The 243,793-nt window shown below is 47.1% G+C and overlaps 9 protein-coding genes and 2 long non-coding RNA genes across 32 annotated transcripts; 5 read left to right on the forward strand and 6 right to left on the reverse strand.

The window, feature by feature from the left end:
- Nucleotides 1-20,733: 20,733 nt before the first annotated feature.
- AMIGO1 (adhesion molecule with Ig like domain 1) lies at nt 20,734-26,302 on the forward strand. Of its 2 annotated transcripts, none has more exons than XM_033434681.2 (2): nt 20,734-21,029; nt 21,510-26,302. In XM_033434681.2, exon 2 carries the CDS (start codon nt 21,575-21,577, stop codon nt 23,054-23,056), a length of 1,482 nt encoding a protein of 493 aa, XP_033290572.1. In that variant the 5' UTR covers nt 20,734-21,029; nt 21,510-21,574; the 3' UTR covers nt 23,057-26,302. The 2 variants fall into 2 exon arrangements, with proteins under 2 accessions (XP_033290572.1, XP_033290574.1); XM_033434683.2 differs by having other exon boundaries at nt 20,740-21,029; nt 21,475-26,302.
- A 2,644-nt stretch (nt 26,303-28,946) lies between these two features.
- Nucleotides 28,947-38,037, reverse strand: LOC101276384 (probable transmembrane reductase CYB561D1). Of its 3 annotated transcripts, none has more exons than XM_004263138.4 (3): nt 35,451-38,037; nt 34,880-34,917; nt 28,947-34,309 (listed from the first exon to the last, which is right to left on the reverse strand). In XM_004263138.4, the coding sequence occupies exons 1-3, from the start codon at nt 35,596-35,598 to the stop codon at nt 33,806-33,808; spliced, it is 690 nt and encodes a 229-aa protein (XP_004263186.1). In that variant the 5' UTR covers nt 35,599-38,037; the 3' UTR covers nt 28,947-33,805. The 3 variants fall into 3 exon arrangements, with proteins under 3 accessions (XP_004263186.1, XP_033290580.1, XP_033290588.1); XM_033434689.2 differs by having other exon boundaries at nt 34,856-34,917; nt 35,451-36,812; XM_033434697.2 differs by lacking the exon at nt 34,880-34,917 and having other exon boundaries at nt 35,451-35,590.
- Nucleotides 36,959-45,840, reverse strand: ATXN7L2 (ataxin 7 like 2). Of its 4 annotated transcripts, none has more exons than XR_007477193.1 (11): nt 45,664-45,827; nt 43,697-43,762; nt 43,208-43,312; nt 42,582-42,792; nt 41,997-42,283; nt 41,292-41,374; nt 40,701-40,954; nt 39,696-39,891; nt 39,434-39,555; nt 37,780-38,952; nt 36,959-37,162 (listed from the first exon to the last, which is right to left on the reverse strand). XR_007477193.1 is itself a non-coding variant. In XM_033434675.2 (11 exons), the coding sequence occupies exons 1-11, from the start codon at nt 45,788-45,790 to the stop codon at nt 37,148-37,150; spliced, it is 2,262 nt and encodes a 753-aa protein (XP_033290566.2). In that variant the 5' UTR covers nt 45,791-45,840; the 3' UTR covers nt 36,959-37,147. The 4 variants fall into 4 exon arrangements, 3 of the variants coding, with proteins under 3 accessions (XP_033290566.2, XP_033290562.2, XP_033290568.2); XM_033434675.2 differs by having other exon boundaries at nt 38,157-38,952; nt 45,664-45,840; XM_033434671.2 differs by having other exon boundaries at nt 36,959-38,952.
- A 1,744-nt stretch (nt 45,841-47,584) lies between these two features.
- On the reverse strand, nt 47,585-62,293 carry SYPL2 (synaptophysin like 2). The gene is made up of 6 exons (XM_049709447.1): nt 61,658-62,293; nt 61,423-61,497; nt 54,141-54,265; nt 52,878-53,079; nt 51,747-51,938; nt 47,585-50,375 (listed from the first exon to the last, which is right to left on the reverse strand). Exons 1-6 carry the CDS (start codon nt 61,709-61,711, stop codon nt 50,229-50,231), a joined length of 795 nt encoding a protein of 264 aa, XP_049565404.1. The 5' UTR covers nt 61,712-62,293; the 3' UTR covers nt 47,585-50,228.
- A 9,811-nt stretch (nt 62,294-72,104) lies between these two features.
- On the reverse strand, nt 72,105-90,064 carry LOC117202628 (uncharacterized). Of its 3 annotated transcripts, none has more exons than XR_007473310.1 (3): nt 89,519-90,064; nt 83,402-83,588; nt 72,105-82,155 (listed from the first exon to the last, which is right to left on the reverse strand). It is a non-coding gene; the product is annotated as an uncharacterized LOC117202628 (long non-coding RNA). The 3 variants fall into 3 exon arrangements; XR_007473311.1 differs by having other exon boundaries at nt 72,105-80,899; nt 89,519-90,063; XR_004485112.2 differs by having other exon boundaries at nt 72,105-72,650; nt 89,519-90,060.
- A 38-nt stretch (nt 90,065-90,102) lies between these two features.
- On the forward strand, nt 90,103-113,399 carry PSMA5 (proteasome 20S subunit alpha 5). 2 transcript variants are annotated; one of them, XM_049701587.1, is made up of 9 exons: nt 90,103-90,154; nt 94,276-94,342; nt 100,897-101,023; nt 103,245-103,312; nt 104,251-104,358; nt 104,500-104,558; nt 105,149-105,251; nt 106,461-106,547; nt 113,157-113,399. In XM_049701587.1, the coding sequence occupies exons 3-9, from the start codon at nt 100,975-100,977 to the stop codon at nt 113,232-113,234; spliced, it is 552 nt and encodes a 183-aa protein (XP_049557544.1). In that variant the 5' UTR covers nt 90,103-90,154; nt 94,276-94,342; nt 100,897-100,974; the 3' UTR covers nt 113,235-113,399. The 2 variants fall into 2 exon arrangements, with proteins under 2 accessions (XP_049557544.1, XP_004263180.1); XM_004263132.3 differs by having other exon boundaries at nt 90,120-90,260.
- Nucleotides 113,400-117,395: 3,996 nt separating this feature from the next.
- Nucleotides 117,396-191,616, forward strand: SORT1 (sortilin 1). Of its 4 annotated transcripts, none has more exons than XM_033434571.2 (21): nt 117,396-118,149; nt 146,674-146,733; nt 148,147-148,220; nt 158,415-158,517; nt 159,050-159,214; nt 162,343-162,416; nt 165,307-165,356; nt 166,247-166,374; nt 169,947-170,091; nt 170,958-171,113; nt 172,728-172,834; nt 175,492-175,594; nt 175,930-176,098; nt 176,905-177,095; nt 180,203-180,392; nt 183,788-183,904; nt 184,520-184,628; nt 185,456-185,554; nt 186,103-186,209; nt 186,475-186,598; nt 187,043-191,616. In XM_033434571.2, exons 1-21 carry the CDS (start codon nt 117,709-117,711, stop codon nt 187,055-187,057), a joined length of 2,727 nt encoding a protein of 908 aa, XP_033290462.2. In that variant the 5' UTR covers nt 117,396-117,708; the 3' UTR covers nt 187,058-191,616. The 4 variants fall into 4 exon arrangements, with proteins under 4 accessions (XP_033290462.2, XP_033290455.2, XP_033290477.2 ...); XM_033434564.2 differs by having other exon boundaries at nt 117,397-118,149; nt 166,244-166,374; XM_033434586.2 differs by lacking the exon at nt 185,456-185,554 and having other exon boundaries at nt 117,402-118,149.
- Nucleotides 191,617-191,759: 143 nt separating this feature from the next.
- On the forward strand, nt 191,760-207,216 carry MYBPHL (myosin binding protein H like). The gene is given in 10 exon segments (XM_033434641.2): nt 191,760-194,307; nt 194,310-194,423; nt 202,552-202,640; nt 203,194-203,394; nt 203,602-203,686; nt 203,689-203,735; nt 203,874-204,033; nt 204,111-204,271; nt 204,608-205,722; nt 206,984-207,216. Coding segments are annotated over 9 exon segments (1,155 nt in total). The 5' UTR covers nt 191,760-194,279; the 3' UTR covers nt 204,878-205,722; nt 206,984-207,216.
- A 1,184-nt stretch (nt 207,217-208,400) lies between these two features.
- On the reverse strand, nt 208,401-210,128 carry LOC125962020 (uncharacterized). The gene is made up of 3 exons (XR_007473312.1): nt 210,021-210,128; nt 209,201-209,238; nt 208,401-209,062 (listed from the first exon to the last, which is right to left on the reverse strand). It is a non-coding gene; the product is annotated as an uncharacterized LOC125962020 (long non-coding RNA).
- A 117-nt stretch (nt 210,129-210,245) lies between these two features.
- On the forward strand, nt 210,246-214,159 carry PSRC1 (proline and serine rich coiled-coil 1). Of its 5 annotated transcripts, none has more exons than XM_012534179.3 (8): nt 210,246-210,675; nt 211,059-211,118; nt 211,210-211,267; nt 211,707-212,148; nt 212,508-212,622; nt 212,713-212,961; nt 213,285-213,378; nt 213,543-214,159. In XM_012534179.3, the coding sequence occupies exons 1-8, from the start codon at nt 210,450-210,452 to the stop codon at nt 213,544-213,546; spliced, it is 1,248 nt and encodes a 415-aa protein (XP_012389633.3). In that variant the 5' UTR covers nt 210,246-210,449; the 3' UTR covers nt 213,547-214,159. The 5 variants fall into 5 exon arrangements, with proteins under 5 accessions (XP_012389633.3, XP_033290513.2, XP_033290500.2 ...); XM_033434622.2 differs by having other exon boundaries at nt 213,884-214,159; XM_033434609.2 differs by lacking the exon at nt 212,508-212,622.
- A 2,375-nt stretch (nt 214,160-216,534) lies between these two features.
- On the reverse strand, nt 216,535-241,593 carry CELSR2 (cadherin EGF LAG seven-pass G-type receptor 2). Of its 6 annotated transcripts, none has more exons than XM_033434544.2 (34): nt 237,783-241,587; nt 232,742-233,389; nt 230,582-230,804; nt 230,058-230,173; nt 229,794-229,882; nt 229,257-229,414; nt 228,705-228,868; nt 228,417-228,542; nt 227,888-228,054; nt 227,335-227,622; nt 227,071-227,245; nt 226,691-226,832; nt 226,398-226,518; nt 225,788-225,971; nt 225,508-225,609; nt 224,645-224,739; nt 224,199-224,408; nt 223,537-223,720; nt 223,300-223,428; nt 223,034-223,214; nt 222,715-222,882; nt 222,489-222,615; nt 222,174-222,374; nt 221,687-221,861; nt 221,253-221,365; nt 221,030-221,109; nt 220,815-220,941; nt 220,581-220,703; nt 219,860-219,987; nt 219,541-219,629; nt 219,234-219,428; nt 218,925-219,095; nt 218,551-218,785; nt 216,535-218,109 (listed from the first exon to the last, which is right to left on the reverse strand). In XM_033434544.2, the coding sequence occupies exons 1-34, from the start codon at nt 241,075-241,077 to the stop codon at nt 218,088-218,090; spliced, it is 8,751 nt and encodes a 2,916-aa protein (XP_033290435.1). In that variant the 5' UTR covers nt 241,078-241,587; the 3' UTR covers nt 216,535-218,087. The 6 variants fall into 6 exon arrangements, 5 of the variants coding, with proteins under 5 accessions (XP_033290435.1, XP_004263175.1, XP_049557505.1 ...); XM_004263127.4 differs by having other exon boundaries at nt 216,535-218,255; XM_049701548.1 differs by lacking the exon at nt 220,581-220,703 and having other exon boundaries at nt 216,535-218,255.
- Nucleotides 241,594-243,793: the final 2,200 nt, after the last annotated feature.

Raw genomic sequence — 243,793 nt, forward strand, 5'->3', positions numbered from 1 at the left:
AGTGCATGTGCAGGCCAGGCCTGCTATGAGACGGGGGAGTCTTCCCCATGCTGCCCACACACCCCCATCCATCAGCTGGGGCTCAATGCTGGATCCCCAAAGAAAAATTCCCAGAGAGCTGCTGGGCCTTTGATAATTGCACAATAAATAGGTCTCCAGGGAGAGTGGCCCTTCCTCACTAGCATCAGGGGCTGCTTGGGCAATAGCCCTCTGCCTGTTCTTACCATCCAACCTCCTCAGCATCAGCCTGCTCCTCCACATGCCCCACCCCACCCCCGGTGTACCTAAAAAGCGCCATTAACGGTTTGCCCTGTGGCTTGAGGGCCGATCTGTACCAGTTGCCCTTTTCCAGACTTGGGGAGGGAGGGAGATCTAGCAGTAGCCCTAGAACAAGGCACTTTCACAGGAGAAATTTCACAACAATTTTCTGAGTTAGTTTTAATAACTCCACTTATACACGTGGAAACTGAGGCTCAGAGAGGTTAAGTGACTTTCTCAGAGCCACACAGCTGGGCAGCTGGGATTTAAATCCCAGATCTCTATTTACTGAGTCTGGGGTTAGGAAAAGGAAGAGGACAGGGAAGCACAGCAAAGGAAAGTGAGGGTCCCTGAAAACCCTTCCCTGGAGGCTGATAACCGGACACTTTACTTACCCTGAGTCGGGAGTGTTTTCTCTCCCTGCTGCCCTCCTCCACATCCTCTGAGTCAGGCCACAGCTGACTCAGCCCACATGCCTCCTTCTTCATGGCTTTGCACTCTGTCACCTTCTCTGGTCCAGGACCTAGATGGTGCTTAGGCCTGAGGGGGGTCATGTACAAATTCCCACTAATCATTACCCCTCTACTTCAGAACCCCCAGCTGGAGTCAGAAGAGCAGAGTTGCAAGGGTCATAGGAGGTCAGGTAACTATTTTACAGATGATTAGACCCAGAGACAGGAAGTAAGTTGCCCAAGGCTACACAGCTAGAGGGTAAAGGAGAAATGACCAGAATCTAAGCCTCCAGATTTCTATCCCCCCTTTTTTTTGCTTGTCACTCAGGATAGCTGGGGGTCTGTCATACCTGGCGCTGGGGCAAACCTGAACTTTCCCCAATACCAGGCTCCCTTCCTCAACCTACCACATCTCCAAGGCCCTCCCACCTGCCTGTTCTCTTCACTAAAGTGTTCCTCCTCCCCAGGCAAGGGTCCAAGGAGGCCCAGACACCCCACTCACCTCCCTGTACAGTCCTTGCCTCCCTGTCCTGAGCACACTCCCGTCATCGCCTGAAGCCTCAGAGCATCCCATTCCCACCTCCTGCAGCTCCCAGCAGCCCAAACTGCAGGCTTCATGTCACTCGATTCAAGAATGTTTACTGAGCACTTTCTATATGCAAAGCTCTGTTTAGGGGGTAAGAGAAATGGTACGAAGGTGAAACAAATATAAACATTGCCCTCTTGGTGCTTACAATCTAGAATGGAGATGAAGCAGGTTATAACCTTCAAAGGAGAGTCAAAGTGCCATGGAGATTCAAAGAAAAAAGTGAACCGACTCCCTCAGGAAATATGGGAAGGCTTCCTGAAGGAAGTGGCATGGGTCTTAAAGGAGGGGTAGGATTTAAACTGTGAGTAGTTGAAAGAGGAGAGGAGGAGAGCAGTTCAGGTGGAAGGAGCAGGTCTAGCAAAAACGTGGAGACAGGCAGGTTTATGGAGACAGGGCACGATAAGTTGTCCAGTTTGACTGAAAAATAATCAGGAAAACATAGGGCCACAGATGTGCCCATCTCTGGTCTTTTAGTGAGTCAGTTGACAAGTATTTACTGAATCCACAAGTTCCAGAGTGAGGGGATGAACTCAAGGCTGGGAATTTTCCTTATCATTCAGGCCTAGAGAAAGGAGAAAAAACACATAGGTCATCAAGGAGATAGTGCCTGTGACCATATGACAGAGTGAACTCAGGGCCGTCAGAGATGAAGTGATGTAGAGACCAAATGATACCGATGAGTCACAGGTGGGGCTCTCCCTCGTGACCTGCATGTCCATTCTGTGGGGGAGGTGAAGGATGGAGCGGTAACTTGAGTGCCTGGAAATTCTCCCTTCTAGATTCATGATGTCATAAGAAGCTGCCCAGCCTGATCTGCAGGGACAGGGCACCCTGGACCACCCAGCTGCTCATTCTGAAGCGGGCTGCCCAGCTGCCCAGCTCATTGTCAGGTCCTGGGCTCTGACCTAAGACCAAAGAGTTGAGCTGGGTTTCCCAACCTGGGGTCCACAAAGCACTCCCAGCAGTGCCTGGTCTCTGACTCTAGGGGGCGCCCCTGCTCTACATCTCTGGGACAGTCCCCCTAAGCAACGTGTACTCAGCCCCGCCCGCCCAACTGAGCCCTAGGGTAACCTGACCCTTCCTTCTCCAGGCTGGGCACAGCTGAGCACAGGGATACGGGCCCTATGGCCTCTTTGCCAGACAGTGTTCTTTCCTCCAAAGTCCTCTCCCTGCATTCGTGACCCACAGGACCCCCCCGCCACCCCATCCAACTCTCATGCCCCCACGGCCAAGGAAGGTCCAGACTCCTAGACCCAGTGCTCCTTAAGGATGGAGAGATGGACTGTGAGTGGCCCCTTGGGGTGGGGGTGGGGCCGATGGTCAGCCCTCGATCACCTACCTGAGGACTCTGTTGCAGAATGGTGTGTGAAAGCTTAGTCTTTCAGATGCCCTAGCCTGGAAGGGTAGGCCTGGAGGGTCAAAATCAGCCCTGGGGGCGGGGGACCCTGGGCTGGAGAGAAGACACCAACTGCTACATTTCAGGGCCTCTAGGCCACCCTGACAGTCAGAAACCACAAGAGGGCAGTGTTGGCCACAGAGCTGCAAACAGTTGATTGCGGTTTCCAGGTAGAGGCTTCTCACCTCCAAACCTCACCGGCTTTATCCCTCCTGGGGCACTTGCTGTCCTGTGGGCCCCGAATTTTCACCTTTCTGACCTCCCACAATCTTGGCTTGGAGGACCAGGCAAGAGGGCCAAGGCTCCCAAGAGAAAATCCCTCCTACTCCTAGGAGTTGGGTAGGAAGAGATGAGCAGGCTGGCATCCTGGAAGGAGCACTGAACTCAGAGTCCAGAGGTTGCACCTGCATAAGTGAGCAGTGCACTTGGGGCTACTCTCCTCGCTTCTCTGAGCCCAAGCTCCAAATGAGGATTGGACTAGACGTGTATATGCTCTCTAAGGTCCTTTGCAGCTCTCGATTTTGAGTCTGAGTCACAGCTGCTGTCCTCAAGTGGCTTCTCTCTCCAGGGCCCTGGCAGCTTGAGAGATTCAGGCCCTGGGGGTAAGGGGCTGGGTGCAGGAAATAGCAGTGGGCACATCTGCTCTCCACAAACCAGGTCATTCCTATGGGAATTACAGTCAGAAAGAGATTCAGTCCTAGGACTGGGAAGGGACCCAAGAAGGGATAACCAGCATCAGCTGGGCCCCAGAAAGACCCCTCTAAAGGGCTCCATCTGAATGGTTTGTGTGTGACTGTGTGAATGGTAGGAGGGCTGGAGGCTGGCTGAACAGTGTCCCCTCCCAGACCCAGGCTACCCAAAAACCACGGGGCCAGATTGGACAGCCCCAAAGTGGAGGCTGCAGAAAGCCTAGACCCCTAACCTTGGCCTTTTCACTTCAAACCCCCCAACAGTCACCTTCTGCCCTTCTCCCCACATTGCTCTGACTCCTGCTTCCAGCCCATACCCTCATCCCCAAAAGCAGAGCTCAAGGTTTGAATCTAGGAGAGGGTCCCTGCCTGACCTTCCCGTCTCTGGACTCCCGGCCCACCCCCTATCCCTCCAGACCAGCTCTGTTCCCTGTGCCTCTTTGTCCCCAGGCAGTGTCTCCTGACTCCTGTCATTTCACACCAGGCCCCTGGACACACTCTCCCCAAGCACCTCAGCTTCCTGATGGGGCATCTGATCGGGCACCTGGGGCCTGACCCCACTCAGCACAGGGTGTGTCCTGCTACTTGTATCCCAGCTTCTCTTTCTTCCCTGATGGCCCCATTTCTACCTTTTCTGTCTCTTATTTGGCTTCCCTTGTTTTATCTCTCTCATCTGCTCTCCCTAGCCTGTTCTCAGAACTCTCCAAGTCTCAGAGCCTCTTTGCCCTGGGCCTCTGCTCCCCCGCCTCTCTGTTTCTTTGCCTCAGTGTACACCTTCCTTTCCCATCTCTCACTCCACCCTCACTTCCTCCTCTGCAGTGAGTACATTGAGAATCTGATCCATCCCTCTCTGGACTGAGGGTATAAATAGCAGAGGGAGGCTGGGCTGGGAGCCAAACTTGCTACCAGCCTCTTCCTTGCAGCCACAGGCTTAGGCAACCAGGACCAGTAGTGGGGAGGGTCCTGGGCAGGGTCTCCGGGGCAGGGAGTTAGAGAGTTGGGATTGAAGGCCACTGTACAGAGCGGCAGACCCAGACAGAGAGGATGTGACAGGAAGCTGGGGGTCTGGAGCCTCACGTGTAGGTCAGGTCCTCCCCACCAGCCTATCCACCCCTACTGGTTATGGAGTCCCTACTTCTGCTGCTAGAGAAGGAGCTCTGGGTCAGAAGCCTCCCCAGGGCCACTCGATGGCCCTGCCCCCTCCTCCAGGGCACAGATGCGTGGGCACAGGTGGCTGCCAGCAGACAGCAGCTGGGGACTGGAGTGGAAGTGGTACCCTCAGGAAACAGGCCACACTCTCACCCCAGCCAGCTCCCTGGCCTAATTAGAGACTGGAACGGGCATTGATCGGCCCTGAGCTCATTATGTCACAGCTGGGGAACAGCTGGCCAGTTTTTTCCAGGCCATTAGCTGCACCATGAAGTGGAGACAGGGAGGGGGCATGCCAGCAGGATCAATACCCCGTCTGTCTGTGGGGGGAAGCGCCTAGTGGCTGCCTCCTTCCGTGCTCCAGTCTGTGCTTCTCTCCGGGGCTGCCTGCCTGTGAGCCGAGCTCCTTGGAATTCATACACAAAGCTCAGCTCCTTCCAGCCTGGAGGCTGGAGAGACAGACTCTGACCTGACCCTGATCTGGCCTGCGGGGACCCTCTGAGTCTTCTCTCTCAGGGGATTAGAAGGACAAGAAAGAGGTTCAGGTTACCCACGCTGGTCTCCGAGGAGACCTTAAAAGTCCAGCTCCTCCCACCCCCGCAGCAAGTTGACACCTAAAGCAGCTGTTTCTGCTGGCCTGGGGCCCACCTGTCTGTGCCCCTGGGCTTAGCCGGGTTCGGTTTCCTGCGGGGTGGGGAGATGGGAGGGGATGCTCCAAAACTTGGGGAACGGCATGTGGTAAAAGGAGGGAGGGAAGCAGGTCAGCTGGGCGGGACCTAAGACAGGAGGAAAAGTGCCCACAGGGCCTGACCCCAGGAGGCCCACTGTCAGAGGGGAGTTCAGCTTTATTTAATGACCTGGCTTTTTACTTGTGGAGTTAGGAAGTGTCAAGACCCCCAGAATATCCCAAGCCACACTTCTCAGTTTACAGAAATGAAAGCAAACTCTAACCTGCCTTAAGCTCCCTCTGCCTGGCCGACTACTATCAGGGCTTCACTTTGGTTCTCTCTGTTCCTTTCCTGTTTGTTCCATATGAGTTCTAATGCAGCCCCGGGGACTCTCAGTCATACGTCCTCAGGCCACCAGTAGAGTTGTGGGAACCGCCAGGCTCCCCTCCATCCTGCCTCTACGCCACTCCACCCCCAGCACCACCATGGGTCCAGCTGCTGGTTTCCTGGGCAGTTCCCCTACCCTGCTGAACAGAGGCCAGGATGTGCCGTGCCCTCTGCTCCCCAAACATCCTGCCCTAGCCTCTGTTTCCAGAATCAGCAGTGAACTGAGCCTGGGAGTCAGAGGCCTGAACTCCAGACTTGAGTTCCTGCTAGGCTTGAAGAGGCCGGCAGACTGGTTTAACTAGAAGGGCACAAAGGACAGAGGGCCCCTAAAATGTACTCCTCGCGTCATGGATGAGGAAACTGTGTCTCAATGAGCAGAAGCGATTTGCTCAAGGACGCCCAGCTGGTGAGAGCAGATCTGAGACTGGGTTTGCCAACTCCCAGGTGATCAGTGTTGGTTCTACTCCACCACGGGCCCTTGGCTGTAAGTTCCAAAAGCCACTGATCAGTGTCTAGTGGATCACCCTTGACCCATCCAGCACATCCCAACAAATCCATCCCTAGCAAACCCAGAGTGCACCCTGTTTCTCAGGCCTCTCAGAACCAATCAGAATGCAGGTTGGTCACCACTGCTGCCAGAAGCAGCCCCTTCTCCCGTGAGCCTCCAACAGGTCGGGAGCAACTGCTACCAAGGGATCTGATCAAGCGCAGACCGGCTGGGCTCTGCTGTGTCTGATGTTGATCCATCTGTCTGTCTGGGTCCAAGAGGTGCTGAGGGCAGAGCGCGTCTGGTGATAACCTGGCCTTGCTGAACTTCCTCCAGCCTGACTCACAGGGATAGAGCGAACTGGAAGAAATTAAGTATTCTCCTTCTGCTGGCACTGTGAGGAAAGAAATGTCTACATGGACTTGAAGATGACACAGCACCTGGCCCCAGAATCGAAAGGGCACACAAATGAGCTCCTGGGGCCAGCTTCCCCGGGGCCATTGTCAGGATGGCCTCATGCTCCTTGTCTCCTCCTTTGACTCCAGAACAGGGAGTGACAGCCTTAAGCAGCAGGGGCTAAGATGCTGAACCCCTGTGGTTCTAGCCAGAATGTGGTGGCAAGACAGCCTGGAGAGAGAACCCTAGCGTAGGGTGCTTCAGGTGGGGATCTTGTGGCAGAAGAGCTCTGAGAAGCCAAGGGCACAGGAATCAGCCCCTCGAGGCTGGAAAGGGAGCTAGAGAGGCACCAACGCTGAACCATCTCCTGTCAGAGTGTCCATGATGAGGAGAGTCCTGGCTGGGTGTCACGTGGGTGCCATTTACTAGCCTTGTAGACTGGGGCAAGGCCTGGTCTCTCTGATCATTACACTTTCCTGATCTGTGACAAGATGCAGAGAGCCATATTTGCTTCACAGGTTGCTGCAGCTTTAAGGCTCACAGGGGAAACGTCTGTGAGAGGCTTCAGAAAATGTACAAAACAGGAATGATGATTTTCATTACCCCGCACCGCTGTCTGTCGGCACCTCTACAGTGGGTGGCATTAGGACCCTGATTCCTAAGTTGCCAGAGGGTGGATTGTATCACAGCGTTGTGTACACAAGTTTTGTGGGGAATGACAGAAGCAAAGGGCGTTGCCTTCTAGAAGGGATTACCCAGGCCCCACCAGCAGATGTTTATGAATCTATAACAGCATCCATTAGTCCCCACAGGGTCCCTCTGCTCACAGAGAAGGCGCCTAACATCGAAGCATCCAGGATACGAGTGCACGCACAAGCGTGAGCGCACAAGGACCCAGGCAGACGCACCATGGCAATCCATGGATTCGCCATCAACTGTCCCCCTTCCCAGGTGCTGGGCCTCCTCAGTTCTCAGTCCATTAAGGGAGGAATCTCTCTGAGGATAACAACGTTGCGATGGTAACTGGTTGAAGAACTAAGAGAAATGTCTGGACTTAAGGGACAATTTTGCATTCATTAGTTGTAGTTTTCTGGGAGAAAGATACTACTAATGATTTATATTTGGTATCATATTTTATAACTTACAAAAGACTGTCACATTCATTACTATTTAAGCCACATGGCACTCTTAGGAAACACATACTATTTATTATCTGAGGCTCAGAGAGGTGAAGGGCCTTTCCTTGTCTTCATATTTCGTGATCTTGATATTTTTGAAGAATATAGTCCAGTTGTTTCGTAGAATGTCCCTCAATTTGGGTTTGGCTGATGGTGCCTTATGAGTGGATTCAGGTTATGCATTTTTGTCAGGAATGCTACAGAAATGATGCTGTGTTCTCGGTTCATCTCCAAAGAGACAAAAAATGTTGATTCATCCTGTTTCAAGGATGCTAACTTTTAGCAGTTGGTTAGGATCACGTCAGCCAAGTTTCTCCACTGTAAATTCAATTATAAGTATTGTGTACTTATCAGTTAATAAGCATTTGTGGGGAGATACATTGAAACCATGTAAACACTGGGTTCCTCATCAAATTTTCACCCACAGGATTTAGCACTCATTGATGATTCTTGCCTAAATCATTTATTACTATGATGGTTGCCAAATGGTAATTTTCTAATTTTATTTCTTTTCTGTATTTATCAATTGGCATTCTAATATAAGGGAGTGCCTTCCCTTCTCACCACGTATTTATTCATATCTGTATTAACTCAACCATTCCTATTTTATGCAATGGGTTACTATACTGAATACTAATGCTAAAATTATTTACTTTGATGCCTAAATTGTTCCAGACTTGGCCTGTGGGTATCCCTTCCATCCGGATTATGTATCCTTTTTTTTTTTTTTTTGCGGTACGCAGGCCTCTCACCGCTTCGGCCTCTTCCGCCACGGAGCACAGGCTCCGGAAGCGCAGGCCCAGCGGCCATGGCTCAAGGGCCCAGCTGCTCCGCGGCACGTGGGATCCTCCCGGACCGGGGCACGAACCCGCGCTCCCCGCATCGGCAGGCGGACTCTCCACCACTGCGCCACCAGGGAAGCCCTGGATTATGTATCCTTTTGTTCCCATCATTCTTTGAGCAATTCCTTACTTTCTAGCACAACAAGATGCTCTAGGTTCATCTAGTAATTTTTAGGCTGGTCAGTCCTGGTTCTTTTTAGTGGAAAATTTAGAAACAAAGATCAGAGTGATTGGTGTGTTCACTGCTATTCAGGTATCATTGCTTATAGGACCTTTAAATAGACGGAACTAGAAATATATATGTACACACACACCACACACACACACACACACACACACACACACCCTTACATCTATTTATCTATGTTTAAAACATGGGTTCAAACTAATTACCCTAATTCTGATGGTTTATTTCCTTTCCATAAATGTAACTCCTTTCACTAACCGTGAGAAATATAGCTCCCATTATCCTCAATATATTACCTATTTTCTCAAGTCCTCTACTTGCAGTCAATCTCCTAATCATATGAGATATCTCCTCTGCCCCAGGCTCACCAAACACACTGGTTGCACTGGCCAAATTTTGACCCCAGTCTCACTGACCACACTAGCTATGCTGACTGAATCCTCCATCTATATCAAAGGGAAAGAGGAGAGGAAGGGCACATTCTATAATTTTTTGAAGGATTGCATTTATTTAAGTGTCTTCATCACATATTGAAATCAATTACACAGTCATTCAGACACATCCTATAACCTAAAGATATCTGTTCCAATAACAGAGCATCTTTAATGTTTCTAATAGAGTAATATAGCCAGTATTTATGAAGTTATTTCTAGATTAATCTGAAAAACAGATTATAACATGTGTGTTCTTCATTCTGCATTTTTTAAAAAGTTACTTTCTATTTACTTACTTACTTATTGGCTGCATTGGGTCTTCGTTGCTGCGTGCAGGCTTTCTCTAGTTGCAGTGAGCAGGAACTGCTCTTCGTTGTGGTGCACGGGCTTCTTTTGTTGTGGAGCACGGGCTCTAGGTGCACGGGCTCAGTAGTTATGGCTCGCGGGCTCTAGAGCGCAGGCTCAGTAGTTGTGGCGCACGGGTTTAGTTGCTCCACAGCATGTGGGATCTTCCCAGACCAGGGATCAAACCTGTGTCCCCTGCATTGGCAGGCGGATTCTTAACCACTGAGCCACCAGGGAAGTCCTCATTCTGCATTTTTAAAGCTCTCTCATAATCTGTTTTCTTATTTTATATTCATTCTAACTTTGTAAAGATGACAAAGTAGAGATCCTTTGCCCTACTGATAAATTCAGGAAAAAAATTTCAAAGAAGGTATGTCAGACTAGTTGTTTACCAAACCATTTGTTTTTACCTCCTGGGTGCAAGCTTGACTACATTTCCCAGCCTCCCCTGCAATCAGGTGTGGTCATATGACTGAGTTCTGGCCAGTGGAATGTGGGCAGAAGTGATGAATGCCACTTCTAGACCCATAACACCTTCCACACAATTCTGCAGGCTCCAAGTCTCTTCCCCATCTGCTGACTGAATACAGAGGATCCATTAGAGGATTCCAAAGCCTGTAGCAGTTGGCTGAGCCACAGATGGACAGTTCTAGGTCCCTGTATCACCCTGTGCAAGGCCATCAGCTGAACATCTGCATTAAACTCTTATGTGAATGTGATGTTGACTTGTATTGTGATAAGAAACTGAGACTTGGAGGTTATTAGTCACATCAGTTAGCTCACTCTAACTAATACAGAAAGTAAATTAATTGCCAAAGTTTACCCTTTAGAAGTGATGAAGCATCATGTTGAATATGACCTTCTGATCCCTACCTGAGGGTTCTTCCCATCAGATCAGACCAAGTTAAATAACATTTTCCTCTTTAGCACAAGCATGACACTAGACCAACATTTTATCCCTTCCCCTTTCCCAAGGGGACTGTGGCCCACATTTGCTGTTTCATGGATGCATCTTCATCAGATGAAAACACCTGGTTTGCCTAACACCTGGCCTCTGGCAGGAGACTTGCCCACCCTGTAGAGGTGAGTCTCCCCAGTGAAAGGGGACAGCCCTTCAATTTCCCACAAGTGGACTCTGGTTGGTGTGGCAGTGGTGACAAGGCCCGAAGTCTGGGGATGGTCCGAAAGGCTTGGGGACAAGTTGATTTCTTCCCCTGACACAGGAGGCCAGCAGCAGTTCCTGGTCACCTCTACATCCTGGCTATTCATAGGCTGACAGCTATGAATAGCTGTTCAGCATGTCAGCGCAGTCCAGGCTTTTAGAAACTTACATCTTCCTGAAGAGGACATTCCTCACCTTCCTCCCTCCAGGGAAGACAATTTTTCAAGACCAAGAGAGTTAGAGAAATCAGATCAAGAAGGTGGGGAAAGTGGGGAACAATGCAATAATATGGGGGAAAGGAAACCTCAGGCTGGAGATGTGGACATGAGAAGCCTTGGGAGCTTTCTCAATATCTCGGTCTAAATTTCCGAGTAAAGTCACAGTCATATTTCTAGAGTTGGGCAAAGCCCCAAGGTTTGCCTAGGCTTCATTTCATAGAGAAATGCCTGACTGTCATTTCATAGAGAGGAAATTGAGGACCTGAGCATATCCAAGGTCACAGAGGTAGTCAGGGCTAGGACTAGACCCCAGAACAGTGCTCTTAGCACTTTTCTACTATGTTTGCAGGTCTGATGGGAACCACTCAGTTCAAGCAGTTGGAGAAGCAGATGTAATTAGGATACTAAGTGCTCGAGAGTGTGGTCTCTGAGGACACATCTCTCCATGACCTTGGCCAACCCCCAAGCCTCCCTGAAAGCCTTTCCCTGCTTCTATGAGATGCCAGCTCCCATCACCCACCAGGGTCTGTCACAATCTGTCTGGGGTGAGTCGCTCAATTGCAAGGTGAAGCAGGAGTGGGAACATCTCCACTTAGAACTCCAGAGCGCCTGGGAAGGGAAAGTGTCTCCAGACTGGAAAGGCATGGAAATTTCCCTGAACCCAGAAGCATGCTTGGAATAGTATCAACCTCTGCATCACCACTCCAGCCTGGCCTTGTTAGTGAGGCAAACTGCAATCAGGAGATAATTAGCTTGCTGTTATTTATTCCCTGCGTTAATCAGCAGCCCACTGCTTGCACAGTGGAGAGGGCTCCCGCCCCCAGAGCGGTGCGGCGGGGGGGAGGGGTCCTCAGGGACCTTTAGTTACCAGCCAGGAAACAAGTAGCAGAAGACAAAGGACTGTGGAGATGAAAAGAGGGAGGAAGAGCCCCGACTACAGGACTCAGGCGCTGCTGGGTGCACAGTGCACCGATCCCTGGGGAGAGGCGGCTCAGGATTACCAGGAGCCCCGGCAGCACTGCGCTCCGCTTCGTTTTGTTCTTGGGGTTGGGCTCTGGTCAATAAAGGGCGGCTGGCGTTCACATCCCTGTTCTGCCTCACTGCAGTCAAATTGCCTTTTTCCAAGGCGACTTTCAAAAAAAGATGACATTTATCAAAGCCTGCTGAGTGGTGACCTTGGTGGGAGGGAGAGAGGGCGGGTGTACTGTCTATGGAAGCAGGCGAAGAAAATGAGGAAAACCTTGGAGGGAAGGAAATGCTTTCAAACCTCAAAGTTGTTGGAAATGCTTTTAAGCCATGGGGAGATGGCTCTGGGTTTGAGGCCATGCTCAACTGCACTCCCTCTTGGCCCCTTCCTCTTCCTCACCAGCCCATTCTCACTGGCAATCCCTGCATTTCCAGATGCTCTATCCAAATAACAACCTCTGGTAAGGGCTCAGACCTATGACTTGATAACTCTGCAAAATATAGAACCTTAGAATCAGTAACAGTTTCAGAATTTCTGTATAGAGCAGGCTAAGAGGTTGCTATTTGGTTGGAAGGCAGGGAGTGAGGGAGCTGGAAGATTTGTACTAAAGCTGTATTTGCATACCAAGTATGTTGGGGTTTTTTTTTTACAGATATCATACATCTGTACAGAGGGCATGGATAAAGCTCTCCCAAGCCTCTTCTTGGATCCACCACTGCATAGGATCCCAGAGTTGGAAGAGAACTTAGGGATCATCTGGTCAACCTTCGGTCCTACACAGGACTCCTCCACAAGTTTGCTCCCTTCTCTTCTCTGGCCCTTTACACACAGGCTCTTATAGCACCTGTCACCATGCATTGTGACCATCTATGTCTCAGTTTCCTTCACCAAACAATGACACTTAAGAACAGACACAGCTTCTTATGTGTCCACCTTTGTATTTCACTTTTCTACCCCTAAACACTCACAGGAGTTCTTGCTGTATGTGACTGGGGTATGTGATAGAATGAATGAACAAACAAATGAAGGGACATCTGAGCAAGACAGTCATCCAGCGCCTGCTTGAATGCTTCCCGTGATGAGGTGTTCATTACCTCAAGATGGAAAAGATCCATTACTGGACAGTTGAAATGTCAGAAGATGTTTCTGGTCATGGAATGGAAATCTGCTTTTCTGACCCTTCTACCTGGTAGAACAGCTCTTCCCTTTAGAGGCCCAGAAGAGTCTTCAATCTAGGATTCCATGGATAAGCCTTATGAGATCCCTGCCCCCAAGAAATATGTACTTAGGGGCAGGGAATCCACTGTTTCACAAAGGAGTCTGTATTACCAAATTTTAGAGCCATACTTCATTTGTTTACTCCCTCTTCCTCATGAAATATATACTAGACAAATAAAAAGTCCTCAAAAATGCTTACTTTTTTAGATTTTTCCCTCCTTGCTTTTCCAAAGAAAGCAGATTCCCAAGTTGTTATGTATCTTGAGCAAAACTAGCCCTGCTACTTTAACCACAGATGATTGGATGGGGATAAATTCACATACTGAAGTTAACCATGTATGGGTTGGGCACACAGGAGGCTAAAGGAAAGAGCTTGATAGGAATTCTTATCACAAGGGTGTTCCATGTTGGATGGTAGCAATTTGACTCATTCAAAGACTCTTCCTGGGGAAATAAACATCCTGCTGGTACCCACAGAAGGTGGGTAACTTCTGGGTTGCAAGCCTCTTTCTGCCATTTCAAACCACTTTTTCAGTTCTCCTAGCCTTGAAGGCACTGGGCTTATAGTGACTACAGCTAAGAACGCAACTCCCTAGTTACAATACACTTCTGCAGGGTCCTGCAATAACCTTCTCTCCCTGAAACCTATTGGGTAGGACTCTTCTTTGCAGTTCCAAAGAGTCTGACTAATACACAACGCTTCAACTTTCAGAAGTGGTTATTATGGCTTCCTCCCAAAGTAGAAGGTCCTCATTGCTAAGTTATCCCTCATATATGACTACCAAAGTAAGTATTCACATACATTCTCATTAAATCCTCACAAAAATCCTAGAATAGTGGTTCTCAAATTTGGGGGTGGGATACAAAGAATCACCTAGCTTCACCCTAAATACAGATTCCCAAACCCCCATCTCTAGAGGTTCTGAGCAAGTCTGGGTTGGGCCTTGAAATCCATTTTTAAAACAAGTTCCTTGGAGATTCTGATGTAGGTAGTCTGAAGTGCACACAAAGAAAACATTGCCCTACAGGGTAGTGTTTCCCAACTGCCTTGATGATCAAAATGCTTCTCAGACTCCTCCCGTAAAAATTCTGATTCAGTGGATCAGGGGCTCTGGAATTTGTACTTTAAATAGGGCAGTTATCATAACGTCCATTTTATCTGTGATAAAACTGAGACCCAGGGCTTCCCTGGTGGCGCAGTGGTTGAGAGTCCGCCTGCCGATGCAGGGGACACGGGTTCGTGCCCCGGTCCGGGAAGATCCCACATGCTGTGGAGCGGCTGGGCCCGTGAGCCATGGCCGCTGAGCCTGCGCGTCTGGAGCCTGTGCTCCGCAACGGGAGAGGCCACAGCAGTGAGAGGCCCGCGTACCGCAAAAAAAAAAAGAAAAAAAAATAAAACAAAAAAAACTGAGACCCAGAATAACTTATCCACAGTCATACAGATAATTGATGTCAGGGGTGAGACTAGAATCCAGCTCTCTCAACACTCAGTCCAATGCTCTTTCTGCTGGGTCACAAAGGCCACACCAGTACATAGAGGCCTGAACATAATACAATTGGTAGAGATTCGTTAAATGGAATCCACACAGGTTCTAGAGGGAAGAAACTATTTCGATAAAGCATGTTTGCATCTCACTCCACCCAGCCTTACCCCAAGGCGTAAAACACAGTGGTCAGCCCTAGGGGCTCAACAGATATTTGTGAGAGAATGCATTATTGTATGATTACTGGACTGTTACCACTCCATCAACTACCTCTGGCTGTGCTCCTGACTGTAAATGAGCTGCCCAGAAATGAACTTGATACACCAGTTATCGTCTGACCCAAACTGAGTACAGCAGGAGCTCCTTTGCCCATGTTTCTACAGGAACTGCTGCCTGGTCTGGGGAGCCAGACCTTGCCCTTCCTGCTGGTCTGGGGTGTACCCTCATGAAACTCATATAAGCTGACTGATCTACTACTGGCCGCCTCACTCCTTCAGCCTCTACTGTGGCTTCCTAATCCTAGCCTCCCATTCATCAACACTTAGAACTCTGCTATGCCCATAACCTCAGCAGCTTTCCCCCAGTTCTGTATGCTTTGCACTACTCCTGGAAAAGAACTCCTGGAAAATAACCCTGCATTGAAAAGAACCCTAAACAAGGATGAAGGGCACAGCCCACTCCTACCTCCCCACATTTACAGAGTGCCTACCACATGCTAGAGACTCTGTACATGAACTTATTAAATACTTACAACAATTCCATTAGGTAGATATTTTATGCCCATTTTACAGTTTAAGTAATTAATTGGCTCGGGTCACCTGGTGAGTGGCAGAGCCAGGATTTGATCCCAAGGAGCCTGGCTCCAGAGACTATGGTCTTAACCACAAAGTTACACTCCTTCTCCAGGCTGACTCAGTTCTGCCATGACCCAGCTTGTGAACTTGACTGCTAAGGTATCTTCCAACACTAGTAGTCTAAAGTTCTCTCATCATAGGTAAGGTCCAGACCAGCTGACATTATGATTAGCCTGAGAATAGGCTAAGAACTGTATAAGTGGTCAAAGAGTAGAAACTTCAAACAGAAATGAATAGGGACTTCCCTGGCAGTCCAATGGTTAAGACTCTGCGCTTCCACTGCAGGGGGCAGGGGTTCTATCCCTGGTCAGGGAACTAAGATCCGGCATGCTGCGCAGTCAAAAAAAGAAACATAAATGAATAGGTAAGGACTCAAAAAGTATGATTCGAGGGAAAAGATCTGTTAATTCAAAGAGTTAGTCATGTTAGTCAAATGGCCTTAGATAAGTGAGAAAAATCCTTAACTACAAGTTTAACCTTTAGTTTAACTATAATCCTTTACAAAATCATAAAAGTGCTGAATCCCTATACTGGAATATTAACTCTCCAAATACGATACAAACTAGTCAAGGATTCATACGATATGAACTAGCTTAGAAGTCTCACGTTAGCTAAATTTTAATTTTAGATATAAAGTCTTTCAAAATCAAAAGAGAGGGTTGCGTGTACAGGAAAAGAAAATATCAAAACTTTGACAAAACTTCTTAATGAAAAAACACCAAACTCATTTTGGAGGACCTCCTGGTTATTCAGACTCACAGGCAGGAGCTCCAGGGTAGTCTTATTCGTCAAATGCTTTGGAACAAAAGTCTTCCATCTCTGGATGTCCAGCCAGCTGCAGGCTGACTGAGGTGGGGGAACCCCACTGCTAAAGGCTAAAATAACATTTTGAGCCATGAATTTATTTGTCAGCAATATTTCAAAGCCACATCTATCTGATGACTCAGTACAGGACTATTTTGAGATGTCCATATGTGGGTGTCAAAAGCCAAGAAAAAGTGTTCATGATTGAGCCATCAGGAATGATCACCTCTAAGGAAGCAGAATAACCCTGACCAAGAGCATGCGCTGCAGATTGAACAAGACACTGAAGGGTGTCAATGGCACCCCTCCACCCACAGCAGTGATTCCTCTTCTGCCCCTGGTTAGTATCCACATGCTTGTGGTTCCTGCAGGTCAAGTGGAGCTTCCAGAAAGTGTGCAGGGTTGAAGTGGAAAAGAGCAAGGAGTAGCAAAGAGGGAGTTGGATGTCAGTTGTCCAAAAAAGAGGACATATTGGTCTCCTGGACAGTAAATAATGGGTGAGCATACTAATAGGCAAGTTAAAAGGTTAAAAGGATCAGTGAAATGAGTGATGGTTTATGGAGTGGAGGTGGAGGATGGCAACAGGAATCCTCCAGATTGAGCACCTTCAGGAACAAACTAAAAATGGAAACATAGGTGAACTGCTAGGTATAGAAACAGCTCAACCCAATGGTAAGGGCTTCAATTTCAACCCTTTAAGCAATACTTAACAAAGCTGTCATCTTTATTGCTACCCCTCCCAGAAATAGCTTCATTTTGGAGCCCGTTCTTTTGGAGATACTCTAAGAACTACAAAGACTGTGCTGATAGTAGTAATACCACTGAAGTTCTCCATAAAATGCAGAATATTTTTAAAATTAAAATTTTTTAATTTAAATTTTTATTTTAAATTTGTAAATATTTTTAAATTATAAAAGATAGCACAGAGAGTGAGAGCTTGAAAACATGAGTGAATGTTCTAAACAGGCAATACCCTAGAATGTGGGAACAAGGCAGACAGTTGTGCAAGGTGATCTGTACATATGTCGACATCAAGATCAGGGGATCAGGGCTTCCCTGGTGGCACAGTGGTTAAGAATCTACCTGCCAATGCAGGGGACACGGGTTCAAGCCCTGGTCCGAGAAGATCCCACATGCTGCAGAGCAACTAAGTCCGTGCACCACAACTACTGAGCCCGCGTGCCACAACTACTGAAACCCTCGCGCCGCAACGAAAAGTGGCCCCTGCCCTCCGCAACTAGAGAAGCCCGCGCACAGCAACAAAGTCCCAACGCAGCCAAAAAAAAAAAAAATCAGGGGATCTCCTAACTCTCATGGAGAAAACCAGGTTTTTAAAAAGATAATACTTATAAATAATAAAGTACTTTCACACCTGTTACCTCATTTGATCCCCAAAATGTGTGCCTAGAGCCCGTGTGCCTAGAGCCCGTGCTCCACAACAAGAGAAGCCACTGCAATGAGAAGCCTGAGCGCCGCAACGAAGAGTAGCCCCCATTCGCTGCAACTAGAGAAAGCCCACGCGCAGCAACGAAGATCCAACGCAACCAAAAATAAATAAATTAATTTTTTTTTTAAAAAAAGGTAGCTTCCTAACAGGGTGCTTTCCTCCAGCTCTGACTGAAGTGATGAGTACTAGTTATTGAAAAAGAAAAAAAAAAGTACTTCTAGTATGGAGAAAAGCAATTTATCCCGTCTCATAATCTGATGTACATATCCAGCCTTTTTTGCTCAGATGCTGAGCTGACCAAACAATCTTTCAAATTGTATTTAGGAACACTGGGTTGATCCATTGCAGCAAGAGGAAATAAACACCCACTATAAATAACCTGTTGCTATTTATCCTGCCAAGGTCCTCTTTTTGTTGTAAATTAATAGATGGTTGTTCTGGTCTAGAAAGCATCTACAGGAGAATTATCATGGGTCAATTCTTTATACCAGGGCCATCCAGTGGAACCTTCCATGGTTATGTTCAAAAGGGTAGCTGGCCAAATATGGCTACTGAGCACTGGAAACGTGGCTAGGGCAACTAAGGAAGTGATTTATAATGCTATTTAATTGTTTTTAACTTCTTTATTGGAGTATAATTGCTTTACAATGGAATGCTATTTAATTTTAATTAAGTTAAATAGCCACGTGTAGCTAGTGGCTACTGACTTGGACAGCACAGCTCTAGACCCTTGGTACTCAAAGTGTGGCCTGTGGATCAGCAGTGTCTGCATCACTTTATTAGCTTGTTAGAAACGCAGAATTTCAGGCCCCACCCTAGATCTACGGATTCAGAATCTGCATGTTAACAATATCCCCAGGTGATCTGTATGCACATTAAAATCTGAAAATGGCAAGGTTATTTCTGAATGACCTGAAAATTAAAAAAAAAAAAAAAAAGGATTGACTTAGAACCATATCTGTGGTGACCTCTTCAATTGCAGATACCCGCATCTGAGACCGGTGTCCAGCATAAGGGGGCTTCTTTCTTTGTATCTGTCTCTTATCCATCCCTTAAGCATAGCAGAAAGGGGAAAGTGAGAGAAGGGAGAGAACCTGGAACACCGAGTCTAAGGAAAGTCAGTACAGGATATGCGGATGGGAGTGCGGTGGGAAGAGCGTGAGTTTCTCAGGGATACCTGTACAAAAAAAAATGATGGAATTCCCTTGATAATTATTGACTATGCATAATGGGTATATGGGCATTCATAGTATTATTTTCTCTTGTGTTTGTATGACATTTTTTAAAATTGAAAAATAGATGTGATTTCAGAGATGATGTGTGTGATAGCCAGCCTCCAAAGTGGTCCCCAAAGATCATCTCCTCCTGGTATTCATAACTTTGTGTAGTTTCCTCCCATACTGAATCAGGGCTGGTCCATGTGACCAAAGTGGAGGTGACAGGTGTGACCTCATAAAGCTAGGTCAGGGTGACCTCTGCCTTGCTGTGTCTTGAATCTCTTGCTCTGAGGGAAGTCAACTACCGTGCTGTGAGGACACTCAGTCTTGTGGAGAGGCCTCTACAGCGAGGAGCCAGGCTCTCCGGCCAACAACCGGCCGGTCATGAGTGAGCCATGTAACTGAGCCTCTGTGGAAGTTGATTCTCCAGCCCCAATCAAGCCTTCCATTGACTGTAGCTCCATTTGTTTGCAACTGCCAAGCCAGAACTGCCTTTCAAGCTGCTCCTGACTCTCTGACCAACAGAAACTGTGAAAGACAATAAATGTATATTCTTGTATTAAACCACTGAATTTGCGGCAATTTGTTATACCGCAATAAAGAACTGATGCAATGTGATTTCAGAATTTCCCACACCCTGAATACCCTCCCTACATTATCACTGATGCCTGAAATAAACAGGAAAGGAAAGACCTTTTCACACTGTGCATAGGGTTAACATGCTAATACCCCTTGAAGAGATAATACATTCCCTTAAATCCATGGTAAAACATGTGACATATAAATTCTTTCTTTTGAAAACTCTTAGCAGGCTAATATATTGAGACATTAATTTCAGTCTTGTTCTTGCTGTTGTAAGAAACTAGAAAAAATAAAAAGGTAATTTCTCCCTCAGGGTCTACCATCTCAAGAACAGCTAGTCTTGAATTATAAGGTCTAGGCTCTTCTCACATCCCCTTATTCCCATGCCCAACCCCCCAAACACACACTGGTTAACAGCTTCTTGGTGTTTCAGGGACCACCCTAAGGAAGACACGCCCCCGCCCCCTTCATTTTGAGGAATAGGTAGCAGAGAAACTATGCTGGAATTGCTCCATAAGGGGAGGGGAAAGAGCTGATACTGGTTTAGGAAGAGGGCAAGTGCCAGACTTAAGGGATGAATGATTTCCCCCAGGCTGGGAAGGATTTTGGAGTTTCCAGGAATGGAAACTTGTCCCTGGCTTGTATGCAGTCGGGGTGTGTGTGTGTGTGAGAAAGAGAGCGAGAGAGAGTTGCCTCACAGGGTGTCTGTGCTTGCACCAAAGATCCTCCCTTACCCCTACTCCTGCCCATCCAGCTTGTAGGCTGTGGAGCTGTACCCTTCCAGTGGTACCCCCAAGAGTCATGGAACAGTAGCATCAAGACTGAAAAATAAAGACCCTTCTCCAAATCTTTCCCCCAAATGTTGGAACTTCACAGACCTAGAGAGAGGGGAGGGAGGAACCTCAGAACGTGACTAATGAATTTCCCGCCAACATTAAGAGCCGGGAGCTGAACCAGATTTCTCTAATTTGTAAAATTAGAAGACATGTGACGCATCTTGGCCCAGAGCCAGTTGCAGCGAATTCACTTCAGTTAGACCTTCTTTTCCTGAGAGAGGTTTTGGTAGGTAGAAGGATGGGGTGGTGAAGGGGCTGGAAGAAGGTGGAAGAAGTAATTGGGGAACTAAGGGGCCAGAGCCCTCCTCCCGACAGTTTTCCTCGCCAGGTCCCAACACTTTCTGAGAAGGAATGAGCGGCGCGCGACCGCCGGTCCGCCAGTCGGGCTCCGACACAAACACACGCACGTGCGCCCCGCCCCCGCCGCGCGCACGCGCCCCCAGGCTCGGCGGCGGTGACGGGCGCGCGCGCGGTGTTCGCTGCCCCCACGCCGCTCCCAGCGCTCGGATCGCGGCGCCTCCCGCTCCCAGCACCGCTGCACGCCGGCCCAGCGGACCCGGAGACGGTGGCCGTGGTCTGGGGGCTCCGACGGCGCAGCGGTCGAGGCTGCGGCGCGGGGGGAGCGGAGCGGAGCCCGGCAAGTCCCCGGGAGGCGATGTTGCCGGGCGCGGGCCCCCGCGAAAGGCGGGCGCCGCGGCAGGCCGGCCGGTGAGGCGCCGCCAGGGGAGGCCGCGACGGAGCTCCCGGACCCGCCATGGGCTGAGACACGTCCTCGCCGAGCAGGTGCAGTGAGCAGAGGTCCCGCGGGGGGAGCCCGCCCCGACAGGCCCCGGGGCCCCTCAGCCCGGTTAGGGCTCGCCCTACCCAGCCTGTTCCCCGTCGACCTTCCTTCAGCTCCTCCCCAAAGGCCCTACTGACCCTGCCTCCAGACCCGGGCCCTGCAATCCCTGTAACCCCAACAGTCCCTGACGCCCCGGCGATCCCCATCCTCCGCTCCTGTGACCCTAGCGCAGCAGGCCCTTGTGCCCACCTCCTCCTCGGTCCCAGTATTTTGAGCTCACCGCCTGCACAGTGCTTGGGAACTACCCAGCATCTCTTCCTTTCTCTTCTAGCCCAACGGGGATGGGGCCGCGGGGTGGGGGGGTGGGGGAGAAGAGGGGAAGGCAGGAGAGTCGGTCCTTCCTGCCAGAGGCCCCAGTGACCACAAACCCATCCTCTTTCTCTTAAGCCTATGGTGAAAGTGACCCTTCCTTACCCCACCAGAACATGCCCGGGTGACTTCCTCCCAGATCTTCTTTGTGGCCTTCCTCGCCCTCCCCAGTGACACTATGCAACCCCAGTGTGACCTGCGAGGCCTCTGGCTCCTGCTGCTGTCCTTGTTCCTGCTCCTCTTTGAGGAGGCCAGAGCTGGCCGTCCCTTGGTTAGCTGTCCAGCCGCCTGCCTGTGTGCCAGCAACATCCTCAGCTGCTCCAAGCAGCAGCTGCCCAACGTGCCCCACTCCTTGCCCAGCTACACGGCGCTCCTGGACCTCAGCCACAACAACCTGAGCCGCCTGCGGGCCGAGTGGACCCCCACGCGCCTGACCCACCTGCACTCCCTGCTGCTGAGCCACAACCAGCTGAACTTCATCTCCTCTGAGGCCTTTTCCCCAGTACCCAACCTGCGCTACCTGGACCTCTCCTCCAACCAGCTGCGTACCCTGGACGAGTTCCTGTTCAGTGAACTGCAGGCGCTGGAGGTGCTGCTGCTCTACAATAACCACATTATGGCAGTTGACCGCTGCGCCTTCGACGACGTGGTCCAGCTGCAGAAACTCTACTTGAGCCAGAACCAGATCTCCCGCTTCCCTCTGGAACTGGTCAAGGAAGGAGCCAAGCTACCCAAACTAACGCTCCTGGACCTCTCCTCCAACAAGCTAAAGAACTTACCATTGCCCGACCTGCAGAAGCTGCCCGCCTGGATCAAGAATGGGCTGTACCTGCACAACAACCCGCTACACTGCGACTGTGAGCTCTACCAGCTCTTTTCCCACTGGCAGTACCGGCAGCTGAGCTCCGTGATGGACTTTCAGGAGGACCTGTACTGCATGAGCTCCAAGAAGCTGCACAATGTCTTCAGTCTGAGTTTCCTCAATTGCAGCGAGTACAAGGAACGTGCCTGGGAGGCCCACCTGGGTGACACCTTGACCATCAAGTGTGACACCAAGCAGCAGGGGATGACCAAGGTGTGGGTGACACCAAGCAATGAACGGGTGCTAGATGAGGTGGCCAACAGCACAGTGACGGTGTCCAAGGATGGCAGTCTTCATTTCCGGCGGGTGCAGGTCGAGGATGGGGGCGTGTATACCTGCTATGCCGTGGGGGAGGCTTTCAATGAGACACTGTCTGTGGAGTTGAAAGTATACAATTTCACCTTGCACGGACACCATGACACCCTCAACACAGCCTATACCACCCTCGTGGGCTGTATCCTCAGTGTGGTCCTGGTCCTCATATACCTGTACCTCACCCCTTGCCGCTGCTGGTGCCGGGGTGTCGAGAAGCCTTCCAGCCATCAAGGAGACAGCCTCAGCTCTTCCATGCTTAGTACCACACCCAACCACGATCCTATGGCTGGTGGGGACAAGGATGATGGTTTTGACCAGCGGGTGGCCTTCCTGGAACCTGCTGGACCCGGGCAGGGTCAGAACGGCAAGCTCAAGCCAGGCAACACCCTGCCGGTGCCTGAGGCGACAGGCAAGGGCCAGCGGAGGATGTCAGATCCAGAATCAGTCAGCTCGGTCTTCTCTGATACGCCCATTGTGGTGTGAGCAGGATGGGTTGGTGGGGAGATTCTGCCCCAGGAGAGGTAATGCACCCCTGAAGGATATGAGGGGATGGAAGAGAGGGCTAGCTGCCCAAGGGAGTGGGCTCCCCCCGAACTCAAGGGAATTGGTCACGGTTACAGCAACAGGCAAGACCCCAAGCAGGGTGTGGCTGCCATGATTTTCAAATATGGATATGCTAATTCTCAGGCAAATGCTACACCCCTATCCAGAGCCCTGACAGTTCTCAATGTGGTGGAAGAAGAGGAGTGTATCTGAGCTGGTGGGAATGAGGAAGGGGTGAGAGGAAGAGCGGATTCCTTAAACTTTTTTGAGGTCATCCATAGCTCCTTAAGAGAAAATTATTTGGAAAAAAAAAATCATTTTTTCCTATCTCTGCCCACCCACACCTGCGATGTTGTGTGTGCTGGCGGGAGCTTCCACAGCAGCCATGTTGGGGGAAAGCTATGTTATCTTTGACCAGGAAGTCACACTTCACAGCTGGGGAAATTGGAAACCTTTGGAAAAATGAGTCAGGAAAAGGCTGAGACCTTAATCAGTAACACTCCCCAAAGCCGTTGTAAGACTTCCCACTAATGCCTTCCTCTTTCTGGATGAGCCCTGGGTGGATGGTTCTTTGCAGGAGCCTGGCCTGTTGCCTGTCAGATACGGCAACAATGTGAGATGTGGTATCTGTGCCTTGTCCTGGGACCAGTGGTACAGAGGGGTACAGCATGAACCGAGGGGTCCCTGTCACAGCATAGGTGCCAGCACAGAACTTGGAGATGGGGGATAAACTCTAGACTGCCTAATTCCCTGGTTGGTGAAACCCTTGGTTAGCGTTTGATTCCCAGCACCTGTGTGTAGCACCAGGGTGGAGGGTGCTGAAAGCAGAGCTTCTATGGATGCCTGCCACAGACGTGGGATGGGGGCCTCTTTGCACTAGGAGGAGGAGGGTAAATCAGCCTCTAGTATGTAGCATCCAGCTGGACCTACCTGATTTTTTTGTGTATGCCATCTCTTCATTCAGTCTCCTGGTCAAGTTCAGGTGGGATTCTGAGTGTTCCCTAATATGCTGCTCTGCAAAGGAAGGAGTCCGGGAAAGTCTGGCCCCAGCTGGGTTAGATTGGGCTCGGGGATGGAGGGGGCCGGGTATGTATCTCTTCTGTGTTGACAAAGCCGCTTTGCTCCTCTCAGAGATCTCAGCCCTGCTGCAAGGCCAAAGCATGGGATCTCATCATCCGAGGAGATGGAATTGAGTGGTCTCTGCCACAGAAGAATGGCAATTTGGAGTGTGGCTAAGTCTTGCCCTCTCCACGAGGTTCCAGGCAGTCTTGTAACAGACAGTCAGTGGCACTAAACTTTGAAAAGGAGACCCTGTCAGCCAGAGGTCTGTGCAGTTGTGGTTGTCAGGCCCAAGGAACTTAAGAACAGGCCCAACGTTCCATTCCAACCCAGTTGCAGGATACTTTGGGTATAGAGACGACAACTCCCTTTGACTCTACTGCAGGCCCTGGGAGTTGGTTGCTCTGAGCTTTGGCAAGGGGACGAGCAGGGCCAAGGTGAAAACGTTCTCTGACGTTGGTCTTTTCAGTCTCTCCCCTCTCTCCCACCAAGTCTCCTTCCATCGGAAGTTCTCCAGATCTTCTAGTTTTCTGATCTCTCTTTAGGTTCCAAGAAGTGTCATTTACCTGCGGGTGACAGCTGCTTGCTAGGAGGGCCTAACTCCCACTGCCTATTAAGATTCGGGGAGGGGACTGGAACTCAACGTCTGCTTCTTGTCTGTTCCCGGGATGTCAAGACTGCTGTCCATCCTTTATTAGTAACCTAGTTTTGTCAAGAGAGGTGCAGCATTTCCCTCAAGTACTTGCATGCTCATAGGGATGCATGCTTATAGGTCTGCATGCACCCCAGCACCTTGACTTCCATCAAGACAGTGAGTCTTCAGTCCCCACTAACGTCCACTTCCAGAGTGGTTTCCACCCATGTGCACAACTTCATGCACACAATTTTCTTGCCCTGTAGGAGAGAGAGTGACCATGCCAGGCTCCACAAATACAAACTTTTGTACTTTAGATTTCTGAACGGCCTGAAGCTTCACCCACATCTCCACGACACTGAATAACTTCTCAGCAAAGGCTGGAGTTAGGAGAACTACAGGTTGAAGATCTTGAGAGGAGGGGTGATGAGGAGCTAGCTGGCTCTTCAGACCCCTCAGAAACCTTCCTTGGATTAAAGATGATATATGTGAGAAATAAATGTAGAACTAGGTCATTGACAGACCCAGAACACTGGCAGGGGACCAGGGAGCTGTAAGTTGCTCTTCCTGTGTTAACTGCCCTGGTAAGACAGGGGCAGGAGGAAAAAGTTGTCTGGTTATATTTCAGAGACTTCTGAAGATTCTGATACTGAAGCTATAGGAACCAGGACTCCCTCCTCAGACTTACCAGGGAATCGGGGAAAAATCTCACCTCCATACTGCTGCTTCCCCTCTAGGCACCATCTGGGGCTCTGAAAATCTTTAAAGTGAATGTCAAATGAAGTGGGTCTTCTGGGGCCTTCTAGCTGAGTTCCTGAGGACTAGGAGGGCCATTTGCTTCATAAATCGTACCCAGTTTAGGGCATAATATCAATAAAAGGCCCTGAGGATCTAAGTCTCCCCACTGTATCCACTAGGTTGGCCAGTACCTACCGGTTTGAGAGACTGGTAGACGTGCATGGCTGCCCCACCAAGAGACTGAAGTGATGAGCCTCCTCCCGTGGTTTCAGTCGATAGAACCCAAAGGTAGCTTTCTACCTGGGGGATCGGGTACTCAGCGTATGTAAGCTCAGTAGAACCCCGTGTAGGAAACTGCTAACTCTGGTTATAAAGGTCGAGCCATCACCCCAACTCCCATAAACCAGACGTGTCTCCCAGGAAGCAGGTGTCCCTGGAGACAGTACGACAGGGCTGTACAATCTGTCTGTGTGATTATTTGTGATGTTTTTCCTTTGCCTGTATTTATGAGGCTCCTAGGAAGGAGCCAGGAGCAGGTATACCCCAGCTGGGGAGAGTAAAGCCAACTGATTCCAGTTTTCCATGTGTCCTTACCTTTGTACTTCCTTGTAGCCCTGCTGGCGGAGCAAGCAGGCCTCCCCATGTCCAGGATCCTAGTCTTCCCACTTATGTACTCTCAGGCTGGCAAACCTTGGAGCCTCTGGGCTCTGAAAACTAGACAATGATCATTAAACCTGGCTTGAGTCTCTGTTCTGGCATAGTCTGTGACTGGTTTATTTATCTTTTCAGCCTGTGGCTGGGGTTCACTGGACCTCAGAAGGGTGTGGCCTGTCTAGGGGGAGAAGAGTTAAATGCTGTTATAAGGGCATGGGTTAAATCCACATCTAGGCATTAAGATGGACCAGGGGTCAGCCAACCTTTTCTGTAAACAGCCAGACAGGAAACGTGTTCAGCTTCGCAGCCCATATAGTCTCTGTTACAACTACTCAGCTGTACCGTTGTGGCAGGAAGGCAGCCACAGACAGCACACAAATGAATGACTGTGGCTCTGTTCCAGTAAAACTTTATTTATGGACATTAAAATGCGATTGCCATATCATTGTAACATGTATTTGAGGTTTTTTTTTTTTTTTTTTATTTGAGGTTTTTTAACCATTTAAAAATGCACAAACTCTTACTAGCTCACAGACCATACAAAACCAGGCAGCAGGTTGGTTTTGGCCAGCAGACCATAGTTTGCCAACCTGGCAGATATTCTCAAAAGAAATGTCACTGACGCTTTAGCAAGAGAGAGTTTAGAAATTCCATGACTTGGGGCTAGAGCCTGTAAATAAAGAAGGCTTTCTGGATCCCTGGGGAGGAGGGTTGTCTCCCTGAAGAGTTCTCTTAAAAGTCTGGATCAAGCCTGCAAACTGTACCATGGAAAAATGCTTGGACTGGGTTAAAAGAAATGATGGGAGAGCAGCTCGGTTTCACAGTATTTTGATTATTACCAGTATATGTTCATGTCGTGAATGGTAACCATCTTAGTTTGGCTTAAAGTATATTAATTTAATAGGAAGGTTATTATTCATTGACAGTGTAATATGTCCTAGGCATTGCACAGAACACAGAAACGTGGTCCCCACTTTCTTGGTACAGAAGACAGCTTACCAGAAATTGGACTGGATTCTACTAAACTCTGAACATGCAGTTTCTTTGGCTACTCTCTTGGTAGGGGATTGTCATGGTAGATTCCACAAGGGAAGAGGAAATGGTATAAGGAAAAGAGAAACTAAAAGAATCAGAATTTGGGGAATTCCCTGGCGGTCCAGTGGTTAGGACTCCACACTTCCGCTACAGGGGGGCACGGGTTCAATCCCTGCTTGAGGAACTAAGATCCCGCAAGTCATGCAGTGCAGTCAAAAAATAAAATAAGAATCAGAATTTGAATAATTACCTAATTTCTTACATGGATAAAATCTTGACCAAAGGACAGTCCTCCTCTGTCTGGAAAGCTGTCTTTTTCTCTTCATGAGGAACAAGTAAAGTGGTGAGGGATGGAGACACCTCACAGCCAGCCACATCAGACCAGTCAACCTTGGCAGTCAATGCAATGACAGATGTTGATGCCAGAGCACCCCTAGAGTCTACAATTATATAGTATTTTTTATATTTCCAAAGCAGTTTTTGCTATGGCTGAGTTTAGCCAAGAGGGTGAGCTGATAAAGAGAACAGATCTGGGGAAGACTACTGAGAGTTCTCCCCTGTATTTTGGCCTGTGGCAAGCCCTGTCTCTGTGCCTGAAACGTTTTGATACTCCTTTCTCCATCATCCCAAGGAATCCGTGGCTGCATCTCTTCAACCCTCCCCTTCTCCCCCCTTCCCCAACCCCCCAGCGAGCTCCATAGGTCCTGGCCAAGATGTGCAGTTTTGTCTGCCATGTTTTGCAGCTCTTCCCCAGCTCCTCTTAGGTGGCACTGCAGGAGAATGGATGAGGTTAGTAGGATGGTTACCTTTTAGAACAGAAAATGGGAGTTCAGTGGATTGCCCAGCCTAGTCTCTCTTCCATCTGATCTCTCAAACTCCTTCCCTTTCTGCAGATGTAGCTCTTGTACCCCTTATCTTGTCTCCCGGGCAACCGCTGGGGAAGCTTCACTTTTCCCACCCACACTGCAGAAAAGTCTCAGGCCCATGCAGTAGTATGGTTAGCTCTTCTGGTCTGGCTACAGTGAGCCTATGCTGGATGCTTCCTCTCCCCGGGCTTCAGAGAGGAGAGCTAAAGCAGCTGCCACGTCAAGCCCTTTCATCAGGCTTATATACTGTTGTGTGGAAAACATGAAGTGTTTTCCTGCCCTGAGGCCTTCCAGTCAGACATAGGCTTTGTTACCGTCCCACAATCACAGAGGGCATGGAGAGAACCAACCTTTAGGACATGAGGCCCTGCAGGAACTTCTAGGTGCCCTACAGCACTGACACACATAAGGTGAGAGTCACTGACCCCAAAGTCGGGGGGGGGGGGTGTATGCATGTGCACGCCCATACAAACATGCACACAGGTTGGGGAGCACTGTAGCTGGATAGAACTCTGTGCTGCTTTTCCTGCACCTCCCACTGCTCCTTCACTTGGCCGTAGTTTGCTTTAGGCGTGGACCTAAGCAGAAAGGCCGAGCCCAGTCTTGGGCATCCTTAGAAAGCACTGTGAGATAAGTGGGAATCTGCTTTAAAGAGAGGGGTGCTGGGGGCCTCTCATGTATACTCAATGAGACAAAGTTGAATCCTCTGGTACCAGAGACTAGCCTGAAGTAGCTGCTTAATCTGCTTTTAACAGAGGTTCAAAAAATCTGGGAAATTCTAATAGCAGGTAGATTAAAAACTGGAACTTATTCCCTGCACATCGGTAACTTAGTCAAGCCTTCTGGGTGGGTGGGTGGGTAGGGAGAAGGCGGTCTTACTGGAGGGAATGGAGGAAATCTGTCTGCTTTAAGCTTAGCCCAGTGCTGGAGACTGTCTACATCAAACCACCATCCAGGGCAGTTCTGGGCCACTATCCTCCTGCCTTTCAGCTGTGTCTTCTCTGTGCCTATGCTTTGCTGAGGCCATGACTGCAACGCCTGACTAGTGTTTCATTCCTGGATCCCAGGACAGAGAAAAATAAAATAAAACCCACCAAGATTAAAAAACAAATACTGAAGCCTCTGCGCTCCTGGGGTGCCTGCCTCTCTGTGTCCACTCCAGGCAGACTGCTGGCTGTTCTCAGACCAATGGAATGGAAAGTATCCTTCTTCTAATTTAAACATAACTGCTTTCATGGCGTGTGTATGTGTGTGTGCATGTGCATGTGTGTTTTAATTCCAATAAAGTCCTTTGAGGAGGAAGGGGCTGTGATCCTACTCCAAGAGCCTGAAACAAGGAAGGAGAAACAAACCCGTGAACAAGCCAGGGGTTGTGTCTCACAGCTCCCCACCTCCACGCTGTGCCTGGGTGAGGGCCTGAGGCAGCCTGTGGCTATGGGGGAAACCAGAGGGTTGGTGTGGCAGTGTTGTATCCATTGCTGTTGCTCCTCCCTTCCTGGATTGTCTGCTCTGCCTTTCCCTCAGAAGAGCAGAATTAGGTAGGAGAAATTTAGATAGACTTGTGACCAGGAGCTCCAGACTAAGACCAGCTCCAGGAACTTCAGGCTGGACCTGGGGGATAACTGACTCCCAGATTTGCAATCAGCCCTGTGACTTGAAAGCACTAGCTGGCAGCACTCAGGGCAAGCTTCACTAGAGTCATAGCCTTGGTGGCATTCCTGACCTTGCATCTAGGAGGAAATGTCTGTGTTCTCCAGTGATGACCAGCAACACAACCTCTCAGAGACTTGGGTCCTCTAAGCATCATTATCCATAACTGTTTATTGCCTCCCTAAAAGAAGCATAAAACCCAGAGCCAGGTTGAGTGAAAGAGAGATAAGGACAAGCACGTAATACCACCTGTTTACATCTGTTTAATGCTTTGAACTTCCCAATGCCTGTTAACATAGCATTCTGTCATCTAGCGCTCACAACATCCCTGTGAGATAGGTCAAGCAGTAAGTGATTTGCCTGTGGCCACACCAGTGTTAGGAGCTGGGTAAACCCAGACTGCAGGTTTCCTAGCTCCCAGGTCGATTCACTTTTCACTTCATGATATGTAGGCTCTTTATGCCAACCAGACGCAGGGGCAGCGGGAGCACTGAACCAGACGCCTCCCTGCTCCCTAAGCCTGCAGAGGGCCACCAGAAATGCTGAGGGAGTCAGGGGTGTCCCCTGGAGGCCAAGACAGGTCAACAGAAGGAAGGGCAGGAGTACTAGAGGTTCAAGGTCAACAGCCACCACTACCAGTGTCAGTGGAGCATGTACTACGTTCCCTACATCTTGACCTTTGTCAGGTGAAAAGGCCTTATTAGTTTACTCAGAGGATGCTCAGGGCCCGCTCCCAGAGGAAGGATGAGGCTTGGCTGGGAGGTGAGACTCCTGACCCCTCCTCCCTCTTCAGCCCAAGAAGAGGGGGAAGGTGAGGGCTGGCTGACTCAGCCTGCAAGTGCTTAGAGATCTGGAGCTGAAAAGCCCCAGCACTGTTCAGCTAATGATTGTTGTTAACTCCGAACGGGCCTTGGCATAGCAGCCAGCTGGCTCAGGAAGAATGCCTGGCTCTCCCACGGTGAGGTTTTAAAAACAAGACCCACGGCAGCCATGCCCAGGGGTGGAAGGGTGGGGACGATGAGAAGGAAGGGACAGGCCAGTGTTGGAGTGGGGAGAGGTAGTCTGCGCTGTGAGAGGGTGCGGACAGAGGAGGCACAGGCTGGCAAGAGATAGCAGCCTACCTTCGATGCAGCTGAAAAGCCAAGAAGGTGAGGCTGGGAGACTTCCCCAGACAGAGCTCCTGCCATTCAACACCACCCCCCAGCCAGGGGCAGGGCGGGGGGAAGTGTTGGGGTGGGAAAGCGGTGGCTATGGGAAAGATGGGGGCTTTGGGGTGGTATGTGAACCCAGAATGGTGATCCTATTACCATTTGGATTTAGATACAAAAAGCATCTATATTTCTAATGTCCTCAAGGCTGAGTTTGAATGTAATCATATTCGGAATCAGGACTTAGTGAGCTTGATATGCAAATTTGTGCAAATGACACAGAATTTAAAAAAACTTGAACACCCTGGCTTTTTTTTTTAAAAGGCAAAACAGGCTGGCTACTAGCAGCTTTCCCTAGTTAAGGGACAAGGGCAAAAGGGCAGCCATTTGCTTCTCCCACAAGGCCTCTGCCTCACTCCTGAGGAGCCCAGATAACACCCCAGATGGGGAGATACAGGGAGGTGGGGGGATAGAGGGTGTAGGGAGGAGGAAACACACAAGCAAGAGGCATATGCAGCCGTCAGCCTCCGAGATCCCAGCTGGAGGAAGAGTGCTCTGGCACTGAGGTCTAATGGTTGCCCAGCTGCTGCCCCAGGATGTGAGGGCAGGTGGTGATGGAAGGAGAAAGGAGGGGAGCGGAGGGAAGTCCCCCTACAATCTGGCCAGCTAGGAAGAAGGGCTCCTCCTGGCGACCTCCTCCCTATACTGCAATCAGACTGGCTAAGCAGGAGACCACCTGTGCCCCCCTCTCTGCCCTGTGCCTCTGCCCCCCCACCCCCGAGGCCTACCGGTCAGAGAAGTGACAGCTGGGACCCCTTCCTCCTGCGGAATATAAATGACTTCCCCCTTCCTCCCAGGGCTGGGAATAGACATCAGCTGGCACTGCCCACGCAAACTGCCGGCTGTCAGCCAGCCTGCCCGCTCACCAGCCCCCGCACCACCTGGGAGGAGGCAACACCTCAGGCAGGCTCGGGCTTTATGGTGTTGCCTGCTTGGCTCCCAGAGCAAGCTGGTGAACCCCCCCCAGCCTTCCTACCCTGCTATAGACAGAGTAAGACTCCCAGCACTGACTGTGGTGGGCAAGGGGTGATGGGCTCCCTGATCAAAGCGACCCTCAGTGAGAATCTCCTCCATGCAGCCCCAGCAACCATCTCTCCCAAGTTCAGAACACACTGAGGAGTTGGAGAGGGGAGAGAGGGCAATGAAAAAGACAGCAACAATCACCCTCTGCATAGCAGGGGTCCCCCTTGAGATGCTCAGGGTCTGGAGAGCTCCTAGGAGATGACACCTGACCCGGGAGGATCCTAGCGAGGTCCGCTCAGAGAACCCTCTGCCCCTGCAGTTCTCACTCCTGTACTGTTGAATCATACCAACCTCCCTGCTTCTGAGCCACCCAGAAAGGAGGTCTTGAATCTTCTAAAGACCTGAGATATCCAAAATATTGCTATCTAGGAACATCTACCCCTGCTCCTGGGACCTAGAGCTCCAGGCCCTACACCCCAGGCCTCCCAGAGTTCCCACTGAGCTCTCTCTACCAGCCTTAACACCAATTTCCTGGCTCAGCCGTTTTCAGTATTTGCCATGGTCTACGGAGGTCCCAGCTCCCCGACTGAGCCAGACGACAGTCAACCAATCTAGCAGCCAGCCCTTATCACCGAGGGCAGTCTGGGGAACTACTGATACTTTCAGTTTGGAACAAGGAGGGGTCTCTGCAGGGAAGAGAGCCCAGCCCTCATTTGCCAGCTGGCACCAAATTCAGCCCCGTCCTGGGCCAAAGAGCTGGCAAGAGATGACACTTGAGGAAAGCTTAGCTGACAAGGGGAGAAGGGGAACCAGAGACACTTTGTTTTCTCTTAGATCAGAAGAGCCCTGCCCCATTTCCTTGACTCTTATTTTGTTCTAACAGCTTCGGAAGAGCTCCACGAAGCTATGTGCTAAGGCAAGGACCTGAGCCCTAAGAAGGACAAAACATGAGATGTTCAGGACTACTTTGCCACTGAGAATGGATGTCTCGCAGCCCTCAAGCCCAGATCCTGAAGTGAGCTGAAGGAAGTTCTTAGCTGGGCTAAGAAGCCCAGCCGAGGCTTAGTTAAGCCAATGCCCTTTTGCTCCTCCAAAAGTTTTAAAGTGACTTTAGTGCCTTTACTGTCTTGATGTTCTGGAGACCCTCACCTGGGCCCCTTCTCTCCACAGTGCCTGACCCCTTGTCCCCTGGTGCAGGGGCCAAATCGGCACAGATTCCTGAAAGGCCACGAGAGCAGACCTGTCCCTCCAGAGGGGTAAGGAGACAATGAATGTAAGAATTACACTCTGAGTCTGCTGAGTGGGCCAACCCACGGTTCAGACCTGGGAGGGTGTTCTGTGACATCAACTTGACAGACACTGAATGTTAAGAGAAATTGTTTAGAAACAATCACTCATTACACAGATGAGGAAACTGAGGTCCTGAGACATGTGACTCGCATAAGGTCCCACAATAGCGTGTACAAGGACCACACCCCATAAACAAGACCCATTGGCTCTCTCCACTACACTGCTTTCTCAAAGTGACCCAAAGAGCCATAGCTGTCATTCATAAGTTACAGGAATCCAACTTTTCACCAAGCATGCAAGCAAGAAATGACTGCCAGTACCATCACCACCACCACCCGACACTTCTGTCTCCCATCAAGAGTGGAGGCTTCAGGATCAAGCTCCCCATCACCTTTCACTTGCACCCCGTACATTTCCCCATTTGGGCCCACTGAGTCATCTGTCAGCAACAGCAGTTTGGGTTTCTGCAGCCCCTAGCCCAGCTAAGAAATACAAAAACCCTACCACTTCTGAAGTAGATCCCTGAAGGTCACCAAAGGAACCACTGAAGTCCAAGTCAAGTGTCCCATCTTGATTCACAGTTTGGAGGAATTCACATTTCCATTTTCTTCCTTGGCAAGTAGAAGCTGGAGATCTGGTGCATGATTACCAGGGCTGGATAGAGGGGCAGCGCCAGACACAGGTACCAGGCTGCACCTTTGATCTGGGCCTGGAACCACACAGAGTGCATACCCAGGAGCACTGTTACCGTAGCCATTAGGTAGATCACCAGTCCACATGTCAGATGGTAGAGCTTGAGGCGAGCCACCCTTGAGACCCTGGCTGCCCGGGGACAGAGGAGGCAGAGCCCACACAGTGCCTGGACGCTAGTGGCCAGCAATGTCAGAGCCCCTACCCAGCTGTGCCAGGACACCAGGTGGGGCAGCTCACTGCGGGTCCTGCTGGAGATGATAAAGCCCAGGCCCAGGGCTGCGCAGAGGATGGCTAGGGTCTGCCCCGCCCAATGGAGTCGGATCCGGGCCTTTCGGGAGCAGAAGAAGAACAGGGAGTGCTCAGACGAGAAGAGTAGGATGGCCTCAGCCATGCAGAGGCAGAACTGTGAACACAGGAGAGGGCCAGTGAGCCTCAGACTCAGCTTGGAGGCCTAAGAAAAAAGAGGTGCCCTCCTACATCCAAACAAGGAGGACAGAGGGTGGGGGCTAAAGAACTCCCACCAGGACCGCCTGCCACACAGGTCCGCATTTGTGGGCAGAACTGGGAATCCATGCTAGAGCGGAAGTCTCATCATTCAGGCTGACATCATGCCCCCACCTCCACCACAGACAATGACCCTCATTTCTTGAACAATGGGAACAGCAAATGTTAAACTTCCTCCTGAACTTTGGGAGTGGGGAGCAACTGGATTGCACCCCTTTCACTTCCTCCTTTCAGGCCCTAATGGAGAAAAAAATGGTATCTTCCATGTCCTCCCACCCCCTTAAACCACCTGACTACCTACAGCCCAGCCCTCCATGTTTCCTGATCTCACAGGTAGCAGGGAAAGATGGGGCCCTGGGCATTTCCCCCCACCTCTCTGAGCCTCAGAAAGGCTAAGCCTTCTGAAGGCTGGATGCTTCCTTAGGGGCATATCCAAACCAATCACCTGCAGAAAGAAGCCCAAACTCACCGCCAAGGCCATGAATACAGGGTGCCAGGAGAAAAGACCTAAGAATCAAAGAGAACAGACTGACGACTGGGCACCGTTGTTTCTACCCCTGTGGCTGGCTGGAGCCCAAAGAGTCTGGCTGGAGGGGAAAGGTCAGAGGAGTGTCTCCAACCCTAATGGGTAATCAGGAACTCCGGGCAAAGTGGAGCAGCCAAAGGGCCTTAGGGTGAGTAACCAAGAGGGCAAACATACCACTTTGGCCTGCGTTCCCCATTCAGCACCTCGCAGCTACCAGCCCAGTCCTAGAACAGACCTTGGCAGCCCTCCTTTACTTGTATCATCCACGAGGGCCTTTGCTTATGATGAACTAGTGAGTTCCATTCACTTCAGTCGCCTCCTCTCCTCCCATCACCCAAAGCCCCACCCTTCCAGGCCCCACCCCCAAGGCCACGCCCCACCGCGCCCTTACTACCCCTCCCTAGTCCGCCCATCCACAGCTAGGGTCCCCACTCCACGCCTCTTAGCGCTCCCAAGCGCTGCCCCTCCAGCATCTCGGCTCCGCCCCCTTCCCCGCCCCGCCTTGCACACTTACTCGTTCCTGGCCGGGACAGCACTGTCAGAAAGATGGCGAAGCCCAAAGCGACCAGGTGCGCCAAGATCCCACTGCCTCTCCGCAGCCACCGGGTCAGTCTCGGCTCCCTCTGTGGAGCGGGAACCAGACCTACCTCCAGGGACTGCATGGCGGTGCCCAGCCGCCCCACACTTCCAGCTGCCAGGGCACGTCTTCCGGGTTTGCGATCGCGGAGGCGGCCTCAGCTGCGGGAGAGGCTCCTCCCCGGGACGCCGCCGGCAATGCGGCGGTTCGTCCACAGCGCCCTCTGGGGGCTGGGGGAAAGCGCATCCGTCCTGGAGAGCCCCGAGGGCAGAAGGCGACTGGACAGCTCCGGGCCCACCGTGTGTCTTCTGCCCAACTCATGTGTATCTTTATGTCTACCCGGGCTGACGGGGCTTATGTCTCAAATAGCCTGTGGAAACTACATTTACGACAACTTATTTCACCCGAATCACAGATTTGGTATACTGAACCAAGAGTGTGAAACCAGTGTTTTGAACAGTTTTCCAGAAATACTGGATTTCCCTGGTTGCCCACTCTCTCCTGCCACCTCTTCTTCTGTCTTGTTAAGGGAATAAGATCCCTCCCTGCCTAAAAGCAAGGAGACGGAAAGGACAGGAGAAGGCTAAAAACTAGTGCCCTGTGCCTGGTGAATTCAGGTTTGAGGACCAAAGGAAGGACGTGCAACAGTCGTATCCCCTGTCTGCACAGTAGCTGTTGTCCCCAGTGAGACAAATGGAAAAACTAGGGCACTCCCAGCCCTTGCCGCCTCCACACCATCTGCTCAGCCCTGGGGAGCCAGGCGAACCTGAGGGGCTAGGGCCTCCCACACAGCTGCTGCCTCCCACACTAAGGGAAGTTCTGTAAGTGAGGATACCTTTTCCCTTCCTGCCTCCAAAAAAGGGTGTGGTTCAGCTTAAGGAGGCCTACCTGGGAGAGGCCGTACCCCTTCCTGAAGGGTAAACCCACAGGCCATGGAGAAAGACCAAAACCAGGCTGTCCCACAGAAATCAGGGACATCCTGAGTGCAATTACCAACTCAAGCTCCAGTGGTTGAGAAAATAAGGCTACTAGTAAGAGACAGAAAGGGCTGAAGAAACTGAGGCAGAAATTCAGAGACCGGACGGAGGAGCAGGATTGCTGGAAGACCAGAAAAGGACCACAGGCGGACATCCACAGACTTTCAAGGCCAAGATCCAAGAGTAGAGCCAGAGGTGTGGCTCCCCTCCCCCATCAAGTTTCCTTTCCCAGTGGGACTGTAGTCCCCTTGCTCGCTCCGAGCCACATGCCTCCTCATCCTAAGACTCCCCCAGTGATACAACCCTCAGCCATTTCCACAGACTAAAAGGACAAAAATATACGAGTGTAAGAGATTTTTTTTTGCAGGCAAGTGACGGGAGCTGGAGTCTGACTGCCTATCATCTCAGCCTCCTGGGGAGCAGCTGGGGACAGTAAGGACACTCATTTTGTTACATTTCTTTCCTTCCTTTTCTACGTTTCTGTTTTTATATTTTCTTAGCAGCAACAGAACAGGGAGACAGTCTTGAGGTATTTTAAAGAGTTTTTTTTCTTAAAAAAAATAATATAAAGTTATAAAAAGCGGCAGCAGCCTGGGGCCCGGATCTGGAGGGGAGGAGGTGCTGGCAGCTCCATCGCAGTGGGCAGGCACTTTCTTGTTAATGGGCTTTTGACTGTAGGAAGACAAGAGGCAAGAGACAGGGTCGGGCTGGGGGTCTAACTGTCCTCCTATCCAGCAAACTACGTGGGCCAGAAAAGCTAAGGCTTGATTTCCTCCTGCTGGTCTTGTGAGTAAAGCTGGGCAAGAGGGAGGATGAATGCCAGCCCAGCAGAGGCAGCCTGGAGATCACCCATGCACACGTGTGACAAAAACACACTCAGGCCCCATGCAGCTGTCAAACTTACTACTCTCGTATGGGCACCAAAGGTGTTGGTATGCATCTGGCCAGTGCCTAAACCAGGAGGGCATCTCCCCTTCCCACCTCCAATGGCTAAGGTCATATGGATAGCTCATAGCATGCTACTCCAGGGCTCCCATCAGAAGAGGCAAATAAACCTGGCTGCTGGCTTTACCAGAAACCCTGGAGAGCTTGCCTGCCACCTCAAAACCTGGCAATGGGTATATGTATAAGATGGGCAGACATGCATACGGGGACCTTGGGTTATGTCCCTGCCCTTTCATGCCCTGATGCCCAGAGGCAAAACCAAGGAACAAGACCAGCCCACCCAGCCTGTGCGCAGCGTGTTAGGCCACAGCTCAGGGACCCAAGCTCAACCCCACTGCCCAAACCTTTCTTATCAGAGCTCATGGAGTCCAGCTTTCTCTCCTTCAGGGAACAGAGGTAGCTCCAAGTCCTGGAGTGAGGGCCACAGCCAATTCAGAAAGTGGCCCTTTGATTAAAGCAAGCAGGGGAAGGGGGAGAGGCAGAGGCAACATCTCCTTAGCCCAAAGGAGAGGGCTGGGGATAGGGGAAGGCCCACCAAGCAAAAGCCGGGGTCACCTCTCCCTAGAGCAGATGGCCCAGGAACGCTCTCTCAACTTCCCCAGTCTTCCCTTCCCTGCAAGACGTTTACTTAAGCACCTCTTTTTGTCAGGTGCCTGTGCACTCCAACCTCATCCATCCTGACCCTTCCCTGCCCCTGCTCTTCAGGGAGCTGGGCTGGTACCTTCAGTGTAGAACACTTCTCCTCAAAGGCCAGGGCTGGACCCGGCTTCTTGCGGCGCACAGAGCAGGCCGCGTCGGCAGGGGCACCAGCCTGGCAGTGCTTGGCCTTCACTGGCCGGCAGTAAGTGGCCAGGTTTTTCCGCTTCTTGGCTACCTCCTCCTCAGAGAGGCAGTTGGTCGGCAGGGCCTTGGCCGGGTGTCCAGCCGCTCCCTGGCTGTCCAGCTGAGAAGCCTTGACTGGCGTGGGGGGCTGATGAGGGGAACCCCGACAGTCCAGGGGCCCTGCCCGCTTCACTCTTGGCTCCACCGTCCCATTAAGCCCCATGCCCAGGCCTGTTTTAGTCTTGGCCGAGAGGCCCCGGCAGCCAGAGGGTTTGCCTTTTCCAGTGGGCTCCAGGACGCAGGTCCGTTTGAAAGTGGTGGGCCCAGGGGATAACTTTCGCTTTCGAGAAGGAGCCTCCACCTCGAGCCCGTCCTTGCCTTTGGATGACTTGCTGGCCTTGGAAGGTGGGAGCTTGCTGAAGGACGGGGAAGGTGTGTTGGCAGGCAGTGGTGAGGTGATAGCCTGGCTCCCACCCATGCACTCCGCCTGGCTGCAGGCGGCTGCCACGTTGGGGGAGCCTGCAGGGTAGCCAGGGCCAAGGCTGTCCTTGGTGGGGGGCGTGGAGGCTGGGCAGGCAGGTCTGGGGGGTGGGCCTGGAAGGCGGGGGCAGCTGCCCGTAGAGGATGGGCTCAGGGGAGCAGATGGCGGGGAGCTGACAAGGTGGGATGGAGGCTCAGCCGCCGGGGGGATCTTCCTGCAGCAAGAAGAGAGCCCCACTGTGATGCCAAGCAAGCAAGAGGGCCTCCCCACCAACATACAAGTCTTTCCACCCACGTAGAAATGGCCCACAGAGCCCTGGCAGTGCCGCCCTCTGCTGGGAAACGCTGGAACTCAGGGATAGGAAGAAGGCACAGGGAAAGGCAGGAATGAACTAATATACAGACCCTTTAAAAACCTCACTTTAAATCTCAGGCTGGACATCCCCTATCCCTACTTACCCAAAAGGTACTGGGAGTGATTGGTGAGAGTTAAGATTCACTCCCAGGCGACCCATTCAGGCCTTGCCTTAGCCCAGCTCCAGGCTGCCAAGTTTCCCCACCTCCTGTTCACCCTACCTGGGGTCTTCCTGGCAAACAGCCAAGCCACATCTACAGGTATGTGTGACGAATTAGGGGTTCTGAAGCCCGGGTATGCCTGGGGCCTGGGAAGGGAGGTTCTGGGGCCGAGAGACTCACTTCCACATGTGTGAGCTGAGGTGCCGTTCCAGCATAGAGCTCAGTGCCGAGCAGAACCGGTCCAGCCGGCGGCTAAACACGTAGCATCCTGGACTCACCAGCCGGCTCCCAAAGGTGCAGAACTGGAGGCAGAAGGAAGGCACATGGTTAAAGGGGCCTGAAATACAGGGAGGGCACCTTCACGTAGGATCTGACCTCCTCCCCACATTGTGGGCCAGGAGGACTGGCTCCCCACCCCCAGGTCCCTGCCCCAGGTCCTTACCGCCTGCGGCCGAGGGGGCCGGGTTGCATAATGGCAGTCAGTGGGGAGGTGGAGGTCATCAGATGTCCCCTCCTCCTCACTCTCCTCGCTGGAGGCCTGGGCACCACCCCGGGGCAGGGGGAAGGGGAACAGGCCTGGGTCCCCATCACCACAAGGGCCTTCATCATCCAACTCACTCTCAGAGGAGGCCCGGGACCTGGAAGGGCCAAAGGGGATGTGAGGGTGATGTGATGAGAGTGGGTCACGGGGGGTGTGTCCCTGAACCTGCCAAGCTCAAAAAGTCAGGGCAGACACCCTGCTGGGCGATCAGACAAAGAGGAAGGAGGACAGGAAGGGAGGGAACAACAGAGCTCACAGAGTAAGAGCCAGAAAGATCAGGGGCCACAGCTCCCAAGGGGTTTTCTCCCCAGCCCCTTCGCTTCCCTGGCCCTGCCTCCTCAGGGGGAAAATCTGCTTCACATTCGCCTCCTCCAGAAAATCTGAGTATAACCGCACCCAGCTCTGGTCAGCCCAGTCAATTTTCTCAACCCCCTTCTTGCATCACATATTCCTGTGAGCCTATCTGTGAGCTGAGCCTATGTTTCGTGTCTGCCCCCATGTTACAGGCAGAGATGCGTGTGTGTCTCCTTCTGCAAGGCAGGCTCTCCCCAGGTTCCAGCGCAGCCTCTGCACACGAAGGGGCCAGTGAATTAATACACAGTAGGACTGCCTCACCCAGGACCCTGACCCTTTCGGCTCCCCAATTACCACTTTTGGCCTGTTGGAAGCAGCTGGGAAAATGGTTTTTCCTCGGTGTTGGAACACTACAGAGAGCCTGGGGTACTGCGGTATGCCGGGTTAGGAACAGGGTGTCACCCACCTCCACACCACCACCAGGGGCCCCTCCCCACACACTCAGGGTGGAGTGAGCAGCATCTTCCAGGGCACTCCCTGGGCCTGCAGGGGTTCCTGATGGCCTGGGGCCAAGTGTCCCCAGGTAAGATGGGCGCTGGATCCTGGACGTACCTGGGCAGTGCACAGTATGGGTAGGTCTGCTTGGCACGAGCAGAGAAGGTGCTGCTGGGAGCAGCCACTGCTGCCACAACCTGGACTGAGGAGGGGGGCTCCTGGGAGGGGCGCTCAAGAGCTGCCTCCTTGCGCCCTGGGCTCTTCTCCTTGGGAGACTCCCCTTTGCGGGAGTTGGCCTTCAGCTCTGCCACCAGCACGTCAAAGTCCTTGGCTCGGCCCTGGACTTCCCTGCGCTGGTGCACGGAGTGGATCTAGAACACAGCAGGGGGGAGGGTGGGGAGGAGCTGAGCAGAGGTAAGGGGCAGCGGTGTGCTCTGGCCTGGGCAAGTGACGAGACTGGGCGTGTGAGTGTGGGTGTGTCTGTGTGTCCTTGTTTCACTTCCTGACAGGGCCAGAACCCTCCTCTGGAGAGGGGGATCGGGAAGCCACCCCCTGCCCGCTGTCCCCACCTTGGGCCCAGTATGGAGAGCCTCCCCTCCCCTTGCCTGGTCTGGGCTTAACCCCCATCCCTTCAGCTGGATCTTGGATGAGATCTCACTTGCTCTCCCTGCCCAGGGCCCGTGTCTGTGCAGAGGGACTGGGGATTACCTTGCAGGTCAGCAGGCGGGTACAGATCTTTTTGGTCTCTGGATTTATTACCCCACACTGCCTGTTGAGGTCGCACTCCTTCCCTGTGGGGAAAGCGGTTCCCATGAACCCCAAGGCCATTTCTGGGAGGGTCTGGCGTCTTCAGGCCAAAGGCCTGGGAAGAGCTGGGCCTAAGGCTGGAGAGCCTCTGGGCCTCAAGTCTGGGGCTGCAGCCTTCCAGAGATACTCCTCTGGGCAACAGCAGCTCTCTGCTGGGTGTAAGAACCATCCCGTCCCCATGCCAGCCCCGGCACTCCTTTGGGGGTCCCCAAGTCTCAAACAGGGCAACATGTACCAGGAAACAAAAGCAGCTACAGGCATCTGGGATGCCAGGGAAACCAGCTATGGGAGGCTTCTGGTGCCCTGGATCTAGACGAGAAAAGAGATGAAGTTCAACAGCCCAAGGTGAGGAAAAATACCTTCACCTTCTTGGGCACAGGCTCCCATGGCCTTAATCAGGAGACCTGGGCTGAAGAGACTCTTCCAAGAGAGCAAGCAGGTCAAGTGAGTGTCCACGTCAAGGGATGACCAGGGGCTCCTGTACCCTGGCACGCTGTGATGGCCAAGCCCACCCTTTCCTGACCCCCTCTCCATCAGGCCCAAGGACAAAGCAGTCCAAAGGAGTCCCCACTCTACCTTCCTGACCCTAAGACCACGACTACTCACGAGCCATCTTCCGGTGGGTTTTAGGGGGCAGCCTGGCCCCACCAGGCTCCTTTTCAGACGGGCTGCCTTCAGCCCGGTGACTGGAGCCCTCGCTGGGGGTTATCTCGATGCTCCCTCTGCCAGGAAGTTCTTTAGAAGGGGATGCCATGGGGTTTTTTCCAGGGGAGTCCTTGGTGAGGCCAGCCGGCTGGCTGAGGAAAGCAGAGGGCGGAGCCACCCTGATTCCGTGTCCATCAGGCTTCGGGACACTGGACATCTTTTCCAGATTCACCACAGGCACGAAAAGGCTATACATGGAGAGAGGGTGCAGGCTGGGAGGTAGGGAGGCTGGGCCTGGGCCCCAGACTCTAGCCCAGAGCCATCTCCTTTCCCAGCCCTGGAACTTGGGTGAGCTCCTGCAGGGGTGCAGAACATGGGAAAAGGGGACCCCATATTCCCTGGAGCGAGTTGAAGGGAGCTGCAGAGAGAGATGGCCGCCTCCCGCAGTGAGCAGTGCCCATCGCCCCACAGCTGCCTCCATGTGTGCCAACCCCTCCCTGGGCTAGGGTCAGGGCTTGTCTCAGGGAGCCTCCAGCCTTTCCTTACCAGAGGTTGTCCTTCTGGGTCTTCTCTGGAGGCTGGTGGCCACGGCTCCGGGACCCCTGGCCCTTCTCCCTGGAGGAGGTTTTGGTGGAACCTGGGGCCCTACAAGCTGGGCCCTGACCGTTCACTACATGGCATTTCTGAGAGCTGGCAGGGGCTGGAGGTGGGGGTGGGGCCCGGGCGTAAAGCTTGCTGAGCGGCCCATGTCTTCTTTCTGTCACCAGGAGGTGGAGAAAGCAATCGAGGTGAGTGGCATCAACTGTCTCCTTCCCCAACCTCCTAACCCTGCTCACAGACTCATGATAGAGAACCTGGGGTTTCCAAAGCTTAGATTTTAAATTTGCCTCCTTCCCATTTGAATTTGAGCCTTCAAGACTCAAAATTCTAGAAATCAGCTTCCTGAACATCTTAGCTCTTCCCAGACGCTAGAACTTTACTCCACCAGATGCTAAAAGGTTGCTTAAACAATAACCCCAACCAACCACAATCTGTGAAGCTCCCCGCCTCCACCTTCTTATTCCCAAAGCCTCCCTCCATTACTCACATGACCTCCCAATTGGCCCTGTCCTCAGAGTTCCATGTTCCACCTTCCCCTGTCCCCTCTATCTCCTCCCGAGGGCTCCCCTCACCGCAGTGCTTCTGGAAAGCTTGAGGCTTCACCACTTGGCTGCAATGGTTACATACAACCAAATAGAAGTCGTCATGGGCAGGGCAGTGCCCGAAGATGGACATGTCTGCAATGACAGAAGCCCTTATCACTGGAGCTGAGGACACCAGATTTTCCCTGTAAGATCAGAGAACACTCCCACCCACCACTCAGATGACACTTCCCCTCCCAGCTGATATGACAAGCTTTATATTGGATGCTTCCAGCTTCCAGAGTTCAATCTAACCAGTCCCTAAGAATGTGGGCTTTCAGGTGAGTGGGCACCAAACACCAATGATTAGGATCTCCCTCAATAAGTCACAGGAGCCAGGGGAATAGGCTGACTCAGACCTATCAAAGTGAGAATCCCCAGACCTGCTGCTTCAGGCAGCCACCTCCTGGGTTGTGGTGGAGGAAGGGAAGGTGGTCCTGTCTGCCCTGGGCCCCAGCCCCAGCATGTGTCAACTCGCACCTTCTTTAATGAGGGTCATGGCATCCAACTTCTTCAGGTTTTTGTTACTCTCCTCCAACTCAGCCCCTGGAGGAGAAACACAGCTCAGAAGGACCACCCCCATCCCAGGAGCCCCATCTCCCATCCGACCAGGTCCTGGGGCCAAGCAGGAGGAAGCTCTCACTACTTGACAAGCACCTGGTGCTCAGGACCACTTGGAGAACCTTTCAGTGGATCTTTCTCAAGTGCCCATTCTTCCTTCACCTGCTACCTCTGGAATGAGCTGGCCCCATGAGGAGGGATACAGCCACCTTTCTTATGGATCCTTCATTCCAAGGTACAGTTCAGGATTCCACTGCTGACTAGTTGGGTGACTATGGGTAATTATCTCTTTTCTGGGCCTGCTTCCCCATTTAAACGGGAAACAGTCCTTAACATATTTTACTACAGATCCCTGAGTCCCTTCTTGAGATTTCTCAGACAGGTCCTTTCTGCTTTTCTGTGGCATCCCAAACAGATAATCTCCTAGGTCCCCATCCCCAATTTTGTTCCACCTGTGTTGCCATGGCATTGTCAAAGTTACACCTAGCTTCTCAGGTCCTGCACTGATAGGATGGCCACAGAGGAGAGAAACTGCTGTCTTAGGGCCCTTCAGCATCTTCAAAGTCCCCTTGATCAGCTATGCAAGCCTTTTTCCTCTTAAGAGGGGGTTTGGGCAAGGGTTGCCCTTGTACCTCAGTTTCTGGGTTGATGACAAAAACGTTTTAGCTGTGCAAAGTAGCTCTTTCCCCATCCCCCTATCTTACTCCTCTCCCCTCCCTCCTCTACGCCCCCTCCCTGTCCCTTGGAAAAAAAAATCAATTCTGAGTCACCAAACCCGTCTGATTCCATTTCCGGTTCTCAATGCACCCAGACCCTGACAATGGCCCCATCCTTGCCCACCCAGCATGGGGCAGTTCTGGGGTGGCCTGAGGCTCCCACTTAGGTCTGCTTCTGACACCTACTAACAGACGTGCACCTTTCTAGAATGAGAAGAATACTGACAGTCTTATATAATCTCCAGATATGAGGGGTGGTGGGTTAGGCATGCAAGAAACAAGGGGCAGCTCCCACTCTTAAGTCCATTAAAATGCAGTGATGGACAGAACTGAGCTGGGAGTTGGACGTCTCAGAGGAGAACAAGTGTCATCAGAGACCGCTCCATGTGGTCTCCTCCTCCACCTCTTCTCACTTGCAAACTTCTTCAGGGGTGTGATGCCTGCTGTCACCCCAAAGGCCACGAGGCCAGATGCCCCCTGGGGCCCAGGAGACAAAGATCAGGAGAAGGGGCTGTCAGCCCGCTCACCAAAAGCACTCAGGGGCCTAGAGAAGGTGGGGTCAGGGGAGAGAGCCCGGGAGGCAGGGCAAGAGGCCCGGGAAAGGACGGAGGGTTGGAGGCATGTATGGATGGACGGAGGAGGAAGGAAGGGAGGATGGATGGATGGATGGACCGACGAACTAATGCGGAGGAGGCGGGGGTCTAGTGGCACTGCAGCCGACAGGCAAACGCCGAAAAGGAGCAAAAGGTGTAGGGCAGAAGGCGAAGGAACAAGGGGGGTTGGGAGGGGGGCACAGAAGTGGGGTGCGTGGGAAACACGTGGAGAGGACTGTTGCGGATGGGGAAAGCTTGAGGCAGGTGCAGAAGGGGCGGAAGCTGGAGGACAGCAGGCGAGAAGAAACATAAAAGCAAGCAGATGTGGGGGCAGGTACTGGGCAACGGCAGAGGCAGAGGTGGGCAGGGTGGGCTGCTGGAGAAGAGCCGGCGCTAGGACCCGGAGGCGCGAAGGTGGAGGAGCGGGCGGGCACTAGGACCCGGCGGGTCCTTTGTTTGGGGGGCCGGGGAGCCGGACGGCGGCTCCCGTCGGCAGCTCCCCTCTGTTGGCGGGGGCCCGGAGGGGGGGAGGGGAGACAGTGATGGGGTCTTCAGACTCTAGGGGTGCTTCACTCACCGTCGGCCGCGGGCAGCTCGGCCCGCTCCACCCACGAGCTCCAGCTCTGTCCCGCGAAGTCATCGAGACTCGGCACCCGCCGCTCCAGAGCGGCCATTGCTGCCGCCGCGCGTTCACGCACCGCCATCACCGCCGCGGACGCGCGCCCGCCCCGGCGCCGCCGCTGCGCGGCCCCCTCCCCCCATCCCTGCCGCGGGCACGCCTCCCCTCTCCCTCCCACCTTTCCAGCTCACTCTTTGCGCAAGCGCAGCACTGGTTGCCTTCCCCTCACTCTCCCTGCCGCATAGCCTTCTGGGAAACGTAGGCTTAGAGGTGGTGAGGTTGCCTACTGAGCTTGACGAGAGAGCCCCTCCAAAATGCACAATTGCGGGGGAAAAAGAGACCAAAGCCCCAGGACCTCTGCTCCTAACCGTTGTGAACCCATTCTTTGTGCTACCAGCCCACTCTCTTAAGTTCGCTGCACACAAACCCCAGTCCCAAACCTCTCTCTGCCCAAGATGCCCCTTTAAACCGTGCCTCCGCCAGCTGGCTGGCGCCCATTCCCGGGCTGGCGGCCACGAAGCGACTTCGCTTCCCCGTAGATCGAATGCGGTAGGTGCAGGGAGGTGGGCGCTGTGAATCAGAAGGGCAAAGGGAGGGGGTCTGTAGGATGTGCTGAAGGACACAGGGGTTGGAGTGGGGGGAGGGTCCTCAACTCTCGGGTTGTGCCTCCTGTGTGGCAAACCCACGCTGCCCTGACGCAGAGCAGAGGGTTGAAGTGGCGTTGTCTGGGTTTGGGAGGACCTAGCTGAGCTGACCGGGATCACCTGTCAGGATGACAGAAGGCTATCTCCGAGCCAGAGCCAGCCCCGGAACTGGGGTGGCCCCGAGGCTGCTGGTGTTTGCAGCATCTCTGCTGATTCGTCTCTCTTCTCATGAGCACTGCGATCGATACCCTGTACCGCCTCTTCCCAAACCCTGGCTGGACCCTGACTCCATCCATCCCTTTGGCTTCTTTTTCTAACGAATATTTTCTCTGCTGGCAGGGCTGCTACCAGAGCCTGGGCACAAGGAGATTTCTCATCAGATCTGTCATTTTCCTTGCTAAGGCCTGGAAAATACCTTAATCATCCACCTCTTTCTCTTTTCTCAGCTGATAACATTCCTTCCCACCCTCACATAATCAAGAGACAAAAGCCTGCCCCCCACCCCATCACATCAGAAAAGAGATACTAATTCTCTTTTCCCTCCTCAACCCCTTACACCTCACCACATATATTCATTCTTTCATCTAAGGGGAAACCAAACTGGAGGCAAATAAGTCAAGGTCTGTGACTTCAAGACCTCAGACTGTCTCATTTTCACCCAGGGAAGGTTTAAGTACTTCAAGGATAATCTCTGAGGGTAGAGATTCTTAACCTGAGAACCATGGATGATTCCTAGGGGGAGTGGGAAACTGGTGACATTGAACGTAATATTGTGCCCAAGTGTATTTTTCTAGGGAATGTAAATGTAGCCTGGGACTGTTTGTCAGAAGGGGCATAGAGGTGCAAGTCTGTTCAGCAAGAACCTTTATAGTTAAAAGGGCAAAGCACGTGGCCCTCAACTCCTGACAGGAAGCCTGTCTAGGTCACAGATGGTAGGAGAGTAAGTGGAAACAGCATTGTGGAAGCCAATATCTCTCGCCTTCTGAGTTTGCTCTAAATTTACTAATGAGTCTCAGTTACTTTGGACTAATTGGTGCCACCAGAAGAGGAGATGTTGCCAGACTGGGGTCCGCCAGGAACAGCTCCTCAGCCTGCAGACTCTAATCGCTGGGAGTGCAGAGTGGAGAGGAGCGGAATGATGTTTTGGCGGAAGTGCTGATATTTGTCCAAGAACTTAAAGCAAGGGGAGGAGGAGGAAAAAGGTCCCCAGAAGGGCTACGTTCTTGGCTCCTTCATGGCAAATGCTTGAAGCACTGTTTATTCAAATGTATAATAACAAGCACCAGAAAACAACATGCAACATTCTCCCCCCACCACTGATCTTCAATCCCAGAAGAAGGATACCTATGACCATGATAGTGGAGGGAACTCATGTTCAGGAAAGGTCCTAGGTGGGCACCCTGGCAGGGTCAGAGTTTACTAGGGCAAAGGGCAAGTGCCCTGCCTGTTGGCCTCCTGTGGCAACTGGAGAAACCAGCACCTTCTACCTCAGGACCCACTAGGCAAAGTGGCGATGCCAGCCCTAGTTGGAGGGGACATGAGTCCTATGAGGACAGCCGCGCACTCAGCATTTGACCCAGCCCAGCCCTCTGAAGGTAATGAGGTGAAGTAGCCTTTCCTCTTAGGGTGGCTATGGAGAGAGAGGCCATAGCCTAAATCAAGGCTCTTCAGGCTGAGAACAAGCCAGCCTCTTGAAGAGGAGAAAGAGCCTTCTCTGCTCTAGGGAGAGTTCTGGGCTAGGAGTCCTTGGCAGGAGTGCATACCCACCCACCCCCTTTCCCTAGCTGAAGGGCCAATTAGTAACTTAGGCCCCCAAATGAGAACACTTTATCCATCACATTTCAGATAAATTACAAATACGTACACAGAATCCAAACAGAGTTCCAGTAGAAGCTGCTCACAGACCCTCACAGGGGCCAGCTTGAAGAAAACTGAAGGTCATCCCTTTGTTCTCTGTGTCTCTAGAGCTGTAGGCAAAACTGTCTCCCCTTGTCCTTGAGTAATCATGGGGACAGCTCAGGACAGAGAGGTTCAGACTTAGAAACACCCTTATCCCCATCTTCTACCTTCCCTCCTCAAATGCCTTCCCCCAAATCTAAAAAACAAAACAAAACACCTAATTTTTCACTGAAGGACTCTGGAGCATTTGAAGATGTAAACCTCACACTCCCCTGTCAAGTGGGGAAACGGACCCAAAGAAGAAATGATTGGCCCGAAGTCAAAGGTCCTGCCGCCTAGGTACCCCAGTAATGCACACATTACAATGGAGGGTGCTGAGGAAGGTGAGGAGGTTGGAGGGGTTGACTCAGTCCTGAGGAGAGACTGGCACGGGGCACATTTACCTTTGGGATGACATCTGGGCTAATTGGCACTGGATTGGAAAATGGCTGGATTCTGCCTTCTTCCTTCTTCCCTGGGCAGCCCTATGGCCAGGGCAGACTGAAATGTTTTGAGCTGGATGGGAGACAGATGGCCCTTATCCAGTCAGCACTGACTCTTGGGCCCTGGGGTCCGCAGAGGGACTGAGGAGGTGTCAGGAAGGGGAGACACACCAAAGACAAATATGGAACTGGGTCCCGAAGTGAAGAAGCACCAAGAGCATCAGCCTGCCCTGGACTGGGGTGGGTGTGTAGGGGGGACAGAGCTTGGAACAGATGCGGAAGCAGGGGAGGAATGGCGGGCAAAGGGAGAGGGCATGTTCTTTCGTAAAGGTGAGAAGGGGAAGTATGAAACGGGCCAGAGAAGGAGCAGGGCGGGAAAAAAACGAGCAGAGAGTGAGGAAGAAATGGGCCCATCCATCCATGTCCTGGGGCTCTGGGGCAACTTAGACTCATGATGGTCCTTTATTACCCTTTCAGAGCCCCTATCTGGCCCTACAGGAATGAAAGGAAGGCCTGGACAGACTTTGAAAAGGATCTTGAATGCCTCAGACCCAAGAGGCTGGGGAAGGGAGAGGAACAGAGAGGTGGGAGGCGGGGAGGGCTGAAATGGAGATGCTCCTAGACCCCTCATCTTGTGTCCCAAGTGTGAGACCAAGCCCAAGTAGGAGGACAGGGAGGAAGGTAAGGAGTTTCTAGGGCAAGTATGAGTTTAGAGTGTTGGTGGAAGTGCCCCAGCCTGGAGGGGTGGAAGGACTAAGGGAATTAAAAAAAAAACTGATTCCCCAGCAAGTTTTCTGGCTTCTGTTTCTTTAAGTTGCAACTCAGTTGCAATTTTTCTGCTCCCCACCAAGTCTCAGCCTACTTGGGACCCTCTGAAAGGCTGTTTTCTAGGCTAGTCCGCCTCCTGGGTTCCCACGTGATGGGCTCTGTGGGCAAACAGAGGCCAGAGGAGAGGGTGGGGAGCATACTGAGCTCAGGCGGATTGGAGGTCAGCGCAGACACGGGGCCTTGGTGACAGCCATTGAAGAGGGGTCACTAAACCACTGGTGGGCCCTCCATGCAAGGGGGCAGGGAGAAGGCTGCCAGCCAATTTTCCCTCCCCCCACTTTTATTGACGCTGGACAGACTGATAGAAGTGGCAGCTAGGAACCAGTCTCAGGTCTCCTGACCCCAACCTTTGCCTGTAGCAGAGGCTGGTTCTCAAAGGCTGTGAGGGTACACGTAAGACCCCAAGTAAGATGCCTGGGTCCAGGCAGTAGATAAGAAGCACTGAGCTCCTGCCATCTGGGGCTCCAGCAAGAGGAGGGATAGGAAGCCACTGGGAGGGCTGCCCAGGTTTCCGACAGCTGATGCCTGCCCATCCAGTGAAGACGTCTCAAAGTTCAGAGCCCAGAATAATGGGGGAGGGGAGTTGGGGGAGGAAGAGGAGGGAGGTCCTGGAAGCCAGAGGCGGTTGAAGAGGCGCTGTCCTGTTCGGGAGTAGCCGGGTGGGGGCCGCTTACTGCTTCTCCACCGCTCCCTGCTCAGCTGCGCTCTCCTGGCCGGCGCCCTGGCCCTGGTCCTGGCCCTGCCCGTGCCACGGGGTCTCCTTGAACACAAACCAACAGTTCCCGGCCCACAGGAAGAAGCTGATAAAGCCAAAGAGCTGCAAAGACATCAGGGGGAGGGTGGCTTATGAGAATAGGAGGGCATCCTGGGAACAGGGAGGGGGAGTACCTGTGTGTTGGGGGGAGGGGGAGGTGCAGAGGGCTAGAAAGACTAAAAGAGAACTGGATGTAGAGTCAGGGTTTAAGGCCACCACCCACTAAGGGATTCTCTGGTGAAAGTGTCTAACTCTGTCCACAGCATGCACCCAAGTTGTGGCTTGGTCGCTAGGAGAACCTGGCTCCTGGAGTGGAGCACCGTGCAAAGCACAGCAAGGAGCAAGGGCTCTAGTGGCACTTCCCACAGCGTCCGCAGGCCGTTTTCCGAAGGCCTTGTCAGGGTGGGTGGGGCCAGAGCTGTCCAAGGTGCTCCTTCCCTAGGGTAGCGACCCAGCCAGCTCTATCCAAATATTTATTCAAAATATTTAAAAACCTATCAGCAGGGAGTATTTAGGGGGAAGTGTAGTGATGTCTGCAATAAACTTTGAAATGCATTAAAAATAAGATGGACCGATAGATGAAGAGAGGCAGATAGATACAGGACAAAGCAAGTCTAGTAAAATGTTAATGGTACAGTCTAGCTGATGAGTGCGTGGCTGTTCATTGTAAAAGTCTTTCAACTTCGCTGAATGTGTGAACATTTTTACAGTAAAAGGCTGTGGGGCTAACACCTATCAGCAGGGTTCCAGCAAGGTCTAGAAGGCTCCCTGGTGTGCCAGCCATTAAACCTTTCAGTTGCTGGGTCCGGGGAAGGTTCAGGCCATTTTCAGGGCAGGGCTGAGGCGGCTGGGCTGACAGGAGGGCATTTGCAAAGCTCAGCTACTTACCAACTAATATGGAGATGTTTCAATGTTCTAACAGCTGGGGTGGCCAAATACATGCATACCAGCTAGACCCACCACTGCCCAAAGACCTTTTCCAGCCTGGAGGCCTGAGTGACAATAAGCCCCTTCTCACCCACTCTGGGTCTGCCCCCCCTCCCCCGCTTTGAGCCCCGTCACAGCCCTAGGCTCCCCCTCCACCTGCTCATGTGTGTACATTCACACAGACTGTAAAGAGGCAGGAGGAGGGAGAGGCAGTCACAAAGAGCACGCCTGGAGGTGGGGAGAAGAGAGGGAAATGGGAGGCAGAGGGCGGAAGGAGGAAGGCACAGGAGGCTGAGTGGCTCTTGGGTTCCCCCTGCCCAAATGTCCCTCAGGGTCAGCCAGGGGCCAGCAGCCAGCATTAGGTGCAGCGGAAGCACTGGCTGCCAGTGCCGGGGAGGGCAGCTGTGAAGACACCCTCTCTGTCCCTCTCAGACCCTGCTGTGACAGGCCTGGGCAGCTGGGAGTGTGCTGCCTTCCCCAGACCCCTTCAGTGGCCACAGGTCTCACCACGGAGATGTTGGCCAGTCCCATGGAGGGCGTGGCCCCGGCACTGCACACCGCCTCCTCTCCATGGCACACAGACATGGCTGCTGTCAGGCTGGATGGTCGTGTGGCCCCCTTGACGTCAGTCAGGCCCTTGCCCCAGGCAGCTGCAGCTACCAGCCAGAAAAAGGTGAAGGAGACAGTCACACAGAAGTCCTGGGAGGAGCAGAGGGACAGGAAATACAATCAGAAAGGCCCCCATGATTCTGTACTTCTTTTCGTCTTGCCATAAGGCACTGGGATATTAGGGTCCCAGGACAGCTGCCTCTTCCTATCCTACCCAACACCTAGAGTTTCAGGGAACTCAGATCATCCTAGGGAATCTGCCACCAAGAGAATCCCGCCAGCCAGGGCTACCCCTGCCCATGCCCTCAGAACTGAGGTCAGGTAACAATGTGCCCAGGCATCTGTTGGTCAGTGTCATCCCTAAACCCACGTGGCCTAAACTTGACACTCTCCCCACGCCCAGCCTTTCCTTTGATCACCACTGCTCAGTTACAAGTGGTGGCAGAGTGAGGGCAGACTGCAGGAGATAAAAGGGGTCCCCTAAGGCACCCTTTCCACCTTGCATGCCTGGGATAGGGAGAAAGTAAAGGGGAAATAATATTGATAATAGCTAGCACTTATGGAGGCTAACTATACACCAGGTATTTTACATGCACGTTCACTTTATCTTTCCAAAACACTATTAGATAGTTATTATTTTATTCCCATTTTATAGTTGAGGAAACTGAGAGTTAGAGAGGTTAAGGAAATTGTCAAGAGCACACAGCTAGTAAGGGACAGTGCTGGGATTTGAACCCAAGCAATCAGACTTCAGCGCCTGCTTCTTGAAGCTATTGTGCCTACTTTGAGTAGAGCAAGCGATGGGAGGCTGGTAGACGCAGAGTCCTGGGACATGGGCCTTCCACTGGCCCGAGGACCTGTGGCAGCCCCAGCACCCGAAGGGACCAGCAGCAAAGAGCTGGCAGGGAAATTGAGGAGGTTCACATCCGAGTGTCAGGGACCCAGGAAAGCCACCATGTTTGTCCTCAGCCCGGAAACGTATGTCTCCTCAGTGCCTCCACCCCATCCCTCCTGGCTGTGCCCACTCACCACCAGGGGGAAGCGCCTGTTCTCCGTGTAGATGTTGTGGAAACGCAGGTAGAGGACGAGTGCAGCTATGGTGTAGAAGAAGGAAAAGATGCCCAGGGTCACGAAGAACTCGGCGGGGGCAGAGAAGTCCCCCATGAGATGCATGGTCTTGGAGGTGGATTCATCGTCGCAGAGGGGCATCTCATACTGGACCCGGTTCAACCTGCAGGTGGCACGGAGCCCACCCTGAGCTCAGGGCGATCCTCTCCCTGTGGAGGCAGTGGGCTTCCCCTGCCCCAGGAGCAGTCCTGCACTAGTTCTCACCCAAGGACTCTTACAGAACCAAGAAAGGGGCAGATAGGGAGGAAAGTTTCTGGAGGGAACCTTGCAGTCAGAACAGGAATTTTCCTGGAATTCTGGTCAAACTCTACCTCCCTCTCAGCCACCACCCCACACTCATCCACCCTGCCCAGATACGGTGACCCTGTATTTCCAAGTATCTCCACGACCCTTTAGATTGTAACCACAGTATATATAGTTCATCTATTTCTGGTAGCCAAACCACCAGGGAAATCAGCTTCATTCTGTCCCTGGGAAAGCACAGGTCCACAGTGGCCAAGTTAAGATTGGAATCACCCATTCTCAGGCTTTATTTAGGTCCCCCAATGAGACCACACTGGACAAAATCAAGAGAGAAAAACAAATACCCTATTATGAACAAGAGACAGCTAATCTAACTTGGCTGCTGCTACTAGAAATTTCTGAAAAGCTGAGCGCTGTCCCCATTCCCCTCTGAACACTTGGGCTCTCCCTTCTCTAAGCTCCCAAACACTCAGGAAAGAGTATTGTCTTCTACCTCCCGGCCAAGGTATACCCCCTCGTATTCTGGTGGTACTGGTGAGCATCCCCCATCAGCTCTTCAGGATCTGAGTATTGACAAGCTTCCTTACCTTCAAGGCAGGGAGGAGGCTGCTGAGGGTCGAGAAGCCTCCACCCCACACTGCATAGGTTCTTTCTGTAAGAGCTGTTGTTACCTGCTATTGGTTATCCATGGACTGCAACATTATTATAACAGGGATCTATTTGAGTTTCCCTTATATTTTTCTCTGGCCAGTGTGTCTGAAATTCCTAAAGGGCAGGAAGGACCTGAGCCTTGTAATTCTATCTGAAACTGGAGTGGCACCCAACAAAAGGTCTTTAGGTTTCTGGAGGAGAAAGAGACCAAGCAGGTCCTGCCAATCCAATGAGAGAGGCTATGCGGGGTCAGAATCAACTCCTGCTCACCTGAAGGGATAGCCGAACGAAACAAGGATGGTGCTCACGTCCTTGGCTTCGTTGTTGCAGTGAACCGTTGCTCCTGTTTCCCCACTGTAGGAGCCGCAGGACCCGAAGGCGAAAATAGCAAAGAGCTGAGGGAGAGTGAAGCCCCTCTGAGAGTCAGAAGGTCTCAGCTGGCCAAGGTCTATCACTTCAGAACCACCCTCTGACTCTCAGCCGGTGCAGATATGGGGGCGGGGGGAGGGCCAGGAGTCCCTTTAATCAAGTCCCTCCGGGCCAGGGACCCATGGCTTCCTTTGGTCTCCCAGCCTCAGGGTGCTGTGTTCACTGCACAGCGTGCTGGACCAAATAGCCAAATGAATAAGGTTGACTTTGACTGGTACCTGGGAGGGAGATGAAGAGGGAGAAATGGGCAGTTTCCAGGTCTCCCCATCGGATGTGACACTGGAGACCACAGGTAGCCTCCTTAAGATGATGACTAACACAAAGCAATTTAGGCTTTGGAAACTTCTATCTCAAAGTTGGACCTGAATTTCCTCCGCAAGGGAGAGGCACCCTAGAAATAGATTTCCCTGCACCAATCTAGATCAGGAGTGCATGGAATTCTTTCCATTTCTCCTTTGAAGCCATCAATGAATCTTGCCATTACCTTCTTGCTAACTTCCAATGGCTTCCTGCCTCAGTGGAGGTATAGCTAGAGGGGACAACCTCCGCCAAGCCTTCCGAGGGGCCAAGGGGGCAGGGGCCCGGCTGCTGTGTACTGCCAGCTAACTCCTCTCCCCCAAAGGCACCTTTCCTTTGGCAACTGTGCTGGCTGGGTTGATGATGGCAGTCCTGGCTCAAGCCCAGAGAAAAGTATCCTCAACTTGCCTTATCAGCCTCTGCTTTTTCCCCAGTGGTGTTTCCCTTTATAATCCGTTGCTGCTGCCATTTCTCAGTGTTAAGAACCAGAGGCGTTTCAGATCACATGAATTGTTTTCCTCTTCACCTTTCATCACATTTTACTAAACCTCCTGCCTTGAATGACATGAAATTCCCTCATCCTATGATTTTCTAATTTCTTTCTGAGGATACACACTTTGGTTAGAAGGAGGTGAGAAATTGGAGTCTCTGATCGTCCCACATTATCTGTTCAGGGCTCATTTCCTGTGCACTTACCATTGGCTTGTGCACAATATAATCATTTGTATTAAGCAGTGAGCTTATTCTGTTAATTTTTCACTTTTTGTACGTTTCTTTGCGATTTGGTATCTTGGATATTAAGCACCTAGAAGACAGCTAATTCACATCCCAGTCCTGCATCCAGTGTTTATAGAATAGAGTTGTGTTCACATTATTTTGCTAATGCTTGATAGTATTGTGGAGTGAAGAGCCCTGGATCAGGAGTCTGGAAATCCAGGTCCTGGTCCTGGCCCTGTCACTAACTGGCAGGGTGACCTCTAATAAGTCATTCTGCTCTCTGAGTCTCAGTTTCCTCCTCTGTAAAATGAGGAGTTTGGAGCAGGTAATCCAAAGGCCTTTTCCAACTCTATGATTCTCTCACTCTCCGAGGGTAACGCTATCAGTGTGCCCTTGGCTGGGCTTGCCAGCAGCTGCGCTCTGTCCCTGGGTGGTGTCCGGTGCCATTGCCCCACCTTGCATCGCCTGACCTGGCAGATCTTCTTCATGCTGGAGCCACTGACCCCTCTCTAAAGGTCATAATGGGTACCTCTCTGTTTCTAGGAGGTTTAGTTCAAACAAATGACAATTGTCTCCATCTTAAAAATCGTCCAGGAAAGGAGACAGTATAACCTCTCTCCAATGCCTGCTTAACCTCCTGATCTGACTTACATTACAGAGGCTGCAATAGAGCCCTGTTTGCTCATCTTCTTGACAGGCCTGGAGAGAAGTTACTCAAAGCCTCTGCATCATTATCCTTTACATACTCCAATTTGCCTCCCTGGCATAACAGTGGAACTTCTCTAGCTCGTCCTCGTAAGAATTCTCCAATCTTGTCAGCTCTGTTTCTTGTCAGTTCTCTGATTCCTCTTGGAAGTTTCTTTGTTCCTCTTAGCTTCTGGTGCCCAGAACTGGACACAATTAAGGCGTTACATTCTGGGAAGGGCAGACAGTTGGATATATGTTTACTGTTGGCAGTTAGCCAGTGAATGACTCTGTAATAGGTTCCCCCCAAAAGTAGGTACTCCTAACTTGGGGCAATGAACAGTTAGTTATGGAGCCTGCTTTTTACTAGCACTCTCTTGACTGGCACTCCTGACCATTTACAGAAAGATGTCATTTACTGAGCATCTACTATGTACCAGGCATTGTTCTAGGCGATATGATTTATTAGTGAACAAAAGAGAAAAAAACCCTCTGTCTTCATGGAGCGCCTACTATAGAGCTGCACTATCCACAATGGTAGCCACTAGCCAAGTGTGGCTATTTACATTTAAATTCATTAAAATTAAATAACACTTAAAATTCAGTTGCTCAGACACACTGGCCACATTTCAAGTGCTCCCTAGGCACATGTGACTAGCAGGTTCCATACTGGACAACACAGATTATAGAGCTTTTCCATCATTGCGGGAAGTTCTGCTATGGCCAGATGACAACCTTGAGGTTCTGAAAATCCTGAACCCTCCTTTACGATTCCTCTCTGGGCAAAATATACCCATAGTAACTTTAGTATTAACTGTATTCTCTTCTATTCTGATTCTTTGAAAGTCAGGAGCCTCTAAACACCTTATATAACTTTATTAACCAGAATATATGATTAAATTTGAACATAACACAGTCAGATGGTGTCAGATAACAGATGACAGTTGGCTATGCAAGTGAACGGATGGAGGAATCTCAGCAAAATCTCACAGGTTCACAGAGCAAAAAGGATCTCAGAGATTATCAAGCACAATAGTCTCATTTCATAGAGGTGGAAACTGAAGTCCCAAAAGATTAAGTGACTTCCCCAAAGTCACATTTAGCCAATGTGAGAGCCAGGCTTAGAATTCACAACTCCTGATTCCCGGTTCTGTGCTCTTTCTACATCACCCATTCATTAATCAACAAAGAGTTATCGAGCATCTACTTTGTGCCAGGTGCTGCAGAATCTAAGTTGAATAAGACCTGGTGCCTGCTCTCAAGAGTTTGCATCCAGAAAGGAGAGAGTCATGCTCAAATAAAAACCAAAACAGAACCCTGCATCACAGAGTTATAAAGGCTGAAAAAGATCTCTACCGTGTGCAGGGAGGATTGCAAAGAGAGAGGAAGTAGCTCTGCACCTGGGATGCAGGAGCAGAGAAAGACACGCTTTCCCAGCCTCCTCTACCTTTCTGTATCAGATATGCTTTCTTCCTTAACTGTGCCAGGTGACTGAGCCACAGGGAAGAGTGGGGAAGAACAGAAACCACCCCTGTCACCAAGCACAAGGCTCTGAGCCAAACAAGCTGGTCATAAAGAACAGGAGCCACAAAGACATGGAGACCCTAAGACAAGGGGCAACTCCAGAGCTCTGGTACCAACCAGCCTTCCTCCTCATGGACCTGCATTGCTGGGAACAGCAGTGGTCATACACTGCCACCCTCCTACCCCTCTTCCTCCTCCTCCTCTTCCTCTTCCCCCTTCCCCTCCTCCCTCTGCATCTCTCTCTTTTTTTTAAATAAATTTATTTATTTTATTTTTGGCTGCATTGGGTCTTTGTTGCTGTGCCCGGGCTTTCTCTAGTTGCAGGACTACTCTTTGTTGCGGTGCACGGGCTTCTCATTGTAGTGGCTTCTCTTGTTGTGGAGCACAGGCTCTAGGCACGCGGGCTTCAGCAGTTGTGGTACATGGGCTCTAGAGAGAAGGCTCAGTAGTTGTGGCGCACGGGCTTAGTTGCTCCACGGCATGTGGGATCTTCCTGGACCAGGGCTCGAACCCGTGTCCCCTGCATTGGCAGGCGGATTCTTAACCACTGCGCCACCAGGGAAGCCCTCTGCATCTCTTTTGGAAAGATGTCAGAATAACCTTGCTACTTTAAGGATGAGGCTCCACTTTGGTGCTGACTTGCTTTTTGGTGATAATCCTTTGTCAGTCCTGAGAACACTAACATTTCCACTTAGTGCAGGGCACAAGAAAGACAAGTTCTCCCCCAAATCCTATTCCCACAATCATCTCACTGGTTTTTATGGACTCTGATGGTGTACTTTCGAACTCCCCACATTTACAGAAATACCTTATTTTCATTACAGAGACCCCAGGGCCAAATAAGTGACCTTGGCACCTCAAAGGTGAACTACTGATCAAGGGCACAAGTTAAAGGTAACGTGACATTATCGATACAGTAACTGAGTAATCCAGGAGATTCGTACCTTACCCTCAAAGTGAGGATTTGGCAGTGACATCTGAATAATCTCACCAAAGGACAAGTCTAGCTGACAGTCTGCATAAGGGGGAAAGTTAGGGAGAAGGAGAGGTTTGGGAACAAACACTTGCTGAATACCTCCTGGACTGCCAGGCTCACCATGGTCTTCCTGAATGCTCCAATGCTTTACAGATATTAGCTCCTGTAATCCTCCCAGTGAGCTCATGAGATAGATCTTACCCTCATCTACAGATAAGAAACTGAGACCCATGAAGATTTCATCACTTACCCTAGGTTCCATAGCTAGAAAGCAGAGAAAAACTAGTTCTCCAATAATTGGTATATGCCTATGTTATTTTCCTAGCTTAGTGTAGACTTAGTGAGACCCCAGAACTGCAATTGAGGTGAGATTAGTTAATCTTTAAATTTTAAGGAGATACCCCAAGCTAAGCTCCTCACTAATAAAAGAATAACATTACTTTTATCTCACCAGGATTCCAGTAAAACCTTTGCTTTTTGTAATAGCGACAACAAAGTTTTCAATTATCATTACAATAACTTCAGGTTCGTCTGTGGTTTTTCCCCCCTTTTCCAGACCGGAGTATTTGATCCCTCCGAGCAGGAAATATGCAAAAAGTCCCAGACGACATTTTCACTGTCATTTTGGTGCTGGTTCCTGGTGCTGGTTCCTGTGTTCACCTGCAGAGACTCAGAGCAAGTGACACTCACTCTGAATTCAGGCTACTAGGATGGCAGTAAAAGCAAATCATGTCTCTTTATGATGCTACCCTTCGAATGAAGGCTGAGTGCAGAGCCTAGCCCTGGACTCTTGGATTGAGTATTACGAGAGAAAGGCATAACTTCCTCTCTAAGAAGCTGAGGATCTTAACAAGTCAAACAGGGGGCTTCCCTGGTGGCGCAGTGGTTGAGAGTCCGCCTGCCGATGCAGGAGACACGGGTTCGTGCCCCGGTCCGGGAAGATCCCACGTGCCGCAGAGCGGCTGGGCCTGTGAGCCATGGCCGCTGAGCCTGCGCGTCCAGAGCCTGTGCTCCGCAACGGGAGAGGTCATAACAGTGAGAGGCCCGCGTACGGCAAAAAAAAAAAAAAAAAAAAAAAGTCAAACAGGTCTTAATTCTTAGGGATCAGAACTGACTGTGGGAGGAGACTAGGCATTGCTTTGTGCAGCCTTATAGAAATGTTGTGGGTATTGGTTGGGGGAGGGTTGGGAAAAGGGTAGAAAGGTTAAAGAAGGAAGCTTTTCAGAATCCCTCCCATGGAGGATGATTCCATGGTCTAACAACCTCATTGTTTCCCTCATCCCTTGACAGCCTTTCTCAAATTTCCCTTAGATCCATTTGTCTAGTTTAATGATAAAATTGTACCTTACATTTCTGGTTCTGCTCCTCTGGACCACTCATAATGGATCCCTAGTTCTGGATGGTAGACACACAGAGTCTTAATATCATTCTTCTACGGCCCCCTCAAGTACTCAAGTGGTGGCTCATGGCACGGAAGTGGGGGGGAGGTGAAAGAGCTCAGTCAGCAGTAGTTCCAACCGCTCTTGAGGCAGTAGAGAGAGTGGAAAGTCCCCAACAGGTCCCAGAGTTTGTACTTGGGAGCTCCGCATGCTGGCCTGTAGCCCCAGTCAGGGTCTCAGATATCCAGAGGTAACCCCAAATGCACTATTGCCCCCGAATTCCAGATCTGATGATTCTCGTCCAAAGGATGATTTAAGAATCAGCGACACAGTGCTAACTCCTGTCTCCAATGAGTTAAAAGCCCCTTAGAACTCAATCCTGCTCAGTATTAATGGTAACTTATTCCCTAGCTGAATTCTGTGCTGAAAGCACATTAATTAAGTTTTTCACACACCATTTGGTGTGTGGATTGTCTAACTTAAATCTCTTCTGTGACAGTGCAATAACTGCTCTCGAAAAGTCTTTATGATTTGAAAGAGCGACTGCACCTGTCCACATTCCTAATTTATACCCAGGAGGCCTTGGGCACCACGAAGGACAGAGAACATGCTAATGTCTCAAAGTACCAGTGAGGCAGGAGAAGATGGTATTTCCCCTATACCACTGCAGGGGAAACTGAGACCCTGGGCAAATGATTTCTTCAAGGTCACAGGATAAGTCTAACCCAAGGGCAATGTTCTAGCATGCCAACCCATTTAGAGCAGAAAGGGACCCTAGGGATGGTCTGAACATTTGATTAATATGGAAACTGAAGTCCAAAGAAGAGAATTGTCCAGGGTCAAGTAAGTAGAAAAGGCAGGTCCAGGTCTAGAACCCAGGGCCCCAGCCTTCTAGCTCAATATTCTATCTTATTCTACAAGCCACATTTTGGCTGATTTTTATTCTGTCTTACTATTTTTTCTTTTATGTAATCCTAGAGCCATGAACTCCATTCATTCATTCATCCACTCCCTCACGCAGTTACAGGAACACAGATTACTCTAGTGACCTCAACAGAACAGCTGCCAGCCAGGACCCTGTCCCATGAATCCACCTCCAGGATCAGTCAGGTCCTGGTGGGTTTGGAGACAGGATGGTTTCCATCGCCTGCCTCCTTCCGTCCTCTGCCCTCTTCAGCTTTCCTCATTCCCACTTGTCCTCTTCGCCCCTCCCGCCACCGAGGAGTGGTATGTGCAGGATCAGAGTTCTGGAAAGGTTACACCCGGGTCCTCTCGCCTGGGTGAAATGTGAGCGCCCTGGGCAAAGACTCCTTGCACATAGAAGGACCGAATCCGGGACTCCGCGTGCTTCGTTCCTCACCCTCCTGCCACCAAGTGCTGGAGAAGCAGCCCCAACCCGCCCCTCCCCCGCCCACCTGTCACCGCCCCCCACCCTTCCTTCGGGACCGGCCTCAGCACCTCCCCGCCCCCCACTTCGGCCACATTGCTCGGGTCAGCGTCACAGCCCAGGCTCCCGAAATAGCCCTCGTCTAGGGCAGCGACTCACCCACTGGAGAACTTTGATGAAGCCCAGCGGCTCCTCCAGCCGCCTCCAGCGCAGCCCCACGAGCAGGCGGTCCACCTGCGGAGACAGGGCTCGGGGTCAGGGCGGTGGGGGACCCAGGAAAGCGCTGGCCCTCTTCCTCCCACTCACACCCGAGAGAGAGGGCAGAATAAGGGTCGGCCCGACACCCAGGTGGAGAAGGGGCGGCGAGAGAGCCCCAGGGGCGTGCAGGGAGTACCTGCTGGCGCGGCGACTTGTCCGCCGTGCGACTGGAGCTCTCCGTCGAGGACATGCTGGCGCGGCGGGGCTGGGGCGCGCGCGCGGTCCGCGGGGACCGCGGTGGGGCTCGGGGCTGCTGACCCGCGGCGGGGGAAGCGAGCTGTACCGAAGCGCGAGCGGCCGTCGGCGGCCCGGGATCCAGTCTGGCTGGGTGGGTCGCGGGGGCGCTGCTGCTCACGCTCGCCGAGGCCGCGGCCGCCGCTCTACCCCGCCGGCTGCAGAAAACCCCCGAGTCCAATTCAAACTTCTGTCAAACTCGCGAACGAACTTGGCAATAGAGTCACGTGGCGTGCGCTTGAGAACCCTCCTCCCGCCCCCTTAGCTCCCGGGTCCCTGCCCGCAGGATGCCTTAAAGGGACCTGTGGCCTCTGCGGGCAGTTCGGCCGCGAGGGGGCTCAGGTTCCTTGCCAGGAGCCTCCAGGGCCAGTCCCAAGCGAGACATCACAGCTGCCCCGACCCGTAGCCAAAGTCGGGAACCAGCCTGGAGCGCTGGCAATCATCGGCTCCTAGTTTATGTTTACCAATTTTCCTGGATTTGGAGCTGCTCTGTGCCGTTTTTTCTTCTTTCACACCATAATACTCAGAACCTAAAGGATTTTCATAAAGGCATTATCAGGGCTGAAATAAAGTTCTAAAACTTACGGTTAACAAACTGCTTGCTTCCAAAATCTTCAAGAGCCAGTACAGACGAAATGGGCAATAGAATGTAACTGACTTATTGTTCTGTCTAGTTAGGCGTTGCTTTAATTTGTTAACACCAAAAGCATTCTTACGTTAGTGATTTAAAAGTTATGGATCATTTAAAAGTATAAACTCAATCTCCTTTAAAATAGCCCTCGCCATTTAAATGAGAGTGAAAATATTCTTTGAGGAATGGCGGGGGCGGGGGGTTGGCTTAGAAGATGTACTTTGTGTTGAAAAGTTGACGTTGTTGCATATGATCCACCGTAAATCGGTCCCTAATTTTCAAGATGTGTTCCGCAGGAGCCTGAATGAGTAATGAGGAATATTACACATTCGGTTTACCGGAGTGTAAATATAAGTAGTGAAAGGTTAAGTGATTTGCCCAAGGTCACTGAGTGAACCAGTGGGAGGTAGCCAAAGAACCTGCCTTCACCTCCTAAGAATTGACTTGTAAATGTGTATCCATCGCCTGGGAATCATTCCTGGAGGCCCCTTCTGGTACTTCAGGATGACTGGTTTTTGAACATTTAGCTATTATTAATACAATTCGTTCCCCCACTAAATAAGTGCCTTCCAAGGTTGGGGTGGGGGGAGTGACTGGGGTCAAGTCACCTGGGCTTGAAGGGAACTTCTCCAGTGGACTTCCATGCAAATCTAGGCTAAACAAGGAACTACTGAGTCCCCAATCCACTTCAGATTCCTTTTCTATGGAATAGGGATAATAATTTCTGTCCTTATTTCATAAAGTGATCATGAGGCTTAAGTGGTGTGAGGTATGTAAATGCCCACACTACACAAATATGAAATAATCTACTCATTACCGATGTCGACAACCATATGCATATAGAATACAACACAAGCAGAAAAGAATCAGAATAACACAGCAAAATCCACACACCCACCAACCAGCCTTGTTAAATTTTAACACTCTTCCTCATTTGTCTCAAATCTATTCCTTAAAAACAAAATTAAAATGGCATATAAAATTGAACCCCTGTGTGTGTAGTATTCCATCCTATTACAAAATATGATCCATCACTGTTTATTCACCTGTCAAAATACATTTGGGTTATTTCCATTTTATTTTTTTACTATTATGAGTAGAGCTGTTAAAAAAAAACATTTTTTGTACAGGTTTTTGAGTGAAGTAAGTCTTTATTTCTAGGATAAATACCAAGAAGTAGGATTTCTAGATTATATGTCTAACTTTATATGAAACTACCAAACTGTTTTCCAGAGTGGGCTTATCGTTTTGCTTTCTCACCAACAATGTATTCCAGGTGCTTTGCATCTTCTCCAGACCTTGGTACTGTCAGAATTTTTTTAGCCATTCTAAAAGGTAAGTGGTGGTACCTTATTGCCATTTTAATTTGCATCACCAATAGCTAACGATGTTGAACGTTGTGTATGTGCTTATTTGCCATCTGTGTATGTTCTTTGGTGAAGTGTCTGTTCAAGTCCTTTGCCCATTTTTTAGTTGGGTTGTTTCTTACAATTGAGTTCTGAGAATTCTTTATATACTCTGAATGCAAGTCCTTTGTTGGATATGTGATTTGCTAATATTTTCTCCAGTCTATAGTTTGTCTTTTCGTTCTTTTAAGTGTCTTTTGCAGAGCAAAATTTTACACTTTTGTGAAGTCTAATTCATCTTTTTTTAAAAATGAATCATGATTTTGGCATCATGTCTGAGAACTCTTTGCCTAACCCTAGGTCACATGTATTTTCTCCTATGTTCTATCCTAAATGTTTATAGTTTATGCTTTCCATTTAGATATTTTTGAGTTAATTTTGTATAAGGTATGAAATTTAGGTCAAGGTTCCTTATTTCTTCCTTCCTTCCTTCCTCCCTCCTTCTCCTCTCTCTCTTTCTTGGCATGTAGACGTCCAAATGTTCTAACAACATTTTTTGAAAAGACTATTCATTCTCCATTTAATTGCTTTTGCACTTTTGTAAAAAAATCAGTTGGCCATATTTGTGTGAGTCTATTTCTGGACTGTCTGTCTAATCTATGTATCTATGCCTTTGCCAGTACCACACTGTGTTGGAAACTGTAGCTTTAAAGTAAATCTTAAAATAGGGTGATATAATTCCTCCAACTTTAGTCATCTTCTTCAAAATTGTTTTAGCTATTCTAGCTCCTTTGCCTTTCAAAATAAATTTTAAAATCAGGTTGTCCATATCTTCAAAAAATTCTGCTGGGATTTTGATTAGAATTGCATTAAATCTACAGATCAATTTAGGCAAAACTGACATCATTTCCCTGTTGCATTTTCCAATCCATAAACATGGCATGCCCCTCCATTAATTTAGGTCTTTGATTTCTTTCATCAGCATTTGAAGTTTTAAGCATACAGATCATGTACATGTTTTGGTAGATTTATTCCCGAGAATTTAATTGGGGGGGAGCCATTATAAATTATATAATTTAAAATTTAAGTTTCCTTTTGACAATTGTTAGTATGTAGAAATACGATTTTTTTCTGTTGACCTTGTATCCTGTAACCTTTCTAAACTCACATTTTAGTTCCATGAGTTTTTTGTAGGTTCCTTAGGATTTTCTATGTAGACAATTACATTGTCTGCAAATAGGGAACGTTTTACTTCTACCTTTATAACCTGTATGCCTTTTATTTATTTTCCTTGCCTTATTGCACTGGCTAGGACTTTCAGTATGATGTTGAATAGAAGTGGTGACAGTGGACATCATTGCATTGTTCCTGATCTTAGGGGAAAGTATTCAGCTTTTCACCATTTCATATGATATCAGCTCTAGGTTTTTTTATAGATGCCCTTTATCAGCCTGTGGAAGTTCCTTTCTTTTTTTCTTTTTTAAAATTAATTAATTTATTCATTTATTTTTGGCTGCGTTGGGTCTTCGTTGCTGCACGCGGGCTTTCTCTAGTTGCAGTGAGCGGGGGCTACTCTTCGTTGCGGTGTGCGAGCTTCTCATTGCGGTTGCTTCTCTTGTGGAGCACGGGGTCTAGGCACACAGGATTCAGTAGTTGTGGCACATGGGCTCAGTAGTTGTGGCTTGTGGGCTCTAGAGCGCAGGCTCAGTAGTTGTGGCGCACGGGCTTAGTTGCTCCATAGCATGTGGGATCTTCCTGGACCAGGGATTGAACCCATGTCCCCTGCATTGGCAGGCGGATTCTTAACCACTGTGCCACCAGGGAAGTCCGAAGTTCCTTTCTATTTCTAGTTTGCTGAGAGTTTTTAATCATGGATGGATGTTGAATTTTGTCAAATGCTTTTTCTGCATCAATTGATAATGATAATGTATTTTTTCTTCTTTGGACAATTATGACAAGTATGGTAGATTACACTGATATATTTTTTAGAATATTAAAAGGATACATAAATACATATATAAAATATATATAATTTTAAAATAAAGTGTATGCATACACACATACGTACATATATATATATATACACACATATATACACACATACATACATACACTTTATTTTTAGAGCAGTTTTAGGTTCACAGTAAAATTGAGCAGAAACTGCAGAGAATTCCCGCCTCCCTATCCCCTTCCTGCATGCAGCCTCTCCCATCATCAACATCCCGAATCAGTATGGTACATTTATTTGTAACAATCAATAAGTCAACACTGACATCATTATCAACCAAAGTCCATAGTTTACATTAGGGTTTACTCTTTGTATTATATAGTCTATGGATTTTGACAAATGTATAATGACATGTATTCACTCTTATAGTATCATGCAGAATAATTTCACTACCCTAAAGATATCCTGTGTTTTATGTTTATCCCTCCCTCCACCCCACCCTGCAACCAACCACTGATCTTCCTGCCTCCCTATTTTTGCTTTATCCAGAATATCATACAGTTGGAATCATTCATTATGTAGCCTTTTGAGATTGGCTTCTCTCACTTAGTAATATAAGTGAAATATATATAATAATACATAAGTTTCCTCTATGTCTTTTCATGACTTGATAGCTCATTTCTTTTTAGCGCTGAATAATAGTAGTCCATTGTCACAGTTTGTGTATCCATTCACCTACTGAAGAATATCTTGATTGCTCCCAAGTTTTGGAAGCTATGAATCAAGTTACGATAAATGTCCACGTGCAGGTTTTTGTGTGGATGTAAATTTTCAACTCCTCTGGGCAAATACAGTTCAATTGCCATATTGTATGTTTGGTTTTATAAGAAACTGCCAAACTATCTTCCAAAGTGGTTGTACCATTTTGCAGCCCCATCAACAATGAATGAGAGCTCCTGTTGCTCCACATCGTTGTCAGCATTTGGTGTTGTCAGTGTTTTGGATTTTAGCCATTTTAATAGGTGTATAGTGGTATCCCATTGTTGTTTTAATTTGCAATTTCCTAATGACATGTTATGTTGAGCCTCTATTCATATGCTTACTTGCCATCTGTATATCTTCTTTGGTGAAGTGTCTATTCAGATCTTTTCCCCATTTTTAAATCAGGTTGTTCATTTTCTTATTGTTGACTTTTAAGTGTTTCTTGTATATTTTGGATAACAATACTTTATCAGATATGTCTTTTGCAAATTTTTTCTCCCAGTGTTAGGTTTGTCTTCTCATTCTCTTGACAGTGTTTTTTGCATAGCTTTTTAAAAAAGTTTTAAACTTTTTTAAAAGTTTTAAATTTTAATGAAGTCTGCATCAATTTTTCCTTTCATGAGTCATGCCTTTGGTGTTGTATCTAAAATGACCTCACTAAACCCAAAGTCATCTAGGTTTTCTCCTATGTTATCTTCTGAGTCTCATAGTTTTGCATTTTACATTTAGGTCTATAATCTCGAGTTAATTTTTGTGCAGAGTATAAAGTCTGTGTCTAGATTCATTTTTTTTGCACATGGATGTCCAGTTTTTCCAGCACCATTTGTTGAACAGCATATTTTTTCTCCACTGAATTGCCTTTGCTTCTTTGTCAAAGATCAAATGACTATATTTTTGTGGGTCTATTGACTGATTTTTGAATACTGAATCAGTCAGCTTTGAATTTTTGGTCATGATGTGTTATTCTTTACGTATATATATTCTATAATATATATGTGTATATTATATATTGTTGAATTCAATTTTTAAATTCTGTTGAGAATTTTTTTTTTTTTTTTTTTTTGGCCATGCCAGTGCACGGCATGCAAGATCTTAGTTCCCTGACTAGGGATCGAACCTGGCTCCATGCAGCGGAAGCACCGAGTCCTAACCACTGGACCGCCAGGGAATTCCCCTGTTGAGGATTTTTTTCATCTATGTTCATGAGGGCTATTTGTTTGTAGTTTTCTTTTTTGGACTCTCTTTGGTTTTGTTATCAAGGTAATGGTAGCCTCCTAAAATAAGTTGGAAAAATCTTCCCTTCTCTTTCTGTTTTCTGGAGAGCTACTGCTTTTTAAAAAGCTGAAGCTGTATCGTGGCCAAATCGACTGTACATTCAAGGTAACGTCACTCAGCATTTTTTTTAATCCATGAAATTTATTCCACAGCAGGTTTTTTTTTTCGAAAATTATGCCTGTTAGGAGTAGAGGCACCCTACAAAAGGAGACTGACCACTTGCCAAATTTCTGTCCTGAATAGTTTTTTGTTTCTGTGTTTATTTTAGATAATCTTGGGAGACCCTGAAGACTTTTTGGACTTCTGGTAAAATGATTTCTACTATTTGGAATCCTAATTCTGTTGGATTTGGATTTATAAACAATTTGTAAAGGCCTAATACATTTCCAAACCACTTAATCTTTGTACATACTTCAGAAGAAAATAGTTTATTTTAAGGGAAGAAATATATATATGTGTGTGTATATATGTATATATGTAAAAATCAATGGCTGTTATTGTAATGGAAAATAAAAACTATGACAATTATTGTGTGAAACAGTGATTTAAATATTTCTATTTTTTTCTGGAACCAGTGACACAGAGAAAACATTCCTCCATAAACAAAGACATGGAAGTGTGTATTGCTGAGGCATATTGGTGATCAACAAATACTTCCATTTGCCCTGAAAATCAGATGTATGAAGGGCCATAGTAGAAAATAAAATTGGAATGGCAGTTGGGGGTAAGGGCCTTAAGTGATAAGCCCTTAGACTTTATTGACTACTCACTCAGATTTTGAGCAGAAGAGGTGATAAAGAATAGAGGTTAAGGGCTTCCCTGGTGGCACAGTGGTTGAGAGTCTGCCTGCCGATGCGGGGGACGTAGGTTCGTGCCCCGGTCTGGGAGGATAGAACATGCTGCGGAGCGGCTGGGCCCATGGGCCATGACCGCTGGGCCTACGCATCCGGAGCCTGTGCTCCGCAATGGGAGGGGCCACAGCAGTGAGAGGCCCGCATACCGCAAAAAAAAAAAAAAAAAAAAAAGAATAGAGGTTAAGGACCCAAGTGGAGTGAGACAGATTAGTTCCAAACCTAGTTCTGCCACTTAGGAGCTATGTTTCCTTTTCAAGAGACTTAATTTTCCTAAGCTTCTATTTTCTTATCTACAGAATGGGGTTAATGACAGTATCTACTACGAAGGGCTGTTATGAAGGTTAAATAAGGTAATATAAAGAGAGCCTGGTGCCTGCCACATACCAAATATTCAATAAATATTCGTTGCTCTGTGGTAGAACTGTGATTCAGAACTATTAATCTGGCAGCAGTGTGTATAAGTGATGTAAGTACATGGCTTTCCTTCTTAAAACAGAACCAGAGCCTTTCAAGGTTTGTGCCAAGAATACTTCAGGAAGTTGAATCTCCAGGTGGAGTGGCATGTGTCTGAAATTGAATTAACAAGATTTAGAGGCACTCTGACTGAAGGTCAGGGAAGAGGGAATCATGACTGCATTACTGTTTTCTATATTCCAGTGTACCCGTATACTGTGCTATTTTTAAGCACTGAAATTAAGGTATTTTTACTGGTGTAATACCATTATTTTAGACCTCAGTCAGCAGCTTTATTTACTCTTCTTAGGTCCTCTTCAAACCCTCCTTCCTCCTCCTGCTCTAACCTCCTCCTCATCACTAACCATAAACCAATACCATTTATCACCATAAACCCTCCCATCCCCTCCTTACCACCCTGTTCCAGTAACTCCCTACCTCTTCCAAACTTCATCTCTTACAAACTTCATCCTCCACTACGCTCTCTCAGCAAAAATGCTGAGCGAGGACTAAAAAGGAGGAGTCTTTGAAGTAGGAAATCTCCCCATAGGGGATGGAGAAGAGTCAGACCCAGCTAGGGCCATCTCTTTTGGGCTCACAGGAGAGAAATCATTTTCAATCAGAAGAAGTAGTCCTGAAAACCCTATGGGTTGCTAAACTGGGCAGGAAAGTCTAGAAGCTCTTCCTAACCAGCTACATCATAGATGATGTGTATGGATATGTGTGGGGTAGAAGTGAAGTTGCAGAAAGCAGCAGAGCCAGTAGTGGCCAGAAGGATATTTTGTAATTTGTTTACAATTTTTGTTTTTAAATGTGTTAAATAATATTTAGTTACATTAATATTTTTAAAACTTTATAAATTCTAAACATGTAAAAAAATCCAGTATTTTGGCTTTGCAGGAAATTAAAGCAGAAAGTTTAAAAATATAATTTTGCTCTAGTATTGTAACTACTCACTAAGAGAGGAATCAAAGATGGTTTTAAGTGTGAAAGACCATGGATGACAGGTATAAAAATAGGGAATGTCACATCAGGACTATCAAACATTGTCCTGTACTGTAAGATATGATGTCATGATCTGGATCCCAAACTGCTTTCTTTCTTTTTCTTTCTTTCTTTTTTTTTTTTAAATTAGAGAGAGAGATTTTGTAGTTTTCCTTTGCTTTCCTTTGGTGTCAGCACCAAGTACCAAAATATTGGATTTTATTTCATTAAGTGTGCAGAATTCATAACATTTTTTAAAAATTAGTGAAACTGCTGCTAATTCATATGCCTCCAAGCAAAAACCCTCCTCTGTTGTTGCTTCCAATTTGCTTGTTGCAGAAAACCAGATGAATTAGTTTAAACTACCTTAGTGCAGACACCTGACTCAAACAGGCTTAAGCAGAAAAGGAAATTTGTTGCCTCCTGTAACTGAAACATCCAAGAGTTTTAGTCATGACTCGTTCCAGGGGCCCAAATAACATCAGAAGTGGATTCCTTCTCTGCCTCTGTCTCTGTCTATCTCTCCTCTGCTTTTCTCTCTATGTCGGTTTCATTTTCCAGCTGGATTCTCCCCCTTGATAGCCCAACAACATGTCTGGTCTTAACATCGTAACAACCTAGCAACCCCATAAGAGTTGCAGGCGAAGTTCTGGGTAGGGCTCTCAATAGCCCAGGTTGGGCCACATTCCCATTTCAGAATCAGTCACGGTGTGGCCAAGGGACTGGCCAGATCCTTGTACTCATTCTTCGACCTTGTGGGTAGTATCAGTCCTATCAAAACCACAAAACTGAAAGTTAGAGAGAACTAGTTTCCCCAACGGAAAATCAGATAACAAACCTGTTAGAACTGCACCTAGAATCATAGCAAATTGACTCTAAGAGAGGATCGAAGAATGTTGCCCATAAATAAAGTCCATGAACTCTGGTATGTAAACTTTGTGACATCTCTTTCAGTAGTTTCAAGTGATTTTTCAGAACTGAGGGCATGGAGATGTTCTTCTGCAGAATCATCTTCTGTCAGCTCTTTAAGTGTGGGCACCTCTTAGGGTTTTATTCTCTGAATAATTAAGTTGTCACATAAATGATCTCTGGAGAAGATGAATTGTACCATAATCTGACAAGCTGTATTTCTCTCATTTGGGATTGTACCAGCAAATAATTAGGTTGTAAAGAGAACCTCACAGGGTATCTAAGCCACCTGGAGTACAGACAGAACAACCCTTAAGTGTAGAATTTAAGAACTAAAGGAATCTGGGATTGTTTTCCAGAATGCAGCTAATTTTCAAAATGAGATGTCAATTAAATAAATATCAACTGAACACGGTTCCATTACTGATTGCTTCCATAGTATTTATTTCCCCATTTTTCCAACAGTAGTACCCAGATTTTGTATAAGGCAAGCCATTTATGGCCAAATGGTTTAAGTAAGATAAATCCCACCTCTGGTTTTAGAAGTAGGTTCTGATTGACTTATGGCACTATTTCTGGTCATAATAATTCATTCAAGGATGGGAATATGACCCAATTTTGGCCAGTTATACTCAATTCTTGAACATCTATTTGAATGAATAAAAATCTCTCTCTTAATTGGATGTAAATCCACATGCACATAGCTTCAGGAACTATTGGCAGCCATCCTGCACCAGGAAGGGAGAGTTTGCTGAGGATGACGCCAGTCTCAGGAAAAACTAGGAGAGAAAAACTAGGTCCTGGTCACATTATTTGAGTTGCTGGGTCAAGCCATGCTTGAAGCCATGTTACTTGTGGATGTTTTTGGTAATGTGCACCAATAAATTCCCTTCACTTTTTAAAGTCAGTTTGAGTAGAATTCTCTGTTTGTTACCTGTTACTCTAACACAAACCCCAACTGAATACAATTCTGATGCTAACCACCTGGAGGTAGTGTAAGACTACGCAGGTTTAAGGGCACGGTCCTCAGCAAGACTGCCCTTACTTCAGATGCCATCCACACTTTGAGAGTCCCCAGGTCACCCACACTTCTGACCAACTGGCAGAAATTCAAGGGTTCCCATTATCCCATCAGGTTCAATAATTCACAAGAATAAATCACAGAACTAAATGACTCAGAAAAGCACTGCACTTAACAATTACAGTTTTATTTAAAGGATACAACCAGGGCCAGCCAAATGAAGGGACACATAGGGTGAGGTCTGGGAGGGTCTTCAACATGGAGCTCCCATATCTTCTCCCTGGGGAGCCAGGACATGTCACCTTCCCAGCACACCCGTGTTCACCAACCAGGGACTCCTCTGAACCTCAGCATCAAGATATTTTATTGGGATTTCACTGGGAAGGCATGACTGATTGGATCATTGGTCACATGATTGAACTCAGTCTCCAGCTATGTTAGAGATGTTTCCTCAAGCTCTCTCTCCCTGCTGTCCCCTCTGCCTCTGCATTCATTCAATCTCTCACCTGCTCTCACCTGAACTCTTAGTACAGCTTCTTAGTTGCCATTCTTATTCCATGCCACCTTCCCACAGGTTTGGCCTCCTCGCTCTGGCAGCTTCTCTGCCTTGATTAAGCCCCAGGGGATGGGCTTAGTCTGGAACAATAGGGGTGGGATTTCTTTGAGCCTATTTAACCTGCAGTTCGAAGACATTCTTGAAGATCCTCATTATCTGAAACAGAGAATACAATTAAGGGGAAATTTAGGTTGTTTCTCCTCACTATTCCCTCTCCCTCTTGCAAAATGTGCCTTTTTCAGGTTCATGTCATCTAACCATTCATCTTTTCTCCCTTCTGAATGCAATGATCTTCCAAACTCTTGGCCACTTTTCTCATTCTCTGAAGATCTGCAAGCACCTGGCTCATGGCCTTCCTGTCCCCTCAACTTCTGCCACTCCCCTGGGCAATTATAAAGTCCATGTGGCCTCTTAGCTTCCTGTTCTCATTATCTCCAATCCAATGAATTTCTTCTCAACTCTGCATCATCCATAATCCTCTTCTGTTTTCATGCTACCATGTCTCCTTGGCTCTCGTATCAACTCTTATGGCTTTAGACACAGTCTGTGTGCTCATGACTCCTAGCTATTCTTCCAGCTCAGACCTCTCTTCTGAAATTCATACCTCCATATTCAGCCGCCTTTTCAGCATATCCCTTTATATGTCTCATACTCGGGCATCTCAAACTCAACTTCTCAAAACTTAGCTATTGCTCCTTTGAACTTCCTAGGACAAATCTGCATTTCAGCAAATGATACCATCAGCCATTCAGTTGTGCCATCTATCTTCCTCACCCCCTTTTGTCCTATCAAGTCCTGTTCATTTTACCTCCAAGATATATCTTGAATCTGTTTACTTTTCACTATCCCCACTGCTGCCAACCCAGGCCAATGCATCATCCCTTTTCACCTGGATGACTGCACTAGTGTCCAACAGGTCTCTCTCTATTTGTTCTTGTACTCATTCAATCCATTCTTTACATAGCAAGCTTCATGAGGGTTTTTTTTTTAAGTGCAAATTTTACCTTTATTCTCCTTAAAATCTTTTAGAGGCTTCATAGGATGATGTTCAAGATCTTTTGCATGTTCGACAAGGGCCTTGCGTGATCTGGTTCCCACAGTCTTTCTAGCTTGCCTCCTGCCGCTCTCCCCTTTATTCACTGGGTCAGTCACACAGCCCTTCTCTCTTTTCTGAAGATGCCAAGCCCCCTCATGCCTCAGAGTATTTACACACACAGTCCCTTCTACTGTGAACGTTCTCCATGCCCTACTCCAATCTTCATCTACCCCTTATTGTGTGACAGAAGCTGTGGCCTGAATAAAACACAACTCTCTTCCCTTAAGAGCTCATAGATTAATAAGAGACCTACATGTAAGCAAAAAAAGAAAAAAATTCCACCACAGTATAATAAATGCAATAGAAGTATGGCCAAAGGAAGAAATATTTATCTATCTCTGAGAGTCAGGAAAGGACATTTAAGTAGAAGAACCAGTATGTCCCAAGGACACAGGCAAGGACATGAGGAGATATAAGCAGTTTGGTGCTGCTGGTAAAGGTGAGGAGGTTGCAGGAGGTGACTTGGATGCTGTGTTGAGGGGCTTGAATTTTATCCAGTAGGCAAAGAGGGTGTCCCCTACAAAGGATTCTACGTAGGAGAGACATGAATACATATCAACTACAGTGCTATCAAACTGGTAAGTAATGGGAGAGAAAGACATCAAAAGAAGGTGAAGGCAGAAAGTCAAGTAGGAGAATACTATAATAGTCCTAGCAAGTGGTGATGGCAACTGAATTAAGGCGAAGGTAGTGATAATGGAGAAGAAGATGGAATGAAGATATTTCTAAGGGGTAGAATTGATAGGACTTGGTGACTGAACAAAACATGAATCCTTGCCCTTATAGAGCTTGCATTCTAGTGTGGAAGGCAGATAATATATCCAATAAACAAATGCAAAGCAACTGACAAAGGATTAATGTCCAAAATTTACAAGCAGCTCATGCAGCTCAATATCAAAAAACCAAACAACCCAATCCAAAAATGGGCAGAAGACCTAAATAGACATTTCTCCAAAGAAGGAATACAGATTGCCAACAAACACATGAAAGAATGCTCAACATCATTAATCATTAGAGAAATGCAAATCAAAACTACAATAAGATATCATCTCACACCAGTTAGAATGGCCATCATCAAGAAATCTACAAACAATAAATGCTGGAGAGGGTGAGGAGAAAAGGGAACCCTCTTGCACTGCTGGTGGGAATGTGAATTGGTACAGCCACTATGGAGAACAGTATGGATGTTCCTTAAAAAACTACAAATAGAACTACCATATGACCCAGCAATCCCACTACTGGGCATATACCCTGAGAAAACCATAATTCAAAAAGAGTCATGTACCAAAATGTTCATTAGCTCTATTTACAATAGCCAGGACATGGAAGCAACCTAACTATCCATCGACAGATGAATGGATAAAGAAGATGTGGCACATATATACAATGGAATATTACTCAGCCATAAAAAGAAACAAAATTGAGTTATTTGTAGTGAGGTGGATGGACTTAGAATCTGTCATACAGAGTGAAGTAAGTCAGAAAGAGAAAAACAAATACCGTATTTTAACACATATATATGGAATCTAAAAAAAAAAGGTCATGAAGAACCTAGGGGCAGGGTGGGAATAAAGACACAGACCTACTAGAGAATGGACTTGAGGACACGGGGAGGGGGAAGGGTAAGCTGGGACAAAGTGAGAGAGCGGCATGGACATATATACACTACCAAACATAAAATAGATAGCTAGTGGGAAGCAGCCACATAGCACAGGGAGACCAGCCTGGTGCTTTGTGATCACCTAGAGGGGTGGGATAGGGTGGGTGGGAGGGAGACATAAGAGGGAGGGGATATGGGGATATATGTATATGTATAGCTGATTCACTTTGTTACAAAGCAGAAACTAACACACCATTGTAAAGCAATTATGCTTCAGTAAAGATGTTAAAAAATAAAAAAAAATAATTAAAAAAACCCAAATGCATACATGATATAATCCCTTTAATGTTACAAGCTATGAAAGAAAATAGAGCAGAGTAAAATCCCAGCAAATGAAGGAGTTATTTTAGATGAAGTAGTCCCTGTGAGGGGGTGACATTTGAACAGAGAAATGAGCCATGTGAATATCTGGAGAAAGAGTATTTTAGGCAGAGTGAACAGCAAGTGCAAATGTCCAGAGATGGGAATGTGCTTGTCATATATTTGAGGAATAACAATGAGACTAGTGTGACTGAAGCACAAAAAAAAGGAAGGGGAGAATGGGAGAAGATAATGTCAGAATATAGCAAAAGACCTCGTAGATCATGGAAAAAACCTTGGGTTTTATTTTAAGTGTGATGTGAATCGTTGGAGGATTTTTGAATAGGGGAGTACCATATCCTAACTTATACTGTAAAAGGATCACTCCCAAAAGACTATCATGGGGGAAGTGTGGAAGCTGGGTAGCCAGTTACAAGGAAGGGATCTATGTAAGAGATGATGGCGGTTTGGACTAGAGTAGTAGTGATCAAGTTAGTGAGAACTGATCAGACTTGGGATATATATATATATTTTTATAAATGTATTTATTTATTTATGGCTGTGTTGGGTCTTCATTGCTGCATGTGGGCTTTCTCTAGTTGTGGTGAGCAGGCGCTACTCTTCGTTGAGGTGCACAGGCTCCTCATTGCAGTGGCTTCTCTTGTTGTGGAGCATGGCCTCTAGGCATGATGGCTTCAGGAGTTGTGGCACACGGGCTCAGTAGTTGTGGCTCACGGGCTCTAGAGCGCAGGCTCCGTAGTTGTGGCACTCGGACTTAGTTCCTCCACAGCATGTGGGATCTTCCCGGACTAGGGTTTGAACCCACGTCCCCTGAATTGGCAGGCAGATTCTTAACCATTGCGCCACCAGGGAAGCCCTGGGATATATTTTGAAGGCAGAGCTGATGCAATGTGATGATGGATTGAATGAGGGTAGTAGAAAAAGAGAGCAGTCAACAATGACCCCAATATTTCTGGCCTGAGCAACAGGCTGAATCACAGAGCCAGTTACTGAGATGGAGAAGACTGAAGGGAATTAGGTTTGATAAACAGGGACTCAAGAGTTTGATTTTAGACATGTTTAGTTTGGAATACTGTTAGACTTCCAAGTAGAATAGTTATTGGAGATATGAGTCTGGAGTTCAGGGGAGAGGTTAAATCTATAGATATACATTTTTGGATTTATTGGCTTATAGGTGACATTTAAGATGATGGAATTGGTTAAGATTTTCTAAGATGAGTGTAAGCTAAAACTGAGTAGAAGTCCAAGGATGGAACACTAGAATACTCTAATACTTAAGGGTTGAGAAGAGAAAGAAGATCCAACAAAGAGACTGAGAAGTGTCCAGTGAAGTGAGAAGAAAATCAGTAGAGGGTAGAAGCCAGGTAAAGATAGTCTTTCAAGAAAGAGGAAATGATCAACTGCTTAAATGCTGCTGTTAGGTCAAGTAAGTTGAGAATTGGATTTGGCAACACGAAGGTTATTGGTGACCTTGATAAGTCTAGGTGAGAGATGATGGTGGTTTGGACTACAGTAGTAGTGATCAAGAGGGTAGAAGCCAGGTAAAGGTAGTCTTAGAAGAGTAGCAGGGATAAAAGACTCATAAAAGTTTTTAAGTATCAGGCTTCCCTGGTGGTGCAGTGGTTGAGAGTCCACCTGCCAATGCAGCGGACAAGGATTCAATCCCTGGTCTGGGAGGATCCCACATGCTGCGGAGCGGCTAAGCCCGTGCATCACAACTGCTGAGCCTGTGCTCTGGAGACCGTGAGCCACAACTACTGAGCCCACGTGCTGCAACTACTGAAGCCCACATGCCTGGAGCCTGTGCTCTGCAGCGAGAGAAGCCACTGCAGTGAGAGGCCTGCGCACTGCAACGAGGAGTGGCCCCTGCTCGCTGCAACTAGAGAAAGCCCACGCGCAGCAACGAATACCTAACACAGCCAATAAGAAATAAATTTATAAAAAAAAGTTTTTAAGTATCATAAAAGGTTAAGATGCAGTAGAAAGAAAGTGAGAAGATTCTCTATATAAAGGGGAGCAGAAAAGTAGTGTAGTAGCCGAAGAGACATATGCCATCAAGGGAGGGTTTCTTCAAGAAGGGAGGGAGGACTGGTGATGCAGGAGAGAGAGGAGAATAAGTGTGGAAGCAAAGTCCTTGAGTAGGTGAGTTGTCTGGATATTTGAATATTTAGGCCTGGAGCTCAAGAGAGGGTAGAGGCTAGAGATACAAATTTTGTAATGATTAAATTATATATGAAAGGGACAAATATGAGAGTGGATGAAATTAGGAAGAATGAAAAGCAGAAGCCAAGGAATAATCCTGAGGTATCAATTTTTTTTGACAACAGCACATGGCATATTGTTTCACTTCTCATGCCTGTTAAAGCCTTTCCTTCCCTAGATTCACACCCATCTCTCATAGTACTTTACAAAAATCTTCATTAGCACTTATTTCATTGCATTTACGTTATATATCTGCTTCTTCCACCAACCTGAAGGCTCCCTCTGCCAAAAGCTTTATCCATCTTCGTTTCTACAACTCTTAACATAATGCATAGTAGGTGCTAAATGAATGAGACATGGAGCAGGGGGAAGTTAATCCACAAATAGACTGTGTGATATATAAGCATCAGGAAGTGTGAATATGCCTTTTATGCCTTTCTGAAAGAAATATACATGTTGGAAGGAATTCATCAGTGATGCTATCTGGAGTTTTCTTTGTAGAGAGGTTTTTAATGATTAGTTCAATTCCTTTAAAATACAAAATATAGAATTTCCTGTTGGTTATTGTTTCAGTGTTGATAAGCTTTATTTTTCAATAAAATTTTCCACTTCATCTGAATTGCCAAATTTATTGGTATAAAGTTGTATCCTCTTATATTTTTAATAGCTATAGGACTTGTGGTGATGCCCCTATTTTATTGCTGATATTAGTAATGTGTTCTCTTAAACTTTTCCTTGATTAGCCTTGCTAGGAGGTGATTAATTTTTTGTCTTTTTGGAGATTAATAAGTTTTGCTCTTGTTGATTTTCTCATTTTTTTGCTTTCTATTTTTATCAATTTCTGATTTTATATTTATTTTCTTTTTTAAAAATTAATTTATTCATTTATTTTTGGCTGTGTTGGGTCTTCGCTGCTACATGCAGGCTTTCTCTAGTTGTGGTGAGCAGGGGCTACTCTTCGTTGCAGTGCATGGGCTTCTCATTGCAGTGGCTTCTCTTGTTGTGGAGCACGGGCTCTAGGCGCACGGGCTTCAGTAGTTGTGGCTCATGGGCTCAGTAGTTGTGGCTCGCGGGCTCAGTAGTTGTGGCTCACGGGCTCTACAGCGCAGGCTCAGCAGTTGTGGCACACAGGCTTAGCTGCTCTGCATTATGTGGGATCTTCCCGGGCCAGGGCTCGAACCCGTGTCCCCTGCATTGGCAGGCAGATTTTTAACCGCTGCACCACCGGGGAAGTCCCTTTATTTTCTTTTTAAACTGTCTTTGCAAAAATTTCCTTTCTCTCAATTTCCCTCTGAGCTCTGAATCCCAACAGTAGTTCTCAAGCCAAAGTGTCCCATTAGAGGAGTCCCAAGTCTGGAAGGAATGAACCTGCATTATTACTCTACCATGCTCAGTAGTTAGGTAGGAGTAGGTTGTGGGAAATGTGGCCTCAGATGTGAACACACTGGTGGATCCAGATCAGTATCTGGGTTCATCAGTTAACTATGCTACGCACAGCAGGAAATCCAGTGGCACATTTTCAGAAACACCACAGTCCACTCCTTTGACCCACTGATCTATACACTTCTTCTTGTTGGTTTGGGGAGAAGCTCTTCCATGGTTTCCATGGGCCTCTCTTCCTGATGAGAAACTTGAAAGAGGAAGGTTAGTGGAATGAACTATAGAAATTGGTCTGGAGGCCACAGTTGATACTCATTCTCTCCCTTTTCCACTATCCACTCTAAATTCCCCTCACCCTCAGTTTTCATCTTAGCAGGTCTTGGTGGCTTATGTGGTGGTATAATCCAAACCCTTATTCTTGAGGGGACTGAGCTCCTAGTAACCACACCCTTCTTAGTCCAGAGTTGCTGCATGTGTTCACAGTTACAGTGGGGCAAGGGAGTATCAGGAGATGCCCAAGTGGATCACATGGATTCTGTAAAAAGCCGTGATACCTTCTCCTACTGATCAGGGTCAGTTATCCTTGTCATGATGGTGACTTCTCTTTTCACCTACTGGTCCCTGGAATAATGAGTCCAAAGTGCCCCAGCAGCAGTCATAGCTTACAGTTCAATGGGACCTTTGCTGTGTCCCTTAACAGGAGTGCAATCCCGTTGGGGACCAGTACCTCCAGCCCTATATATCCCAGGTTTGTGGGTACAGGAAGCACAAAATCCTCTAGTGGGTCATTGGTAGTAAAGGTAAATGGAGCTATTCCTGCATCCACTCCTTGGTTAGTGGACCTATGTACTTTTCCTATTGGGTTCATAAAGGCCTGGGATTTAATGTGTATAACATATCCTGAATGATAGCATCTTGTTTTTTCAGAGTTGCCTCTGCAGCATGTGGGAGGCTGGAATAATGAATAAGTGAAATGAATGGCATTTCACTTGAGACTTTAGAAAGCCATTCCAGCTCTTTATCAGGTCAGCTTTTTCTGGCTGGTGCGGTACTAGGTCATGGGTCCACTCTCGCACTTCTTTTACCATGAAGCAGTTGCCCTGGTTGGATGCTATGTTATGCAGGATTCTGTGCCTGTGGATCAGACACTCCACAAATCCCAATTCAGTAATGTTGGCTGAGGATCTGTTGGTGGAAAGGAAAACCCATATCCAGAATAGCTATCTATCACTGTGAGAATGAAGCACTGGCCCCCGCAGAATGGAAGGGACTCAAAGTAGTCAACTTGTCACCAAGTAGCCAACTGTCTCCATGAGTAATAGCTCCATTTTGGGGGCTCAGCATTGGTCTCTATTGCTGACATGTTGGACATTTAGGCATTAGTAGCTAGATCAGCCTTAAAAAGTTGGAGTCCATACTTTCTGGGCCCATATATAGCTTCTATCTCTACCACTGAGGCCACACCATTTATGTGTCTGTATTAGTTTCTTAGGGCTGCGTTAACAAAGTACCACAAATTTGGTGATTTAAACAACAGAAATTTATTGTCTCACAATTCTGGAAGCTAGAAGTCTGAGACCAAGGTGTCAGTAGGCTTGGTTCCTTCTGAGGGCTGTGAGGGAAAATCTGTTCCATGCTTCTCCCCTAGCTTCTTTGGTGTTCCTTGGCTTCTCCTGCATCACCCTAATCTCTGTTTTTATCTTCACATGGCATTCCCTCTGCATATTTCTGTCTTCATATGGCCTTCTGTTTATAAGGATACCAGTCACATTGAATTAGGGGCCCATCCTACTCCAGTATGATGTCATTTTAACTAACTACAACAGCAAGAACCCTATTTCCAAATGTCACATTTTGAGGTATTGGGGATTAGAACTTTAACGTATGAATTTGGGGGGGATACAATATAACCCACAACAGTGCCCATCAGGCTGGTTCCAAGGTAGCCAATGATTAAGGCTGGTAATGACAACTGCATGAGTTATTTTCTCTACTTAATTGTTTAGTACCTCTTCCCTAGTGGGTGCAAAATATGATACAAAAATCTTCACACTTCATGCCCACTCATGTATATTCACCCACAAGACTCTACCCTAGACCTTCTTGTCTTTGGTCTTCCAGTCTTTTTTCTTCCCGGCCCCTTACCAGCGGGCCAGGCCATTGACACATGCCCAAGAATCTATATATATTCTTACTTCAGTCTGTTTCTCCTTATACACAAACCAGATGACCAGGGACAATGTTTCTAACTCTACCCATTAGGAAGATTTTTCCTCTCCACTATTTTTCAAAGCTTCTCAAGTATGTGACTATAATGCGGCCACTATCTAACTTTGGCTTACATCCACATCTTAAGCTGACTCACCCATAAACCAAACTCAGGCTTTACCCCTCCTTCAGCTGGTCACGGTATTGGTGCAGTTGTGGTGGGTGACATGGGGGTCTGGACTACCTGGTCATGCAGCTTACAAGTACCTCAGTTGTGCTTGAGCTCCATCTCAGATGCACCATTTCCATCTTACAATAAATGCTGCTGGGTCCATCTGAACACCAAAAGAACCAAGGCCGTAACAGGCAGTTTTGGACACATGACTACTTGGAGTCCCACGGTTAAGTGTTCGGTTTCTTCCAAGGCCTAGTATCACATTAGTAGCTGTTTCTTAAAACGTATATAATTCTCTGCTGCAGATGGCATGGCCTTGCTCAAGTTCCAGTGACTGCATTGTGATTTTTCCACTGAGGCTTACCATAAGTTCTGTCTTAAGTCAGTTTGGGCTGTTATAACGAAATACCATAGACTTGGTGGCTTAAACAACAGACACTCATTTTTTCACAGTTCTAGAGGCTGGAAGTCTGAGATCAGGGTGCCAGCATGTTCAGGCTCTGGCAATCCCTTTTCCTGATTTGGAGACAGCCACCTTCTCATTCTCACTCTGTCCTCACGGGGTGGGCGGAAAGTGCTCTCTGGTATCTCTTCTTCACCATCACATTGGGGGTTAGGGCTTCAACATAAGAATTGGGCAGGGGGACAAATTCAGTCCATAACATTCCACCCCTGGCCCCTAAAATTCATGTCATTCTTAAATGCAAAACACATTTATTCCATCCCAATAGCCTCCAAAGTCTTAACTCACTCCAGTATCAACTCTAAAGTCTCATCTAAATATCATCTAAATCAGATATAGTGAGACTCAAGGTATGATTCATCCTGAGGCAAAATTCCTCTCCAGCTGTGAATCTGTAAAATCAGACAAGTTATGTGCTTCCAAAATACAGTGGTGGGAGAGGCACAGGATAGACATTCCCATTCTAAAAGGGAGAAACAGGAAAGAAGGAAGGGGGGATGCGTCCTAAGCAAGTTCAAAATTTAGCAAGAAAATTCCATTAGATCTTTAAGGTTTGAGAATAATCCTCTGGCTCAGTGCTCAGCCATCCAGGTCCAGTGGGGTGGCAGCATCACCCCCAAGGCTTTGCTGGGTAGTCCCACTCCCAAGGCTTCAGGCAGAAGCCGCCTGCCTGTCAAAACTGAGGCAGTGGCCCTGGTGATCATCTATCACTCTGTCCTGTCCAATTCAATAAATCTAAGAGCCGTCCTTCATTTTTCCCCATCTCTGTCCCCTTCAGTTCAAACTGGCAGTGCTTCTGCTCATGTAATCCTGTAAACTCCTTATCAAGTGATAATCTCATCACACCATTGGTATTTGAACATGCTTTCTCATTTTTTGCAATATGGATAGGCTGAGAATCTTCCAAATCATCAAGTTCTGGTTCCTCTTTGCTTAACAATTCTTTCTTTAATTCATCTCTCTCCTTTCACATTTTACTGCTAGCAATCAGGTGAAACCAAGCCCCTCCTTCAATACTTTGCTTAGAAATCTCCTCAGCTAAACATCCAATTTTATCACTCAAATTCTACCTTCCACAAAACACTAGGACACGGTTCAGCCAAGTTCTTTACCATTTTATAACAGGGATCGCCTTTCCTCCAGTTTCCAATAACATATTCCTCATTTCCGTTTGAGATTTCACTAGATTTGCCCATAATGTCCATATTTCTAGCATGTAACTTAAAATTATTCCAGCCTCTACCCATTACCCGGTTCCAAAGCTGCTTCCATATTTTTAGTTATTTTTTACAGCTGCACTCCACTGATAGTATCTCTATTAGTCAGGGTTCTCCAGAGAAACAGAACCAATAGGAGTTAGATATAGATATAGATGTAGATTTATTATAAGGAATTGGCTCACATGATTAGAGAGGCTGAGAAGTCCCAAGATCTGCAGTCCGCAAGCTGATGACTTAGGAGAACCAATGTTTAGTTCCAGTCTGAGTTCAAAAGCCTGAGAACCAGGACACCGATGGTATAAGTTCCAGTCTGAAAGTTGGCAGGCTCAAGATCCAAGAAGAGCTGATGTTTTGGTCCAAGTCTGAAGGCTAGAAAAGACCAACATCCTAGCTATGCAGTCAGGCAGGAGGAATTCCCTTTTACTCAGCTTTTTTGTTCTATTCAGGTCTTCAATTGATTGAATGAGGCCCACCCACATTAGGGAGGGCAATCTGCTTTACTCATTCTACCAGTCCAACGTTAATCTCATCCAGAAACACCCCCCACCCCAACACACCCAGAAAATGTTTGACCATATTATTTGGGTACTCCATGTCCCAGTCAAGTTGACATAAAATTAACTATCACAAGCTCCAAAATGCATCTTTTCCCATTCTTGACACCTCTAATACAAAAGAGTCTACTGGAATATATGGCCAAGTGGCAGAGATGCTTGTACAGGAGCCTGGACCTTCTGAAGAGCCCTTCTCCTGTTCTGGGCCACAAAGCTGGAAATCTTCAATACTACCTGGTATATGGGCTGGAGCAGTATTCCCAGGTATGGAATGTATTGCTCCAGAACATAGAGAACTACCAAGCCCTGTGAATTCTCCTTTGTGGTAGGGGATGCAAGATGCAACAATTTGTTTTTTACTTGGAAGGATATACTACTAGCACACCTCTAACCAGTGGACCCTTAAAAATTCACCAAAGTGGCAAGTCCTTGAATCTTTGTAGCATTTTTCTACTCTCTGGAGCACTGGTCTTACCAATACCTCCAGCATACTAGCCACCTCTTTCTTGTGCTTGTCTGACAAGCATAATATTATTTATGTAATGGGTCAACTACTGAAGCCTGCAGTAGTCTACAGTCATTCTCCAGGATCCATCTGCAAGGGCCAGACTGGCTAATTAAGTGGAGACATGATAGGGACCATCCTCCCTCCACCCACATTCTTTAGGTCTTTAATGGTGGCACTAATTTCCATTATGCCCCTGGTATGTGATATTTGTTTTTTTAATTCACTATGTTGGCCAGGGGTGAGTGTTTCCACTTGGCCTTCCCCACTATGATAGCTCTTACTTCACACAGGTCAAGGATTTAATGTAGGTAGGTATCACTCCAACCGCCAAATATATCAATTCCAATTATACACACAGGAACCGGAGAAATCACCATCGGGTGGGTGCATAGACACAATGGACCCACTGTAAGCTGGACTTTAGCCAGGACCCCATTTACTACAAGGCCCCCATAAGCCCCCACTCTAACAGGGGCCACGACAATGCTTTGGGTCTCAGGGTCCTGATGTCAACTCAGACTCTGAGTAAATTTTCTGGTTATTCCTCTTCCCCAGTGTGTACAGTCACCAAAGTAAATGGCCACAGGTCTCTTTGGGGAAGGACTGAGGAATCATTACATGTATACTTGCTGCAGTGCTGCAGGATCTGCCACCTCTTAAGTCAATGGGTTTCAGATCTGAAGAGTGGCTCAAATCCAGACACTGAACAAGGGATAATGACTTTTGGTGCAGTGGGGGGGAACCATACTCAGGCTCTTGCTTCTCCATTTTGGCCTTTTTTTGGTTGTAGATGTTAACTTTGCCCCTAGAGATGCCAAGTTCTATATCCATCTCCACAGTTCGCTGTGGGTCAGGCCCCCTTGGTTGCCACTCTTGTCAGATGTTGTTGGTCTTTGTCATAATTGTAGCCTCCTGGCTTCTGGTGACTAAGTGCCACCATCTGGTCTCTCTTACCTGGGGGAAGGGGAATATCATTCCCATAGTTATTAATGAGCCCCAGCTCTGTGACTGTTTCTACTGTCAGCCCAGGCAGCAGAGAACTTCTTGGTGATGCTCTTGCCCCTCACCAGATTTCTGATGGCCTCAGTGAATGGTGTGTTTTCTGGGCCTTCCTGTTGAACATAATCTTCTGATGGGTCTTCTGGCTTCACAAACCTATTCCTGCATGCCCACTTTCCTGTCTTTTTTTTCATTATTGTATCATATGCCAGGGCAACTGGGGCATTTCTACTTTACTCAGCATTGGCCGTCACTTTCTCTAGGTTTCTAAAAGCCTCCCGGCAGTGAGTTTTTTTCATCCCCAAGAGTTCTTGCCAGGGTGTTAAATCCTGTGCCTCAAGAAAGTGCTCCCAATTCAATGAATTCCTGATTGTCTAGTCTTATATTCCAGCCACTTTGATCAAGCAACCTCAAATTTCAATTGCAGGGTACTCCCCTGGCTTCTGTCTATATATGCGAGCTAATTCTTACAGCTCTTTGTATTTAATCTCTTTCCTCCGTTATCAGGCCCAGTATGTTCTCAGCTGGGTTTTTTTTTTTAATATAAATTTATTTATTTATTTTTGGCTACGTTGGGTCTTTGCTGCTGCGTACAGGCTTTCTCTAGTTGTGGCGAGCAGGGGCTACTCTTCCTTGCAGTGCACAGGTTTCTTATTGCGGTGGCTTCTCTTGTTGTGGAGCATGGGCTCTAGGCGCACTGGCCTCAGTAGTTGTGGCACATAGGCTCAGTAGTTGTGGTGCACGGGCTTAGTTGCTCCGCGGCATGTGGGATCTTCCCGGACGAAGGCTCAAACCCACGTCCCCTGCATTGGCAGGCGGGTTCTTTTTTTTTTTTTTTTTTTGTGGTACGCAGGCCTCTCACTGTTGTAGCCTCTCCTGCTGCAGAGCACAGGATCCAGACATGCAGGCTCAGCGGCCACGGCTCACAGGCCTAGCCACTCCACAGCATGTGGGATCTTCCTGGACCGGGGCATGAACCCATGGCCCCTGCATCAGCAGGCGGACTCTCAACCACTGTGCCACCAGGGAAGTCCCTCAGCTGGGTTTTGTTAGGATTTAACTCTAGTTACTGGCCTGGCAGCCAGGACAGGAAGTAGGGGCAACTTCAATGTTGCCTCATGGGGCAGTGGCTCTGCAGTGTCTTTCAGCATGCAGAGAATAATACGAAGAGGTGAACCACCTCTGCAAACTTTGTAAGTTCATGTGGGTTTGCAGAACTAACATCCTTACAGATGTCCATCCAGAAGTCCTATCCCTTGTTTCAGGGTTTCAGGTTTTTGCAACCAGGGCCCTGACCTGCTTTGGTTGCACATTTAAATGTCTCTGGAACTCTGTTGCCTCTATCACGACCTGAGTCTGTGGCTTAACTGTGTCAGCTCTTCCACTATAGGACATAAAAGCCTCTTTGTAAGCTACTAAAGAGGTTTTCTGTCTCTCACACTTAGGCATTAACCCAGGGAGAACCCTTGCTTTCTCCTTATTCCTTTTCAGAGTGTCAATACAACTTAGCAGTAACCAGCCAACTCCACTGTCCTTGTAGGCATGTTCCCACTCATATATTTCACATGCCTGAAATTCTATCTGCAAGGGCTTTCTCCTCCACTGGGATGTTTTCCCAGGTCACTACTGATTAAATCTTTAGCAACTGGGTCACCACCTTGTGCTAGGAGCTACCCATGCCCCTAAACTGCTCAGGATAGCATCGTCTTTGCTTATGAGGTAATGAGTGTGCCAGTCCTGAAACTTCAACTTATTATGTTTTCTTGGACCTCTCCTAGTACCACTTGTGCTAGTTAGGGCCCTCTGAGAGGCAGTTGCCAAGGTGGGATTTGACATGTGTATTAGCCAGGGCTGCCATAACAAAATACCACAGACTGGGTGGCTTAAACAATAGAAATTTATTTCTCCTTTATTTCTGGAGGCTAGAGGTCCAAGATCAAGGTGTCAACAGGTTTGGTTTCTTCTGAGGCCTCTGTCCTTGGCTTGCAGATGGCCACCTTCTCACAGTGTCCTCACATGGCCCTTCCTCTGCAAACATGCCCCTGGTGTCTCCTTACGTGTCCAAATTTCCTCTTCTTATAAGCAATCAGCCAAACTGGATTAGGGTTCACCCTACCTAACACCTTCATTTTAACTTAATCACATCTTTAAAGGACTCATCTCCAAATGCACTCACATTCTGCAGTATTGTGGGTTTAGGGATTCAACATATGGATTTTGGGAAGGACACAATTCATAACAACATGCAAGATATTTTTAGGGGAACTATCTGTGAAAGATAAAAGGGAAGGGAGCAAGGGAAGGTGGGAGAGTCTGCAAACTGTGACTCAGGCCTGACACCTATGAAGGAGAGGGAAAAGAAAGGATTGAGAGTAGGCAGGGTCTCAGACCACAGCACAATTTGAAGAAAGTTCAAGCTAGGATGATGGGTTCTCCAGCCAAAACTGCCCATCAGAGACCCAAACATTACAGCAATGAAGCACATTAGCCATGTTCAGTCATTTATAAGTTAGACAGTTACAGGAACATAAAGAATTCAGTTTGGGGATCAGTTCTTACTGGTTTCTCCAGTAGTGTCTCCAGTCCACCCTGACCATTCTGCCACACTTTATTTTGCTCCAGGAGCCATGTGCCTAACTCTCCGAGATGTTTATACACCTTTCTCAGTTTCTGAATCTAGCTCATTCTCTCATGCTTTACTCCATTCCTTTCCTTTCTGTCTTCTGTGGCTCATTTTTTCAGAGGGACAGCTGGTTCAACTTTTAATGAAGCATTTATTGAATGGAATTGATTATAGGCAAGAAACTATACTAGGTGCTGGATTTTTTTTTTAATTTATATTTTTTCTGCATTGGGTCTTTTTTGCTGCACGCAGGCTTTCTCTACTTGTGGCAAGCGGGGGCTACTCTTCGTTGCAGTTCATGGGCTTCTCATTGCGGTGGCTTCTCTTGTTGTGGAGCACAGGCTCCAGGCGTGCAGCCTTCAGTAGTTGCAGCACATGGACTCAGTAGTTGCGGTGCAAGGGCTCAAAGGCATGCGGGCTTCAGTAGTTGTGGTGTGCAGGCTCACTAGTTATGGCTTGTGGGCTCTAGAGCTCAGGCTCAGTAGTTGTGGCGCACGGGTTTAGTTGCTCTGCGGCATCTTCTGGGATCTTCCCGGACCAGGGATCAAACCTGCGTCCCCTGCGTTGGCAGGCGGATTCTTAACCACTGCGCCACCGGGGAAGTCCGTAGGTGCTGGATTTTTATTCCATAATGGTCCACTTTCTTGGGAGAAACCAAGATTTCCCTTCTTATCCACAATGAGAGCTACCTGTGGCTCCCTTTCACTTATGATATATAAGGCACAAACACATTTACCCAGAGGAGTCTACATTCAAATAATTTTGTGAGACATTCACCACCACATCTGATATGAGTAAGGGCTGCAGAGCACCTTGCATCCCTGGGTGTTCAGGAAATACTATTATGCTCAAGTACCTATATAGGTACATAGGTAATATTTATGTAGGTATATAGGTAGTTACTATATATTAATTTCAAGAGAACTTCAAAAGAGAGGGCATACTGAAATTAACTAAAATTTTTTAATAGAAAGGGCACATTAAGCTGACCAGAAACTAAAGGATACCATTCCTTTCTCAGAAATCTAAAAGGTCCCTGAGGATTGCCACTTGGAATTTCTCCTCAGTTTTACTGGTGCCAAACTTCTTATTGGCTAGGGACCACAAAACGAAATTCCTGTCGAATTTACGAGGGAAAGAAATAAATGTTGGGCAAAACAGATGTCAATACCCAAAAGGCTTATTTCTACATTTCCCCTACCACTGAATTGCCTTGGTCATTTACAAACCTAATCTAAGGCTAAGTTATGAACTTAACTTGAGAGAGACAGGCCTGGAGAGGTTAAGGCCTTGACCAGTGGTATATCTTTAACCAGAATCGGAACCCTTGCGTTTCCCTTTCAGTCATACACTGCCCACTAAATGACTCCCTAACTGGTTATCTTTCTTGAACACATAATTCATTTACAGTCTTTCTATGAAGCTGTGAAGTTGCTCTCCTATGCTTAGGGAATGGAAACATGAAGCACAAAAAAGACGGCACCTTCAGCTAATTCATGAATAACAGAAAAACAGTGAACAATTTGAATCCCACATCCAGAGCTCTGGGTCACCAGGTCGAAAGCCTGTACTGGGGGCAGCGGGGAGAAATGGAAGGAAATGCTAGTAAAATTACCTTGACCGTGCGGAAACTTGAAGACTTTCCTACCGACTAGAACTCACCAACTTTTCTCAACAAACGAGCCATGAGAGGGGAGTGCTGAAGCGACTGGACTCGCCCCCGGCGCCCGCTCAGACGCACCGGAGCGCACCTCATCACCTCCCAGGTCGAGTCCTGGAAGCCGTCACACAGCACCTGGAGGAAGTCCGCGCCGGAGCCGGAAAAGCGAGGAGTCCCGCCAAAGGCCGGGCAGGTGAAGAGCGAAGAGAGACTGGGACCAACGTGCTCTGGCGGGGATTGCGGGAGTCGGCGAGGGACCTATCAAACCAGGGTTCAGACAGACCGACTCTCCATACAAGTTCCCCAGTTGCCAATCTTGGGATGGCTTCACAACGTCTCTAAAACGTGAACTCTCACCACACACCTACCGTTCCGAGCGCCCCTAGCAACCACAAGCAATTAAAAGCGGAAGAACGACCTTTGTCCCGCCCTCTCTGGAACTACCGAGGCCGGGCGGGGGAAGCGCGTTGGCCCAGTCACCTCGGCGGGAACTCCGACCAACCAATAGAAGGCAGGTACAGGAGGGCGGGCTGAAGGGGTTGCGAGCGCACGCGCAGTTGGTAACGGAGACTTGGCTGTGTGGCGGTGTGGGTGAGTTGGGTGCAGGTGGACTCGTCTTGGCCCTCAGAATCCCCGAGTGGCCGCTGCCGCTTTCTCCTGCCCTTACCATGTTTCTCACCCGGTCTGAGTACGACAGGTCTGTGTGGTTGGGGGAAATGGGGTGGAAGTTACGGGTCGGCGGGCCCGGGGCCCGGTCTGGGCCTGGGTTCTGCCGTGTCATGGGGGCGCCCCAGGATCCCGAGTCTGGCCCGGCCCGGGGATCTCTCGCCTTCCCCAGCCGCCCGCTGTGATTCCCCAGGCTAGAGTTGCGCCTGTCGGCCGCACTTGTCCTACCGCTGAGTCACTGCTGGGTCCGAAGTCGGTGCGGAAGCGTGAAGCTCCGCTTTGTGCTTGGGGAAAGGCGGCTGGCGCGCCGCGACTCCGACCTTTAACCTGGAAAGGCCAGGAGTCACCCCTTCTCCCCTTCATCTTTTTGTGCTGAGTGTGACTGCCTTTTAAAAAATGTAAACGTGTGCCTGGAAGAAAAAGCAATTAGAGATCACTTAATGGGTTTGATCATTTCAGCTCCCTTTTCCTTCTAGGAGCACAACCTCGTTTTCCGTTTCTTAGCTGTGGGAACAGAGCAGCCATTCCTTAGATTGAGGTGTAATGGGGCGTGATGTGATGTATAGTTTCTGCAGAAGCGCGAAGGAAGTCTCAGCTTCGCCCAGATATAGTGTATGGTGTCTGATTTTATGGGAACTGGAGTTTAGAGTGTTCTCAAGAGTTTTGTCATCATGCTGATTCAACTAGACCCAAGCTTTTCTGACTTTTTAAACAGTTTAAAGCAAGTTACTTTAAATGTGTGTTGCAGCCAGATCTGTTTTTGAAATCAAAGCTGTGAGGTTGTTGTATTTGTATAAAACAAAAAATCTTTCAGAGCTTGGAAATGTTAAGTAATATTAAATTGTACATACTTATGCTGTAGACATTTTTACTTTCAGTTTCTGTTTTGATCAGTTACGTTTCACATAGCTATTGTTTTTTTTAAATTTTAAAGCCAGGAAAGGCAGATGTTTTCTTTGTACTAGATGGCTTGAGAAGCTGCATTTCTTGTCAAGTATATGTTGAACCTGTCAAAAGTTTTATCAGTTAGAACTACCACTTTAAGAAAAAAATCCTTTTACTGACTCATAGAAGATGTATGTGAGGTTTTAAAACTGACTCCTTAAGAAAAAACAAAAAAAAAAACCGGACTCCTTTTCCTACTGTCCTATAAAATAACTTTGTTAGTCAGTATTTAGCTTCCAGAGCATTGAAAAGAATCATCTTTAGGTGATATAATTTTGAGTAAGGGGTGTGTATGATGGAAATTGTTATTCTTATCAGAAAACCTTTATTAAGGTTTTTGTGATCATTTACTTAACATCTTTATTAACTGCTTTGTGTTACTCATTTTTGTATCTTCCTAAAGAATGCCTAAAACAGTCCTTTTTTATTCACTTAGCTAAGGTACTTGAATGCTTGTCATATGGCAGTGAACAATATCATGTTCCTTTTTCTCGTATGGGAGACTGTCCTTTAAAGAACTATTTACAAAAGTAACTATAGTATAATTCAGAAATGTGTTCATGTCATTAGAGAAGCTCAAATCAACACTATGGGAGTTTGACGAGAGAGATTTTTGCATTCAATATTAGGGTATTATGGAAAACTTCAAAAGGAGCTGATATTTAAACTGAGCCTTAGGAACTTCCCTGGTGGTTCAGTGGCTAAGACTCCGCGCTTCCAATGCAGGGGGCCCGGGTTCGATCCCTGGTCAGGGAACTAGATCCCACATGCATGCCGCAACTAACAGCCCACATTCGGCAATGAAGATCCCACTTGCTGCAAATAAGACCAAGCACAGCCTAAATAAATAAATAAATTTTAAAAAACATAAATAAACTGAGTCTTAGATGTAAGGTTTTAATAAATATGGAGAGTGAGAGTGAATAGTTTTGAGGCAGAGAATATAGGATGAACAAAGGAGGGGCAGTGGGAAAGCATACATAGTGTTTGTGAAAATTCTAGTCTGCTGGCACATATGATACACATATGGGAATGGGGGGAGATCTGGGAAAACACTATGGTGCTAGATACTGGATGGTTTTTAATATGAGGTTGAGAAGTTTGGGTCTTATTTTGTAGGCATCTGTGTGGCATAAATTATAATTTTAAGAAGTTACATAATCATAATTGCGTTGTATAGAGATTAATTGACTGGATTAGAGGAAAGAGAATCAGTACCAGTTAGAAGGCTATTAAAATAGTTGAAAGGTAATGAGGGCATTGAGAATGGAAGGGAGTGTAGAGTTACTGTGTGGGGGGCGTGGGGGGAACTGATTTGAATTGATATGACTTGGCATATTGTTAATTATGGGAAAAAGGGAGGAGTGAGTCAGATCGTTCAGAACTTTATAGTTTGGGGAACTGGGAGATGCGAGGTGTTTTAAAGTAAAAATGAAGTAGGAATGGCAGGAGATGTAGCTGATTTTGCAAGGGTGACTGTATATTTCAGACTGGAAAATGTCAAGTGTTTGGCACTAATGGGATATCCAAATGGAAATGCTCAGGAGGCTTTCAGATTAATCAGGAAAGAGGTCAAACTGGTAATAGAGATTTGGAAGTAGTTAGTGCTTGACATGAATGAAATAACCCAGAGAAAGTTTGAAAACAGGGCCAAGAGCAGAGCCCACATTAGGAAAGACTTAGTAATACCTCAACAGGATAAAGTTCCTGAATTAGGGTGAAAATACTGTATTCGTATTCACACAGTACTTTACACTTTACAAAGTGCTTTCATAATCTGTGCAATTCAATACCAATTGTATTATGACAGAGGCAGGATAGATTTTTTTTTTTTTTCATTTGAGCAAATTAAAGTTAGTAAGTGGCAGAATTAGAATTTAATCCCAGGTCTTCTGCCCTCGGACTTTCCTCTCAGTGATTTTTAAAAGCTGTTTCTTAGAGTCCTAAATTTCCTTTTAAATGACATTAGGGATAGTACCTCTGGGGAAAATGGGAGGCTGGAATGGTGAGATTCTCTTTTGACTCCTGATAGTTGAAAGCTTGGTCTTAGATTGCCTAAATTCTCATTCCAGTTCTGCCTCCTATATGCTGAGTGACTGGGCAAATTAGTCAACCTCTTTGTGTCTCAACTTCCTCATCTCTAAAGTAGTATCGCTTTAGAATACTATTTCATGGGATTGTTTTGAGAATTAAGTGTGTTGTCATTTAAAGGTTTGCAACAGTGCCAGGCATATAGTACATATTCAGTAAATGTCAACTTGTATTATTATCTGTTTTATATTTGGGATATATATATATATATATAAAAAATATTTATTTTTTTAAAAAAAGAGGTTTTGATAAAACAAATTTGAAAACACTGCTCTATATCATCTTACACGTTATAAACTCCAGACTCCATAAACCAAGGAGCACAACTATTTTCATTCATTTGTTCAAATATTCTTAAAGTGTCCATTGTGTGCGGAAAGCTTTTATAGCTAACACCATGATGCTTCTTCTCCAAAGGGATTTCTAACAGATGAGCAAGGAAAGGTTGGGAATTGTTTAAGGGAGAAGAGCAGTCTGGCATGTATAATGTATTGAGTGAATTAACTAGGTTAGGCTTTAGGAACTGCAACAGATCTCAGTCTGTTTTTCAGATAACAATACTAATTCATACAAATAAATAGAGAAATGTCCCTGTGGCTGACTTTTACTAAAAAGTAAGATATTAACATCAAATTCACGTAATGGGAAGAGGATAAGGATAAATGCACATTTTCTTAGGAATTGCCTGATAGTTTGGGGGCATGAATTTACCAGAGGGATTCCAAATTGATTCAAGATAGAGGCAGAAAGTCACCTGCTTTCATTTGATCAGTTTGAAGATACTTTGGGAGTGGGGCAGAGGTGTTCTATGTATAGGTTCCATTCTCTTGAAAAACTGTTAATGTACCAAAAAACAGCTACAGATTGTTGTGGGTAAAGGAGCATAAAGACAGTGTGCACATCTTGTAGCCATCTGAGCTAGATGTCAAGGAACTTGACATTAGTGTCTCTATGCTTATTTTTTCTGACAATTTTAATACCTTTTTCTTTTTTCTTTTTTTTAATTATAGGGGTGTGAATACTTTTTCTCCTGAAGGAAGATTATTTCAAGTGGAATATGCCATTGAGGCTATCAAGGTATAGTATCAAGTGGGGTCGTTTTTGAAATTTCATGGCAACTTAGTACTTTGCTGGCAGAACATTTGGAGTAAATGTGTTTTAGCTATTCCTTTAGAAAATGTTCTTTATCTCCCTTTAATCAACCACAGTTAACCTTCTTTTTAATTTTATTTTTTTATTGAAGTATGGTTGATTTACAGTGTTGGGCACAATTAACCATTGTATAACAATTTCAATCCCATTCCTAACAACTACTTTGGAACTTTTTAAACAAATAACTGCTTCATAGTTATGTAAGTAGCTTTTTCTTAGTGGGGTTGGAAGGACATGTTTGTGTTTATAATCTTCTTGGCTATAAAGAAAGGGGTCTAGAATTCCTGAGTTAGCACCTGGGAGATATTTTATAATCTTGAACAAATCATTTAACTGATCACCTGTATTCTTGTTGGTAAATTTGTCAATTTGTACTAGACATTTTTGGGTCTGAATAAGAGATGTGTCCTGTAATCTAACAACAAAATCGAATAGTTCAAACCAGTATTCAAAAAATTAGTTAGAAAGTAAGCTATTTATACTAAAGTTACTTATGTGGGATCTTCTATTTGTTGGATTATGGATAATCTAAATTCTGCTTTAGATCTAAATTAGGTCGTTTAGGATAAGGTCCAGGCATCAGTATTTTTAAGGACTACCTCAGTGATTCTTAGTGTCTAGCAACGGTTGAGAATCACTGATCTAGTCCAACTCTTCACTCTGTTTCAATCACCTCTGCATCCCCAAACAGCTTCTGTTTTTATAGATCTAGTGACAGAATATTTTCTCACTAGATAGCTCATTCTGTTTGGAAATCGTTCATAATGGTTTAGAAATTTATCCTTATATTGAATTGAAAGTCTAGCTTCCTGAAGTTTCCTTCAGTTGGCCCTAGTTTTGCCCTTGAACCATACAGGATGTTTAAACCTCTTCCATAAGGCAATTCCTCACATATTTGAAGAGAACTATTGTGTTTCCCTCTAAGTTACCTCTTCTAGAAAGAGTGTATTGGGGAAAATAGTTGTATGAGAATCTGGAAAGGGCAAAGAAGATTCTTAGTTGAAGACATAGAAGTGAAGGTGGAAGCATTGTAGTAGATAGTGGGCAGAAAACGATGGGCCAGCTACAAAAAGTGCCTGTTTTCTATTTCTAATCATGTGTGCCCTATATTTAAACCATATGTTACTATGAAGTCTGAGATTATCACAATTCCAAGCTGTAGCATTTATTTTGAGCCTCAGCTAAGGTAATAGTTCTATCCAGATGTGCAAGCGAAGAGTAATTCTCAGTTTTTTTGGTTCTCCTTAAGCCCGTTAGTGCTAGTAATTTCCACGTTGCTTAGAGATAACGAGATAGTATCTGATCTCTGTAGCCCTAGTTTGAGCTAGGATGGAGTAGTGCCATTAATGTATGCTGCTTAACCTGTGTAAAAATTCATACTCCTAGGTGTTGAAACAACCTTGTTGTTGTCTTGGCAACTTAGCCAATGTGAAAGCAATTTGATAACTATAAGGATTTAGTAGTATGAAAGGAGCTGGAGAAATGACTGAAAATGGCTGACAAATAGAAATTATCACGTAGAGGTGCTGTATGGATGGCATGGGTGAGATATAGCCAGCAGAGGTGGGAGCAGAGTGCCTTTTAGAGTTAGGTTTGGGGGAAGAAATGGAAATCTGTGACAGTGTCAAAATTATTGTATTATTCTGAGCATCTGGACATTGGTTACTATGCTAGTGAATTATATTAAATAAATAATACATAGTCAGTTCAAGTGTTCCCTTTCTTCCCTCCTCCATCTCCCCAGTCCCAACCCAGGGTGGGGGTGGAGTTTAGTCAGAATCGTAATATTGAAATGTCTGGGTATAAATATAATGTACAAGAGAAAATTATCTTGATATATTTTGTAAAATAGCCTGTCTCAAAATATTGACCCTTTTTTGGAGTAGAAGCATAGAAATTATATTTTTTAATTAATTGATTGGTTGATTTTTGACTGCATTGGGTCTTTGTTGCTGCGTGCGGGCTTTCTCTAGTTGCGGCGAGTGGGGGCTACTCTTCATTGTGGTGCTCAGTCTCTAGGTGCACGGGTTTCAGTAGTTGTGGCACGTGGGCTCAGTAGTTGTGGCTCGCGGACTCTAGAGCGCAGGCTCAGTAGTTGTGGTGCACGGGCTTAGTTGCTCCGCGGCATGTGGGATCTTCCCGGACCAGGGCTCAAACCCGTGTCCCCTGCACTGACAGGCGGATTCTTAACTACTGCGCCTCCAGGGAAGTCCTAGAAGGCTATTTAAGTTGGAGGCCAAATTGAACAAGTTGAAAATTTTTTCTTGTGCTATGAGAACTTCCTCCACAAAATAATTACAGGGACTATTGACATTTTAGAACGGATAATTCTTTGTTGTGGGGGACAGACCTGTGCATTGTAGGCTGTTTAGCAACATCCCTGGCCTCTACCCGTTAGATGCCAGTAGCACTCACTCCTCCAGTTGTGACAACCAGAAATGTCTCCAGACTTTGTCAGTTGTCCCCTAGGGGGTAAAATGGCTCCCGGTTGAGAATAACTCTGCTAGATAAAATTTTAAGGTAGGCATGGGGACTTCCCTGGTGGCGCAGTGGTTAAGAATCCGCCTGCCAATGCAGGGGACACGGGTTCGAGCCCTGGTCCGGGAAGATCCCACATGCCGCAGAGCAACTAAGCCTGTGAGCCACAACTACTGAGCCTGCACTCTAGAGCCTGCGAGTCACAAGTACTGAAGCCCACATGCCACAACTACTGAAGCCCATGCACCTAGACCCATGATCCATAGCAAGAGAAGCCACCACAATGAGAAGCCCACGCACTGCAATGAAGAATAGCCTCCGTTCGCCGCAACTAGAGAAAGCCTGTGCGCAGCAATGAAGACCCAATGCAGCAGTAAATAAATAAATAAATAAAAATTTACAAAGTAGGTATGAATTCTGTTCTGCTCTGTTCAGTTGGAGATTCAAGATCAATACACTATACACAAAACAATTAGAGGACAACTAAGTGCCAAATTAAATTCTCTGACAATGGTTTCTGACTTTTTTATTTTACAGTTGACCCTTGAACAAGGCAAGGGTTAAGGACACCGACCCTCCAAGCAGTCTAAAATTGCCCTATAATCTATTGATATAGTTGGCCCTCCATATCTGTGGTTCCTCATTCACCCATTCAACCAACCACAGATCAGTACTGTTGTATTACCATTGAAAAAAAAAATCCACATGTAAGTGGACCTGCACAGTTCAAACTTGTATTGTTCAAGGGTCAACTGTATTTTTAAGGCATACGTGCATGTAGTTTTAGTCAGAAGGTAAAATAGTTTTATAAACCTTGTAACAAAAGCAGAAATCCCTGAGCCTGCCCCTCTTTATCTTCAGCTTCTCAGATGCAACATTTTAAAGTCTTTTAGCTAATTTTCTTGGCATTTACTTCCATATCTCTAAGATAGGAACACAGACTTACATTTTTTTCACCTAGGTATTATCCACAGACTTTTCATTATGAAGGATGACGACTTCTGCCCCCAGTGACACACAGATATACAGTTTCCTACTGGGGTAGAGATAGGGCAACCCTCTCAATGTGTGTCATATCTATCATAATTTTGTTAGATCATTAGTCAACATTTCTATTGGTAAGACTACGTAAATGCTTTTCATACCTGAGCTGTTTTTCTGTTTCTGCACAATAGTGTTTTCCTGGGAGTTTGTAATTCTCTTTAAAAATTTTGCCTAATTTAGTATGTAAATATCAATAATTCATCCCCAAGGTCTCTCCAAGTTATGTATATCCTCTCAAAACACTCAGGCACATTAAGTATCCTGTGAAAGATTCTTAAAGAAATCTTTGAGCCTTTGACCAGCTCTAATCTGGACTGGTTCTCTGGGCCTGCTGCACAGCTGTATACTTAGGCTCTTCTATCATCATCATCCTAGGAACTCTCTTTAACTCCCTCTTGCGTTAGATCGCAAGTCATTTTCTTTTTTGATGTATTCCTTCAATTTGGTAGAACCCATTCTCCAATGATTTCATAAGAAAGTATTTTCAATTTCCAAGCTTTTTTGCTTTTTTTCCTTTTTCTTATTAGTGTCCTGTTCTTGTTTTATGGATGAAAATACCTTTTTCAAGGACTAAAAAAAATTTTTTTCTTTAGATTTCTTTTTCCCCTTGAACAAGCTAGATTCTTTAGAGATATATATTTTTAAACTGCAGATCTTGACCTATTAGTGGGCACTGAATCAATTTAGTAGGTCATGGGAGCATTTCTTTTTGACGTAGACTGGAGCAGTAGATCTCAGAATGCCTTGCTCATAGTATTGGTGAGTGTTTTCTTTTCTGCATGAAACTTTGTTTCTATTATATTTATTTCTTTGTACCTGTTTGTGTATTTTGGTCATGATATAAAGTATATTTCTTAATGTAGATTTGGGTCAGAAAATTTGAAAACTACTGCTCTAGAGAAAACTGCCTCTTCTCATTTCATGCCTTGAAGGTGTTTCTGCCTGCTCACTTCTGAGAGCTGAGCAGGGAAAGAAGGCTGGGGTTCTTAACATTAAACTTGTCAATTTTTACTTAATTCCCGTTTTCCTGTAGTACTCTGCCTTCGATGGTGGCATCCCCCAATCTAGAGACCCTCTGTTGTACTCTCTCCAGAGTCTTCTACAGGAGTGGGAGTGGGGGCCATCATCTAGCTTTACAACGTAGGGTAAGAGATCTGGAAATCTGTCTCTTAAGCAAACGTTGAACTAATTTTATAATTTTTAGCTGTTCTGTTTCTATTTCCAGAGGTCCTTGTTGCCACCATTCCCTTTTTGGGGGGTCCTATGATAGAAATCAGGTTGTTTCTTGACTTTCTTTACTACTGGCTTAGGATTTGGATTTCTCAGGTTTGCTAAGTAAGTAATCACTAACCCATCTTCTTGCTTTAAAATTTTGTGTCTGTGTCTTTGTCCACTCTTTGTCCTAGTGGATTTATCCAGTCCCCGCTTAAGCCTTTTAATCTCCTGTTCTAAGGCTTGGAGAAGGAGTAGAGCTAATGTATGTATTCAGTCTACACCTTTACTTAGAAGTAAGAGCACTCATTTTTTACATAAAATTCTTTGACATTTTATCTCCTGTAGTTATGCATGTACCATTAAGAAAATATACAGTGAAAAGCAGGTCTATATATTTAATAACACTTCTAAATAAAGTCAAAACTTTACACATTTGAAAAATAATACATATATGTAAGAGACATGATCATTCAGTCTGCATGCGTTTTAAGCATGTTATGCACAATGATTTATGAAATTCTTTGGAATACTTTGCAATAACAGACTCCAGGAATCTGATGCTCACACTGATAGTCATTGCTTTGTAGAACTAAGTAAATATAGTGATTTACTGTAAGTAAATATAGTGATTATTTAGAGGAGAGAGCACGCATAGTTATGGAAGCCTTTATGAATGATGGGTAGAATTTGGATAGGCAAAGGGAGGAGCGTATTCCAGGTGGGACAGCATGGGCAGAACAAGGGTAGCGGATAATATAGCATGAGAAAATGGATTTGGCTATACCTGAGGGATTTTGCTGGAGAATGATAAATAATAAAGTTGGAAGAGTAAAGTAGGATTAGGTTTTGAGGACTCTGGAAGCTTTACTTGGATTTTATGTTACAGGCAGTATAGAGAGATATTAATTCTTTAGAGAAGGAGAAGTATAATGAAAATAGTATTTTATTGTTATCAGTCAGGCCATAATATGAAAGATACATTGGGAGAGAGAGATTAAAGATAGACTAAGGAGGCTATTGAAGTAATCTTGGCATATAAAAAAATAGCTAACATTTGTTGCTCATTTATTACGTACAAGTTACCATTTTAAGCATTTTATGTATGTGTGTTTACCCCTCTTGATGTGTAGGTATTGTTGTTATTATCCCCCTTTTGTAGATAAGGAAACTGAGACAAAGAGGGGTGGGTGACTAGGATGGTGACATGGAGATGGAGAGATGAAATCAAGCTATATTGTAGACTGCTAGTGACCTTGAAAGATATTTTTATGTTGTTGGTGTTTCTTTATCTTTTCTTTTTTCTTTCTTTGTTTTTTTTTTTTAAGTAAATGACTTTTCTGGAGTCACATAGATTTGAGGGATATCACCTTTTCGGATAGATCAAGGTAGCAGAGGTAAAAAGATACCAAGTCCAGAAAAAACATTAGAGTTGTATTACTTCTTGCCCTCTATGTTTAGAACTTTAGAATCTGCCCCTCTCCAAAAAACTGGCATTAGAGTTGATCATTTTCCGGACATTTTCAAGACCTTGAACTTCCCCTTTAGAAGCACAAAATTCTGTAAATCAGTGCTCTTGCCATTGACAGGAATAGTAAATTATTAGGGTGCTCCTTATTTTCTCTGTGTATTAGATATGGCTGATTGAAGCTTCTATCATGTGAAGATATACAGAGAGATTCCTGGTGAGTATGTGAGATTGTTCTTTGACTTCTATATGATAACCATAACCTGTTTCTCTTTAGCTTGGTTCTACAGCCATTGGGATCCAGACATCAGAGGGTGTGTGCCTAGCTGTGGAGAAGAGAATTACCTCTCCACTCATGGAGCCCAGCAGCATTGAGAAAATTGTAGAGATTGATGCTCACATAGGTAAGGAGTAGGAGAAGGCTGTTCTGTAGGATCTTGCCTGGGTTAATCAGTCTTCTTTGATGTTTCAAGGGAGGTTCATTAGGTGAGCATCTTATCCCTTGTTAGTTATCATTTTCCAGGTAGTAGGCCATTGTGCATAATATAGGTAGTAGGAAGCAGTTATAGGATTCACCTACTCCCAGACGTTCCTTTCTCCCTCAGATTTATACTTGGCAAATGTGATGGTTATTGAAATATGTGAAGGTTGAATCATAGGCCAGCTCCCTATGGTGGCTGGGTCCTCATCGATGCATAACATTAGGAGGCTACCTGGAGCAGAGGATTGTGTGGGAAGGTAGGGGTGTCCACTAAGCAAAGAGAAATTCTTAAAGATCTTCAGAGTGACCAAGGTGCAGAGAGTATAAGGATGATAGACTTTGACCCAGATCGGTACTCTTCCTCTGTTTTCAGATTTATCATTTCAGTCTATCTCCCCTCACCTTCCCTTCCTCTCTTTTTTGGGTCCCTGTTAAATTCCCCTGCCGTGGCTTCTGGCATCATTGTAGCATGATGAGTAGTTCTACTTATTTATAGCATGGCATTTTAGTTGACTGCCCACATTTACTTAACCTATCTAGTCATCTAATTACTGAAACATTGGTAAAATAATTAATTGCTTGAGGGCGTCAGAATCAAATGCCATAGTGACTCAGGGAGCTTGACATTATCTCTTTCATAGATACAGAAACTGAGATTTAGTCTTTTAAGATTAGAACATTTTATCTACTTTCTCTGAAGCCATCTACCTTTTGGAGGTAGGTCAGTGTCACTTCATTCAACAAATTGAGAACCTATTATGTGCCAGACTTTGTGCTAGACACCAGGGGCACACAAAGGAATGAGACATAGTCCCCGTGTGTTCCAGGAGCATACAGTTTAATTAGATATGTAAATAAGTCAATGCAATTAAGTGAAGTAGGTATTAAGAAAGGCTGTAGTATATGCTTAGTAGGGGTACAATGGAGGAAACAATTAGTTTTCCCTGGGGCCAGTGGTAGTGAGGTTTTCAGAAAAGGATTCCATAAAGGTGATGCTTGAGCTGAACTGAATTCTAAAAGATAAGGAAGTGTTTACCAAGTGAATAAGTGTCTGGGTGTAGCAGAGGAGAGCTTTCTGGTCGGAGGGAATAGAAGAGCAAAGCTGTGGTGGTGTAAAATATAAAATACCCTGGCACACGCAGTTTGGCATGACTGGCAGGTGGAATGTGGCAAGAAATGAGTCTGGGATCAAACAGTGGAAGTCCTTTTTACCACACTAAAGAGCTTGAACTTGATCCTTTTGCATTGCCAAGGTTTTGAGCACTGAGGAAATATGATCAGATTAGGATTTGAGAAAGACCATTCTGATAGTAGTGTTGAAGGTACAGTGAAGGGGGCTGAGACTGGAGGCAGGGAGACCAGGTCAGAAATTTTTTTAATAGTCCAAATAAAGAGATAATGAAGGATTAACCAAGGTGGTGGCCAGAAGACGGAGAGGTAAGGACTAATGCCAGACAGGCTAATCAGACAGCAATTGATAGAATTTGGGATTCAGTTGGTTGTGAGGGCCAGGGAAAAAGATGGAGCCTAGAAGGGAAATGAGTTGAGTCTGTGGTATATCCAAGTAGATATATTAAGGCTTTATAGGTCTGAAATGTGGGAGTGAGACCCAGGCTGGAAATTTAGATTTGAGTCATGACGTGTAACGTCACAGCCATAATCTTGGCATCTTGGGCCATCTCTCATATAACTAGTTTGTGTTTGGTCAGAAAGTGAAAAGACTTCATTTTCTTCTAGGGTCTTCCATTGTAGCTCATAGTGAGATAGTTATTTTTTTTCCCTTGTTTCTCCTGTTGGACTGTTAGTGCTTGCTTAGTTTGAAAGTGCATCACGGGCTACCAAAGAGTGCTGAAGGAATGCTTGAGGATGTAACGTGTGGAAATTCATGTTTGAGTAGCTGCTCTTCTCTGTCTCCTACCTTAATAGCTAGACTTCTGTTTCATTATGAATGGTTTTTATTTGTTAGTGATATAATTATACTTGTGTTCAGTGTAGATAATTTCCCATCTAATCTCTTAGGTATATTGCTATGGGATTGCTGAATGGCTGCCATGGTTTCACTCCAGAATTTCAGTATTTCCTGAGTGGATGAAAGAGTTCTACAAGGATTTGGCTATCGGGTCACTGTTGCTTTTACATTGCAGGTTGTGCCATGAGTGGGCTAATTGCTGATGCTAAGACTTTAATTGATAAAGCCAGAGTGGAGACACAGGTAAAATTAGCATCATCTCTCCTTTTTACCATGATGCTTGTGTTCCTTGTTTAGTGATGATATAACTGCCTGGGCTGTACTGCAGGTATCTGTGTTAATATCAGATGTAGCTCTTGGGAGTGATTTTGGGTAGAATCCCTAGTTACAACTTTCTGAGGCTTGGAGTCTAGCCATCCAACCATTGCAGCTTTGAGGAAGCCCTGGTAAATAGTGCTGACAGTCTCTTGCTTCTTTTTGACTTGCCTTATATAAAGCAAGCATTGCACTGTATTCTGTTCCCTAACTGACTTTCTGTGGGAGCACCATAGCAAGAGGTAGAAATAGCTAAAGGAATTCTCACCCCAACTGCCTTTGCAGCTAGGCTTGCAAATGACAGCTCTCCTGTAGTGAGTAATGATATGTACCAGGTGATAAATGCTGGTTAGGAATACTGATTTTTTTTTTTTTTTAACTGAGCTCCTGCTGCCTACAGAGTAGTAGACTGGTAAGAAAAAAATATCTGATTGGTAAAAAATTTTTTTTGTGCTTATTTGCAGGTTTGCTGTCAGTACTTATGTAAGAATAAGTCATTTAATTTAAACTCCAACAGAATGCTAAGATAGGGCCTTTGAGGGAAAGCGGCACTCAGCTATTAGCCTTCACTTTGTGAAAAGACTAGATTTGGTGCTCTGAAGGGTTAACTCTGTTTTTCAAGGGAGCAGTCCTCTCCCTTGAAAAGTCGTCATTGCTTAGAGTCCTTTTGATATAACTTTATTTCCAGAGCTATTTCTCTTCCTCTCATGCAGTCCCGAGCATTTGAGTTTAATGTTAAGGAAAACACACCAGAGCTTGAGCATTCAGTTTTTAACCACAGTTCAAAGGGATGTGTGTGGTGAGATGGTGGGCTACTTTTAATGCCATTCTTACGAAAGGTAGACCATGCTTTGCTCTTCTTTTAGAACCACTGGTTCACCTACAATGAGACCATGACAGTGGAGAGTGTGACTCAGGCTGTGTCAAATCTGGCTCTACAGTTTGGAGAAGAAGATGCAGATCCAGGTGCCATGGTGAGTTTGACGCTTGTGCGAAGCTTTCTTGCTGTCCTGTGGAACTGATGACATTTGTCCTCGGAACATGTCTTTCCTGTCTCTTCTCGCCCCCCTACTTCATAGCTATTTATCTTAATACCTCCTGCTTTTTGGTTTTAGTCTCGTCCCTTTGGAGTAGCACTGTTATTTGGAGGAGTTGATGAAAAAGGACCCCAGCTGTAAGTACCATTTGGCCATTTTTTTCCTGCTTCCTTTTTGGGAGAATTATTTTCATTTGGGATGGGACTGGTTGTTTAAATCAAGTGAGAAGATTATTGTAGAGTTGTAAAAATGAAGGGCTTCTAATTCTATAAAGTTCATTGATTCTGTGCTGCTTACACAAAAACAAATTTGGGGATTTTATGAAGAACTCCTCTACTGGAATCAGTGCTATTTCTGGAAAGAAATTAGAAGTAACTTTGTTGCTGTAGTCAAAATGTGTTTGAGCCTTGCTTTGGAATATTGATTTGATCCCTGTCCTCAAATAGTATTTAGATAGGCATACATAAGTATCATATTTATATATACTCTCTATATAAAGTATTCTTATACATACTTCTCTTCTAAATCCCTGAGGAAATTATTATTAGTTTTCTTAAACACTTTTTAAAAGATCTGGTTTCTCCAGCCATAGAACATCTTTTGGATTTGTGCCTCGGTATTTCCTGGCTGCAGGGCCAAGCATTTATATTTTTTAGTGAGACGTTTGTTACATAAAATGCCACCGTTCTTAAGCATTTTAATCCTCTTCTTTTTGGTGGTTTTGCAGGTTTCATATGGACCCATCTGGAACCTTTGTACAGTGTGATGCTCGAGCGATTGGCTCTGCCTCAGAGGGTGCCCAGAGCTCCTTGCAAGAAGTTTACCACAAGGTAATTAAGCATTCTCACGACTTCTATTATCTTTTTTTTAAATCATGGTATAATTTACATAAAATAAAATGCACAGACCTAAGAGTTCAGTTCTATGAGTTTTGACAATTGTAACCAGCACTTAAAACAAAATATAGGGACTTCCCTGGTGGTCCAGCGGTTAAGACTCCACGGTCCCAATGTAGGGGGCCCCGGTTCGAGCTGTGGTCAGGGAACTAGATCCCACAGGCCGCAGCTAAAAGATACCGCATGCCACAACTAAGACCCGGCACGGCCAAATAAATAAATAAATAATTTAAAATAGATACATATATATATAGCACACTTCCATCACCCTGCCCCAGAATGCTTGCCTCCTCTCCAGTCAGTCTCTTCCCCCGTTTCAGGCACATTTACCGTTGTAGATTAGTTTTGTCTGGTCTTTCTATGAATAGAATCATACAGTTTGTATTTTCATGTCTGCCTTTTTTTGTTCAACGTACTGTTTTTGAGATACGTTCGTATTTTTGCACATTTCAGTAGTTTCTTTTTATTGATGAGTGGTATGCCATGGTATAGATATACCACAGTTTGTTTATCCTTTATCTTCACAGCTTTACTTAGCAGTTTATATTTCCTAGTCTGGCTCTCCAAGCAAGTGGGCATTTGGTACTTTTTATCTTTGTGGGATGGGAAGCCTTGGTTTGGGGTAACTCATTGTAGTGGCTGAAGGCTGCCCTACTTGTCATTCAGGTGGTTCATACAGGGATGCCTGCTTAAATCAACTTCTAGTATTGCTTTTACGTGTGCAGGAAATTAGATACAAAATGGGGTAAGCAAAGAGCAGATTTTCTAAACCATTGGGCTACCTTCTAGATCATTTGGGAATTATTATTCACAGGATATCATCAATATTATCTTGCTTCTAAATCAAAAGACAATAACTAGAGAAGTCTAACTTTCCCCTTCTTCAAAGATCACTTAACATATTAAAGTTGGTAACTTTGTTCTGGTTCAAAATAAGACTTTTTTTTCTCTGAATAAAGGTACTCTACTTATTTACCATTTACCTGAATTCTGGAGATACTTGTAATGCACTGTACTTATTGAGATGTTTGATTTATTAATATTTGCTAAATCATTTCTTCAGGGAGATATAGGGGAAATCTTTGAAGGAAGGAGGGATTATGTACAATTAATGGCTACTCTTCTTGCCCTCTTTGTTTCAAGTCTATGACACTGAAAGAAGCCATCAAATCTTCACTCATAATCCTCAAACAAGTAATGGAGGAGAAGCTGAATGCAACTAACATAGAGGTATTTTTCTGTTTTATTCAGATATCATAGCTCTCATTGCTGAAGATCAAGATAGTAACATTTTTGTATGCTCAGTTCTCAAGAAGTTATTATCCTGTGAATAAGCAACTTTAGTAACGTGGTATGGCAGAAGCCAGAATTTGGTGAGTTAAAGAATAAAAGGGAGTGATGAAGTGGACAAAACAAGAATATGCTGCCTTCTCAAGAAGTAATTAATGTCAGCAGCAGGCAGCATTAAAGAAAAGGATTTTTGTCTTTTTAAGGATGGGGAAAGACTTGAAAATACTTTTATAGTCTGAGAAGCAAGTAGTGGATAGAAAAATGTTAAAAGAATTAAGGGCTTCCCTGGTGACGCAGTGGTTGAGAGTCCGCCTGCCGATGCAGGGGACACGGGTTCGTGCCCTGGTCCAGGAGGATCCCATGTGCTGCGGAGCGGCTGGGCCCGTGAGCCATGGCTGCTGGGCCTGCGCGTCCGGAGCCTGTGCTCTGCGACAGGAGAGGCCACAGCAGTGAGAGGCCCGCGTACCACCAAAAAAAAAAAAGAATTAAAAGTGGAAGTTAGATAGTGATGGAAAAGTTCTAGAAGAGAGAAGGCATGGTACAAATGAAGGAGTTGGTTTTGAAAAATAGAATTGATTCAGCATTATATTGAATACCCATTACATGCCAGGTACTATGTAGATGCCAGGGATACAGACACAGAAAATCCAGTTCCCATTAAGTAGTATAGAGGACATACAGATAATAACAGCTTGGGTTGATACTTCTGTAATAGCAATATGAATGGATTGACACAGGAACATATAACTTATACTGGGGCGTTAGGAAAGCTTACTGGAAGAGGTGAAGTTAGGAGAAGGGAAGAGAATGGTATTCCAGGAAGAGGGAACAGGACATGTAAAATAACGTTGTGCGTAAAAGGGGACTCTGAGGGATTTATCTGAATGCTGGAGTGTGAGATGTATGTGAGATAGGGAGATGAGACTGGAGAGACGTGGACCAGATTCTGAATGCCCTTATTTAGGATCCTAAGAGTAGACAGCAGGATGGGAGGTAATGATGAGTAAAGTTAAGGCAGGCTTGGAGGTGAACTGGGAGAGAGGTATTATATTTCCCTGGTGATTGTTAGATCATCTGCTGAAGGTGGGTGAATGCAACAGTGAAATTAAAAGGAATGGAAAATATTTGGAAACGTCATTATGGATAGGGAAAAGGGAAGACAGGGATGAGTAAAAGGATTGCTGGGTCACATTAAAATACGCTAGCTGAGGCTGAAATCACAAAACAAGTTGTTGTAAAAAGTCAGGATAGTGGTTACCCTTGGAGGCATGGTATGTATGTATATTATATTTTAATTAAATTTTTAGGGCTTCTCTGGTGGCGCAGTGGTTGGGAGTCCGCCTGCCGATGCAGGGGACACGGGTTCGTGCCCCAGTCTGGGAAGATCCCACATGCCGCGAAGCGGCTGGGCCCATGAGCCGTGGCCGCTAGGCCTGCACATCCGGAGCCTGTGCTCCGCAAAGGGAGAGGCCACAGCAGTGAGAGACCTGCGTACCGCAGGAAGGAAAAAAAAAAAAAAAATTTTAAAGGCCAACTGAAGCTGGAATCACAAATCAGTAATTAAACCAATCAGCACTTACCAGGATACTTTTCAGCTATACTCAGCATAGATTGAGAAAATGTATATTTAGATAAATCTCTGGCAAAGGATTGACTGGTTATGGGCAGAAGAATGGAGAGAGTACTGGAGAGTATTGTTTGTCAATCTGTCACCAATAGAGCCCGGTTCCTTAGGCTGCAGTGAAAGGGGCAAAATTGGGCACCAGAACAAGGGGCTGGCCTAATGGTGGGAAGGTCTGAGAAGAGTTGGAGAGAGGTTGGGGCTGCGGGAGGGGTGTTTGGCTTGCTTCTTCAGCAGGCATGGGGAGAGGGGGTTATGGAATGGAAATGGAAAACTTACTTCATAAATAGTTGTTTTTTCACCTTCTCAGCAAAGATTTGAAAATGTTTCCCCTTCGTGCCAGTCTCTGAGATGATGAGGCGCAAAATATGCAACGATAGCCCATATTGACCCTTAGGAGGGATTTTGTCAGTTCCTTTTGTGCTTTGTTTTCTGTGGTACTGAATGAGATAGGGTCTTGGCATTTCCACTAAGACTATCTCCTTGCTACCTCAGAGTAATTCACATGTGGCTCTTTTGATCTCACAGTGAAGGTTCTAAGCCCTGCTTGGTTCAACTAAAACTTCAAAGATATTTTTTAGCTCATTCAGTTTCAGTGCAACTACAGTGTTGCTTTGAAGAGAGCATCAGGTGTGTGTCCCATCCACGCTCTATCATTAATCCCTGACTAGAGTTTTCTTCCCTTTAACACAGGGGCATTTCCACTTTTCCAAGCTCTAACTCATGGTTTCCAAACCTGGCTGTCCATCAGTCTTTGGCTGTCCATCAAAAATCTCTATTTTTGAAATCTCCTTGGGTGACTCTGATGCTCAGCCTAAGAAGGTCAGGCATTTGGGAGCCACTGCTCTAGAGCCCACCCTCCTCTATCTCTTTGAGGTCCCTGCTCCTCCAGTTGTCCCTTGCGTCACCAGCCTCTCCTCAACAGCCACTTCCCCTCAAAAAGGGAAAATTTCCAAGTTGCATCTTTAGAGAAACAAAAAAACAAAACCCACCTTTGTCAACCCCTCTCTCTACCTAGTATCCTTTTTTAAAAGATCAACTTCATTGAGGCATAATGTACATACTGTAGTGTGTGCCTGTTTTAAGTTTACAGTTCAGTGAATTTTGACAAAGGTATAACCCTTGTATCCGCAACCACAAAATACAGAACGTTTCTGTTATCCCCAAAAGTTCCCTCATGCCCCTTTTTAGTCACTTCCTTCCCACTGATCTGCTTTTTGTCACTATAGATTTGTTTTGCATGTTCTAGAATTTCTTATAAATGGATCTTACAGTGTGTATTCTTTTTGTGTCTCACTTCTTTCACTTAATAATTTTGAAATTCAGGAGTTTGTTACATTTTATTGCTATTCCATTCATCATATCTTTTAACCTTTAATTGCTAGATGATGAATCTGTATTCATTGTCTTCACTGCCTCACGCTCATTTATTTCTCAATCACTGCCTTGGTTTCTGTTATTATTTCCCTGAGACTGCCCCTTGCTAACATAACTCCTCTTTATCAGATTTCATGGTCATTTTTAAGACTTCTTATATGACCTTTTCTGAAGCAGACACCTCAAATTTTTGACAGTTGTAAAACTAAACTCATCATTTTTCCTGAAAACCATTTCCTCTTCCCTTATTTCTAATTCTGGTTGATGACACCTTCAGTGAACCTGTCATTCACAGCAGAAACCTGGAAGACTCTGACCTCCCTTTGCCTTCACCGATTTGTTTCTTTGCCTCCTTAAATAACTCTCATATCAGTGCCTCTTCTTCATGCCTATTCCTAGGGCCTTCTCTTGTTCAGGCCCTCATTTTTCTCCTGCCTTGTATGTTTTGAGATTTCCTAGCTAGTCTTCCTGCCTCTAGCCTTACCCTCCTCATTTTCATTCCATTTCCCCTGCCATTGTGCTACTGAAGTGGATTTTCTAAATTGCATATCTAATCTCAATTGTCCTCCACTTGTAAAAAGTCTTTTCTGACTCTTAACTGTCTGCAAGATAAATTCCAAACTTCTTTTCATGTCATAGTAATTCACTACTTCTTAAGGCATATGTTTAACCTGTTAGGTACCTTGCTAATTTTACATGCAATTATCTTTTAATCCTCACAATAGCCTTATGAGATAGGTATTCCTACTTCCATTTTACAGAGGAGGAAACTGAGGCTTTGAGAAGGCAAGACCTTGCCCAAAGTAACAGTATTGGTAAATGGTGGGGTCACGGTTTGAAACCAGGTCTGATTTGGGGTCCTGTCCTTTTTTTTTTTTTGCGGTACGCAGGCCTCTCACTGTTGTGGCCTCTCCCATTGTGGAGCATAGGCTCCGGGCGCGCAGGCTCAGCGGCCATGGCTCACGGGTCTAGCTGCTCCGTAGCATGTGGGATCTTCCCGGACCGGGGCACGAACCTGTGTCCCCTGCATCGGCAGGCGGACTCTCAACCACTGCACTACCAGGGAAGCCCGGTCCTGTACTTTTTAACACTTTAATACACTATCTCTGTATGAGCTCTGAACTCCTGCTACCTCTCCATTTCATCTCATCACGTATGCAACTTCTGCTCTAGTCATTTGGAATTACTTTCAGTTTTGCAAATGCATCATCTTGTTTCGTGCATTTATGCATTTGCATATTCAGTCTGCCCTCTGCTCCTTGACTGCCCCATTCTTGTAGTGCTTTAAGATACAACTCAAAGATTGCTTCTCCTTGAAGCCTTCCTGGACTCCCCCTAGATTACTCCTTTGTGCCTTTATGTATGCTTGGCTCTGTTGTAACACTTACCTGACTTTAAAAGCATTTGGTGTCTAGAGCTCTTAGTAAATAAGACAGACTTTCTTCATGTTTGGATCTCTAGTGCCTTGTACAACTGTAACTAGTACACAGGTGCTTAGCAATTAATTATTGATCAAATCAATAAAACAAAATATCTGTTTTACCTGCCTCACAGAGGTTTTTTGAAAGTAAAGTGAGGATTTCCCTGGTGGCGCAGTGGTTAAGAATCCTCCTGCCAATGCAGGGGACACAGGTTAGATCCCTGGTCCAGGAAGATCCTGCATGCCACGGAGCAACTAAGCCCGTGCGCCCCAACTACTGGGCCTGTGCTCTAGAGCCCGCAAGCCACAACTACTGATCCTGAGTGCCACAACTACTGAAGCCCACGCGCCTAGAGCCTGTGCTCCGCAGCAAGAGAAGCCACCGCAATGAGAAAGAAGCCCGTGCACTGCCATGAAGAGTAGTCCCCGCTCACCGCAACTAGAGAAAGCCCGCGTGCAGCAAGGAAGACCCAACACAGCCAAAAATAATAATAAATAAATAAATAAATGTATTTTTAAAAAAAGAAAGTAAAATGAGATAAATAGAAAAGTAGCTTTCATATAGATTATGTAAGTAAATGGCAAGGGGTTATTTTTACTCATCTAGTGATGGGTACCTTCCTGAAGGCAGTATTTGGTTTAAGTCCTATTAGTATTGATTTGCAGCCTGGTTCTATAGGACTGTTCTAATTCAGAGTTGCCCAGTTTCTGGTTTTTAGCCCCTGTAATGGTTTGGGAGGACTAGCCTGTGAGCCATGGGTGACTTGACAATAAACTCTATAGGCTCTCACTCTTCTCTGGTTTATTGACTTTGTATCTCTCTGTCCTCATGTCCTTAAGAAAAGCATTTATATATTTTAATTTCCTTGGAATAGAACTCATGGTCTATATGGACATCACTAAATTATTTAACATACATTTTACAAATATGTTTGGGACTCTTCTGATATTTCGTGTAATTGGATAGATCTTTTAGGAGAATCTAGTGGAGACTGCAGGCTTTGAGAGAACATTTTTTTTAGTCTGTCCCCAGACCAGATCTTCAGGTGTTTTAAGATGTGCAGTAGTAGTCTTCTTCTAAATTTTACCTGTAGTTGAGGCAGAGAATAATAAACATTATGTAACTGAGCTGTGCTAATTTTGGCAGTTTTCAAATTATACTAAATATCAATAGTGAATGTTACTCAAAAAATGCCCTATTATGTTTAATTTTAAAGTTAAAAAGTAATATAAGGAAATGACATTTCAAACAAACACAAAAGCTAAAGGGAAAAGTGAAGTGGCACCTATTCCTCAGTATTACCCTAAAACATGGGACTATGTTGTCAGCAGAGATGATGGAAGACCTGGTGGTTTGGTTAAATTTGAAACTAACCATCTTCTGACCCTAGTCTTTTATTGCTTAAATACATTATAATCTGGACTGCTGGTTATTACTAATATCTTTAGTGGTAACTGATTTCCTATGGTCAGTGTTAATGAGATCTTTTCATCACCAGTCCTTTTAAAAAAACAAAACAAATGTTTTTCTTGTTAAGTTACCATATGGGCAGTTTTAGAGAAAACAATACCCACCAATAATAGTTAATTATGTGGTGCTTATTACAATGTTCTAGACACTGTTCTAAGCACTTTACATGGATTGACACATTTAATCCTCACAACTACCCTATGAGTTAGGTGCTTTTATCCCCATTTTACTGATGGAAATTGAGGCACAGAGTGGGCAAGTATACCAAGGTCACATACACAAGTTCAACTTGCAAGTGTGTGAATATGCTTTTAATATATTTCTAAAGGAATCTTTAACAGAAAAAACTACTGACACCAATTTGCTGCTGCTTTTGTGATCCTTGTTGAAGTAACCTCAAGAAGTGACAGTGATGCCAGGCATTTGGTTAACTATTATGTGGTGGGTTAACCTCAAAATAGAAAATTTGGTCAAGAAGATTTTTATTTTGGAGTCAGACAGCTATTTTAGGAACTGCTGCTGGAAAGGATATCCCTGGGACAGCAGATCCCTTAGTTCCTAATGAACAGCTGTGTCACCAACAACTTCTCCTGACCGTGCTGCGGCTATAAGCAGGGTGATCGAGCCGAGCTTATTAAGCCTTCTCTGTTTTCTTTCCAGCTAGCCACAGTGCAGCCTGGCCAGAATTTCCACATGTTCACAAAGGAAGAACTTGAAGAGGTTATCAAGGACATTTAAGGAAGCGTGATCCTCAGAATTTCTTGGGGACAGTTTCAGTTCTCCTAGTTGCCCTTAACTTTTATTTCCAGCTCCAATTCCTTGGAAAATCTCCAGTGTATGTGCATTTTTTTATGATGTCTGTACATAAAGGCAGTTCTGAAATAAAGAAAAATTTTGAATATTTGTTAATAGACTATTCTCTTCTAAAGCAGTCTTGTGTATAAAATACTTGTGTTGTGGGCAGAAAGGATAGTGGTATTAACATCCCTATCCTATCAGTATCCTAAAATTGTTTTAGTGGCTCTGTACAACAGAATCAACTATATTATGAATTCCTTGGTTTTGACAGATGAACTCCCAGCTAGTCCAACTCCTCCTCATGTGTTATAGGTACTAATACCACTTTAAACTTCAGTTCTGTAGTTCTTCTTGAGTAAATAATTTTTTGCTGCTTTCCTTATATGAAGGAGATGCTACTAATTGACCATCAAAAGAACATGTTTTGAGGCCCTCCCCAAAACTGATGGTTTGGAATAAGCCAGCTACAATGTTGTACTATTTCTTGTGCCTTAAGAGACAATTTGGAATGAGATTTTCTTTTTTTTATGAAGTCAAGGACTATAAAAGCATCAAATTCATGATCTTGGCCTCACTGGCAATCAATTACAAATCAGTAAGAGAGAACTGGGTAATTCAGAAGTAGTTTACATTAGACTTTGGAATATACTATGAACTTCCCCCGTTAGAGCTGCCAGCATATGACTGGTTGAGATGATTTAAAGAATCAATCTATTGGAGCCTCAAAAATGGCCATATGGACCCAGCAATCCCACTACTGGGCATATACCCTGAGAAAACCATAATTCAGAAAGAGACATGTACCACAATATTCATTGCAGCACTATTTACAATAGCCAGGACACAGAACCAACCTAAATGTCCATCAACAGATGAATGGATAAAGAAGATGTGGCACATATACACAATGGAATATTACTCAGCCATAAAAAGAAACGAAATTGAGTTATTTGTAGTGAGGTGGATGGACTTAGAGTCTGTCATACAGAGTGAAGTAAGTCAGAAAGAGAAAAACAAATACTGTATGCTAACGCATATATATGGAATCTAAAAAAAATGGTACTGATGAACCTAGTTGCAGGGCAGGAGTAAAGAGGTAGGCATAGAGAATGGACTTGATGACCTGGGGTGGGATGGCGAAGCTGGGACAAAGTGAGAGTAGCATCGATATATATACACTACCGAATGTAAAATAGTTGGCTGGTGGGAAGCAGCAGCATAGCACAGCACAGATCAGCTCAGTGCTTTGTGATGACCTAGAGGGGTGGGGTAGGGAGGGTGGGAGGGCGGCTCAAGAGGGAGGGGATGTGGGGACGTGTATGCATATGGCTGATTTGTTGTGCAACAGCAACTAACAGTATTGTGAAGCAATTATACTCCAATAAATATCTATTAAAAGGAATGGCCACATGAAGTAGATATTGTTACTTATACTTAACAGATGAAGAATGTAAGGCTGTGTGACCATGGACTCAGAAAATTAAGCTGTTGAGACTTGAACTCAGGTTTTAAATCATCAACTCTTGGTACAATGCCAGGCATGAGAAGCCTAGATACCTACTGAGTAATAGGGAAATCTCATTGAGATTTGAAATGTACTATCCACAACATGGCTAATCCACGTGTGAATAATGCAGAATTGATTGTGTATTGTCTTCATTAACATTTGTAGGAAGTTGTACTCTATGATTTCAAATTCTGATGATTTGAATAGGCTGAATTCATATTAAATTTATACCAAATTTCCAGCAAAAAACGTGCTTATATACATTTGGAAACTGCAATGATGGGAAACATTTGGGAAAACAGAATTTTGCTCTAGACACACACACATAAGGTAGGGAACTAAAGTTATATTGTCGCCAATGTTCTTGAGACTGTCCTAGTGATTTTAACCCTGTTATTAAATATAACGTGATCATCAGATTAGTTTCCCTCGTGTTCACCTCTTATCAAATCCTAATAGAAAATGCCATTGAAAAATCCTATCTCAACTAATATTTGTTCAGATTTAACAAATTTGAGTACCTATGTGCTATATGCCAAGTAATGTATTAGGCATTGGGGATAGAGCTGTGGTCTAGGTATGGTCTGTGCTCCCATGAAGCTTCTAGTGGGGAGAACTAGGCAATAAATACCCCATTTAACTCAATGTAGATTAATGCAGAAATGGACTAAACATGCTGCTTTAGGGCAAGGTGAAGTTGTGTCTCTGAATCATGTGTATTATGTAGGGAAAAAACATATACCAAGGAATAAAGTAGCTCTTAGCTTCAGCTTACACTGTACTGGTGAAACAAAAAATTTCATACCTTCTATAATTCCAATTACAGAATTCTTGAAAGAGATGGACTTTTGTTTTCTGTAGAGTTTTAAATTTTCCTACGAAGTTTCTTTTTGTGTCCATTTAAATAGAATCAGAAATAATCTTATTAGCAAAAGCAATGGTTTTGTGAAACGTAACTGCTTTCAATTCATCTTTCTGCCACAGAATTTATCTTGGAGAAATGTATGGTTTTTAGTAATAAGATAAATTTACATATTTTAGTTCTGCAAGTAAGGTAATATCTTAGGTGTGGTATTTCACAAAGGGTATCTGACTGCAACTTTTGTATTTCGTGCCAGTGTCATTGACAAAAGCGAAATACTAAAATAATTCATTCACTCAAACATTTTCTCAGTTCCATATGCAAGGTACCATGTCCCCAGAAGCTGATACAGTTTGAAGAAGGAAACATATTCTGTAGACATACAATAATAACTAAAAGCAATATATTAAAAAATGAAGGTACAGGTAATTCCAACAATTTGAGTTTAAAAGTGTATTTAGTAATTTCTCCAGGAGATGGCACTGTTGAGTTGGCTTTTTTCTTTTCGGACAGTAAGACAATAGACCATTCATCTTTGTGTCACCCAAACAAAGAAATATTCCTGTATAGACCCTTTTCTCTCCCCGGCTAATCACATGCTACTGGAACTGACTGTCTTGTGATCTACTCCACAGTTGGCACAGATTAAAAAATAATCTCTTACAAAAATTATCTGACACATTGTAGTTAATGGAAAGGAACAAATTGTTCACCAGTTTTCATGGAGCTTTATGTCGTCAGTTCAGTAGCTGAGAACTTGGAATACTATTTTAGTGATTTTACCATCCTGCTCAGATGCCATTCAAAAATATTTTTCACTTGTCATGTCTTACTATGGTTGTTCTGGCAAAATGTAAATTTGTAAATTTTCGTTTGCAAATTAATGTGACTAGAGGATTTTAATGTAAACCTTGGGTTCAGTGCACTGCACCATTTATTTTCCTCTACAATAAATATATTCTCATTCGGGTTTACCTGCAGTTAATAGTTAAAAGTAATTTTTTTTAAAGTAATTTTTAGTTGCTTTCTTTATTTGGGTGTAACGTGTTGTATACTTTGTGTCTTTCTATTTGTTCCCTTTTCTTCTGAACAACTGGCATTCTGAAGAGATGGAGTCAATAAAGAGAACATCCAGAACTGGTTTTACCTGCACTGCATGTTCCAGAATAAAGTTATGGGTGTAGTTTCTGCGATAAAGGGAACAGCGTAGGGGTTTTGTTTTATTTATTGGAGGCGGGATGTTAATTTAGGGGATATTATATATTGAAAACCAAACTTGTGCAGTGCGCTCACTGCAGGGTTAAGGCACCGTGATAAATATGCATCTATGCAATGATCATGTCTAAAGTCGGCACTGAGCCAATTTTATAAAAGGGGGCAATTCTCTTGCCCCCTTTTACCTGCCCCTAATGCCTAAGCTACTTTCTAACTCCAGGAAAATCAATAAGCAACTCCTTCTTTGGCTTAACCCCCTGCATAAGAGGAAGGTGAGAGAGAAGAGACTTTCTCCAGGCTTGCGTGAGTCACGGATGTTCTGATATCTGCCTCCATGAGACTTAGCCCACACAGTTCTCCTTCACCTTGTGTCAGCAAGGCGGCTGCTTCAGCAGACAATGGGCGCTGCAGCGTGCGGGGGTTAAAAACCAGAAGCACCGGTTCATGACGGAGCCCCGTTTTCCAGCTGAGCAAACTCAAGGTTTCCCCGAGGAGATTTTCCAGGCGCTGCCACAACCCAAGGAATTTTAGGGGTGTCTCTGGGGGAGAAGAGGGGACCAACCCAGCCCCAACTTGAGGGTGCCAGAGGGAGCAACGAGGGGTCGGGTCGCCACGAAGCGGGGGCGTTCTTGTGAAGGAGGGAAGCTCCTACGCTAACTCTAGAAGCCCGGCCTTGGATACGCCGGCGAGAGGGGGATGACCTCAGCCGTCTCTGCCACGTTCCAGCCAATCAGTCCCGCAACTTGGCATCCTAATCCAGGACCCCCGAAGCCGGAGGCGACGCGAGCCAATGAGCAGTGGGCCGGGGAAGAAGGACAGGCGGCCAGCCTATGGGGGCGGAGAGGCCCGGCTGCGCGTATCCAAGGAACGCCGGGCTCGGGCTCGGGGGTGTGGCGCGGCGCCGGCGGGGGTGGGCGGGCGCGCCGGGCGGCAGGTGTCGGCAGCGTAGGCATTCGGCGGCGATGGAGCGGCTCCGGGGAGCTGCTGGCGACCTCTCGCGCTGGCCCCACAGTCTCAGCCTCCTCCTCCTCCTCCTCCAGCTGCTGCCGCCGGCGACCCTCGGCCAGGACCGGCTGGACGCGCCGCCACCGCCCGCTGCGCCGCTGTCGCGCTGGTCCGGCCCCGTCGGGGTGAGCTGGGGGCTGCGCGCGGCCGCGCCTGGGGGCCCGGCTCCCCGCGGCGGCCGTTGGCGCCGCAGCGCGCTCGACGAGGATGAGGACTGCGGCGGGGTCCGGGACTTCGTCGGCAGGCTGGCCAACAACACGCACCAGGTGAGCGGGCGCCGGGCCCGGGCACCGCCCGGACTACGAGGTGCCACCCGCGGGCCCCTGGGCCCGCGCACCCGGCTCCTCTTTCTCTGTCCGCGCGCCTCGCGTCCCAGCGGAGGAGACCCCGGCCGCTCGCCCGCCGCGCGGCGCCCGCGCCACCTGGGCCGCGGCCCCGAAACTACGGCGGGCGGGCGGGCCGAGTCGGGCCCGGAGAGCGGTCCCCGGACGCCGCAGCCCGGGCAGCTGTGTTTCGTCACAGGGGAAGCCGGCTTAGACTTTCACGCATTCTTTTTTTCTTTTTTAAGTTGTCAGAATCTCTCGAGCGTTGTTGTTTTCCGTCTGTATAAATAATTCGGATCCAGCAACGCTATACCCCAACAGGAAGCTGGAGGAGTGGTTGGAGAAGTTGGAGCTAAACAGAAACAAACGTGTGTCCTCGCGGGGTCAGTACTTTCAGGGTGGGTAGGCGGGTGTTCAGAAATCCCAAAGCAATGATTAGGTTCCTGTGTGTGTTTTAATAGTTAAAGGAACAAGCTTGGCAATGGGGTCACAGCGTATATGTGATCTCTCTTACTCCTTCAACTTGACCTTCTATCATGGCATTGGACTCTGACCAGGATGTCTAGATCCTGTTGTAACAAGGTTTGCAATGGGTAAGAAACACATTGCAGATACTCTGCTTTGAGCTAGGTCCTAGGCGGACACTTTAAAAATTGTGGCAGTTCTGTTTCTGGGGACAAGCAACCCAACCTCTGCACACTACTGTGTTGACAAAGCCAGTTGTTGGCAATGTCCTGGCTACTTGCTCTAGATCAGCTCGGGCATCTTCTTCGTGCTTGTCGGTTTAATTGTTGCATAATGTATTTTCAATTTAATGCATTTTCTCTCATATCTCTTCCTCATTCAAAGAGAGTTGCACATGGGGACAGAGGTGAGGGGCTAACTGCACTTGTCCTCGTTGAACCACATTCTGTATCAGCCGAATCTCAGTCTCCCCTTGATCTTTCTCCCTCTGCCTGGACTCTACTTGTTACCTGTGCAGAATTCTCTGATCTGGGGACCCAGGGCAATTGCAGTCAAAGCATAAGCAGTCAGGGAGAACTCTCGCTAAACGCAGTCCAAGCAGCAGCTGCCTAAAGGTGGCCAAGCTAGTGCTGACGTGTGGGATGGGTTGGGTGCAGATAGGGCAGAATGAGAACTGGGAAGTCTTCCCGTTTGATGAGGGGGAAAAAAATGTGTAGACTTCCATCTCACGGTGGAGAGTTGAGAAAGGCTTTACAACACCAGTGCCTAATTTATAACAGGAGCACTTCCTTCCTTGAGCCAGCCAGACACAGCATTCTTACTCCATATTTGGATTCTTCTCTTGCTGATTGACCTACCTTTAGGACCTGGGGCTACTGGATTTATTCCTTTAGTCAGAATCTTCCCTGGTTGGTTTGAATTTATATGTCATTTGCAATATATTGATTTCTAAAGCAAGAGGTTGAAAAAACTCGCTCAGGGGGTTCTTAGGCCAGATCTACTCAAGAGCAGATCTGAAACCTCATTCTTTGAAGTCCACATGTTAATAAAAAAATCTTCCCTCTTTTTCTTTCATTTTATTTTGTTATTGTTTCCAGTGACTTTTTAAATTTATTTTTTTGTCTTCTTTCATTGACCTCATTTAAACGAACTGTTTTTGCATTTCTTAATCATCCATGGTTTCTTCAGAGATCCCATCCTTTTTGTAGCATGTGTATGTGGTAAAAGTGGAACCACTGTTAATAATCTTCACCTTAGAAATGGTTGAATAAAGCAGTTCTTAGTGGTGCACCCCCTTAACCAAGAACTGTTATCTAGTGGTCTGTTCTGCTTTTCAATTCTATAGTTTTAGAAGTCATAATAAATCATCCTGACCTCTGCTGAAGAGATCTGGTGTTGGGGGAGCCTTTATAAATAGTGTGAAATAAAAGTATAGGCATAACAGAACAACTTTTTATTAGAAATATTGTATACTTTTGTACAGCTGGGAAAGTGCCATTTAGAGTAGTTTTTCATAAGATGACAGGATTCAATTCCCAAGAAAAATGAAAAGTTCGTTGTTCTCTTATTTGTTATAACTTGCTGTTCATGTCAAGCCACATTGCTTCATGTAGTCAGTGTACATGAATGTCCTCCAAAAGTCCAAGATGTGCTAGATACTGGGGGTGCCAAGATACAAAGAAGAGATCATTCAGACTGGAGAACGAAAAGCCTCAGAAAGTTTTAGCGAATCTCCTAGACCTGTTTCTATGGCTTATTTGGCTTTGTGAGAATAGGTTGGTGTTTAACTAATCTTCTTAAGAAAGCAAAGTAGAACTAAAGCGTGATAGTGCTTTTATAGTCTTCTGGTTTTAGGAGACCTTTGCCCTAATGACCTATATAACTCAGTCTCTTCACTCATGAAATCCAGCAAATATGTGTGTGTGCGTATTTATAAATGATTTTTTCTTAGACTAATGAATAACCTTCCTTTTGCCTTTAACCCCAAACTCTTTTCATGCCACACTGTTAACTGATTCTTTCCTTTAAGTGCTTGGAATGTTCATGACATGTATAACCTTTGTGCATGAGAGAAGTTGAGCAAGCCTAGAGTTTATTAATGTTGGTTGCTAAGTTGGATTGCTTCCAAACATTCCTCCTATAAGCACCCCTTTGAGGTTAGGCATGAAGCTCTGTCTTAAAGAAACAGATGAAATGCCTTGGTCAGAGTTATGGTGGTGGCTGACATAACTTCCTTACTTCTCATTCCTGAGTTCAGACTATTTGACAATTTCCTTAAAACTTTTAAAACTTATGATTAGTAAAGCCAGGAATGTTGTTCATTCTCTGTCCTCCTTCTGTTCCTGTCATTAACTACTTCTTTACACATAACTTCCCAACTTCTACCCCAACATCAAAGCATCTGGTTTCTTATATAAACAGGCCCTGTAGTGAGGTTGTGTTGTATGGGGTGTCAGCTCTGAGAAGAATGCGTGTATTTGTTTGCTGGTGCTGGCAGGGCTGAGTCCAGGCTGACAGGACTGAATGTGCCTGTTGGAGGCTTCAGGGAGCTGCCGCTCTTAGCCTGTTGTGGATCTTTGTCACACCCGGAAATCTGAAGGTCAGTGCATTTAACTGCCCCAGAACTTTCTAACTGCCTCATTTATCCCAGTACCCACCCTCTCTTCATACTGCCTTCCCTGCCACTCCCACCGTCACCCTCTAGTTAATCTTTCTTGAGTCCTGTTTCATCCATTCGTGCCGGGGTCAAGGAATAGGAATTCTGTAGGATCTCCTTCCTGGTCCTGGTTGAGCAGAATGAGCAAAATCCTCATGAGGACTCTGCGCCCATACAGTATATTCATCAGACTTTTAACCCCTACGGGATGTTAAAATGAATTCTGTATTGGAGATTTCAGTTAGAAGTATCAGCAAAGTTGATGAAGTATATTTATCTGGGGAAAGGTTAGTTGTCATCTGAGGTTTGGTTGAGGTGAGGGTAGAGAGCTAGCCAGGTAGGACAAGTGGCTCAAAGGGAATGCAGGGAAACAATTAGGTAAGTTCTCTGCTGACTCAAATTTTTGGTTCTGTGCATAGTGATTTTTAATTAGAAAATTAAAAATCACTATGATGAGTCTCCTGGTCAATTTCTAATGACTATTTTCTTTCTCTAATGATAATAGTAATAGGCTCCTTATCCTGCTGTTTTGATCTGATATTTTGTGTTAGGTTCACATAGGCTATTAGCTTCTTTTGCACTCTGCCAATTTCAAATCAACTCTTGCCAATAAACGTTGGGTTCTCAGTGGGTGACTGCAGAAACCATGCCCCCCAACTTTGTCCTAGTTGGCTTGTTACTCATGTGATCCTCACAGAAAGGGCAGTGCTTGAGGGCAGTGGCGAGATGCAGCTTTTCTAGCAGAGGGCTGTGTGGCAATGGCTCCAAAAAAAGATACTGCATTTGTAAATTTCTAAAAAAAATATTCAGTTACCTTTTTTTTTTTTTTTTTTTTTTTTTTTTTTTTGCCGTACGCGGGCCTCTCACTGTTGTGGCCTCTCCCGTTGCTGAGCACAGGCTCCGGACGCGCAGGCTCAGCGGCCATGGCTCACGGGCCCAGCCGCTCCGCAGCATGTGGGATCTTTCTGGACCGGGGCACGAACCCATGTCCCCTGCATCGGCAGGCGGACTCCCAACCACTGCGCCCTCAGGGAAGCCCTCAGTTACCTTTTTATCTTTTTCTAACTAGTGTTTCTGTTGCATCTTGTACTCTTCTATTTAAACGCTTGGTGAAAACTTGTTCTTTCCACTGTCTACGTGGCCTCACTGATCTGTACGTAGGTGGTTTTGAGGAGTAATGGGGCTTGAGGAACAAACTGGTCAATTTCAGTCTGTTCTAGGCAGGGTTTTTTTTACTGACACTGTAATAGTGACTGCAGTCAAAGTTGGGTTAGTAATATGTGGCTTTGAGCTATCTGAGTTGAATGAATCTTCATGATAGACGCTTCATACCTTTAGAGGTTGTTAGGTGAATGCTGGACATGTGGGGTTTTTTTGTTTTGTTTGTTTTGTTTTTTAAGATTGGGGCTATTTTTTCCTTCTCTGTCCTCAACCCCAGTCTCAGGAAACACAACAAAAACAAAATCTTCCATTCAGAGCCTGTGGTGTTTTCCTGAGAAAGTTTTCTGTGAATGTAATTTATTTTCTGTTTTGCATTTCAGTATCTGGCCCTCAACTCCTCATCTACAGCATGAGAAGTTTTGGACTAGATTTAAAATGTCTAAAGAACTCTGTGATTAATATGGAAGAAGAGGAGGCCAAAGGTTGTGATCACAAATGTTTACTGGTTGTTTCCAAGTTTAGAAGCAAATTGTGGCTGTTCCCTTTCCCAGTTGAACTTGAACATAGCCTGGATTTCACATCTGGGGGTAATTTGTTACCACCTCCAGAGCTTGCTTCAGTGAAATATGAGTGTTCTTAAAGATAACAGGAGTATTTCTTTTTTCATATAATTGCGAAAGACATTTGACTTTTTATTTTTGGGAAATACTTTATTGTTCCTTGTTGGCTGAAAAAAAATCTAATGCAAATCAAAGCTACTAGCTTGGATATTCCAAAAGCAAACCAAATAGATATCTAGCAGTAAATTTGTTTTTTCTTTTCCTTCCCTACAGCACTCTGCCAAAACTGGGGCTTTTATTTTTTCTTTTTGTCTTGGCTGCCTGTGTGCTTGAAAATAGATGGTCAGCTTCCCATTAAATACTCAACCCTGTGCGAGTTAGAAACTTACGTGTGATTAATTGGCTTGATTTATTTTCATTAGAAGAAAATGTATGTTTTTTTCCTTCTAGGGCTTATGAGTAGTATCTCTCTTATGTTTGCTTTTGTTAAGAGTTTTGCTCTTTTTTTTTCCTGTATGTTCTAAAAAACTAAGTTCTAATATTGTAGTTGAGCCTGTTTGCAAATCTGATTCAACAGTAAGATCACCCTGAAGTACCAAGAGAAATTGAACTGGGAAGGAAATTTTTAACTGACGTTAGTACTTCCCAGACAGGATAGTTCAGATCAAATGTTTATCTGGTACCTGCTCTTTGTCAAAGAGTTTCACATCATAAATATGCTATATGAAAAGTTCAAAAAAGACTTCTTAATACTCAGATTTGAATCCTGGCTCTGCTGTTTCATAGTTGTATGGTATGATCATAGACAATCACTTAACTTCTCTGACCTTTATTTATTATTTTTTTTAAAACTGGAGAATCAGTTTTAGGATTATTTGGAGGATCAAGTGAGAAGTTTTATCAGAATGTTTTGTTAAATGTATTGTGCAGATATCTTTCACTCAAACACTTCTGGAGTTCTGGCCTGTACGTAAGAAAAGTTAAACATTAAAAACATCCACATTGGGCTTCCCTGGTGGCGCAGTGGTTGAGAGTCTGCCTGCCGATGCAGCGGACACAGGTTCGTGCCCTGGTCTGGGAAGATCCCACATGCCGCGGAGCGGCTGGGTCCGTGAGCCGTGGCCGTGAGCCTGCGCGTCCGGAGCCTGTGCTCCGCAACGGGAGAGGCCACAACAGGGAGAGGCCCGCGTACCGCAAAAAAAAAAAAAAATCCGCATTGATGTCATCTTAAGTATTTAGCTGTTCAGAGATGGCTTGCTGAGAGTTTGGAAGAGTTTTTGAAGAAGGCATGACCACTGCAGTGCAGTGGTCTGGGAAGGCCTCATGGATGAAGAGAGCATCAAAGTGTGGAGGGAATTCTTAGGGAGACCTGTAAAGGCATGGAGGTAGGGAAGTCCAAGACATGCTCAGGGGATGATCAATGGGGACTTTCTGTTGGGGAGAAGTAGTTGATGAGAAGTATGAAAGACTAAGGTTTCCAGGAAAACATATAGAGAAGTAAAAAAAGATAGCTCTTCTTGCCGATGCAGGGGACATGGGTTCATGCCCTGGTCTGGGAGGATCCCACATGCCGTGGAGCGGCTGGGCCCGTGGGCCATGGCCACTGAGCCTGCACGTCCGGAGCCTGTGCTCCGCAACGGGAGAGGCCACAGCAGTGAGAGGCCCTCGTACCGCAAAAAAAAAAAAAAAAGATAGCTCTTTGTGGGGGATGGGAAAAGAGGGGAGGTATGGGGAGGGAGTCTGCCATTAGGACTTACTGGAGAAAGTGTTTTAACAGGTAGTGGTTGACATGAGGCTAGAGCTGGATAAACCAGAGGTGGAAATGGGGAGCCAAGAAGAGTTATCCTTTTGGACGTTGACCGTTACTGTGCTCTGTCCAACAGGAGAGCAGAATAGAGGGCAGGGCCGAGCATCTTTTATACTTGAAGTGCTCAAGGTTCCAAGAAACAATCCAGGACTCCTGGACCTTATTGAAGGAGGTTGTGAGCCCAGGCATGAGGAACCCAGGAGCTATAAGACAGTGAAGCCCGTGAACAGATTTTTCTGAACATTTGTGAACAAGGGTAAGATTGAACTCTTGCTGATAATGTGCTTAACAGTTTGAATCATAGATTGTTAAGCTGATTAACTGGTCAGATCTCTTACCAAGAAGGCTAAATGACTTGCTTACAGGCCAAGAGCTGGGCGTAGAACACTTATGTCCCAACATGGTGCTGCATTTGGAAGTGTTTCATAGAGATATTTTAAGTCAATGCATTTGCTTTAGGAATAAGGCAGGGTTATAGACCCCAGTTGTAAGTCATGTAGTTGTGAATTTCTCTCTGCTCCTTGAGGTCATAGTTCCCTCAACAGAGCTCAATTAGCCTTTCTAAGCCTCAGCTCCCCATCATGTAAAATGAAGTATTATCATAAGGCTTCAAAGAGAGAATGTTTTGAAAACCTTGAATCCTACCACATATGTAGGATTTATGTCATTTCTATATTTTTTTAAATTTATTTTATTTATTTTTGGCTGCACTGGGACTTCGTTGCTGTGCGTGGGCTTTCTCTAGTTGCGGCAAGCGGGGCCTACTCTTTGCTGCGGTGCGCGGGCTTCTCATTGCGGTGGCTTCTCTTGTTGCAGAGCACGGGCTCTAGGTGTGCAGGCTTAAGTAGTTGTGGCACATGGGCTCAGTAGTTGTGGCTCGCAGGCTTTAGAGCACAGGCTCAGTAGTTGTGGCGCATGGCTTTGTTGCTCTGCGGCATGTGGGATCTTCCCGGACCAGGGCTCGAACCCGTGTCCCCTGCATTGGCAGGCGGATTCTTAACCACTGCGCCACCAAGGAAGCCCCATGTCATTTCTTAATAAGCCTGTTGATTTATTACTGTGTCCATAGAGTCCAATTATCAGCCAAATGAGCCTGATAAATACCAACTCCAGAGGAACATGTGCATAAAAGGAGACAGATGAGGCATAAATGTATTCGGTTTTATCACTTGGCAGGGTTGGGTGACAGGCTTGGGCGGAGGTGGCAAGAATGAGAGTGAGTCAAGATTGGCAGAAATGTAAGAAGCATATGTGTTCCTTTTTTTTTTTTTAACCTTCATGATTACATCAAAATTTTAACTGGTTAATATGAGTGATACTAACAAGTGGTATTAATTGGAGTTCTTTGAGGCCGTGGTTAGGAAGGAATGTGATCACAGGTTAGACCTGGATTCAAACTTCAGTGGTAACCAGGGACAGGTGACCCTTAGTGAACCTTAGTTTTTTCATCTATAAAATGGATGTACTAATACGTACCCCTTAGGGTCTTTGTGAAGATTAAATGAGACTGTGTAGAATTTGGTATGTATTCATCCTTTATTGGATGTTTTTTATAATGATTATCTACACAAAGCTTCTAATGCATTACCAGTTAGATGCTCAGATATTTGTGTATGCACTTAAATTTTTTTTCCATAGCTGAAATATTCCAGGAGAATTAGTATGGGTACTCACAGGAACCAAATATGTATTAAGAATTATGTACTAGTTATGTGCTTGGACTTGGAGTTTAAAAAAATTGGGTATGGTAAGGGAGAGACCATCTATTCAAAGTATCTTTCTTGAAGCTATGGGAGATGGAGGAGAAAATAACCCCACCATCATCAGATACCTGGTCATCTGGTTATAATAGTTTCAGGTATATATAGTTATTTACTTATAGTGTTAAAGAACTTACAATTAAAAAAAATAAGGCTACTTATAATTCAATAACTATTTCTCTTCTCATTCATTAAGCTTTAAATATGCGGTTTTAAGTTGACAGCTCTAACATAGCACTTTGCCTCTTTCACCCTGATTCATTAACTGAGCAATCACTATTAGCTTTGTACTCTATTGACCTCTGTAACGTTTTAAGAAATATTAGTGAGATGTGATAGGTACTCCTCAAGAACTTAGCTTGAGAGCAGGGCAGACCAGAATGTTAATGGAATTCTTTTTTATAATGCGCGTATACCTTTAAGGTAGTATCTCACTATTTCCTGGCCTACGTTAGCTCTGCTCTAGTTGAAGTTACCTTATCACCAGTCCCTTTAGCTTGCCATGTGCTCTGTTGCTTCTCCATTTTTGTTTTCATGGCATTCCTCCTGTCTGAATGCCTTTCTAGCTCTGCTTGTTTTTTTTCTGTTCTCGCCTACAACATTTAACAATGCCATGTAATCCAGCACTTTACTATAGTATTCTATTTTGTATTCACTTTCATTTATTCAATTGGTATTCTCCAGATTATAAACACCTTAAAGGTAGTACAAGCATGACCCCTTAACTTCACCCTTTTGCCTCACATAGTGCTGGAGAAAGTGTAGTCATTAAATGTATAGTCTGGAGTCAGACAGGAGCTTGAAACCTTGCTCTGCCACTTACCAGCTGTGTAACTTTGGGAGAATTATTTAACCTCTCTGACCCTCCTTCTTCATCTGTAAAGTAGCAATGGTGCTTTATATATCATGAGTGCTCAGTAAAGGTCAATATTATTATTATTCAACAACTTTTTATTGAGCACCTACTATGTGTTGGGCCTTGTACTGGGTACTGGAAACTGATTTGGAACACAACAGACAAGATCCCTGCCTTTATGGACCAGTAGAGAAAATGGACATTAAACACATATGTAATTACAAATACAATAAGTACCAAGAAGGAAAAAAGCAACTACAGGAGAATAATTGACAGAGGTCCTTTTAGCCTGGGGCACTAGGAAGCGCTTGCTGAGAAAGTACTTAAACTGGTACTGGAAGATGAATAGAATTTTTCCTGTAGGAGTGTCCCAGACAGAGAGAAAAGCATGTTCACAGGCCTGGGGCTAGAAGGAGCATGGTGCACCCAGAGGTCTGGAAGAAGGCCAGTGTGGCTGTAGCAGAGGGAGGCCGGGCTGGTCCCCACACCCAGTGGGGACTGGTGAGCTTTTATGGTCCAGTCAGCTGGCCACTGGCGCATATCCTTTCATCACTTTCTTTTCTTTGAAATGAGATTAAGATGTAAAAATTAAATGCCAACAGTTTGAAATTTAACTCATTTATTAGGCATGATGAGAAATGAATTATCCCATGAAGATGAGTTTTTCGAAAACTAAGCCTAGGGTAGACATTTAAGCCTACCCTTTTGAATGCCAAAATTTGTTGTTTTTGTTATTTTTAATGGATATCTTTCTAAAATACATACGTCTCTGCCTTCTTTGTCAACAGTATGACCTTGGATCATTAAGGAGATTAAATTATGCTGTACCACGACTCACATTATTTTAAAGTGGTATGGCATTAATGCCCTCAAGGTCTGTTGAGATTTGTGGGGCTATTTTCTCCCATTTTGAATGGCCCAGATTTATAAGCTTAGTGCCATTGTCTGCCTGTTGAAGTTTACTCTTTTTTTCCTGCAGAAATGATAGTCCCCTTGCAATATCCTGTTCCTTCTTGCTGCTGTCCCTGTCTCTAGATACAGTGTCGCCCAAATTTAACTTCTGTAAGCTAAGAAATTTTACTTCTGTAAGATGCTTCTGTAAACTGAGAAAAAGATTTCTAATTTTAGGCAATCTAACAGGTTTAGCAGATTGATTTAGAGCGACGGTCTGCAGGTTTCTCTTAGTGGTCAGGTGCATAGGGTTTTATTGCATGGACACTGTCATCAGAGGTCTCTCTCCCTTGCTTCCTTTCAGTGAATGTCCAGGTTGTTGAGGTTTCTAGATAATGGAGTTGCTGTTGCCCTTTCCTGTTGACACTAGAGTATTGTGGAGCAAGGGGCTGATTTTTTTTTTTTTTTTTTTCCCCAAATGAAGGCAGAGCAGTGGAAAAGCAAACTGAGGTGTGAAATTATTGATGAGTCATAGAATTTTAAAGCTTATAGGTACTGGAAATGTCATTCCAGCTTCCTCGCCTTGGTGGTGAAGTTAGGTTTTACTGCCCAAGTTCACAGAGCTGTTGGCAGAGCCGGAAATGAAATTCACATTGACCAGGTATTAGCCCAGTGCTCTCCTCTGTACCATCCTGCCTCACAGAAAACTCTGAATAATTGAATAGGTTTGCAAACTTGTATACGGTTTTATGTTTAGCCTTTTTATTTCTAAGGATAGTCTCTGGGAGGACTGGAACATTTGTGATCTTATTTTTGGCTCGTGTTTTATGGTCCTAGCAGTGCCTTATTTAACGGAACTGTATTCTGTTAAGATTTTATTCCTGCCCGCAAGAGCTTCGCCCAGGTCTTGTCCCAAACCTCTCTTACACCATCACTGTGTCCTGTCTATCCCTGTGTTCCCTGTTTGGGGTTTGGAAGCCTAAATCTTAAATTCCCAGCCTTTATGGGATCACCAGTGCCTTGTTATTTCATTTGATTCTTATTATTCCAGTGAGTGAAGGAGCATAATTCAGTTTTACTCCTGAGGAAGTAGATTCCCAAGAGAGAAAATGATTTGTGCCCACTTTCCCAACCAGTTAGTTACTAGACCAGGCTTTAACACCCTTTTGCAGTTTTATTTTTCACAATGACAGGTTGTCTTCTGTAGGTTGAATATCTAGCATGTTTAGTCTTCATTCTTAGACTTCGGTTAAGAAGTGTGTTCATAGAGTATAAGCTCCCTGAGCACAGAGTATGTGTTGTCACTGCTGTGTCTGCAGCGCCCCAAAGAGGGTCCGGCACATGGTAGGCAAGCAGATGTATTTGTTGAAAGAAGGAACATGTGTGAAGGATGGCATCATTGAATTCACTCTCTGTTTACTTGCCAGAGAGGTTGCTCCTGATGGCCAGACTGTCGGGTCATCTGCAAGTGGCTTTTAAACTGGGGCGCGCCATGTGAAACTGATCCAGGCTCAGTTGTGCTGGTGTTAATTCTTTCAGTGTTTTACTTTTGATCAGGTGTGTAACTAAAGATAGGCAGAGGTTTCTCATTACCAGAATTTTTTTCCAAGCTACGGTGACTCTCGGGACCAACTTTAAGTTCTCCCAGCTATAGTAACAGTAATTTAATTAGACTTCTTGTTTGATTAGATGTGAAGACAAAGTTATTTCCGTAAAGAATGTTGTGTTTTATGGCCTTTCTCTTTTCCAGATGGAACTAGGGATTAGCCAAATGACCACAGAAATGGACATTTTTGTTAATTCATGGTCTCTAAAATGTGTGGACCTCAGGCTTTAAATGGTGGGCATTAAATGTGTGGATGAGTCTTGCATTATCCTCTGTCAAGATGGTTGTGTTTCAGAGAAGGTAGTACAAGCTGTCACCTACTTTCTAATGTAATGAGTCCCTGAAAACCAATTTGGTTATAAATGCCAGTCAGTGACTCCCTGCTGCCCAGAGCTCCCCTACCAGAGGTCAGTATATGGCTATCAGTGCCACCTGGGACACTAGAAATCACTATTCAACAGATGATGGGGTGGGGAGTAATTCAGTCACCATGGAAAAACTATAAAGAAGAAACACCACCATAAATTCTGCCACTTAGAGATGGTTGCTGTTAATATTTGGAAGAATGTTTTTAACCATAAACGCACACACACACGATTTTACATGCTATTCTGTAAACCTGCTTTTTACTCAACATGTTATGAATATCTTTCAATGTCAGTAAATACCTGAAACATTTTCATTAGCACCTGGTATATTGTTTCATTGCATAACATAACGCATTTAACAAAGCTTCAGTTCTTGTCTAGGATATACAGGTATAGTAATATGGGGTTGTTATGTGGATTAAATGATAATGTGTGTAAGATGTTTAACACAGTAGATGGCCTGCAGGATGCAGTAAACCTTCAGGTGTATAACGTATTTTGTAAAGATGCGTAATTATCCCCTGATAATAAATTCCTGAGTGGGATTGCTTGGGTCATGTGGTGTGGGCATTTTCAGTTCTGATTCACATCACCAAATAGCTCTCCAGAAAAGTTACAGCAGTTTATATATTCCCACCCACAGTGCACACAGGTGCTCTGGTGTCCACCCCTCACTGGATACATTTTGTCAAGCGCTTCCAACAGGTGGAAAATGTTATCACATTATTTTTCTTTGATTTTCTTTTGATTACTAGTGAGATTGAATAGCTTTTCAAACATTATTGGTCATTTCTGTGTCCTTTTGTGAATTACTTGTTTGTGTCCTTTGCCTATTTTCTTTTCTTTTAAATTTTATTTATTTTTGGCTGCGTTGGGTCTTAGTTGCTGTGCACAGGAGCTACGCTTCATTGCAGCGCGCAGGCTTCTCATTGCGGTAGCTTCTCATGTTGCGAGCATGGGCTGTAGGTGCTGGCTTCAGTAGTTGCAGTACAAGGCTCAGTAGTTGCAGCACGCGGGCCCTAGAGCACGTAGTTGTGACACGTGGGCTCAGTAGTTGTGGCTCGTGGGCTCTAGAGCGCAGGCTCAGTAGTTGTGGCGCACGGGCTTAGTTGCTCTGTGGAATGTGGGATCTTCCCGGACCAGGGCTCGGAGCCATGTCCCCTGCATTGGCAGGCGGATTCTTAACCACTGCGCCACCAGAGAAGTCCCTGCCTATTTTCTTTTGAGATCTTTGTCTTTTTCTTATTGATTTGAAAACTCTGTATTAACCCTTTATTGTGTTGCAAATAATTTTTTCCATTTTTTTTTGACTTTATGTTCAGTATTTTGCCATTGATTTTTTTTTAATAGTCAAAGTAATTGCTATATTAAGGGTTCTGGGTTTTGTATCATTTTTTGTAATGGTCTTCTCATTTCTAAGATTATAAAAATATTCACTCATACTTCTAGGATTTTTATGGTTTAACTTTCTGTATTTAAATCTTTGTCATATGTGGAATTTAATGTGGAGTCGGGGTAGGGGGGTAAGAAGGGAGTTAGGAATCCAGCTTTTTATTTTTCCCAAATAGCTGGTTTTTCCAAAACTCTTTTACCACTGATTTGAAATGCTTGCTTTATCATACACTAAAAGAAACTTTGTCCAGCCTTGGACTTTGTTTTGTTCCATTGATCTGTCTTATCTATTCCTGTGCCAGTGACTGTGCTAGGGGATTAATAAACCTCTCACTAGATGGGGCAAGTTTCATGCTCATCTGTTCCTGATAGAATCAAGCTGACATTTGACATAGCTAATCTTAAATTTCTTGGTTTCTGAGCTTTCTACAATAGGGTATGATTATGTAATCTGAATTACTGTATTTACTCTGTGGCCCCTCTAGATGCTGGTTTTGGATTGCTAATCACACAAACAGTATATTTACGTGGTTTCCCTTAATTTTGACCTGCTTCTAGATCCTGCATTTGACTGACTGCTTAGCAATATGTAGTGGCCAGATCGTGTTCTCTTTGTGCTAAATAATCTACTCTTAAGCATACTACATTGGAGCAGCACAACTATTGTTTACCAGAAATAAAACAGGCTTCAGCTCTCTGCCACCTTCTCCATTTCATTTGTCATGTATACAGCTAATACATAACATCTTTTTTGTAACAATGCTTGAAGTAGACACTTTACCTTCTATTGGCTGGACTCCTCAACTCCTAAATGTTTTATTTATATGTTTAGTATTTTAATATTGTAGGATATTCATTGGAAATATTGTGTTGGAGGTTTGGGGTTTTCTCTTCCTAAAGGGCTTATTCTGCCTTTCAGTTCTTTCTATCCAGAGTTTTGTCCTCTGCTCTTATTTCTTTTATTCATCTAACTTTGCCTTGATTAGAGCAGTTGAACCATAACTTATTAGTTGATTATGTTCAGCTGTATGTACCGTTGGAAACCTTCCTCATTTTTTTTTTCTTTTTACAATTTGTTTTTATTTGTATCACACAGTACAACTGTTCAAAAAACTTTATGCCATTCTGGAAAAGAAAAGGCTCCCTTAAATAGAAGGACCAAAGTGATAATGGGGAGAATAAAATAGGTTAATGCAGGAAAATGCGGTTTTGGATTCTTTATCTAATAATAGTATGATAGGCAGAAAGAGTTCCAAGTTTTACTTATAAAGGACCAAAACAAATGAAATCCTAGAAAAGAATATGGAGGCAGCCAACTAGCCAATTGACCATTACATAGGTAGAACATAACCCCGCTTCCATTTATCCCATCGCCAAGGAGTATCATTTGCTTTTGCTTAGGACCAGGAATGTGTACATTGTGATGCTCAGAAAGGCAGCAGAGAAGCACCATATATTTTCAATCCAGAATGAACACAGCATACCGTGGAATCTTTTGGGTTTAGTTTCTCCCAAGAATAGATCTGACTCTTGTGGGGTAAAAGAAAGTAAGAACCAGGCTGCCCTGGGAAACCTTCCTTGTTTGAGTGAGTGATCCTGTGGCCTCGTCTCAGCTTTCTTTGGGTATTTCAAGAAGTACTTTTTCTTTTCACACACATTTCCTTTTCTCTATTTTTATTTTCCTTTTATTCCCACTGTAACTGTGTTTATCCTGATCTTGAAATTCTTATTTAACAACTACTTAATAGCATCTACTGTATACGTAGCACTTTACTAGTTGGTGAAATTAATATATTTTATTTGTGTTACCCTTCGAACTTTTTCAAAATACTTGCCTATATCTTCGTGTTTGTTCTGCCTGCACAACTCCCTCTACCATACCTTGCTATTGCTCCCAACTGCTCCCACCTCTGTCAGCCCTGCTTAAATCTTAGTGGACAGACTTTTATTTCTTCATACTCAAATATTTGAATTTCTCTTCTGTATAGTCTACTCCTGGCCGTTGCCTCTAAACGCTTTGATGTGTTTATCAATTTTTGACTATATGGAATTGATGGTAACTACAGTGAAGGAGAGGAGTAAGGTCACTATTGTATGTGTGAATACCCAAGAACACATACTAGTGTTTAACAATGTTGTGGCTGGCAGTAAGGGCATAGGAAGAAACCCTACTTAGCTAGTATTTACTGAAATGGTGGTAATCACGGTAGAGGGGAGATTACACACAGATCAATTTTGGTAGCAGGGGTTTGGGAATACACTTTTACGGAGATGTTCGTGGAGAACTTACTATCTATAAGACCTTGTGCTAGGCCTGACAGGAAATACCAGATCATACTGTTTGCCATCTAAGAATTCCTAACATGATTTGAGAGGTAGCCAAATACGTAAATAGTTATAGTACAAGCAACATCAATAAGTGCTGTGAGAATAATACCTAAGAAGAGGTTATTCAAGCTCTGATAATTAGGAACTAGAGTGGTTGGTTTTACATGGAAAAATGGGATTTCAGCTGTCTTTCAGATCTTTTGCATTGGTGTAGTCCCTCTCTTGTGGCTATCAAAAAGAAACACCCACAACATGGGAATGTAAATTGGTGCAGCCACTATGGAAAACAGTATGGAGATTCCTCAGAAAACTAAAAATAGAGTTTGCCATATGGTCCAGCAATCCCACTCCTGGACACACACAGACAAAACTATAATTCTGAAAGATACATGCACTCCTATGTTCATGGCGATGCTATTTACAATAGCCAAGACATAAAAACAACCTAAATGTCCATCGACAGGTGAATAGATAAAGATGTATGTACACAATGGAATATTACTCAGCCATAAAAAATAATGAAATACTGTAATGCCATTTGCAATGACATGGATGGACCTAGAGATTATCATACTGAGAGAAGTAAGTCAGAAAGAGAAAGACAAATACCATACGATGTTACTTATATGTGGAATCTAAAATAGGACACAAATGAACATAAGTACAAAACAAAAACAGACTCACAGATACAGAGAACAGACTTGTGGTTCCCGGTGGTGGGGTGTATGTGTGTGAGGGAAGGATTGGGATTTTGGGATTAGCAGATGCAAACTATTGTATATAGAATGGATAAACAACAGGGTTCTACTGTATAGTACAGGGAATTATATTCAACATCCTGTGATAAACCATAATGGAAAAGAATAGGTATATTGGGTTGGCCAAAAAGTTCATTTGGGTTTTTTCCGTAAGATGTTAAGGAAAAACCCAAACTAACTTTTTGACCAACCCAGTATGTATAACTGAGTCACTTTGCTGTACAGCAGAAATTAAACACAACATTGTAAATCAACTATACTTCAATAAAATTAAAAAAAGAAAAGAAAAACCCACCATATAATGCTGAGGAGCGATGGATATGTTGAGAACAGAACCTTTCTTCTTTAAAACCTGCATTTTTTTTAATGTGTAAAATTTATTGATTTTTCATACATTCAGAGAGTTATGCAGTTGTCAACTACAATCATTTTTTATTTTTTTAACATCTTTATTAGAGTATAATTGCTTTACAATGGTGTGTCAGTTTCTGCTTTATAACAAAGTGAAGGACATATATACATATGTCCTTATATTTCTTCCCTCTTGCATCTCCCTCCCTCCCACCCTCCCTATGCCACCCCTGTAGGTGGTCACAAAGCACTGAACTGATCTCCTTGTGCTATGTGGCTGCTTCCCACTAGGTATCTATTTTACGTTTGGTAGTGTATATATGTCCATGCCACTCTCTCACTTTGTCCCAGCTTACCCTTCCCCCTCCCCGTATCCTCAAGTCCATTCTCTAGTAGGTCTGCATCTTTATTCCTGTCTTGCCCCTAGGTTCTTCTGACCATTTTTTTTTTTTTAGATTCCATATATATGTGTTAGCATACGGTATTTGTTTTTCTCTTTCTGACTTCCTTCACTCTGAATGACAGTCTCTAGGTCCATCGACCTCACTACAAATAATTCAGTTTTGTTCCTTTTTATGGCTGAGTAATATTCCATTGTATATATGTGCCACATCTTCTTTATCCATTCATCTGTCGATGGACACTTAGGTTGCTTCCATGTCCTGGCAATTGTAAATAGAGCTGCAATGAACATTGTGGTACATGACTCTTCTTGAATTATGGTTTTCTCAGGGTATATGCCCAGTAGTGGGATTGCTGGGTCATATGGTAGTTCTATTTGTAGTTTTTTAAGGAACCTCCATACTGTTCTCCATAGTGGCTGTACCAATTCACATTCCCACCAGCAGTGCAAGAGTGTTCCCTTTTCTCCACACCCTCTCCAGCATTTATTGTTTCTAGATTTTTTGATGATGGCCATTCTGACTGGTGTGAGATGATATCTCATTGTAGTTTTGATTTGCATTTCTCTAATGATTAATGATGTTGAGCAGTCATTCATGTGTTTGTTGGCAATCTTTATATCTTCTTTGGAGAAATGTCTATGTAGGTCTTCTGCCCATTTTGGGGTTGGGTTGTTTGTTCTTTTGATATTGAGCTGCATGAGTTGCTTTTATGTTTTGGAGATTAATCCTTTGTCAGTTGCTTCATTTGCAAATATTTTCTCCTATTCTGAGGGTTGTCTTTTGGTCTTGTTTATGGTTTCCTTCGCTGTACAAAAGCTTTTAAGTTTCATTAGGTCCCATTTGTTTATTTTTGGTTTTATTTCCATTTCTCTAGGAGGTGGGTCAAAAAGGATCTTGCTGTGATTTATGTCATAGAGTGTTCTGCCTATGTTTTCCTCTAAGAGTTTGATGGTGTCTGGACTTACATTTAGGTCTTTAATCCATTTTGAGTTTATTTTGTGTTTGGTGTTAGGGAATGTTCTAATTTCATTCTTTTACATGTAGCTGTCCAGTTTTTCCAGCACCACTTACTGAAGGGCTGTCTTTTCTCCACTGTATATTCTTGCCTCCTTTATCAAAGATAAGGTGACCATATGTGCGTGGGTTTATCTCCAGGCTTTCTATCCTGTTCCATTGATCTATATTTCTGGGGTTTTTTTGCCAGTACGATACTGTCTTGATTATTGTAGCTTTATAGTATAGTCTGAAGTAAGGGAGCCTGATTCCTCCAGCTCCATTTTTCTTTCTCAAGAGTGCTTTGGCTATTCGGGGTCTTTTGTGTTTCCATACAGATTGTGCAATTTTTTGTTCTAGTTCTGTGAAAAATGCCAGTGGTAGTTTGATAGGGATTGCATTGAATCTGTAGATTGCTTTGGGTAGTAGAGTCATTTTCACAATGTTGATTCTCCCAATCCAAGAACATGGTATATCTCTCCATCTATTTGTATCATCTTTAATTTCTTTCATCAGTGTCTTATAATTTTCTACATACATGTCTTTTGTCTCCTTAGGTAGGTTTATTCCTAGATATTTTATTCTTTTTGTTCCAATGGTAAATGGGAGTGTTTTCTTAATTTCACTTTCATATTTTGCATCATTAGTGTATAGGAATGCAAGAGATTTCTGTGCATTAATTTTTTATCCTGCTAGTTTACCAAATTCATTGATTAGCTCTAGTAGTTTTCTGGTAGCATCTTTAGGATTCTCTATGTATAGTATCATGTCATCTGCAAACAGTGACAGCTTTACTTCTTCTTTTCTGGTTTGGATTCCTTTTATTTCTTTTTCTTCTCCGATTGCTGTGGCTAGGACTTCCAAAGCTATGTTGAATAATAGTGGTGAGAGTGGGCAACCTTGTCTTGTTCCTGATCTTAGTGGAAATGGTTTCAGTTTTTCACCATTGAGGACAATGTTGGCTCTGGATTTGTCATATATGGTCTTTATTATGTTGAAGAAAGTTCCCTCTATGCCTACTTTCTGGAGGGTTTTTGTCATAAATGGGTGTTGAATTTTGTCAAAAGCTTTCTCTGCATCTATTAAGATGATCATATGGTTTTTCTCCTTTAATTTGTTAATATGGTGTATCAAATTGATTGATTTGCTTATATTGAAGAATCCTTGCATTCCTGGGATAAACCCCACTTTATCATAGTGTATGATCCTTTTAATGTGCTGTTGGATTCTGTTTGCTAGTATTTTGTTGAGGATTTTTGCATCTGTGTTCATCAGTGATGTTGGCCTGTAGTTTTCTTTCTTTGTGACATCTTTGTCTGGTTTTGGTATCAGAATGATGGTGGCCTCGTAGAATGAGTTTGGGAGTGTTCCTTCCTCTGCTATATTTTGTAAGAGTTTGAGAAGGACAGGTGTTAGCTCTTCTCTAAATGTTTGATAGAATTCGCCTGTGAAGCCATCTGGTCCTGGGCTTTTGTTTCTTGGAAGATTTTTAATCACATTTTCAATTTCAGTGCTTGTGATTGGTCTGTTCATATTTTCTGTTTCTTCCCGGTTCAGTCTTGGAAGGTTGTGCATTTCTAAGAATTTGTCCATTTCTTCCAGGTTGTCCAATTTATTGGCATAGAGTTGCTTGTAGTAATCTCTCATGATCCTTTGTGTTTCTGCAGTGTCAGTTGTTACTTCTCCTTTTTCATTTCTAATTCTATTGATTTGAGTCTTCTCCCTTTTTTTTCTTGATGTGTCTGGCTAATGGTTTATCAATTTTGTTTATCTTCTCAAAGAACCAGCTTTTAGTTTTATTGATCTTTGCTATCATTTCCTTCATTTCTTTTTTATTTCTTTCTGATCTGATCTTTATGATTTCTTTCTTTCTGCTAACTTTGGGGTTTTTTTGTTCTTTTTCTAATTGCTTTAGGTGTAAGGTTAGGTTGTTTATTTCACATGTTTCTTGTTTCTTAAGGTAGGCTTGTATAGCTGGAAACTTCCCTCTTAGAACTGCTTTTGCTGCATCCCATAGGTTTTGGGTCGTCATGTTTTCATTGTCATTTGTTTCTAGGTATTTTTTGATTTCCTCTCCGATTTCATCAGTGATCTCTTGGTTATTAAGTAGTGTGTTGTTTAGCCTCCGTGGTTTGTATTTCTTACAGAATTTTTCCTGTAATTGATATCTAGTCTCATAGCGTTGTGGTCGGAAAAGATACTCGATACGATTTCAGTTTTCTTAAGTTTACTAAGGCTTGATTTGTGACCCAAGGTATGATCTGTCCTGGAGAATGTTCCATGAGCACTTGAGAAAAATGTGTATTCTGTTGTCTTTGGATGGAATGTCCTATAAATATCAATTAAGTCCATCTTCTTTAATGTATCATTTAAAGTTTTTGTTTCCTTATTTATTTTCATTTTGGATGATCTGTCCATTGGTAAAAGTGGGGTGTTAAAGTCCCCTACTATGATTGTGTTACTGTCGATTTCCCCTTTTATGGCTGTTAGTATTTGCCTTATGTATTGAGGTGCTCCTATGTTGGGTGCATAAATATTTACAATTGTCATATCTTCTTCTTGGATTGATCCCTTGATCATTAGGTAGTGTCCTTGTCTCTTGTAATAGTCATTGTTTTAAAGTCTATTTTGTCTGATATGAGAATTGCTACTTCAGCTTTCTTTTGATTTCCATTTGCATGGAATATCTTTTTCCATCCCCTCACTTTCAGTCTGTATGTGTCCCTAGGTCTGAAGTGGGTCTCTTGTAGACAGCATATATATGGGCCTTGTTTTTGTATCCATTCAGCCAGTTTATGTCTTTTGGTTGGAGAATTTAATCCATTTACATTTAAGGTAATTATCAATATGTATGTTCCTATTACCATTTTCTTAATTCTTTTGGGTTTATTATTGTAGGTCTTTTCCTTCTCTTGTATTTCCTGCCTAGAGAAGTTCCTTTAGCATTTGTTGTAAAGCTGGTTTGGTGGTGCTGAATCCTCTTAGCTTTTGCTTGTCTGTAAAGCTTTTAATTTCTCCGTCAAATCTGAATGAGATCCTTGCAGGGTAGAGTAATCTTGGTTGTAGGTTTTTCTCTTTCAACACTTTAAATATGTCCTGCCACTCCCTTCTGGTTTGCAGAGTTTCTGCTGAAAGATCAGCTGTTAACCTTATGGGGATTCCCTTATGAGTTACTTGTTGTTTTTCCCTTGCTGCTTTTAATATTTGTTCTTTGTATTTAATTTTTGATAGTTTGATTAATATGTGTCTTGGCGTGTTTCTCCTTGGATTTATCCTGTATGGGACTCTCTGTGCTTCCTGGACTTAACTATTTCCTTTCCCATATTAGGGAAGTTTTCAACTATAATCTCTTCAAATATTTTCTCAGTCCCTTTCTTTTTCTCTTCTTCTTCTGGGACCCCTATAATTCGAATGTTGGTGCATTTAATGTTGTCCCAGCGGTCTCTGAGAGTGTCCTCAATTCTTTTCATTCTTTTTTCTTTATTCTGCTCTGCAGTAGTTATTTCCACTATTTTATCTTCCAGGTCACTTATCCGTTCTTCTGCCTCAGTTATTCTGCTATTGATCCCTTCTAGAGAATTTTTAATTTCATTTATTGTATTGTTCATCTCTGTTTTTTTGCTCTTTAATTCTTATAGGTCCTTGTTAAACGTTTCTTGTATTTTCTCTGTTCTATTTCCAAGATTTTGGATCATCTTTACTATCATTATTCTGAATTATTTTTCAGGTAGACTGCCTATTTCCTCTTCATTTGTTAGGTCTGGTGGGTTCTTGCCTTGCTCCTTCATCTGCTGTGTGTTTCTTTGTCTTCTCATTTTGCTTAACTTACTGTGTTTCCGGTCTCCTTTTCACAGGCTGCAGGTTTGTAGTTCCCGTTGTTTTTGCTATCTGTCCCCAGTGGCTAAGGTTGGTTCAGTGGGTTGTGTAGGCTTCCTGGTGGAGGGGACTAGTGCCTGTGTTCTGGTGGATGAGGCTGGATCTTGTCTTTCTGGTGGGCAGGTCCACATCTGGTGGTATGTTCTGGGGTGTCTGTGGCCTTATTATGATTTTAGGCAGCCTCTGTGCTAATGGATGGGGTTGTGTTCCTGTCTTGCTAGTTGTTTGGCATAGGGTGTCCAGCACTGGAGCTTGCTGGTCGTTGAGTGGAGCTGGGTCTTGGCATTGAGATGGAGATGTCTGGGAGATTTTCACCGTTTGATATTACGTGGAGCTGGGAAGTCTCTTGTGGACCAGTGTCCTGAACTTGGCTCTCCCACCTCAGTGGCACAGCCCTGACGCCTGGGTGGAACACCAAGAGCCTGTCCTCCACACAGCTCAGAATAAAAGGGAGAGAAAAAAGAAAGAAAGAAGAAGATAAAATAAAGTTATTAAAATAAAAATAATTAAGAAAAAAAATTTTTTAAGTAATTAAAAAAAAAACAAAAAAAAACCCAGACAGGCAGAACCCTAGGATAAATGGTAAAAGCAAAGCTATACAGACAAAAATCATACACAGAAGCATACACATACACACTCACAAAGAGAGAAAAAGGGAAATATATATATAGATAGATAGATATAGATATAGATATAGATATTGCTCCCAAAGTCCTTCTCCTCAATTTGGGATGATTCGTTGTCTATTCAGGTATTTCACAGATGCATCAAGTTAATTGCGGAGATTTAATCCGCTGCTCCTGAGGCTGCTGGGAGAAATTTCCCTTTCTCTTCTTTATTCGCACAGCTCCCGGGAGTTCAGCTTTGGATTTGGACCCGCCTCTGTGTGTAGATCACCTGAGGGCGTCTGTTCTTCGCTCAGAGAGGACTGGGTTAACGGAGCAGCTGATTCGGGGGCTCTGGCTCACTCAGGTCAAGGCTAGGGAGGGGTACGGATGCGGAGCGAGCCTGCGGCGGCAGAGGCCAGCATGACATTGCACCTGCCTGAGGCACGCCGTGCGTTCTCCTGGGGAAGTTGTCCCTGGATCACGGGACCCTGGCAGTGGCAGGCTGCACAGGCTCCCAGGAGGGAAGGTGTGGGTAGTGACCTGTGTTTGCACACAGGCCTCTTGGTGGCTGCAGTAGCAGCCTTAGCATCTCATGCCCGTCTCTGGGGTCCGCGCTGATACCCGCGACTCGCGCCTGTCTCTGGAGCTCCTTTAAGCGGCGCTATTAATCCCCTCTCCTCGCGCACCAGGAAACAGAGGCAAGCAAAAGTCTCTTGTCTCTTCAGCAGCTCCAGACTTTTTCCCGGACTCCCTCCCGGCTAGCTGTGGCTCACTAACCCCCTGCAGGCTGTGTTCTCGCCGCCAACCCCAGTCCTCTCCCTGGGATCCGACCGAAGCCCGAGCCTCAGCTCCCAGCTCCGCCCGCCCCGGCAGGTGAGCAGACAAGCCTCTCGGGCTGGTGAGTGCTGGTCGGCACCGATCCTCTGTGCGGGAATCTCTCCACTTTCCCTTCCGCACCCCTGTGGCTGTGCTCTCCTCTGCGGCTCCGAAGCTTCCCCCCTCCACCACCCGCAGTCTCTGCCCACAAAGGGTCTTCCTAGTGTGTGGAAACATTTCCTCCTTCACAGCTCCCTCCCACTGGTGCAGGTCCCGTCCCTATTCTTTGTCTCTGTTTTTTCTTTTTTCTTTTATCCTACCTTTGTCTCTGTATTTTCTTTTTTCTTTTATCCTACCTACCTTTCTTTTATCCTACCTTTTTACCCTACCTGTATATGGGGAGTTTCTTGCCTTCTGGGAGGTCTGAGGTCTTCTGCCAGCGCTCCGTAGGTGTTCTGTAAGAGTTGTTCCACATGTAGATGTATTTCTGATGTATTTGTGGGGAGGAAGGTGATCTCCGCGTCTTACTCTTCCACCATCTTGCAGCTCCTCCAGGACCTGCATTATTAAAAGGTATTTTCACTGTGTATAGAATTCTATCTTTACAGGTTTTTTTTCCTATTCTTTAAAGATGTTGATACACTGGCTTGCATTGTTTCTGGAGAGAAGTCTACTATGATTCTTTGTTCCTCTGTATGTAATAATCATTTTTTCTTCTGGATTCTTTTAAGATTTTTATCACTGAACCAATGGATGCTAATGGATGGGGTTGTGTTCCTGTCTTGCTAGTTGTTTGGCATAGGGTGTCCAGCACTGTAGCTTGCTGGTTGTTTTTTGTGTGTTTCTGTTTGGATAGTTTCCACTGGGAGTGTCTTCCAGTTTGTTAATCTTCTCTTCTACAATGTCTAATTTCCTGTCAATCCTATCCAGTATAATTTTCATCTCAGATGTTGTAATTCTCATCTCTAGAAGTCCAATTTGAGTCTTTTTTTTATATCTTCTGTATCCTTATTTAATGCTTATCTTTGCTCAGTCTGTTCTCTAACTTCTTTACTTTTATATTGGAGTGTAATTGCTTTACACTGTTGTGTTAGTTTATTCGCTAACTTCTTGAATGAACATATGGAGTATAATTATAACTTTTAATGTCCTTAATCTTATTATCTGTGTCATTTCCGGGTCAGTTTGATTGATTTTTCTCTTCATTATGGGTCCTGTTTTCTTCTTTGCATGCCTGGTTATTTTTTATTGACTGTTGGACGTGGTGAATTTTATCCTCTTGGGTGCTGCATATTTTAATATGCCTGTAAATATTCTTGAACTTTGTTTTGGGACGTAGTTAGGTTACTTAACAATAGTTTTTGGTCTTGTTTTTAAGCTTTTTAGGCAAGACTAGTATAGAATTTAGTCTAGGATTAATTTTTCTTCATTACCAAGGTAAAACTTTTCTGAGTATTCTGTCCAAATCCTTGTAAAATATGTGGTTTTCTCCTATGATTTTTGGGAACAGAAATTGTTTCTGGTCCTGTGTGACACACAGATATTGTTTCCTTCAATTTTTTCAGGTATGTTTTTCCCTGGCCTCAGGTAGTTTCCTCACATTCATGTGATGATTAGTACTCAGATGAACACTTGGCACTGTTCTCTTTCTTTGTAGCTCTTTCCTCTTTCATACACTAAGCTATGAACTCCAGCCTCTTTGGCCTCCTCAGACTATCAGCTCATCTCTTCAAGTGAGGAAGACCTCTGGGCTCTGCCTGGGCTCCTCTTCTTTGTACCGTGGCCTGAAAATTACCTCCGGACAGTAAGCTAGGGCAGATGTAGGCCCTCGTTTGGGATCATTGTCCTTCATTGCCGGAAGTCCAGTGTCTTGAAGACTGTTGTTTTATATATTCTGTGCTTTTTTAGTTGCTTCAGGTGGGAAGGTGAATCTGATCCATGTTACTCCATCTTGGCCAGAAGCAGAAGTCCTCTCAGAATAGAACTTCTACATTTCATTCTCATTTCTGCCTTGGGGAAATTAAGTGGATCTGGCCTTATCTTTTCACTTCATTATCCTCCTTTTCAGAGCTTTCCAAGTAGTTCTTCTAGGAAATGAATTCAATATTTATTGTCTTCCATGTGCTGTTGCTATATATTAGTTGCCAGTATGAATAGGCTTGGTCCCTGCCCCAGATGGGCTTCAGGTCTAGTGAGGGAGGCAGACAAGATTCTTGTTGCTATAGTTAAAAGTAACACACGTTTTGAAATATCTAAGATACTACCGTAATGTAGAGTGACGTACATTGTGTTAAACACGGTAAATAAGCAAGCATTGGAATTAATGGCCTTTTGCTGACATTTGTCAATTCTGTCTCCTAACTATGACCAGATTGTCCACCCTTTTCCTGGACATCTGTAATCCTCCCGTTGAAGGGGAAGGATTGTATCTGGGGTCTTGGTTCCCCATTCTCCTGGATTTGTCTCCTTTCCATATGACCTTTTCTTTCCACCTGAGCTCTGGTCTGTTGTTAGATCTGATTTCATTTTTGTCTTTTACGTTCTCTAGTATAAGAGTGGTAAAAACTGAAATATAAAAAATTAATTGCTTTTTTCTCTGGGTGGATGAGTTTTTCAGTGAGTTTGTGTGTTTTCAGAAGTAAAATTTAATTGGTTGTTGGGAAGGGAAGGGAAGGTTAAGGGTAGCAGACCACAATTGTAATTCATGAATTTCACCTGCATTTTCCCAAAGGAACTCTGGATGATGAATGAGGTCAGCTATCCTTTGATTTGTTTGGGTTAAGTTGAGGGTTGCTAGTGTCATCTAATAATCCTCCTCTTTCTGTGACTGAGCAGTAGGAAGATGTGAGTAATTCCAGTGTCCGCTGATTGGGTCAGGTGTGTAGAGCATTGCCTGAAAAGTGAAAGCTTGATCAAGCTAGCCAGAGCTCCTGGGATGGGATTTTTCTTTTATCCTAGTCAGCTGTTGTGCCCAGAACCTTTCTTGGAAAGATAGCCTCTGTTTAGGTAACTGTTAGCCCATGTGATCTATCTGGTGTTTGTGGAAGCTCTGAATATTCCTGCTCTCCTCAAGGAGCTCATTGATGTAATTTCAGACACTGTATCCTCACTCAAGAGAACATGCTGTCTTGCTCTGTGTGGCATCTTACAAGACGCACTGCTGTGTCAGTTTTTAAGCTTCTGGCTCCAGATGTCTCTAGCAGACCTACTTTTTCTCAGATGCTTGCCCGGCTTACATGTATGAATAACCTTTCTGTCCTGCAGTGGCTGTGAGAAGCTCTGAGCGTTTGAGAGTTAACCAGCACTTACTGAGCAAGCCGTCTGTGTGGCACTGATTGTACTATTTACAGAGATTGTACAAGAGATTCTGTCGACCTCAGAGGTACTTACAGCACAGGGGGAAATAATATAGGTGAATTCAGTGGCCCATTTAGGAGGACCACAAAGGAAAATTAAAAGATAAGCAAAACAGTTAGTGTTTTGAGTTCTGTTTCTTCAGACTTGTCTGTTGGGAATGGTGGCTTGAGTGACCAAGAAGCTGGAATCCCACCAGCTGCTTATGGACATGTTCTATTTTGAGATCAACTTTGTGGTTTGGGAAGGATGTATAATCACTTTCAACAAATGCCTATTGAGCATGCAAAGTATCATGGTAGGCACAGGGCATACTGTGACTATAAAATTATATCCTCAGCTCCTAAGGAACTGCGCATATTTGGAAAGGCAGGACATATTTAAGATTTTTTAAATCTTAATAATATATAAGTCTTCATAAAAGAAAAGCATAGTCGTCAACATTTAGTAGAAATATAGACTAAACTACTAACCCCTCTGGGTGGTGGGGCTGTGGCGGGAAAGAGGAAGGATCTTCATTTCTTACTATATACATTTCTATATATATAGTAAGAAATTTTTACCAGTGCTAATGCTGCCTTTTTGGTGTTATTTCTTTATCGGTTAAAAAAGTGATAGAGACCAGTAGATTATACACATAATGTTAACCTTGAATATCTCTGTGTGATAGAATTATGAATGATTTATATTTTCTTTATTATATCTATTGTACACATTTTCTATAATGGATGTATATTATTTTAAAAATAGAGAAGAAAGTAGTTGAAAACCAAAACTCAAAAGCACCTACAATAATTATTATAGCTGCATTTCAATATGATTACCATATTTTGGATATAATATACCAGCTTTCCCGTTTTTGTCTCCTCACTCACCGCATCTCTATTAAGGTTGTTCTATTATTATTAATACTATTATTGTTGTTGTTATTATTAAATAAAAAGGTGAAACAAGGGCATTTACTCTTGCTTCTGTCCCTTGTCATTTTGGGTGAGTTAGCCTAGAAGCAGAAGGAATCCAGCTATTAGCTATTCAGCTGTACTGTGAAGGCTGCTTAGAAAAATTTTAACTATGCTGATCGGGTTACAGTTATATCTGTCATTGTGGGCTGTGATCTCTTGTTTTAAAATATCCTAAGAATACTTTCTATATCTTTATATTTAGTTCTGTTGGAGAAGGCAAATAGATTATCCCATCTCCCCATCTGGTGCAGTGAAGAAAACTCATCTGCTTGGCTTACTTTGTATGAGAGAGAATTGAAATTTCCAACTTATTTGTAATTTAGGTTAAGTGGTTAAATACTATCTTGTCCAAATTTTTTTGTTCCAGGAATCCATATCCCCTTATGATTATAAACATAATTACTTTGAAAGTAATAGTGTTCTGTATTATTTAAAGAAGTCAAAGATTGAAGAGGAGATGTCATTTCTAAATTGAGGTTTTTTTTTCCCTTATAGCATGTGTTTGATGATCTCAGTGGCTCAGTATCCTTGTCCTGGGTTGGAGATACCACTGGGGTAAGTAATGTTTTGAGTCTGTTGATTCATCCTAACAAGAAGATGGTGTAGATTTGGGGAGTTTAAGCGCTAAGTGTTTTACCTTCTGAAATTGTCTCCAACCTCAGTCGTAGAAAATGCATGTTTGCTGGACAGACTTTCAGAAAGCTGTGGTCGATTTTGTTTTGCTTTAGAACTAGGAACATCTTGTGACCACCTTCTTCCATAATAGGAAGATAAACACCTTTTTAGTCCTTGGTGGCTGCTTGGCATCAAGATGAGCAAGAAGAAGAAAGAGGAAAGAGAGTGCTATGTGCGAAAAGGGAGACTTACAGTACGAGGGAAAACTTCTGTGTGGAAGCGGAAAACTGCACATTACACATCTTGGCATTTTTCCTCCAAACTGTATTGTTCCGGTGTCCTTTCCCACAGTTAATGTTGAAGGATTGTAGCGCCCATGGGCTTATCGCTGTTAGCTCCATCTTTTGTCCCTTCCCCTACCACAGAGGAGGTACTGCCAGGATCGGGGGAATGGGAGAGTCAATAAGCTCCCCCTTATCCATCCTAGTATGTAGCCCATCTCCTAGTAGGAGGGATGCTGAGGATTCATTGGCCTCAAGTCTTGAATCAGGGCTTGGCATTACCTGTGTCGGTTATTACCCTGCCTGACAACATCAGGGACCATAGCTCATGCCCCTCTAGTATTCCAGTAATGTGTGCATCAGAGCACTGAGGCACGTGATGGCTGTATCAAGAGCTGAAAGAAATATAATTTTGGCACTGAAGAGTAAGTTATAAATTAAATTTTAAGTTCCTGGTAGAATTTCTTCAAGCAGGTCTCGTTTTCTTCTAAAATTTGAGTTGTTCCCTGTTTCCCATGATTTATCCATTTATCTAAGACAGTTGCTGTCTCCAAGATTTGTTATATGGCTATTTGAGACTCCCTAGCCACTTGTTCTAATCTTTCACAATCTTAACCTTCATGCATATTTTTCTCTAGAAAAATGCTTATTTAAAAAATTGATTTCATGGAGAGCTAATGGCCGGGGGAAGAAGAAAAGGACCGATGTGACATAGTGACTTCTATTAGAGCATCCACCCTATTCTAGCCTCTGTAAGCAGAGAGATGATTCTTGCTTGAGAATATCTTACAATAATGTGAATACAAAATAGTTAAATCCTTCCTTTACTGTAATGTGGAGTTGATTAGCTCTGTCTCACTGCTTCAAGTGTAGGCGATGAGACCATCTCAACAAAATGAGTGGAAATTTTGAATCATTGTAAGCCCTAATCACTTGGTCCTTCTTGGTTTTCAGATATAGTATTGCAATGTAGGCTCCTACGAAGCAGGGCTCCTGGCAATCGTTCAGATGGTCAGTTGTTGCAAGCATGTAATCGGACTATGTTTCTTACCACATGCTTTTGTCTCTCCAGATCATTCTCGTCTTGACTACATTCCATGTACCACTGGTAATTATGACTTTCGGACAGTCCAAGCTATATCGAAGGTGAGATGCCTAGCATATGATTGGGGCATCTGACTGAGTAATGCATTGTGAATGTAAGTTCTCTGCTTTTCTAGACATGATGGGATCCAACAGTTGATTTAAAAGATCTTCTGGCCATCTTAAATTTTCACCAGACTGTCACACTCAGCACACTTTTTAATATCTATCTACTTAGCAACCTGAAGAAGTATGAAAAGGGATCTAGTTCCAAGGAAATTAGGTTGACCTGACTGAGTGGCAGAACAGTAAAGGAAGATGAAGGAAGTGTCTATAGGGGTGTATGCATATTAATTTAAATGGATATTTGTGGGGAGGTAGCTTAGTGTTTAACCATCTTTCTATTTATTATGAGCAAAAAATGGTTTTTATACCCCTGAAGTTACAATACTTACTGTATCTTCCAAGTGAATTTCTTTTTTTTTTTTTTTTTTTTTTGGCCATGCCGCACAGCTTGCAGAATCTTAGTTCCCCGACCAGTGATCAGGCCCAGGCCGCCACAGTGAGAGCGTGGAATCCTAACCACTGGACTTCCAGGGAATTCCCCCAAGTGAATTTTTTTTTATCTAACATTTTAAGCCCCAAACATTGTTTTTAGATCAGGAGGAGGTTCTCAGATCAGACGTACCAAAGTGCCTGGTAATGATTGTGGTAATGTATGTTCTGGAACCATAGTCTGTACTGTGACATTCACAAAGCTTTAGAATTATCTTCTCAAAGGTACAGCCTGGGGGCTTCCCTGGTGGTGCAGTGGTTAAGAATCTACCTGCCAGTGCTGGGGACACGGGTTCAAGCCCTGGTCTGGGAAGATCTCACATGCAGCAGAGCAGCTAAGCCTGTGCGCCACAACTACTGAGCCTGCTCTCTAGAGCCCGCGAGCCACAACTACTGAGCCCGCGTGCTGCAACTACTGAAGCCCATGTGCCTGGAGTCCGTGCTCCGCAACAAGAGAAGCCACCACAATGAGAAACCCACGCACTGCAATGAAGAGTAGCCCCTGCTCCCCGCAACTAGAGAAAGCCCACACGCAGCAATGAAGACCCAACACAGCCAAAAATAAAAAATTAATTAATTAATTAATTATTAAAAAAAAGTATAGTTTGGTTAAAGAGTAGGGTTCTTTTCGTTACCCATAAAATTCAAAACCAGCTAATATCCAGAAGTTGTTGATTGTCTTCCCAATCATTTGTTTCTATCCCATTTTCCCCCTAGAGACCTAAAGAAATTTGACATTTCAGCAGATGACACAGAAATTACCCTCAGGGCCAAAGGATCTCCCAGGAGCCATCATACTTTCTCAGGGTTCTTTTTTGATTGTTGGTCTTGGCCAAGGCGGGAGTGAAACTCTGAGATAGATCAGCCCAACCTCCCTTCCTCAATAGGTGACCCTTGACTGCTGCTCCTGAGCCTGGAGATGGTGCTCTCTGCCCTTTAGCACAGTGACTTTAGCTTAAAAATAGGCCAAGAAGGAATTGCCATCTTGGAATTGTTGTATGCTCCATGAAGGCAGGTTCTTGACTAACTTGGGGTTCTCTAGCAACTAGCCAAATGTCTGACACATAGCAGGCAGGCAGTACATATTAATTGAATGAATGAATGGCTTGCCTTTTCTAATAATTCTTAGACTAATAATATTTTTGATTTGTTTGATAAAGATTGACAATGTATTATAGAATCCTAGTTCTAGAAGGGCTATAATTTATAGGTGACTTTGTTTATTAAGTTAGAACAGTAGTTGAACCATTTCAGACATATGAAAAGTATCCTGTTTTAGAAGGGAAAAAAATGCATTAAAATTTTTGTAACTTTAATAACTCTTTACATTTTTTAAAAAAATTTGCTGTTGTAAAATCTTTCTTTATGATACAGTTTTTCTTACCAATGCACCTTTCATTAAAAAAAAAGCAGGGCTTCCCTGGTGGCGCAGTGGTTGAGAATCCACCTGCCAATGCAGGGGACACAGGTTCCAGCCCTGGTCCGGGAAGATCCCACATGCCGCGGAGCAACTAAGCCCCTGTGCCACAACTACTGAGCCCACGCACCGCAACTACTGAAGCCCGTGCACCTAGAGCCTGTGCTCTGCAGCAAGAGAAGCCCCCACAACGAGAAGCCCGCACAAATGAAGACCCAGCACAGCCAAAAATAAAATAAATAAATTTTTTTTAAAAAGCAATAAAACCATATTATAAAACATTTGGAAATTTTAAAAGAAAGAAAAAATTCACCCTAAAGTCAAGTAATCTTATTTACAGTTTATTGTCTTGATTTTTCCCCTATAATGTTATACCATATGGCTAGATAGTCTAGGAAGCCACATGGTATAGTGTAAAGTTGCCAAATTTTATTGGCATATAGGCCTGGGATTGGATCTCAGCATTGTCATTTGTGAGCAGAATGAACTTGGGCAAGTCATTTAACCTCCCTGAGTCTTTTTGGACGTCTGTAAAGGAAAGGTGATAATAGCGGCCACCTTAGAGCTGCTGCGAGTTACGCTTTGCGGTGCCTGGCACGGAGTAAGAACTTGGTGCTCTTAGCTGCTACCGTGCCAACGGCCAGATATGGTATGTAGCCAGCATGTACTGGCACTGTGGTAGAGTTTTTTAAATGAATTGAAAGCCTTCCGAACCAGTTGATAAAAAGTGCCTGACAGCAGGTGCCTCCATGGCTTCTACAGATGCACACCCCCCTTCCCCGCCAACATGCAGGTGTTAGTAACGCTTGGCGTTGCAAACTATAACCATTCTGATTGGTCAGTGCTCGTACCATGATACTTGTCATATTCCCTCTGCTAGTAACCCATCATTTTTGTTAGATTGAAAGAATTTATTTAATCATTATTCTCTTGGACAGTTAAGTCGTAGCTAATTTTTTCACTATTGTTAATGCCGCTGTAATCAATATCACACATATATGTCACAGAAGATGCCTATTTCCAGTTTATGTTTTGGTAGCAAATGAAAACCTCCTCTCTGATTGATCTCTACATGTTTTGAAGCCTTTATAAACTCCTTCTCTTGGTTGAATTATCTCCTAAATCTGTTGCCTCAGCCATTTTTTTGCTTGCCTTCTGAATTCACTTTTTAGTCTCTATAGTGCTCTTTAATCCTGTGGCTAGAACTGGACCTGACAGACCTGCCTCATACCCGTGGGGAGTGAAATGTGTTTTCGCGACTTCTTTTCCTATTCTTTTGATTTTCAGTGTTGTGCTTACTTTGAGACAAAACCAAACCAAACAAAATGGTATCACTGTGTTACTGTTTAAATACCTACCACCATCTGACTCAGCCCTTTTCCATCCTATATTTGTCTAGTCTTGTGAGAAACCACTAACATGCAGTTTACCAGAGAGTAATCCTATTTGTTTCTGGTATACTATCATGTTACTAAGGTTCTTTTTCTTCATTTTGCACAGCGGGTTGTTTGTTTGTTTGGTTGGTTGTACAAAGGTCATTTTGAATATTAATTACTTCCTCCCTGCTGTGAAGTGAAAACTCTTCCAGAGTTTAGGTGGAAACTGTAAATATTCCTTGTTGCCTCTCCAGTTGGGCTGGCCTGGCCTGGCCTGGTCTGAAGTGACTCATGTTGTTGGACACACCAGCCAAGAGGCACATGTTGCTTCAGAAATGGGAAAGGGAGGGAGCAGTTTGATCGAAATGAGTCCTGAATATGCTGAACTTGCCTAACTGAGGAATAAAATAAAAGCCTGTTGAAACTACTCTGAAGATTCTTCTGTTTTTCACAGCTTTAATGATTGTATTATTTATTGGATTATCTTTCTCTGCTACATCTTATGTAGTCAAAGGTTCATTTGGGATTCAAATAGAAGGCAGCTGATCACATGCCACCTGCCTTGAGTAGTACTGCATGGAGGCGCACACAAGGAGAAGGAAGTTGTCTCTGTTAGCTGTGCAGAGTTGGAGCATACTTCAGTCGTCAGGTTGTGAAAGAGGATTGTTGAAAGATTTGGGAAATAAAGTCCCTAGACGTTAGTGTTTGGGTAGAATTGAATAATATATTAATATCTTGAATTAAAAGGAATCATGTTTGAATAGTATAAAGTTTGATTCTCTGTTAAGTAATATTAATTCATATAATAGATTATAAAGTACATTTGCCTCTCACTTGCAAATATGAAGTTAAAAAGGAAATAACTAGCTACAGTTAAGATGATAATTTGATTTTTGGCAACTAAAAGATGTTTTGCACCTTTTTGTTTTATGGCGCCTTGAGTCTAACCTTTCATTGTAAGATTAGCTACTTAGTAAAGCACATGTAAGCATTATGTACAGCAAAATTCTGTACCAAATTACCAGAAAACTGCTGGGCTATTTTATTTGTGATTTCTATTTCCTGTTGAGAGTTGTTCAGATTTTGGAAATTAATAAGGGAATCTCAGAGATTTCACATTAAATTTTATTCCATAGTCAATGTAAGTTTTTCAGGATGTTACTTGAGGTTTTAAAAAAAGGATAACTTGGGCTTCCCTGGTGGCGCAGTGGTTGAGAATCCGCCTGCCGATGCAGGGAACACGGGTTCGTGCCCCGGTCCGGGAAGATCCCACATGCCGTGGAGCGGCTGGGCCCGTGGGCCATGGCCGCTGAGCCTGCGTGTCCGGAGCCTGTGCTCCGCAACGGGAGAGGCCACAACAGTGAGAGGCCCGCGTACTGCAAAAAAAACACAAAAGGATAACTTAAAGATATAGAACAGATATTAAAGCAAAGTTCAGTAAACCAACTTCTCCAAGGCATGTCGTTATGACAACTTTTTTTTTTTTTTTTTTTTTGCGGTACGCGGGCCTCTCACTGTTGTGGCCTCTCCCGTTGCGGAGCACAGGCTCCGGACACGCAGGCTCAGCGGCCATGGCCCACGGGCCCAGCCGCTCCACGGCATGTGGGATCTTCCCGGACCGGGGCACGAACCCGTGTTCCCTGCATCGGCAGGCGGATTCTCAACCACTGCGCCACCAGGGAAGCCCCTATGACAACATTTTTAATGATATGCTTGGTTCAGTTTTCACTGCAGTAGATCATTAACAATGACTGCATATTTTAGTTACAAGGTTAGCATAAATTCCATCTACAAAATATATTTTCTTGCTTTTTATTTCTTAAAGAAAAAGTTTATTGAAATGTATGATGATGGCATTTTACTACAGCTTCACTTTTACAAACTTAGGGCGTATAAAAATCATGAAACGAGGTGGTTTTCGTCACTTAAGAAATATTCCCATGAAAATACCTATTCTTAGGGTTGTCTTGTTTATCAAAGCAAAATAAGGACCTTAGTTACATACTCATATTCCTTCTGATAAAAAAAGTTTTGTGATTTTACTTACAATATTTTACCCTCTTTATTTTCCCTCTTATATTTTCAAAATAGCTATAGAAAACATGCATCCTTTTCCAATAAGGATAACACACAATGAAATACTAAATAAAAACACATAAGGTAGCATCAGACAGTTGGGGTAAAAAAAGAGACTGAAGTATTAGGAGTTTAGTTTAATGTAAATTCAAGTTCTGCCAATTTTACCTGGCAGTGATCTCAGGTCTGTGATTCTTTTGGCACATTTTAATAACCTACATTCTCCTTACTGATCTTTTAACTGGAAATCTCAATCCAGTTAATTGTCATTATTCACGATAGTTATGTTCTACAGTCTCCGTGAATATTGAATTAGTGAATACTGAACCATTGTTCCTGGGGCAAATACAGAATTAGGTTCCTGCAAACCTCTGACCACAACATTCATTTTCATCAGTTGATCAGTACATAATCTTGTTTTGTGTGTGTTTCTGTTTAAAGATACCTTATGTGTATTATTGATTCATTAACATTGAGCTCACAGCCAACTCATGCCAGAAAGAAGCTTATCTAACTCACGTGTTTTCTCCAGAAACACTAAACAGCACTTCAACACTATGCTTGGGGGCTATTTAAACAGCAAAGCACCAACAAAAGGCACAAAAATGCAAAATGCATGGTACTATATAGACCGTGAGGACGATACTCAGGCATAGTATAAGAGCTGAAACAAGAAGGCAGAGTGGCCCCTTGTTGGACCTCAGGTGGGAACATTTTTGACTCAAATTTTTTTCTCTGCCCTGTGCATGTCTGCAAATGACTAGGAAAGTGCCAAGAGTATGGGATTACAAATCTTAGTGAGTAGGCAGATTTGCAGGTATGGAATTCGTGAATCATGAAGATTAACTGTATAAGCTTTCCCCATTAGTGAAAACTATAAAACTATCATTTTTTTAGTTGTCATCCTTGTTGCTTTTATGTAATAATTTATAGTGACTTAATCATGGCAAAAATGAACTAAAGGAGTAGAGAAATGGTTAGTCCTGAAAGCAAACCAAATGAGGATATTTGTGCTTTTTTGATTGTTGAGAAAAGTAAAATATAAGATTCTCTGAGATATTATAAGATTCTTTTTTTTTTTTTTTTTTTTTTCCGGTATGTGGGCCCCTCACTGTTGTGGCCTCTCCCATTGCAGAGCAACAGGCTCCAGACGCGCAGGCTCAGCGGCCATGGCTCACGGGCCTAGCCGCTCCGCGGCATGTGGGAATCTTCCCCGACGGGGGCACGAACCCATGTCCCCTGCATCGGCAGGCAGACTCTCAACCACTGCGCCACCAGGGAAGCCCCAGGATTCTTTTACTGTTACTTCTCGTTAAATGTCTGCAGGTCAGATGCCCGGTGTCACAAGTTCCTCTCTATTGTAAATGAAAAGTGCTCAAAAACAAGGGTGTAATCCTTGGCCATTGACATTTGGGTTGAGTGTCAGTCAGCATGTGAATCTTCTGGAAAAATGCCCTCCTGAGTCTTTCATCTTACTAGGAATTTTTTTTTGCATCCGTTCATTTATTCATTGGTTTATCCATTCAACACATTTTTTTTCTTTAACATCTTTTTTGGAGTAGAATTGCTTTACAATGGTGTGTTAGTTTCTGCTGTATAACAAAGTGAATCAGCTATATGTATACATATATCTCCATATCTCCTCCCTCTTGCGTCTCCCTCCCACCCTCCCTATCCCGCCCCTCTAGGTGGTTACAGAGCACCGAGCTGATCTCCCTCTGCTATGCAGCTGCTTCCCACTAGCTATCTATTTTATATTTGGTAGTGTATATACGTCCGTGCCACTCTCTCACGTCGTCCCAGCTTACACCTCCCCCTCCCCGTGTCCTCAAGTCCATTCTCTACTTACTAGGAATTTTGATGCTATATCTTACCAGGACTCCATGTGGTGATTACCTTTTTTTCCCCATTTATTTAAATGTCTAGATTTTTCATGTTCTTTGGGGGTATTAGGCTCTATTCCAAAAATATTTGTATTCCAGCACTATTTTTTGTTATAAATGTACATATTCTTATGCGTGTTTATACCACAGATTTAAGCAAAAGTGATCATTTATTTTTAGTAACCAGAAAGAGCAGATATTAGGATTGAGGTATAGAATTGTTATTAAAAAGACTTATCTCTAAAACAGATGGTTTTATAGGGCTTTGTTAATGTTTGACTACTGTTCATATCTCTATTATCATATGGAATTTGAAAAGTGATTTATTTTTCAGGGTGTTTCATTGATTTCCTCTTCCTGATATATCATGTATGCTGATATAATGCTGATAAAAAATAAAGCTACTTTAAAATAAAGTGCTATATTAAAATATATCCCTGAGCCCAACGTGGCCTCCACAAAACCCTACTTTAAATCCTACCAGGTTGAAACTAGTCCACTGTGCTCCGTTTGTTTAACTGGCTAAAGTGTCAGAGTGTTGCAGCAGATGATTTTTGTTTCGCTCATGTCGCTTCCTTTTTCTGAAGGGCAGGGATGTGTTTGTTGTGCCAAGTTCTTGAAAAGCAAGCAGACTTGTCAGCAGGGTTGTGGAGGGTCCCCGGGATGTCGTGAAGGAGCGGCAACGTGTAAGCGGGTGATAATCGAGCCACTGCAGACCACTTAAGACGTTGTCTGAGCTATTGATGATACAGGCACTGTAGAACTAGGATATGTTTATGCATATCTCTTTTTTTTTTTAGTAAATGTATTTATTTATTTTTGGCTGCGTTGGGTCTTCATTGCTGCACGTGGGCTTTCTCTAGTTGCGGTGAGCGGGGGCTACTCTTCGTTGTGATGCGCGGGCTTCTTATTGCGGTGGCTTCTCTTGTTGCAGAGCACGGGCTCTAGGCGTGCAGGCTTCAGTAGTTGTGGCTTGCGGGCTCTAGAGCGCAGGCTCAGTAACTGTGGCTCGCGGGCTCTAGAGCACAGGCTCAGTAGTTGTGGCGCACGGGCTTAGTTGCTCCGCGGCATGTGGGATCTTCCTGGACCAGGGCTCGAACCCATGTCCCCTGCACTGGCAGGTGGATTCTTAACCACTGCGCCACCAGGGAAGTCCCTATGCATATCTCCTGGCCTGCTGTTGGGAAGATAAGAACTCTTGTACTCTAGAGCCAAGAAAGAGTAATACGGGAATCAGTTGGGTGGTACCTAATCCCTGTTTTATTTAACTAGGACTCTTCTCTGTGTATGTTCTGAGAGATGGGAAGACAACTTAAAGTCCCATGTAGTTTGCTTTAGCATTCTGTCGGGGACCTGTACAGACACTGAGAGATTCTTCCCTCCTGTGTCTCTGCACCTTCCTATAAGCTGATCTTTCCTGCCAGGCCACAATCCCTGGCAAGGAAGAGAAAGACCACAGGTTGCAAAGGAAGAATTCCTAACACATAATTAAAAGTTGTCTCAAGTTCGGGGCTGAGAGTTAAGAGAACTGGACTGTAGTTTCAATTTTGCCCTTAATTAACTGGTTGACTTTTGATGAATTGCTTCCCCTTGAACCTCCTCATGTGTGAAATGAGGGATTTGGACAAGGTGTTCTCTTCAGTCCCTTGTATCTCTCATGTTCTGTGGGTCTGTGATTCTTTCTTTGTTGAGGCTGCTACCAAAATTGTACCATCTTTTAAGTCATATATACTATCATTGAAGACCACTGTACACTGTGTTTATCACTGGGCAACTAACTTGCAGTACATAGTGGTCATCACTCGTGGACATTGAAACTTAATGAATATTAAGATTTTAGCATTATATATCATAACAGAACTGTGTATAGTATTAAACCTGTCAAAATTAAACAGCTACTGACTTTGTTTTCTTTTATTTTTTGAAATCTAAACATGGAATTTAATACCTCTCAAAGATATTGTTGGAATGAACTTTTGGGAAAAGCTTTACCAACCCAAGAGTTGAGATTAAGTTTCTTTGTCTTCCCTAACTGAGTGCTGCATGCATTAAGAGACTTGTGCTTAGGGATGGTAACTTTGGTGGGGGACTTAACTTACAGCTTTATTGTGAGTACTGTGCATTGGTAGATTAGTTAGAAAGCCTTTGGCTACATTTACCAGAGATCCCAACTCAAGCTAGCTTAAATAATAAGGGAATTCATGGCTCATAACTAAATACAGAGGAAGGATGGGTTTCAGGGTCAATTCAGTCCAGGGTCATAGGTTCTGCTTCTCTGGAATTCCAGAATTGCCTCAACAGTACTGTCCACTTATGTTGGCTTCATCTTCAAGTTGTGTTCTCATTGTATCAGAATGCTTATAGCACTTTTTTGTTTTGCATTCACATACTACAACATGGGGGTTTCTCAACCTTGTGCTGTTGACATTTGGGGCCAGATAATTCTTTGTTTCTGGGACTCCTGTGCATTGTAAGATGTTTAGCAACACCCCTGGCCTCTACTTACTAGATGCCAGTAGCACCTCAACCCTGAGTTATGATAATGAAAAATGTCTCCAGACGTTACCAAATGTTTACTTGGTGGGGTTGGGGGATGGGGCAAAAATACCCTGGTTAAGAAGCACTGATCTAAAGGAAGACAGATCATTTCATTAGGTGGTTGTCTTAAATGTGTTTCCTAATAGACCCCAATTCCCCCCTTTTGCCTTACTGGCTCAGCCTGGATCACCCCCTCACTCCTGACCCCATCACCCATGAGGGGTTGGAACTTCTTTCCACTAATCAGGCCCACCACTGGAGGTACGGGTAGAATCAACTTCCCTGAAGCTGTGACCTCTTGAGGAGGGTGAGTGCTTCAGTAAAGTCGGCGAGAGTGATGGAAGCTGGGTGGGAACCCAACAGTGTCCGTGACCTCTGCATTCTAAATTTGTCTTTTTTTTCTTCCTCTCAGTGAGGACTATGGAAAGAACTTTAAGGATATTACAAATCTCATCAATAACACCTTCATTCGGACTGAATTTGGCATGGCTATTGGTCCTGAGAACTCTGGGAAGGTGAGACTCATTCATACATATACAAAGCTGTGCATGATACCATATACAGGGCTGTCAGATGTTGATATTTGAATGATCCAGTGGTACACAGCAATATATTTAGTTTACTATTACTGTGTTTTAAAAATTAAACATGATTTAATACTGATCACAAAACAATGGAATTTAGCACACAGATTCTTTTTTTGGACCCTGTCCAAGAGGCACCAAAACTCTTCATAATTATGTGGTGGTTATTTAGCATTGTAAGGTATACATCTTAAGGCAACATTTTAGTCTTTGGGGAAACTGGCTAATCTCAAACTGACCAGGCTCAACTTCATAGATATAATATACTGGCTCAATTCAGGACAGTATTTTTTGATAAGACTAATACTTGAGGAGTAGAGTGTACCAATTAATCTGTTTTTTTAACTCTTCTTACTTTTGGAACTAAAATTTTCTTAACAAATGTCTGGTGAAAATGGTTCAAGAACTTCCTGTAGTTTCATAGTATTATACCCTGATGCTGAACTTCCTTCTCCCTAATCAGGTGATTTTAACAGCAGAAGTGTCGGGAGGAAGTCACGGAGGAAGAATCTTCAGATCATCCGATTTTGCAAAGAACTTTGTTCAGACCAATCTCCCTTTTCATCCTCTGACTCAGATGATGTATAGTCCTCAGAATTCTGATCATCTTTTAGCTCTCAGCACTGAAGTAAGTTAGGTGAAGAGCTTGTCTTGCCTTTTGCACTTTTATAGTCTCAAAATATACTGTCTTAAAACGACCCTGTAGGTAATGCTTTTTATGTTGGACTGTAGTGACTTCTTACGGTATGAAGTATGTATTTTTTGCATTTTTTCCTATATGGTAAAGGGCACAGTTTTCATGTGCTATCTATTCCAGATAAGTATGATGTCTAGTTGTCATTACAATTTTTAAAAATTAAACAGATATGTGCTGTTGGAGTAATGAACTAGAAAACAGTTTAATGTAATCCTTCTTGTTCTACAGGGGACAAGCATAAATTGTCAAACTCCTAATGATGTTATTGTTCCTTTCCTATGGCCAAACCACATCTTTATAATTTTTTTGTTTAGGTCCTTGGTATAAAAGCCTGTTGATTTCTGTCTTTGACACCCATGTATTAGATACCCAGAGTCTTAAACCCCTGTGCCCGCTACCACATTCCTATACTCTCCCCAGAAACCAGTGTCCCTCCCTGTCCCTCCTGCCTCTCTTCTGAAAGTTCCCTGAGGAGCAGCTCAGCTTTTCCTTTCCTGGAGGATCAGTCTCCTGTATCATGAATGTTAAGGGCCCAGAGTGGCTGAGTTGCTAGACTATGATAGTCGTAATTGCCCTCTATATTTATGTGGCTGTCTCTCATCTTATTGCTTAGAGTGTGGTCTAATGACCAGCAACATCAGATAGAAACCCTTGGGAGGCTGGTTTAAGATACAAACTCCTGGGCCCCGATCCATATATAGTATGTTGGTGACTTCTGGTTGCGAGGTTGCTCGTGTTTTTAACAAGCTCCCCAGCTGAGCCTGCACACTAAAATTTGAGAGCTGTTGCCGTAATGACCATTGTGGGGACAGAAATAGGATTATCAAATATAGACAAGTTGGGCTGAACAAACGGATGGCATGGAGAGGAGGAGAAGGGCACTTGGAAGAGAAGTCTGGGTTCTGGGCCTTCTTTGGGCAGATCTTTGAGTTGAGGTGAGGCTGGAGGACTCAGGGAAGGTCAGAGTTAAGCTTAGCCAAAGGAGGCCAGAGGAAGGAAACTCGCCTTCTGGGTAGGCTTTAGATCTTAAAGCAGCAATTCCTGGGAACTGGCTTTCAGCAGCTTGAGCTGAAGGCCCTTCAAGGGAACAGAGAGACCCCTATAGGAATGGACAGAACCATTGATCTGCCTTTGGCCACCCCATCACAATTATCAAGTATCTTACGCTTATCAAACCAGGCTATCCTCAGGAAGAGGCAGGCACAGTCTGCCTTTATACCTGAAATTGCTTCCCATTAAGGGTAAGTCTGAAGTACAAGTAACCAGGGTAGAGAAGATGGGCCAATTTGTGCTAAAGTGCAAATAGGTGATACCAGACCCTTTCCTGTTTCTGAGTAGAATTAGGTAGATTAGAAATGCTGGGAGGTGAACATTACTAGAGGAGGAAAAGTTAAAGAAAGAAGAATGGTGGGTGAGAGTGGAGGAGGACTGAAGGTAATTCTGCCTAGATCTGCACCATTTAATTTCAGCTGTACTGGGACACCTCTGTCCCACCTCCACTGAATCTGGGCCCACTAGGCTCGTGTTGCCAATGTAACTGAAATTGTCAGTCTCTGCTGCACTTGAAAGTATTGACCCATCCTTCCACTTGCTTGGCTTCTGTGACATCATTCCCTTTGTTTTTCTCCTACCTTCTAATGGTTGCTTCTTGGTCTCTTTTTTAAACTCCTTTCAACCTCCCCTTAAATCCCTGCTCATTTTACTCTGAACAGTCTCTTCCACTCTTACATTTTACTACCACTGTAATGCGTAAGAGTCTCAAATCCCTGTCTCTGGTCCTGGCTTCTTCCTAGGGCTGCAAATGCCTATCTTGCTGTCCCCTGGGTATCTCTAGCTAGATGTCCCACAGGTCCCTCAAACTCAATCTAAAGCTGACGTCTTCCTTGCTGTGTCTCAGACATGTTCTTCCCTTCATCCTTATGCTGCCTAAGATTCCACAGTGCTGCTTTCCCCTCGCCCAGAATCCCAGAGTGTTCAGCTCGCGCTCGCTCGCTCTCTCTCTCTCTCTCTCTCACACACACGCTCGCGCTCGCTCGCTCTCTCTCTCACACACACACACACACACACACACACACACACACACACACACACACACACACACACACACACACACACACACACACACACACACACACACACACACACACTCCGTCCGGCCCTACAGGAAAAGCCGTCCAGTTCTACGGACTCCAGCATCTAAATTCTTCCTGAGCCGCCTCCTCCCAGCCGTGGTGTCAGGGCTCACTAACTCTTAATGAACTAATGTGGCAATTAGTCACTGCTTTTCCTGCTTCTAGTCTGAACCCTCTGAAATCCATCTTTCCCACTGTCGTCCAAGTATTCCTCTTAAAAAAGTAAAACTAGTTGTGTCATTCACCTACTTCAAGTACCTCATATAAAAGAAAGACCAGATTCCTCAGCATGGCATAGAAGGAGTGCACCCCCAACCCAGCACTGGCTCCTCCTGTCTTCACCTTGGAATGTGTGCTCCACCTGTGTCTGAAGGCTTTAGCTCCCTGCATACACTGAGATGTTTCATCACCTCTCTGCCTTTGCTTGTACTAGTCTGTCTTTGTGCAGTGATATCTCATCTCCCATTTGCCTTCTTTTGGTTACACTGCTCATCATTTAAGACTCAGCTATCTTCTTCACAAACCATCTCTGATGCAGTGTCCCTCCTTTCCCTGCTCTTACCCCAGAGACCATATTTCCGTAACACTTACCACATGTATTGAACTTCCTTATGTGCACCCCTTGTTAAACTGTGAGCTCCTTGAGAACAGGGAGTGTGTCGTATTCATCTTTGTATCCCCAGTGCAACGTCTGGTATGGTGCCTGGCACACAGTAGGCACTTCATAAGCATTTGTTATTCTGAACTTGCAAGACCCCAAAGGGCCCCCATAAACCGTGTGTGTGTCTGTGGAGCTCAGGAAGCTTGGATGGAATTTCAGTGTGTGTTTTTACTGTCCTGAATGATTGGATATGAGTTATTAAAGGTCATACAAGCAGCTGCACAGGATAAAGCTGGAATTTTGATAAGTCATTTATAATCTTTCAGAATGGCCTGTGGGTGTCCAAGAATTTTGGGGGAAAATGGGAAGAAATCCACAAAGCAGTATGTTTGGCCAAATGGTGAGTAACAGAACATTCCATCTGTGCAGGGCCCTAAACCTTTCCTGATGGTGCTGCCAGAAGTCACAGGAATAAATATTGAGCACTTACTATGTGCCGGGTACTCTTCAGGGTGCCGTAAGGGATGCGAGAGAGGGGTATGCCGCAGACCTTGACCTGGAGGAGCTTCTGATTCTTCTGGGAAAGAAGACTTAGTCTCACTAAGTTTTAGAATGTAAAGTATAAAACAAGGCGCATTACTGAGTAGCTGCTGCCTGCAAACAGTTGATTTTATGTAAATGGTGACATCAGTTGCAAGAGCATGAAGTACAGCGTTGATTTGGGGACTTACATACTTCTCTGCACACAGAGATCTCCTCTAGCGATCCATTTCAGTTATGTGGAATGTAGTGAGGCATCAGGAAGAAAGCTCAAAGAGCTTCCCGACTGCCAGAGTCACACTGTCCGTGCACCAAAATCCATTGACTTCTCTCAGTGCCCCTCCCCAACCCCGGCTTACAGACGATGGAGGGAGGGAGGAGGCTCCTACATGGGAGTCATGTCACCTTTGTTCTAACCTGGATCGGCTGCTAGTCGAGGCTTAACCTCTCTGGGCTTTAGTTTGTTCCTTCTGTGAAAGGAGATTTGTTTGGGGAATTGGGGGGACGGTTGAGCAAGAATTATGAGCCTTCATACCTCCAAAACTCTGATTAGGCTCAGACCCTTGTTTAGAGCCTCCTTCTTCTTTCTCTTTGACTAATTTCAGCAAGTTTGTTGATCTGGTTTCCCAGTTGATAGCAGGTTGCTGCCAGAGGTGGGGCATGTTGAGTGTGAACAGCAAGCACAGGCCAGCCTGAGAGTCCACTGCCTGGGAGCCACATGGAGGCAGGAGAACTCTCAGAGTAGGCAGACAGAGAACGCAACGGGATGAAAGGATTTAGTGCTGTGTCAAGAGAGCACACAGGCCTCAGTAACTTCCAATAGGAACACTGTTACCGTTTCATACGGTTGACGTTGACGACGATGGTCCGTAATCCCAAGGAAGAGTTCACTATTTAATGTCCTCTACTTAGGGAGATAGGGAAATGTGTAATACAGACATTGCCAAGTATGTCTACCAAAATAAACTATTAAAAATGGTGCTTAAGTAAAGTGTCCTTTTTTAGAAAATGCTGGTTAAATTAGGTTTTTACAGCACCACTGTGGTACACGTGTCACATCTGCTTTAATTTTATGTATTTTAATTAATTGTGTTTATATCTTATATGGTCTTATCAGGAAGGAATTTTTAAACTAACAAAGTTAACAAATTATTTCGCTCCTGATAGACCTAAAATACGTAAGGTGTGTTCAAATAAGACTATAATAATTTTGATCATTAAAACTCACCTTTACATCTGTATATCAAATCAGCACAGTGTATGCTTTAAATATCTTACAATTTTATTTGTCAGTTATACCTCAGTAAAGATAAAGAAATAAATAGAAAACTCATCTTTAAAACTAAAAAGTTATTTTAAAGTGGTATTTTATTTTGTATCCTATACAAGATTTTTTACTTTTGTAACTTGTTTCTCTTCATGGTGTCTAAATATAAGATCTGGGCTGCTGGTAACTATTTACTCACCTTTTAGATCTTTGGTTTCTAGGAAGTTACAATCTAAAGTTCTGAAAGAACATGCTCAGACCCAGCACCCTTTTTTAATTGAGTTACAGTTGATTTACAATATTATATTAGTTTCAGGTGTATAACATAGTGATTCAAAATTTTTATAGATTATATTCCATTTATAGGTAAAAAACATTGGCTGTATTCTCTGTGCTGTACAACATATCCTTGTAGCTTATTTATTTCATACATAGTAGTTTGTGCCTCTTAATCTCCCACCCCTATCTTGCCCCTCCCCTCCTCTCTCTCCCCGTTGGTAACCACTAGTTTGTCCTCTGTGTCTGAGACCCAGCACCTTTTGCTGGTGCTAATCTATAAGTACTATCAAGGTCTGAATCTAGTTCCCTGGAAACTCCCTTTCCAAGTTAGAATTTAAATAATTCAACCTCTGACCTAGTTGTCTATTTGAGGTGAAAGAACTAAATTATTTAGTTCATGCAAAGCATTGAACTAGGTTCTAAGGGGAAACAACAAAGCATAAAACTTAGTACCTGCCCTGAAGAACTCAGTAGTGTAGTAGGAGAGATAAGACAAACACTATGCAATTAAAATAGCCAAACAGGAGACAAAGGAGTGCCAAGTGGCTGACACAGAGTAGCACAGGGCTCTCGCACAGGGTTTCTCAACCACAGCACTAATGATGTTTGGACTGGACAGTTCTTTGTTGCGGGGGGGAAAGCCTGAGCATTGCAAGATGTTTAGCAGCATCCCTGGCCTTTCCCCACTAAACAGTTGTAACAATCCCCCTCCCCCAGTTGTGACAACCAAGAATGTCCCTTGGGAGCAAAATTGCCCCTGGTCGAGAACCACTGCTCTAGAAGTTTGCACCAAAGAAGGCTTCCAGTTAGAGTGACAGGGAACACTTCATGGAAGAGTTAGATTTTAACCTGGAGCCTGAAGGTTGTGAGGGTAAGATTTGGTCACACGAGAGAAAAGTGTTTTAAGAAGGAAATGATATGAGCAAATGCAAGAGGCAGGTTTGGAGAGTGTAAGGAGACCCGTTTGACCGGCTGGAGGAGTTCACATAAAGAAGTGGTGGCGTGTGGAAAACGCCTGGGGCCAGACTGTGGGAACCTTGATGTGAGGCTGTGAAAGAATCGGTGTACAGCATCCAAGAAGGCTGTTTCGGCTGGTACCCATAGGTGACCCTTATTAGACCTGCTTGGAACTAAGTGACTAAGGTTGATGCAGTCTGTTAGCAGTCTTGAACCGTGTCTTTTCTCTGTCTTTGCCTCACTGTAGGGGATCAGAAAACACCATCTTCTTTACCACCTATGTGAATGGCTCCTGCAGTAAGTATATTTTAGTCCCAGAAAAGAGTGTCCTGGTGTCCATTCATGGTAGAATATTCTGGGTTGTAAGAGGTAGAAGCATCAAAGATGTTTCCATTCTCTTGTTATTTTGATAGCTAAAGATAGCTAGCTGTTAGTGATTTTTAAAATCTTGAAAGTACAAACAACCAAGTACTATACTCTGCCTCGATCAAATAAAAAATGAAGGCTATACCCAGAGACAGTATACTTAATTTTAGCAGTGTATTTACATAAAGTAAATATGAGGCTACAAACAACAAATTGAAATGCATAGTGATTTCTGCCAAAGAGCACGGATGGTGTTTGTGTAGGTGGAAGCCGCTGGCTTTCCAATCAGCGGCACAGTTTCGAAGCTGAAAGCGTAATCTTTCATTTATTCATTCAGCGGACTCATTTCGTTTATCCATTCATTTGAGCACCTGCAGTAGTATGCTAAACACCATTCTCAGGACGGCGAGAACGAGACACCCAAGGCCTGCTCTTACGGAGCCTCAGTTCAAGTAGGGATGTTGGATGATCAACAGGAAAACCGAAACTCAAACAAGACAACTTAAAATACAATAAGATAATTGCAAACTGTGTTGTGAAGAAAGTAAAGCAGGATGCTGTGGTGTTTTTATGCAACACTGTACTGGAATTAAGTAAACTGTCTTTCTGTCCAATATAAAACCTCACATGTATAAAGATAAAACCCAACTGTGAATTTCCTGTGTCTAATTCTCTATCCTTTTATATTGTTACCTGATTAACATGCATAAGATTAAAAATTCTTTTGCTATAAAACTAAGAACAATTCTAAAACAATTGTTTTGAACTAGAGGCTCACAAGTAAGTGAAATTTTAATTAATATTTTGTCTTGTTTAAGAAGCTGACCTTGGGGCACTGGAATTACAGAGAACTTCAGACTTGGGAAAAAGCTTCAAAACCATTGGTGTGAAAATCTACTCATTTGGTCTTGGGGGACGTTTCCTTTTTGCCTCTGTGATGGCTGATAAGGTGGGTGTTTGCCTCTTCTCTGTGGGTTCTGGTGTTTCTGTAAATATGCCTCAAATAGCTTTTACTACATGTACTGATGGAGTTTCTTGCCTCTTGCAATATTTAATAAATTATGCCTCAAATAGGTAGCTTTTACTACAGGTACTGATCGAGTTACTTGCCCTTTGCATAGTTAATATCACCGTAAGATTTGGAGGTGGTTCTTTTTATAGAGGCTGATTGACTCTTCTGGGATCCTCTGTACTTTGGCCTGTGTCACCAACTGAATTCTGGTATCTGTTTTGCGATATGTAGACCCAGTGTTTGGGCTTTACTCAGACATGGATTCTGATAAAAGCAATCTACTTGCCTTTATTATTCAATAAAGATAATGGAAATATGTAACATTAATTGAGTACCTGCTATATACTAGGTATATAGGTTCTGGGAATATAGCAGTGAACAAAACAGATAAATGTCCTGCTCTCAGAGTTTCTATTCAAGTAGGGAGATAGATACTAAACTGATCAATATGATATAATATCAGGTAATGATTAAAGCTGTGAAGAAACCTAAAGCAGAGTGAATACATAGAAAGAGGCGGGAATTGGAGCAGCTCTGTTTTATTTATTTATTTGTTTGTTTGTTTATGTATTTATTTCGTTGCATGGGATCTACACTGTGGTGCACAGGCTTCTCTCTAGTTGTGGCGTGCGGGCTCTAGTGCATGTGGGCTCTGTAGTTTGCAGCACACGGGCTCGGTAGTTGCGGCGCACAGGCTTAGTTGACCCGCGGCCTGTGGGATCTTAGTTCCCCGACCAGGGATCAAACCCGCATCCCCTGCATTGGAAGGTGGATTCTTAACCACTGGACCACCAGGGAAGTCCCGGAGCAGCACTGTTTTAGATAGGGTGGTTTGGATGGGCTCTCTGAGACCTGACTGAAGTGAGAGCACAGCCGCATGGACATCTAGGCTGAGGAAGCAGTGAGTGCAAAGACCCTCAGACTGGAGTACACTTGGAACTGAAGAAAAGTGAGAAGAGCAGCATGGCTGGAGCGTAGGGAAGGGTGGTCCAGAGATGGGCAGCCAGTGTCCAGATCGCACAGGGCCTCTGTAGGTTGTGATTAAGACCTTGGCTTCCATTCTTCACGTGTTGCGAAGCTGTGAAAAGGTTGCAAGCAGGGGAATGGCGTAACTGGCCGTCTCTTCTGACAGAATAGGTGTGCGTAGAATAGCCTCATGGGGCAGGAATGGAAGCAGCAGGAGCAGCAGTGAGAGAGATGGTACGTTGGACCAGGCTGTTAACAGTGGCTGAGGGGAGACATGGTAAGATTGTGGATATATTTTTAAATGTATCGCCAATAGTGTTTGCCGATGGATTAGATGCGGATTGTGAGAGAATAAGATGAACCAAGGATAACTTTAGAGTGTTTGGCTTGAGCAACTGGGTGAATGGTGGTGCCATTTACTGAGACAGCAAAGACTGCAGGAGAAGCAAGTGTGTGGGAAGAAAATCAAGAATTCAGCTTTGGATGCGAGATGCCTATTAGGTATCTAGGTGGAAATGTCAAGTAAACACTTGGGTATATGAATCTTCCAAAATTATATGGTGTAATCATATGGTATAATCTCATCTGGCCATGTGACTAGATGGTATCTTGTGGAGGAATGAGTCAGTCAAGAAGAGGTGGGAGGGCTGAGCACCTGGTGCCCTGAATCACCCCAGCAGGGAAACGTTGGAAAGAGACTGTTCAAGTCAGCAAAGAGGACTTCGAGGGAGGGACCAGTGAGGTGCGGGAAATAAGACAGGTGATGTCATGAAAGCCAAGTGAAAGAAATGTTTCAAGGAGGAAGAAGTGGTCAGCTGTGTTAAACTCAGCTGAAATGTGTAGTTAGATGAGTTCTAAGAATTATCCACTGGAGTTGGAAAAGTATAGGTTGTTGGTGACCTCGATGAAAGCAGTTTCCTTGGAGTACTGAAGTTAAAAGGCTGATTGGAGTGGGTTCAGAGAGAACTGGAGATGGGGAAGTAGACATAGTAACTACAGATCACGCCCTGGAGCACTTTCATAATAATCCTCCCCACAACCCTATAAGTTCATACTGTTATCTCGGTTTTTATTTGAGGAAATTGAGTAACTTGTCTAGGGTCACCCAGAGGTGGAACCCTGGTGGAAACCAGACTGTCTAATTCCAGAGGTAGTCGCCTATACACTGTACTGTTACAAAATTAAAATTCTGCTGTGTGCTTTTGAACTCTAGTTTCTACCTATAACAGTGACAGTAAGATTCACAGTAAACATCTAAGATGTGAGTTAGAAAAATAAGTTAAATGTACTTGTCACTGAAGAGTATTTAACATAAGGAGGCTCTGGGACTAATTCTTGTGCCCTGGCTAAACTGTGTCTAGAAGCTATTTTAAACTATTTATCAGACAGTATGTGTTAATTGCCTCCTCAACAGACTCCTTTTAACAGCTAAATACTCCCTGATCAGCTTCATTATATTAATTTCTGACTCTCCTTGGCCTCTTCCCAGGCTGGCATGTTCCCTCCATCATGGCTGTTCGGAGAGCCTTCCTTAAAGAGGAGACATGTCATGTATAGCTGATTCACTTTGTTATACAGCAGAAACGAACACACCATTGTAAAGCAATTATACTCCAATAAAGATGTTAAAAAAAAAAAAAAAGAGGAGACATGTCACATTTTGACTTCCCTCATGATCTCCCAAGCCTGCGTTTCATCTCCATTTTCTAGACCCTTAATTATCTAATTCTTTGGATTATGCCAGGACTGTCTCAAAGGGACCAAACTTCTATGCAGCAGTCATCATTTTAAGAATTATCTGAGGGCTTCCCTGCTGGTGCAGTGGTTAAGAATCCGCCTGCCAATGCAGGGGACACGGGTTCGAGCCCTTGTCCAGGAAGATCCCACATGCCACAGAGCAACTAAGCCCGTGAGCCACAACTACTGAGCCTGCGCTCTAGAGCCCGCGAGCCACAACTACTGAGCCGGCGTGCCACAACTACTGAAGTCCACGCACCTAGAGCCCGTGCTCCACAACAAGAGAAGCCGCTGCAGTGAGAAGCCTGCGCACCACAACGAAGAGTAGCCCCCGCTGACCGTAACTAAAGAAAGCCCGCGTGCAGCAACGAGGACCCAATGCAGCCAAAAATTAATTAATTAATTAATCAATTAAAAAATAAAAAAATTATCTGAGCAAGCATATGCGAATGGCTATAGAGCCAAACTAATGATGGTCCCGACAAACCCTAATCTCTATTGAAGGAAATTGGCGTGTCAGAAGTTGGGGGGTTAATATCTTAGGGGGCCACACCAGAATGAAGAAGCCAAAGAGGAAAGAAACCAGGATAACCTTACTTACAGTAGGACGGATTGTTCCAGTGCCTGGATCTTGCAAGAGGTTAGAAATAGCTTTGGTAATTGGTACTAGGACCTTTCATTTTTAACAGTTGTACCCAGTGAGGAAATGGATAATGATACATATAATTAATAATGTATCTCTTCGTGTCACTGCACATGGCATCTTGGTAGAGAATTTAAAAGATAAATATTGGCATTTGTTCCAGGATACAACAAGAAGGATTCATGTGTCAACAGATCAAGGGGACACATGGAGCATGGCCCAGCTCCCCTCTGTGGGGCAGGAACAATTCTATTCTATTCTAGCAGCTAATGATGACATGGTGTTCATGCATGTAGACGAACCTGGAGGTAAGAGCTGTGCAGTGGCTCACCCTTGAAGCACAGAGATTTAAGCTCTGAACCCTATTTTAGTAGCTTTCCTTCTTACGTGTCAATTTTTCCTTTTACCCCTAGGAATTTATTACTGGCCTACTGAATACTCTGTCTTAGAGATGATATGTAGCCTCTGTTAAAAAGGCCACTTGCTTTGACCCTCTAAGGCGGTTTGTATAGTATGTCCAGGTGTTCTAGAGCAGTGCTGCTGAAAGAATGGTCGGAGGACTGGTACTGATTTGCAAATTCTTTATTACCAAATATGTATGGAAAGCAAGAGCGAGCATTTAGAAACTCTTACAGCCCTTTGACAAAGAAATTTTGTATCTGTTGACTCTAATAATAAAAAAAAATTTTAAGGATTATGTTTTTTTCTTTCTTTTGTATTTCATTTTTCTAGTGATAAATTTTTGTTATATTTACAAAAGCATCAGTTTGTGACATAATTGAAATCTTAAAATTGATCCTTCACCACAGTTTGAGAAGCATTATTTTAGAGTGTAAAGATTTTAAAAGATGTGTAAGATATGAAGCTAAATACAGTGCCTCTGCCACCAGAGTATAACTGAGAAGAGCTTTTCTGTCACATCTGATTAATTTATTCAACAAATTCAGCATCTGCTATATTTCAGGCACTAAGCTGGGTACTAGAATTAAAGATGGCCATGAAGATCTTGAGTATCAAACCTTGATTGACTCTCAGGTCTGCGTGTACATCATGAAGGGAGAGAGTTGGCTGATGTGTGCAGTCAGTCAGTCATGTGTCATGTGTATGACTAGACTATTGTTTTCTCTCTGTTCCCTCCCAAGACTTAGTGTTTTTGTTTGTTTGCCTATTCCAGATACCGGATTTGGCACTATATTTACCTCGGACGATCGAGGCATTGTCTATTCCAAGTCCTTGGACCGACACCTCTACACAACCACAGGTGGCGAGACAGACTTTACCAACGTGACCTCCCTCCGTGGGGTCTACATGACAAGTGTGCTCTCAGAAGGTGGGTCTCGGCACAGCTCTCCTTCAGCTGAACATGTTGGGAGTGGAGGCTTTTGGGGAAACTGAGGATCCTATCCTCCCCAGTAATGTTGCTTGCCTAGTCAACAGGGCTATCCATGTAAATTCTGGCTCTCTATTTTAAATAAGTTATGGTAAATAGAACTAAGAAAGAGCAAAACAGCAGCAGGCAGAAAGAAAGATTTGGGGGGTTCTACATTGTTTATAAAATAAGTCTTCTGTGTTGGGAGGTTCAGGCCTACAGCAAGGAGTTTAGACCACTTATGCTTTTCGCCTTGTGGAGGGCGGAGTGATAGCCAGCCGAGATTCCTCTTGGCGTTCTCTTCACTGGTTCTCAGACCTTCCCTTTACTGTGGCCCAGTTGCACAAGTAAACACATTACTCTACAAAGATTTGTTTAGGTTTTATTTATTTATGTATTCACTTTTTGGAAGGAGGTGGGGGATGTTTGTTTTCACTTTGTGAAGACCCTGCAAAGTCCAAGTGATACTGACACCCTAGTTCCTCCCTGACCTCACTTCTAGCTCCTCTCTGCTTTGCTCACTCTCCTGTAGTCACTCCAGCCCTTTGCCAGTCCTTAAACACACCAGAATCACACACTCGTGGCTGAGAGATTTGCACTGACTGCTCTCTCTCTTTCCCCAGATTTCTGCAAGGCTGACGCTTTCCTCCTCCCAGCCTTTGGTTGTGTTACTTTCTGATGAGACCTGCCCTGACTATCCTATTTTAAATGTCAGTCTGCCAGCCCCTACACACGTACACTCTCAGTCCCCCTCTAGCTGTGCAAGTCTTTTCCACAGCACTTATTTTCTAACATACTATCTAATTTACCTATGTACAATGTCTAGTGTTTGTCTGCCTCACCCTACTAGAATATATATTTCACAAAGTTTTTTTTCCTGATTTGTTCATTGATATATTCCCAAAGCCTTACAGCAATTTTCACATAGTGGACAGACAATAAAACATCTATTGAATAAATGAAATTTACCTTATTTGCTTTCTTTTTTGATTCTCCTTGAGAAACTCAAAGCATAATATCTTTGAATTTAAACCTGCAACAGTTTGTATCATTAAGAATAGAGAATGGGGAAGACACATGAAGAAAAAAAAGGAAAAGGTAAAAGAGGGATAGGATATGGAGTGGCAGAGAGACAAAATTAGGAATTATTAACTGAGACTTATGCAGATACATTCAAATCTTGAGATTCACTAAAACAAGCCCCGTATCATGGCCTTGTCTGAGTCACGATTAGAATGCCTTCGCACTGTAGATTTTACTTCCAAGGCAAGCAAACAAGGAGGAAGAATAGATGTCAGCCTGTTAGTGCTGGTAAGGAGATAAAGGTATCTTTTTATAAGAGCATCAGTGTAGATGATTTCTGGGATCAGTTGGATCCTGTTCAGGTGGGAAGCCTCTTTCAAATATCATACTCACCAGCACTGAGCCATTTCACTGGATGTAACAAGCTTGTGGGACTCCAGAGTTCTAGCGGTGTTATATAGTCTCTGTTAGGAGAGAGTTATGCAATGATAAACTGAATTTAATAGGGTGCTTCCAGTGTATCAGGCTTAATATCATCCTTTTCCTATTCAGATAATTCTATCCAGACTATGATCACTTTTGACCAAGGAGGAAGGTGGAAGCACCTAAGGAAGCCTGAGAACAGTGAATGCGATGCTACTGCAAAAAATAAGAACGAGGTTTGTTTTACTCCAACTGTCATATGTATTTGGAGCAAAGCAGCCATTCTGTTCTGCTCTTACTAGTGCCAGCCTTTTGAATAATGAAGTTTTGTACTTGATGAGGGTCTACAGATAAAGGTGGAAAATTTGGAAATGAGGGGTTGAAATTAACTACGATGTAGGAAATAGGAACGGCGAAGAGAGACCAAAATATTATGGCTTATTTGTCTTTAACGAAAAACAAAATTGAAGGCTAACAATTTGTGTTGTACTAAACTGCTGAATGAAAACATAGTGGACAGATGGGCCGGTGATTAGTTAGGAGTCATGATGGCAGCTATGAAACTTCAGGAATTCTACAGAAAGCCATAGACCAGCCATTCATGATCAGTGCAAAGCTGTACTAGCCAGAAACAAATGAAGGAGAACTTGGTGTCTCTTCCCTTCTGCCAAAGCTCCACGTGGCCGGTGGGTATGGGTGGTGACCCGGTGTGGCATGTGGAAGCAGGAGATGAGCCCTCTGAGGAGAGACCAAGAGCTAGAAATACAAACGCATTGCTCCAGGAGATCCCAGGTTTCATGATTGACAGGTCTTGACAGCCAAGAAAAAAAGGAAAAACAAACAAAAAACAAGCTTTATGTCTGACTTTTACAGAATTTGAGAGGAGCTTAGTGGAACCCTGGGAGTTTTCTTCAAAAGTGACAGTGTTGGTAATTCCAAGCTCTCCTCAGAGTACCTGTGGCTGATATGCACTCTGCTCTCCCAGCTGGGCTTTCTGGTACACCACCCCCGTCACACCCTCTCTCTTCTCTGTATTCATGAGTGCTGTGGAGTGTCTCTCCCTATCCTGCTCCCCTTTTTCCATCCCTCCGCCCTGGCCTTGCCCTGCACCTGCCCTTCTCACCTTAAGCCTGAGCAGGTACAGTGGCCTCTTTACTTACCTTGAAACCCTCACGCTGCTGTGTCTCTCCCTCCCCAACACTCTTTGTGGTTCCCCTTTGCCTGTGATCTGGTGAATGAAGGTCCCCTCCTCCCCTGTCAGGATATCTTCTGCCTTTTCATTGTCATTGCCCATTTTATCACTGGCACGCCCCTTGTAACTTCTGCTGCTCCCGGAACACCCTGCATGTAGCTGCCTCTTGCCCACGTTATTCCTGGGGAAGTTGTACCTGTCTCCCCTACCCCCAGTTCATTAGGGTTAATGGAAATCCTAACCATCCTTAGTGCCCATCTTCAGTTAGAACTAATCATTGCACTTCGTTTCATTAGCAGTTTGCTTGAAGCTTTTTTTTATTGCAGTAAAATATACATGGCATAATATTAACATTTTAACCAATTTGAACCTCTTGTAAAGCACTAATTTTCATCCTGCTTTATACCTCAACTAGTTTCTGAGAAATATTTCTTAAAGACAGGACTGGGTCTTATTCAAATCACCGCCACATCTTGTACAGCATCTGAAGTATGTCAGGCGTTCATCAAGTTTATTTGTGTGGAATCATACTTTAAATATTGATCAGAGGCTTTGGTGTAGTGCAGGAATAAAGTAAACTAAGACAGATTACACATGCGAAAATAATTGCATAGTTTTTTCCCAAATATACTAATGCATTTCAGAATCAAGAATATCCCACTGAGCCTATAACTCAATAACAAAAAAACCAATAACCCACATTAAAAATGGGCAAAGGACTTGAATAAACATTTCTCTAAAGAAAATATACAAATGGCCAGTAAGCACATGAAAAGATGCTCAATACCACCAATTATTAGGGAAATTATTAGGGAAATGCAGATCAAAACTTTTGATTTGCAAGAGATCACCTCAGATCCATTAGAATGGCTACTATCCAAAAAATAAAAAATAATAAGTGTTGACTTGGATGTGGAGAAATTGGAACCCTTGTGCACTGCTGGTGGGAATGAAAATTGTGTAGCTGCTATGGAAAACAATATGAGGGTTCTTCAAAAAGTTAAGTGTAGAACTACCATATGATCCAGCAGCTCCACTTCTGGGTATGTATCCCAAAGAATTGAAAGCAGTGTCTCAAGAGTTATTTGAACATGCATGTTTGTAAGCAGCATTATTCACAATAGCTGAAAGATGGAAGCAATCTAAGTGTCCATTGACAGATGAATGAATAAGCAAAATGTGGTGTATAAACACAATGGAATAATATTCGGTCTTATAAAGGCAGGGTATTCTGGCACATGCTGCACCATGGGTGGACTGGAAGGACGTTATGCCAAGTGAAATAAGCCAATCGCAGAAGGACAAACACCGTATGGTTTCACTTCTATGAAGTACCTAGACTAGTCAACTTATAGAGACAGAAAGTAGCATAGTAGTTGCCAGCGTCGGGGGAAGCGGGGATGGGGAGTTACCGGTTAACAGGCACAGAGTTTCAGTTTTGCAGGACACAGAAGTTCCAGAGATGGATGGTGGTGATGGCTGCACAACAGTGTGAATGTACTTAACACTGCTGAACTGCACACTTAAAAATGGTTAAGATGATAAATTTTATGGTATGTCATTTTTACCACAATTTTTTTTAAAAAGAGTATCCCACGGAAGTCTGGGTTAATACATTCAAAGCCTTATTAGAAGACTCTCTGAGATGAGAAAAAAATTTGCACCTTTGGTTTTAATCTAAGCTTTGCTTTCTTTCCACAGTGCAGCCTTCATATTCACGCTTCCTACAGCATCTCCCAGAAACTAAACGTTCCAATGGCCCCACTCTCAGAGCCTAACGCTGTTGGCATAGTCATCGCCCATGGTAAGCAGCCCACCCTCACTTCCGCAGGAAGAAGTGGCTGGGCACACTGAAACTCAGTCACAGTGTCGAGCCCTGTGAGAAAACCACCATACGTGGCTTTTACCATCCTTTGCAGAATTTCTTGCAAGATAATGATACTGTGGGTTTTTCATAGACTCTCATCAGAGAGCAACATGACTTCTCCCTTTACCAAATTGTCAGTGGCCTTTTTTTCAGTTACAAGAGGCATGATGGGAAATAATCAGAATAAACTCATTCAGAATTATTCTCTTGACAGTAAATCCTCTCTGTTTCATTGCTAATATGTGCTGATGAGATGGTGGATTGTGTTGTAGGTAGCGTGGGGGATGCCATCTCAGTGATGATCCCAGATGTGTACATCTCAGATGATGGGGGTTACTCCTGGCTGAAGATGCTGGAAGGACCTCACTATTACACCATCCTGGATTCCGGAGGCATCATTGTAGCCATCGAGCACAGCAGCCGTCCTATCAATGTGATTAAGTATGCATGAGCTCAGCTCCACCCACACTATCTGCATAGAGAGCAACTGTGGGATGTTTGTCAGTTTGTTGGGGGGAAGTTACAGTCCCTGATTCAGATTAGTGCATTCTACAGAGCTGTAGGGAAGGTGCTTGAAAGGATTGCATTTAGAGCAACTCAAATTAAATAGCTTTGTTTTTTCCTCTGACTCCCTCTAGCTAACACTTTTCGTCACTTTTAAAAAATACTCTTCTCCCTCCCAACAAGAATATTATGGGAGCATTTAAGCACTCTGGAGGGGAAATGACTCCTTAAGTACAAGTTCTTATTATATAATTTCTGTTTGTTGACTTGGAAGCCCATTCTTACATGAGTCACTATCCTTTCTTCCTTTGGAAGAATTTTTTTTTTTTTTTTTCTTTTTGAGGTACGCGGGCCTCTCACTGTTGTGGCCTCTCCCATTGCGGGGCACAGGCTCCTGACGCGCAGGCTCAGCGGCCATGGCTCACGGGCCCAGCTGCTCCGCGGCATGTGGGGTCTTCCCAGACCGGGGCACGAACCCACGTCCCCTGCTTCGGCAGGCGGACTCTCAACCACTGCGCCACCGGGGAAGCCCTGGAAGAATTTTTATAAAGGCATTTTCTTCTGTGATATTTGAGTGAATCCCTTTTCCCCGTTAACTATAGGTGTTAAAAATTAATATAATAGTAAGCTATCACCTAAATATGAGAGTTTTTCTCTGATTTGTTATCAAACAGCCGGTGGTTTCCTGATATTCCCGTAACTGTTGATCCTCTCTCATGATCTTTCTCTAATTGTGGTTTCAGGTTCTCCACAGACGAGGGTCAGTGCTGGCAAACCTACATGTTTACCAGGGAGCCTATCTACTTTACTGGCCTGGCTTCAGAACCTGGAGCTAGGTCCATGAACATCAGCATCTGGGGTTTCACAGAATCTTTCCTGACTCGCCAGTGGGTCTCCTACACCATCGATTTTAAAGATATCCTTGAAAGGAACTGTGAGTGTCTCCTTTGAACTTTTCTACCAGAAACTTGTGAGCCCATTTTCCTAAATAACCGATTCAGTTTAATTTCTTCTAGCTGGAATAAGAAAATCATGTGTGTGAAAGAGGACTGAAGGATGTTCCATGTGGGTTAGCAGGCAAAGGGATGGTACCAGAAAAGCACTTCCCTCTTTGGATTAGCACTGTCCAAGAGAAATAAAATGAGAGCCACGTATATAATTTAAATTATGCTATCAACTAGCTCCATTATAAAAGTAAAAGAGGCAAAATTTATTTTAATAATATAGTTATTTCAGTATGTCCAAAATATTATCATTTTAACATGTAAGCAATGTTTTTAAATTATTAATGAAACATTTTACATTCTTTTTTTAAGGTATTTTAATTTTTTTATTGGAGTACAGTTGATTTACAATGTTGTGTTAGTTTCTGCTGTACAGCAAAGTAAATCAGTTATACACATACATATGTCCACTCTTTTCTAGATTCTTTTCCCATATAGGTCAATACAGAGTATTGAGTAGAGTTCCCTGTGCTATACCGTAGGTCCTTATTAGTTATCTATTGTATATATAGTAGTGTGTATATGTCAATCCCAATCTCCCAGTTTATCCCTCTCCCCCTTTCTGCCCTGGTAACCATAAGTTTGTTTTCTACATCTGTGACTCTATTTCTGTTTTGTAAATAAGTTCATTTGTACCTTCTTTTTAGATTCCACATACAAGCAATATCATATGATATTTGTTTTTCTCTGTCTGACTTACTTCACTTAGTACGATAATCTCTAGGTCCATCCATGTTGCTGCAAATGGCATTATTTCATTCTTTTTATGGCTGAATAATATTCCATTGTATATATGTACCACATCTTCTTTACCCATTCCTAAATGTCGATGGACATTTAGGTTGCTTCCATGTCTTGCCTATTGTAAACAGTGCTGCAATGAACATTGGAGTGCATGTATCTTTTTGGATTATGGTTTTCTCTGGATATATGCCCAGGAGTGGGATTGCTGGATCATATGGTAGTTCTATTTTTAGTTTTTTAAGGAGCCTCCATACTGTTCTCCATAGTGGCTGTACCAACTTACATTCCCACCAACAGTGTAGGAGGGTTCCCTTTTCTCCACACCCTCTCCAGCATTTATTATTTGTAGACTTTTTGGCGATGGCCAGTCTGACCGGTGTGAGGCGATACCTCATTGTAGTTTTGATTTGCATTTCTCTGATAATTTGTGATGTTGAGCATCTTTTCATGTGCTTTTTGGCCATCTGTTACGTTCTTTTTCTTCTAACTAGGGCCTCAAAATCCAGTGCATATTCTATACTCACCCTTATGGTAAATCTCAATTCAGACTAGCCACATGTGGACATCTAGGAGAGTATAGTTTTGTACTTTAGATCTCTGTAGCATTTTCTGAGAGTTTTTTCTGCTTGTAAGGATAATGCATGTTTTTGTTTGTCTAAAATTATTTCATAACACTTCAGGGTTTTTCACACTTGATTACAGCAGAACTGTAGAGGAAAGTGTGTTACAAAGACCATCTAACTGACTGTGTCACTTATCAAAATGTTGAAGTGAGGAAGTTTTCATGCAAAGAGTTTGGCTTGACCATTTCAGAATGCTGTGACTTCAAACTGGAAGGCATGTTAAAGGCCCAGAAAATGGCTTCAGAGAAGTTAAAATATTCATTGCAAGGTGTTCCTAAAGAATGACAAGCAAACCCAGGCCCCCAGTACCAAAGATGCTGACATTGTACTGAAAACATGGAGGATAAAAAAAAAAAACTGGAGAAAAAGTGATGACTCCCTGTGACCCATAGTTGCTTTCTGGCATAATATGATAGAAGACTTAAGTTTCGAGAAGCTCTGGTTAAATTTGGTCCTGACTGTTATTAGGCTGTGTTGGGGGCCCGTTTCCTCAGCATGTTACTTTAGTGAGTCCTGCAAGAAGCAGAAGCACTCAGTTTGGACCTTACTTTTCTACAAGATGTTTCAGTGATTTAAAATCGGAGAGTCATTATAATCTAAATTCACTAAATAGGCCGTAAAGGAGCTGGCTTATGAGTTTTCCCCTCAGCAGGCAGCTCTACAGTTATCCCTGAAGTGTAACATCATTAAAAGATTTGTTAAGCCCCTGCTCTTTTTTAAAAAATTTTATTTATTTATTTTATATTCATTTTTGGCTGTGTTGGGTCTTCGTTTCTGTGCGAGGGCTTTCACCAGTTGGCGGCGAGTGGGGGCCGCTCTTCATCGTGGTGCGCAGGCCTCTCACTGTCGCGGCCTCTCCCGTTGCAGAGCACAGGCTCCAGACGTGCAGGCTCAGTGGTTGAGGCTCACGGGCCTAGCCGCTCCACAGCATGTGGGATCTTCCCGGACCGGGACACGAACCCGTGTCCCCTGCATTGGCAGGCGGACGGACTCTCAACCACTGCGCCACCAGGGAAGCCCCAGCCCCTGCTCTTTAACAGGGCCCTGTTCTGGTCTTCACATCCCAAAAGATAAAAACCTAATCCACAGTCTTTAGGCCACAGCCTTTGAGTCATTTTTCCATGAGTGGATGATATGACACACTAAGCCAGGTTGACTGTCATCACGGTCTTCATTTGAAAGCCAGTCTACAAGAGTTAAAAGCCTAGAAAGTATGTTTCCCCTTCCGTTTGAAGCAAACTAACCCATAGTGAAATTAAACCCATGCTTTTGGCTAATTGGTGTCTTGTCCTAAAGGCAAGCATCTGGTTGCTTACCTGACAGCTCCTGCTGACCAAGGGCACAGGTGTGCAAGACTTAAAGACAGAAGCTTCTCAGTCTGGAAGGAACCTTAGAGGTTCTCCATCCAGCTCCCCACTTCAAAAATAAGGTTTTTCCTAGAACTCAAATGGGTCGTGAGATGCAAAGACTCCTCCCTTGGCATGAAGAAAAGCCCATTGCTGGTAGGCTCCCACTAATGTTAACTTTCATTTGCAGTTCCAAAGTGAAGCAATAGGTTGAGTCAAACATCCCTACTTTTCCTCTCCTCGTTCTTCCTATTGCCTGGCAGCTGCCTCACATGGGTGGGTTCTGTCCCATGCAGTTTCCTGAACAGCCTGTCTTTCTTTTAGGTGAAGAGAAGGACTATACCATATGGCTGGCTCACTCCACAGACCCTGGAGATTATGGAGATGGCTGCATTTTAGGCTATAAAGAACAGTACCTACGGCTACGCAAGTCTTCCGTCTGTCAGAATGGTCGGGACTATGTTGTGACCAAGCAGCCGTCCGTCTGTCCCTGCTCCCTGGAGGACTTCCTCTGGTATCAGCATCCCTCAGATCCCTATCAGCCATTTCCCGTGCTGGAGGAGGCAAAAGACAGTTCAGAAATCTTTAAATCCTTTTCTTTCCCTTTTTCCTCAAGAGTGGAGTACTGTTGCTTCTTATTAAGGAAATTGAGGCACAGAGAAAGGGAACCAGAGTTGTTAATAATTGGACAGATAACATTGCATCAGTTACTTATTGGCCAGAACCAGCAACAACCCCTGGACATCCTGACTTGGCAGTGGTGGGAAGGAGAGAGGTACATAAGGAGGATGAGAATTAAAAAGGAGAGAGAGAGAAGATGATAGGACAGAAACACCAAGAAAAGTGGTACAGGAGCTCAGAGGAAACTGGACTTTAGCAAGCAGCCTGACAGCCTGGGTGTAGCAGGTAGGGTACTAGGTTTGGGGTCGTCTGCAGGACTGAAGGCGGAAAGAGTGTGGATCTGTCCCAAGAGAGGAGGTGACATCAGTAGGTATGGTCTGTATGTCCCATCAAGGGTTAGAAGCCATCAAGGTGAACTCCCTAGAGTTCAGGACCATCCAGGCTTAAGGGTTAGTTTCTTGGCTGGCACAGGGTTAGTTGATTATACAAGGGCGAGGGAGTCCCTAGGTAGCCTAAGCAAGGTAACTTAGGGCAAATAAGAGGAACTGCTTCACATCACAGGTACTAATCTTATGGAACTTGTTACCTGCAAAAGATACTGACAGGAGGTAGAAGTGGATTTGGAAAAGAAGGCAGGCAGATAGCAGTCCTGTCCTCCCACAATGTATTCTCCTGAAGTGCAGGTGACAGAGAATGCAGGACTGAGCAAACTGCAGCCTGACCCAGTGTGTTTCCTCCTGCATGGCTCATATCTGTGGAATGGCCAGGGGTCCTCCCTTCTCTATTTCCGCAGGGGAAAATATCACTCAGATCACTTTGATGTTGTAATAGGGCTAGAGCTTATTCATACTGTCAAACTCTGAAGAGCTGTCTCCCATCCTTAACTGCACACAGGGTGGCTCTCGGTCACCTGAGCTTCTGCTGTTTTCCAAACATGTTGTGCTTCTTCAGAGCTCCATGCCACGTGCATGCTGCTGCTGCTTCCTGGAAGTCTTTCCCTGCTTGACCCCAAGCCTGGTGAATTCCTACTTAGCCTTTAATACTTAGCTCAGATACCGCCTTCTTAAAGCCTTCCCCAGATTTTCCTCATCTAGGCTCCTAATACAGCACTTACCATATTTTAGTTTTTGTGTATAGATTTGCTTCCACCATTAAACTCCAGACTCTTTGAGTGCATATTGTATTTGATAATCACATAGTCATAATGATAGCCGCTGACGTTTTTTAGCAGTACGTCTGTTTACACTTCGCCTCAGCAGCCCTGTGAGAGAGGTACTCTGGTTATTTCCATTTCACAAAGGGAGAAATGAAGGTACAGAGAGGTTATGACTAATTTGCCATCATGTGGCAGAGCTGCGATGTGAACCTGGCCATTCAGCTCCAGAGCCTGCCCACTGTACCCCACGTGCTTGAGAAATGTGTACTTTGTGAGTGGGAAGGGTATGGTCCCTGAAATTTTGGATTGAACACATAAAATTTTTGCCAGAAATTTCTCCTTGCTATTGGAGGTGTGGTATCTTCTGTATCTTTTGTTCTCTCTACCCTCTCCCTTAAATATTTGTCAGAAAGCCTTGAAGTACAAGCAGCATCTATATATTCACCAAATATTCACTGAATATTTTCTATGCACAGGGCAGTGCAAAGTGATAACAGGAAGTTTATTATAGACTCTCCTGGTAAGATGCACATAATTATGTTTGAAACAGAAGGTGGGATCCTTGGGGATTTAGAAAAGGGAGAGACTATTCCATCCAGAGCTGAAAGGAGGTAGGTGGGTCAAAGAAGGCTTTGTAGAGGAGGTGGCATTTGGGCTGAGCCCTGACGAGCCGTAGGATTTGACCATGCACATCTGGGAAGAAGCAGGTCGTTAAAGCCTGTGGACTGATGTGGGCTTAGACCACCCCAACAGCGTGATCAGGAAGGGTGTGCTTGAAGATAGGCCATGAGGGGAAGTTACAGTAGTCACGATGAAGTGAGTGGGTCCAGATGGGGGTGCTCAGGCTGTTTCCAACTTAGATGGTGGGAAGGAAGGTAGTGTCCTGGACAAACGGAGGAAATGACCGGAGGGACTGGCATGAAGGAGGAAACGTGATGTATTTTGAATGTTTTGTTTATTTGAGGTTCTGTCGGCAGATTTAGATGGCAGTGTCCAGCAGGTATTTGGAAATGTAGGATTAGAGCTCAAGAGAGGTAAAACCTAGAAGTTTTAGTTGCAACAAATAGTTAAGCTCATGAAGGGGGAGTAAGAGAATGAATTATAGGATCTTGGAAAACATCTGCACTTATGGGTTAGGAAGAGAGCAGAGCAAGCAGTGACCAAAGAAACAGACGAGTGCCGCTCTCAGGGCCTCAGTGGGTGGGGCACAGCATTGTGGCAAGTGCCCCAGAATAGGTGATCAGAGTGAACGAGACAGAGAGAGCCCCCTAGGTTGGATGACTGGTGAGCCCTGGGGGGCCACAGACATTCATTTTCAAGGTTGCAGAAGGGGGCCGAAGCCCAAATGCATAGAATAAAAAGTAAATGAGTACAACAGAACAAGGAAAAAATATTTTTTAAGAAATCTGGCCAGTAAAGGAGAGGATGGTGAAGGAAGAGGACAGGTTCAGGCTAAGGAGAAGCCTCCAGGTGAGTGGGACTAGTGGTCACTGCCACACTGTCCATGGAACGAGCCCCCGCCCAGGGGCATTAGGAAGGATGGGGCCGAGGCCACTCGTGTCATTTCTTTGGGGAAAGCAGAGAAAGAGCAGATGGGTGGCGCTATGGAGAGATGGGATAGAATGGAGGGCAAGAACAGGCATTCACATTGGCGGCAGGGACCATCTAAGAAACTAAGAGGGACACGGAAGTGGGGAAGGCAGGAAAGGTTTAACATACCCGCCATGGGTAGAACATGGGTAAATGAGTTATTTGGAGAGAAATAAAAGAGTTGTTGAGTGTCCCAGAGTTTAGATCTGTTGCTGATGTACTATTTCTCTGTGTCTTAGTCACGTGAGTCCCCACCCCCTGCAGGCTGCCCTCCTTCCCTTCCCGGAGCCTGAGCTGTCTGTGTGGGACTCCTAGCTACGGAGTCTGAAGCCCAATCCATAAGCTATTTTCCCTCAGTTCAGCCCTCCCCATGTGCTTTTTTTTCCTAAACAGACCTCTTTATATGTCACAGGCTTCCTTAGCTTTCTGGCAACCCAAGACTGGAATATTGACCATCCACTGCCCCATATAAAGCCTTCATTGCTAGTCGCTTCCTGTCTTTCAGCAACTTTGAAAGATACCTTATTTGCTGATTCTTACAGTGATTTTGGCTACTTCCGTCCAGAAAATGACTCCAAGTGTGTGGAACAGCCAGAACTCAAGGGCCACGACCTAGAGTTTTGTTTGTACGGGAGAGAAGAGCACCTGACGACAAATGGGTGAGATGCCTGCTTCTCCCGTATCGGGACTGAGTCTCCACTGTGCAGAGTGAAAGCTGCGTCTCTCCGCATAGTTCTGAGCAGTAGCTGAGAGCACTCTAGAAAAATACTGTCTACTAAAACTTTCTGTGATGGGGGAAATGTTCTGTAATCTGCTGTGTCTGATGCGGTCGCCACTAGCCCTTTGTGGCTGTTGACACTAGTGTGAGTGAGGAACTGAAGTAATTTTAATTAATTTAAGTGTAAATAGCCACCACAGTAGAGAGCGCTGCTCTAGAGGAGGCTCACTGCCTCCTTCCCTGATAAACACTCCCCTCCCCTGTGGTTTATGTACCGCGTGTTGACTGCATTCCCTGGTCACAGTTCTTTGACACAGTCTCTTAAGGCAGAAAGGTGGCATGACCCTGCAGCAAGGCAAGGGATGTGTGGTCTGTCCAAGGACTGAAACTACACAGAATATCCCCAAAACATCCCTGCAGATCTCCCACAAGGCCTGAAAGATGGTGTAATGACCAGAAGTTTTTCTGCAACTTCTAAAATCTTGTCTTCAGGAAGTAAGCAAGAATCCAGAAGTACATCCTTGTATTCTGTTAACAAATTTTCTCTGCCTCTCAGGTACCGGAAAATTCCAGGAGACAGATGCGAGGGCGGAGTGAATCCTGCTCGAGAAGTGAAAGACTTGAGAAAGAAGTGCACAAGCAACTTTCTGAGTCCAGAAAAGCAGGTATGTTAAAGTAGATCTGGTTTAGATACAAGTGGGGTTTCACGTTCTGCCAGGAATAGTCAAAGTTACAGTGTCAAGAACTCTGTTACTGAGTACAAGTGGCCAGACTACTTCTGTCAGGCTTCCCTTCGTACAGGAAACTGTCAGGATGAGGGATGGTCACATAACCCAACGCTAAGCTCATCTACCGAAAACGTTTTTGTTGGGGAAAAAAAAATGGTATTCAGTAAAGTTTTTCCAAGTCCTAGATGCATACGGTTGAGGAAATTTCTGAGGCTCAGAGTCATTTAGGAAAAAGACTCAAGAAGTTTGGCTGTAAAGGGCTGGAGTTTTACACATGTGGAAGGGAGGGCACTGGACCATAGGTAGGGTGGATCTCTTTGCCGAGTCATGTCAAGTGTGTTCAGAATGAAAAACTGAACTATGGTAATAAGGGGCTGGTTTTGATTTAGAAGCAAGTTTTAGGGCTGATTACAGTTCTGTAGCACTGAACTATCTGGCTGGAATATGGGGATATGGTAAAGAGGAAACCTCATGGTAAAGAGGAAACCTCTTGATAAAGAAGCACTGGCCCAGCAGTGAGACTTGGGGCAGTAAACTGTGGGCCCCAGGTTCCTAATCTGGAAATTGAGAGGTGGACAATCTGCAGTTCCCTCCTATCTAACCTTCTAAGGGATGAGGGCCTGACAAGGGGTGGGATTAAGAAGGCAGTGGGAGAAAAATGTGTGGGTGTGTGTACTTGTCGGGGGCAAGTTCCTCCTTCTCTGCATCCCCGCCCTGCACTCCTGGTGGCTGTCCTCAGAGTGTTTGTGTGTGTGATTGCACAGGACTACCGCCCACAGGGACACAACTTGTCCCAGAATCCAGCTCCGCCTCCTCTTGGATACATTGAAAACACACACACCCTATCTCCCACCCAAAAGCAGGTAGGTCACACTCAAACAATGATACGGAAAGCTTATTTGTAAAAACATACAACAACTTAAGTAAAAGATAAATCTCGGTGTCATAGGATGGCTTGCCTAACATAACATTGGCACAGCTCCTTTCCAGGTAATTGGCCCTGTTTTAGATTCATTCAGCCCACTTATTATCATAGTCTCCCTTTCCTGCTTCACCCTTAAAAGCTCCAAGACTTATAAACAGTGGTAGTGGGGAACAGTCACAATTACCATTTGATCTAGGTAGTTGCTACGACTTCCAGTGTAACTTTGACATGGAAGCCACTGAGTTTGCACCATTCTGACAGCTTTAAGGCAGTTGAAGTTCTGGTCACCCTCTGCCAGCTGTGATATTCTCCTGGTAGCACTGAGATGGTTCATCTTGGGGGCGGGGGTTGGGAAAGTATCATCATTAGGTGCCTAGAGACTGCAGATCATTCAACAGAGAAATAGGGGAATGAGCAGCCTCTTTGAATTCTGTCTGAGAATATGCACACCCAAAATTGTTTGTGTTTGTGTTTTAATTTATCAAGAATTCCAAGTCAAATTCTGTTCCGATTATCCTGGCTACTGTGGGATTGATGCTGGTCACAGTCGTAGCAGGAGTGCTCATTGTGAAGAAGTACGTCTGTGGGGGAAGGTAAGGAACAGAAATCAATCAAACCAGAAAGTCCACCGAGGGCAGACGGTTGAGTCAGCCCCTGGCAAAAACTAACTAGTTGAAGTGATGTTACTGAAACATCAGGCCCAAATCTTTCCTTACATTTTCCATATGCCAGCTACGGGCTGTGCTTCCTATATGTGTGACTCATTCTGCAAGTGTGTAAAACTTGGAAAATCCACCGTCCTATAAGAAATGCACCCCTCCTCCCCATGTGAGAGTTGACGGTGGTTTCCACCCGCAGGTTCCTGGTGCATCGATACTCTGTGCTCCAGCAACATGCGGAGGCCAACGGTGTGGATGGTGTGGATGCTTTGGACACAACCTCCCACACTCATAAAAGTGGTTATCATGATGACTCAGATGAGGTGAGACTATTTCTTCTTGAGGGGTGGTCCAGAAATTTTTAAAAAGGGTGATCTTTGGGCTTCCCTGATGGTGCAGTGGTTGGGAGTCCGCCTGCCGATGCAGGGGACACGGGTTCGTCCCCCGGTCCGGGAAGATCCCACATGCTGCGGAGCGGCTGGGCCCGTGAGCCGTGGCCGCTGAGCCTGCGCATCCAGAGCCTGTGCTCCGCAGCGGGAGAGGCCACAACAGTGAGAGGCCCGCGTACCGCAAAAAAAAAAAAAAAAAAAAAAAGAGTGATCTTTTCTTACTCATGATCAAGATAATGATTGAAGCAAAGGAGGGTATAAGCTAGAAGCAGCAATTTAATGACTGTAAGACTTGGCCAGCCCAGAAACTAGGTAATGGCTTTCAAAATAGGGATTTTTTTGGTCTGTAAATAATATGGCCTATGTCTTTCTTTTCAGGACCTCCTGGAATAGCTCCTCAAAGGAGCTGGGACTGAGCACAGATGATGGAACCGCAGTACCTCTTACACTCCCTGTGGCTCCGACTTGGGGAAATAAATTTCCCATTGCGAGGGACCCAGCTCTGTTTCTGCTGCTTCCATCAAAGCCAAAAGGACCTACACTAAAGAAATGGGGGGTGGGGACCCTAAACACTCTTACAATTGGCCCTGAGAAGAGAGGGAAAATTTTTAATTCTTTAACTTTTCATTTCAAGTTCTGTCTTTTTGCAAGGTACGGGCCCTTTTCGGTTTTGTTTTTGTTTTTTAAGGGAAATGAAATGGAATTGAAGGGAACTTTTCACTAACCCCACTGTTGCATGTTTTGCATGGCGCCTGCCCCAGGGCACCTGCCAGCTTCAGCATCAACTCTCACAAAGCACTTGGTGCCGTCCCTGGGCTGTGCTGGCAACACGAAGCAGCCGCAGAGATGAGCACAGAGGCTGCGATGACTGGCACAGCCTGGGCAGCCTTTCTCCATCTGGGGACAGCCCCGCTCCAAGAACACTGCACACCAGCTCCTCACACAGATCCCTGCTTTTTGTTGTTGTTGTTGTTGTTTTTTCAGGGACCATAGGCCACAGTGATTTTTCTTTTCCCCTGTTTAATTAGGCAATACCCTCATTAATTGCCCTTTGGCAACTAACTTACATGTGCTTCCAAGACACTAAATCAGGAAAACTTAAAGGGTAATATTTTTAATTTGGGGCAGGAAAAAGGGAGCAGCAGCGAATTGACTAGATTTAGCACCTATTAAAGGAGAAACTCTTGCTTCTTCCGAGATCTTTCAAGCCATGCTTTGTGTGTGTGCCAGTGGACTTGCTCAAGGTCTGGGTTCAGGCTTGCCCGGGCTGTGTGCCCAGGCTGAGCGAGCTCTTCGCTGGAGTGGCTGGTGGCATGGGCCGTGCAGCCCCTGAGGATGGCACGTCACAGTCTTCTGCGTCCCCTCCTGCCTGCTGTGCTTGCTCCTTGGTGAATCATTAGAATGGCTGCTTATTTGCTTCCTCTTAGGTTGCTGCTCTGCATGGAGCCATGACTAGACATGTTTTCAGATTTAGGCTTTTTTTAAAAAATCAGAATTTTATTACCAGACTCTCCTCCTCTGCCCTTTTTCCCAGCTTTGCCAAGTAATTTGTTGGCATGAAACTTTTGGCTGAACCAACTGAAAAACACACTTCTAGTGTAGATGATGTTTCGTGTGATACATTAAGTTCGTATTTTAAATTTAAAAAAATTTTCCTTTTGACATTTTTAAAAATGAGATAAATTAGAAAATGTAGCAAGATGGATTTTGGGGTGGCCATATAGTGATGGAAAGCTGCAATCGTTAGTTTTAATACAGCTTGACTATTTGCTGTACCGGAATATAGTAGCACGTTTTCAGTCTTAGCATACCTACTGTGCCGGTCACAGTTTCTCCCAATAATTATGATTGGGACATTCTTTGATAAACTGCCGTTTTGTTGCTAGTTCACTTTATGGCTAGAAAGTCAGGAAAAAGTAAATGTGCCAAATTAACTGTTGTCAGAATGCGTGAGCAGATGGCTGAGTTCTCTCCTCACCAGAATGGATTCACAGCCGCAGGAAAAGTGGGGGAGGGAATGGATGGAGAATTCTAGAGACTTTGAAACTGCAGTAAACTTAAATGAGTCAGGGAGCTATAAAGTTAGGGCAGTTTTTGTAAAGAGAGTTAATACTTGTTAGAGCCAGAGAACACTAGTCTTTTAGGAAAAGCTCATTCCTTTTACAAGGTTTTTAAATTAAAAGTAATTCCAAAGATATACCAGCTCACAAATGATTAAGTATCGGCTTTTGTCCCCGGTCGCCCTCACCTCCTGCCCAAAATGAATTTGATGTCCAGAAAAGACCTACTTACACCATACACCTCTTCTCCCCACATATACCCGCTCGGGTAGGTGTGCTGATACATGGTAATTCTCTGATTAGTTTTAAGATAGGAAAGTTAATATTCTTCTCTAACCGTATAAGATTAGGGCTCTTTGCCTATAATGATATTTCTATAGAACTTGGCAGTTTTCACAGCACTTTTTCTCTTGCATTATGTAATTTGAACCTTACAACATTCTCGTGAGATTTTAAAAAAAAAAAGGCGGGGGTTGTAATCCCCATTAGAGATGGAGCTGAGGTACAAAAATGGAGCAAGTCGCCAGGGTCCCTGTGTGTTATGAGCACCGCCAGTGGTTGTCTTCAGATCTCGTATACGTTTTGATGCGCGCCAGTGCTGAGCACCTGGAGAGGGCTGCTTTCTTACAGATGACTTGCTGTTCTTTAGGATGCGGATCAGTGACATTTCTTGCAGAGCAGTATTTAGCTCTTTTTTGCCACCTTGGTAAACAGAAGAGTTTATTCTCCTGTTGTTCATGGTTGAAAACAAAAGTAATGGTAATTTTGAATATGTGTTTAGAAACCGCCCCTCACCTTGTTGAGGGTCACTGTTCAAGAGTGCAGGAATGGAATCTCCATTGATGAGGCACCCTCTTCATTCTTCTTGTCCTCCCACCACTGGCTGGCTAGCGAGCTCAGTTGGTTTGAGGACTGCTAACAAGCCTGGCTAGTTAGCCTTCTGGGTCAGCCTGCACTCACACAAGTGTATGCCCTCAGCCAGACAGGAAAACGGCCTAAATCCATGACAGCTTCTAAGAAAAGAAGATTTCCAATTTGTCCTATCGATGTTAGGTTAGGAGAATTATCTTTGAAAGTAAAGTTGTGTAAAGTCTCAGGCTTGATAGCAAAAGATTATTTCAACAATAGAAGTTAGCACTGTAAGGTAGGTTGGACATATTAGACCGTCCAAAGTGACCTGAGCTCTAAAATCCAGGCGGAGAACTCATCATCCTTCGTGCTCTGTGGACAGGTGTCTTGGACGTAAGGGGGCTCTTGGTTTTTAGTGAGACCAGAGACCAGGGATGCATACACCTAGGCTGTTCATTGAATGGGAATGCCCCTTAGAAGAATGAAAGCGTTTGGAGGATTGTGGCAGTTCTAGGCTGGGCTTAAGAGATTCAACAGATTAGCTGTAACTAAAACTTAGAATTTGCCGTCTGCCTCTGAATAGGCTTTCCAGTGTGCGTCTCTGTAATTCTTAGGTTTGCCTCTGGGCCTCTACATGCCCAAGCTGGCCTTTCATCCCTGACAGATAAGTAATGAACTGGCCACCGCTGGCTCTGTAAACCATTGCTGGTTCTCCCATGGCCTTCATCACGGTACAAGGATAGAGAGAGGAGTACAGGGCAGTTCACATCCACCCCAGGTGGCAGGACTGTCCTGACTTGAGTCATTTCTTTATTTTCTAGGCAAATGATTCAGGTAGAGAGATTCTCTCTTTCCTTTTCGGAGAGCTTTAAAGAGCCCCGCTCCTGTATGCAATGGCTTAGAGCTCGCCCTGCTCATTTTTGGTACCGCCCCCTTGCCTCACATGAAGCCCAGATACTTGGAACTGCTAAAATAGGAAGAGATTCAGCTTTTCAACTTTGCTACTACCTTCCCTCAAGCAGGAAGATTAACATGGACTTACATGTCCTTTGGACAAAAACCAAAGTTTAAGATTTGCCACATGATGGAGTGATAGGGAGGGCCAGACTTTCAGCACTGGCACTCAGCAGGTGCCAGACTTTCTGTTCCATCTGCCACTGATCCGCCCAGCTCAGGCAGCTCTGGCAGTGCTGTCCTGCCCTAGCAGAGCCCAGGCCTCACCCTCATGGAGGATGATTAAAATAGCAGGAACATGTTGATTTCTTGGCTACTTTGCATTATAACAATAAGAATCAGAACATTAATTAGAAATTGTCTTCAACAACTTAACTGTACGCATTTTTTCACACTGGTACATTTTTAAGCGTCCTTGTTTATATAGGATAACTTAAACTAATCTGTACCTTTCTATATATATATGTGTGTGTGTACATATATACATGTATAAACTGTATAGTGTACATGTTAATGATTTATTGATATGTCCCAAGTCTTTAATGCAGTTCTCATCCTCCGCATGCCCTCAGTTTGTGGTCGGGTGACTTAAATGTTCCTGATGATTCTGCCCACCTCCTGTGTTTGGACGTCTAGGGAGGAGGGGTTTGATGGCACCCTCCTTATCCTCGTGCACAGAAATGCTCAGGGTCCCCGTGTGCCTGTTGTCCAGCCCTGTCTTGTCTCTTGTTCCCTATCAGCATGTGGTCCCTCCTTGCTCTGTAACTTCTCTGCCTCCACCCCAAGCTGTCGGTACAAAAGTGTAAAGCAGTATTAAGATCGTTACTGCATGTATGCTAAAAACCCAAGTTTTCTGTTCCCTTGGGACAGAAAATTGCATGTGAGGTGGGATAATCAAGTTTCAATGACCAATGTCGGTTACACAAAAAAGCCAGACCCTAGAATAAAATTCCACAAAATGGAAATAAAACTCAAATTTCTTTAGCATTATGTAAATAAATCTGGGTGTGTTTAACTTTGTACTGGTAATTTTCTGTATATTTGCAATATTTGGGTTAGAAATAAAACAGACTGGACTTTGTTACCTGACCTACTAAAATGACTAAGCTACAGTTTGTTAATATGAAAGCTTTTCCAGTTTTCTAGCTTCAAAAATCAAACTCCAGCAACCAGAGAATAAGTCAGTTAAAGAGCCAGGACTATTCATTTATAGCATGTAAGGTATTAGGTAATTTATAGGAAAAACTACTCACCTGTTTCTGCTTTATGCTCACAAAGATCTGCCTCCCATGGGTATTTGTAAAAGCAGCTTTCTTGTTCTTACTCCGGGAAGGTGTAGCTGAGCCACCCCGTACAGCTTCTCCGTTTCAACCGCTACACTCTTCCTTCTGCACGCAGCGGCATGTCATTACTCTCTTGAATTCCATGTTCTTCTAGCAGGTTGATAAGTAACACCAAGGAGTTTACCTTCCACACCTTTCCATCTGCCCCTCTTAACGTTTCTCCTGCTGCACTTAACTCGTAGTCCTTCCTGACCCATTTCATTTAAGGACCTTCAAAGAGTTGCAACTTTCCTCCTCCAAAATATTTCTTTTCGGGGAGGTTCCTGCCCACCCCCACTGAGCCTTTAGCCAAGCCTCACGACTGCTCAGCCTTCCGTCCTGGCGGGTATTTCCATTTAATGCTTGCTCTGGCGTCGTGGTCTAAAGATGACCAGGCAGAGACCTTGCTCTTGAGGAGCCCATGTCTGCTGGAAGAGCCCTCCCCCAGGAGGTTATCCAAGGTGGTTTATTTTCTGGAATTCTATCTAACATAGTGTTCTAAGACTTCCTGCAACAGAATCAGTAGGTTTTTTTTAAAATGCATATCCCACTTAGACCTATTAAATTAGCCTTTCCAATGGATAAGACCCTAGGAGTCTGCCTTTTTTATTTGATTCTTCAGTTGCAACAAGGAGCTAAGACCAAAAGCCTGGGCCAATCTCCTCATCAAAGCATGGATTAAGTGGGGTATAAGAGGGGGTGTTTGGAGTCCCCTGGTGTACTGTCTGGACTCGTAAGGGCTTTGGCTGGGTCAGACGAGAGAAATAGGTCAAAGAGGCCTTTACACAAATCCTGACATGACACAGCGCAGCCTCTCACCACCAGCCTGAGGTCAAGCTCCACAGTTACCCTCTTCAGTCATCCGAGCTCCTGATAAACAGCTTCCTGGGCACCAGCTGTGTCTACAGGTTGTCCTAGCCCTCGGTCCCTATACAGGTTGCAAAGATGAGTTCTGGGCTTCTGTCCCACACCCCAAGATAGTAACAGGCTCCCAGGATCCTGATGACTGCCCCCAATTTGACGGCTAAAGGGGAGAAATGAGTAAGGAGCTCATTCATTCAACCATACTCATTTGTTTCCATAAAAAATAAAGGAGAGGAGGGGAAGGGGGGAATGTGGGAACTCTACTTTCCACTCAACTTTGCTGTGAACCTAAAACTGCTCTTTAAGCCTAAAGAAAAAAAAAAAAAAATATATATATATATATATATATATATATTCACAGAGGGGATGCCAGCTTCTGGAGATGAGAAAGTAGAGTATGATAGGAAACCAGATTGATTGGATGGAGTGCATAGAACATATAAATGATGGTCTGGTGAGCCTAGAAATCACATAGGACCATTAGTATGTAACACCTACTGTGCTCTGGCCACTTTCATATACTTTTACCATTTTATCTTCAACACAATTGTGGCATCATCATCCCTTGTTTCATGGACCAGGGACCTGAGGTTCAGAGTAAGTGGTTTTCCCAGGGTCACCTAGCAAATGAGTGAGTAGTAGAGCCCAGAGTCACACTCAAGTCCTCTAACCTTATGCTCCTGGCTCTCCCCTCCATCACTGCTGCCTCTCACTTAATTTGTACTTTATCTCATAGGCAAGGGAGCTTTGAAAGGGACAAGTGCTGGCCCAACCTAAAAATAGCTTACATTTATCGAGCACTTAGTCGGCTACACTCTGCTAAGCACTTTACCCAGATTACCTTTGAATCCTCACAGCAACCCTATGGCTGTTATCTCCACTTCACAGATGAGGAAACAGACCTGAGAGAGACTGTGATGTGTGGTTACAAGTCACACAGCCAATTGGTGATGGAGCCAAAGTGAGCCGGGGGGTCTGGCTCCAGTGTGCAGACCCTGCCCTGCACTGCCACGGGGGGAGTGGAGAGGATGGGGCCGCCCCCATAAAGGCTGAGCTGGCGAGACTTTACAACTCAGCGAATGTGGGAGCAGAGAGGGAGAGACCACCTAAAGGTGTGCCTGTGAATCAGCTAATCCTGGGGCCCCTTCCTTGGACCTGGACACCCTTGGATGAGCTGGAGGTCAGGAGCCGAGATGTCACCCAATCCTCCTGCCAGAAGCCAGAGGCCCCATTTGGATGGTCTGGGTGGGGAGGGGCTGTTTGAAAAGCTCGAGCGCTCCCCTCCCTCCCTGGTGTTGTGAGAGAGGTGTCGGTTCTCTCTCCCAAGATAACAGGACTACCGGGTCCTCCTCCTGCAGCTATTCTGGGCTGCGGTCCGCTCCCCACTCTTCCCCTGGCCCCTGCTTCAGCCGTCTGGGAGTAGCTGGGTGGGAACAGGCCAGCCCTGTTACATAACCCTGTGGCTGGGACCCTGGGGAGGCCGGGCTGGCGAGCAGGTGCTCAGCCCCTCCCTCGCCACCAACAGTGAAAATCTTTCTCTGGAGCCCAGCCTTGGGGTGGCCCAGCATGGAGGCAGCCACAGCTCTGGAGGTGGCCTCGGATCCACGCTGAAAGTGAAAGAAGCCAGCCTAGCGGATGCTGACGGAGCCCAGGCTTCACCTCGGCGGGGGGCCGTCAGCCCCATTCCCCAGCTCCTGCCCCCCACAGAAGGTGATCCATGGGGGTGGGAAGTGAGCGGTGGGAGTTGGGAGGATGCGCTACCGCCCTGACTGCACCTCCATAGGTTTTGCGGATCTAAATGGTTTCACGGGATTGGTACTTAGGATGGGGAAGCATCCATTGGAGCCCCCACCCCCTTCCTTGGTGGATTCTAGCTTGCTGCTCAAATGTCTCTGCTGGGTCTTTGCTTTTTACCTGAAAAGTCAGTGAATGATGTTTGTGGCAATTTACAGTGACTGATAATGATAGGTTTGTATTTTTACCTTTAAAATACGTCTGTCACAGGAACCTGATATACCAACGCCAGTCAGGAAGGGAATGAGGGGTGAGATGGTGTCCATCTGGATTTGGAGAAGAAAGAAACAAAAAGCTTAGAGCCACCGGGAGGCTAAGTGGTGAACAGTATGTGACGCTCCGCTTCGCCCTTGAGCCGTGGGTCCTCCACCTACCCTACCTACATCTCCACTGGCTCCCACGGGAAACCCTAGCCTATTTGAGCCTGAGCTCCACGGAAGCAGAGACCGTCCGGAAGAAGAATTTGGCTGCCTCTCTGTGGTCTCTGTGAGCCTCTCAACATAAAGGCATTTTCGAACTAGGAGGTGGTGGGTGCCCCTTCCAGCCCCAGAGTTCCCTGCCAGCAGCCCTGCTGCCCAGCCCCCAGACTGCCCCTGGCTGAGGCCTTTGTAGCTAACAGCTCTGTGACATTTACCCTGGGTGGCTCCCACTGCACCTGGCTCAGCCGACAGAAGTGGAAGACGGGAGCCTGGCTCTTCCCCTCTCCTGCGAGGTAATCGGCGGAAGCAACTACGGGGGCTGCACGAAACATTTAAGACAGTTCCCTGCACAAAGTCCCCACTTCTGGCCCTTTGGAGTCTTGAGTGCAGAGGATGCAAAGACCACAAACGAGACACCGTGGAATCCCTGGGTAAGGAGAGGTAAGAAAAGAAGACAGCATCTAGACTCAATTCCCAGGGCCACCTCCAGCAGCTCCGTGACCTTGGCCAAGTCAATGGACTGCTCAGTTTCAATTTCCTCTCTGTAAAATGGTGAGTAATAGTATCGACCTGGTAAGGTAGTCGAAAGGATTGTTGAGATAATCCAAAGTGCCTTGGAAGAGGCCAAACAAAGATACGAATAGATAATAAATTATTTCCAAGTCAGGGATAAAGACTGGGTTCTCCCTGCAAATAGGGTTGTGGAGGGAAAGTTTGCTGCCTCTTATCATCCTGATGGAAGATGCTGGGTCTTCAGAAGCTATTTGTGTGTCAGGGGCAGAGAGCCGACCAAGTTTGCCCCACTGAAAAACAGGTAAAGAGAGCAGAAGTTATTGGGAACATACTAGGCTGGAATGGTCTTGAGGCAGAAAATCAGTTTCTTCCCGAAAAGGCCCAGGGAATAAGTCACAGGCAGAGGGAGAATGAGAGCCAGGACTGCTGACTCTCTGACCACTGGTCTCCACAAAATCCTGGGGGAGGGTGCTCATCCCTTCCACACTCCTCCCTCCTGACAGCCCCTGGCCACAGCCCCCAAGTGCGGCCTGAAGGGCCCTGAACTTGTGTGTGGCCTCAGGGCCACCAGCACCCAGTGACTCAACCCACCTACATGCCAGAGGTCACTAGCAGCAAGGACTCCTTGTGACATTGTGCAAAGTGTTTGCATCTGTTATCCAGTTGGGAAAAGAAGACATGAGTTCAAACCCTAGCTCTGTCCTGTGACCCAAGGCAAGTCAATCCACCCCTCTGGCTTCTATTTTCTCATCTGTAAATTGAGAGGTTGAACTAAATCAGAGCTCTTAACCCTTCGGTGGATATGGATCCCTAGGAAAATCTGATGAAAGCTGTGGATTCTTGCTCCAAGAAAAATACTCAACAAAGTTCAGGGAGTTCAGAGCATCACTGAAGCCTAGCCAGAGGTCTTCAAGGGGGTGCTATGGTGCTGGACTAGATGGCCCCCAAGTTCCCTGTGAGCACCAAGGACTTTTCCTTCCTCTTAACGCCTCCTCTTCCTTATGGGGAGCTCTATGGGACATAGAAGGGCACAGTGGCTAGCATGTGAGTACACATGAAATAGAGCAGGCATCAAAATGTTTGTGACATTAAAATGAACTGCAACTGGCCGACACGGAGCTTTTAGTCAAGAAAGACTGCTCCATGGCTAAAGAAGCAGAAGTAGGTGTTTGGCATTGGGAAACCATCCTCTGTCACTCTCAGCACTGCACAGAGGCACTGTGTCCTGGAGGCAACGCTGGGCAGGGGCCAGAGGAGAGCTTCCGAAAGAGTGAGAGATATGGGACAGACTGCACCCTGACACGGAGAAGACGGGACTCTGAGACCCAGTAGGAGGGCCCATCTGCTGATCTCAGCTCGATTGCTTCCAACTGACCCTGTGTCCTCTTTCAGTCTGGACTGTTCTGTGTCTTCCAGGCTTGGGAAGCTGAATCCCTAGCCTTGAAGTGACCATCCTTCCTTCCTCCCTCCCACCCTCCCACTGTCCCTTCTTATCCTCTTTCTTCCTTCTACAAATATTTACTTTGTGTCTATTATGTGTCAGGCACTGTTACAAAAATGCACAGAATAGGCAAAAATAACTTCCCTTGTGGAGATTACATTCTATGTAAGGAGATAGATAATAAATAGGCAAATAAAATATATAAAATATCAGAAAGTGAAAACTGCTATGCTGAAAAGTAAAGCAGAGAAAGAGGAGGGTATAAAGTGCTGGGGTGGGAAGTGTACTTGCTGTTTCAAGCAGGATATTCAGTGAAAGTCTTGTTAATAAGGTCATCTGAGCAGCAACCTAAAGGAGACCAGAGAACAATGCATGCAGATATTGAGAGTGAAGGTTTTCCACAGACAGAACAGTAAGTGCAAAGGCCCTGAGGCAGGAGTGTGCATTATGGATTGGGGCCACTGTGGCTGTAGCAGAGTGAGGGAGAGAATAGCAGGTTTGGGGTCAAAGAGGTAGCAGGACCATTGTGAACACTGGTTCAACCCTGAGACAGATGGGCAGCCAGCGCAGGGTTTTAGGTGAGATCTGGCATGATCAGGTGTAGGTTTTAAGACTTTTCTGGCTGCTGAGTTAAGAATAGGCTATAGGCAGGCTTTAGACACTAGCAAGATTGTCAACTGAGAATAAGGATTCAGGAAAAGGTATGGAAGTTTTAGAAGAGGGTGTACAACAGTCACCCAGGAGAACAGGAGATTGAGTGAATTAGGGAAGTCTGGCAGATCTGCCAGGGTCCATTTGGAGGCAATGGCCATCAATTTAAAGTCAGCATAGTTTTGTAATATTTTTCCCCAGTCGTGTTTGGCTGTGTGGATGCAGACACTGAGGGGGTGTATTTAACTGGGGCTGGGTATTGCTAGGAAGTGGAAAAGGATTAGGGCTTTGAGTGGGTATGCAAGGGAGTGAGTCTAACGATGACCATGGAATCTAATTTGGGTGGGAAAGAAAGTGGTAACATGGAGGGGTGATGGAGAGTGAAGGGGTGGGAAGATAATGGATCAGAGGTCTCAGTGGGCTGAAGGATCACTGCTGGCAGAGCTTTAGAGGGAGGGAGCTGAAGGGATAGAGACTGTTCATTAGGTTATGCGACCTCAGAATTTAAGGCTCAAATACAATAGATGTTTATTCCTTACTAGCAAAACAACTAAAAGCAAGCGTTCCTACTCAGCAGATAGTTCTCCAGCACTAACTCAGGGACCCGGGCCTCTTCCATCTTGTGGCTCCGCCATGCCTTAGGGCCCCGTGATCACCTGCATGCAGCTAGCAGATGGGAAATAGAAAACTCATTCATTAAAAGCCTCGACTCAGAAGTGATTCTCATCACTTCCACTCACATTTCACTGGCAAGAACTAGTCTCACTGTCATACAGCAAGTGGGGCCGCTCCTTCTCAGAGATCCCTATACTATGGAAGAGATAATATGTACAAATTGTTGTGAGCAATTAGCCATCCCTGTCATGGAGGTGGTGCTGAGAGAGTGGGACGCTTGAAATTCAGATTCTATAGTGGCTATAGTTATTGGTCTAGACAATGACCAAAGGAACCATGGGCTGAAGCAGGGGAGGACAAACTCATTGGAGAAGTGGCAGGCAAGGCTGGGAGCGGCCCTGCAGGGACTGGAAGTCTGGGTGTTGAAATGAGCAGGAATCATGACTGGAGAAATGTTGGAGAAAGTGACACTGAGCCAGGGCTACCGTCATCAGCGTGAGGGGGAGACTGCCACAAGGGGAGAGGGTGATGGAGTCTTTTCCTCAGAGAAGTATTGCCTATTTCTATGTCCTTTTATTTTTTCTGATCTTAGTTTCATGGCCTTCAAGGAAGTGACACTCTTGTCCTTCACAAGGTTTTTAGGTTTATTTTTTTGAAGTCACCACATTTCTTTCCCACCACACTCCTCCAGACAAGTTTCTGATAAGGTCAAGTCCACACCCTATGCATCTGCTAATGTTTCTGTAAGAAATGCTGGTAGTTTTTGGATCCCTGGAAATCTCTGGGGTTTTTTGGGAGCCATAGCTTGCCTTGTGCATATGCCCTCTTTTGGTAACCGTTCACTCACACAGGCCTGTGCATGTGTGTGCACACATGCACACGAACTCACAGTCTTGCACACTCACACACGCACACACTCCTCCACTCTTTCAATGTGTCTATCTTGTTCCTTCATTCTCTGGGCCATAATTAATACCATCAATCTGAACTACACAGTCCTTAGGGAATCGCTGGCAGAAAGTCTTTAGCCATGTGAAACCAAGTTATGAGAGGATGGGAACAATTATTTCCCATGAGCAGAGAATAAGGAAATGGGCATAAACCTCAGCGGGATGAAATTCGGTAGAATTAGGAAGGATTTTCTAATGAAGAGAAGTCGAGATCTCTGGACTTTAAGTAGTTTCCTCTCCACTCCTTTTTAAGACAGTATTCTGTCTGAGAGAAATTCAGTGCTGAGAGCAACACAGCTCAGAAGCCAAGGGCTCTCAAAGGACTTTTCAAAATGTCTTTTACCTGAGACTCTATGAAGGGAGAAAATCTCATAGACAAACTGCGGCTGTCTCAGACCTGGTCTTAGAAACCCGAGGTTCTGCTTTAGGGCTGTAGCCTTTGGTTCACATCCCTCCTGGCATATGAGGAGGAGAAAGACCTTGGGCGTCAGGGAAAGCCATGTTTCTCCAAGGTCAGTACAATTAACACCTCACTTGACTGTGGATGTGTGAAAAGAGATGTCCCAGATGAGCCCTCCTATTAACACTCCTAGCAAGGGGTCAGATTGCTCTTGTTTGCTGGGCAGATTCAAGGCCTGGGGTGCTCTGGGGAAGAGCTTGCTGCAGCCCAGGCACCTGGAGCTGTCACACACTGTCACCTCCCATATTTTGTCAGCGGCTTTAGCCTTAAGCCCATCCTCTGCCCTCCCACTGGGGCTGGGAGACTGCTGAGAGCAGAATCCTCGCCTACTAGTCCTCAGACTTAGAACATTCTAAATAGTAACTTAAGTTTTTCCCCTACTGATTCACCGTCTTGTCAGGGAATCCCACTTCTAAGCAAAGAACTGGCCCGGGAGCCCTCCAGGGAGGAAGAATCCACCATCCTGGCTGTCAGCCTTTCTCCTCTGTCTCTGCCCCCTGCTGGCATCCCCTCTGGATCTCAGGGCCATTCTGCTCATCCTCCTCCTAATTCCCCCATCTTAGCTTACGTTCCACATAAACTTATTTCTTTCATTTTTCTCCTTAGTTCAAGTGAAACAATGCTAACCTTTTCCAAGATACTTTTCTAGGAAAGACTAAGTGGGAACAAATACTATATACATCAGCATGCACCTACCTATAGAAGCCCCCTTCCTACCTGAGGTGTAAGCAGAGCAGGGCTCAACTGGCACCTCTTCCAGGCGTGACTGCCTGGGTTCCTTTCCTCACATCAGCCTTTTTAATCCTTGAGTGTGGCCCCCTGCCTTCCCTTCTTGGCCTCTTCCCTCCAGGGGCAAGATCACTGCAGGACCCCTGACTGTGGTGCCCAGTCCCAGGTGGCCACTGAAGGGCAGGTAAGTGGACAGATATGCTGTCATGCTCAGAGGACAGGTCCTTCAGACACACGTTCCTAGATGGTGCCAGCACGACTTCACAACCAGCCGTGAGGTCAACAGCAAAGCTGTTTCTCTCTCCCAGCCCTTTCCTTCCAGTCTTCTCCTTGCTCTGGGTGCTCACCAAGGTCCTTCCTAACTCAGAGGTTCTGTAGGCAGCGCAAGGGACAGCAAAGCCGGCTTCTCCCCAGCCCTCTCCCCGGCAAGCGTGAAGGGTTAGGTCCCCACTCAGCAGTGGGGAACCAAGCCCAATAAGATGAGGTTTTGACCCTCCTTTTCAATTGCCGCCCTCTTTTTGCAGAAAACCCTGAAGTCATATCCGCCTGTTCTCAACTCCTTGGTCGCTTGCCAAGATGGCCACAGGAAAGGAACACATCACACAACACTTCTTCTGTTCTTCATGCCCCGCCTCCACCCAAACTGCCAAAGTCGAACAGAGGGCAGCCGAGCAGGGTCATTCAGCTGCCTGGGTTCCGAGCTGAGTCCTTGCTGAGGCCTCAGGCCCTGGGCCGTACGGGCAGGACAGCGCTTAGAGCACTGGAGGCCCTGTACCACACAGTTCCCACTTCTGTCAGGGTAGAGGGGTGAGGCGCAGCCTAAGACAGCACAACCCAGGTTAAAACGTAAGCCACACGGTAAAAAAGGAAACTAGGCAAATAAAATGGACAGCATGCACTGAATATTTCTGTCTATCTTCATCCACAAAGCCCAAGTTATCTCAAGATGCTAATCAGGGCGGACTACGGAAGTTCCTGGTCTCTAAACAACGATCTACAAACTGAGGTGTAGGAAGAGCTTTGTAGACCCTTCGTTTGATTTATTTTCAATTTCACCATTCAAATTCTGCATTATGTAATGTACATTTTAAACAGTTCAATTTGTAAATAAACATACATACATTAGGGTGAATGTTCAGGGATGTATTTACAGGGAAATGTGTGTTATCAAAAAGTTTGGAATCGCTATCAAGCTGTTTGCCACAGTTGTGTGCTGGGGTGGAGTTCTTCCAACTGATAGGAATGAAGGAGCGGGGAGGCTGGGGAGTTGGTGGGAACTGAGACTGTCACACCCCCTGTAAGACTACAGCAGCGGGGGACTGTCTCTGCCTGAGAAAGGAGGAAGCAGTAGCACCAGAAGCCTGGAAAATGGAGTAGATTTCAGCTAGGACCCGAAAGGAACCCAGGTGGGATGTTTGCACTTCCTCAGCCAAGGCTGCCGGAGGCATCCTGAGAGGAACTTACACCTGGTCATTCCCCAAACTTACACTCAGCACTTTCCTGAGCATCTCCTGTCTTCATCCTGGAAGCCAATAAACATAATCTAATCTCTCTTCTCACTGGAACACGCCTGGAAGATCAAGGGGGAGTAAGCAGTGGACCTAATCTGTCCCAGATTCTGACTGTACAAAGTGATCCTCCACAGACTGGAAGACACTGTGCAGGCCCCTGAACAGGGCAGCCCTGCAGAGAAGGGACCAGACGCCAGCTCCCTCTGCAGTGACATCAGTGCTGTCCTGGTGGGGCCAGGGTGTTGACTCTGCCTGCAGAATATAAAGCTTTCTCCTCGGGGTCTGGCACCGAACTGGGGAGCGGGGCGGACACTTGGGGGTCAGGATTGACATTGAAAGTGGCCTTGAAAAAAGGAGTGTTGCTGAGGACAAATGTAGAAAAGGAGTGGAAAGACAGACCACTCGGACTGGACTGGTCTGTGCATAAACAAAAAAGAAATCTCAGTTGATGAAAAGTCGATGGTGGAGAGTTACCAATTAAAAGAAGTAGGTGTCAGGCTCGCGCTTCAGTGCTCTTTCTGCTGAGACTAACTCTCTCTACAGGATCCCACAGCTGGTTGCTTATCCCTAAATCCCAGTGAGACAATGGGAGCTATCTTCCCATTCCCCGAGAGAGGGCTTAATTTGCTCAGTGTTGCCTGGGTCACCTGGCCATGGAGCACAGCTAGATGCAGCATCCACTTACACTTCCTCTAAACTCTCCTCTTCCCCCCAGGGAGGCTCACCACCCCGTTCTCTCTCTTTCCATCACTCAGAGCACCCCAAGATCTGGCTACCTCAGGCCCAGAGGCAGACCTACGTCCAGAAGGTTGGAGACACTCTGAATCTACTAATCCCGTTCCAGGTGATCATGACAGCCCCACGTTGGGTCCATGACTGGAGCCAGGCCAGGGTTTTGATTTGGAAACAAAAAACAAGAGTCCTGCTAGCAGTAGGACAGTCGTCCTAGCCTTGAATGGAAGGGGCATGTCACTGAGTGTGAGGCCAAACAGCCCTTCCATCAGCACTCCTGCGGGGTGTTGGGGTCAGGTCAGGTTGGGCATGCCCAGGTGATGATGTAAGGCTAATCCATGCCCTTCAGTCAGCAGGGGTCTGGGAGCGCTCAGTTTGGAGGGCTCTCAGGAGTTTGGGCAGCTAATTTTAGTCCCAGCTGCCCTGAGTGTCCATGACCTAGACTCTCAGAGGCGGGGAGACTCAAAGCCATCCCCCTTTCCCATGATCCTGAGGCTGTTGCTGAGAGATGGAAGTCCGCTGGGACAGTCCACCAACCTCTCACTCAAGGAATTTGCAGCTGCGAGTCAAGTCACCACGTGGACCTGGTGGATCTGACCCCTGTTGCAGCCGGGAGGGGCAAAAGGCCTCTCGGGGCAGCTCACAGCCTTCTCCCCATTTCTCAGGGCAAACTCCAACCTCAAGCCATGCGCACGCATGACGGCTGTGCCTTGGACGCCAGTCATGTGAGCATGCGGAATGGGGAGCGGGACTCCAACCTCTTCATCCGAGAGGCCCAGTGTGCTGACTTGGGTCACTACCAGCTCCATGTGCAGCTGGGTGGGCTGGAGGCCACCGCCACCACTGACACCCTGGTGATCGGTACAGTGGGGGGAATGGGAGACGACGTGGTCCTTGGGGGCTCCCACCCCAGCCTGAAGAGGAATCAGCACAGAGAGCCGGGGAAGCGGGGCTGTGGGACGCAGTGGTGGGTGAAGGGAGGGGTGGCTGAGCAGAAGCGGAGGGGCCCCTCCTGGTAATGTCCTGGCATGTGAGGCGTGCCATGCCCGCTGCCATGCTTGGCCCTTTCAAAGAGGCCAGGCTCTCCTCAGAGTATCAAGTTGGTGGATGTCTGGGGCTCCAGCGCTACCCTGGAGTGGACTCTGCCCCAAGACACGGGAACACACTCCTGGGATACGTGGTGCAAAAGGCTGACACCAAATCTGGGGTGAGGCCCAGCTGGGATGGAGGGAGGGAGGAACAGCACATTCTGGAATGGGACTCTGGTAGTTCCACGCAGTAGGCTGGGGTGGAGTGAGCTGCCAAAACAGGGGTCTCATTCCGGGCATCTTCCGGGGCCCCACAGCTGTGGCTCACGGTGCTGGAGCGCTATCACCGCGCCAGCCGCACAGTCTCCGACCTCATCGTCGGCAACTCCTATGCATTTCAAGTCTTTGCTGAGAACCAGTGTGGGCTCAGCCAGACAGCCTCTGTCACTGCCGACCCGGCCCACATCCAGAAAGCAGGTAAAGCACTGAGACTCAGAGCCAGGAAGAGTTAAGGAGAAAGAGTTGAAGACGGATGGGGCTCTCAGGCACTACAGCAAGGCCCTTCTTGGTCCCCTCGGCTACTGTTTACAAGACCGAGGGGTTTGTCCAGTGAGATTTCTCAGAAGCCCCGAAGTTCACCCAGCCTCTGGCAGACTGCACTACAGTCATTGGCTGTGACACCCAGCTCTGCTGCTGCATCCATGCCTCCCCCAAGGTGAGCAAGGAGGTCTGTGGGTGGCTGTGCTGCTTTCTGCTTCTGCTCTAACCTTAGCTGTGTCGAAGAACATTCTAACCAAAACATTTGCTCCCGTCACCATCATCTGCCTGTTCCACAGCACATTACGTAGGAACACTCAGGGCACTGGTGTCCAAGACAGGCTGATGTGGATAATGTTTCCAGTTTTGCTTTTAGTGTTTGTTCCTCATATATGAAGATGTCACTTAATGACCTGCTGGCAATTGGGCATGAGATTCAAAGCTGTCTCTCTGGCAGGGGGGCTGGAGTCCTGTTGGCTGCTCCTGACTCACCCCCCTCATCTTTATCTTCCAGCCAAAGATCATCTGGCTAAAGAACAAGATGGATATCCAAGGCAACCCCAAGTACAGAGCCCTCACTCACCTGGGAATCTGCTCCCTAGAAATCCACAAGCCTGGCCCCTTTGACGAGGGCATCTACATCTGCAAGGCTGTTAACCCCCTGGGGGAGGCGTCAGTAGACTGTCGGGTGGATGTGAAAGGTAAGGGCAGAACTCGCACCTTAAGGTGCAATCACCTCCTCTCTCCACAGGTGGGAAAGTCGAGGGCAGAGACACAAGCCTAGATGGAGAAGGGCTCGGGTTGCTTCCCCTTCAGGCCTTCTCATCACTGTCATCATCAGGATGTATTTTAGGAGCCATTTTTATCATCCATTCCTCATTTCTCTCCATCATAATTCTGTAATATAGGAAGAATCACTATTTCCACTTTGCAAAGGAGAAACCTAAAGCACAGGGAGGTGACTGATCAGTTTACCTGCGATTTCCAGTGCTGGTTAATTGAGGAGTTGGCACTATGGTGGAAAAGAGGCCAAGTCTGCTGGACCTTACCCAGATCATTTTTCATTAAACTATACAATCTGACTCAATCCAGGAAAGCTGTAGCTTTTTATTGGGCTTTTAAACAAACCAGAGGACTTTCGTCTCTAGTTGGTTAAATGGGAATATTGCACATCCTCTCTACCGCTTTTAAAGTATTCATTCATTTATCCATTCCTGTCCCCTTGCTCAGATTGCCATCATTGCATTTAGAATATTGTTTTATAATTATCTATTTACTGATCTGTTTCCCCATAAACTGTGAGCACTGTGAGGGCAGGGACCATCTTATTCACCTTGTCCCCCAGTGTCCAGCCCAGTTTCTGGTACACAGTGGGCACTTTCTAAGCATGTGCAGCATGACTCAGGAATGAATGGGCCATTACCTGTCCTATTCTTCCCTCCGCATAGACTCTTAATTAGCACCATGGACTCCCCCCAAACCTGGAAGTATATCCCTTCTCGATGCTCTGAAAGGTTTCCCAGAGATTGCTGAGATGTTAAAACGGAGAGATGTCAACACAGAGAGATGTCTGAATTTTGCAGCTCCTAATTGAGGCACGCTAAGCAGACATGGGCAACTCTGAGGAAGGTAAGGAGAGGTACAGGGGATCTGAATGGAGTATTTCATGTTTATGGCTAGTGTTGCTGAGTCTGAGACAGATATATATTCCTGAGCCTTTCAACCATACACTCACTGGCAACCACTTTTCTTTTAACCACTTTTTTTCTTGTAAGTGAATACTATCATCCCTGTGGAGGGAATTTACCATAGATGAGGTCTACTTTTGTCACATCCTCTATGTATCTGTACTCCTCAAGTTGATGACAGGAATTAAACCTAGCGGCCCTCTGAAAAAGAGTGATAGCATCTACCTAATTGTAAGGGGGTTTTGTGGGAGGGAGTGAGCAGGTGCTGTAAGAAAAGGTGTCAAAGAAAACAATCAGGAGTGGAGGATGGCCGAGGTCACCACCACCACCACATGGCAGAAAAAGAGAGAGGAAGGTGTTCCCATCAATTAAGTGTTTCTACCTCAGTATCTTAAGCATGGTGAAAACCAGATGAGCTTGCTTCCTTTTCACTTTGAAGATTTTGGATTCCTTCCCTTCCAAGAGAAGAAAGCCACTGTTATCATTATATGTCAACAATAATTGAACATGTGGGGAATGTGGTCCCAAGCAGCACGTTACTGGCAAAGGGCAACTCAGACCATCATTTAGAATTTGATAACTCCTTCAGACTCTAAATCACTCACAGCAGAAATGTTGTGTACAAACTGATGAGTGGGGTGAAAAGGAAGCTCATGAGAGAATTAAAGAGAACTGGTTCCCAACATCTCCTCTGACTTGCAGCTCCTGGTCAATGAAACCCAAGAATTAATTCCATCCCAGAAGCCATTTATTTAAGCCCTCACTGATCTTTAGCAAATGAAAACCTTGAGGGATGCATTAAAAGTACAGGCTTCTGGGCTTCCCTGGTGGCGCAGTGGTTGAGAGTCCGCCTGCCGATGCAGGGGACACGGGTTCGTGCCCCGGTCCAGGAAGATCCCACATGCCGCGGAGCGGCCGGGCCTGTGAGCTATGGCTGCTGAGCCTGAGCCTGCGCGTCCGGAGCCTGTGCTTCGCAACGGGAGAGGCCACAACAGTGAGAGGCCCGCGTACCAAAAAAAAAAAAAAAAAAAAATAGTACAAGCTTCTCAAGAGATCTCTCTCTGCCAGCTGGCTTGCACAGCCAGTTCTCTCGCCATCCCTCAATTCCTTCTCTGCATTAAGGTTAAGGTTAAGGTTAATGTCATGTTGTGTTGGTGTTATCCTTGTTACTCTTAGTGCCCTTTTCCATTTCTCCTGGTCAGTGCCAGCAACGAAGCAGGGTAAATACAGAATTCAGAGCACAGGACCCAGGGACCATGAAAGGAGGTCACCTCAGCAGCCTGGATGAGCTCTCACTGTTTGCCGTTATGGCCACAACATACCCTCTCTTTTCTGTGCCTCCAGGAAGCCTGTGGAGAGACTGTGTTCTTAAGGAGCTCCAGCATAGTGTCTGTTTGGACTAATCTAAATAAAGGTGTGGATCCTCGCTGCATAAGTGTCCATCTGTTTGAGCCTTTCTATATAGAAAACCATTGAGAAAGTTGGAATCCTTTAGCCAGACTGTATGGAATCTGCGGGCCCCCAGACTCCTCTTTCTCTTCCCATAACTACATTCTCTTCCATAGAGGTTCCTAACACTGTCCTTTTCTCTAGACAGTCTATGACAACTCTATACAGTATTAGGTGCTCAAAGGGGGATGCTCAAGATGACCCGCTCTCTTCCTCTCTGTGCTTTCCAGTATAAGTTGGAAAACAGGATTCACATCTATCACAGAGACACAGACAGCAGGACACATAAACACACACAGAGCTAATTAAAGACAGAGCACTAAGATGTGAGGGCCGGGAGATAGTGAAGAAACCAGTGCAGAGTCTCATTAAGCCCTGGGGAAAGAATAAAAGTGATGTACTCTTGCTTACATGTTTTCATTTCTATAACAAATAAGATACTGAAGGCATTCTGTGATGGAATCTGCAAAAGATAGCAACAATTCCTCCCATCCTGGAATGGTCATGGTGCTCTTTCCACCAAGAGTTGGAGTCTTTTTCTCCCCCCTTGAATTTGGCTGACCATGTGCCCTGCTTTGACCAAAAGAATGTAGTGGAGGTGATGCTATGCCAGTTGAGAGTCTACTAGTCTCTGCTTTTGCTTTTGGAAGTCAGTTCCCATGTAAAGCATCTCAGGATAGATTACTGAATTATGGGAGGCCACGTGAGGACAACCAAGCATCCCAGCTGACAGCCAGCATCACAGCCCTAGACATGTGTGGCTACCTTGGACCCCTCAACCCTAGTCAAACTCAATCTACTCCTCACGTAGAGACAGGCTGTCCTTGCACAGCTCTGCCCAAACTGTAGTATCATGAGCAGATGAATAGTTGCTGTTGTTTCAAACCACTAAATATTGGGTGGTTTGTTGCACAATAATACATAACTGAAACAGCTTTCTATGCATCAGGCGTTATCTCTTTTAATCTTCATTTTACAAATGAGTGAGTTGAAGCTTATAAATTGCTCCAAGTTATGTAGCTGGAAAGTAGAAGTTCTAAGATTTGAATCACGTCTGTTTGAATTCAAGTCTTCCCTATTTCCTCTTCTCTCTTTCACCCAGGGACCCCCACTGTTTCGGTCTGGGTTGGAATCATGGGTTTAAGAAAGAAAAAAATTCTAGGAGGCAGTAAATATAAGGCAAGGTTTTGAGGAGGAAGTGGATATGTTTTGTCTGAGTGTGAAGAAGAGCTTTTCTGTTCAGACCAAAGGCCTATTTTCAGTTGAGGCCAAGTATCTATTCCAGTCTTTCTCAACTGGAGTTCTATGAGAAAGTCCCAATGCCCCAAGGCATTCATTGTATGTCATAAATTAACTTCTTCCTATGCATCAAGAATGTTACTAGTTATGTAGCATCCTTGGGAAAACTGAGAAAATAGTCAAACAAATCATCTGTAGAGTCTAAGGCACTTGCGGAACCCCGGCTGAGAATGTTGAGAGGGCCATTAGGGAGCAGGGGCCAGAGTCCCGAGCCAGCTGGTCACGTACACAGTGACCAAGAGGCTTCCCGGCATTCAAGGAGAACTGCACTGGAATCCTTAAGTTTATCATTTATGCACTCAACACTATGCTCAAAGTACCTTCTCAACTAAGGCTTACCATGTGCCTGGGAGGGGGTATACTTTCTTCATTGATTCATTTCTTCATAATTTACCCCAAATCTTTAACTCTTATTCATACATACCATTTTGGAGTTGAGCTGAGGGGGACACGTTATTTCCCAGATTAGTAGCCTTACGCTGAGTGAAGAATTCTTGTGCCTGAAATCTATATTTTCTGGCTTTGTTGTCATTCTCATGGAAGAGAAAGCAGGTCCATTGCTTTTTTTCTTCAACAGCTTTCAAAATCATAATTTGGTGACAGAAAATTGGAGATGAGTTTCCTTAGAAGAAACTAACTTCCAACTTGCTAAAACTGCCTCTTCCACTTACCTGAAGGTGGGTGAAGAACTTCCCTACTCAGGCTGCTCCTAGGGGAAGACGGAATGCAGTTAATTAACAGCTTCTTTCCCTCTGATCTCCACTACCTGCCTGAAGAGAAGCTACTGGCTCTGGTTTTCTTACCTCCAAAGAATTTGAAAACTGCAAGCAACTAAAATTCCACTGTCACCAGGAAACCTACGGAAAAAGAGGCAATCCTCTTCTCTCAGCTTTTCCTCACACAAGCTTGCAAGTTCTGGGTCTCCCCACCCTCTCCCTTATCACACCACTAAATTCCAAGCCTCCTTTGCTCCCTGTGGCATTTATTACTGTAACATCTCACTCCTGCCAACCTCACCACCTCAACTTCACAACTAAAAACTAGGAAGTAAACAAAAAGCCTATAAACCGCCAAAATAATGGTCATAAACTCTGGAGACTAAAAGCTTAGGCTCTTTGTTTACGGGAAAGCTCTTCAACCATTCTTTTTGGGACTTTTAACTTAAAAATTTTAGAATATTTCTGAGAAGACTGGTGGCCCAGTCTATTCACAGGCAACCCTTGGAAACAACAAAGAAAATCCCTAATAAGTAGGCTTAAGCTTTTTACACCACAGCTTTTAATTTAGAGGAAGGCACACGGTATAAAACTTGATGTTCATAACTATCCTCCTAACCATGTACTGCGACAGTCACGATCCTCTTAGATAAGCGAGGGGTCAAACATAAGCTCAGAGAGGTCAAAGATACTCAATACACTTGTCAACAGAGGAGCCACGGTTGAATCTGAACCCAAATCTCCTTGTCTGAAAAGCCCATAGTTTTCTTCACACCTTGGATGCCTCAGGTTCCGAATGTTCTCGCCTAAAAAGCCGATGGAAGATGTACGTCTTAGAGAACCTCAATATACCTAAAATATAAATGTTTAGTTGCTTCCGTGAATACACCTGAGGGATCAGGCTAACACTGCGCTTCCGAATGGAGTGAGCCGAGTGAGCCCAATAAAACGAATTTCCTCAGGCAGAGCGTTAGTTCTAGGGCCGACCGCCGCAAAGGGCGTCAAAGCTCAGCTCTGCCCCGCACGAGAAGGAGGGGGCGGAGAAGAGGGGGACGGCAGGTCGCGAAACTCTCACTCATTGGCCCGTTCCCTCGCTCGTCGCCGCGAGGTCCCGCCCCTCGCAGGCCCGGCTCCGGGAGGGAAGCCGAACAAGGTCTTCCGGGCAAGCAAGCGCGCTCGCGGCCTCCTCGCCTCAGCCCTCCAAATGAAGCCCTTCTTGGAACGGCTTTCCACTCGGCCCCCACCTGCGGACTTCCGGCCAGCTACCCCTCCACCGCCCCGCCCCACAAGGGCGGAGGATGCTGGCCTTCACCAATCATTGAGCGCGTGTGGTAGGAGTGGGTGGGGCCTGAGAGATTCGAAAGGAGCCCCGCCCCCTCGGAGCGGGTTCCCTGGACAAGGTTGTAGGAGGAAAACACCTTCCGCGGGAGGTGAGGCGAGTCGGAAAGTGAAAACTGAGGGTGGCGTGGAGGTGTGGTGTGGGCGTGGTGCCGCGGGGAGTAGAAAGGTGGCTTGGGGAGAGGAAGAACCCGGAGGGTGATGTTGGGGAGGAGGATGGGGCGCGTAGACCGCCCCAGCGAGAAGAGGTCGGGTCGCAGTGGGGCGGGGGCCAATGTGCGGAAGGAGATGGGAGGATGGGGCATCTGTCGGCACTTGCTCCGGAGGTAAGAGTACCTCAGTTACAGGGGCAGGTGCTGCTGCTGGGACGCCTGCTTTACCTCCATAGTGACTCCCAGCCCCTGGCTTTTACCGAGTCTAGCTGGGAGGCCTTGGGCAGGATGGAGACCTGAGGAAAGGTATATTTTCTCTCCAGCTCCGGGGTCTAAGCTGACTTTTGCTCCTGCTGGCTGGAACATGGAAGATTTAGAAGAAGGTAAGGAAACGCTGGAGGGAAGAATGAGGCCCTGTGATTGAGAGCCGTGTTAGGGACCAAAGGCTGGCATTCCTTCTCTCCTGCCCTACAGATGTAAAGTTTATAGCAGATGAGACCTTGGACTTTGGGGGGCTGTCACCATCTGACAGGTAGTAGACTCTTTATCCTACTTACCTTCTTCCAACAATGGTTGTCTCTAACACCTTACTGCTGAATTATTGGCCTTAGGTCTGGATTGGTAATTTAGCAAGATTGGGTGCACTGGGGCTTCTGGGTGGCTGGTTGACTTCGCCCCCTATGACACTACTGGGGAAGGGGAGAAGGGATAAGCTGGAACGAGATTTCAGGGTGTTAAGAAGAAGGGTAAGTGGATTTGCTTCATGTACATCCTGGCATAATTCCCAATGTCAGTAAGTGCTGAAGGCCTCCTAGAACTGGCTGTCTCATCACTTAGATCTCACAGCCAGCACGGGTATCAGGGTTTGGGGTTGTGTTCCTAGCTCTGTAGTGGGGGTTTTGCCCAGTCTCCCTTGTAGTCTCCTGCTCTCTTCCATGTGGGCATGGTGCCTGATTTGTTTTCTTTCTCAGTCGAGAGGAAGAAGATACAGCAGTGTCGGTGACTCCGGAGAAACCCCTCCGACGAGGTCTCTCCCATCGAAGTGACCCAAATGCAGTGGCCCCCGCCCCCCAGAGTCTGAGGCTCAGTTTAGGCCCCCTCAGCCCAGAGAAGCTGGAAGAAATCCTCAGTGAAGCCAACCGGCTGGCAGCTCATCTGGAACAGTGTGCCCTGCAGGAGCGGGAGAACACCGGTGAGGGCCCGGGGCCTCGAAGGGTGAAGCCCAGCCCTCGGCGGGAGACCTTTGTGCTCAAGGACAGTCCTGTCCGAGACCTGCTGCCCACCGTGAGCTCTTTGTCTCGGAGCACTCCCTCCCCAAGCAGCCTGACACCCCGACTCCGGAGCAGCGATAGGAAGGTGTCAGTCAGGGCTCTTCGAGCAACATCTGGAAAGAGGCCCTCCGGCATGAAGAGGGTGAGTGTAGAGGGTTTGGGTTAGATGTGTGCCCCCGACACTGTGCCTGACTCAGTGCAGGCATAGAGCAGTTTCCTTGTTGGTAAAATAGAGATAGTCAAATTCTACCTCATAGGACTGTTGGAATTAAACGAGGTACCATAAGCAAAGCACTTACCACCGCGTCTGTGCGTGAGCTCTATAATGCTTATGGTCCGCTCTCAATAAATGGCATTGGTGATGATGATGATGATGTTGGCAGCTAACTTCTGCTCTTCCTCACTGGGATCTAGGCAGCTCTCCACCTCTGTCCCTTAATCAGCCAGCAGAACAGATTCTTTTTCCATTCTAGTCCTTTTTTTCCCCTCTTTGTGCTTCAGGAGTCGCCCACTTGCAATCTGTTCCCTGCATCCAAAAGCCCAGCATCTTCTCCTCTTGCCCGATCAACTCCTCCAGTCCGGGGGAAAGCCGGGCCCAGTGGGAGAGCAACAGCAAGTGAGAAGACCTGGGCAGCAAAGCTGTGGGTGAGTGGGAGGAGGGAGGATGCGGAGCTGACCCTAAAATTCCTCTGCTTCTCTCCACCAGGCCCACCTACCTCTGTCAGACCAGTCTTGGCTCCACAGCCTTCTACCAGCAACTCTCAGCGCCTGTCTCGGCCACAGGGAGCAGCTGCTAAACCTTCCAGTCGACTGCCTGTTCCGTCGGCCATTCCCAGGCCTGCCAGCAGGATGCCACTCACCAGCCGGAGTGTACCATCCAGCAAAGGTGCCCTTCCTCCAGATTCCCTGCCAGCTCGGAAAGGACTTCCAAGACCAAGTGCCGCAGGGCACAGAGGTGAGAAGAATGGCCATAAGGATAAGAAATCAGGAGGAAGAATACCTACCCCTGCCCAGCATGAACGCACCCTCCCAGAGTTGGTAGCAGTGACTTTCTCCACCCTCATTACAGCTCTGTTTGAAGATGGGAAGGCTGAGTTAAGGAGAGAATGTGGGCCTGGGCAGAGTTTGAGCCTCAGTTTTCAAATACCATATGTTTTTTATCTTGGGTGGGAAGAAAGGCACTAATCCCAAACTCACTCTACCTTCATCCAGTATTTCTTTTTGAGAAGGTCACTTGAACCTTCTGCTAACTCATGTCTTTCGTTAACACCCATCAAGTTTCTGTTTCTCAGCGACCAAATCTTCCCATCCCTGGTGCCGGTCGCAGCAATCTGCAGCCCCCCAGGAAAGTTGCAGTCCCAGGACCTACCAGGTAAGACAGGTTGAGATGCTGTCTCTTTCTCCCTTGATGGGGATGACAAGGGGAGCCTGGAGGGGCAGGGAGTCCCATTTCTTCCTGAACTTGAACTCAGCTGGTGACAAATGGGCTTGTGAAAGAAGGGCTATTTAAAGCAGTTCCTTCTTCTGTCTCTTTAGGTAAAGAGATCAGGACAGCAAGCAAGAATTCAGTAGCAAACTACTATAGTCACTGCCTGGACTCACCTCTGTATTCAGCTTCCCAAGCTCTCTCCTTGGAGGCAGGCCTGACTCCAGCAGATTCTGGCCCAGGGACAGAAGGAAGAGCTGCCACCATGGCTGGTGCCCCAGGAGTAGAGACCATGGGAGATAGGGTGGATTCGGGTTGAGCTGGAGGGGAATCAAACTCTCAGTTGAAACAAGATAGGAAAAAGAGGTTGCCTCCCAGTGGTGAAGTTAAACAGGAAATAAGAAATGCTCGAAAGTGGTTTGTCCTCATCCACCCCCATTCTTGTGTCTAGCTCCACAGAGTTTGATTTTCATCCCAGGCTTTGGTTCGATGGACATTTACATGTGAATGGCCTCTGTAGCTAACCTCCGTGCTCTCCAAGGAGCAGTCCTCCTGAATAACATCCTCTGCTGGACTCAGGCCTGTTTGGAGAGGCAGAGGCAGGCATCTGGTCTCCAGAACTTGTTTCCTGTGGATTCTATGACTCCTAACAGGCCAGTTTATGATGAGCTTACTCCATTGGTCTGCATTTTTCTAAAATAAAATGAGTATATTTTTATATTCTGAATACATGTGGAAGTAAATCCTGCTCCAATGTCTAACAAATTTAGAGTAAACTCCTGTGTAATTCCAATGAGGGAGCCAGGATGGGCTTCCCAGGCAGGGGTCTGAATAGGCCTTAGGCCCTTGAGATTCCAGCTAATCAGGCTATGACTAGCCCCCTTGTTGGCATTCGATGGGAACAGGCTGCCTTTTTCTAGGCATTTCCAGGCTTCATATGTTATTAGAAGGTCCAGATCAACTTAAGTAGAGTTTATTTACTTATTTTTTTGCGGTACGCGGGCCTCTCAGTGCTGTGGCCTCTCCCATTGTGGAGCACAGGCTCCGGACGCACAGGCTCAGCGGCCATGGCTCACGGGCCCAGCCACTCCACGGCATGTGGGATCTTCCCGGACCGGGGCATGAACCTGTGTCCCCTGCATCGGCAGGCAGACTCTCAACCACTGCGCCACCGGGGAAGCCCTAAGTAGAGTTTAATTCACAGTATGTGAGGCTATCAAACCAGGGTCTTGGTAAATTATTATTTATATTCTAAACGTGCATGTCCTTTCCTGGCGAGAGAATGGATACTCCTAGGAATTCAGCATCTTGTCTGCTGTACTTATGGGATGAGGGGGCCCTCGGGTGGGTACCCTGGTGTTCAGGTTTGCTGATTGCCTCAGGCAGAAGATGCCTGAGCACCTTGTTATGTTCTGCCTTACGTCTTTAGAATTGTTGGTGTTCTCCTCTTCTTACCCCTACTAGACTTGAGGGCTGGCGCCAGGATTTATAAACCTCTGCAGTGCCTAGTGTTGTGATTTGTATGTGGTGGAGAGTTCTATTCATTTATTGAAAAAATATTTGAGTGCAAGATGGGGGGGGGTGTTTGTTAAATGAATGACAAAAGATTCATTTAACAGATTAACTAGGGGGTCTCCCTTTTCTCACAGCCTTCGATTCTTGGAAATGCCAGCACCAGCCCAATTCCTTATGAGTTTTGAGAGGACTTTTCCTCCTTGGAGGCCAGGCCCTGACTTAAGGAAGTCAAGCAACTGGGCCAAGGGAGTGAGTTCCAGCTCGTGCCCCGCCCCCCCAGGTTTACATGCTGATAGGCCCCCTTCTGAGGCACTAAAAGGCCCTTCCCCTGTTCCTGGGCCAGGCCCCCACCCCGGGGCTTTCTTCTTTTTATAGCTGATCTTAAGGTTCATTTAACACATTCACCTATATCGCAGTGACAGCTGCCTACACTTTCACCTTTCCCTGAGCCTCTGGGATTCCAAGCATTGAGTTGGGGGAGGGTGTGTGGAGACAGACAGAGTGTCTGGCTCTGGAGAACATTTGGCAGGGGCAGGAAGACCTCGGGTGCGTCTCCCAACCGCGTCCTGCACTGGTGTCTGACAGAAGCAAGCCCAGACACACGCTTAGGTGTGGCCAGCAGATGGCATGTTCGTGTGGCCTGCGTGTGAGCCAGGCCCCGGTGGGTCCTCAGAGGCAAAACAAGCAGCAGACCCGCGTGCTATTGCCACCTGGTGGCCGAAGAGGACAAGGCAAGGCATGTTCCTTTCGCCCTTTAAGTCAGTCTAGGGTTTCGTTAACTGCCCCTCCAATCCCACTGCAGATCTGTTTAAGCAACGTTCAGGAGGCAGCATCTGCGGGGGAGGAGGCCTGCCTGCCACGGCTGCCCTTCTAGCTCACTACCTGCTTACTTCCTTCCGTTTGGGTCGAGCTTTCTGTCTTTTCTCTTTATGCACTCTATCTTCACCCCCCTCCCCAGTAGCACCAGGGAAGGAAGCCAGGGTTTCTTGGTCTCTTACTATGCACTGTGAACTGTTCTAAGCGCTAACATATGTCAACTCATTTAATTCTCATAAAAGCTCAGTTAGGCACAAATCATTATCATCCTCATTTTGCAGGCAGGGAAACTAAGGCTCAGAGAGATTAAGTCACTCAGTCTGGTTCCGGGGTTTGTGTTCTTAACAACTCCCCTCTATGGCCCCCATGTGAACTCCCTATCTAGTTTGTTGAACAGACCTTCGAAAAACACAAAACTTGGGAACAGAAATAATGTGGCAGAGCACACAGCTGGCTAGAGTATGAGTAGTTGCTTCATTTCCGATGGGGAAAAACACGAGACCGCCCAGAGGAATGAAGTTAGGATGTACCTAGTCACTGGGCACCTTTCAATTCCCACCAGCCTCTCAGCCCTCCCTGCCTCCTGAATTCTGCTCCCAGGACGGGACTCAGTACTGAGGCTATTTGGGGGACACGGCTGGGGGTGTCGAGAGGATATCTGAGTCCCCTGACCTGGCCCTTCCAGGGCCCTGCCTGCTCGTGTTTTCCAGCGACCAGGCCTCCCCACGCTGGAAGGAGAGGGCCCCACACAGGAGGAAAGGATGACAGTGCTCAGCCCGCAGAGAACTAGTTTTATTCAGTGGCATGGAGAACTGAAAAAAACAAAGCACAAAATGCTACCATATTTACAGTTACAATCAAACTGTACAATCAGATGGTTAGTATCAAGTTAGCATCCAGCATCTTTGTATTTTTTTAAGTCAAGTCATCAGTAGTAAAAACCAGTTAAGTTTTTAACCCTTTGCAGGATTGCTGAGGGGAGAGGCCAGGGAAAGAATCCATGGCAGAAAAGCCAGAGACCAGCCTTACAAATGAGAAATAGGAACACTTTTTCTACGCATAGCCTCTTTTTCTAGCCACCTGCTCCAGAGGAAAATGGGTGACAAGTCTGGAATACATGCTCAGCATAAATGGTGACTCAGATGAACAGCAGTTGGCAAAACTGAGGAGGGAGGGAGAGGTGGGGAGATGACAGCCTGGAGCAAGGGGAAGGGCCTGAGGCCCCCTCGCCAGGACTGCTGGGTACACACCCCACCTGACTGATGGCCACATCAGACCCCCTGGGACTGGACCCATCCCAACACAAAAAGCAAATAAATAAAAAATATATATTAACTCTCTCTTCGCAGGGAGCTGGGTGGTGAGGGGGAGAAAGAGGAACAGGGACCTGGTCCTTCGAAGAAGAGAGCCAATTCCAAGAAGGGGATAAAAATAGAACATGTCTCAGAGGCCACAGCAGGTCAGTGGGGTTTGTCTGGTCTCAGAGGAGGGCGAGTGGACCCTGGAACCCAGACTGGAGACCTGGGCTGGAGACAGCACGGGGCAACCGTGCCAGCCCCATCTGTCCTCTTCCTCCCTGTCCCACCCACACAATAGCAAAGAAGCTCAACTTAACACATGACTGGCCTTCCCCAGCACGGGGCGGGCAGGGAAATGAAGCACTTTTGGGTCAGCGAACTGAGCAAACACCTGGGCTGCAGTGCATGGCCAGAGTCCAGGGAAAGGAGAGGGGCTGGGGTGGCCCGGCCGCCACCCAGGGGCATGGGTTCCCTTCAGAATGTGTTCATGCAGCATTTGGGGGTCTGGGGGCGCTGAGTCCTTCTGCCCCCTCTCCGGACAGGGCTTTTTCAGTTCCTGGAAGGGGCGGCACAGGCAGGGTGAGGAGTGCCCTCGGCCCTGCGCCCTCACCACACTGAGGCCTGCCCGGTGCGGCCCGGAGGGCTTGATGCCCTGGGTGCATGTGGCTTTGTCCTTTCCTTTTGGTGATGGCAAACGAGGGGCAGGTCCCCCAAGAGTCCCTTTCCTCCCAGAGGCACAGCAGATGGGAAACTGAGGAGAGGCTGGGAAAGCATCCTGGGAGGTCCTATCCTCTTTGGGGAGGGAAAGGGGAGTCAATTTCCAGCGTATAAAAAAAATTAATCCCTGAAGTCATGAAGAGTGGAGTTCCTTTTTTAAATTTCTTTTTTCCTCTTTTCTGAAAAACTTTGTCTTGGAGATGTTGGCCCCAGGGGTCCAAAGTGCAGTGAGGGGGATGGTGGGGGAGGGAGTTGGCACTAGATGGCCTTGGGTGGGGTGGGTGCCCCTCCCGGCAAGGCCCAGGCTCCTCAGATGGATGTTTCGTCGCTGCTGCAGGCAGGCAGGTAGGGGGAGCAGGGGCGGGATAAAGCACAAGACAGGAGTGGGAGCATGAGTGCAGCTGGGGAGCGTAAGGGAGCCTCAGGGTGTAGGAACCACCGGCCCAGGGTTAATGCAGGAAGTTAAAGAAGAGAAATCTGGAGAGGCAGGAAAGGAAAGTGACAGAAAAGGCAGACAGAGGGTTAGTCAGAGCAGAGGAGACAGTGGGAAGCTTTCACCAGAAGAAGGAAACAGAAAAGCAACCCCAGCTCCCCACCCTCCCTCACTTTGCCCGATGCTGGGCTGGGCTGACCCCACAGGGCGTCATGTTTGTGGGCATGTGGCCTGAAGGGACCTGGGCCACACTCTGCTGCCCACCTGAGCGGCCTGGGAGGCCTGGAGGCGGGGCCTCTGTGGGGCTGCACCCTGTCCCGCCCACCCAGCCACACTCACTCGGAGCCTGACGAGTCCTCATCCACCGTGCCTGCCTTGATGCTCATGGCGATGGGCATGACCCCGTTCAGCTGCTCCTGGAGGCTCTGCCGGGGTGGAGGGCGGGGAGGGGGCCCACCCCGGCTGCCCTCGCTGGCTGAGGAGCCCCGGGAAGACCCTGTGCCCTGCTCCAGGGGTAGCCGTAGGAGGCTGCTCTTCTCACTGATGGTGGGCAGACACTTCTTCTTGAGGATGCCTGTGGGCCAGAGGGCGGGTGCCATGAGGAGCAGGTGGAAGGAGCATGGGGCTGCCCTCGAGAGCCCTGCCAGCCACAGGCCAGTGTGAGGAGTGAGGTTGCTGATGGGGGAGCATGCAGCTGAGCATACCCCGCTCACCTTTGTGAGGTTGGGCAGAAGGGCCTGGAAGGGGACCCAGGGACCCCTCCCGAGGCAGGGCATCTCCATTCTCCCGCGGCCGCTCCTCAGAAGCCCCATTTCCACCACTGTCCTTTGCTGCGATCCCAAAGTCTCCTGGCCAGGGGGCCTTCCCGGACCCCAGGCCCCCATCTGGTGGAGAAAGGAAGTAGATGAGGCCCAGAGAAGACAGACGGCTAGGAGAGTCACCACCCTAGTCTTGCTTCCCAGGAATCCCAGCCCCTCTGCCCTCCCACTGCCCCCAAAGGCCACAACCCTGCGCTGACCCACCCTTGGGGGTACTGTGCAGGGGCAGTCTCTCCGCCCCAGGCCCCAGCAGGCTGTCCCAGCCCGGCTCTCCAGGGAAGGTGGCCTCCGCCTCTTCCTCCTCTTCCTCCTCCTCACTATCTGATGAGTGGGTAGAGGCATAGGAGCCACTCTGGTCATCTTCCAGGGACAGGTCACTGTCAGAGTCTGTGTCTGGATCTAGGAAGTGTGGGAGAGATCACAGGCAGCCCATCCGCCACTGCCCGCCCTCAACAAAAGTTAGGCAGCTGTGCCTCCACCACCACTGGCCGTCAGGAGGTTCCGTCCTCACCATGCTGCTGGTCTTGACCTTCCAGGAATAGGCCACCAGGGTTCCCCAGGCCAGGGGGCCCTTGGCCAGGGTTCAGTGTGGACTCCTCCCTAAGAAGACAAGACATGCTGGAGGCATCAGCCTGGCCCCTCACCCGGTGTCCCATTCTCTTCTCTGTTCTGGGTTTTCCAGTTCCTTCCCCATGTTCCTCACTGCTTCCACTTCAAGCTGCCACCGTGTCGGCCATGGTGTGTGCTACGCAACTCCTAGCAGCCTGGCCTGGGTCTAGCATGCCCGGTGCCCTTCTCCCCTCCCCAACTGTCCCATCACCAGAGCTCACCTCAGCAAGAAGGGGATGTAGCTGGGCTGACTCTTGCCCGAGCGGCTGGCGCTGTGCAGAGAGCCTGCTGAGTCTCCGTAGGGCTGGTAAAGCCTTCCATCTGCATAGGGGCTGGGGCAGTTGTAGGACTAGGCAGGGAACAGGGAGGTCAGTACATGGGTGAGCCGGAAGGGGTGGCCCCGGGAAAGCGGAGGGGCCGAGGGAGCTTGCCCTAAGTTCTCCCCGCCACATGCCCAGGACTGAAGAGAGAGGCCCCACATCTTTGCTGCCCCCATTTCAGGGCCTAGTAGTGTTGTAGCTCTGCCATAGCTGTGCCAGTTCTACGCACCCCAAGTGCCCCGGACTCGGCTGTATAAGGGTCTGCTGGCAAAAGATGGCACCAGGAATTATCTCCTGAGAGCATTCTGGGAGGCACAGAAGATTTACCAAGAGGCACAAGGGATTCTCAGGTGTGGGGCATTTATGACCTGATTACCTGTCTTGGCTACTCCCTCATCTATTCTAAGCTCTGCTCCCATCCCTCCCAAGTCAAAAATCCCCCTCCCCGACCCCAGGCCCCTTCTTCCCAGGCCACACATACCATTTCACCACCCCTTCCTCCTTCCAGGAAAGGATATAAAGATGGAGAAAAAGTGGGACAAAAGCACAGCCTTTGTCCCTCCTGCCTCTTCCCCCTCAACTCCCCATGACCCCTTCACCTCCCTGACCCCGGCTCCCTCACCGAGGTCAGAGTGGACTTGGTGGTCAGAGCAGGGTCAGGGCTGGGCTTGCGGCTGCAGGCAAACTTGAGTGCTTTCCGGACCTCCTTGCTAAGCACCACATAGGAGAGGAAGATGAAGGGGCCCTGACAGGCAAGAAGCAGCAAGTGTCTAAGTGCTTATTAAGGCACCTCATACCCAAGCTTCCCACCTACAATTCCACCGGCCTCCCACAGGGCATGGGTCGGACCAGGTACCTGGATGCAATTGGAAGCAGCAAAGAGGTAGTGGAAGAGGAGGGTGTCACTGTTGACAGACAGCAGTGCCAGTAGCCACGTGGCGCTCAGCAGCAGGAGGACAGCGAAGGAGGGCCGCAGGCCCAAGCTGGGGAGGGGGCGGGCTGTGAGTCTGGCCGTGAGGCCTCCCGTGCCGATGCCCGTCCACTGCCACGGCACCCACACCCCATACTCACACAGGGCCTTTCTTCTCAAAGCCCTGCCGCTGGGCAGCACAGGACGCCCGGGCCGCCAGGATGTACAGGAAGACACTCATCTAGCAGGGGAGGGGGACGTGTGAGGGGGACCATCAGGGAACAGACAGCTTCCACCCCACCCTATGGAGGCCTCAGCAATTCCCAAAGGGGATCCTGAGGTCACACTCAGCCTGCTCGCCCCCAGCCGCTTTCCAGCACTTACCGAGACAGCAAAGGCCACGGGGCCAGCAAAACTCCAGATGAGCGTATCGTAGATGGAGAGCCAGCAGAAGTCAGGGTTCCCATAGCCTTCCGGGTCCAGGCCCACGGCTAGACCTGGTGACAGCAGCGGGGAAGGGGTGATCAGGGACTTGGAAATCAGTCAGGCGGTCAAGTGGGCTCCTAGGGCCAGGTGCAGGGGATGCAGGCTTCTGCCCACCATCTGTCCATGCCGTCCTCTCCAGGATGGGGGACCCTGTCCCTGAGTCGGGGTGTCAATAGCTGAGTTAAACCAGAGGGATACTTGTGGAGAACCTGGCCTGGGCATAGGGATGTGGGCCTCTGGGCCTGGGCTGGGAGTGGGAGAAGGTGGCATGAAGATGGACTTAGGCCCTAGGGATGTAGAACCTCAAGGCCCGGGATCGGGGGTGCGGGTACCTGTGATGAAGGCGGGCACACCCCAGCCTAGCATGTAGTAGAAGCGCATGGGGCCGGCATTGACGTCGCGCACCTCAGTGAGCGCCCGGTACAGGTGCAAGGCCTCCAGCAGAGCCCAGGAAAAGGTGCAGAGGTACAGGAAGTGCAGCAGGATGGCGATGACTGTGCAGGCAAACTGAGGGCCCAGGCCGCGCCCAGTCAGTGACCAAGGCACACCCAGAGTGTGGGTCCTGCTCTCGCCAGACAGGGGAGGAGAGCCTGGGTGTTGGGAGGTGCTTCAGGGGGAGTCTGGGCCAGAGGAAGGTACCTCTAGGGTGCTGGGGAAGTAAGGGGGAGCTAGAGAGGGGGAAACTGGGGGCCAGGCACTAGGCTGGCTCAGTCACTACTGCAGGAGCAGGGATTGAGGGGGCCGCTGGGGAGGACGCGTATGGGAGCCTGAGAGGGCTGGGCACTGGGGAAGGTTTCTGCGTGAGGAGGAACATCTTACAGGGAGGTCAGCCTGGTTGATTCCCAGGAGGAAGACCAGATGAGCTAGGCCCAGGGCGGCAGTCAGGTTCCGTTGGATGCCGTGCTGGTTGGAGCGCAGGGCACGCAGAATAGTGAGGAAGAGGAAAGTGAGCAGTAGGGCAGCCAAGGTGACCCCTAGGGCCACATAGGTCAGCGTCTTCAGTGGCAGGATCTCCCCATTCTGCAGGGTGGGTGGCAGAGAGCCAGAGAGCTTAGGAAGGGCGGGGCCTGAGCTCCTAGTCCAGTGCCCTTGGCTCCCACCCCCAGCTCTGCAGCTACCCCTGGTGGGTCCAACCTCCCGCCTGGACACGTCCATGAGCACAGCGAAGCTCGTCATGTGGTTGCACTGGCAGCTGACGTGGCTCTCGTTGCGGAAGACGACTTCGCAGCCTCGGGCTGACCAGCCACCTGTGCCACTGACCCTGCGTGAGGGAGGCAGGGTCAGGAGACAAGAAGGGTGGGGTGCCCAGGGGCCTGAGCTCTCCGCCCAAAGCCTTGGGGGCAGGGCAGTGCAGGCTTACAGGATCGAATGGTTCCAGAAGACACAGATGGGCTTCGTCCGCTCCTCCGTCTCCAGCAGCCGGAACTGCACCGTGACTGGCTTGTCCAAAGCACGGGGCAGAAGCTCCTCATCGTCATGGACGCTGATGCTCACCACGGGCGTGTTGATGACAGGGCGTTTGGGAACTCTGGCGCGGGGCAGGTGGGCACACAGTCACCACGGTAGTCGCGTGACTGGAGGACGCCCCAATCACTCTGAGATGCCCCCAACCCCTGGGCCCTCTCTGTGCCTCACCCACCCGACCTGTCTCCCCCCGACTCGTCTCCCCAGCCGCTCACCTCAGGCTGCGCTTGTCTGGGTCGTAGTTATGGGGCAGTAGCCCAGCCAGGGTGCGGTAGATGATGACACTGGCCACCGCCTCACCCTGACTCAGCTCCGGGTGCCGCCGCTGACGCCGTGCCAGCTCCTCTGGCTCCTGGGCCTCTCCAAGGCCCGCAGGCCTGACCATGGGGGGCGTTTCTGGGATGGGGACACTGTCCACTCAGCTGGGTCCTGCGCAGATGCCCTGGCCTGGCCCCTGACCCACCCCTTGGCCCCCACTGACCTCTGAAGACGGACTCAGGCAGAATGACCGTTGTCTCAAGGTCCGGGGGCCGCTCCCCTCTCAGCGCCTCGTAGCGGGGCAGCTTGGCCCCAGCGAAGTTCCCCTTGTCCAGGCGAACTACAGAGATGACTAGGGAGAGGTCACAGGTCAGACCCCCGGTGAGGTGGGCAGGCCCCTGGCACGGCCGCCCTTACCAGAGACTCTCCCTGGACCCTCCCACCCTGGCAGCAGCCTCACCAATGTTGGGCGTGACGATGGTGAAGGGGCTTAGGTAGGTGTGCCGCATGTTCTGGGCCAGGGCACTGGCGTAGGCCTCATAGTGCTGGAGCAGCCAGGCGGTGCCACCCTCTGTCTGCTGGATCAGCTCCCAGTGCCGCTTGTTGGCTGCATCCAGGAGGGCGCTGCCCACCTGCAGCAGATTCTGGGGGAGGGCACGGTCTCGGTGGGCTGTGCCTGAAGCCTCAGTCCTCGTCCCCAGCACCAGGCCCCAGCCTGTACCTAGACCAGCCTTGGCTCGCCCCCCCACCATGCCCCTCCCTCTAACCCTTCCTCCTTAGTCTCTAAGAGTTTCCCACACAGATGTTATTAGATGCTGGTTCCTCCCTGTCCTGGCACGATGGGCAGGGCCTCTCCTCCGAGAAGCCTGATCAGACCAGGCCCCGGTACAAACGTTATTTTCTATGGGCGCCTTGCTATGAGAAGGGTTGGGAAGAGGTGCTCTAAGTTACCCATATGCTGGGCCATGGCTCAGAGGGTCTCATGGGGGCCTCATGCCGGCTGAGAGCTCCCCAAAGGCAGGGGTGGGGAGTGCCCCCCATTTTGCCCCCAGGTGGCCAGGAGCAGGCTCACTCACCGTGACCTCCACCCACCCAGCCATTCCTGCCCCCTCCAAGCCCCACCTCGGTGAAGTGCACATCCTGTGTGGCGGACAATCCGAAGCCTCGCTGGGTGCTCTCGTGGGCCAGTAGCCGAGCGGCCAGCTGGTAGGCCACCTTGACGTCACTGCCGAAGTAGCCAGCCGTGTGTTGGGTAGCGTTACGCAGAAGCAGGGCCAGCCGCTGGGAGCGCCCCGAGTCCAGGCCTGACTCGTTTCGCTGCAGCCGCTCAGCCTGGGACCAAGATAGGCTGGGGGGTCAGCACAGGAGTGAGGTACCCAGAGAGTAGAACTGGAACTCTAGAGTAAAAGGACTCAGGAAAGGGGAGAAATGGCCTCCAGGTGGGGGCCCTGGGAGACAGGAGCTGGAATTCCAGAGTCCCCTTTCTCAAAGCTGGGGAGGCAGGCAGGTCATACTGGGCCAGGGCAGGGGGCAGGGGTAAGGAGATGGAGATGAGAAGTTCCACTTACAAAGCCCTTCAGCTCTGAGAAGGTGACTGATGTGCAGTTGAAGAGGTTTGGGGGGAGCCACCCTCTGTGCTCGTCACAGTGGCGCACAGCAGTCCCTGGGGGAAGGCAGCCAGGAGGGCAGGCCTCAGGGGGAGACACAGGAGGCTGCCGAGACCTGGCTGAGTTCTGCTGGGGGGCAGCCCCTCATGGACCAGAGGCAGGAGACAACCAAACAAGGGCCCTGCCATCCTGTACTGCAGGTGAAAACAGGGAGACGCGTGTGGAGAACACCAGAGCCAACACCTCTGTAGGATCAGCCCAAAAAAGGGCTACAGGGGCACACGTGGTCCTGCAGTACACGTGGTCCTGCGGCAAATGTGGTCCCTTTGAGCCCCCAGACGTGGCTGTCCCTCTCCAGCCACCACCTTGAGCTCCCTGCCACTCACTCTCTACTTCTGAACTCTGGTCATCGTCAATCCAAGGACCAGCGCCAGCCCCCATCCTGCGGCTGGGTCGCCTGGGACAGCACCTCACCTCCCCTACTCCCCAGACCATCTTTCTAGTGGCATAACTCCAGCACTAGGTGGTGAGCTGAGGACGGGAACCCTGTGTGACTCATCTTTGAATCTCTAGCACCCAGCCCTGTGCCATGCACACTGCAGGTTTTTTAGCACTTTTGTTAAGAGTCCAAGATATAGGCACCTTTCATTTAGGCAACCTTGGGAGCAGGGGAACAGTGAGCCAAGGAAGCATGGGATATGGAGTCCCAGGACCTGGAGGCTGGAAAGTGGGGTCCTATGATCAGTAGCCAGGGGCTCCCCACCCTCACCCCACTGATGAAAGGCCAAGTCCTCAGTCTCACATTCTGGGCCTCCAGCACCTACCAAAGGAGCCTTTGGGGCAGGGGGCAGCAGCAGGCAGCCCGAAGCGGGTACGGGGCCACCAGATCCCAGCCTCGATGGCCCGTGGGCAGCTGTCATAATTCACTGCAGGGAAGCACACACCGTCACTCAGGAGCAACTGTCCCCCTACAGCTCTGGCCAGGCTCCCCAGCCCTCCCTGTGCAGCCTCAGGCCTGCAACCAGCCCCTGCTCCTGGCCTCCCTGGGACACCAGGGCCTGGCACACAGCAGGGAAGGCCACCCATCTACCGCAAGAGCCCTACCTTCACAGCCGTTGGTGGTGACCTCAGCAAAAGGGTTGTCACAGCGATCACACTGGCGCCCAATGACACCTGGCTTGCATGGACACTGGCCATCCTCAGGGTCACAGACTCGGGACAGAGAGCCCGTGGGGTAGCAGTCACACAGCAGGCAGGCGGGGCTGCCAGGGGGCCGGTAGTGGTTCTCCTGGGAGGGGAGAGGGAGGATGGGGTCACTGGCTCAGGCTCTTTTCCCTGGATGCTCATGGATCCTTCACTGTGGCCCCTCTGGAGAGAGGCTCCCTGACCTCAGGTCCCCACCAAGAACGGTACATTCAAAATATGTAACAACTGGTAATGTTTTGGAGTTTAATCCATCAATGAGACACCAATCAGAACAGGCTGCAAACAACCAGTATAGCTGACCCAGAGCTCACTGGTTAAGTATAGGTCCTGGATGCCCCACACCCCAGACACACGAGCACAAACAGCCCCTTGCCCGCCCTAGTGGAGCAAAGGCACATAAGCCCTCAGCTCTCTGCAGAGTCTTCCTTCATTGTCCCCCCCAAGGGCCCAGGAGGTACAGAACAGAGGCCAAGGCAGCCGCTATGGAGGCCTAGGCCGGGGCTGTCACCTTGCAGTGGCACTCGCCGCTTGTCTTGTTGCAATCCGGATCGAAGCCTTTGCTGACGTCACAGTTGCATGGGCCGCATGTGGGGTTTCCCCACCAGCCTCGGGGGCAAGGCTGGTCAATCCTGCAGAGGAGGACCAGGCAGACATGGGCTCCCTCTGCCACCCGTCTGGTGTAGCCATGTGCGGCCCTTCCGAGCCTGGCTGTGGCTCAGCCAGGTTCTCAGTGCTCTGAGGGACACAGCAGACACAGGCAGTGCCACTGGGACCTGCTGCTGCCTGCAATGGTCCACTTACCTGGTCTCACAGTATGGCCCAAGGTAATTTGGGGGACACTCGCAGATATAGCCATGGGGGTCACTGGGCTTTCGGGTACACACGGACTGATGCTCACATGGGTTCAGGTCACACACGTTAGTACAGTTGTCACCATAGTAACCTGGGACCAGAAGGACAGGAGAGGCTCAATCCCCACCTTCCCCTAGCACTTTCTTCAAACCTGCCTTCATCCATCCCCTTCTATCCTGAGCAGCTATACCAGCTGGCTCTGGCTTTGTAGTGCAGGAGAGGCTCAGAGAGGTGATGTGACTAGCCCCAGGTCACACGGCAGAGCCAGAGTGAACCGTCGCCGCCCCGCACTTGCTAACCTGCCCCATTTCCCTGGATCCCTGGCATACCTGGATCGCAGCTGCAGGAATAGCTGTCCCAGTCGTCACTGCAATAGCTGTTGGCAGGACATGGGTTCGAGTCACAGGGGTCTGGCAGGCTACAGCCTGGCTCCACATTGATGCTTTCCCCACGGCTGGGATCCAGACTGCTAATACCCTCGGACGTCTCGCTTACCCGAACACCCTGGGATGGACAAGGTAGTGTTGGCCCTTTGTGGAGCGGGCCTCCAGCCTCCAGCTATTGGAGATGAGAAGGCAGGGCAGGAGGCTTACCTGCAAACAGCCCCGGAAGCCACGGGCCACACCACTGGCCGGCCCAGGCACTCCCCCAACGGTAATGTTGCTCAGGTGTAGCCCATGCAGCCGGGGGCCCAGGTTGCCCTCTGCCCGCTGCTGCCCATAGTCGAAGGACAGGATGGCGTGGCCGGGGCCCCCACTGGCTCCCAGTGCCAGCTGTGCATGGTGCCAGTCGCCATCATTGGCCCGGCCTGGCTCCAGCCGGAGAGACGAGGCCTGGAGTCCGGTGCCCTCCACGCTCAGCACCACGTGGCCCTCCTGAAGCTGGCACCAGAAGAAAAGAGGGTCAGCAGACTGCCTTAATGGGCTCTTCTTCCAGCCCACTGTCCTCCTTCCTGGACCACCAAACCCATCCTGCTGCCCAGCTGAGGCCAGAGAGGAAAAGGTATTATTTCCCTTGGGCCCAAGAGATGGCAGCAGTGATCCACCAAATGAACCTAGCTGCCTTTCTTTCCAGGGAAAGGCCCCGCCCAGCCATCTTTGACCAACCCTGGCCAGGGCCCGCCTGCCCCACCCCTCTCTGCATCACCTGCAGGGTGATGGTGCTGCGGCCCCTGGTGACAGCCTGCAGCAGGACGCCGTCGGCCTGGCGTGTGCGGAACATGAGGCTGAGGTGCCAGGGCTGAGAGATGGGCAGCGAGAGGCCATGCCAGGCCACCAGGCTGCTGCCCAGGAAGCGCTGCGGGTTGGCCATTTCTGGGGAGACAGATAAAGGCAGACTCTGAGAGGCGGAGCACCCAAGTGCCCCAGGGGGTATGATGCTCAGCAGGGGCGGCTCCCTGGGAGGCAGGGCACTGTCCCTCCTAGTGCCCACTCTCCACGGCAGCCCCGCCCCCCAGAGCATTCACCTGCCCTGGGCCCGCACCACACTGTGCCCAGGCCTGCCTCTGACTGGGCCCTTTGTCTCCCGTGCTACCCTCTCAAGGCTCTGCCCAGACACGCTTTTCTACCCACAGCCCAGCTCAGCTGGGCCCTGCCCAGTGCCTGCCCGGACCCTGCCAGTGTTCCCAGCAGTGCTGACAGCTCCCAGGCCCCGACCTCTGAGGGCTGCCCCCTACCCTGGGCACAGCTCTTGCCCCCGAAGCCCAGAGGGCACTCGCAGCTGAAGGCATCCCACTGGTTCACACAGGTGCCCCCATTGTGGCAAGTGTTGCTGTCACACACGTTCTTCTTGGCAGAGCAGCCTAGAGTGAAGAGAAGGGCGCTCAGGTGGAGGCTCCCAACAGAAAACCTGTGGCAGTGGCTGGAGGGGGCTCTGAGACCCGCCACGTGCAGGGGTCCCCGCAGCAGGCACACCCCTCCTCTGCGTAGGGCCCCTGGCCTCGCCCCTACCCCAGCCCCCATACCGGGCACGGTGCCGTTGTTGGCAATGAAGTCGGCCATGTCGACATGGCGGCTGTCCACCTGCAGGTTCCTCATGCAGCCCACGAAGTGCCGGGTTCGGACAGGGAAGCTCTCAGGCAGGTCAGGCACCCCGCCCAGCAGCAGGGGCCCTGTCAGGTCCAGAGACCTGGGGGGGCGAAAATGGCTGCGACATGAGGGAGAGTGGGGTGCTTCCGGCTCTTCCCCCTCCCTGAGCCCTGCCGCCAGGCCAGGAGCCCAAGGGGCCCTGCAGAGCAGCCAGGGGAAGGGGAGCCTCAACCCGGAGCTGCTCTCATCTGATACCCGCCCCTCCCCAGACCGCTGCACGAGACCCGGCTCTAGTCCCCCAGTCTTGCCCGCTCCCGCCTCCCACCCCAGCCCCCACAGAGCGCTAAGCAGGGGCAGAGGGAAGCAAGGCGAGGGATGACCCCCGTCTGAACTGGTCCCCATTTCAGGGCCCCCAAAGGCCCCCCTACAACCCTCCCTCCCTGACTGGCCCACACCTCACCGCAGCCCCAGCCCTCTCCCCTGCTTACTTCTTGCTGCCACCCTGGGTGCCCTGGGCAGCGCAGGAGTAGTTGCCCAGCACAGCTCCGAAGCGCAGGGCCACCCCTGTGTCACAGCCATCCACGGTCACCACAGCCACCTTCTGCTCGGATGGGCCCTGCGGGAGCCCTGTCTGACCCAACAGCGGCTGTGGACAGGGAAGGGCGGAGATGGGAAAGAGTGGGCAAGAGCCAATCAGGTCACGGGCCAGGCACTAACTCACCCCCTGTGTGTACACCCTCCCCCACATATACAAACACACATGCACACTGATGTGTGCTCACAGGACTTACGCACTTTACCTTCCTCAGCGTCTACTCAAGTTTCTGCCTACTAGAACAGGAAGGATCTACACCACCCAGCGGAATGGGAATGCCCAGCAAGATGGTAAGTTCCACCCCTCCCTTCCCCCATCTCAGCCAGAAGTGCCATGACCAGCCCCTGGGGAGGCAGCGCCACCCAGGTCTAGGTGAGCTCCTGAGCCAACGACAGAACCCTCCAGCTCCTTGACCGCCTCCCACACCCACCTTATTGTAGTACTTCAGCTGCACTGTGTGCCACTGGCCGTCACTGACCCCTCCGGACACGAACGGGGACACGGTGGTGGTCGACTCCCCTGGGGAAAGGACCCAGGTGAGCTGGGACACCAGATGAGGGCTGGGAATGGGGAGGGGATGCTCATGGTTGGGCTGGGCCCAGATCTGGCTGGGAGAGTGTGTGCCTTGGGGTCAAGGGCTGAGAGACACGGGGCCTCTAGGAGATGGGCAAGGACATGGGGCAAGCGGGATCACCTGCAGAGAAGGTGAGCTGGACCTGCTCCTGGATCACCTCGAGGGCCACAAAGTCATGCTTCTCGTTGAAGCGCCCATTGTACAACAGCAGCCCATCACGCTCCTTGGTGGCAAACCTGAGTAGGAGTGGGCGATGGGGGCACGCAATGGGGCACCCACCTGGATGCCAGCACCCCAGCCACCTAACCAGCCCTGATCCTACTCAGGACTCTCCAGAGGGCTGACTCCTTGGCCGAGGCTATGGGCCATGTGGCTAGAGTGTGGAAGATGAGCCCAAACCAGGACCAGAAGCAGAACCTTGGCATCCTAGCTCCCACCCTTGAGGGTGGGGTGGGAGGAGCGTAGACGGCCCTGGTGGGTGAAGGAGGCCTGCTGGCCAACTGCACAGGCAATTCCAAGTGCAGACCTGGCTCTGCCAACAACCTCTTCTGGGCACTTTTGCTGCCTGACTTCCCACCTCGTCCGCAGAACAGGAGGCACCAGACTCCCCCCCCGGCCCCTACCCCCAGCACCCAGGAACTCACGAGAGGGCCAGGGTGAAGTGGAAGCGCTGGCGTAGGCCCCGGAAGGTGATGAAGGAGCGGGCGGGGAAGCTGCGCGTGGTCACCTGGCAGAAGGGCTTCTCAAAGTCTCCGGATGGGCAGTCGCACTTGAAGCCGCCCACCAGCAGGTTGACACAGGTGCCCCCATTCTTGCAGACACCCGGGGTGCAACGGCCTGAGCGGGCACTCACCTCACAGTGCTCACCTGGGCAAGAGGTAAGGCAGGTGAGCACCAAGTGCCTGGAGAACTGGGACTCTTTTGCATCGAGTGATCCCTCCGTGGTCTCCTGTGACCCCCATAATACCCCCAAACTCTCCCAGGCATCCCCACTTCCTCTCATGTGCAAACTCAGCCATTCTGTGCTGTGCGTGGCGCACTGGGCTGTTCTCACCACAATTCCATATACGGCTGTCCTGCGAGTTCCCTGAGGCTCCCAGTCCCTTCCATAGCCCTCTTTGGACCTCGAGAGCACAGGTCCACAAGGTCGCTGATTATAAGGGCCAGGTCCTAGCAGCCTTTGGCATCAGGGCTACCACGCAAGCTTAGGGGTGTTCCGGCCCCTTCAGGGGTGAATGCGCATGGAGGGAAGGGCCTGCAGGACAGCATGAGGGCTGCTGCCAACCCCTGCTTCCTCCCTCCCTCCTACTGCTGCTTTTGTCCCTGTCAGGCACCAAGATCAGTTTCCCTCCCTGGGGATAAGACCAGGCTTCCACTTGGATTTGTCGGAGTTATGGGATGGTGTGGGCAGGAAGCTGGGGACTTTCCAGAAACGGGGCAGGGAACTCCCACCCTGAGCCCTGGGGTCCAGACTGAGGACCTCTGTGCACTTGGGAGATGCTGACAGAGTAGGGAACTGAGCCCTGGGAGCAGACCAGGATTCAATGGAGGAGATGAAAATTCCAACAATATCAGATGGAAAAATCCACCCTTTTCTCTCCCTCCCCATTCCCAGATTCTAGAGATAGGTTCTCAGCTCCAGTGCCTAGTGACAGGCTCTAGTTTCCATGGAAACTGTTGTTCGCCTACTCTAAGCACCCCCCTACCCCATCCTCCTGGACAAAGACTTCCCTCCCCTCCCCCAAGCCCACCCCTCTGCTCCCCACCCGCCCCTCCACCCACAGTAGCAGCTGAGAGGAGTCAAGTCTGGCAAGTTCTGGGCAGGAAGATGCAGCAGGGGTGGCAGTGGGGCTTGCCTACCACTGCTGGCAGAGCCAGTGGGCATAGCTCTGGAGGAGAGGGAGCAAGCCCTAAGGCATCTGGGAAGGAAGGGCCCATGGAGGAGAGAAGGGGATGTCCTGAGGAAAAGCAGGAGCCTGCAGGGAGCACAGGAGCACAAAGCAGAGGCAGTGAGCATCCCAGGGGGAGGCTTGGGACAGGATGTGTAAGGACCCCTGGAAACAGGCCAACAGGGAGGCCTCTTGGTCAGGACGCTGTTTTACACACCTGGGCAAGGGTGGGGCTATTCTGTTCAGGGTCACACACAGGTGCGATAATCTGAAAACCACTATCCCCATACCCAAACCCTCCAGTTTCCCCAGCTCTTCTGTGCCTTCCCCTCAATACCTAGGGAAAAAAGCACTTGCTGCAGCTCAGAAAGGTAACTCACTCACCAGTGGGGAGAGACCAGGTACTAGGCCCAGCCGCATCTCTAATCCAGATGAGACCTGGAGCAAGTCACCTGATCTCAGCGTTCCCTTAAATCACAGCCAACACTTCCTACAGGCCAGGTCTTTACCCGTATTAAATCAGTCCTCACAACCACCTTATCATGTGAATAGATTCATCATCCACTTAAAAAATACTAAGGCACAGAGAGGTTAAGTAACTTGCCCAAGGTCACCCAGCTAGTATTGTCAAAGCTGGGATACAAATGCAAGCCGCTTGGCTCTAGAGCTGACCTCAGTTACACCACCTGGGGGTGGGGGCTGGGTAGGTGGCCGAGAAGAAGGGGTCCCCTCTCTGCCTTCCTCAATAGGTGGTTGTGAAAGAGCAAGTGGGACTTGTGAATGGCCAGTGTACCCTGTACCTTACTCTGGAAAAGAACGAGGCCACCCCTGTCCTTAGCCTGATTGTGCTGGCACCACGGCGCTAGCCCCCCAGAGCCGCCCCCAGGGGTCCCCCCTCCCTCGGTGAGGGCTCACCGGTGTAGCCATCGCGGCAGAGGCAGGTGTAGCCGCCTTCACGGCTGCGGCAGCGGCCGTGGGAGCCGCAGGGCCGCGAGTAGCAGAGGTCCACCTCCGTCTCGCAGTAGTCGCCCGTGAAGCCAGGCGGGCAGCGGCAGCGCAGCCCCCCGACTGGGTGAATGGGCCGGAAGAGCACGGAGGAGGAGGCGATGAAGGGCGCGGAGGAGTCGAAGCGCAGCACCGACACGCAGCGCATGTAGTTCTCGCAGGGCTCGCGCAGGCAGATGTTGTCGTCGAAGGGCAGCACGCGCTGAGCCGAGATGGCCGTGAGCAGACTGCGGTTGAGGTACAGGCGCTCCTGCAGGTCCTCAGAAGGCAGGAAGGGAGGCCCGCCCCCGGGCCCTGGCGGCTGGCCCACCGACAGGCTCACATTGAGGATGTGGCCGCCTGGGGCGTCCGTGTCCCGCTGCACGTTGAAGACCACCACGTGGTCTGGGGGTGTGGCCAGCGTGGCGGCCACGGCCTGGATGAAGAGACCCAGTAGGGGCGACAGGAAGCGCTCAGGCGACATGTCCTCCAGGCGCAGCGTGATGCTGTGCGTGAGCATCTCGTCGGTAATGATGGTGACGCGCAGTGCGCACTGAGCGGTCACACTGTGCACGCCATCTGCGGAGAGGTGAGACGGTCAGCACCTGGGGAGGGCAGGGTTGCCAAGCCATAGACCTGGCCCCGGGCAGGAGCAGCCGGAGGAGGGAATGAGTGCGGGCTGAAATCCCGCCTGCACACTCTTGCATTGCCTAGTTGCCAACAAAGGGTCCTCTTTTCTAATTGGCATAAAGGTGCCCTAGGAGTTATGTGTACCTCACCTGAGGGAGAGTCAATCCATGACGGCTCAGCCCGCATGGGCACTTAAGGGGATTGATTTTCAGAACTTCTTATTGCATACTTCCCAGAAACCCTCTGTTGTGAAGCACGGACACATCTTTTAATATTTGCGCACCTTTCCCTGCCCAAGCCACAGGTCCTGCTCCCTTATACCAGACCAGGTGCCTTCCCGCACAAGAATCTTATTTCGCCTTTTTCTTACCTTCCTACAGGGCCCAGAGCACCATGAGAGACCCACAGATATAATCCTTCTGCCCCCTCAGCCTCTATTTCTCAACACTACCACGTTCCCCCTCCCCCACTGCAGTAGAGAATGGAGGGTGAACTGGGTCAGTGGGCCACCCAGTCCCCCTCCCACTGAGCCCCACGGCTGCTTGGGCTCAGGCCCGCTATCCCCATGGCAACGCCCCACACAAAGCATTCTTCCCGCCCAACTCTCTGGGCTGCAGAGGGTAGCCTGGGGGGCCCCACCCCAGGAAATCCAGCTGAGCCACCTTACCGGTGGTAGCACCACCCACTGGCCTGATGCTGTGGCGTTCTGGGGGTCAGAGGTGGAAGGGCCTGGGCAGCTCTCCACCCTGAGCCCCAGACAAGAGCCCCAGTGGGCTGACCTCTCCTCCGGCCCTAGGGCCTCTGGCTACTCATCGCCCACTTGGCTAACCGCATTATAGCCGAGTGCCTGCCACACCCCCAGGCCACACACTCACCTATAAACAGCTAAGTACTAACACTCTGGCTTCTGACTCCACCTACACACCCTAAGCCCCGAAATACCATATACACCTGAATGCACAAATACATGGCAATGGATTTTATTTAGCTCAAAATGAAAGCTGGAGGCCAAGGGGAGAGGGAAATGGCTTGGCAGGGCTATAAAGGATATTCATCTTTTTTATTTACTACAATGTCCTACGCATAGTAGGTGTTCAGTAAGATGTTCATGAGAATTTATTTGGTCTCCATAATGAAGAAAGGGCCTTTAAAACACAGCAGGAGGGGCCCGGGTAGCTATTAAAAAGGACACCCTGACAGGAATGGGACAGGAGTTGGTATTTCGGCGGGGGGGGGTGGGAGTAGGAAAGGGATCTGGGAACAGATCCTGCTTCTGTGTCACAGCGACTTGTGGCTAACTGCACTGGCGGCTGGGAAGGCTAAAGCCAGACACCCATCTCAGCCGTGTCCTCGGCCCACTGACACCTGCCCTCCAGCCACATTGCTTGAGAATGCAAGGCCCGCCTGCTCTCACCAGCAAGCCTGTTTGTCATCACTCACTTGCTCCTCTTTCTCTTGACTTGCTGCTACTGAACAAGCTGTTCCTTCCTACCTGGCCTATCCAGACACCAGCCCACGGCCCTCCTGGTTTTCTAACCCGCTCTAAACTCACCTTTTCCAGGAAGCCTGCCCAGATTTATGACCTCAGGCTCTACTGTTCTCCCTCTTTCAGACCCCCCTGCACTTAGTTATGGAGCTGGCACAGGGCTCTTGTGTACCTGGTGCCGTTATTCCTTGGTGGGATAGTCCCTCCGGGCAGAATGCAGCCCAAGAATCCACACAGAGTACTTCTAACTAATCAGGGAGGGGAGGGGGCAGTCAAGAGAAATCTCACCACCACTCAGCCCTGGGAACAAGCACTCCTCCCTATGTCCCCCCTCCGTCATCCCAGGCTCCGCCTGCGCCCCTTGCCCAGTGTGTCTCTGTTGCTTCCCATCTGGTCCACCATCTGTGGCCACCTGCCCCCTCCGCTATTTTCCCCCATCCCAGCAGTCAACCTACTGCTCTCTGCTGCTTCTTTGTTCCTCTCTCCTGCCTTGACCTGGGTCACCCCTCAGGTGCAAAAGGTAACGGTGGAAACAGGGGTGGGGGGTTGCATTACCTGAGCCATCCTCCTGGGAAGAAAAGGGGTGGGATGGGCCCTGACTCCAGGAAACCCCACCTGTGTCTAGAACCCAACCTGCCACACCTGGAAAAGTGCCAAGTCCCAGACTGTGGCAGAATCAGACTCCAAGCCCCTCTTCCCCTGGCAGATGTGCCAGTGGGAGTTGTAGGCCTGGAGGGGGTCTGCCACTCTGGGGAATGACCAGGACATGGACAGGAGCTCCTGTGTGTCCTAGCAGGGTAAGGAAGAGGCAAGGAGAATTCAGGCTTCAGGGGAGCCATCCGGCCCAAGCTGGGGCAGCTGCAGCCACAGGGAACAAGAGAGGGGGAAATCAGAGAGGCATAAACACAGAGACCAAACAGGGGCAGACAAAGGCCCAGGAAAAGAGCCAGCAGTGGAGAAAGTGGGAAAGCAGGAGAGAGTCACACAGGAGATGGGGAGAGGGCAATGGAGGGGGCCGTGCAGAAGGGCCCCCAGGGGCAGAGGCGGGAAAGAAAGAAGAGACAAAGAACAAGAGAAGGAAAACAAAGGGGCAGTAGGAGTCAATCCCCCTCACCCCAGCCTCCCTGAACTTTAGGGTTGCCGTGGTGACTGCCTCCAAGGGTCAGGGCTGAGGGGAGAGGGTGGGGCTAGGGCTGGAGGGTCAGCCGAGGCCTCCCCCTCTATTCTAGGGGAGCTGAGGTCTGGGGCTCTGCTCTGGTAGGAGCACGAAGGCTGGGTGGGGCCCCTGCCCATCCCTCCATCACCTAGGGTGGACTGGGGATGGACAGGAGGGAGAGGCCCTTCCTCTCCACTCCTTCCCCCTGCCTCCCAGCACAGAGAAGGACAAGATAGGGGAGCTCCAGCTCCCACTTACTCCTCCTGGAGAGGAACTGAGGCTTCAAGATGCACAGAGCCTTGTCCGTGACCTCTAAAAGCTCATGTGCCCTGGCTCTGATGGCCACCTGAGGAGTGGGGAGGGGAGTCATGAGTCCCCGGAAGGACCATGAGTGGAGGGGGTGGGGAGCTGAAGCCACACGCTGTGTCTTGCACGCCTCTCACTCCCATCCTGGCCCAGACTCCCCAGGGTGGAAGTGAGGCCCGGCAGGCTCTTCTCTTTCTCCCCTCCCTGATGTGTCTGGAGTGAGGGTACCCTGACCCACCCATCCCCAGGGCACAGCTAACAGTGAGCCCTCATGAGGGTCCCAGTTGTTCCCAGGCTTGGGGAAGGGGTTCAGCAACCTGGGGCTGGCCCCCTCCTTGCTGCTGCTGCTGCTGCCCACTCCCTGCAGCTGACAGAAGAGACAGGATGTCGTCCCCACCCCAACTCTCCTCCCCCAGCCCTTCTGTCCAGGGAGTCTGCAGGCTGAGCGCTTGGCCAAGCAGCTGGAATGCCCGGCCTAGGTCCCGGCCAGGCTCCCATGCCCCAGGATTCTGTTCTCTCACCACTGGATCAGGGGGCTGTGCCCTCAGAGGCCACCAATCCCCTGGCCCATTGCGGTCCCCACACCCCATCCCCTGAGCCCAGGCTCTCACGGCCTGCGGGGAAGGCCTGGCGTCTGAGAACAGCCAGCCCGTGGGGCAGCAAGGGGACCCAGAAGGCTGCAGCCTGCCCCGGGCTTGCAGCCCCTCCCCCAAGCCGGACCCCGAACCACAACCTCTGACAGTGGGGTCTGTTTGGACAGAGACAATGAGCTGTGGCCTCACTTCCTGTGGGAGCTCTGAAGGGGGAGCCGGGCCAGGCTCTTTCTGCCTGGAGGGAAAAGAATGTCCTAGACAAAGTCCCCCTCAGCCGGTCTGCGGCTCAGCCGGGAGCCAGAAGGGGCCCGACTGCAGGGTCCTGACCCCGAAGTGGCAACCCTGTGCCCCCCGGCCTCAGCTCTGTCAGAGGCTGTATGAGATCACAGGGAGACCCCGGTGGGCGGGCGTGAAGGGGCGCTGAACCGCTGGCTCGCCTCTCCTGGCCACGGTCCTCTCCATCCCTCCCCCAGCTCTCCCGGACCCCAGTCCTCCACGCGCCTTTTTTCACAATTCTTGGCAGCCGTCACCAGGGCAGCCTCACAACGCTTCCCCACCACGTCACAGGCTGGTAGGCAGGGGGCGGCCAACCGAAGCAGCCAGGTCTTGCAGCCTGGGGCAGCGGGCAGGGCCAGCACAGCTGCCAGGATGTCTAGGGCTCCTTCCCAAGCTGCTTCTCACCCCTCAACCGCCGGGCCAGTACCGGGGACAGAGGCGGGTCAGCAGTTCCGCCTTGAATGGCTCTCCAGGCCCTCCCCCACGGGCCACCCCCATCCCCATGTCACCTGGGCCCTTCCTTACCTGACACCAGCACGCTCATGATGGCCTCCAGAGGTCGGTTGTTGTCCAGTGCCCGACTCAGCCTCAGCTCACCCGTGGACGCGTTGAGCAGGACCAGGCTGAGTTCGTTTCCCCGCTCGAAGCTGTAAGTCAGGCTGTCGGAGATGTCAGGGTCGTGGGCAGGCACCCGGCCGATGGCACCCCCGGGGAAGCTGCTCGAGCGGTTGGTGACGTAGTTGTTGAAAAGGATCTCAAAGTTGCCCAGCACCGGTGGGTTGTCATTGCGGTCAAGCAGGCGGACGTGCACTGTAGCCCGGCTCACCAGGGGAGCCGACGTGGCCTGGATGACCAGGATGTATTCAGGCCGGTCCTCGTAGTCCAAGTCCACCAGAGCGGTCAGCTCCCCAGAGAAGATGTCCAGCTGGAAGACCTCAGGGATGTTGCCCTCCACGATCTGGTACATGATCTGGGCATTAGTGCCTTCGTCAGGGTCCGTGGCTGTGACGCGGGCCACAGCCAGCCCAATGGGGCTGTTCTCTTCAACAAACACATCAAACTCATCCTGCTCAAAAACAGGTGGATTGTCGTTCACATCCAACACAGCGACCGTCACGTCCATGGGCGTGCGAGCTGGAGGCATCCCCTTGTCCACTGCATATGCCCGCAAGGCGTACTGGGCCACATTTTCACGATCCAGCCTCCGCAGTGTTCGCACAATGCCTGACGTGGACTCTACGATAAAGTCACCATCTCCATCATCGCCTCCTTGGAAGGTGTAGAAGACCCTGCCGTTAAGGCCAGAATCACGGTCAGTGGCCGAGATCTGCAGGACACTGGTGAAGGGGGGCACATCCTCATAGACACTGCCCTGGTAGGAGTCCCGCAGAAACTGAGGGGCATTGTCATTCACATCATTCACCAGGATCTCCAGGTAGGTGGTGTCAGACTTCTGGGGAATGCCATTGTCCCGGGCAGTGATAGCCAGGGTGTAGGACACCTGGTCCTCATAATCCAGCTCGGCCTGGGTGGTGACAGCACCTGTATCTGCATCGATGCGGAACTGAGGGATGCTGTCCTCCATAAAGTAGGTGATGCGGGCATTCTCACCTGTGTCCTCATCTGTGGCACTGATCAGCACCACCGTGGTGCCTGCTGGCCGGTCCTCATTAATATTCACCGTGTAGTGAGAGCTCTGAAACACGGGACGATGGGTGTTAGCGTCGGTGACGTTCACCACCACTTGTGCTGTGTCCTGTCGTGTGCCATCGGAGGCAGTAACGGCCAGCACGTACTGCCGCTCCAGCTTGTAGTCCAGCGGCAGGGCGAGGGACACCAGCCCCCCTCCACTCTGGCTGGTGATGGAGAAGCGGTTTCGGGTGTTGCCGCTGGTGATCTGGTAGGTGATGACACTGTGGGCATCACGGTCCACGGCCGACACCGTCACCACGCTGGTGCCCACGGCCGCATCCTCGTTGAGCCGCACCGTGTACTCTGGTTGGGTAAAGGTTGGGTTATTGTCATTGACATCCAGGATGGTCACGCTGACACTGGCCGAGGCAGTGAGTGCTGGGGTGCCATGGTCGCGGGCTTCTACTCCAAAGCTGTAGAAGTCAACCTCTTCCCGGTCCAGCTCAGCAGCCACGGAGATCCAGCCTGTGCCATTGTTGATGGTGAAGGGGAAGTCATGCCCCACCCCCGCAAGGCGGTATTCCAGGCGGGCATTGTCACCAGCATCAGCATCGATGGCCTGGACATGGAGAACCAGGTAGCCTAAGGGGACACTCTCCAAGACAGTAGCCTGGAAGGGGGTGCTGACGAAGATGGGAGCATTGTCATTGATATCCAGGACCTGCACTGTCACCAAGCCGGAGACGTTGGAGAGAGGGGGGCGGCCGCCATCCTGTGCTCGAACCCGTAGGGTGTATTCCTTGGTCGTCTCATAGTCAAGAGGGCTCACCACGTCCAGAGCCCCAGTCTGGGCATCTAAGTAAAACTGTCCCCGCGCGTTGCCACTCATGATGCTGTAATGCACCAGGGCATTGCTGCCCTTGTCTCTATCCGAGGCTGTGACCCGGAGTACCGGAGCTCCTGGGGTCACGTCCTCCCGCACCTGGACCACATAGCGCTTCTCGCTGAACTGGGGGGCATTGTCATTATCATCCTCCACAGACAGGAAAACAGCAGCTGTGGCACTCCGTGGACCGGGGTCCCGACCCTGATCACTTGCTTCCACTGTCAACTGGTAGGATTCCACCTCTTCCCGATCCACAGGGCCACGGGTTCGTATTACCCCAGAGCGAGGGTCAATCTCAAAGACCTCAGAGGGGCTGCCCCCAGGCCCCTCCAGCAGGCGGTACAGAATATTGGCATTGGGAGGGGCGTCACCATCTGTGGCTCTGACGGTGAGCACCTCATAGCCCACCTCCAGGTTCTCCCTGAGGCTCTCCTTGTACTCCTGCTGCTCAAAAACAGGGTCGTGATCATTGGTATCAGTCACCAAGATGGTGAGCGTGGCCAGGGCACTGCGTCGGGGCATGCCGTGATCCTGCGCCGTGACTCTGAAGACATGGGTGCTCTTGGTCTCACGATCCAGCTCCTCGGCTGTGGTTACTGCACCGGTGATTGGGTCCAGGGAGAAGAAATGGTTGGAGCGGCTATCGAAGAGGGCATCCATAGTGTACTCAAGCCGACCTGCCTCACCCTCATCTGGGTCGATGGCCCGCAGAGATGCCACAGGGGTACCTGCTGGCTGGTTCTCGGGCACTGTGGCCTGGTAGCTGGGGGGCTGAAACTGGGGGGCTGTATTCACATTCCTCTTCCGACGTCCACCCATGGACGCTTCTGCTGAGCTTTCCCCTGCCCTGAACCCTGGGGTCTGCACCAGCTTACAGGACTGGCATCTCAGCCGTGGGGCCTTTAAGCACAGGTGCTCATGGGGCAGGGCAAGCTTGCCCTGTGGGGAAAGGTGGCCTCCAACGCCCAGAAGACGACAGCTCCAGGGGCAGCCTTCGGGCGCTGGCGGCAAGGGGATGTGGGCCCCGGATTCTGGACACCAGACCCTCAGACCATCATGGTGGGGCACCAGATGGCCAGTCAGTTCCGTCCCCGCATCCCTGCAGCGGCTGGTGTAGAGCCAGAGGTTCGAGGATGAGGCTGGACAGAGCCAGCCCACGGGAGCGCAGGCCCCCGAGGAACCGCGTCCCCCAGGCCCCAGGGAACGACAGGGCCCCACCTGGTCTCCCAGTAGTGGCGGCAGCAGGAGCAGTAGCAGCGGCAGTGGTGCTGGAAGTGGGGCGCGGGCCGCCGGGCTCCGCATCTCTCCCTCTTCCCGGCCGGCCGGGTCAACGGCGGCGGCGGCGGCGGCTCCTCCTCCCGCTCCTGCCCGCCCCGCCGCGCCTCATGCCCAGGCCAGGGCGCCAGTCCCCGGGGGCCTGCTCCTTGATGCCTCACCGGAGCCCGGGCTCCCACCGTTCCCTGAGCCGGGCCCGCGCCCCGGTCACACCGACCACCACGGGCTGGCGCCGCGCCTCCACTGGCACACCCGGCTCTCGCCACCTGCGCCCGCGGACCCCGCGCGCCCTTGGCCCTGCCGGCCCCCAGATCCTCGGAGTGTTCCTCGCTCCCGCGGGATAGCCCACCTGCTCCCGCGGAGCTGCGCACCCGGACCCCGGCCCGGCCCCGGCCGCCCCCGACGGCCCAGCGCCGCCCGCTCGTGCCCTGCGTCCCCGCCGCTGCTGCTGCTGCTGCTGTCGCCGCGGCCCCGGGCCCAGCCCCACGCTCCCTCGCCTCCCAGGCGGGCGGGCGAGCTCTGCAGAGCAGCGGCAGCGGCGGCGGCGGCGGCGGCGGCGGCGGCAGCAGCGGCGGCTCATTACCATAGACCTGCTCGCGCCGCCGCCGCCTTAAAGTGGCGACGCCAGCCGCACCGAAGGAGGTGGGCCCCACCCAGCGCCGTCCTCCGCACCAGTGCTGCAGAATTCAAGCAGTCCAGACCCCCTTCCCCCACCCCAATCCCACCCCAGGCCTGACCCTGGGCCGATGCCACATTCCTACAACAGTCTAGAGAGGAATTAACAATCAGAAGCCAGACAGCAAATGATAATAATGGTGGCAGTACCCTAAGTATGTTTAGAGGTTTTCAAAACCTTCTGAAGGACTCTCGGAGGCCAAGTGCCCACGTCACGCCACCCAACAAGGCTGGACGCCGCTGGCTGCTGATAGGAGCCCTTGCTGCTGTCCCCTCCACAGGTCTGGGTCAGACTGAGCTAAAACGGCCCTGTTCAATAGTATAAAGCCTCCGCCATATGCCCGAGAGACACCCCACTTCCCTGCAAACACACAGTGAGGTCCTGAGCCCACACCTCCCCAGACCACTCAGCAAAGTTGTGATCTAATCAGGCTGCCCCCTTGGGGTCCAGCTGCAGCATACAGTACAGAATGGCCTCAGCCTCAGCTTGGATGCCACCTGGGCTTTTCAGGGGGAGGTAAGCTGGGAATGTCAGAGCAAAAGCCAGCTGGTATAAACATGCTAATATTAGCAGGTTCTGAGGTCCAGAGAGGGTGAAACTTGTACAGGGTCACAAGGCTGGATAGGGGTGGAGCCAAGTTTTAACTCAGGCTTCCTGGGTCCTAGACCAGTGATTCTCACTGCCCCATAGGGCCTCTTGTCTGGAGACATGACCTCTTGCCCCCTGCCTCCTTCTCCATCAACGTCCAGCTGCCACTCCCCTCCTTCTACCCACAGCTTTGTGACAGCAAACAGCCCTGCCCAGTGCATGGGGCTCCGGAGCCTCTTCACAGAGCAAGCCTTCAGACTGGACGTGCCACTTGAAGGGGTGTGGGAGATTCCGGGGCTCCTGGAGGAGGTCAAGGCATGGTAGCTGGACCTTGAAGAAGAGCCAGGCAAGGGAGGTGGAGGATGATTCAAAGGGACTTGCGTCTCTCATACCCCAACCAGGGATCCAGGGCCAACTGTGTGAGCAGCGAGGGGCTGGGACTGGTGGTCTGAGGCCTGGCCTGTGGAGGAAGCCAGGGCTTTTCCAGTCCCAGCCCACCACCCTCTAGCTGTGTGACCTTGGTCAAATGCTTGTGCCTCAATTTCCTTTTGTAAAATGAGGGGATCGAATAAGCTCAATAATTTCAAAAATTAATTTAACAGTGGAATCCTTTTTTCAATGAAATCTAAAGTAGAAGCCCAGAATATAAAGCAGATAGAAGTAGTGCTGCTGGGTTGAAGTGGGCATCAGGTCTTGCCACATCCCCACTGCTCCCCAAGGAGCACACCTCTGGGCCCCCTGTGGAGCTTGAGGGTCTGGAGGAACCCAGTTTGAAAAGCATGGGGCCAGATGCTCTCTTCCAACACGGCACTCTGGTCACAGCAGTGTCACTCTCAGTGGGTCACAGCAGGAGAGCTGTGAATCCCCTCTCAGAGGCCCCAGCCCAGGGAACTTCCGTGTGACCACAGAGTGATGCCAAGAATGAGAAATCAGCTTTCTTCTTTCTCCCCAGAAAAAAGGAAAGGAGATGAGCTTTGGCGACAGCAAGAGGGATTCGGGTTAGACTCGACTCCTGGCAATGGTAGTGGACTGGATGAGGAGAAGGAAGTGGGCGGGGGACCCACGACTCAGGGAAGTGCCCTCTTCTCTGACTGAAGATGAACAAGGCCAAGGGCAGCTCCAGACACAGAAGGATGGCTTAAGTGCCCTCCACGGGGCTCTGCCTCTCTGGACTCCCTTTGACTCTGTGGTTTGGGAGGATCTAGGGGCTGCGTAGGCATTTTGCTCTTCAACTAATAGCCATGTGGCGCGGAGAATGCTCGGAAATTATACCATCTGTTAATTATCCTTTGAATTGGGGTTGGGTAATGAGACTCATTTCTGCTGCATGCCCAAGCCAACGCAGGCAGAAACTGCAGCCCTCCATTCATCTCTCTCCCTTTGTACTAAAATAAGCTTGCTGGGTAGGAGAGCGCAGCAGCCTTGGCTGGAGAACTTGATTCTGGAGCCTAGAGCGGAGGCGGCACAGCTGTGGGAAGC

The sequence above is a fragment of the Orcinus orca genome, chromosome 1 (assembly GCF_937001465.1).
Source record: "Orcinus orca chromosome 1, mOrcOrc1.1, whole genome shotgun sequence".
Classification (NCBI taxonomy): domain Eukaryota; kingdom Metazoa; phylum Chordata; class Mammalia; order Artiodactyla; family Delphinidae; genus Orcinus; species Orcinus orca.

Bases quoted from the DNA above. Each gene is read 5' to 3' on its own strand.
- AMIGO1 (XM_033434681.2), top strand. From the start codon at position 21,575: ATGCAACCCCAGTGTGACCTGCGAGGCCTCTGGCTCCTGCTGCTGTCC.
- ATXN7L2 (XM_033434671.2), bottom strand. From the start codon at position 45,790: ATGGCGGTGCGTGAACGCGCGGCGGCAGCAATGGCCGCTCTGGAGCGG. The intron at 43,763-45,663 runs GTGAGTGAAGCA...TTTCTCCTCCAG, and splicing joins CGAGCTGCCCGCGGCCGACG to GGGCTGAGTTGGAGGAGAGT. The intron at 42,284-42,581 runs GTAAGGAAAGGC...CTCCATGTATAG, and splicing joins ACCCAGAAGGACAACCTCTG to CCTTTTCGTGCCTGTGGTGA.
- CELSR2 (XM_004263127.4), bottom strand. From the start codon at position 241,077: ATGCGGAGCCCGGCGGCCCGCGCCCCACTTCCAGCACCACTGCCGCTG. The intron at 224,409-224,644 runs GTAAGTGGAACT...TCTTGGTCCCAG, and splicing joins TCTCAGAGCTGAAGGGCTTT to GCTGAGCGGCTGCAGCGAAA. The intron at 221,366-221,686 runs GTACCCGCACCC...TGCTGTCACCAG, and splicing joins TGTGCCCGCCTTCATCACAG to GTCTAGCCGTGGGCCTGGAC.
- PSMA5 (XM_004263132.3), top strand. From the start codon at position 90,232: ATGTTTCTCACCCGGTCTGAGTACGACAG. The intron at 90,261-94,275 runs GTCTGTGTGGTT...TTTTAATTATAG, and splicing joins ACCCGGTCTGAGTACGACAG to GGGTGTGAATACTTTTTCTC. The intron at 103,313-104,250 runs GTAAAATTAGCA...CTCTTCTTTTAG, and splicing joins AAGCCAGAGTGGAGACACAG to AACCACTGGTTCACCTACAA.
- SORT1 (XM_033434564.2), top strand. From the start codon at position 117,709: ATGGGGGCGGAGAGGCCCGGCTGCGCGTATCCAAGGAACGCCGGGCTC. The intron at 148,221-158,414 runs GTGAGATGCCTA...TCTTCCTCTCAG, and splicing joins CAGTCCAAGCTATATCGAAG to TGAGGACTATGGAAAGAACT. The intron at 175,595-175,929 runs GTAAGCAGCCCA...ATTGTGTTGTAG, and splicing joins TGGCATAGTCATCGCCCATG to GTAGCGTGGGGGATGCCATC.
- SYPL2 (XM_049709447.1), bottom strand. From the start codon at position 61,711: ATGTCCTCGACGGAGAGCTCCAGTCGCACGGCGGACAAGTCGCCGCGC. The intron at 61,498-61,657 runs GTACTCCCTGCA...CTGTCTCCGCAG, and splicing joins ACAAGTCGCCGCGCCAGCAG to GTGGACCGCCTGCTCGTGGG. The intron at 53,080-54,140 runs GTGAGCAGGAGT...TGCCACCTGCAG, and splicing joins TCGTTCGGCTATCCCTTCAG to GTTGAACCGGGTCCAGTATG.
- LOC101276384 (XM_033434689.2), bottom strand. From the start codon at position 35,598: ATGCAGTCCCTGGAGGTAGGTCTGGTTCCCGCTCCACAGAGGGAGCCG. The intron at 34,918-35,450 runs GTAAGTGTGCAA...TTTGATTCTTAG, and splicing joins GCTGTCCCGGCCAGGAACGA to GTCTTTTCTCCTGGCACCCT. The intron at 34,310-34,855 runs GTGATTGGTTTG...CTGTGTTCACAG, and splicing joins GTTTGGGCTTCTTTCTGCAG to TTCTGCCTCTGCATGGCTGA.
- PSRC1 (XM_033434609.2), top strand. From the start codon at position 210,450: ATGAAGCCCTTCTTGGAACGGCTTTCCACTCGGCCCCCACCTGCGGAC. The intron at 210,676-211,058 runs GTGAGGCGAGTC...TTTTCTCTCCAG, and splicing joins GAAAACACCTTCCGCGGGAG to CTCCGGGGTCTAAGCTGACT. The intron at 211,119-211,209 runs GTAAGGAAACGC...CCTGCCCTACAG, and splicing joins CATGGAAGATTTAGAAGAAG to ATGTAAAGTTTATAGCAGAT.